This window comes from Phodopus roborovskii, unplaced genomic scaffold (assembly GCF_943737965.1).
Source record: "Phodopus roborovskii unplaced genomic scaffold, PHOROB, whole genome shotgun sequence".
Taxonomy (NCBI): Eukaryota; Metazoa; Chordata; class Mammalia; order Rodentia; family Cricetidae; genus Phodopus; species Phodopus roborovskii.
Genome location: NW_026126531.1, coordinates 7,993 through 296,350, shown reverse-complemented (window position 1 = coordinate 296,350; position 288,358 = coordinate 7,993). Strand labels below are relative to the sequence as shown.

The 288,358-nt window shown below is 39.9% G+C and overlaps 1 protein-coding gene and 2 non-coding genes across 3 annotated transcripts; 1 reads left to right on the top strand and 2 right to left on the bottom strand.

The window, feature by feature from the left end:
* Positions 1 to 135,219: 135,219 nt before the first annotated feature.
* On the bottom strand, positions 135,220 to 278,906 carry LOC127232534 (melanoma inhibitory activity protein 2-like). Its single transcript, XM_051198651.1, is given in 25 exon segments — positions 135,220 to 135,319; positions 136,665 to 136,837; positions 140,442 to 140,569; positions 143,661 to 143,883; positions 147,083 to 147,141; positions 191,023 to 191,263; positions 225,877 to 225,936; positions 234,175 to 234,210; positions 234,685 to 234,745; positions 236,152 to 236,253; positions 248,274 to 248,412; positions 252,479 to 252,569; positions 253,327 to 253,373; positions 253,514 to 253,592; positions 254,193 to 254,303; positions 262,933 to 263,055; positions 267,193 to 267,297; positions 268,615 to 268,686; positions 269,907 to 270,030; positions 271,196 to 271,278; positions 272,777 to 272,861; positions 272,957 to 272,982; positions 274,337 to 274,365; positions 274,368 to 274,467; positions 278,831 to 278,906. Coding segments are annotated over 25 exon segments (2,415 nt in total). The 5' UTR covers positions 278,849 to 278,906.
* Positions 251,106 to 251,234, top strand: LOC127232535 (small nucleolar RNA SNORA61). Its single transcript, XR_007835397.1, has one exon. It is a non-coding gene; the product is annotated as a small nucleolar RNA SNORA61 (small nucleolar RNA).
* On the bottom strand, positions 275,712 to 275,833 carry LOC127232537 (small nucleolar RNA SNORA26). Its single transcript, XR_007835399.1, has one exon. It is a non-coding gene; the product is annotated as a small nucleolar RNA SNORA26 (small nucleolar RNA).
* Positions 278,907 to 288,358: the final 9,452 nt, after the last annotated feature.

Below are 288,358 nucleotides of genomic sequence, written 5' to 3'. Positions count from 1 at the left end.
ACAGACATTGGTTTGGTTCCCATTATGCATACCAGTAGTACTATAATAGTTTATGAAACTGTTTTATGAAATTTGGGATTACAGGAGAGCTAGTCAATGAATGATATTCTGATACAAACAAGGATAATTCTGCCTGAAGTTTTATCTATATTTGCTCCATTCACGAGCTGCTTTGTTCTGAGTTTAAATGGGCATACTGTGCATGGTGGCTCTTTCCCTTGAAGTTTTTGAGTGGAGAATGCAATTTAACATTCTCTTACTCTTGTGTCTATTCACTTTACTTATAGTGCATCTGATATGCACAGGACAGCCACTACCAGAGGAAAATCATTTCTTTGGTTTTTCAAGACAGGGTTTCTCAGTGTAATCCTGGCTGTCATAGAGCTCACCCTGTAGACCAGGCTGTGCTTAGACTCAAAGATTTCCTGCCTCTGCCTCTGGAGTGCTGGGATGAAGGTGTGTGCTAACACCTCCTAGCAGGAGGGAAAACTCTTAAAGTGGACATGAGGACACAGTTGGAGAAAAGAATATCTAGGAATGGTGGTTGAGACCTGTAATCCCAGCACTGAGGAGGCTGAGGCAGGATCATAGCCTGGGCTACATACATAGTTTCAAGCCAGCCAGGACCTCAGAGGGAGACTCTGATGTGTGGGAGATGAAGGGCTTGGGTTTGGTGGTGTGTGCTTCAGTCTTTAAACTAAATAAAGGTATAAAGGTGTTTATTTTAACAATATAATTGCAAATATTCAAAACTCTTAAGACCAACAGAAATTAAATCACAGCACCACAACCAAGTTTTCAGAGAAAAATGTGGGACTCACATAAAAGTGCTTTGGATGGTTATTGCAGTCTCTCAATCCTGTAGGAAACAAAGGAAGAAGTGTGGAACTGGCAGGGGTTCCTGCCTGGCAGAAAATATTCGTGGTTCTTTCTTGTTCATGTGGGTTTAAGCTCAGGGTGAGTTTAAATTCAGAAGACACAAATAATTTGGAGGAGGGAGGTCCAGCCTTGTGACCCACCTACAGAAGCATTAGTTCTTGGTAGGTCAGACTGTGTCCTCAGCTAGCCAATGGGCTGACAGTGTACACTTTTTAGGGCTAGCTGGAGTTTGCTGTGGTAGGAACAGCCTTGGGAAGTGCCTGGTACCTGGTTTGGAAGACAGTGCTAGAGATCTGCAACTTTGGGTGAAGCCACACATAACAACTTTATGCCTCATATATTTCACTCATAATTTTTATTTTAAAAATGACCCTGAGGTACCAGGAGGATGATGGTGGTTTATGTAAGGTCAAAAAAACCAAGAAGGCAAGCAACCACTTTTCTGGTACTCAACTGTGCCAACCTTGCCGCTGATATTTGGGAGCTAACAGGCTTCTCCCGCCTTCCTTCCCACTTCCCATTTCTCTGAGCCTGTGCTTGCAGGCTGGTCCCCACCTGTTTAGTCATGCTAGCAGCAGGACCCAGCTTCTCCATCTAACCAGCCTCCAATGCATGTGTGTCCTTGTTAGCCCATCCTTCTTTCGTCGACCTGGCTGTGAGTACATAGAGGTTTGAAGTGTCAGAGGCTGCTTCTTAAACCTTGCTCATGTGTGGTGTTTTCACGCCCAATAATTCTCTGAGAGGCCATGGTGGAACATGCCTATATTATGTCTATAATGCTAGCATTTGTGAGGATGAGGCAGAGAGAACTGGCATTTCCCAACCAGCTGAGCTATCAAGGTTGAAATTACATTGTAAGGAACAAAAATAATAATCAAAGCCAATCATCCAAGCAAACAAGGAAAACTTTTAAAAAGTGTGGTAATATAGGTCATCGGTACAGAGTACTCCTTGCTTGTTCAAGGGTGAGGTTTAGTTCCCATTATTGCAAACAAAACAGAAAACCATGTTTGTGTGCTTCTGGAAAGGCTGGTTTTGTGTGTCAACTTGACACAAGATAGTCATTGGAGAGGAAGGGGACCTGGCAGAAAAAATGCCTCCTTGAAATCTGGCTCCAAGGCATTTTCTCAGGATCAATTTGGGATGGCCCAGACCTTTGTGGGTGGGGCCATCCCTGGGCTAGTGGAGTAGGATTCTGTTAAGAAAAGAGGTCAGTTAGCAGCACAGGTCTAAAGAGTCTGCATCAGCTCCTGCCTGCAGGCAATTGCCCTGTTTGATTCCTGTCCTGACTTCCTTCAGTGATGAATAGCAAAGTGGAAATATAAGCCAAATTTACCCTTTCCTTCCCTAGTAACAATTGTCCATGGTGTTTTACCACATAAAACAAACCCTAACTAAGGCAACCTACAAAGATAACCCTGGTCTAGACTAGAGATTTTCCTCACAGGCCATGGCTACCTCCTCACTGGTCTTATGGTACTCTTCCTGGTTTCTCTGGTCTACCCCTCCACTCTTTCCCATTTTTCCTGATATCTTCCCAGACCACTTATAGCCTATAGCTTCCAAATGCAACAGATCTTGGTAGTTCCTGGGTCATAGCCTATGCCAGTTTTCTTGCCTGACTTACTCTATTTTAGACATCTGACATCACTCTTACAGTAGTCACTGCCTTACTCATTGAATTGTGCTGTACCTATGAGGTGGTTCCAGCAGATTCAAGGCAACCACACCTGTTTTCCAAAGGTCTAGGGTAGAGTTGTAAGGGGTGTTTTATGAGGTGGCAGGAGATAATAAAATACTGTTTTTGTCAACATACTGCATTTTTTAGGCAAAGTCCCTTAGTAGTCTGGACCCTCTTATGTGGGATAAGATTACTAGGGTGATGCTCACATTACTTCAGATAACCGCTAAGGTTGCATTTAGTAGCCCCCTCCTCGCACCACCTTTGGTTTTTTGAGACAGGGTTTCTCTGTGGCTTTAGAAACTCTCTTGGAACTTACTCTTGTAGACCATGCTGGCCATGCACTCATCACAGTGGTCTTCCTGCCTCTGCCTCCCAAATGCTGGGATTAGAGGCCTGAGCCACTACCTCCTGGCTAGTAGCCTTAATCATGGTTCTTCTAGCTGCTAAGCTTGCAATTAGAAGCCTTACTCGTGGTTATTGGTTCTTCTACCATCTCCTCCTTCTTCTTGATAGTGAAGCTTCAGATGCATTAAAAAAGTCTATTGTTTATTAATATGCATATGTCTAAACCAGGAAGGTTAGAAAGTTAGCACGGGGGGGGGGGGGGATAGAGGTGAGGAATTGTTACTCCTGCTAAGGATGACTGGAGGGATGTCAAATGAGATAAATATGAAGTCAGTCTTAGGCTTTGCAAAGATGCATCAAAGCATGAGTTGGTGTTTGCTTGCTGGAGGAAGAAACAATGTAGTGTTTACATCTCGTCCCACTCCATTCACCATCCCAACCAAACTGCCTTATCGGAGTCAGTCCCACTGTGTCCAGTCCATAGCTCAACGTCACAACCCTCAGCTCATTTTTAATGCTTTTCTCTCTTCATCTCTTTCTTTGTTCTTGTCTTCTTCCCTTCCACACTCGTCCCCTCCTGGGATCTCTGCCCAATGGAGTACAAATACAGAAATATTTTCTGTGAGTGCATATAAAGGCTGAGGCATTTGCTCCTGAGTGCTATCTTTGTCAAAATTTTGTGGCACACAGAATGTTGAACTCTTAGGGCCCTGTCCATTCTGAATGCTAAATTAGGCATCAGGAATGAATGAGCCCTAGATGCCATCTGGAATGTGCCATCTCATCTCCACATATTAACACTGGATAAGAGTTCCCCTCCTGGAGTCTGATTCAGAATGGCTGAAGAACAGCTTGGATCCACTGCTGTGACATGTGCCTGTTCAATCCAGTTCAGGATTCCCAGGAGCCTGATCTAAGAGCCTGTCAGGATGTCCCACTTGACAGGTGATTATGAAATGATCAATATTGCGGTTAAATAAGGATCAGGATAAATAAATAGGCTGAACAAATGTTTATTCAGGGAAAAATAAATTGCAGCCTAGACAGATGAACACCAGCAATTTCCACCGGATGTTCTCCTGTCCGAGTCCCACCAGCAAGAGAGCTTTTCCAGGCTCTTCCTCTGACTTCCTTCCACAGGTCACTTCTGCCCATGGCTCCACCCCCAATGGGCATGGCCAGTGCCACAAAAGGACTATCTCACTACAGATCAAAATTCTGTATCCTGGTCTGTGCTTTAGAAAGTTAGATGTTCCTGTCATCTATTCCCCATCAATGAGGTGGGTGCAACCCAAGGAATCTTTTATGGGTTCGAGATCAATAACCTTACCATGTCTTTGTATGGCAGGGAGCACAGTAGGCAGACCTCCAAGGCCTTGCTTTGATTTCCTGGGTTCTATATGATGGTTCAGACCCTGGCTGGGATTAGATTCTCCCCATCCTACATGTTAGACTTTTTGTTCCTGCGATAAAATAACTGACATGAATATTATGAGGAAGACATTATTTAGTTCATAGCTTCTGCCATCACTGCAAGAAGTGCACAGTGTGACAGAAAACATGACAGGCAATAGGCAGAGAGAACACAATTACATGGTTGTCTGATGAGGCAGCATGGATCGATCAATACTTCTTAACACTGAAAAGCTCACAGCTGCACAGCAACTAAACTCATGCTTAACTTCCCTGTTAATAAATTAAAAGGGGAGAACCTGGTATCCCACCACAGGCATCCTAAGAAATATCCTAACACATGCACTCTTCATTATTAATTTTAAAATCATTATAAAGTTGGAAAATCTGCTGTCATGCTATTCTGTCTCTCTAATACACACAAAACATTCACCACGTTCATGTGGAGAGACTCCCCCAAATAACACATGCCATGGCCCCAACCCATTCCCAATGTGGGGCCAAGGATCAGTGTGCTTTTACTTCAAAGAAATGAAGTCAGCCAGATGATGGCTCTCTGCGAGATTAGTTAAACAAATAGATGTTAACATGAATTCTTTCAACTGGAAGTATCCTGCTTTCGAATATTTATTCCTTTCTGTTTTCCAGACATGAAGACATACATTATATTTTGGGCCTCCCTCCTATTGTTCCCTCTCTCAGAACAAGGATTTGATCAGCTCATTGATGACAGTGAATTGATAAAAGCATTATATGGAGCCCCATGTGATTGCAGGGGAGGAAAGTACCTTACTACTGGTTCCTTCACTGGATATGTTGATTGAGGAGATAAAACTGCTTATCTATCCATGCAGTCTGCCCTTAACAGGGGAGTCACTCAAGACTGGATACGTGTTAACAAACCTTAGTCCCTTCCCATCATTAATGGAGAGCCAGGCCTTTGTCCAATGGAGTGCAACTGTGTAGATAAAATAAATGCCAGGTATTATGGCACCTCTCAAGAGTGCATTCATAAAAATCGATCATACTTTACAGCATTCCCCTTTTAAAACTATAAAGGGTAATTTGGAGGAGACTAGGGAACTATCCTTAAGATCTCTACTCCAACAAATATGCTCAGGCTTCACACTTTGCTCCACCTGGAAAACCAGCCTGTTGTGATAAGATAGCACCCATCCGTGTTTCTGATGGTGGGCTGAGAGATCAGGGCAGAGAAATCATAGTCCAGAAAAAATGCAAACCATGATTGACTCTCTGATTCCTCATACGGATTATCATACATTATTACTTCCCAAACCCAGCGGTATAAACAGCAACTCACAAACGTCAGATATTCAGTCTGCTACCCATTATGCTTTAAACATTACCAACCCCAGCCTAGCAAAAGACTTCCAGCTATGGTTGAACTTGGGGACCTCCTGGTCCAAAGCATTACCTGTACTTTATGATTCCTTGTTGCCTAATTATGAATTCATGGGGAAGGATAACTTCACACATAGAGTCTCTTTTAAAATCAAGATAATTCCTCATGGTTTTACAAACATTTTAAGAATGAATGACAGCTTTGATAGAGATGTAGGACAAGCCCCTTTACCTCTTGCTTTTCAGTGATTAATGTCTCCACAGCTCTATGTGCTGGTTCTGGACAAGTTCTACTTTGTGCAGTGATTTAGCTTATTCCTTGCTGCCAGCTAATTGGACAGGATTGGGTGTCCTGACTACCCTCCTTCCAGATATAGAAATAATACCTGGATGTGCCCATCCCAATATGCAGCATAGACTATTTCACTCTGAGGCACAAGAGAGCCGTCTAATCCATTCCAATATTGGTTGGACTTGGTATTTCAGAAGACCTGGCCACAGTTCTGCAGGCATGGGTGTTAGGAACTAGCAGCCAGCTGACCCCCTCCCCAATGATGGGCGGGAGGCTCATGGCAGTGTCATCCCTATGTCAGCTTTACCTGGCTTTACCTGGCAGCCAGAGGACTCAGTTATGCATGAGCAATTCCCTTTTAAAAGCAAGTGGCCCACACCCCTCTCACTCTCTGCCTCTCTGCCTCTCTCCTTCTCTGCCTCTCTCTTCTCCTTTGCTCTCTCATTCCTCTCTCTCTGTTCCCTCTCTCTCTCTCCTGCTTTTGGTTGGCCACCAGCTACCCCCTCTTTCTCTCCCCTCTCTCTATAAACTCCACGTAGGCGTTGAGTCTCGTGTTTCTGTTTCTTAGGCATAAGTTGCATCAAAAGAACAACAATGGGAATAGCAATAAAATCATACTCCAAGCTGTCTCAACAGCTACTGATGGTGTACAGACCATCTAAGTGTCAGTCCAGGACCTCCAGGACCAAGTTGACTCTCTAGCAGTGGTGTACCTACAAAATAGAAGAGGGCTAGACTTGCTCACTGCTGACAAGTGAGTTATTTGACTTTAAAGCTAAATGCTGCTTTATGCTAACAAATCCGGAATAGTTCTAGACAGAATCAAGGAACATCAAGAAGAGCCCGAGAAACTTTGCAGATGGCTGTTTGATCAACCATCTGGAATGCCTAGAACGGATTCCTGCTTTACCTCCTTCCCCTGCTAGTTCCCATCCTTAGCCTACTTAGTCTTTTATCGCTAGGACCTTTTCTGTTAACAAACTGATGTGCCTCATTAAAAATCAAATGCTATAAAAATGCAACCCATACAGGTATATTTTCATCACCTTGAAATGGCTGATATGGGAGACAGCTATGATAAACTCTAGCCAATACACAGGTAACCTGTGTGTTGACAAAATGGAGTCATCCTGTCCTTGGTGATCAGGGCTGGTTTTCCAATGATGGGCAACAGAGGAGAGACAGAGGTTTTCCTACCCCTATAGCCCCCTAAGACAGGAAGAAGGAGAAAGAAATGAAGTAGGTCATGTCATATACATCACAGCATTAATCCAACAGAATAAAGTCTCAGTTCTGAACATGTATTCCCCAAACACATAGGCACATACATTCGTAAAATAAATGTTACTAAAATTTAAAGTTCACATAAAACCTAACACACTCATACTGGAGGACTTCAACACTCCACTCTCACCACTACACAGGGCCACCAGGAAAATACTTAAGAAATAAACAAAATAACTAAAGTTATGTCCCAATTGGGTTTAATGACATCTATAGAATATTTCATCCAAAAACAAACAAATATAACTCCTTCACAGCTCCACATACAATCTTCTGTAAAATCGACCACATACTTGGCAACATAGCAAATCTCAACGAATATATATATATATATATATATATATATATATATATATATATTTCCACCCCATGTATCTTATCTGACCATCATGATTTAAAGATGGAAAGATGGAATTCAACTACGAATTTCAGAAATCCTATAATTTCATGGAAACGGAACAATGAGCAATTGCACCATTCCTCGATCAAGGAATAAAGAAAGAAATGAAAAGCTTGCTAGAGTTTATAGAGAATGAAGAAACAGTATACCAAAACTTGTGGGACACATTGAAAGCAGTGGTATGAGGAAAGTTTATTGCACTCAGTGCCCACATGAATAAGCTGGAGAATAAACATAATAAAGAATTAACAGTGCAACTGAAAGCTCTATAACAAAAAGAATCAAACTCACCCCAGTAGTGCAGACACCTGGAAATAATCAATTTGAGGTCTGAAATCAATAATATAGAGACTAGGAAAACAATACAAAGAATTAAATGTAACAAAGAGTTAGTTCTTTGGGAAAATCAATGATATAGGGAAACCTTTATCTAAACTAACCAAACAGAAGAGAGAACATGCAAATCAATATAATCAGAAATAATAAGGGTGATATAACAACAGACACTAAGGAAATCCTAATTAAAATCTCAGCACTATTTTTCACTGACCTTTAAAAAATAATACTCAACTTTATATGGAAAAACAAAAAAACCAAGATAGACAAAACAACCCTGTACAATAAAGGAAATGTGATATGCATCACCATCCCTGGCTTCAAGTTCTACTATAGAGCTATAGTACTGAAAACAGATTGGTATTGGCACAAAAATAAACAGGTAGATAAATGGAATTGAATCAAAAATTCTGATATTAATACACACACCTACAAACAACTTATTTTTGACAAAACAGGTAAAAGTATGCAATGCAAGAAGGAAAGTATCTTTAACAAATGGTGCTGGCACTACTGGATGATGGTGTGTAGAAGACTGTAGATAGACCCATGTCTATATCCATGCACAAAGTCCAAATGGATCAAACCTCAACATGAATCCAGATACAATGAACCTCTTAGAAGAGAAAGTTGGGGTACCCTTGAACAGATTGGTACAGAGACTGCTTCCTGTACATAACACAAGTAGCATAGACACATAGATCAAAAAGTAATACATGAGATCTCCTGAGTTTGAGACGCTTCTGGAACGCAAAATACACAACTGACAAGACCAAATCTTCACGAACCCCACATTTGACAGAAGGCTGATCTCCAAAATATAAAAAGAACCCCAGAAACTATTCACCAAAACACAAAATAAACATATTAAAAATTAGGTTACATAACTGAATAGAGAAATCTCAATAGAGGAATCCAACATGGCTAAAAGATCCTTAAGAAAGTGATCAACATCCTTATCCATCAAAGAAAACCTTATCCATCAAATCAAACACCTCTGAGATACAATCTTACTCCTGCCAGAATGGCTAAAATTAGAAACACCAATGACGACTCATGCTGGAGAGGATGTGGAGAAAGGGGAACACTCCTCCACTCCTGGTGGGAGTGCAAACTCGTACAGCTATTTTTGAGATCTGTATGGTGGTTCCTCAGGAAAATGGGAGTCAATCTACCACAGGACTTGGCAATTTCACTCTTAGGCATATACCCATATGATCCACATCCATGTAACAAAGACATGTGTTTAACTATGTTCATAGCAGCATTATATGTAATAACAAGAAGCTGGGAGCAACATAGATGCCCCTCAACCTAAGAATGGATAAAGAAGATGTGGGATATTTACACCATGAAATACAATTCAGCAGAAAAAAAAATGGAATCTTGTAAAATTATATATATATATATATATATATATATATATATATATATATCCATACACATATCCATACACATACATACACACACACACACACACACACACATATATATATATATGTATATGACACAGGCTAATAATGAATATGAAGACAGAATCCATCCCTCTGCTGCACAAACACACACACACACACACACACACACACACACACACACACAACCACTGTAACATCAAGGACAGATACTACCTCAGAGTAAAGGCTTTGGAAAAGATTTTCCAATCAAATGCACCCATGGTATAAGCAAGTGTAGCTATCCCAATATCTAAAAATATTAGACTTCAAACTAAAATCAATCAAAATATATGAAGAAGGTCATTTTGTATTCATCACAGGAAAAATCCATCAGGACGAAGTCTGAATTCTGAACATCTATGCCCCAACAAAAAGCACCCACACTGGTAACAGAAACATGGCTAAAATTGAAGTTTCACATAAAATCTCATACACTTAGATTGGGAGACTTCAGCATCACATTCTCACCACTAGAAATGACCACAAGATAGAAACTTAACAAAGAAACAAAGGAACTAACAAAAATTATGACCCAATTAGGCTTAACAGACATCTATAGAACTTTCCATCCAAACACAAAAGAATATACCTTTGTCTAAGTGCCACATGGAACCTTCTATAAAATGGACCACATATTTGGCAATATAGCAAGCCTTAACACATACAAAAATAAAGAAATGAAGAAAGAAAGAAAGAAATGGAATACCCCTTCTATCTTATTGGCTCACCAAGGTTTATTTTTATTTTTTTTAACATTGATTGAAGTTCCCTCTCCCTACCTCCTTTTCTCCCTCCCTCAGTTTTAAAGTTAGAATTCAACAACAACACAAATTACAGAAAGCCTATGAACTCATGGAAATCGAGCAACAGGCTATTCCACCATTCCTAAGTCATGGAAGAAATGAAGAAATTAAAGACTTCCTAGAATTCAATGAGAATGAAAACACAGAATACCCATAATTATGGGACACTTGGAAAGCTGTGCTAAGAGGAAAATTCAAAGCACTAAGTGCTCACATGAAGAAACTGGAAAATAATTATACTAGTGACTTAACAGCACAACTGAAAGACTGAAAGCTCTAGAACAAAACAACAACAACAACAAAAAAAAACTCACCTCAGATTGTAAGGAGTTTTTCCTCCCACTGCTGGTCTGTTCCTGCCACCAAGCCAGCCGCAAGTAACACACTGAGACTCTGTATTTGATATAACTCTGTTGGCCTGTTACTAATTTCTTATCGGCTAGCTCTGTCTTAATTATTAACCCATTTCTATGTATTCCCATGTGGTCTTACTGAGAGTGGAGAAATGGCAGTTCTGTTCACTCCAGACTCTCCATCTTGGCTCCTCCTTCCTATTTCCTCCTTTTCTCCTAGTCCCTCCTATCTTCCTTTCCTATTGGCCAACAGTGCTTTATTCATTAACCAGTATGAGAAACATATACAAAATGACATCTCCCATCATCTCCTCTTTTCTGTCTAAATAAAAAGAAGGGTTTTAACCTTAACATAGCAAAATATATAACACAACAGTTATCAAGTAAGTATCACAGTTAACAATATTTAGTCCATTAACATTTAGCAAGATTAAAAGAAACTATTCTATTATCTATCTTATATTTGTGAGTCTAATGTCCTATATGTAACTTATCTTTAAGATTAACTAAGGAAAACAAACTATAACTATCTGTCCTCAACATATAAACTCTAGAAATGTCAGAGACATCTCACTGCCAGGTCACCCGAGGTTCTTTTGTAATCTTCCATCTTCAGCCCATAGGCCATAGTGTGTCTGGCAGACTCTTCAGCAAAGCAGGAAACGTTAAACTGACTTCTTGTATTGGCAGTTTGTCAGTCACTTTTCTCTGTGTCCTGCAGACTGTCTGGCAGACTCTTTCAAGAAGCAGCAACTCGGTAGCAATGTCCATCTTGAATCAGCAGTCACTTTTCTGTGGGTCCTGCATGTCCAGTTTATATATCACAAAGTCAAACAGTCCAGACAAGAGCAGTATCTTGTCCAAATGGCCAGTCTTGCTATATTGAAAGCAAACTTCATAACGCGTTTCTTCGATGTTCATCTTCATCTTCCTTTCTGACTCAGGTTGTGGTGCCAGGAGCATTTATGTCTCACTGTCAAGAAAAACCCTAAACCATTTTAAATGCCATATTCTGTAGATTTTTGAAAGGTTTGAAGAATGCCTGTTTATCTCAAATACATGTCTATATATCTAGAAACCTTAGCTAACTTAACTATAAGTTTTGACTATTATTGGTAACTATCTATAATATGCATTAAATTATACATTACATTTCTGAGCTATAGAAACACAATGCCTAAATAACAGTAGAAATATACATATCATAAAATTGACCTTAAATTGTATCAATAAATTAAAATCCATTCCAAAACAATGTATTCATATCTATACCATAATCCCCTTTTTACCTTTACAAAGAATTGGCTGTGATCATTAACCATTTATAACCAAGTCAATTTAAATGAAAACAAACATTTATAAACAATATTTGGGAATTTGGGCGTCATTCTTTCCAAACTACTTCCTGCTGATAGGGGGTGCTGTCATTAGAGATCCTGAGAAGACGCAGAAATCTTGGCTTTGTCTGCAAGGCTGCTTTGTTCAGCTGTTTTGAATGTAGGATCACCTGGTACTCTGTTTCAGGGGGTCTGGCTTGCTCAAACCACATTAGTCTGGAAGGAATCCACAGCTTTTTACTTTCTGTGGAAACAAAAATAGAAATCCTTTTCCCCAGTAACTTGTCCTTAGACTTAAATTTTGGAGTCAAAGCATTTTTAAAATATATAAATTGAATTAATGCAGCAGTATTTCCTTTATCAGTTGTTGTTATTTTATCAGTAGGCAAAAAATGCAGAGACAACACAATAGCCTACAGTAACCAGATTCTCTCTGAGCTTTTCATCTTTAAGTGGCTTTATTATTACTCTGTTTATTTTACTTTTTTTTTTTATTTTTTGAGACAGGGTTACTCTGTGTAACTCTTATCTGTCCTGGAATTCACTTTGCATACCAGGTTTACTTTGAAATCACAGAGATCTGCTTGCCTCTGTCTCCTGAGTGTTGGGATTAAAGGTGTGTGCCACCACACCCAGTTCCTCTTTGTATCTTTAAAACCATTTTATTTTTTTCCATGTCTACATATATTTTAAAGCACACTGTAAACCTTTAGAAGTTTTTCTTAATATGAATCTGTCTTTCCTGTAAATCTTTATCTTTTTCTGGCCACAAGTCTTTTATCTGGTAAACAACAACATTGCTAAAATGAAAGTCTTTGTTGTATCTTCAGCAGTTTATAAAAGATGGCGGTGGCTATTTTACCACCAGCACTGAAAGCTGTGCTCACTGCCTCAGTCTGATGTGGTCACTGCCATTGCAAGCTCTCATACACACCAATAAATTGTTAGCAGAGTTATTTAAAAGCTGTATAGTTTTTTGCCGCTTATGCTGTGTCAGGAAAATTCCCTTAAAGGAGCCGAGCAAATATCTGCTTGTCTCTTGCAAATCAGAGTCCAACCGAGAAAATGCTGTTAGTAAGAAGCCTTCCTTGTCTCTGTTCTTTGCTTTGTAACACCCCTTTTTTAAGCTTTTGTTAAATTTTAAGGGGAAGTTCTTAGTAGCCCCATGTTGGGCGCCATTTGTAACAAGTACGGTTTTTCCTCCCACTGCTGGTCTGTTCCTGCCACCAAGCCAGCCCCAATTATCACGCTGAGACTCTGTATTTGATATAACTCTGTTGGCCCATTACTAGTTTCTTATCGGCTAGCTCTGTCTTAATTATTAACCCATTTCTATGTATTTCCACGTGGTCTTACCGGGAGCGGAGATATGGCAGTTCTGTTCACTCCAGACTCTCCATCTTGGCTCCTCCTTCCTATTTCCTCCTTTTCTCCTAGTCCCTCATATCTTCCTTTTCTATTGGCCAACAGTGCTTTATTCATTATCCAGTATGAGAAACATATACAGAATGACATCTCCCATCATCAGAGAAGTAGAGGCCAGGAAATAACTAAATTGAAATCAGTAAAGTAGATAAAAGGAAAACAAGACAAAGAATAAATGAAACAAAGAGTTGCTTCTTTGAGATTATTGATAAGATATATAAACCTTTATCCAAACTAACTAAAAGGCAGAGAGAGAGAGAGAACATTCAAATCAACAAAATCAGAAGTGTTTTAGTTTTTAGAAATGTGATGTATACCTTTCCAGAGGACTTGCATCCAATGCTCTGCATTCACCGGACAGCTGATATCATCAATATTTCCACTTATCCAGGGCATCCAAAACCCTTTTCTGCCTCTGCACCATAGGCTCCTGATTCATACACTAAGCTGTGTAACAGAGGTACACATTAGTAGGAATCCATACCTAAGCACGAATGTCTCCATGATGTTAGTACCATGCGAGGTGTAAAACCCAGCCCTTGTGCACAAAATAGGAAACCCTGACATAACAAAAACAAAAGCTTAATCCACCAAAGTCCATAGCTCTGTGAATATCTCTAAATGCTCAAATATTACTCAACATATACTAATATTTTGGCTTTTGTAGTGCCACTTCTGGCTAACTGTTCCTGTTAACCGGAGTATGCCAACCCAGAATATGGTTTTTTTGTGCTTAAAAGCTCACCCTGAGGAAGAATAGTTACTTCACTAGAATCCAGAACACCCCATTTAGTTGGCAGCTGTCTAATAAAGACTTTATATTGGCTTAAATCAGTGGTCAAGCAGCAAACCATTTACTCTGTCTTTCTGTCTGACTTTCTTACTCTCTCTCCCCTCTCTCTGTTACATGTTCTTTTGCATTTGTGTATGTTTGTATGTGTTTCAATCACTTTGTTTTCCTGTAATAAGCAATGACTTTCCCTGGTAATGTGGACACTTGTGCTAATTAAGACTTGTTTGTCCTCCTGTTGTAAACCTGGATCCTTTTCTCTGTGCCAGTTCCCCCAGAGAACCACCTCCCTGAAATTAAAGCTCCACCTGTCCCATTCCAGGAATGGCAGACTCTATGAACTTTCTCTGTATTGCAGACTTGGGGGGGGTCCAGTTCCCCCAGAAAAAGCTGCTTTATTTTCCAGGATCTTGCTCATGGGAGCTCTGAGCTAGCAATGTAAAGCGTTACTATTGCAAATGATGGGTCCTCCATTGTCTATTGATGTTCATTTCAAATGAGACAATTGAGGGAATGGGTACCTGCCATGCTATGCCAAGTTCCAAGGACCCTCAAAGACAACCAGGGAGACAGACTCACTAAACAGAAAAGCAAAGATTACTGCTCTATCTGGCTTGCCAGAAACCTTGATTAGTTAACTGAGGAGGGAGCCATGAGAGAAAGTGACCCCCTCCACCACTGTGTCTACGGCTGGGTATTGAAGGCAAAAAGGCAGGGTTACACCAATGGGTGGGGAGAGGAATGAGTAAGTTTCTGATTGGTTGACATTTGGGAAAAATTAAGGGAAATTTAAAAATTTTTCTGTTTGGCATGAAATACATATTCCCGGTAATTTAATGGGCTGGCTATAGAAGGGAGTGGTTACTGTGGTTTTGTTTATCTCTTGCAGGTGGCATATTCCAAATATTAACCAGGAACTAAGCATGCTGAGTTTAGTCAGTCCTGGAGTTTCTTTGTGACATGTTCTGAATCAGAGGCCTATATGTCTTTTTTTGCTCCCTATCATGACTGCTACATCAGGAGGCTGGATGATGGTGTGGTCTCTTCAGTCATGCTGACTGTAAACCCGCATAGAGAAGAGTCACTGATGATACTAGAGAGCCACCTATAATAGATTCCTATCCTAAGTGAGGAACAAAACATTCAGAGATCCAAACCAATTGATTGATTTATGTGTATGGAGGGAGGAACACCATTGGAACCAGAATTTCAGGAGAGCTAGTCTGGGAATTACTGAGTGGATTGAATCACAGACGTTATTTTCATGTCCTCTAGCCCTAGTGAATCCCTGAAGACATCATAAAATATAAAGAGATGATAGAAGTGGAGCATTTACAGATCACATCCTAAGGACAATCAATCATCTCAAAAGCCCCCCCCCCCATCACTAACTCTTGAACATATTCTGCACCCTTTCAAAGCAAGAATGATTCCTCATTTTTAAGCCCAGCAGAGTGCACATGGAAATAAAAAGTTTAATGAGAAAAGAACTCACCAATTAATGATTAAAGATAATGAGCTAATGAGAAGTTGAATCATTGTAGTCAGCATGATGGAATGATGCACAACCTTAAGTGCAGCATTAAGAATGTGTTCAAGGAGTATTGACAGAGGAGGAGGGGCAAGACAGCCAAGGAAATTTGGTGGAGCCATATCTGGGACTGTGAGTCTGGAAGGAATAAAAGGCCAGAAAGAAGACAGCCACTTTCAGAATGTCCTGTCTGCCACTGCTTCCTGCAACCATATATGAATTCTTCCACATTGTCCTACATATTTAAAAACTGAGACTCCTGAAGGGAGAAAAACACCTCTTCCTTGACCTTGTTAATGAAAGGAATACTCCTTTGTGCTGTTGTTGTTCTGTTTCACTTCATTTTTTTTTAAAGACAGGGTTTTTCTTGTAACAATTCTGGCTGTCGTGGAACTACCTGTATAGACCGGACAGGCTCTGACTCACAGAGATTTGTCTCTGAGAAATGTTTTACATAAGTTGAAGAAGGTAGGGTAGATCCACTTCAAATACAGACTTGGGAGGCAGAAAGACAAAAACATTTAAGCTACATATCAAGGCCCAAATGTACACAACTTTAATCTAGATATTGATGCTAGGAGACACACCCTAAATTTGGACACACCTTCTGCTGGGAGCATTAAAAGAACATGGAAGAAGGAAGATTTTGCTCTCTGACTGCTTGCCCTCACCTTGCAGCAATTTCATACCTTCACTAGAGCTAGAGAATAGTTTCTGTAATTCCAGTATCTACTGAAGACCAGCCAAAATGTTCAACATCCTGGACTGAGTAAGCACAGAATATTTGGACTCGCCCTTAAACAAGCTAGACATTGTGGATTTAGCAAGACTGCAGCTCAAAGTCATTCTCATGATTACCCTTCGTTCATAAACAGAGAGATAGAGAGTCATTGTGTATGTTCTGTTACTCTAGAGAACATTTTTTATATAAAATGTAGAAAATGTTCCAAATTTTCAACACTTGTGTATGATTGTCAAAATTAGTCACCTATTGACCTAAAAATCAATCTACAAAAAAAAAAAATGACGTGATGTAACAGTCCCTAGTATCCTTGAGTATCTACACTGAGGCTACTAATGAAATCTGGATAAAGAATTTCAGAGATCCACATTTCCAGCCTCATAGAAGAGGGAACATTGGAGAGACAGAAACTAAATGTCTAAACTATTACTATTGTTTCTCACAGGGTCAAGAAAACTAATCATTGTTCTCCATTTTGGAGCCAGTTTACATTCATAGTACCTCCAGGAGAAATGTCAAAGGACAATATGGCCCAGAGCTGGGTCTGCAAACATTTCCGAGCTCAGAATTTCTTCTACAAGTGGCCCATCAGCATCTTCCATTTTCTATAGAGGAAATGAGGGACAGCATTAAAAGCCCAACTTTCTCAACAAAGGATAATGACAAGTGGCATTTGAGATTACACCATAACAGGGTAGAAGAATGAAGCAGAGATTATTTGTCAGTTAACCTAGAGTTGCTCAGCTCTCTAAAGTGTTGCATTGGGGCACAGTTCCAGTTTTGGATCATCAACACCCACGGAGAAAAACCTGAAACTGGAATAAGCCCAAAAGCTTTTACCTCCCTGCCAGTCTATGGGAAAGTTTTCAGAAGGGTCATCCTTCCAGATTTCATCTTGTCCAATGCTCATCAGATTATCCCAGAAAACATGTTCACAACCCTCAACATGGGGATCATGTCCCAAGACTTCTTCAGCATGTCTGACCTGAGCATGATTCCATGGATATAGCTTCCAAGGTCCACGATGGCAGATGATCAAGGAGAGTTGTGGGAGAATTCCCTCTTCACAGTCTGCTGCCGGTTGGTAGCTGGCCAGGAGTTCTGGGTTCACAAGGACATCTTAGCAGCTCACTTTCAGTTTTCAGTGCCATGTTTGAACATGACATGAAGGAGAGCAGTGCAAACCAAACCACGTTGAGATGTGATCTGCATCCCAAAATCTTCAAAGGAATGATAGGATTCATTTATAGTGGGACAGGACTAGAAATCTACACCATGGCAAATGCTGTGATGGCAGCTGAAAACAAGTATGGCCTTATAAGTTTGATAGTCATGAGCCAGAGAGCCCTCTGAAGTAACATCTCTGTGGATTATACCACCCAAACTCTCATCCTGGTTGACCTGTTCAGTGTAGGGCAGCTGAAACACCAGACATTGGATTTCATTACACCTCATGCTTCAGACGTCTCTGAGTTCTCAAGTTGGAAGACAATGGTGGGCTCCCATCCTTACTTGGTGGCTGAAGCATACAGCTCCCTGGGTTCCGCTCACCATTCTTACTTGATTGCACTCTGTAATGACTGAGGCAGTCTTAGAATTCTCTCAGCTGTGACCTACAGTTATAGTCTAGAAGCAGTAGCCAGTGTTGTTACCAAGGATTCCTGGTTGATCGGGACATGTGTAGCATTTACAAAGAATCTGGGGAAAGACAACATGGGGCTTAGGCCTTTTATACCATCATAAGCGAGTTGAATGGCATATTGGGGAACGGGAAAGCTGGATTTTGACATATTCTTCCCAACTTCTACCCTGTTGCTATACTGGTTTGGTTTGTTTACTGGAATTCAGTTTAGTTATTGCATGAAGCATATATCAACAGTGTTTCCTCAGATAAAGCCTTTCTGAATTTAAATAAGCAGAACATATCATCAAGGGCTCAGAACAAAAGCCAAAAAAAAAAAAAAAAAAAAAAAAAAAAAAAAAAATGTTTCCTTATAAGAGAAGTGGAAAGAGAAAGAAGACATTTTTCTTCTAAACTCAGTATGTAGGAACTGGAGCATTGACTCAGGTGGCAAACACATTTGTTGCTCTTGCATTGGACTTCGTTCAATTCTGTGGATTCCAGTGGTGTTTCTTATTGAAGAACACCCCATTAGTTCAGCCAGATTCTCTCATATGTGGATATTTGGGCAGGGTTCTCACCATCATACACAAAAGTCAATGAAATGACAGTAATGAAATTCTGTTCCACTCAGAGACTGCTGTCCAGCCCAGCAGTCTTCATTAGTTAGACTTTCTCCAGCAGCTGATGGGAACAGATAGTGAGATCCACAGTTGAACATTAGAAAGATCTAAGGAAGCCCAAAGGAGAAGGGAGGAAGGATTGTAGGGACATCAACTATATCAGGAGAAAAGAGCCCACAGAATCAACCAAAGGGAGCTAATGGTGAATCACATAACCTTAAGGGGCTATCAATGGGCCTTCATGATCTGTACTATGCTCTATGCTGTGTGTGTTTAACATACTTGTGTGTGTGTGTGTGTGTGAGAGAGAGAGAGAGAGAGAGAGAGAGAGAGAGAGAGAGAGACCGCTAATAGTGGGAGTGTGATGAGACTCTGATTTATATGTCTGATCTTGTGAACCTTATCTTCCTACTGGGTTGGCTCCTGCCTTGATAGCACATTCCCTTCTGGAGGGATTGTGCTAATTCTTATTGCATCTCATTATGCTATATTTATTTAATTTGCCCAAAGGGCCTGCTCCTTTTTGAAAGGAAAAAGAAGTAAGTACATCTAGGTAGAGTGGAAGGAGGGAAGACTATAAGAGAAAGATAAATAAAAAGAAACATGGAAAAAAATAAAGAATAACTGGGAAAACGTTTGATGAAATATTTGGACAGATATACAAAGGAACAAAAATATGAAGATCCCTGTTTTCCATGTAAATGCCCATGAAAAGGTAATTCCAGCAGAGGAGGTCAGTATCAAGTAGATAGGATTATACATTCTGTGGACAATCAGCTCTTTTCCCAATTCATGCTTATTATTGTGCGATGGGTCTAAGCTCAATGTAGCCATGGTAGCTGAGATGCGGGTTATCAATGGGAACAATAACATGAACATCTACTGGAGACTCCCCTGATTTTAGGTGTTATTGAATGCCAGATCTTACAACAGTGACCAATAAAGAAACCTGTATTTCACCATCCCCCTGGCTGATCAGCCAACAACTTGGTGATAGGAATACTATATTAAACCACTTCAACTGCATAAGGGACAATGCTTTGTTCTTACCCGATTATATATTTTCTAGTTATGGATTTGCCTTTCTTGCATGCAGTGATTTATCAAATATATTATAAAAGGACTAACAGAATGCCTTGTCAACCATCATGGTATTCCACACAGTATACCTTCTGTCCATGGCAATAAATTCACAGAGAGCTGCAACTGCCTCACATATCTTGTAGTTCACTGCTCTTACCATATTCACTAACATTCTGAAGCAGCTGTCATGACCGAATGATAGGATGGACTTTCGAGGACACGGTTAAAAAGCCAATGACATGTCATCAGCCAGGACGACTGTGGCAGTGTTCTCCAGGAGCCTGCTTTATCTATAGCACAGATGCATAGGTTCAGGCACCAAGTGGTAGAAAAGGGAATTGTGCCTCCCTCTGTCATGCCTAGTGACTTCCTGTGGGAAAAATTGGTTTCCTGTTCCCATTAACTTAACTTCTTCAAGCAAAGACATTTTGGTTCCAGGGTGACTGCTGGTGTGAGGTCAGTACTCCTGACTGAAGCCACAACAAATATTCCATTGAAGTGGAATCTGAGAGTTCTCCCAGACCACTTTGAGCTTATGTCCTTAATACAACAGTTTGAGAAGGAAATAACAGTGCAATGAGGAGAGAAAGTTCAAGGTAACCAACAGGAATTTGGATTGCTCCTCCACAATAGAGGAAAGAAAGTTTATGGCTGTTGGTCAGGAAGTACTTTAAGATTACCTTGGTGCCACATTGTCCTATGATTAAAAGCAATGAGAGAATACCCCAGCTATCAGTGTAGGGATCCATAAGCTCCCCCTTGTTCAGGTCAGCTGTCACTTTGTTTTCTGTAGTCTGTTCTTGACCCCTTTGCTTATCACTCCCACCTCCTTGCAACTGGATTTCAGGAGTTTGGCTCATTGTGTAGCTGTGGGTATCTACTTTTCCTCCCATCAGCCACTAGATGAAGGCTCTAGGATGGCATATAACTTAATTATCAAACTCATTATCAGGAAATGACATTTAAGGTAGCCTCTCCACTGTTGTTCATAATGTTAGATGTGACCTTGTAGGGTTCCCTGCCCCAAATGATCTGACAGACACTGTGGACTCCCCATGGAAGATTACCCTCCCTGGGGAGCAGAAAGGGGATGGGCTGGGGTTTGTGTGGGTGGTAGGGGAGGATGGGAGGATGGGGGAACTGGGATTGACATGTAAAACAACATTTATTCAGATGCAAATAAATAAATAAGATCCTGAGTCCTAGGATTAAAGGTGTATATCCCCACTTCCTACCTTCTGGCTGCAGGAATTAAAATTATGTGTTTAGCTTCTGTGGCTTGTGGTTGACATTGCCATCTGAATTCTCAGGCAAGTTTTATTAAATCAAAAATAATGCATTACTGTACATTTCTGGAATATTTTGAAGAGTATGGACATTAACTCCTCTTTAAATGGCAGCTAGATTGCTGTGAAAAACTCTCTGACATTTGGGTTACTTTTTGATAGGGAGACTTCAGTGATTATGCTTTTTTTTTACTAGGGTGTATAACTGCTTAAAATATTTATCTGCTCTTTATTTCTTTTTGGTAAGTGAGAACTATTGTTTCTGATTTTCTGAGTCTAGGTGCCCTGTTCCTTTGAATAGGTTTGAATAGCTTTTTCTTCTGAATAGCTTTAGGGTGAAAATATTTTTGATATATATGTGAGTATACATATTTTTATGTTTGGAATATAAATTTCAAATCCTTTATTGTGAGCTAATCCTTACTAATTTTGATCATGTGGGTTCCTGGTTGCAGCAAATAATGGAAACTCTTCACATCCACTCTTAATTTTTCACTAGGTAACCAAGACCACAGTTAATGAGGTATATCAATTAACAATGATGATTGATTCTTATGTTGTGTTGTTAATGGTTTGATATTAGTGGTATTAGTGCATGTTTCCCTAGTTTTGCCTTAATTACATTGAGATTATTTATTCCTTGTATTATTTATGGGTGTAGTGAATCTCCTTAGTTTGGAGTTTTCCATCAAACACTTTCTTTAGGCCTGGATTTGTACATGGATATTGCTTAAACTATGTTTTATTTTGGAATATGTTAATAATTGAAAGTTTTGTTGGTTATATTATTCTGTGTATACATGTGTGATCTATTAGGATTTGCTTCACATCTGTATAGTTTCTTTTGATCTTTAAAGTACCTTCAACACCTGAAATTTTCAAGGTACCCTACAATAGTTTTGCAGTTTCCACTGAGATTCAAGAAGTAAGATTCTTGGAGGAAGTCAGAAGAAAGAATGTGTTGTCAATGAAGTCTAGAAATAACACAACATGCATTCTGGATCCCAAAGAGTCCCTCTGATTGGTTTCTTCCTAATGCTATGGAGGAATATGACACCTATGCTTGTTGTTTCAGCTCTGCATGAGTAATCAGATTGAAACATTCTGTTTGGACATATAGGAGAAGTTGGCCCTGGCACTTCCATGTCCAGAATATTGTGAAATGTCACCAGATTCCATGGTGGAAGTACCACTCAGGCCAAAAATATCCAAAACTCTTATAGCACCAGCCACCAAAAATAAAACAAAATACCATGTCCATAGTGATGAGGAAAGTGTAAATGTTCTACCTTTATTGTTTGGCATCATACTTCTGCTTCTGGATAACACTTCTTATTAAGAGAATAATGTCAACCCAGCATATGGTATCTGTGATTAACTGCTCACCCAAGAAATGTTCCATGGTATACTGGGTTTCTGAACATCCAGTACAATTGTCAGCCTAGTAAGACAGAGTTTCTATTGGTTCAAATCTATGTCTCAGCATTAATCCCTGTTCGCAACCCTACATTTCTGAAGGTTCCACTTGGAAGCCAATGTGAGTACCAGGTATTGGCATCAAAATGTGAGCATTTCAGCTCTGGAGCTGTAAAAGTGTCCTGACTTATGGGGAATTCAGGCTACCAAGAAGAGCTCTGCTCAGCCATGATAGGAAAAGTGACCTAATTTTAGGGAATCCAGGCAACCCAGGTCAGCTCAGCCCTGAAAAGTAATGTGTTCTGAATTTTCAGACCACCTGAATATGGGGTGAGGTAGGGTATGATCTCCCTGAAGGATATAGCAATCCTGGACCTCTCCCTGAGAGCCGTTGAAGCTGAGTTCTGCTCTGTCCCTTCAACGGAGCATCCCAGTAGAGCCAACTGATTTTTTCCTTGGCTCACCACTTCTTCAGGTACAGTCTTCTAAAAACAACCTCCCACCCTGCTCTGTTGAAAAGTTCTTCTTTTCTCTGCTACAGCTTTGCAAGGTCCACATAAGAAAACATCCCAGCAAGTTTCTCCTGTTCTTGCTCAGTCCCCCTAAAGGGATGTCTCAGAAAGTTCTTCTTTTTTAAAATTAAACTTTTATTTAATTTAAAAACAATATTATTTTACATAGCAATTCCATTTTCCTTTTCCTCCCTTCTGTCCTCCCACTGCCCCACCTTTGCTGAGCCTACCCCTCCATCTACTTCTCAATGAGGCTGAGATCTTCCATGGAAGGTCATCAAAATTTGTCACAACATTTGGAGCAGGCTCTCCTTCTGAGAATCTAGGTTGAGAGAGTAGCCCTACATAGGGAGTAGGCTCTCAAAGTCCATTCATGCACTGGAGGGAAATACTGGTGCCACTGCAAGAGGTTACATAGAGTGCTACAGCCCTCCAAATGGCACCCATGTTCAGGGGTCCTGGTTTTATCCTATGCAGGTGCCCCATCTGTCAGACTGGGATTCATGAGCTCTGACTTGCTAAAATCAACTGTTTCTGTGTGTTTCCCCAGAATGGCCTTGATCCCTTTGCTCATCATTCCTCCCTCCCTACAACTGGATTCCAGAGTTCACTTCAGTACTTCTCTGCTTCTACTTTCATCAGCTACTGGAAGAAGGCTCTAGGATGGCATTTAAGGTAGGCATCAATATCATTACAGGAAGGGCTTTTAAGGTAGGCTCTCTACTGTTAGGTAGTTTCTTAGTTTTGTTTTTCCTTGTGGATTCCTGAACATTTGCTAAGTGCCATACTTCTATTTAAGTTCATAAAGGGTATCTCTATTAAGTACCCCTTTCCTGAGTCTCTTACACTGTTCCTCTCCACCTCATCTTCTCTGAACCCTCAATTTCTTTTTCCCCTCCCCACCTCCAGTCCTTTCTCCTACCTCTATCACCTTTTCCCAAAGCTCCCAAATGACTCAGAAGAATTTGTTCCTTTGTCCTTCATGGATGATACATTTATGTCTCTCTTAAAGACCTCCATGTATAATAGGTTCTCTGGAGTTGTAGATTGTAGGAAGTGAATTGTCTGTCACAAGGGTATAATGAATGATATAATTTCCTTTTGCTTTTTAAAAGAAAACAATTTACACAAATCTCTGATTTTGGTTTAACTGAACATTTTAGAAATAAATAATCTTGATCTCCCATAAAGCAACTTACCAATATAGCAAAAGAAACCAAGGAAAACAATTTCTTTCTGCAAAGTGGGGTAGCCAAATCCTGGCTACAACATATACATGGATATGTTATATTCAATCTTTGAAACCTCATGCAATGGGGAGCTTGGTTGGGATTAACCTGTACCTATATGACTCCAGTCTAATTAGGAAAGAGTTGTCAAGGACAAACAAAAATCAACAGAGGAGGACAAGTGATAAGAGCAAAGACACAACCATTGAATCTATCTCTAGAGAAATAATACAATTTTGACCATTGTGTGGTAGGAAGAATTATTTTCCCAATATGTAAAGACAGACCAATAGTACAGGTGGAAAAAGTAAGGATTCTCAGTTAATCTACATCATTCTCCTTTTTTATAACCAACAAAGTCTTTTGCAAAGACAAGACTATCAAAAGACTCTGCCAGATACAGCTGTCTTTTTCCCTTTTGGAATGCTCATCTCATTTTCCACGAAAGCATGACAGTTATGTCATCTGCTCTGCAAGCATAAGTGCAAAGAAAGAGGGGTGAGGGCTTTTGGGACTGTGGTAGGCCTGAGGACTGAGCTGCCCAAACAACCACAGCTGAGCAGAGATTAATGGACTACAATGTTTTTATTCAAACAGAAACACCACAGAATCACCAAATTGACTGTAAATTTTTTCTTCACTTCATATTATCTTTGGTTAACAGAGATGAATGTACGCACAAAGATAAGAAGAGGTTTTTATCCTCTGGATCTCCAGTTAGAGATAATAGATAAGTCACCCACATACACTGGGATCTGAACTCTTAAACTGGTTCTCTACAGTAATAACAATTGCTTTGGAAAAATGAGTCAGCCCTCCAATTCCAACACACTGAGTTTGGAGGAATCAAAATGTGTTCATTCTTGTGTGAGTCTCTTGTAAGCAAATTTATGTTTGTGTCCTCCTTTTCTCTAAATCCTTGATCATATGTTCTCCTTAGTTTAGTCCACATTGGTTCCCCCAAGAACCCTGTTGTGATGAGCATGGGGTCAAGAACTAAGCAAAATCCCACTATTTAAATAATTGGACAGAAAGCAAAAGAGTACACCAACTGAATATTTTATGATAAAAATATAGTACTCCCCCTATCCCTAAATGTCATTCAACTCATTTACAGTGGTATTAAAGTCCTGAGTCCCCAGGGTGTCTTTCCAGATTCTCTGTAAATGCTAAATAAGCCCCCCCACTCTATCAAGGTGTCCTTGGTAACAATTGTAGCTGATGCTTCTTGAATACACCTGTAGGTCAGAGCTGAGAGAGTCCGAAGATTGCCTCAGGCATTTGGAATAGGACTCCAGTAAAGAGCAGTGAGTAGAAGCCAGGGAGCTGTATGCTTTATCCACCAAATGGAAATCTGAGCCCACCATTGTCTTCCAACATGAAGTTTCATAGACCTCTGAAATATGAGGTGTAACAAAATCCAATGCCTGGGTTTTCAGCTGCCATGCACTGAGCATGTTAGCCAGGATGAGAGTGTTGGCAGAATTCTCCATCGAGAGGTCCCTGCACAGGCTATCCACACACATGATCTTCAAAGGCTCCAGGCCATACTTGTCAGCAGCTGCCAGCACAGTGTCTGCCATGCTGTGGAGGTTTGGTGCCTTTCTGGTGTAAATGAATCCCATCATTTCCTTGAAACCTTGCAATTCCTGATCATTGATCTCAACACAATTTGTTCTGCTCTCCTCAGAGTTGCTATAATGGTGTTGTCATCATGGAATTCCTGGCCAGCTACCATTAGGCAGATGTCAGTGAAAAGGGAATTGTCCCACATCTCTCCTAGCTCATCTGCCATCATGCATATTGGAACCTGGATCTCTGTCATCGTTCTCTATTCAGTGAGAGTGAAGGAATGTTTGATCAAGGCCACATTACAGAGGAGAGTGTGCTCGTTTTTTTTGGGAGAAGCCAAGGCTCCTGGAACAAGTGGAAATAACACAGAATGATATTTTTATTTTTATTTTTTTTTTTTTTTTTTTGTTCTCTGCTTTGATTTTGAATGAATCTAAAGAATCTTGGGCTCTTGGTGCATTAGGTTTTCATACATCCTCATCTTTCCACCCATGGCAACGTCCTTTCCTTGTGATTTTCTATATTCTGTTTGCAAGAACTACTCTTTTGTCCCTTTCCTACATCATTGCTCTGCAACTGAAAGTCTTTCAGTAAACTATAATTGTCAAAACTTATGTGAGTTAGGATTTCTAGATATACAGAGATGTATCTAAGATAAATAGGAATTCTTCAAAACTTTCAAAGACCTACAGATAATGTCATTTAAAATGGTTTATGACTTTTCTTGACAGTAAGACATAACTGCTCTTGGCAACACAACCTGTGTCAGAAAAGAAGATGGACATCAAAGTAAATCATTATGGTGTTTACTCCCAAATGGCAAAACTTGCCATTTGGGCAAAATACTGCTCCTGTCTGAACTGTTCATATTTATCCTGTATAAACAGACATGCAGGACCCACAGGAAAGTGACTGTTGATAGAAGGTGGACAGTGCCTCAGGGTTCCTGCTTCATGGAAGATTCTGCCAGAACCATTGCAGAACAAAGAGAAAAATGACAGACAAACTGCCAATACAGGTGGACTGTTTAAAGTTTTCTGCTTTGCTGAGGAGTCTGCCAGACACACTATGGCCTATAGGCTGAAGATAGAACATTACAGAAGAAATTCAGGTGACTGACCAGGAAGCAAGTTGACTCTGTCATTTCTAGAGTTTATGCATTATCGTTCTGTGATCTTTGATGGACTTGGAGAGAGATATTTATGGTTATAGTTTCTTTCATTTGAGATAAGAGTTAATTTACATATAGGACTGTAGATTAACAAGGATAGAATAGATGATACAATATATAAACCTTGCTAAATGTTAATGTACGAAATATTGTTAACTGTGATTCTTATGTGACAAATGTTGTATGATGTATTATGCTATGCTAAGTTTAAAACCCTTCTTTTTATTTTAGACAGAAAAGAGGGGATAATGGGAGATATCATTCTGCAAATATGTTTCTCTTATTTTTAAATGAATAAAGCACTGTTGAACAATAGGAAAGACTGATTGGTGGTACTAGGAGACAAGGAGGAAAGAGGAAGCAAAGGGGAGGAGATCCAAAGTAGAGGATAGAGAGAAAACACGAGCCTTCCTTTCCAGTAAAATGAGACTACATGGAAATACAAAGATTGATATAAATATGTTATTATTTAAGACAGATCTAGCTGATAACCAACTATTAACTGGCCTACAGCTTTATATCTAACACAGTGTCCCTTTGTGGTATTTAAGGGTGTTTTGGCAGTGGGACCAGCCTGGAAAGGAAAACCCTACTCAAAACAAAGTGTGGCGCTTCCTCATGTGCTTTCTGGTTCATTTTCACTGTCGAATCTTCATCCAGTACCTGATGGAATCTGATGTAGAGATAGATGCACAGCTAAGCACTGGCCAATCTCCTGCAGTCACCCAGTCTTACAGAAGGAGGAGGAGTGAGAAAGTGAGCAAGGAGGTAAAGACCTTGGTGGGGAAACCCACACAAACAGCAGATCCAAGCAAGATTCGAGTGGGAGCTCAGTGCCTAAAGGCTGACAGCTGGAGAGCTTCATGAGACTGAACTCGGCCTCAGGGACTGTGGGTGACAGTCGGGTGGCTTGGGCAGTTTTGGGGACCACAACCAGCAGAAACAGAGTCCATCTCCTGTGGAGAGATCCCTTGCTAAGCCTAGGTACAGTAGGGAAGCTCTTTATCTGGTCTCAAGTGATGTCACTTACTATGCTGATTCCCCACTTGGGAGTTTGTCATCCAGATGAGTGAATTGGGAGTGGGGTTGGCAGAATGTGGGCATTCCCGCCGGATTGAAAGAGAACTGGGATTGGGATGTAAAATGATGTCGGTGTAAAAATTTTAAAGATAAAACGAGAGCAATAAATTAGAGGAAAATGAGAAAAAGCCAAGTAATTGGCCACTAATTGAGAAACTGGGAATCTACTCTGTCAGCGTGACCGGAAGGAGAAGAATTTAGGATCCTCTTTTCTTCTCTTAGCACGATAAGCACAAGACAATCCTGGTTCCTGAACTGACTTCTTGTGTTGTAAACTAACATCTTGACATTCAGAGCACTGCAGTGGGAAATATTCTGCTCCAGTTGAACTAGGTAGCTCAACTTGCAGCAGGAACATTGGAGACAGAGGGATGGACCCACCCTAACCCTGACCTTGAGGCCAGAAGAACAACACACCTTTAGTCCTCTCCTTGATCTTTAGTGAGGCCACACCCTCTGGGAGGAGCCAATATAGGCACATACACAGAGAAAGGTCTTCCTCTTTGCCCACTGGCCTTCGCCTTGAAGCAAGTCTGTTCCTTCACTGGCATTAGCTACTAATTTTCTGAATTCCTGCTAATACTGAAGACCAGCAGACAAGGTAGGTCTATCCCACCTTACTGAGTAAGTACTGCAGTTTAGACTTGTATCCCAGAGTCCTTCTCATAAATCCCTTTCCTTCATACAGGCAGAGGTTGGAGATATCTATATCTATATCAATATCTATCTATATCTATCTATCTATCTATCTATCTATATATATATATATATATATATATATATCTGCTCTAGAGAAGCTTCGTACAACAAATTTGATTTATAAAATGCTGGAAACCATTCAACAGCTGAGTATGACCTAAGATTCAATCTAGACAAGTAAATGGAGGGATGTAACCCTCCCAAGTATCTTAAAATGTCTTCTCTAGAAAAAAATATTGACATCTGGAGAGAAAATTTCAGAGACGGCCGAGTCTCCTGCCCCATAGTGGTGGGGAGAAAGAGCAAAGCAGAAAGTAGAATTCTGAAATCTCTCTGTGGTAATATATAGTTTCAGATATATTAAAGCCTTGTAAATAGTTTAAGATATCCTAGAGCCATACAAATGGCAAATCAGCAGTACTGTTGAAAGCTAAGCAGACAACTTTTCATCTGAGCACTGGGGAGACAAACACACATGGTTCTCTCTATGTTCAAGTCCAAGCAGGGCTACACCCGAGACGGGAGGAGTCTAAAATGGTAAGCGAGATCTTGGGCTTGATCTTAGAACTAGAGATGTAGAAAAGATAGGAGCCAGGTCTTGTGTAGTCAGTAAGAGTCTCAGTCTCAGTCTCAGGATTATCTCCAGGAGCTGAGGAGAGGAAGCCTTCTGATGCTTGGGGAGAGCTCATGGGCACTGAGGTATGCAAGAGATAGCAGCTTGGTGGCTTTGTCTCTCCTGTTTTCAGCTTGAAGTACTAAACCCAATATCAGTGGCTAGCTCCTGTATTTTATTTATTTATTTATTTATTTATTTGTGTGTGTGTGTGTGTGTGTGTGTGTGTGTGTGTGTGGTTGTTGATAGCTGTAATTGTGATCCCCCAGCTTGAAGACAAATGTCCTACTTTTTCATTTTGAATGCAGGTTAACCTTCAAAGGACCACAAGCAGATAAGTCCGGGGACATGGCAGCCTAGTGCCAGTTGTGTTTTGTTATTGGTTTGAAGAGATCACTGGACCTAGAGAAATGTCCAGAGACGTACAAGACTGAAACCAACAAACAATTTAAGCTACAATGGAAATGCTGCCATAAATGTCCTTTCTTGATAATGAGATTGATGTCTAACTCATTCACCATCATGGACCCCTCATCTAGTAGTTGATGGAAACAGGAGCAAACACCCATAGTAAGCACTGAGCCAAAATAGAACACATATGCCGAGAGGAAGACAAGACCATGCTGCAGAAACACAAACACAGCTGACCTGAACAGGGAGGGAGCTAATAGTCCCCCCAGAGTGATAGCTGGGAATCCAGCATGGGACAGTTTAAGACAACTTGAACATGGGTCTCAGCTAAAAGTATTCTAACAGACCTTAGACAGTGAGAACCAGGATGTATTCCTGGTGCACAAAAGGACTTTGGGGGCACATCCCCCATGGAGGGATATTCCCTTAACCTAGAGACATGAGAGAAGTCCTAGTCCTTACTCCAAATGACTTGACAGACGTAGCTGAACCCTCTTGGAGAGCATCACCCTACATGTGGGGTTAGGGGGCATGGGAAGGGAGGGTGGTCACAGTGCTTGTGATGGTGGGAGAGAGGAAAAGACAAAGGGATGGAAGGAGTGGGTGGATGAGAGGGAGGAATGGAGGGAGGGAGATTGCAAACTATATAACAGGATATTTAAAGATATTTTATCATGATGAACTAGGCTTTTGAACCAGAAACCTATGGATAACCTAACATAAAAAATCAAAAAACAAAAAACAAAAAATGTATTGGACCATGTAAATTCCAAATGACCAAAGCATGGTCCCATGATTAAATGCAAGAAAAATGTTCTTCAAAATCCAATACCCCATCATGTACAAATTCATGGAGGGACAGGCACATGAGTGGACAGCTTAAATATACTAATAGCAGCTTTAAACAAATCCATAGCCCTCATCAGCATAAATGGAAATAAACCAAAACAATTCCATAAAATCTTGATCAATACTGGGGTTTTCACTTACCTCTTCTCTATTAACTGTAGTAATTCTAGTCTTAAGTAAATCAATAGGACACCTGACATTAAAAATGGGTACAAATTGGAAAGGAAGAATAAAAGAATCTTTATTTGTAGAAATTTGGTAAACAATTTCACGGGGAAATTGCTATAGCTAATACACACATTCACCGAATTAGCTTTAAAAAAAAAATCTAAGGAGTGTAAACTCTGGGTAAGATTTATTCCTGAGAAAAATATCCATTTTCTGTAATAAGATAATGATAAAACCTTACTCAAGAATCAGTGGTCTCGTGTGATCAAACCACATGTGGTTTGATCACACCAGACCGCCTGAAACAGAGTACAAGCTGATCCTACATTCCAAACAGCTGGACAAAACAGCCCTACAGACTACAGCTAGGATATCTGAATCTTCAAATCCCCCAAGACAGCGCCCCTTACCAGCAGGAAGTAGTTTGGAAAGAACGACGCCCAAATTCCCAAATATTGTGTATAAATGTTTGTTTTCATTTAATTGGACTTTGTTATATAAAATTAAATAAAAAATACTCTATATGCATATAAAAAAAAGAATCAGTGGTCTCCTATGTGAAAATGAGAGGTAGACTGTGAAAAAATCATTCAAAATAACTTTGAAATTGCCTCAAATAATATAAAATATCATGGGTTAACTAACAAAATGAGTGGAAGGCTTGTATGTTAAAAATGTTAAGTCTTTAATGAAGAAATGTAGGAGAAATCAGAAAAGGACAGATTTTCCATGCTCATTGATCACTAGTATTAATATCTAAAAATGGACATTCTTCTAAAAGCATCCTACAGATTAAAAGCATTGTGCTTCAAAATTTCAACATAATTCTTTTCATATCTTTTAAGTTCCATTCTCAGCTTCATCTGCAATTACAGAAAGTACAGCTCTTTTTTTAGAACACAAGATGTTTTAGACAGACAAAAAATCACACCTATATATAATTAAACATATGCAACATACCAAAGTAATACACATTAAAATAATATTCTATAGTAGTCATAGATAGTTCAAACTCTCCAGAACAGTAAAATAATCACACAGAAGGTCTCAACATTCCTGACTGAAGATGTAATTTTACATGGACCACCCCAGCCAGGTATGGGGGTCCCTGGAACAAGGGTTCTAGAACACTATGTAGATAAGGATTCAATGGTGACAAACAGAAACAGAGAGGCAATTTGAATCTTAGTATACTTTGTAGCTTTCAGGAAAGGCTTTTTATCCAGGATAAAGAATAGATTCTCAGAGATTGTGTTCATTGAATCAAATTCAGGTAGAACAAATGACAACTTATTCAAAGCTAACAATAAATCAGAAAATCATTCCAGGCTAACCACCATGAACCACCTATTTTCTATGAACAGGTTAATAAATCTTTATGCTCAGATAGTGTTTAATATTTGTTGCCTAGCTCTAACAATCTTTGAAATATTGAACTGTTTTGACTTTTTCTTATCAGAATACTTTCTTTACAAAAGGTTTAAACCTACTCTCAATTTCACATTTACAGCCATATGAAGATTTATTGTTGGAAAAGATTTCGATACTATTTGTTCTTATGTGAATGATGTGAATGATTTGAAAAAGTGCTGGTTTACCTGGAGATGAGGTCATCTTCAGTGACCACATCTCAAGGGACAGTTTCTCATTTGTATCTTTTGTTTAAAATGTCAGCATAGGCTTTCAGGAGCATTTTGATAATATGAGAAAAATAATAGAGGAACAGAGATTGCCAAAAGAACGACAGCTCAGTATTTTCCTAGAGCCATGTGTTCCACAACAATTTCCAAGAGACCTCTTTCATTTCAAGTTGGAGCCTTAGTCTGGAGAAATTGCAACACAAAATCTACTGGATTTTGTGTGGCCGTACTTAAATGATATAATAAAAGTATTGGCATGAATCAAATGGAATACTCAAATCTACATACAGGGGTCATGCCAGTCTGAGAGGCCTGTGCTGCCACAGGGTACAGGGTGACTTCAGGTTGCTGACTGCTACCAGGGCTATGTCTGGCTCTACTATACTACTGTAGCCAGACCTTTCTCTCCTCTCACCTCAGACCCCTCTTCTCTTTTCTTTCTCAAAAACAAAAAAAAGAAAAAACAACACCCGAAAAAACAACAAGAGGTAAGAATTTAAACCTAAAAAAAACAACAAAAAACCCTCAACAAAAATTTTATGTATATAATTTTATTTTTTTTATATTTTGAACCACACAGGATTTTTTTCTTGTACCATCTACGCTTAATTTATATATATTCTCTCTATATATTTTTTTGTGCACCCCCCCCCCCATTTTTTTTTGGAAGCAAAAATGTGTGTGTACCCCCCCCCCCGGAAAAAGGGGGCTCGGGTTGGATGGGTTTATTGAGACAAAATAATTCAAAGAAATCACAGTAAGCCCAATGACATACCCAACACTGCAGGTCCCAAGAATTTTCAACCACTGCCTCCCACAATGACTCGCCAAATCATGCTGGGACATATCTCTGGTCTGCTAGGTGGAGAAGGAAGAAGAAATGACCTCACTTATCAACCTAATCTATAAGGTCATTAGAAGGTGAGCTTTAAAAAATTACTTGAGGCTGTTCCCTCACTGAGGACTAGACATTTATTCATCCATATTTACTTATACCTGATGTCTAAACAGTAATCATTCCAAGTTTGTCCTTTAGCTACTAATATACATCTGCTTCCCTCCTGCCAACAATAGACTCTATTCCATGTTAACCAAGAGTTCCCAAACTATTTAAAACTTCAGTTCAAAAGTCTCTGTGAGTCTTCAGTTCCCTGCCATTAAGAGCTGTGGGATATCTTCCTATGTGAAGAGAAGCCACATCTGGTCTTACTTTGTGGTACTCTACCTAGTACTGTTGCATTAACTTATGCCTCTTCCCTCCCTTCCTCATTGCCTGCCAGGTTTAAGCACACCTCAGTCAACTGCATGCCACAAAGGGGATGAACACTGCAGATGTTAAGGCAAGCAAGCCAGATGTAAAAACCAAATATCTAAACTCTACATTTCAAGACACAATCAATACTGAAATGCTGATATCATAGAGGAAGGCACACTTAGTACATGAACTCTCATGAAATGAGGAAGAGATGGTTAAAACAAGAAGGAGATCAATCTCAGAAGAGAGAAGTTGCAAAGCTTGATGAGGCCCTTGAAAGGTTCCTGTTTCCTTCTCTAAGACTATTATTCACATGGATGTTTCATCAAGGAGTCATTAATTACACTGTAAATGTATGCATACTTACAAGTTAGCTATATTTTAAGATAGAAAACATTTGTAAAAGGAAAGGAAGTAAAAACTGGTAAAATCAACAAAACACGCCATTTACCCATTCATGTACATTTGAAGACTCTGTTAAATTAGTTCTGCATAGAGTGGCCTCATGACTTTCCTTACTATGGGATCTACAGCCTAGATGAAGACTCAACATGACAGTCCTGTGAGACTCCCCCATAGCCATAAACTCAACCCATTTTTTCAAGCTTCATTCTTTCTGGTTATTACATTTTGGTGCCAAAATTATCATCCAGAAGTCTTAACTCCTGAATGACAGGATGCCAGTATTCTGCCTGTATACTCAGATTTCTATGGATTAGTTAAACCTTGCAGTCTCTGGCACCATGGCCTGCTTAAATCTCAGAAGCCAAACTCATCAATGAACCCCAGCTCCAGCATGAGAACTGAATCCCCTTGCAGATGGAGATTGTCCCTAGGTCACATCCTGAATTCTCTCTCTTACTGTCCCTGCTCTGTGGCTTCTGGGAAACCCATGACCAGTTCTCCTGAAGCCTTTTGTTATGGAATAACCCACTGTGCTCAAGCAGTCCCCATTAGGTCTTGTTAGCTGTCAGAAAGTCACTTCTCCTGCTATCATACTCACCATTATCAGGTATTCTGAATCTCTGCAAACAAAAGCCTCCAGGGGATTATCTCCTGCCTTCACCTGGCTTCACAGAACCTACTTCCATCTGCCATGGTGTATTATTGTAAGGCAAATAAGCAAATTTGGATGCAACTTTGCATGGAGAAGCTCTTTGGGTGTACACAAACCAAGTACTTCTTCATAAAGGCAAAAAGAAATCAACAGAGGGAACTCTCTTGACTGAGTGAAATACTTCCATACAGCATTTAGGGTGATGGTGTCTACCCCATGTTTTCTTACCTCCTAGGGAGTCTACAATGCAAAACACATTAACAAAGAAGTGGAACAATGAAGAACTACACTGAGGAAGAGGTAAACTAGTAAAGCTGAAATGCACCAAGGAATGTGCCTTTTGACTAAACACTAGAACACTAGTGACTGTGGGTGCTCAGAGATGGATGAAATTCGTCTTGATTGTGCAGACACAAATCTGGGCTCACCACTTGTGAAATCAATTTGCTAACATGAATCCAACCTAACTTCAGAAGGCCCAGTTCCTCTAGCATAAAATATATTTCCTCCTCGTTCTCCGCATAACAATAATTAGGGCCTGCTGTCTGCACAGGAATAATTATGTGGGTCACATGGTATTCTTCTTTGACCTGCCACAAGAAAACAACTTATTACAGTTAATGTCAATCCAACTTTCCATAAATAAATGAAGCCCTCACCCCAGTGAATGCCCCTCATCTTTTACCCTCACCCCAGTGTTTCCCCACCTTGACTGTTCCAGTGCCTTCCTGGGAAACAGAAAAATGTAGGGGTGATGAGATGAACATGAGATGTCTCCCATAGCATATCCTAGGTTAGGGTTTTGTTTGCAGCAGGAATTAGGTCTGCTCACAGGTCTTGAGGTTTTAGTTTCTATTCTAAGCCTTAGCACAGAGTAAGTAATCACCAGGCCACAGAAATTTTTGAGTGTTCCCTTTTAGAATTAGCCAAGGTGCTGTCTCCATTCCTCATTCTCACATTTCTGTCTGTAAGCCAGGCTGGTTTTAGTTCATGGTCTCACTCTGTTTGTGTGCCTGGTTTGAACTTTTAGTTGGCCTCCATTCTCAGTTTGCCAATTACTGGGGTTACAGACACCACCCCTGATTAGAATGAAGATTTCTAACTATGGCATTGAATGAAAGTGTTCAATTCAAGACCTCTGAAAAGCAACCTAATACAAAGTAATCAAATTCAAGTTAGCTAAGGCCTTTTCACACATGGTTCATTCTGTTGAGTGATATGTATGGATACAGACCTGGATATATTTTCTGGCAGTCATGGGCAGCCAAAGGGGAATGAGAAACAGCCTCAGATCAGAAGGGGTATTCCTATATTTACCATGGTACCACATAATACACTGCATGACTCTATGCCTTTCCTGGTGTTCTTCCGTGCACAATGCAGAAACTGATCACAAAGGTCCTTTGGAAGGACTACAGGGCAGAGGCCTTTGGAGTTCTGACCTGCAATGGAAAAGAGAGAGAAGTCTGAGGTGACAGGACCTGGTGTCCCTGAGTAGAGCTCAGCCTGGTGGCCTGGAGGAAAAATCACAAAGATATTGGGTATGTCTCCAGGAGCCCTCTCCCTATAATAGAACCACAAACCAGGCGAGAAGTTTCTTCTCAAAGCTCTTTCCAGAGCTCAGTGGTAGCTGAGAGCATGTACTTCACTGTCAGCTAGAGTGGGTGGAAGAACCTATTTCTGGGTGTGACTGAGAGTTGACTGTAATATGTTTTTTTGTGGGATCACAGACTCCATGGACAAAGTCCCCTCCCAATTCAGGTGGGTAACATGAACCCCTTTGGGAGCTCAACAGGACAAACACACAGAAAAAAGAAATGATAAACTTCCAACATGACACTCCTCAGACAGCCATGTCTTCTTTTTTCCATGGTTCAGCTTTTCAGGTCTGGTGACCTCTGTACTCTCAGTTCTGGAGGTACATTTGCCTAAGTCCTCATTTGTCTTGAGACTGAGTCTCATAAGAGTGGCATTCATGGGCTATGCCTTTCTAACATAGACTTACCCTAACTACTAGCAATTTATAGTTTGAATTGAAGAAAGCTTGTAGAGGGCATGTTATGTCGTGTTGACCATTTTCTGCAAGAGGTTTGAGAACCAAGACACAGTCAAATTTTGAAAGTTTCAGATTACATGGAAACATACACAGTCTTTCTCAAGGTCAGAGCCCCAAATAGGGCATGTTGTAGGGATGGGGGAGACCCTTGAGAACCTCGAACTACATGGCCATTCATTTGCACATACAAGTGAGTAATGTTGCATTCTTTGACTCTAATGTTGAGTAAAGATGGTGCACTAAACTCAGCAAAGTGTCTGTGACAGGTTTCTCAATATAGCTGAGGCCACATGCTCTATCCTGATTGTTTCTACAGTCCAAAAGGAACAGAATAGCTTACTTCTGCTCTGATGTTATGTTATGCAGATGTGTAGATTGCTGAGTGCACAGGCTTTAGGCTCTCTAAGACTGACTCTCTAAGATCATCTGTAAATATGAGGATTGTTGAATACACAGGCCCACAGATGGGGCAGTCTGACTCTCACCAGTGTGTAATTAAGAAGGGTATTGGAATTTTGCTTGAGGTTGTCATTCAAGGAGAGATTTGACTCATGCCAGTACAGACAAGAATCAACCAATCCTTTAGAAACATGTAAAAATCCAGCCAAATAGTTGCATATTTATTTTAAGCATTTCCTAGGTGAGGGGCCAGGATTTCAAGTTGAGGCCAATTTAGGCTGTAAAGCCAGATAATACAAATAAATAATAAAACAAATAACGTATTTAGGTGGCATATTTGGGAACTTTTTTCTACAATATTCGTGATTTCTCCTTTCAAATCCTTCATATATGAACCATGTGTTTGCACATGTCTATGATATGTGTGCATTTTTCAGAATGTGCATGTTCATGTGTGGGCAAGGATGCACAGGTGCAACAGCACATTTGCAGATGTGAGCAGACTTCCTGGAGTGCAGGCCTTCCACTGCACTGTTAGTCTAAAAGAATCTCTCTGTGCTCTGTGTCTTCCCTGCTATCTGTGCTGGGAAAAAAACAGGTCTTCTCTGTCTCCCTGTCTCATGTAACCTGAAGAGAACTTAGAATAGGGAGGTGGTCACCCACAGCCAATTGACAGGAGATTTCTGGAGATTCCACCCCAGGTTTGAGGCTGTCACAGCTAGCACTTCAGTCAGTGTCACTATCTCTCTGACCTACTAGGAGAATCCTACAGAGGTCTACCTAATGCTGAAAATTCAATCACATACAACCAAAATAGTCTTTTCGGAATTACCAATGCACAGCAAAGTCCTCACCATGAGCAACAATTCAGTAGTATTTTAATGTGCTTCCTCTATTCTCTCCAGAGCTGTGAAAAGATGAAGATCTGAATATCATGAGTTTTGAAGAAACTGAACTGGCTTAAACTAAGTTAAAGGCTTCTTTTATGGGAAGTCAGATGGCAGGAAGGAAAGAGAAAATATTAGTCACTCGAGGTTCTATTACCACAGCAAAGTGGATCCAGGAAAGAAAAAGACTGGGGACATTGCAAAGGGAATGAAGCTTTCTCTGTGCTGCTTAGTGCTCCCAACTTCAGCCACCTCTTCAAAAGCACAGCATTACTAGACTGGTGAGGTGCACTCTCAAATGTGTGTGGCTGAACCAGATGCAATAGGCTCTATTTAAACAAAAGTCTTTAAAATCATGAGGTCTAGAGAACTACAAGACTGCTGCCAAATAACAATTTGAACTTCCATGGAAAGGCTACCATAAATGCCCTTCCCGGAGAGTGAGATCAACAACTAACTTATCCATGGACCCCTCAAATAATGCCTGCTGGAAACAGGAATAAACACCCATACGTAAACACTGAGTCGAAGTAGAACTCAGTTGCAGATGGAGAGGACAACACCAGGCTGCAGAAACACATAGAAACAGGTTACATGAACAAAGAGGAGCTAAAGGCCACAAGACTGATAGATGGGAAGCCAGCATGGGAATGACTCAAGCCCCCTTGAATATGGGTCTCAGCAAGAAGGACTGAGCAGACTAAGCGACCTCAGACAGTTGAAACCAGCATGTATTCCTGCTGCACAAAAGGACTTTGCAAACACATCCCCCATGGAGGGATAACTGCCTTAATCTAGAGACAGGAGAGAAGCCTAGTCCCTACTTCACATGATCTGTCAGACCTACATGATTCGAACTGGATGGCATTCCCCTACATATGGAATTGGGGTGGAGGGATGTGAGGGGAGGGTGGTTAGAGTGCATATGAGAGGGCAGAGAGGGTAAAAGGAGTGAATGAGGGAGGGAAGGAGAGAGGGGGAGGGAGGAAGGGAGGGAGGGAGGGAGGGAGGGAGGAAGGGAGGGGAGGGAACTGAGATCAACATGTAGAATAATAAATTAAATTAAAAATAAAATCATGACCCTGTGGTGACTTACCGGGCTCTCCACCATCTTCACCTATCCACCCTGTGTGTCTGATGATGGGCTCCTTGTGATATCTTTTATGGATTCTTGTGGACTGCATGCCACTGATGTTGTAATAACAGTGCATTCTTCTGAAGACACTTTAGCACTTTTAAGTGCTAATGCCATGCTGGGAACCACCTCTCCGCTCCTGTCTTCCTCAACTCCATCCACCAGCCTGTCTAGAAGAGCACTCCATTTGGCAGTCTGAGGAGTGTTTGATGGTATCTCTTACTTCATGTCAGAAGGCCTTATTTTCCGCCTCTTCTTCTCTTTTTTTTTTTTCTATAGAAAGAAAAATTGGATTGGTTTAATATTTCAAAAGAGAAAAGAAAAAGACCTGCCAACAAAGAGATGAACAAAGGAAGTTGTGTTCAGGTATGACAAATCACCACAGCATCTATGCTCCCATCCTTCCCGCTGCTACTATGAAAAACAACCAAAACCCCTTAACTCAGTTACTGTAAGGCATTCTTAAGGGAAAGTTTGGTCTCAATGTTCTCAAAACCATAATACAATTGGGGTGTATGTATCTGTGACTATGAATATGCATGAGCATATGGGTGTGTAAATAGGTGCATGGGTGCGTGCAGGTGTGTTTTGTCTTCTATAGGTATGAGTGCACATTTTTGTAAATGTGTGTAGACCCTATTCGTTGGATCACAACCTCTTCTGACAGTAAAACTCACTCCCAGGTCACAGGCTGATTAAGTGATAAAAAAACATCCTGTATTAATGCTCAAACACTGACCTTACCTGCCAGGTATTCTGAGTACTCTTCACTATATTGCTGCAGGAGTTTTATCTTCAGGGCCTCAACTATGTCAAAGACCCTATGTATTGTCTGCAACACAGAACAGAAAGGGAGAATTAGAATTGACCTAATGTCAGCAAAGGGGGAAAGAAAAAAAAATGGGAAGGGACTTATGAATCTTTTTTTAAAATTTAATATTTTTCTTATGTTATATATCTAATCCAGTTCCATCTCACTCCTATTATCCAATTCCCCACACAGAACCCACCCATCCCATCCCCCTTCCACTCCCCAGAGAGGGTGAGGCCTTCCATGAGGAATCATAAAAGACTGTTAAATCAATTGTGATAGGGCTTAGGCTCCCCACCACTCCTTGTCTCCATGCTAAACAAGTATCATTCCATGGAGAATGGGCTCTCAAAGTCCCTTCCTCTACTGGGGATACAATCTAGTTCCATAAGATGTCAGAATCTTATTTATGACTTGACCCCAATTTGCTGCCATCCCTTTCTTCTGTATTGTGATGCTGAGAGATGTCCTGTTTACCCAGGGACAGGATCTGTGACTTTTCTCTAAGTAGCTCCCTGTGACTCTGGAGATTTAGGACTGCCACATGGATAAAAAAGACCCACCTTGTTGATTTTGGATCGTGTTCCCTTGGAAAGGGAGTTACAGTATTCTGGGCCATGTCTCAGCTTCTCCACGAAGAGTCAAAAGCAATAAAGCAGCATTAATATGTGAGCAGAAAAAGTCCAAATTTGTAAATGAGACCCTGAAAAAATTTGGTCTCTCTAGGCATGGTTTCAGAAGATGCTGGAGTGAGAAGAGTTCCACCCTGATATGTTACATCCATATCCATCCCAGTGACTGGAGAAAGAAAGATCCTAATTCTTCTATCGACTAGTTCATTCCTCAAATATCAGCTATCAAAAAGTATAGCTAATCTTATATTGTGTGTGCTTGTCATGCTAGCACTCAGGGGACAGCAGGTAGAGTTAATGAACTCACAGAATATCAAGGAAACAGATCATCCTCTTCCTGAAATTCAAAAGAAAAAATAGAGTGTGTTATCATCCTTCCACTACCAAAGGAGAAGGATGTGTGCTCATAGAGAAGCACAGAGTATTGTTTCTGAGAAGGGCACAACCTCCCCCTGAGAGCATTAGGTAGTGAAAGGAAACACTGGGAGAACACAGAGCTGCAGGGAGCTGTGCAGTGGATCCAAGTGAGACAAGGCACCCACAGAGATTAATAACCTGCTTCAACACTCCTGTCACTCCAGTAACCAAGAAAGTGTCTTGAGTGCAGGGTGAGATTGAAAACTGATTGTGACAAACTGATGTTTGTTTGGAGGGGCACATAAGTACTCTAGTAACTCACTTATTTCTCTTAGGGAGAGGAAATAAAGGGATTTTTACTGTAATCTGAATAGATTACGTAATCTTCACCTTGCAGAAAACCAAAATTGGAAAACCAAACCAAATCATTTTCTTCAAGTTGCACAACCTCAGAATTATAAAATGTGGTATTTATGTTCATGTCTAAGTCTGACCTTTCTTTTCCTCTGTGGAACATGATGGAGATATGCCTATTCAGCACAAACAGTCTTCTGAAGATCAATAGATTCAGGCCCACAGAGCTCTTCACTAGAGCCTGGGCTCCTAACAGTCACCTGTATTTATGTCCTTAGGTTCTCCTTCACCAAACACAGGGCTAGGCAGAACTGGTGAGACCTTTGCCATCTTTCCCTTCCTCAAACACAGAGCATTCAAGTTACTTAGGATAAGTGTAAATATCTGGTGACAGCTCTGCCATCCTGCATTTATTCTGCCTACCCACGTATGATGAACAACACAGAAAGTATGCTAAGCCACTTTGACCCCAGGGAGTACCCAGTTCTCTGGTCCCTATGTAGCTTCAAGAAATGCTAAGTTCTTTCTTAACCAAACAATATGCTACAGGATTAAGAGAAGATCAATCTGGGCTCTGCCATACATAGGAATAAGTCTGTGATGCCTGGCCAGAGATACAGCAGTTGACACACTCACCAATGCAGACACAACCACTTAAACTGCAAACTTTCATCTAAAATCAGGACCATGTGGAAACATGCTCATGAACTATCATGATTTCCCTTATTTGTGGTTCTCGTGTCTTTGAATAGCAAGGAAAAACATTTGTGTGAGCGGCCATAAATCTGACTGAAAGATGTCTTTCTCAAGTTCTATGATGTCAGCAGAGGGGAGGAACATGAAGATGAAGACAGGATTAGTGAAGAATCAGTCACAGGAAAGGAGAAGAAAAGTGCAGGCTCTCACGTTAAAAAATTGTGGTATAACACAAATGCTTCCTCTTTAAGTTCTTTTGGAGATCTGCCCCCATCTCTAGGAGGTCATGACTCATTTTTATATACATTTCCATGGGTACTCTGTCGCTGACTTCCACATTCATTCCTATGGAAATTAAAAATCTGAACCGCTATTTTGGCAGAAGAGATATGTCTTGGTATTTTTGCATGGTGCTCTTGCTCTAAAACAGAAAAGACAAGATAGAGAAACATCAGAAGCCACCTCCTACTGTCCTACAATTCTGTCAGTCTCCTGTCTGACATTCACACATACACTGTGTGTGTGTGTGTGTGTGTGTGTGTGTTGGAGAGAGAGAGATAGAGAGATAGAGATGAAACAGAGAGAGAGAGAATAAGTGTGTGACAAAGCCCTTACTAAAGAAATTAGAGTAAATAAAACACTACATGCAGCAATACAGATCAATAAATTTAGTGAACTACCCAGTTTTGGATATCCTTACTATGCTACTAAAGGGGGAGGTAGGGGAATGGATAGAAGGGAGGGAGAGGCACCTGGCATTAGTATGTAAAATAAGATAGATTTTAAGATAAATTACAACTAATTTAAAAAATGATTCCATTTCTTTGAATTTCTATATATGATTACAGGTCAAATAACATTGTTTTCAAAAGGAATGAGACTTACCCAATTTGGGGCCATAGGACTGAAAAGTCCCAGTGAGCTCTGTTGGTGTCTGAGACAGGATTTTAAAAATTTGCCTATAAGCAAGAATAAAAGAACTTATGAAAACAAAACCTCCTCTTCTCCAGTAACTGATGTTATTTTTTGTTCATTTATGCATTGCTAATTTAATGACCACTATGGTCCTAGAGTTGAAGGCTTTTATTCCTATTATACAGCTGATGAGGTTGTAGATATGACCTAACTTCAAATGCAACTGAAAAAACAGGGATTACATCCAAAATTATTTCAAGAATTTACAGTAAACATCAATTTGAGATGGCAGTGGCTGCTGGCATCTGCACAACCACAGAGCATCTCCAGGAGGATTAGAGACCCAGGTAGGCACAGAGGGGAGATGAGAGAGCAGAAGATATTGAGAGAAGAAAAGAACTCTGGAACAATTAAAATATCAAGTCTTATGGGCAGATGCCTTTTAAAAGCATTCTCATCAGATTGAAAAGAAGTTGATGCTGGCGATGACAGAGCAGATCTCCATGAACAGGCCAAGTAGAAGTGAAACAGAGGGGCAGAAGCTCACACTAATGGAGATGGAGAGTGGTCCTTTATCTGAATTGACCCGCCTCAAAAGGCCTCCATAGACTGTGCTTTAGCTCCATGCCAGCTTGGTCTCTTTAATCTATACTGCCTCCTGAAGCCATGTGGAAGTCAGTGATCTGTGGTGTCATTGGCTGTTATGGCATAGGAAGCTTCCTCTGCATTGGTATCTATGATGACAGACTCATAATTAAGAATGAGAAATGATTACAGGAGACTTTTACCTTCCCTCACATTAAAAAGAAACAGTGTAATCCAAAAGCCACTGAAGAGAGTCCTTAAATTGTGATAAAGATGCTGAAGTGTTACTCTACACACTTAATGGCTCAAGCAGAAAGGGTGAGTGTTGGCGGTGGAGAAGAACTCAGATATCTTTAAGAGGTGGGTCAGTGAGACTTTGACCATGCTCCAGGGAATATACTGGCCCTGTGCTGAGGTTAAAACTCAGACAGTTTATATAGGGATCAGGTGACAAGAAGCAGGCTAAGAGAAGCAGAAGCATGGTTCCAAGGATTTCATTGGTCGATTCAATTAAGGCAATTTGGGGTAACCAAGGAAAGACTTGCTGTAGACTTTTTCAATTTTTCTTTGGGATGGTCAAAAAGTTTGGAGGGAAAATATGGAAGGAGATGTAAACTAATGTGGTTTGATGGTTTGCAAAAAACAATTCCAACATCATCAATAAAAATATTATCATTTTGAAAGACCCCAAGAGTTCAGAGCCCATCAGTGTAAGGCCCTTGCCCCCATTAGGCGAGACCAGACCACTGGATGCAAGCACAAGAGGCTGTTTATTGCTTACACAGGTACCTGTGGATGCTTCAGTATTTCAGGGGACTTAGTGTGCTGAGGTTAAAACTCAGGCAGTTTATATAGGGTTGGGGTGGCAAGAAGCAGGCTTACAGAAGCAGAAGCATGGTTACAGGGATTTCATTGGTCCATTCAATTAAGGCAATTTAGGTTATCCAAGGACAGAGTTGCTTATTCGGGTTGGGCACAAAAAAATACAAAGAATTCAGTTATGACTATCTCAGCACTCTGGTGGTATCCATAGAATGCTCCCAGAACCTTCTGTTCCCAGATATCATCCTGCTGACCTTGCTTTGGTGCAAGCTGCAGACCAGAGATATCTGGTTGGCGTTGGATGAGAGCAGCAACTGGTTCCCTCCAATACTTTTCCCATAACTTGACCTTGGCAAATTGGCAAGAGCAGTTCAAACAGGCAATATGCATAGTGGGGGTCTTTCAATTTGAGAAATTAAAAAGAATTTTAACATGAAGAAAGGTTCCTTTAAAACTGGACAGAGCTTTGCTAGTGGTGGCTCATGTACCTCAGCTCCCAAGAGCTCAGGGAACACACCAAAAAACAGTCCTGGAACTGACACTAATTTTCAAGGGTGTGTTTTGAGAGTCACAACAGGAAACACTATTGCTTCTGAGCTCTAGACATGAAACGCTGATCCATCTCTCCTATCAAGTAATAGGCCTAACTGTAATAGCCAAGGTCCAAGAAAGTTGCCTTCTAGTCCATGAGTAAGACATAGCTGCCTATCCAGCCTGGGTGGCCAGGCAACCCTGCTCATGGAGGTGTGTAAGAGATTGCAGATATTTCCACTGATATCCCAACACCACTCTCTTACAGTACTAACTTGGTAATTCTCATGAGACAAACTTAGTGCAGGGAAGAATCATGGCCCTTACTTGACCCGTCTACATACCCAGCTCTCTCTCTCTCTCTCTCTCTGCTTCACCTGAAACAGTCCCAGGAATAGTCTGGTTTCCTTCTTTCATACTCTTAAGACACAATACCTCAGAGAGCCCTTCCAGTCTGCTATCTCACCAAGGAAAGTAAAGACACATTTAGTGACAAGATGGAGAAATTCTCTGTCCAATACACCCCAAGGAAATGTCATATCCAAAACTACATTTACGCCATCATCCTGATGTTCACCACTTTCCCCTTAATCCCACATTGTTTGATGCTTCCCAGTTTATGGAGCTGTCCATTAAAAAATGAAACCATTAATTTTTTTTTCTGCCTGACATCTTCAAGTCAGGAACAACACAGAAAAGGAGTAGATATGGATTAAGGGATGAAAGAACAGGTTGTTGGTTTATAAAAGGTGTAGGATCTTGATAAAGGGATGAGTACTCTGGATGTTGTGTTTTCCAGTAAAAAGTGCACACCTGGGCACAATCAAAGATGCTCAGCAGTGAGGAACGTTAGTTCAGTTATTTCCAAAGTAACCTCAAAACACTATCTACTGCTGATTGGCTGAGGGAGGATGATGTCATTAAGGTGTTGAAAGCCAATGGGTATCCCAGAAGACATGTGTTAAAGAGACAGAGGGAACACTTGCAGGAAGATTACAGCATCCTTAAATGGCAATGCAATTGCATCCTTAAATGCAATCTGGGCAGCTGAAAACATACAACCTAGATTTGACAGTTTCTGTTATTGAGACACTTAATTCAGGAACAGTGTCACAAGTTTGTTACAAGTGGTCATTAATACAGTCATTAATCATTGACACAAGATTTTCTCATTTTAACTGATGTGGTGATATCTTTCTTACACAAACAAAGTCTTTCTGTGGTTCCGAGAATGGACTTTGCCACTAGTTAACAATACTGCCCAGAAAGACAGGAAATGATGTAGCTAGGCAGAAAAAGAGTATAAACAGGGGAAAACAGGAAATTGTTCTGTTCCTCCTGAGATGCTTAGGAGATAACATGAGGTGTGGCTTGCTCCTTCTCTCTGATCTCTCAGCATTTGCATCTATATCTTACTCACAAACAGACTTTATTTGTGTAAACAAGCTATCACCACAAAAGAACAACATTAAAACATTTCTATGCACAGATGATATACATGGTGAGTGTCTAAATTACTGTTTTACTGTTGTAAAAGCTACCATGACCAAAACATCTCTTCTGCCAGGAAGGATTTGATTGTGTGCTTGCTTACAGTTTTAGAGTCAGTCTAAGATTTTTTTTGTTTCTTTGATGTTTTAGACAGGGTTTCTTTGTAGTTCTTTGAAGCCTATCCTGGAACTTGATTTGTAGACCAGGTTGGACTTGAACTCACAAAGATCTGCCGGCCTTTTCCTCTGGAGTGCTGGGATTAATGGAATGTGCCACCAACACCCTGCTTAATTCAGAGAATTCTGAAATTATTTTCCATAAATGTATCAACATTTCCCACTACACTCTGGCAGGGGAGTTGAGTAGCAAAGTGAAAAGCAAGAAGGAAACATGGTCTTGGTCACTTCAAAAAGTTGCTTCATTTCATATTCATCACAGGAAAAATCCATGAGTACAAAGTCTCAATTGTGAATATGTATTTATGCCCCAAATAAAAGTACCTGCATTCGAAAAAGAAACACTATAAAACTCAATGATCACATAAAAATAAACTCACACACTCATAGTTGGAGACTTCATCACCCCATTATCACCACTAGACAAGATCAGAAGAAAGAAAATTTAATATATATATATATATATATATATATATATATATATATATATATATATTTAACACAAGTTATGCCCCAATTGGGAAGTGACATTCATCTGGGCCCAGCCAGGACAGCTTTAAAAAGCTTCAAACTCATACTGGCATGCTGGTGGCAGTGCAGGTCATTTACCCATGTTAAGAATGAGTGAGAAGAAAATGGGCATCTACTCCACCCATGCTCTGATGAACTTCAGCAGCAACAAAGATTCCAAGACAGGACCTGCCATCACATCACTGCTGGATGAGACACTTGATGGCCAAAGGCATGGTCAAACCTGTGAGCAGTGCTCACAGAGAGTGTCCATGTCCATCCATGGATGAGCTGCCCCTTTCTGAGAAGGTCAAGTAAGTATCTCTGGCTTTCCAAAACCTGGACAAACCTCAAGCCAGAGTTATTTCCCCAAAGCATCACCCCTGGGTTTCCAGCATTCGCACTGCAGCTTACCCTGTGAGGCCACATTCCCAGTCAATACAATCTATCACATTCAAACTATTCCAACCAGCTCCTGCCAGCACATCTTTAATGGCCTCTGACAAGACAGCTCTACCGACTGCCACCAGTGCCACACCACCTAAAATAACCAACTACATCAATTTTTGCAATAGGCCTTGACAAGCATCATCTCATACTTTACTCCCAAGGGAGCTTGTTTCTCCTGCCAGAAACCATGACCCATCACCTCCCAAACCTCAAATGCAATATCTTCGGCTAGACTTCAGCTGCCAACCAATTCCATAAAGGAAAGTGATATTCCATGGCCACTCCCTCACCGCCAACCACAGGTGCCAGGGGTCAGAGAGGAAGGCCATGAAGAGGTGGGCCTCCCAAGAGCGACAGAACGCTGCCAAGTGCAGATCTCTAACTGCACATTTCCCTTCACACGGAGAAGGATATGGATATGGAAATTGATCCATATTATGGCTATATCACTTCTTAATATCATAGCAATTAGCCTAAAGCTGCAGTGTTGATAGTATTATTATCCTTGTCTTTTATTTTCATTATACTAGTTATTGAACATGTTTGCTTCTCAGAGTTTATAATATATAGTGATCACATTCCTGCTTGCTTCACAATTCTTACTACTCTGAACCTGGCACCCCATCCCTTTAATCATTACTAGTCTGGGTCAGAGGAATTCCTGCAAATGCATGAAATACAGGATTTCAGGTGTACACAGGCAAGCACTCATTGTGAAGTGAACATACCCATGGGTGAGTATCTTTTTGAAATGGTTTTAAGTTGATTCCTATGTTTATCTCAAGGTGTATCCAGTTTGAAATCATCCATTTCATGTTTTAATTTATTTCATGTGTGTGTGTCATCCCCATGATTTCCTGTATGGTGTGCCCAAGGAAGACAGAAGAGGGCACCAGACCAGATTTCACTGAGTCATTGTGTTTGAAAACCTACATGAGATACTCTGTATCCATCCTGGGAACTGTGAGAGGAACAAGTGTCCTCATCTACTGAGCCACCTCATAGAGCCCCATTTGGATCTGCATACTTCAAACAACAGAACTACATTTTATATAAGGCTCAAAAGACTTCAAATTCTCAGTACATCACTGAGCTTCATCTGTGACAATGCTTTTGGACACCATGCTTGGTTCACTAATGTTCTGCACACAGTGATGCCATCAACATTGATGGGCAAGAACCTGTTTAAAAAATATATTGAGTTCTTCGGCAAGGTGTACATGAACCATGTTTTAGGATAGGTTTTGGCTCTGGAGGATCCCCATACTTATATCCAACCAGGCTGTAAACCATCCCATACCTCCCAGCAGAGTATAAGAATAGCATTTCCTTCTGAAAACTCCCTCAGCTCTCTTTCCTATTTATTTCTCATTGGCCTTGTTTGGCAGCTACTGCAGGTTCACCACGTATTTCCCTGATGCCTCCTCAACTGATCGACAGTAAATATGTGAGGACTGTCTTTTTCTTTTTCATTTAGTAAGTTTGTTGACTTCTTTCTCATGATTTACATATTTTATCTGATTGCAAATAATCCAGATATTAAATCATCTAATTGAGGTGTCAATAACAAATAATTTAACCATTTCTTTACAAAATTCTCTCAGGTAACGCCTTCATTTGCTGGTAATGAACTCTTTACTTTCTTGAGAGATCATTTGTCAACTACTGCCAGGATTTCTGGAGTGGATTATATTTTCCTCCATTCAGGTCTGTCCATAAACATTCTAGTCTATTCTACAACAGGAACCTACATTTTAAGTGTATGTTGCACATTGACCTCTGACACATTTGGCATTGATATTTTATAAGGTCAAATAGAGAATGAAGAATCCATTTATTTACTGACTTTCTTTTATTATCTTTCCTGATGTTCTGAACTAAATATGTTGCATTAGGGTAGCCTTGATCTCACATTAATAGGACAGTGTCTAACCATGCTTCTGCCACAACCTCCACACACACACACACACACACACACAGTTTTAAAATTTTTTGAAAAAAAAAATATATTCTGAGTACTCAATCTGTGAGGTGTCCAGAGACGACTGGGAATCATATTTTTTTGTTTGTTTGTTTTTAGTTTTCACCATAATAAGTATTTAGATCAGGCTGGCCTTGAGCTCGCAAAGATATGCTTTCCTCTGCCTCCTGATTGTTAGGATAAATGCATGCACCAACAACACATAGTTGGAGTCAGAAAATTTGAAAGCATTAATTTTCTTTACTCATTGGGTATGCTAAGATAGCCCCAATCTCTTTCTCTTCCTGGCCCAGCTATCTGAGTGCTGAGCTTATAGGCATGCACCCTTCACCCTTGTGAAAAAATTAATTTACCAACTATTTCAGCACAGACTTCATTGTCTCAAGACATCCATGTCAAATGTTGTTATGAATACTTTTTAATTATAAATAATAATCACAAAATTCTAATAGGGATCTCTCTTCAAACACTGTTTTCTGAACATGATAAAGTGGGGGCACCTCCTTCCTATAAAGTAAATATTTTAGTAACCACTGTCTCACTGGTGACCTAGCACCTTACTTTATTCTGAGAACCACAGGATACAGTGACAGATACACAAGGCTATGCTAGGTATTTGGAAAGCATTTATTAAGAGATTTCCAGTAACTTGGCTACAGAGATGGCTCAGCAGCTAAAAGCATGTGCTATTCATATTGATGATAAGGGTTCAATACATATTACACACATAATGTCCTAGAACCATCTCTGTAAGTACAATTTGAAACAATCTGGTGCCCTCTCATGGCTTCTGCAGAAAACAGCCACATACAAAGTGCACATGCTTACATGTCCTAAGACTATGTGAAATAGTGCTGGACACTATAGCATGCACATGTAATACTTTAAATGAAAAGAAATAAGAAGGTGAGGGCTGTTGTTCTCTAAGTATGCTTATGTTGGAACAAAATCATCATTAGACTGGATTGAAAGTTGTGACAACCTCTGCTTCTGAAAATTGTAGGGTATTTGTTTGGTGAGTTATCAGTTGCTAGTTGATTCTCTTGTTCATGTATCATTCCTCTATTTTTCTGGGTATTTCATTCCTGCCTATTTATCTATTTATTTATAATTTGGATACAGTGTCTCATTTTGTGTTCCAGTAAATACTAATATATGAAGATGATAATGGTCTACATATAAATTGCTTAGTTAAACTCAAAACAAACAATCTGGAGTATGTGCATAAATATAAGCATCCAAAAATAAACAGTGGGTGATATCAGGGGAAAATATTAAAGACCTGAAAATGTAAACAGAATCCATTTATAAAAAATAACAAGCTGAGGGGTGCACTGGAAATAAAAAAAAAATACAGGAATCTGAACAGGAAGTACAGAGAAAATACCCCTGAGGGAATACAAGAGTGGAAATGAGAATCTCTGGATTTTAAAATTCGTTAGGGTAATAAGACATAAGAGTCAAAGAAACTGGACCCTACAAAATATTAAAACACCAGGGATGGAGTAAAAGGCACATTTCATTATAAAGTAAAATGAAAACATCATCTATATACAAATCAAACATTAGAGAATCTAAGGAGGATAATTATACCCAAGAAAACACAGGAAAAAAAATAAATTAACATTGGTAAAAGTGAAGGTTCCAGACCCTCATGCATACCCCTACTTGACTCCCATGACTGGCTGCAGAAAAGTACCAGCAAGATGTAGGCCGCTAACTCAGATGCATGAAGTTACCCCCTATTTCTCAAAATCTCTGGGACGCAAACAGTAGATACCCTTCATCTAGCAATGAACCAATCAGAAGATAGCCTGCAGGCTCTGGATGTGCTTTGCTGATAATAGTGCAATGCAGGGCATAGCAACTGCCCAGTGAGGACATCGAAGAGTAGCATCCTTCTGCAGGTGAGGCTGACCAGTCAACTAAGAACAGGGATCCAAAGCCCAAATGTGCAACAGTCTGGAGACTGTTGCTATGCAACTAGGAGACCACCAGACATTCCATGTTCTCTACTTCAATATATGTACTGCCCCACTGCTGCACGGGGGTCACTCCTACTCTATCCATGTGACAGACAGACAGTTATCCCAATTTAATTCAAAAGTAGACTCTTTGCTTTTGCACTGCACCTGGTCTCATGGTAGTGTTGGGGGTTCAGAGTCTGGACTCAACAAAACCACAAGAAGGAAAAACACACATATATACACACATAAATTCTCTCTCTCTTTCTCTCTCTCTCTCTTTCTCATACACACCACAGGCAAACACACACACATACACATGCACTCATTAATTACAGTACAAGGAATAACAGCAACAATATAAAATAAGAAAATCAAAACCATTGTTTATAGATTAGCTCTCCAGACTTTTCTCTAAATTGACGAATGCAAGGGCAAGGACTAATAGAATGGAAGTGAACAGGTTCCAGTCTTCTGGTGTAAAAAAAGACACACATCTCCACATCAAGAATACACATTACCTAGGGTAAGGGGTTGAAAAAAAGATATTTCAAGCAAAGGGACAGTTGGCCAGGATGTGGTAGGGCACATCTTTAATCCCAGCACATACAAGGCAGAGACATGTGGATCGCTATAAATTTGAGGGAAACCTTGTCTACAGATTGAGTTCTATGAAAACCAATCTACACAGAGAAAGTCTGTCATGAAAAAACAAATATTGGCCATTCTTGGTGCTGAGGATAGAAACAAAAACTCTTTGTATAATGGCAAACCAAATTTAATGACATACAAAAAGTTCTTCACCATTATAAAATGACTTCATTCAAAATAAACATGGTGGATTAAAAATATGTAAAACATTACAAAATTAAACTCAAGGATAGATATTACCTGACAATATCAAAAGATTCAAAAACCTTCTTAAGAAAGTTGAAAATCCATTCATGATAAAAAAAAAAAAAAAAAAAAAAAAACACTGAAGAACCTAGAAATAATAGGAACATAGTCAATCTTATGCTAAGTAGGGAAAAAAAGTATTTCCACTAAAGTCATCAAATAGACAAGTCTGCCTAAATTGCCCATTCTTTTACTTTTTTAATTTTAAAATACTTTCATTAACTCTTTGATAATATCATACATTTTAATTTGATCATATAAATTCTCCTCTACCAACTCCTGCCACATTTAGCACTCATTCAATACCCACTCACTACTTTTTAATTATTTTTAATTATTTTATTTTACATGTCAATCGCAGTTCCCTCTCCCTTACAACCTCTGTCACTCACTTTTACCTTGTCTCCCCCCTCACATTCACCCTGACCACTCTCCCCTCCCATACTCCCCCACTCAACATGAAAGGCTATGTCATCCAGGTGGGGTCATGTAAATCTGAAAAGTCATTTGAACTAGGGACTATGAGTTTTCTCCTTTCTCTAGGTTAACAGAGTATACCTCGAAGGGGGATTTGTCTGCAAGTCATTTTGTGCACTAGGAACACAACCTGGTTCCACTGTCTGAGGTCACTTAGACTGCTCAGTCCTTCTAGCTGAGACCCATGCTCAGGGGTCTGTGTCACTCCCATGCTGGATTCCCACCAAGGAGACACAGAGAAAGCTTTACATACAAAATGAGGAAAGTATAACAGCCATGTGGCAGAATGTAGATTAATAGAAACAGGTTAATTTAAGTAATAAGAGCTATTGTACAATCCTAAAGTAAAAGTCAAGCTTTTGTAATTAATCAGAAATCTCCGTTTAGGGGCTAGCAATCCAAAGACAGTCCAACCAGAAGGCTTGCCACAGGAGGCTGTAAAGGAAAGCTGCACCTGCCACACAGCATCAAGTTGGAAAAGCTGATTGTGGCCAGCCAGCAGGAGATCCTTCAGGTTCACTGCCTGAGCCACTGTCAACCAAGTGGTGCCCTGAACACATATCCAATGTCACTGGACTACACCTACATCAACCCTCTGGAAGGCCAGGATGATGGAGACAAGTTGGTGAGAGAGCACTTCAGTGTTGCCATTTCACTTCCTGTTGATCAAGAAGCAAGACTGCATGAAAATATGTATGCAGATGCTGCAGTGAGGTCAAAGATGGAATGGCAGACCAAAAGCTGGACCCTGCATAGCACAAGTCAGTGAGTGTGAATAGCATGCCATTGTCCTTCAAGCACATGGTTGGTATCAGTGACAACATTTTGCAATGGTCAGCATGACAGCCAAAGGAAGGCTATAGGACAAAAAAAGGGCCATGAGGGTTTTTAATCTATTGAGTCATAGAAATATGAAAAAGGAAAATGCACCTGGTTTAACAGGAGTGAAGAGCCCAAAGACTGCACATGGCCAGAGCCCTGCCAGTCAAGGGAAAAAGAGTCCAAAGCAAAAGACACTGTAACTCATTATTCTGAAGTTCTCAATCCAGTTCAGGAGGTCCCACCACATTGGGTTCATGGCAGGTGTACTGAGGGCAGAAACAGAAAGCAATGCTCATCGCATAAGCCACAAAACATGGAGAGTCAGAAAGGGGCCATGGTCTTACCCTCCTCATTATATCTTAACTTGTTCCATGCTTCCACATACTAAAAGTTCCATCGCCTCCCAGTAGTGCTCTCCCCCCAAGGACCAAGCCTCTATGTCATGGGCCTAAGAGGAAAAGTCAATTTCCAGATCATTGTACCTAATCCATCAACCCTCCCATATACTTCCTGGCCACCTGGCAAAACATCCCACATGTGCTTCAGGCCATAAGTACTTCTCATGCACATGAGTTATTAAAGCCTCTCTGAGACCAACACACACACACACACACACACACACTAAGGACCATGCTAGACAGCACTCAGGATAAAACCCTGATGCCACCTTGGCTATTGAAGTGTTTCTGCTATTTCTGACTTTCTATATTTGATTCTTAACTGTCAACTTAAATTTTTCTTTCAATGATGACAAAATACAAGGCTTGGGATAGAGAAAATACACTGAGTGGAAAGAGGTGTCAGCTTTCATCTAGAGCAGAGGGAACAGAGGCTGCAGCCAGCCCTGAATTGTCATTTTCTTGTCACTGGAAACTAGGGAACATAAATGATCATTCATGTGACACTGTAGAGGAACTTTTTAACATCTGTTTTCAAGACCCAATTACCAGGAAGGATTGTCCACTTCTTTGTCTGATAACTAGGTGAGTAAAAGAAAATCTCGTGAACACCCTTTGAGTGTTTGTCTGTCCTAGATCTCACACTGTGATCCATTACACAGATTTTTCCATTGCAATTGTGCCTAGTACAGAAATCATGCACTGAAAATTAACATTATGGATAAACACCCAGGAATATGGACAGCAGGCATAATTATAATCCATCTTACTGATTTATCACCTTACTAAATAGAAGGAAGATCCTCTCTGCCCATCAGAGTAAATTTATGTTCGCCTCGAAGAAAACTTGGGGCTGGCTGGCTCTCTGCTGGGGATTCAGTATTAACAGGGACCACACTTAAAGATCAGTGAGAATTCTTATATGCTCTAAGGCTCCAGAAGAGAGTGCATCTCTTCAAAGGGGAGGGGAGACACTTTAAAAACTACAGTGAAAGGGAAGGACAGAACTCAGCTAAGGATACACAGAGCTCAGCAGGCCTACCTAAGCCAGGCAAAGCAAAGAGGCCGTTTTAGGGGAGAGATGAACAAGGCTGACCCCCTTACACTGTGTCCCCTCACATACTGTCTTCCTGCAAGCTTTTAAAAAATCCTTGGAGGGTGCAGTCTAGGGGACCATGGAAGGAAGCAAGCTACTTGTCCCTAGTGACATCCACCAGAGCAAATCAAGTTGCCAGAGGCTCTGTCCTAGTCAGTAGACTTATTATCATTAGGAGGGAAGAGAAAGCAGTGGATGAAGTTAGTCTGAACCTCAATCTACTCCACCACCAACTTTGATCTTCACCTACTACCTTGCTCCCCTTCACGTCCAGACTTCCAGCGAATCAGGCTACAGATGTACCTTGGGACATGGCAGGTTTCTTATGATCATGTCCATGGGCATTTGCTTTCCAGAATATGACCCTGAATATAGCTGTAATATCTGCCTGATGGAAGGACTCTCCGCTCTGCTGTAAACATCTTGGATTTTATAGTTTCCTGGAACAAGAGCTTGCTTGTTACTGTCCTGAGATAGATAGGATATCAGGTGAGTCATGGTATTCTCTGTCTTGTGGGAAAGAAAAAATGACCTGCCTCTCTCACATACATGCATCCATTAAAAAGTACCAGAACAGGACATGGAAGTGATCCCTTAAAATCCTGTCACTGCACAGACTGTGGAACATGTATGCATGTGTGTATACACCTTTTGTACAATGAATGAAATAAAAGAGTAATAAAACTTAGTAGATTACAACCCTCAAGACCCCTTTAGCTCTAATTGCATACTTGGACATGATTCCTTTCTAACAAGTAATTTTGGAAGTGGTGACAGGAAATTGATGATGGATTTCATTCTGTAAATATGTTCCCCTTATTGCTTAATGAATAAAACACTACTGGCCAATAGGAAAGCAACAAAGGCAGGACTAGGAGACAAGTAGGTTTCATGCAGAGGGAGGAGGAGTTTCAACATGCAGGATCAAACAGGGTAGAAATCCAGATCCTCTCCCCAGTAGGATAAGACCACATGGAAATACTTAGATTCATAGAAATGGGTTAATATTTAAAACAAATCTAGCAAATAAGAAAGGCCAGTAACAGACCAACAGCTTTATATCTAATACATAGTCTTTGGGTCTTATTTGGGGCTGGCTCAGCTGTAGGACCAGACTGGGGGAAGAAAGAGCTCATAATAGGAAACTCCAGTAGAAAAGAAAGTAATTCCCACTGTCACCAGAAGTGATTAGACAAATGATCTCATTCACTTAATGGATCCCATGAATTGAATCTTCAATCTGCAAAACAGGCTCGGCCTTTGGGAAATGGTTCCCTACCTGGTGGTACTATTTGGGAAGCTATGGTACCAGCAATAAGTCCAGCCTTCTTGGAAGACTGAATACTTTGGAGTGGCATTTAAGTTTACAGCCCACATATAGGACTTGCCAGTCGGTTTTTCCTGGTCAGCCATGAAATGATCTGCCACAGCCACAGACTTCCACTGCCATGAACTAAGGCACTCCACCATGCCCACTCTGATGTGATATGCCAGAATACTGACCCTGAGTCAAAGTAGACCTTTCCACGCTTGTTTCTGTTGATATGACATCATGGCAGCGAGATGGTTCTGTGGGTGTAATTGCTAGTTTTCAGTCACCTTGACATGAGTTAAAGTTACTTAAGAGCAGGTAAAAGTGAGGGTTCAATCAATGAAAAGCCTCCATAAGGTCAGTTGAAGGCAAATATGCAGAACATTTCCTTATTGATAACTGAGGGCCCAGCCCATTGTGGCTGATGCCACTCCTGGGCTGGTGGTACTAGCTTCAGTAAGGAAACAGAATGAACAAGAAATCAGGGGTAAATCAGTAAGCATCACTCCTCCATGGCCTCTGCATCACCTCCTGCCTCAAGAGTTCTTTCCAGTGGACTGTGACTCTGGATGTAAGAGAAATAAACCCTTGCCTGCACAAGTTGCTTTGGGTCATAGTATTTCATCACACCAATAGAAACCCTAATTAAGACAGTGGGTAAATTTGTTTGCTGCCAACAATGATCACAGGGTATGACTCCAGCGACACACACAGTGAATGAACAGAACAGATTCCTATCCCTGTCCTTAGAACTTCCCCCATGTGGAGCAGTACTCACATGCCACCACACACAGACACACATGATATTTGTAAAAGGAAGGGTGTAGAGAGATGGTCAGCAGTGAAGAGCACAGGCTGTTCTTCAAGAGGACCAGTATGGGTTCAATTTCCTGCACCCACATGGCAGCTAACAATTGCCTGTCACTCCACTTCCAGGACACCAACATCCTCATACTGATACACATGCAGGAAAAACACCAATACATGGAAATAAAAATAAATATAATCAGAATGCAAAAAGGAAGTAAGCTGAGTAGAGACGTGATTTTCAAATACCCATGTATCTAAGACTCCTAACAGTACTGGAGATGGTACCTGAACTGGCCTTCCCCTATAATGATATTCATGACTATTCACATTGTCATCACAAAGCCTTCCTCATGTACCTGATAGAAGCAGGTGCAGAGCACCACAGCCAAGCACTGGGTTGAGCTCTGGGTGTCTGGTTCCAAGAGATGGAGGAGGGATTATATGAGCAAGGGGGATCCAAGTTTGTGAGAGTTCACGGACTCTAAAGGAAAAGCTAGGGACCATCCTATACACACACACACACACACACACACACACACACACACACACACACACACACAGTGTCTAAAATTGTTTTTAAAAACAAAGATTACATGTACTCATCTGTGAGGTAATTCTCCTGAGAATTGCCTAGAAATCAGATATTTTCAAAACTTGTATTTACTTTTTGAGACGTGGTCTCACTGTGTATGCTAAAAGAGCATCAAACTATTTGTCCTCTTTGCCCAGCTGTCTGAGTGCCAGGAGTATATGTATGCACAGTATAACCCATACAATATATTTAATTTACCAAACAAATCAGTATGTACTTCCTTTACTCAGTCTATCCATGTCAAATGCCATTCTGAGTACTTTGCTATCATAAATAATAGTCACAAAAATTCTAAAATGTATCTCTCTTCATATACTGTTTTCTGAAGATAATAAAGTGGGGGGCACTTCCTTCCTACAACGCAAATATTTTAGTATGCATTGTCTCTCTGAGGAATCTGCCACCCCACTATAATCTAAGAATCACAGGATACACTGACTGTTACCCAAAGCTATGCTAGGTATTTGAAAAGAGCTCATTAAAAGATTCCTAATAACTGGGCTGGAAAGATGGCTCAGCAGCTAAGAACACATGCTATTCTTACTGAAGGTCAGGGTTCAATAACACATTAAGCACATAAACCCTTACAACAATCTATGTAAATCCAGTTCCAAAGAATCTGGTGCCCTCTTATGGCCTCTTCAGAAACCAGCTACACATACATACACAATGCACATACCTAGATGCATTTAAAACACTATAGAATAAGTTCAGGTATGGTAGCACACACTTATATTCCCAAGACTAGGCAGAAAGGCAGGATGATCTCTGTGAGGTCCAGACCTGCCCAGTCTACAAAGTGAGCTCCAGGACAGCTGAGAAACCTGGACTCAGAAAACAGAAAGAAAAACCACTTATAAAGTAAAAATAATTCTTTTAAAAAGACAGATTAGTAATAACCAGAAAGAGGCTGATGTTTGTCTGTGTCACAGAAACCACAGATGTCATGCTACTTTTGATTCTATACCCCATGAAATGACTCCCATACTTTCTGTTGTCTACCCCAACCCCACTCCCTGCAGATCTGAAATAAAACTCAAGACCTGGATGTATATGTGTTCATTCACTGAGATACACCCGTAGGCCACTATTGTCTAATTAACTTTTTAAAGGAAACCAAAGGTTTACATATAATTATCTAATGTATGACAAAGTAATTAAAGTAATATCATATACTTGAAAGAATCACTGAAATTTTAAATGTCTCACCAAAAAAAAAAAAATATTATGACTTTATTGGATTAATTAGCCTGATTTTACCATTTCATAATATGTAAATTTCAAAATGCCATAAATATGTACAATTTTTGTCAAGCAACCTTGTAAAATATTTTAATCTAAGCACTCATGAGATAGATGCAGGTGGATCTTTGTGAGATTGTAGCCAATTGATGTACATAGCAATCCCCAGGTAGACAGGCTTACATAGATAGGGAGACTCTGTCTAAAAAAAAAAAAGAGGTTGGGTGTACATATTATTGAGTTTATATTTTATGAGCTCTTTCTCAAACACACTATGAAAGATGCTAAATAAAGATGTAGGCATTTGTAATGAAAACACATTTAGTGTCCATTCTGATGTTATCAGACTGGTCTCAAACTGGAAATCCTTTGTACCTTACTGCTTAAACTCAAAATGGCCACAATGATCACCCAAAGATCTCCAAAGCCTATGTTTCTTAAACAAGGATGTGGTGCTGTTTGCCCAAGTTCCTCTGAGAATTCCTGTTTGCTTTAAAAGGTTGCATAGTTCTCACTATTTTAAAAACCAATGTTTTCACTCACCCACTGTCCAAGTTAAAAGAACATTCATTGGAAATTAAGGGCAGTGTGTTGACAAAACCCAGGCAACCTAAGCAGGCTGGGATGGGCCCTTGGGTCCCAGATCTACAGCTATGAGGATCACTTTTTATCTTTTATCCTTAAGGAGGTGATAAAAGTGCTTAATAGTTAAAATAGATGTAAACCCCTGTTATCTTTACACAATGTGACTAGTAATATTGTGAATGAATCCCAGGAGAGCCAGGGCCATATGAGACCCTTGCTTAAAAATTAATAAGGGAGGGTTGTGGTGGCAGATGCCTTTAATATGAGCACGCCGCAGGCAGAGGCAGGCAGATCTTTGACTAAGAGTGAGTTTAAGTCATAGAAACCCTGTCATAAAAAACTAAAAACAAACACACAAAAAAAAAACCTCCTTAAACCTCCCAACAGCCATTACCTCCAACATTTCAGGTGCATTTAGGCCTTCATAGTCCGCACTCTCTGCAAAGTCTTCTCCATGACAACTTGCCTCCTATATTCCTTTATCCTGACCAGCAAGGGAACTGTTGTAGCCAGGGGGAGACAGAAACTGTAATGAGCACGAGAAACAGACTGCACCCTCCACAGAGGAGGACACTTCATCGTCCCCTCTGCCATGGAGCTAAACCCAAGGCACATGCCCGCCAGAGGACAAAGCTGCTCCATGACATCACAGAAAGCTCCAAAGTGGAAGTGTGATGGCTGCACATCGATTTCCCTGGGACAAGTCTGTGTGTGCACAGTGCCTATGTTGTTTCCTGGGCCAAAGTGTTTTTCCAGCAGTAATTTAAACAACGAAGAGTCTTGGTGGCTAAAAGCTGCTGAACACAACAAAGAATGGGAAGGAGTGAGTGAGGCCTGAAGTAGACTTCATAGGAGAACACAGGAAGCCTAGATGACAGACAGAAAATTGGAAGACATGAAAGAATAGAGGGTCGGAATCTGGAAGCTGAATCAGGGATACCTGTCACAGCAGAGTCACAAGACAACTTCCAGCAATAGAGACACAGAGTGTGAATCTGCCCAACTCAATCTCTAGACTAGAATAGATGTCAGGATGAGTGTGTTTTCTCCCCAGGGAAACTAGTGATGCTCAGGAGAACTAGAAGAGGTGCATCCAAGGCCTTTAGATTCTTTTGGCCACTGTCTGCTACTGAAGGACCCCCACTATGCATATTGCCTGTTTGTGAAATGGAGCCCTTGTGGGCCAGAGTGTTTGGCTCCTGATCCTTTAAAATAGATCTGGGCCTTTAATTTAGTCAGTAGATCTTGAACCAGTAATGGATATGGACAGTCTGTTACATGCAAAAAGGAATGTGAGACTTTACCTGATGCGAGATGAACTTTTCACTCCGTGGTCCATCGGTATTGTTTTCCTCCAGTGGCTCCTTGTACCCAAGCTGTTTTGGTAGTCAGTGGCCCGTTCATTTCAGTGAGACCCGAATGTTTGGCTCCAGTGTCCACCAGGAAGGTGACTGGTTGCCCCCCGACTCTTAAGGTTAGCCTGGGCTGGGGGGGGTCTTCTGGCCCCGACCACCCTAGTCTTCATCTAGGGCTTGAAGCTGAGTTGGTCTTCGGGGTCTGTCCCCATGCCTCTGATTTTTAGGTCTCTTAGAGCAATCTTTGACCCAATGGCCTTTTTCTTTGCAGTAGGCACATTGGTCTCAATCTACCTGGGGCCTCCTTCCTTTTTCATTCCTCTCCTGACTTCCTGCATTATGATTATTCTGAGCTACAGTGGCTAGGATTTTGCTTAATTCTCTATGGTTCCTATGACCTCTCTCTCTCTCTCTCTCTCTCTCTCTCTCTCTCTCTCTCTCTCTCTCTCTCTCTGTCTCCTCTAGCTCCTTCTTTACCTTATCCTCTCTTTCCTCCTGCAACTTTCTAAGTCTTTCTTTTTTTTCTCAGGTGCCTCTCTCTTATCAAAGATCTTTTCTGTTTCCTTGACGAGATCCTGCAGGCTATAATCTTGTAAATTATCTTGTCTCTGCAACATAGTCCTAATATCTGGAGCCAACTGCCAAATGAAAGCCATAGAAACATTGCCCCTTTGTTCATTACTATCAGGATCAAAGGGTTTATACATACGGTAGGCTTCCTTTAGCCTCTCCAAAAATGCAGTTGGTGTTTCCTCTGGTCCCTGGGTTATCTGTCTTACCTGAGCCAAATTCGTGGGGCAGCATCCCACACACCATGGAGGCCTGCTATGAGTAACTGGCGATAAAGAAGTAGGTGTTAAAGTCCCAATAGGGACGATTTAGGGGGAAAACTTCCTCAGTTTCATTAGGCAACTGAGTGGGTTTCCCATCATCCTCTAAGACGTTTTTCCAGGCTTCCAGGAAGATGCATTGTTTTTCTTCCGAGGTTAGGAGGACCTGCAAAAGCTGTATTCAATTAGGTTAGAGAGAGCTATAGGGTCTTTGGAGAAGGAGGGGTTGTTAGACTTCCAATTATAAAGGTTGGATGCTGAGAAAGGCCAGTATTGAAATTGGCCTCCTAATCCACAATCTGGTGCAGGGGAAAGGCTGGGGGGGTTCCTTCCATGGATGGTTCCCTTCAACCACGGAGTCAGCCAGCTACCAGGGAGGAGTCCGATGTAGTTTTTTTTTCCCCCATATTAACGGACTGATTGTGAGCATGGCTCTGTACCTCATTCCTTTCTTTCATGAATGGCACTTTGAATTTGCTCAAACAGTAATTTAACCTGATTATTACTAGCTCCAATGTATGGAACCATGTCTATAACTTGAAGATTTCTGAAGACATAATGACTTTTAGTATATGAGTTAAATGTATCATTCATTAGAAGCTGAAAAGCTATTGCAACAGATCATAATTCAACTATCTGAGCTGAAGCTGGATCTGTTGCACTACATATTCTTTCCCATCAATAACATAAGCTGCTTTACTAATAGAAGAACCATCAGTAAATACTAACATAGCATTTTTAACAGGATTACTCCTTACAATTTTAGGGAATACAAAAAGATGCATTAATGCAAATTGCAACAGAATATGAGCTGGAAACTGGTTATCAATTTTTCCCAAAAACTGAGTAAAAGCAATTGTTCATGAATCACTGTTTTGAAATAATCAACTTACTGTTTGGTATAGAGAACATGTATTACATTTGGTTCCTTGCCAAAATATCTCCTAGAGTACATATGGCATTTTTGTACCACATAAGCTACTGCTTCGAAATAAGGATTTATCACTTTGGCTGGGGAAACAGGCAAATGCAACCATAACAATGATCCCCCTTTCCATAAGACAGAAGTCTGACTATGCTGTGTGAGAAGCATGATTTTGCATAGTCAATATACCATATCTGCTGATGTTGGATTGTATTCTCCAATTGTAAGACAACTTGTCTACTCTCTTCATTTAGCTGTCTAGGTGAATTGGGATCACTATCTCCTTTTAGGATATTGCTTAAAGGTTTCAAATCACCAGTAGGTGCTTTAAAAAATGACATAACCATTGAAATATTTCCTAATAACTTCTGAAAATCATTCAATGATCATAAGCTATCTTTTCTAATTTTTAATTTTTTTGAGACCTCATTTCTTTAGGATATAACATAAGTCCCAAATACTTTTGAAAACTTTCTACTATGACCTGTAAAGCTTTCATTAGCTGACATGGTCTCATTTGCATTTTCACTGACACCTTTCTAGGTGGAGGGCCAAACAGGGCTGCAGTTCCCTGAGGCTTCCTTACAGTAGTTTTTCTCAAATCTTATAGTAACCCCCATTCTTTCAATTTCTTTTTTAACCACCAACATTTAGGAAGAATTTTGTAATCTCTCCTCTGCTAAACTCTTTTGAACCATCCATACAGATTTCTCTGGCTCTCAGGCCATTCTGGCTTTGACCATTTCCTACTGTTTCACTCTGCAAGACAGTCATGGGAGATGCAGATCTCAAACCCTAATGTCTCTCTCTCTCTCTCTCTCTCTCTCTCTCTCTCTCTCAAGCAATTTAAGCAGTACCTATTGTTGGAATTCACACATTCACATATTCACAATCACACTTCAGACTCTCAGGCACTCACATGTGTGGCCACACCATACATACAGAACATACATACATTTTTAAGCTCTCCTTTAGACCAAGATTAGTTTGTTGAAATAGAACATCTTTAAATGAAATCTCTTGTAATGCAGGAGTTGTAACTAAATCTTGAATTAAGAAAATGCAAAATCTGAACAAATCCCAATATATGTCACTTTTTTTCCACTTCTTTTTTCTTTTTCTCTTTTTTTTATTTTTTATTTTTTTATGAGTCCTTAAAACACTTTCACTTTTAGTTATTCCATACTCATATTTTAGTTAGCCACATCAGCAGCTCCTAAAGCACTAGGCATCTAGGACTCATCCTGCCTTTGCTCTCTAGGCCTGTGCTGGCCAGCTGCAGCTCATCTGTGACTGCAGCTGTTTGAAAAGCAAGCAATCACCATTGTAGGAACTCTGAGTTCTTGCTGACCTAGTTTGTAAGCTGGGCCTCATCTTTGCTTCTCCAAGCCCTGGTGCAGCTCTGAGACAGCTATGGTGCCAGTTTTGGGGAGGGCGCCTCACCTAGGGATGTGCTCCAGGGTCCTTAGGAAAAGTCCTGCCTTTCCCTGAAGATAAGGTATTTTTCTGATCTGCACGGGCACCCAGAGGATTCTTGGATAGCCTCTTATGCTCATCTTCCTCACTTTTACTAGCTTGTTGAATGGATTTGAAAAAGCCTTAGAAAGTTTCTGTCTTCAGTGCAGTTTCCTGTTTCTCTAAAAGTTCCTTTAATTGAAATTCTAATTCAACCTTTCTGGGTGAATTCCCCAACTCTCTTTTTTCTATTTATTTACTTATTAACCCCAATATGTCCCTGCTTGCACAAGGGATCAATCACCCTGTCCTCTTACTTTGCTTTCAGAATCTTGGTGAGGACCTCCACTTGCAGCCCCTGAGCTGCTGTAGAAGCCTTTGAAACTGTGGAGGGTGTCAAGGTTAATAACACTGGACTCTCTTGAATATTAAGAAGGCTTTTTATTATATACCCACTTTACTCCGGGGGGGGGGGGCTAGCTTACACACACCATCACCAGATAGAGGAGGGGGGAAGCAAAAGGGGGCGGTTAGTCATCTCAGGTTCCAAGGACTGGTTAGGGCACTTTCAGGGCTGTGGGAGCCAAAAGAGCATTAGCATTTTGCATTTGAAATCATCTCTTCTGTTATCCAGGGTTACAGTTGTTCACCCTGAGGGCAGCAGGAGGGGGAATGAGTTCTTTGCCAAGGTCTTAATTCCTACAGCAGGATACCAAGAATTTACACTGCCCCTCCTTTCTGTGAGTCAACAGGTGGTAAATAGGGTCCTTAGGAAACAAAGAGATAGCTTGCCCAGACAAGATTCATTAGCACATCCTGAGGCCCTATGGTCTACTGAACTTAACAGCAAGACCATCTGGCTTCAAAGGGCCAAGTACTCAATGGACAGAGGGTCACACCCCCTCCCTAAGCTTGTGGGTTTTGCCTTTAAAAACACCTGTGCCCAGGGGATGGGGCTTCTCTGTAGCCTTCCTGCTGAGGGAGCCTGTTTGAGCAAACATTTCCCGTTCATTAAAGTCTCCTGCATGTTGCAGCAACTGGATTGGACATTGAGTTCTTGGGAGTACCGACCAAAACTGGGAGACTCTTCATTCTGAGGGTCTTACATTTTAGAGGTTCCACTGAGATTTGGTCGACCCCCAGACTCAATTCCATTGCCAATTGGAGGTAAGATAGAGCTCACAACCTATATGTTTGATGTATGTCTGATGCGTCTGATGTTATGTGTTTTTGACTAGAGTATTTGAATCTGTGCCTGGCCTGCACAGGACTTGTATTGGGTAGAGGACCACAGGGGGAGACAGAGGTGTCCTGAGACCCTAGGTCCTGCCCTGAACAAAAGTACAGGGTTGTTTGGAGGAGTGGAGGAGACGAAGTCTTGCTTCTCTGGGGAACCGACAGCTCTCGGACTCTGCTTCCCTCCTGCTTTGTAACTTTGGTTTGTGTGATATTTGTATACTGTGCTGATTTGTCCTGTTTGTAGGATTGTTCTGTTTGTCACGTTCTTCTGTTCCTACTGTTTGTGTCCATTTCTACTCTGCCCATGGGTCAACAACTAACTACCCCACCTAAGTTTGACTTTAGATCCATTGGAGAGCAGGGCCGGTAGACCCAGGGAGATAATGAGCGAGCTCATCCCATGCCCCCAGGAATGTGGCAGGCAGCCAGAGCCACTGGGGCTGAACTGCAGCAGATAGGCTGAACAGCCTTGGGCTGGGGCAGCCTGGGCAGAGTCATGCAGGAATGGAAGGACAGGGTTATGGGTTATGACTCTGCCACCGCACATGTTTGGCTCTCCAACGCCAGCCTCAAGGGCTGGCCCTTCTCCTCAGATCTTTGTAATTGGAAAACTAACCACCCCTTTTTCTCAGAGGATCCCCAATACCTTACAGGGTAGGTGGAGTTCCTTATGTTCTCTCACCAGGCTAATTGAGATGATTGTTAACATTTTCTGCTTGAGTTTAGAAAAATTTCCCTGCGGCCGATGGGCGGAAATGAGATTGACTTGGGATTCCTTTTGATTCTCCCCAGTTGGAACTTCAACACTGCTGAAGGTAGAGAGAGCTTAAAAATCATGTCCACGCTCTAGAGGCAGGTCTCTGAGTGCCAAGAGATGGCCCACCAATTTGGCTGAGGTAAAGAGAGCACTCCTTTTGACGCTACCTCAGAAGCCCAGAGAGCTGAGTTGGCTCTGGTCTTCACGGGGAAATTGGGCCCCAGATATTAGGAAGAAACTCCAAAGACTGGGAGGGTTAAGAGGCAGAGAAAGTGTATTGAAGGGACATAGAAGAGAAGGAGAGAAAAGACAGAGAAAAGACAATAGAGAGACAGAGAGCAGAGAAAAGAGAAAGAAAACGAGAAAAAGCATGACAGAAGACAGGAAAACAATTTGACTAAAATATCTTGGCCACAGTGGTTAAAGGAAAAATAAGAGAGAGAGAGAGAAAGAAGTTAAAAAATTTAGAATAAGCCCTTGACAGCTAGGGAGCCTGGGCAACAGGACCCCACTCAACAAGGACCAGTGTGCATAGGTCCTAGCTCTAAGAAAAGATAAAATTAAAGGGAGACAGGAGTTTGGACCCTTGTCCCAAGCCCAAGGTGATTCATGGACTACCCAGAGAACAGTGGACCTTGTCATAGGCCGGGTATCCACTAGTTTTAGGTTACATCCCACCAGCCAACTGCTTTTTGCCTTTGAATGGAAGGACCCTGACACATGCAGAACTGGGCAGCTCACCTGGACCTGACTGCCCCAAGGGTTTAAAATTCCCCAATGATGGCCAGTCAAGTAAGAGAATTTCTGGGGACATCTGGGTTTTGCAGGCTATGGATCCCAGGTTTTTGAGACCTTAGCAGCTCCCTGCTGACTATGAAAAAATTCTCCTGAACCCCAGAGCATCAGGAGGCATTTGATACCATTAAAAAGGTCCATCTGAGAACACCTGCTCTAAACCTCCCTGATGTAAACAACCTTTTACTCTTTATGTGGACAAGCATAAGGGAGTAGCCTGGGGAGTTTTGTTCAAATCCCTAGGGCCATGGAACTGACCAGTTGCTTATCTGTCAAAGAAGCCTGATCCTGTAGCCAGGCGACGGCCTGGATGTCTAAAAGCTATTGAGCTGCCAAGTTGACTTTGGGGCATAAAGCAACTATAATGGCCCACCATGCATTGGAGAGCATTGTCTGGCAGCCCCCAACTGATGATGACCAACACCTGCATGACTCACCACCAAAGCCTGCTTCTCACTGAAAGACTGAGAGGATTGTGTTGGCTCCACCAGCCAATCTCATCCCACCACTCTTCTGCCTGAGGAGACTGATGAACCAGTGACTCATGACTGCCATAAACTGTTGGTTTAAGAGACTGGGGTTTGCAAAGATCTTAATGACATCCCACTGGCTGGGGAGATGTTGACCGGTTCACTGCTGGGGGCAGTTAAGGTAAAGAAAGAAAGGTAAAGAAAGGGCTGGGGCAGCAGTACTTCTAGCCTAGCTAAAGAGAAGTCCATAAACATTAATAGGCAGCAGGTATGCTTTATCAGCTGTTCATGTGTATGGGGCTGTCTCAACTGTGGTGGTTAAAAAAATTACTGAAGAAAATTTTCCAAAGATTTAAAATACCTAAGGTAGTAAAATCAGACAATGGTCCAGTTTTTGTTGACCAGGTAAGTCAGTCACTGGCCAAGATATTGGGGATTGATTAAAATTAAATTGTACATGCAGATCCCAATGCTCAGGTAGAAAGAATAAATTAAACCATTAAGGAGATCTTCACTAAATTGACCGCAGAGACTGGCATTGATGATTGGATAGCTCTCCTACCTTTGTGATTTTCAGCGTTAAAAACACCCCTGGACTGTTTGGGCTGAACCCTTACAAATGGCTCTATGGGGGGGGGGGCTCCACTAGTGGAAAGTGCCTCTGTACATAGTGCTGATGTGCTGTTCTCCCAGCCTCTGATTGCTTGGCTTAAGGTGCTAAAATGAGTGAGATAGAGAGCATGGAAGCACCTCCTTGAGGCCTACTCAGCGGGAGACTTGGAAGTTCCACATCACTTCCAAGTTGGAGATCCAGATTACCTGAGATGTCACCACACAGGAAACCTTGAGACTCCTGGTGAAACTTGGTGAAAAGGCCCAATTTGCGGCCGGTCCAGAATATGTCCTCCTCCTTTAGACCCACCCCCATGCCACTCAAGGTCATAGGACCCAGGGATAGCCTCTTACAACTGCTCATTTTTATTTCTCTCTTGTTGCTCACTGTTGCAAAAAAAAAATGTTACTTTTCTTAAAAAATAAATGAGTGCTGTCCAGATTATGGTACTTATATAGCAGTACAGGAGCCTCTGGAGCCAAGAGCAGACTGCCTTTTAATTTCTATCATTCTAAGATTAGAACTATTGATAAAAGAAAAAGGGGGGAATGAAATACAAAAAAGTAAACCCCCCCACTTGAAATAAAGGACAGTATGATCTGGAATTTGCTAACTTCCCCTCAAAAGGCCCTGAGATGGCAGGATGCCAAGAATTCATTGTGCCCCTCCATTCCATGAGTCAACAGGTGGTAAATAGGGTCCTTAGGAAACAAAGAGAAAACTTCCCCATGCAAGATTAATTAGCACAGTGTCCTGACCCCATCGAGAGCACCTTTGGACTCTGATACACCCCCACCCATCCCTATCGCGAGCCTGCCCCCCCCTACCCTGGGCCCTACACTGCCCACTGCCCTGCCACTCGGGTTGAGCCCTGGGGCAGAGGTTGAAGCCAACAGTCCTCCCTACTTCGGGGACTTCTCGGGGAGAAACTCTGAACAAAGGAGACCTGCCCATCCACATGGGACCACCAGTAATTTCCACCTGCTTGGTCTCTGACCCCACCTCCAATCCTCTGCTGGAGTCCTGGGCACCTCCCAGAGATCCGCCTATCTCTGCAGGTCCAATCTGAGTTCCTGCCAGCAAGGTACTTGACCCCCAAAACATACTAAAGAAAGAGGCCTCAGCTAGAGAGTGCCAGTTTCAGTGAGATCAGATGATCGTGCAGAAACTTCCCAAGTATTAGCCCAGTCATTGTCCTCTTCTGCCAGCCTATCTCTGCGGGACCACTCTGAGTTTCTACAGGCATCTTCTACTGGATCCTCATCCCTGACCCCATCCCTGGGTCCCTGTCTGCGGAGAGACCTCCTATAAAGCTTGGACCACCCAGAGCTACAGATATTGAACCTCTGACCCACATAAGCCCACCAGGGAAGTACCATAGAGAGAGGGGGAGACCCCACCAACTCCTACTAGAAGAAGCTTTGGGAAGACAGCAATACAAGAAAACACCTAACAACAGAAAGACAAGCATGACACCACCAGAATCTAGGGAAACTACACCAACTAGAAAGGAACACAACAACAAAGCAGAGGAAGTAGAGGGGAACGACTTAAAAATTACCGCCATAAAAATGATAGAGGCCCTCAAAGAAGATGTGAGAAAATCCCTTAAAGAAATGGAGAAAAAAAAACAAACAAAAAAGTGGAAGAAATGAACAAATTCCTTAAGGAAAGTAAAGAAAGTACAGAAAGCCAAGAAAAAGGAAAAAAAAAAAAAAAAAAAAAAAAAAAAATTAAGCAGGTGAAGGAAACAGTTCAAGACTTGAAAACTGAAATAGAGAAAATAAAGGCAACACAAACCCAAGGTCTGCTGGAAATAGAAAAACTGGGCAAAAAATCGGGAACTACAGACGCAAGCATAACCAACAGAATTCAAGAGATGGAAGAAAGAATCTCAGGCGCAGAAGATAAACTAGAAGAAATAGGTTCATCGACCAAAGAAAATCATATATCCAACAAATCCTTATGACAAAACATCCAGGAAATGTGGGACACCGTGAAATGGCCAAACCTAAGAATAATAGGCATAGACGAAGGTGAAGAAGCACAGCGCAAAGGTGCCAAAAACATATTCAACAAAATCATCCAGGAAAGCCTTCCCAATCAGAAGACGGACATGCCCATGAAAGTACAAGAAGCATACCAAACCCCAAATGGTTTGGACCAAAGAAAAAAAGACCCCTCGACATATAATCAATACACCTAGCATACAGAATAAAGAAAGAATATTAAGAGCAGTGAAGGAAAAAGGACAGGTAACATATAAAGGCAGACCTATCAAAATTACACCTGACTTCTCCATGAAAACCCTCAAGGCCAGAAGTTCCTGGATAGATGTTCTACAAGTATTAAGAGAACATGGATGCCAGCCTAGGCTACTATATCCAGCAAAATTCTCAATCACTATAGATGGAGAAAACAAGATATTTAATGAAACAAGCAGATTTTCCCAATACGTATCTACAAATCCAGCCCTACAGAAAATATTGGAAGGAAAACTCCAACCCAAGGAAGTTAACTAAGCCCACAAAAATGGAGGCAACACATAATCTAACTACACCAGAAACCAGGGGTAAAGCAGAAAAAATATACTCACAATACCACTGCTAACAACAAACCTAAAACAAACTAGCATCAACAATCAATGGTTCTTACTCACCCTCAAAATTAATGGTCTTAACTCACATATAAAAAGACAAAGGCTAACAGAATGGATACGAAGACAGAATCCATCCTTCTGTGGCATACAATAAACACATTTAACTTCAAAGATAGACATTACCTCAGGGTAAAGTGTTGGGAACAGATTTTCAAATCAAATGGAACCAAGAAGCAAGCAGGTATGGCTGTCCTAATATCTAACAAGTTAGACTTCAAACAAAAATTAATCAAAAGAGATCAAGACGGTCATTTCATATTCATCACAGGTGAAAGCCATCAACACAAAGTCTCAGTTCTGAACATCTATGCCCCTATTACAAAGGCACCCACATTCATAAAAGAAATGCTACTAAAACTCAAAGCTCATATAAAACCTCACACACTTATAGTGGGAGACTTCAATACACCACTGTCAAAACTAGGCAGGACCACAAATCAGAAACTCAACAAAGAAACAAAAGAACTAACAGAACTTATGTCTCAACTGGGGTTAACAGACATCTATAGAACATTCCATCCAAACACAAAAGAATATACCTTCTTGTCTGCTGAACATGGAACATTCTCTAAAATCGACCACATACTAGGTAGCATAACAAACCTCAACAGATACAAGAGAATAGGAATAGTCCCCTGTAAGTTATCAGATCACCAAGCTTTAAAATTGGAATTCAACAACAACACAAATAGCAGAATACCTGCAAACTCATTGAAACTGAACAATGTGCAATTGCACCACACCTGAGTCAAAGAAGAAATAAGGAAAGAAATTAAGGACTTTCTAATATTCAACAAAAGACAAAAACAAAAGACCCAGGGTAGACAAAACAACCCTATACAATAAAATAATTTCAGGGGACATCACCATTCCTGATGAGGGTGTGAAGAAGACTGCAGAGAGATCCATGTCTGTCGCTATGCACAAAACTCAAGTCCAAATGGATCAAAGACCTCAACATCAATCCAGCCACATTGATCCTCTTAGAAGAGAAAGTAGGAGGTACCCTTGAATAAATTGGTATAGGGGACTGCTTACTGAACATAACTCCAGGGGCACAGACACTGAGAGCAACAGTTAATAAATGGGACCTCTTCAAACTTAGAGGCTTCTGTAAGGCAAAGGACACAGTCGACAAGACCAAACAGCAGCCCACAGACTGGGAAAATATTTTCACCAATCCTATATCTGACAAAGGGCTGATCTCAAAATGTACAAAGAACTCAAGAAACTAGCCAACAAAACACCAAATAACCCTATTAAAAAGTAGGGAACAGAACTGAAGAAAAAATTCTCAATAGAGGAAATCCAAAAGGCTGAAAGACACTTAAGTGCTCCACATCCTTAGCTATCAGGGAAATGCAAATCAAAACAACTTTGAGATAACATCTTACTCCTGCCAGAATGGCTAAAATTAGAAACACCAATGACCACTCTTCCTGAAGAGGATGTGGAGAAAGGGGAACACTCCTCCACTGCTGGTGGGAGTGCAAACTCGGACAGACATTTTGGAGAACAGTATGGCAGTTCCTCAGGAAAATGGGAATTTTTTTAACACAGGACCCAGCAATCCCCCCTCTTAGGCATATACCCAAATGATCCACATCCATTCAACAAAGACATCTGTTCAACTATGTTCATAGCAGCACTATTTGTAATAGCAAGAACCTGGAAGCAACCTAGATTCCCCTCAACTGAAGAATGGATAATGAAGATGTGGCACATCTACACAATGGAATACTACTCTGCAGAAAAAAATAACGGTATCTTGAAATTCGCAGGTAAGTGGATGGCACTTGAAGAAACCATCCTGAATGAGGTAACCCAGTCACAAAAAGAGGAACATAGTATGTACTCACTCATATATGTATTTTAAACCTAGATCAAAGGATCACCAGCCTATAATTCACACCACCAGAGGAACTAGGATACAAGGTGTATTCTAAGAGATTCATATAAAACCCTCCCAGAACTGGGAAGCGATGAGTCCCCCAGAGGACAGGGGAAGTGAGGGGGGGCAGCGAAAGGAGAGAGTACTAGGAGAAAACGAGGGTGAAGAAATGAACACATGTACAAATAGGAAGATTGAGCCTGGTTAGGAATAGAAGACAGGAGAGAGAGAGAGAGAGAGAGAGAGAGAGAGAGAGAGAGAGAGAGAGAGAGAGAAAAAAGAGGGAGTCATTATTGGTTTGAAGAGAAAACTGAACCTAAATAAAGGTCTAGAGAACTACAAGACTGCTGTCACCTAACAATTTGAACATCTGTGGAAAGGCTACCATAAATGACCTTCCTGGATAGTGAGATCAACAACTAATTTATCCATGGAGCCCATTATCTAATACCTGTTGGAAACAGGAGCAAACACCCATACATAAGCAGTGAGTCAAACTAGAACCCAGATGCAGATGGAGAGGACAAAACCAGGCTGCAGAAACAAATAGAGACAGATTACATGAACAAGGAGTAGCTAAGGGGCCACCAGGCTGATAGCTGGGAAGCCAGCATGGGACTGACTCAAGGCCCCCTGATTATGGGTCTCAGCCAGAAGTACTGAGCATTCTAAGGAACCTCACACAGTAGAGCCAGGATGTATTCCTGGTGCACAAAAGGACCTTGCAAACACATCCCACATGGAGGGATAACTGCCTTAACATAGAGACAGGAGAGAAGCCCTAGTACCTACTTCACATGACCTGTCAGATCTATATGACCCCAACTGGATGGCATTCCCCTACATATGGAATTGGAGTGGGGGGGGATGGGAGGGGAGGGTGTTTAGGATGCATGTGAGCGACAGAGAGGGTAAAAGGGAGGAATGGAGGGAGGGAGGGACAGAGTGGGAACTTGGATTGACATGTAAAATAATAAATTAAATATAAAAAATGCTTTGACTCCAAAATTTAAGTTGAAGGACAAGTTACTGGGGAAAAGGATTTCTATTTTTGTTTCCACAGAAAATGAAAAGCTGTAGATTCCTTACGAACTAATGTGGTTTGATTAAGGCAGACCGCCTGAAACAGAGTACCAGTTGATCCTACATTCAAAACAGCTGGTCAAGGCAGCCTTACACACTACAGCCAGGATTTCTTCATCTTCTCAGATTCCCCAATGACAGCGCCCCTTACCAGCAGGAAGTAGTTTGGAAAAAATGATGCCCAAATTCCCAAATATTGTCTATAAATGTTTTTTTCATTTAAATGGACTTGGTTATAAAAAAAATTAAAAAAAAAACACTGAATATCAAGAAAAAAATAGCGGTAATAATGACATTTGGAAAGTGTTAGCCTTTCTAAAAAAAAAATGTAAATTCTGAAAATAAATTCTGAAAAATAAATATAAATTCTTTTAAAAAAGATCAATTAGCACACACTGAGGCCCTAAGATCTGTTGACCCTAACACCAAGAGCATGTGGCCTAAAAGGGTCACCAACTCAAAGGACAGAGGGTCACACTCCCACCCTAAGCTTGTGGGTTTTGCCTTTAAAAACACCTGTGCCCGGGGAATGGGTCTTCATTCTAGCCTGCATGCTGAGCGAGCCCTTTTGTGCAAACGTTTCCTGTTCATTAAATTCTATTCCATGTTGCAGCTACTATACTGGACATTGAGTTCTTGGCGGTACTGACCAAAACTGGGAGACTCCTTTTTCTAAGGGTCTTACAAAAGTAAGGTCAGAAGCTGGTCAGAATCTCAGCACATGTTGCTGAGTCAGAGGTGTACATCTTGCTGGGTCGTTTCTGCAACTTCTCATGGCTGGGTGAGGGTCTGGTCACTTCACCAATCATTGGGCCAAGCTCCTGGAGTACAATTGAAGTCAGGGAGGAGTAAAAACATGAACAAAGTAATCAAAACTATAAGAAGAAACCCATATAAGGAGCTGACACAAGCTAGTGAGAAATCACACCCTCTCCTGTGATATGTGGAGAACCTGCTTAAGACTCCCTTAAAAAGGGTGACAATGGTGTGTCCATATATGTCCATATATGAGGTCATTAGCAGGGGCTCCACGACTTAACTATAGTGTACAAACTGACTTAGAGGAGCCATTTCTATATGGAGAGATCAGTTGCTCATCCTAGACACAGATATGTGGGTGGAAGGGGGGTAGCTTTGTTCTGCTTCTGTGAGCTGACTTAGAGATGTATTAGGGGGAGGCCTTATCTTCTTTGCAGAGTAGATAGGAGGGGGAAGGAATGAGAGTGAACAGTATTGTAAGGTAAAAAATAAATTAATAAAATGATATCATAGTTTGCATAAGCAACCCAAAAATCACCTCCAAGGAAGACCTACAACTGATAAACACTTTCGACCAACAAGCAGGATATAAGTTAAACTAAAAAAAAAAAAAAAAAATGTAGACCTACAATATGCAGACAGAAAATGGGCTGAGAAAGAAATAAGAGAATCATCACCCTTTATAATGTCCACAAACAACATACAGTATATTGAGGTAATGCTTACCAAACAAGTGAAAGACATATATAGCAAGAACATTGTGTCTTTAAAGAAAAAAATTAAAGAAGATAACAGAAAATGGAAAGATTTCCCATGTTCTTGGACAGGTAGGATTAACATATTAAAAATGGCAATCTTGCCAAAAGCAATCTACAGATTCAATGCAATCCCCATCAAAAATCTCAACAAAATTCTTCACTGACCTTGAAAGTATAATACTCAATTTTATATGGAAAAACAAAAGACCCAGGACAAAACAATACCTGTACAATATAGGAACTTCAGGAGGCATCACTATCAGAAGCTTTAAGCTGTACTACAGACTACAGAGCTACAGTCCTGAAAACTGCCTGGTATTGGCACAAAAATAGATAAGTAGACCAATAGAATAAAATCAAAAATCCTGATCTTGACCCACACACACACAAGCACTTGATTTTTAACAAAACAGGTAAAAGTATACAATGGGAGAAATGTCTGTTCAAATATTTGGCTCAGTATTAAACACCATGAAAAAAATTATAGTTAGGTAATATCTACTACCTCATCAATTGAATATTAGTATTAAATCCTGCAAGGACTTAGTGATCATTAACATAGCAATGCATAAATTAACAAAATTTATCATTAATTTTTGGAGAAGCAAAGAATTTGTTTTCTTAACTTCTCTAATTCCTGCTGACAGGCATATTTTTTTTAAATCCTGGCTCAGAGACCAAAAGAGCTCTTCAGGACTTTTCAGTGCTAGGCCCCAAGTGAGGTAAATCTCATTGTTGCTGAAAACAAATTTCTTCGGCATATAATCATATATGGCAAATTTTAAGAAATGGTACCATTTTTTAAATTAGTTCTTATTTAACTGAAAACCTATCTTATTTTACATACTAATCCCAGTTCCTTCTCCCTCCCTTCCTCCCTTCCCCCCCTCCTAAACCACATTAGTACCATAGTAAGGAGATCCTAGACTGGTTTTGTGCACTAAATTAAATTTATTGAGCCGTATTAACACATGTGGTGTTTTATTTACTCTAACAACTTAGTAAGAGATTTGTCACACACACACACACTCACACACTGTATAGGTGTGTGTTGTAGACAGTGTAATTACAATATGGCAGGAAATTAGGAGGTGGCTGCTGAAGTTCCCCATCTTCTGTTTTCTGTCTCATAACAAGAGAACCATGCAAAAATATAAAGACATAACTCTTCCACCAAAAGAGCAGTTCCAATTTTTAATTTCTTTCAGGCTGAATGTTGAAGTAAACAACATACCTTAGAAACATACATAAAAATTAGGCATGGCTTAAAAATGGTGGCAGACATCCAAAAGAAAGGACTTAAAGAGGAAGCATTTGTGGTGTACCACAAATTTTTAACATGAGAATCTGCACTTTCCATCTCCTTTCCTGTGACTGTTCCTTCACTAATCCTATCTTCCTCTTCATGCTTCTCACCTCTGCTGAGCTTATGAAACTTGACAAAGACAACTTTCAATCAGATTTCTGGCAGCTCACACACACACAAGTTGATAAATGAATGAGGACCTTTCTTTCTCCAGGCACTGGGAAGGAAAGGGATGTGGGATCCCAGGGTGGAACTCTTCTCATTCCAAGAACTTCTGAATCCATGCCTAGAATTTTTATAGAAATAATTATGGAAATTTTATAGAAATGTCATATTTAGACATTTAGAACTTTTATGCATACCTTAGTCACTCTGCTTTATTCATTTAGACAATTCGTGGAGAAACTCAGAAAAGGCCCAGAATACTGCAACATGCTTTCTAAGGGAACAGGATCCAAAATCAACAAGGTAGATCTTTGTCTTTGTGATAGACCTAAATCTCCAGAGTCAGAGGGAGCTACACAAAGAAATGTCACAGAACTTGAACCTTGTTGGGAGGGGAGGTGATGCAAGCTTAGCATCACAGTACAGAAGAAAGGATTGGCATTGAATGGAGCTCAAGTCAAACATAAGAAACTGACATCTCACAGAACCAGGATGTATCCCTGCTGCAGGAAAGTACTTTGAGAGCACATTCCCCATGGTGGGGATAATCCTTTAGCACAGATCCATGGGGGAGGGCCTAGGCCCTACCTCAAATGACTTGACAGACCTTGATGAACCCTCATGGAAGGCCTCACCCTGTCTGGGGATTGAAATGGTTGGGAGGATCAGAGCGAAAGGGAAATAGGACTTATGTGTAAAAGAAGAAAAAATATATTAAATTAAAAAAAGATTCTAATGTCTCTCCCAACTTGTTTTCTTTCCCCCTTTGCTGACATTAGCACTATTCTAATTCTCCATTTTGTTTTTGTGTTGCAGACAATAAATAGACAATAAATATAGCAAACTGCTGAAACAGTATAGCAAGGATTATGCAAAATACCTGCCAGATAAGGTCGTCAACAAGTGAGCATGAAGACAGAATGTTTTTGTATCACTTAGTCAACCTGTGACCTGGGACTGTGTTTTCCTGTTCCAGTGGAAGTTTTGATCGAAGAGATACACTCTAGCTCTACACATACTTGCAAACACATGGGCTTGTACCTACACAAGTCAACACACAGACACACACACACACACACACACACACACACACACACACACACAAGCACATGGATGTGCACAATCATACAAACACCCAAGGTTCATTAGGGTACTCAGAACATTGAGACAGAATTGTCACTTAAAACAGCTATGCAGTAACTGAGTAAGGGAGTCATGGTTGTTTTTCATAGTACCAGGGTTATGAAGGGGAATAGACTCCATGATGAGATGTCAGACCTGGACACAACTGCAGGTTGTTCATCTCTTTGCTGGCAAGTCTATTCTTCTCAGTTTTGAATTATTACACTCATCCCATTTCTCTTTCTATAGGGAGAGAGAGAGAGAGAGAGAGAGAGAGGAGAAAGAGGCAGAAAACAAGGCCTTCTATGAAGATGTAAGGAATACCAACAAAACTCCTCAGACTTTGTCAAATGGAGTGCTCTTCTGGATAGGACGGTGGATGGAGTTGATAAAGACACAAGTGGGGAGGTGGTCCCCAATCTCTCATTGGCATTTAAAAGTGCTGAAGTATCTTCAGAAGAAAGCTTTGTTATTAAAACAGCAGTGGTGTGTGGTCCACAAGAAGCCTTCAAAGAGATCAAAACGAACACATCATCAGACAAACATGAAGGAAAGTTTAAGGTGGTGGAAAGCCCAGGTAAGTCAACACAGGTTTAAAGACTTATTTTTAAATAGACCCTATTGCATCTGGGTCAGCTACACACATTTGTGACTACAAGTCACAAGTCAAGTAAGGTGGTCTGTTGAACAGGTATCTGAAGTCTAGAGCACTGAGAAGCACAGAGAAAACTTCATCCCCTTTTCCATGTCCCCTTTCTTTGTCTTGCCTGGATCCACTTTGCTGTAGTAACAGAACCTTGTGTGACTGGTGTTCTCTTTCCTTCCTGCCACCTTGACTTCCTGTAAAAGAGGCCTTTAACTTAGTTTAAGCCACATCAGTTTCTTCAAAACTCGTTACATACGGATCCTCATCTTTTCAGAGCCCTGTAGAGATTAGAGGAAGCACATTGGGAAAATAATTAATCATATCCCATAGTAAGGAATGTGCTGTGCAGTGTTACTTTCTAAAAGTCAAACGCTCAGTTAATACAATGACATAAGGGAGAGATGTGAAGGAGAGAGACATTTGGTTGTATGAGATTATGTTTTCAGCATTAGTTATATCTTTGTAGGAAATTCTCAAGTAGATCAGGGAGATAATGACACTGACTGAAGTACTAGCAGTGACAGTGTCAGAACCTGGGACGGGATCTCCAGAAAGCACCCAACACCTGGGTGTGGTTGGCCATGGCTACATTCAAAGTTCTCTTCAGGTGACATGGGACAGGGAGACAGGAGAAGACACGGAGCACAGGGAAATTCTATTGGACTAAAAGGGCCAGGGAAGGCCAGAACTCCAGGCAGTCTGCTCACATCTGCAGATGTGCTGAAGCACCTGTTCATCTTTGCCCACACATGAATATGCACATTCTGAAAAATGCACACAGATCATAGGCATGTGTAGACACACGGGTCATATATGAAGGGTTTCAAAAGGGAACTCCAATAATATTGCATGGAAAAGTTCTCATATATGTCATCTCATTAGTTTATTTGATTTTATTGATTATTTGTATCATCATATGGCTTACAGCCTGAATAGGCCTCACTTGAGAGCCTGGCACCTCACCAAAGAAATGGTGAAAATCCAAATGTGCATACACTAGGCTGGATTTTCACAAGTTTCTAAAGTATTGGTTGGATCTTGTCTTATCTGGCATGAGTCAAAATCTCTTCTTGAGTGAGAACCTCAAGCCAAATTGCAATTACCTTCTTAATTAGGCAGAAGTGAAAGTCAGCCTTTCCTAGCTGTGCATTCAGCAATCCACACATTTCCATATGGAGTTGAGTCAGTCTTAGCCACCCTTGGGCCTGTGCACTCAGCAATCTACACATCTGCATAACATAAAGTCGGTGCATGAGTAAGCTTTTCTGTCCCTATTGGACTGTAGAAACAACCAGGAAAGAGTGAGTGGCCCCAGCTACATTGAGAAAACTCTACCAGGGACTTTGTGGAGCTTAGTGCACCATCTTCACTCAAAATTGGAGTGTAGTATGCAACATTTTTAGTTTGTGTGTTCACATGAATGGCCATGTGAATTCCAGAACTCTAGAATCTCAAGGGTCTCCACCATCCTTACAAAATATCTTATTTGGGACTGTCTGTGGTACTATGACCTTGAGAAAGACTGTGTATGTTTCTATGTAATTGCAACCTCTCAAAATATGACAGGGTTTCTGTAGCCTCATAGATCTTGCAGGAAGCAAATGTTCATTACAACTGAACTTGCCCTCCAAAAGCTTTTTTCAAGGTAGAGGCTCTGGAATTCTAGTAGTTAGGCTCCCTATATATATCTGTTAAACCAAATTGGGACATAGCTTCTAATAGTTCTTTTTCCTCTGGCCTCTGCAGGAAATGCACTCATATATGTAATCCCACATACAGACACACACACACACACACACCTACTTGTAATTTTTAAAAATACTGTAAAAATGGTCTATATATACAACTTCCCACATTTATGGCATGAAAGAAAAAGGAGTCTATTTAGGGGAACAAGAGGGAACTAGATGGAAAGAAACACAGGAGAGTCACTGTAGGTGAATACGGTAGAAAAGTAAATCACACACACACACACACACACACACACACACACACAAAGACACAAACACAATTTTATACAAAAACTCATTTTGTATGATAAGTTTAACAATTTTTAAAAGGTGTTCCATATAAATAAAAGGCAGGTTGGGTAGTCAATGGAGACAGAGGAAAACCAAGTCAAACTGCACATGTAAAATGTCTTAACTAAATTTAAGAACCAACAGATAGGGGCTGGTGAGATGCCTTAGGTTGTGAATACACTTGACAAGGAGTCTGATGATCTGAGTTTGGTCCCCAAAACTCAAATGACAGAAGCAGGAGTAACTATCAAAAGTTGTCTTCTCAGCTCCACTTGTGCACCATGGTATGCAAATGTGTGTACACACACAAATAATAACATAAAAAAACTCAAAAGAAGTTAATAGGTGGATTTGTTATTGATTAGAAGTATCTGAACGGAAGCCAGGAGGTATGCCCTTTTAGTCCCAGAAATAGGTAGGCAGAGGCAGATAGATCTCTGTGAATTTCACGCTAATCTGGTCTACAAAGAGAGTCTAGGCAAGATCCAAAACCACAAAATAAAAGTAGCTGAACAGGGAATAAGGACAGTTGAAAACAAAATTGAACCTAAAGCATAAACAACAAAAAGGATATAAAGATATACATGAGACATGGTATGATGTCATAACACATGGGGATTAAGATATGGCACAGTGGTTACAAGCACGCAGAAGACCTGGGTTCAGTTCAGGAATCATCCATACCACTGTCCAGTACCAGAATATCTAAACACCCTCTGCCTGCTCCAAGGGAAATATACACACATAGTACACAGAAATGCATGCAAGTACTCTCAAATTCATCTAAGGCAGAATCTAATTGTTCTTGTTCTCATATACTTTAAACTTAAATCAAAGATATATATCTGTAGTTCTAGAAAAAGTCAGAGTAGAAAGAACAGCACAGAGACATTTTTTAAAACAACAAACAAAAAACCGAGGCATGAAAATCTTTCATAGCACCAGACCTACCATTGTCATGAATTGCATCCATGACACCTTATACCAGGATAAATAATCATGTGACTCTTAAGACCATGCTGTTAATGAAAGATGGCTTTACCATTTTCACTTGTGCTTGTTAAAGTACAAAACAGACCCAGCCATGACAAAAAAGGAGAAATCTTGTTTCACACCAGAAAACAGTTGATTCAAATACATACATGAAAGGTATGTAGGTGTAGGAGTTGGGGAAGGGGCACAGTACCCATGCATGTTGAGACCAGAGACCAATGCTAGGTGTCTCCTTTAGGTGTCCTGCACTTATAAAAAAAAAAAAAAAAAAAGAAAGGAAGGAAGGAAGGAAGGAAGAAGAAAGAAAGGAAAAAAAAAGAAAGATGCATATGGGTGCTTTTGTCTGCATATGTGTGTGTATCACATAAGTTCAGTGCCCTTAGGAGACAGAAGAGGGCACTAGATTCCCTGACACTTGGGTTATGTGCTGCTTGTGAACCACCAAGTAGGTTCTGGAAACTGACAAAGGTCTTCTGATTGAGTAGCAGGTGTCCTTAAAAACATTGAGCTATCCCTCCAGACCCTCCTCCATGTCATTTTTTGAGACTGGTTTCTCTTCAGCTACCTTACACCTTGCCATGCTGAAGGGCCAACTTGCTCTGATGCCTGGATTTTATGTGGTTTCTGAAGTCAGATTTTCAGGTTTACACAGACAGTGCCAACTTCCTGCACCCCCATGTGTTTTCTGATGCTGCCTGCCCAAATCCAGAGTTACAACTTCACTCTAGAGTTAAGTCTTCAGTTTTCATACAAGGGTAAAATGACTGATGTCCTATGTAGAAGTTTAACAATCTAGGTAGGTTAGGGCATGAAACCTTCATGCATTTGACTTCACAGATCAGAGCTAACATATCTATCCCAGTCTGCCTCCTTCCTCAAGTAGAATAATGTTCCCCACACCTGCCTGTCCTATGGAAGTTGGGAATGAACAAGAGGTATCAAAACTATGACATGAACCTCATAGTAAAGAAGCTTGACCCTACTCACCAGCAATCTCTCCTGCTGCCCTCTCACTGAGATCATTCCTATTGATATTCTGGAAGATTCTGATGGTCACATCCCAGGCTTTCTTCTCTATGAATCTTCACTAGTAAGTTGGGAAGATCTTCCGATGAGCCGTCTTCACTTTGTTCCAAGAACTATGTTTCAGTTTATACTTCATGATTTCAAGCTCAAAGGCCTCTTGAACTCCATGAACTTTGAGAACATTCAACAAGTATAAAAAAAAAAAAATAGTCAGGCAGTAGTGTTATATAACATTAATTCCACTCACCGGCAGTCTAAACTCTATGAGTTTTAGCCCAGCAAGGTCTATAAAGTGATTCTAGGACACAGTGGACTACACAGGGAATCTTGTTGCAAGAAATGAAAGTAAATAAATACACTAAATAAATAATAAATTAATGATTTACCATGGTCCTATACACCTTTAAACCCTGCACTCAGTAGGCAGAGGCAGGATTATCTCCCAGCTTGAGACAGTCCATGGAATACAAAATGAGACACTGTCTCCAAATAATAAATAAATAGATAGATAAATAAACAAATAGGCAGGAATGAAATAACAAAAAAAAAGTATAAATGAACAAAAAGAATCAGCTAGCAACTGGAAAACACATCTGATGTCCAGCAGGTGTCAGAAGAAGAGGTTGTCACAACTTTCAATCCAGTCTAATGATGGTTTTGTTCCAAAATAAGGGCTCTTAGAGAACAACAGCCCTTGTCTTCTTACTTCTTTTCATTTAAAGGATTTTGTTTTCTGCTTTAGAGATCAGTCCCTGGGCCTTGGGCATGCCACACAACCATTCTCACCACTAAGCTAAATCTTCAACCCCTGACAGAAAAGCTAAAGGCTAATTTTAACAGGTGAAAAATTCCTCCCTAAGACTTTGGATTCCAACATATTCATCAATCAACTGGGTCAAAAAGAACTCAGCTTGATTCTTCCAGAACTTATTTTACACCCACACCCATGCTCACAAATCCATATGTCCTTACACATAACACAACACACACACACACACACACACACACACACACACACACACACACACACACACGGTATTTAAGACAGGGTTTCAATGCATACCCATGGTTGTCCTGGCACTAACTCTGTAGACCTGGATGGCCTGGAACTGACGTTAGCCTGCCGCTGCCTCCCAAGTGCTGGGATTAAAGGTAAGACCCACCAATGCCCTGTGAACACACCCACCACCTTTTCATTCATTATTTTATGTGGTATAGGGAGCTGGGTTCAAAGGCACAGGACACAAGATCAAGTATTTCCTTTATATACATAATAATATTGACTTTGAGGCATGCCTAAGCACTTGATCTCTGATAATATGACACAGTGGGGTGTGCATCACCAGATCAGAGCTTAATTTTAAAGTGTTTTCTGTCTGCTCTAAAACCACTGCAGTGCTCACCTTGCTTCTCTTTTGTGCTCACATACCAACGCCTTAGGTTTGTGATACTGCATGCACCTACGGAGGTTTTTATGAGAGGAAGGGTGAAAAGCCAGGCAGTGGAAGGGAGCAGGGTCCTTGGCAGCACTTATTCAGGTAGGCAGGGGCCAGCACAAGCTAAAGGACTTGCACTCAACTCTTCTAGTTCTCCTGAGCGACACTAGTTCCCCCTGGGGATAATACACACTCATCCTGACATCTATTCTAGTCTAGAGATTGAGTCGGGTGGCTTCACACTCTGGGTCTCGATTGCTTTTATGCACTCTGAGCCAATTCCCTAGAAAGTGGTCTTGGGTCTCTGTTGTGACAGGTATCCTGATTCAGCTTCCAATTCCTGGCCATCTATACTCGTACCCTTCTCAAATTCTTGTCTGTCCTCCAGCTCACCCTTCATTGTCGGCCAGCTTCCGGAGCTCTCCCAAGAAGTCTACTTGATTCAAGCCTCACTCACTCCTTCCCTTTCTTTGCTGTGTTCTGCAGCTTTAAGCCACCAGGGATCTTTCTTGTTGAAATTTCCTCTGGAAAATCCTCTGTGCCCAAGAAACAAAGTAAGCACAGCCCACACACACTTGCTCCAGGGTCATCAATAGACCTGGACCAGACTGGATTTATTTCCTTGCATGATGTCATAGGGCCGCTTCGGCCTCTGGCTAGACATGTGCCTTGGGTTTACCTCCATGGCAAAGTGGCCCCTTCAGTGGTGGGTGGGGTCTGTTTGTTGTGATCTCTTCAGTTGTTGTCTCACCCTGGCTGCAACAGTGGTGCTCCTGGTCAGGATAAATGAATATAGGAGGCCTTGAGAGCTTGCTTGGAGGTTCTAGCAGGGGAGCGCAGCTACTCGTATACCCTTGACCGAAGACCGATCCTCCTCTATTCGGGGAAGGTCGTCCTCTTCGACCAAGCGCGCAGCATCGGGAGGGACGCACTTGGAGCCTCAGTACAGAGTACTGACATGCAGAGCTGCAGGTTGCGGAACGAGGATAACATGGAAAACCAGCATCTGCTAGGTCGGTTGGTTATTTATTGTGTTTAGTTCTATGCTTGTGTTATCACCATGTCACGTATTGGAGGTCAGAAGAGAATGTACAATAGTTCCTTCTTTTAATTAGATAACTAATCAGTAACAATAGTGTACCACCTCAACCATGGCTCTGCCTCTACCCAATTCGCTTTCAGTCAGTCCCTCCAAATGAAAAGACCTCACTACCACCCTCCTCTCCACTCTCCCCACCACCACCTTACTCTCTCTCTCACCACATTCACCCTGCCACCCTGGGCTCCAGCCTCCAGGCAGAGCTGATTTCTCACCCTCTGCAGCTTGGTGGAGATCCAGTCTTTGCAGAGGCCAGGAGCTCTGCGCATGCTTAGTTAGGTGTGGGCGGGTACCTGTGGAAAAGACAGTTGGGAGGGTTGGAATTCTGGCCTCTGAGGCCTTGAAAACTGTGTTTCAGTGTGCTGTCAGCTGCCTTCTCTGATCCAGCAGGAGGAGAAAACTGCCACTTATTCCCAATTCAGAGGCAGTGGATCGAGACCTGCGATAGCCATAATACTCTCCCGACATCTGGTTAAAATTAGATTTAGAATCACTAGGGCCCAGCCGGACATTCATGACAAGAGCATGTCTCCCCACACCAAGGCTTTGCGGTTATTCTGACAGTCTGAATTTGCCAAATCAGCTTTTACCCTCAAACACAGCACATGCCTTCTTTCTTTTAGATGGGACAGACGGCAGGTATCCATAGGTTCTGACTTCCAGGCTGTGTAAGCGGTGGAATTTCCTTGTCTGGTTTTCATTCTTTTCTCTCTTTCTGTCAGTTTCTATTTCTTTCCTCTCTTCGTGGATTATCCTCAAACATATTACAGTTAAATGAACAAATGCATCCTTTTACTTTAGTAAACAAACAGAAAATATTATTTGAATTAGCTCTGGTTCAAAATAGTACAAATGCTTTTCATATTTCTATATATCTGTATCTATAGATATGTGAGAAGTTGCCCCCACATTATTGACTTGGGGATTTTACTTTTTCTATTTTGAAGAATTTTCACATTTAGTTTCAGGTTTTGATAAATTTCATGGAACTACAAAGTACAATTAACACGAATTGATTCCAGGTGTAAGTTTACTGTTCTCCAGGGCCTTAATGTTTGCTCAAGCTCCACCAATCTCTTGTTTCTTCCTAACTGCTCATGTCTCACTTCCCTGTTCTTAGAGAATTTACATTAGGAGTCTGTAAATGTTAAATTATCCTCTGCTGCTTTAAGATGTTCTTTCCCTAGGCTCTCAGTACTTCTATAGCACAGAACTTTATCAAGAACCAGAGTGTCCTGTCTGAAATACAACACTCAAAAATGGTTAGCACCTGTAGTTCCCCATCTGTGTTTAGTTTCTGACTTCTCTAACTGCTGCCAAGTCAGCAGATGCAAACACAGGTGTTCCAAAGGAATGGTACATCCTATATCCTGAAATCCTCCAACTCCTTTTCCATGGGTCACTAGGAAGGCTAATCTTGGTTGTCAACTTCACACCCAATTAAGAATTTGCCTCTTTCATGTTGGCCTGTGGGCATGTCTGTGGGACATTTTCTTGGTTCACAATTGATGTAGGAGTGCCTGCCCACTGTGGGTGGTACTGTTATTCCTAGGCAGGAAGGCCTGTGTTGTGCAAAAAAAGTAGCTGAGCTTCAGGCAGGGAGGAAGCCAGAGAGCAGTGTGCTCCCTTGGTTTCTGTTTCAAGCTCCTCCATTGAGCTGCTGAAGTGGCTTCCTTTGGTTCTAAATCACAAGCTTTTATATGAAGTAAACCCTTTCTTCCCCATGCTGGTTCTACTTATATTTTATCACAGCAATAGAAAGCAATTTCAGGGTATGTAATTATGCCATCCTTTTTTCTCTTTTCATTTAATGTCTGTTTCCTTCCTAATGTATTTTTTATTCAATTACATTTTTTCATTCTATTGGTTTTTCAATCGATTTATTGTAATTGAAATGTTTATTGCATAAAGTGTGGGAAAATGATTTGTAATGCAAAGCAATACTGTTTTCAACCCTTTCCGTCCTCAGTTGTCCACAGGGGTGTTCTATGACAATTTTGTGATAGCGAACATGGAGAAGCTTTCTGTGAAGAGGATATGCTTGTTCTCTGGGAAAATAATGACGCATGAGGGTGGAAACTGGGGAAGGTCAGCTAGTAGCCAATTGGGTAACAAGGGGCCTTGCCTAGCTGAGACACAAGCCCATTGTGTGCCTAGTGTCTTGGTTGACACAATTGTTTCTTCTTGGCTCCTTGTATGTGCTTTCTCCAAAGACACCCTGGTGGTATGAGTGCTCACTACTCTTAGGTAATGAACTAACAAATCAGTTACTGTGCTTCTGGTATATGAGTAGTTGTTCATGGGCATTAAAGCATACCCAGTTCCCTGAAACAGTCTCTGGAGTGCTTCATCTGCCTGCCCTCAACTGGCCCACCAGTATTACAGTCTGGGGAGGGCAAACAATGACTCTAATGATACTTTTCAGGGAAAGAAGGCTATAGTTTGGATTATATCACACTGATTGGAAAGACACTCTTGTTTTATTTCTCAATGTCTATATGTCATATGTCAACCAGAGGCAGAGATAATGTTCCATATTTCAACTTTCTTTATGTGAACCTGAGAAATGAGAACATAGGCAATGTTAATGATTTTTTTTATAGTATAATTTCATAGGTTTCAAAACAGGTAACTTGGTAACTTTTTCAGACAGATAATTATGTTGATAGCACTGTAGGTGTGTGATGTGTACTGAATATTAAAGATAAATTTTCCCAAGACTATCTGCCAACAGATGCTAGCTGCTCAAAGTATCTACATGCATGCTCTATTACCAGCTCTCTGTGTAGCAGGACATGACCTTAATTCAGAAAAAACTAGAGCCTCCTCCATGAGCCCATTCCTTGGGTGTTAGTGTAGAGAAAAGAAACTCTATGACGTCATTACTTGTTTGAGGAAGGCATTTTCATTTTAGTATGACTTTAGTCTTACACTGGCAGTACAAAGACATTGCAGAGACCTTTTCAGATGCAACACTGGAGTGACTTCCCACTGTTAACTCACTGTCTTAGACTGGATGTGTCACACAGAATGAGTCAATCTTACACATGATTAGGAAATGAAATCCAAATTTCACTCACATTAGACTTTACCCCCAGCTCCCTTTCTTTTTACATGTGAAAGTGTGAACTCAGGCTTCACTTCTACAAACTGTGTGCTTGAGTTTACCTCATGTATGGAATTCCTGGGAATGAGTAGATTAGAGAGCAGAGGACAAACCTCTCCATAAGAAAGCTCCCACATTTTTAAAAGAAAATATTTTTCCTATATTTATTATTTTCTCTTATTTTACACTTCAACCCCAAGTCTCTCTCCTTCCTTCCATCACACCCTTTTTATCCCCCCCTCCAGTCCCATTCCACGTCCCCACCCATAGAGAAGGTGATGCCTTCCAGGAGGGATCAAAAAAAAATCTGTCAAGTCATTTGGAGTAGGGACTAGGCCCTCCCTTCTGCCTCTAGGGTAAGGGAGTATCCCTCCAGGGCCAATGTGCTCCCAAAGTCTTTTCCTGAACCAGGGATACATCCTGGTTCCACTGTCAGAGGTCGCTTAGACAGTCCACACCTTCTAACTGAGACCCATGTTCAGGGGGTCTGAGTTGGTGCAATGCTAGTTTCCCAGGTATAATCTGCACATCCATTAGCTCCTCCTTGTTCAGGTCAGCTGTCTCTATGGGTTTCTGTAGCCTGGTCTTGCCCCCATTTTCTTATCACTCCTCTCTCTCTGCATTTGGATTCCAGTTTTATTCAGTGTTTAGCTGTGGGTGTCTGCTTCTGCTACTAGATGAGGGCTCTATGATGGCAAATGAGTTCCTCATCAATCTCATTATCATGGAAGAGCATTTATAGTTGCCTTTCCTCTGTTGCTCAGATCATTAGTTGAGGTCATCCTTGTAGGTCTCTGAACACTTATAGTCAGTTTTCTCTTTTATGTTATCCTTTATTTTTGCTCTCTTATCCTCCTGAGTCAATCTTCCTAGTCCCACATGCTCTCCTCTCCGCCCCTTCTCTTTGTACTTGCTTGCACTCCACTTACTGCCCACCCTCACTCCCTATAGTCTCAGGAGATATTGTTCCTTTCCCCTACTATGAGGGACCTTGCATGAATCTCTTTGGTTCCTCATGTATCCTAGTTTCTCTAGCAGTGTGGATTATAGACTGGTGGTCCTTGGCATTATGTATAAAATCCATATATGAGTGAGTACATTCCATATTCCTGATTTGTGAGTGGGTTACCTCACTCAGAATGGTTACTTCAAGTTCCATCCATTTGCCTGCAAATTTCAAGATTCCATTTTCCCCCCACTGAGTAGTATTCCATTGTGTAAATGTACCACATCATCCTTACCAATTCTTTAGTTGAGGGACATCTATGTTGCTCCCAGGTTATTGCTATTATGAATAATGCTGCTATGAACATAGTTGTACAGATGTCCTTATTGCATGAATGTGGATCAATTTGGTATATGCCTAAGAGGGAGATTGCCAGTTCCTGTGGTAGACTCATTCCCATTTTCCTGAGGAACCGCCATACAGATGTCCAAATTGGCTGTACAAGTTGGCACCCCCACAGGCAGTGAAAGAATGTTTGACTTTCTCCACATCCTCTTCAGCATAAATTGTCATTGGTGTTCCTAATTTTAGACATTCTGGCAGGATTAAGAAGGTATCTCAGAGTTGTTTTGATTTGCAGTTCCCTGATGGCTAAAGATGTTGAGCACTTTAAGTGTCTTTCAGCCATTTTAGATTCCTCCATTGAGAATTCTCTATTCAGTTCTGTACCCCATTTTTAATAGGGTTATTTGGTGTTTTGGTGAGTAGCTTCTTGAGTTCTTTGTATACTCTGGAGACCAGCACTCTCTCTGATATGTGGTTGGTGAAGATCTTTTGCCAGTCTGTGGTCTTGTCAACTGTGTCCTTTGCCTTACAGAATCTTCTCAATTTGATGATGTCCCATTTATTAATTGTCGATCTTAGTATCCTTGCTACTTTTGTTCAGTTCAGGAAGCTGTCACTGTACCAATTCATTCAAGGGTATCATCTACATTCTCTTCTAAGAGGTTCCGTGTGGCATGATTTATTTTGAGGTCTTCTACAGGTCACCATCCTATTATGCCAGCACCATTTGTTGAAGATGCTTTCTTTTTTTCATTGTACCATTTTAGATATTTTGATAAAAATCAGTTATTTGTCGGTGTATGCATTACTATCAGGAATTACAATCCTATGAATTATAGGTTCATCTTCATGACTTGGTCTGTGCATTTGGAGAAAGTTAAAGGAGTCAATATTATGCATGGGAATGTTCTATCTTCCTGATTTTGCAGTGGCCTTTTCAGTACTATGTTATCATCAATCTCTGTAAGTAGTTTGTGCAGTGGGCATAAAATAAAGTTTATGTGATTCCCAACTCAAAAGATTAGAAGTTCAAAATATATCATTATGCCTTGTTTTTATGGATTTTATTGTTGATTATTTTTTTCAAAAACCCATACATTTTAGTTAAACTCACATGAAATGTTTCTTATGAGAATGGATTGACAACTGGTATAGAGTTATTCTTGTATTCTGTGGGATGGAGTATTCCTCGTTATGTCATAATCTACATTTATACGCTATGGAAAATAATTAGTCAGTGATTTATTTTAGGATGGAAGCTTCATTAAATGAGTATCATGAGGATACTCACATGATTTTTCTAGTGTTCCTTAAAGATTTAGTTATTTATTTATTCGTTCAATGGCAATGTTGGAATGCTGAATGGTGTTTATTGGGTGGATGGAGTGGGCTTATATACTGACTCACAGCACAGTGGAAAATAACAGACTTATTAGGTTTAGCTCCTCCCCACCAGGTGTGTGTTAGCATAACAGGAAGAGTACCAATGACAACTCTGGGTTGTGGATGGGGGCAGGAAGAGTACCAATAGTAACTCTGGATCAAGAAGTTGTGGCCAACAGCTTCAGGCTTGCTCAAGATAACAGGCAGAGCCCTACTAATCTCAAATTCCACCTTCTCAGAAAAGTCTTCATTAACTACCTTTTATAAATCAAGTATTCTTCCTGCCCAAATAGTTATAGTCACATATTTTGATTTAAGGAGTGGTGTAAGGGGTAGGTTTTTCCGCCAGCCTGGCCGGTCTTATCCAGTTGCCACACCGACCCCAAATAACACACAGAGACTCTGTATTAGATATACTGCTGTTGTCCAGGTAGTAGTTTCTTATTGGCTAGCTCTGTCTTAAGCATTAACTCATTTCTGTTAATCAACATTTTTCCTCCAGGCCTTAGACTAAAAGGGGAATTATAGTGGGATATTCACTTTGTGTCCTTCTGTGGCACTGACCACGCCCATTGAGGGTGGACAGGGGCAGAAGTGACCCATTGAAGGAAGTCTGAGTAGGAGGAAGGTGTTTTATCTCCTTGATCTGTAGTTACAGGTCCTTGTTAAGTGTCTACCTTGGTTGCTGGGAACTTAGATCTGGTTTTCTGGAAGTCAAAGGAACATTCTTAATCACCAGTTATCTCTCCATCAGCTCTAGCATTACACACCGACAGAAACTAACTCTGCCAGTCTCAAAGATGCTTTCTGGGATTGAAGCAGTGAGAGAGGCCTGTAAATTCTAACATGCCAGAAGCTGAGACAGGAATATTACACTTCTGAGCTCAGCCTAGGCTACATAGTAAGTGTCTGGGCAAAACAGGGTAATTTTGACTTCAGAGGGGAAAACTAATTAAAACAAAACAAAACAAACAAACAAACAAGAGTTCTGAGACCAAAGCCAACTAAAGCTACTCTCTGCTTTTACTCATACAGAAGATGGAAGAAATCCTTACATGAAGTGATAAAAGTACTTCGTAGTTGAAACAGAAGTATAATCCTGTTACCTTTACACAATGTGACTACTAATAATGTGTAGAGAGCTTTTAAGCTGTGGGCGGGCTTTCCCTGGGGTCAGAAGATTTTTCATGGTTCCTGAATAAACTGCTTAAAGAACAGTCGGAGCATTGTGTCTTCCTTGCTGATCGAGGTGGTCACAACAATATTGTGAATGAATTCTACAACTGCCAGGGCCATATGAGTCCCTTGCTTAAAAATAAATAAATAAAAATAATAACAGAGGGTTATGGAAGATGCCTTTAATACCAGCACGCAGGAGGCTGAGGCAGGCAGGTCTTAGAGTTAAAGGCCACCTAGACTACAGAGTGAGTTTCAGGTTGAGCAGGGCTGTCAAACACAGAAACACCTTCAGCAAACTAGCAGGATACAAGATAAACTCAAAAAAATCAGTAGCCCTATTTTTTTCAGACAACAAAGTGGCAGAGAAAGAAATCAGAGAAACATCACCCTTTACAATAGCCACAAGCAACATAAAGTATCTTGGTGTAACGCTTACCAAACAAGTAAAAGACCTTTATAACAAGAACTTTGTGACTCTAAAGAAAGAAATTAAAGAAGATACCAGAAAATGGAAAGACCTCCCATGCTCTTGGTTAGGTAGGATAAACATAGTAAAAATGGCAATCTTACCAAAAGCAATCTACAGATTCAATGCAATCCCCATTAAAATCCCACCACAATTCTTCACCGACCTTGAAAGGATAATAATCAACTTTATATGGAAAAACAAAAGACCCAGGATAGCCAAAACATCCCTATTCAATAAAAGAACTTCAGGAGGCATAACCATTCCTGACTTTAAGCTCTACTACAGAGCTATAGTTCTGAAAACAGTCTGTTATTGGCATAAGATTAGACAGGTAGACCAATGGAATTGAATTGAAAATCCTGATATTAATCCATGCACCTATGAACACCTGATTTTCGACAAAACAGCTAAAATTATACAATGGGGCAAAGACAGCATCTTCAACAAATGGTGCTGGCACAATTGGATGAGGGTGTGTAGAGGACTGCAGATAGACCCATGTCTGTCGCCATGCACAAAACTCAAGTCCAAATGGATCAAAGACCTCAACATCAATCCAGCCACATTGATCCTCTTAGAAGAGAAAGTAGGAGGTACCCTTGAACAAATTGGTATAAGAGACCGCTTCTTGAACATAACTCTAGGGGCACAGACACTGAAAGAAACAATTAATAAATGGGACCTCTTCAAACTTACAAGCTTCTGTAAGGCAAAGGACACAGTTGACAAGACCAAACGGCAGCCCACTGACTGGGAAAAGATTTTCACTAATCCTATATCCGACAAAGGGCTAATCTCCAAAATATACAAAGAACTCAAGAAACTAGTCACCAAAACACCAAATAACCCTATTAAAAATGGGGTACAGAACTGAAGAAAGAATTCTCAGTGGAGGAAATCAAAAAGGCTGAAAGACACTTAAGAAAATGCTCCACATCCTTAGCTATCAGGGAAGTGCAAATCAAAACAACTTTGAGATACCATCTTACCCCTGCCAGAATGGCTAAAATTAGAAACACCAGTGACACCTACAGACTAAGCTAGGATATCTGAATCTTCTTCGAATCCCCCAAGACAGCGCCCCTTACCAGCAGGAAGTAGTTTGGAAAGAACGACGCCCAAATTCCCAAATATTGTGTATAAATGTTTGTTTTCATTTAATTGGACTTTGTTATATAAAATTAAATAGAAATAAAAAAAATTAAGACAAAATAAATAAATAAATAAATAAATAAATAAAAATAACAGAGGGTTATGGAAGATGCCTTTAATACCAGCACACAGGAGGCTGAGGCAGGCAGGTCTTAGTGTTAAAGGCCACCTGTACTACAGAGTGAGTTTCAGGTTGAGCAGGGTTGTCAAACACAGAAACCCTGTCATGAAAAACTACAAACAAACAAAGACCTCCTTAAGTCTCCCTACAGCCATTACCTCAGCTATTTCAGGTGCATTTCAGACTCCCTAGTCCCTCTTATACCAGAGCCCTCTCCAGGACAGCTTGCCTCCAATATCCATTGATCCTGAAGGGCAAACAGACTAAGGCAGCCACGGGGAGACAACTGAGAGATCAGGAGAAACATACTCCAGTAGCCATAGAAGCAGCCACTTTGGCCGCCCCTCCCTTGGCTGTGGAGCTAACCCCAAGGCACATGTCCCCTGGAGGCCCACATGGCTCGATGATGTCACCCAAGGCTTCAAAGTGGAAGTGTGATCTTGGCCCATGGATGTCCCTGGAGCAAGTCTGTGTGTGCAAAGTGCCTATTTTGTTTCTTGAGCATAAGGGCTTTTTCCAGCAGAAATTTAAATAACAAAGAATCCTGGTGGCTGAAAGGTGCTGAACACAAGGAAGAAAGGGAAGGAGTAAGTGAGGCCTGAAGTAGACTGCATAGGAGCCCTTGGGAGGCCTAGATGAGAGACACAAAATTGGAACAGATGACATTATAGATGGTCGAAACTGGAAGCTGAATCAGGGATACCTGTCACAACGGAGTCCCAGGACAACATACAGGGAATTGACTCACAGTACACAAAAGCAATCAAGGCCCTGAGTGTGAATCTTCCCTACTCACTCTCTAGACTTGAAGAGAGGTCAGGATGAGTGTGTGTGTTATCCTCAGGGAACAAGTGCCGCTCAGGAAAAATAGAAGAGGTGCATCCTAGGCCTTTAAATTCTCTTGGCCATTGCCTGCATGGATAACTACTGCTCCCCTCCACTGCCTGGCTGTTCACCCTTTGTCATATGAGAAGCTTCCTAGGCCCAGTGTCACATAACAAAGGACTTGGTACTTGAGCAGAAAAGAGATGTGTCAGGAAGGGGAAGCAAGCACTGGAGCAGTACTAGAGGAGAGAGAGAACACTGTGAAGATTAAGCTTGTGATGTGATGACTTATACCCCTGCTGTGTCCCTTTGGCATGATTCAAAGTCAATATTATTATGTTCATGAAAAAAATAACTATATTCCTAATGGCTTAGAAAGGTTAATGAGACTAAAATAAATTGTACAAATACCTATGAGCATATGAATCTATGTTTCATTGTAAATCAACTACTTGAGAAGCACTAAGTATACCAGAACTTAGAAGGCAGAGGCAGGTGGCTGTCTCAGTACTAGGACAGCCAGGGCTACACAGACATACAACCTGTATTAAACAAACAAAACAGAGAGTGAGAGAGAAAGCAAGAGAGAGAGACTGAGAGAGAGAGAGACAGAGAGAGAGAGAGCCATCCCTGTCTTGAAGTACCTCAAATATTGTGTATTCTGTCTTTTTACCCCCTCCTTTAGAAAAGTGTAGGTATCAGTTACTGTTGATATGTTAACATAAAGCAGGTGGTTAGCCTCAGACTTGTTTTTACTGTATGGTTAGTGGAAAAGAACCCAGCAAAGAGGGAGGTATAATGTGATGTTTTAGTCTTACTTTTCTATGGGACACACCCCCCAATGCAAGAATCACACCCAGGGGCTTATTTTTAATACTGAATTTCTGGCCTGAGCTTGGTCTGTTGATAGCTTTCCTTAACTATAAATTAGCCCAATTACCTTTTGCCACTGGGCTTTTTCCTTTTTTTACCTCTGCATATCTTATTTCACTCTTACTCCTGGGCTCGGTGAGTGGCTGGTCCATGACATCCTCCTCCCCTTGTTCTCTTCTTGCTTCCTCTCTTCCTCCTTTCTCCTTCAATGTGTACTGTCTGCCAGCCAGCCCCACCTGTCCTTGCTCCAGCCACGCTATTGGCCTTCAGCTCCTTATTAGACCATCTTCTGTTTTAGAAAATCACAATAACACAACTTCACAGAGTTAAACAGATGCAGCATAAACAAAAGACAAAACTTAAAATAATATTCCCCAACCAGTAGGTTCAGGAAAGAGCACTACCCAGGGTTGCAGCAGAAGAAGGCCAAGTGAGGCACCTGCTGCCCAGGGAAGAATAGACTGTTGCTGCCCCAACTGGGGAGGAGGTGATGCTTGAGTGTTTCAGGACTGAATGCAACTGTGAAGTAGTTTCACTTAGTGTTTCCTAGGACCCGAGTAACTTAATATTACATGTGCTGTTGTTGAGAGTGAGTAATGCCCAAGATGCTCTCATATTTGTGACTGAAAGTGGGAGTGGAGGACACCTCCCAAAGAGCAGCCACATGGGGTCCACAGATTGACGAACAAGGACAGAGGGCTGTGGTGCTCAATGTCCCCGTTCCCCCTCCTTGACCTCCCTGGAAGCCCAGGCAGTTTCCCCTGGTGCTAGAATGGCTCATTTCCCTAAAAAGCCCAGCTCCCTTTCACTTCAGTCTAATCTTGTGGTCCTGATTCATTTAATGACCTGGCTAATCCATATCTCAAGCTTTCTTCCCCACAGGGTTAGAGAAGTCTTGCATTACAAAGGATTTTCAATGCTCGAAAGAGTTACCTCAAAGATGCAGGACAGGAAGTCAGTGTTTGACCAGGCAGCAGTATGGTAGCTGCACAGTTAGCGTGAGCGTTACTGTTACACCTTGGCAGCTGTGTGGAGCAAACACTTAGACAGACAGAAAGCTAGGCAAAGATGGTGGCTCTCAAGAATGGGGTATGAGGGTCCTGGTGTCTGAGACCAGAACAGTGAACCATATCACCATGTCTCTGAGCAGGAGCTGGGACTCCAGCAAGCTGAGGCCTTTATAAGTTCCTTCCTGAAGTAGAGCATACCACACTTGAGTCAGCAAAATTGTGAGAGCCATCTGCAGAGCAAGGCTGAGGTCTTGGAATATTTCACTTGCCAAAAGCCAAAGCAGCAGCAGAAAAAAATCCAAAGGCTTCTCTGCCAAACAGAGGAGAGTCATGAGGTTGTTTGACATTAACCCGGAGCAACAGAGGTACATACATCTTTTCTAAAGGCCTTGCCACTCACCATTGCCTAGTCTTCTAGGTCAGGCTGTGAATTCCTCAAGTGTCCAGGGTTCACTGGGCAGCCCTGCCCCCTCAGTCACAAGGGATCCACTGGTTTCTGCAACAAGAAGGGAGCCTCACCCTACCATTCTCTCTCTCTCTCTCTCTCTCTCTCTCTCTCTCCTCTCTCTCTCTGTGTGTGTGTGTGTGTGTGTGTGTGTGTGTGTGTGTGTGTGTGTGTCTCTTGGCTTGTCCTCTAAAAGGCAGGCTTTGGCTAGCCTGAGGAGGATGTTCATCCTCTGGCTGTTCTCCTAATCTCCACACTAATATCTCAGTCTGTTGCCCATGGCTTTCTAGAGAAGACGAACATCATGATATTCATTAATATGTATTTTCCTATAGCTTTTAATATCACAAGACATAATTTGCCACTCAAAGATTACTGACAAGGAGAGGTCTTGCATATGCATTTCAGAAGTTTCTGAAATGAAGGCATTACTGTCTTGTGGGAAGTTTTCTCCCTCCAAGTAGTTATGAGTTTGTGTTTATAGCCACAATTTATAGGCTTTGTATAACACTCTATAGTCACAAAGCCTCCCATGTCCCAGAAGGTGTGAGAGTTCCACTGTGCTGTGGGGCTGCCTCCCTGGGGTCCTTGCAGAAAGGGCTTGTTTCAGATTTGAGCCTAGTGTTCTTGACTCAAATCTGGGCTTTGTGTGAAGGGCACCAAGACAAGGGATAATAATCCCAGCAAAAAGTTTTGGTCCTCTACTGTTAACTTTTAGTTAAACATGCTACCTTACACAAGGACCTGCCTGGCAAACTGCACCTTCTGTAATAGGAGTTAAACAAGACTAATGTTCATTTGTTCATTTCACTTGGGAGAACAGATAGGGTGAAAAGCACATGGGTTGTTAATGGCTGTTACTACAATGCCACCTTCTGATGCTCTTCCTTCTCTGAGCCAGGGGCTCCAACATCACACCAACAACTGGCCAGCAGGAAAGGCATCAAGGCAGAGCTCCAACTCTGCCTATTGAGAACCTTGGAAAGGTTCTTCCAGGTAAGAAATTGAAGTCCAAGGAGGGGAGTGTACTTGGCCTTGGTCAATTGTCATCAGGGAACATGGACTTACACACAGTCTCAAATGCTCCCTCATGCTCATTCTCAGCCACGAGCCTAGCTCTGTTTGGCTGAACACTGTAATTCCCAAGCTCATGGTGCTAACTTTCTCCATGTTTCAGACTTTATGACAGATGCACTCTCTCCCTTCCTCTGCAGGAACTCTGAAAGCAGTATCTGTGAGCTGTGCCACAGAATCAAGACAGACACTTGAGTTTTATTTCTGAATCCTGCCATGTTAGTACATCCCATGTTTTGTGAGCACTAGAGAAGAACCTGAGAAACTGGTTGGCTGTGGGTGTTTGTGATCTGTTTGCTTTGTTACAAACATTTCTTTATTGGCTCTCTTCACCTCCTAGGCAGCCACAGATGATTCAGGCCAAGCTCCTAAAGGCAGATCTCCATGGTGCTATAGTTTCAGGAAAATTCTACAGAGCATATGGTCATCTGGAGGCTGTTACTTAGTGGTGTGACTCAGTCTGTTGTCTGTCACTGGCATCCCTAAGTTACAAGCACTAAGTATCTCTAAGTTACAAGCACTAAGAATCTACAATGCTTATGACCTGACCCATCCTGGGCTCTAAGTAAACACATACTAATTGGTTTCTGCATGCGGCAGGCTCACACTGTTAGTGTCTAGCATCTAGGTAAGAGTTTTGGGGATAGATTCCCACTCATACTAGTTTCCAGCATGCCATCACCAGCGCAGACCTTTCCCATAATAGACAGACTCATTTACTCCAAGACACCCAACAGCAACTTGGACATTCAAGATGTATCTCAAACTACCTAACAAAGATCCCTTGGTCTGTCCTGAGGTCAGCTCTCTCCGACCTGGATTCCTCATCTGTGATAATGGCAGATGATAACTAGATCCATTTTGTTCAAGCTAGAATCCTAGTAATTACCCCGATCTGCTGGTTAGTTGACAGGGACCCTGCCGGAGGGAGGCGAATGAGGGAACAAGAGACACAAGAGATGGAAACAAGACAGTATTCTGATCATGTCTCATTTAATGAATATAACCACAGAGTTTAAGTGGTGGAGAAATGAGGGAACGGGACAAAGGGAGAATGTGGAGTATTTGAGGGAGGCAGAAGGTCCTTCCAAGCAGAATGCAGGTGTTCTGCTATAAGATAACTTGCTATATGATAAGCATGCAGCTGGGATTCTTTCAGGGTCAGATTGCATCAAATGTTTAACAAGGGAATAATATAGGAGAATGGAAAATTACCAGTATATTCGTATCTAAGAGAATAATAGGAAAGATGTCTGTTAAGATGCTAACTTTCCTCTGGTGTTCTGCACAGGTCCCCCTTTTAAATATAGTTAAAAAAATGCCATGAAGTGGGATGTTCTTGAGAGGACTGTGCCTGTATTAGGTTAGAGACATTCTTGGATCAGGAATGTGGCATAGCCTTACCTGTCATTGGAGATGAATACTTGTGACGAACATTCCTGTCTTAGGGGACTATTGGGGTAGGGAAACCTCTGTCTCTCCTCTGTTGCCCGTCATTGTAAATGATCACCAAGGACAGGATGACTCCATTTTGTCAACACACAGGTTACCTGTGTATTGGCTAGAGTTTTTCACAGCTGTCTCCCATATCAGCCATTTCAAGGTGATGATAATGTACCTGTATGGGTTGCATTTTTATAGCATTTGATTTTTAATGAGGCACATCAGTTTGTTAACAGAAAAGGTCCTAGCGATAATAGACTAAGTAGGCTAAGGATGGGACCTAGCAGGGGAAGGAGGTAAAGCAGGAGTCCATTCTAGGCATTCCAGATGGTTGATCAAACAGCCATCTGCAAAGTTTCTCGGGCTCTTCTTGATGTTTCTTGAATCTGTCTAGAACAATTCCGGACTTGTTAGCATAAAGCAGCATTTAGCTGTAAAGTCAAATAACTCACTTGTCAGCAGTGAGTAAGTCTAGCCCTCTTCTATTTTGTAGGTTCACCACTGCTAGAGAGTCAACTTGGTCCTGGACGTCTTGGACTGACACTTAGATGGTCTGTTGAGACAGCCTAGAGTATGATTTTATTGCTATTCCCATTGTTGTTCTTTTGATGCAACTTATGCCTAAGAAACACAAACACGAGACTCAGCGCCTACGTGGATTTATTGAGAGAGGGGAGAGAAAGAGGGGGTAGCTGGTGGCCAACCGAAAGCAGGAGAGAGAGAGGGAACAGAGAGAGAGCAAAGAGAGAGCAAAGGAGCAGAGAGAGAAGCAGAGAGGCAGTGAGGCAGAGAGTGAGAGGGGTGTGGGCCACTTGCTTTTAAAGGGGACTTGCTCATGCATAACTGAGTCCTCTGGCTGCCAGGTAAAGCCAGGTAAAGCTGACATGGGGATGACACTGCCATGAGCCTCCTGCCCATCGTTGGGGCGGGGGTCAGCTGGCTGCTAGTTCCTAAGACTCATGCCTGCAGAACTGTGGCTAGGTCTCCTGAAATACCAAGTCCAACCAATATTGGAATGAATTAGACTGCTCTCTTGTGCCTCAGAGTGAAATAGTCTATGCTGCATATTGGGATGGGCACATCCAGGTATTATTTCTATATCTGGAAGGAGGGTAGTCAGGACACCCAATCCTGTCCAATTAGCTGGCAGCAAGGCATAAGCTAAGTCATTGCACAAAGTAGGACTTGTCCAGAACCAGCACATAGAGCTGTGGAGACATTAATCACTGAAAAGCAAGAGGTAAAGGAGGCTTGTCCTACATCTCTATCAAAGCTGTCATTCATTCTTAAAATGTTTGTAAAACCATGAGGAATTATTAAATCCTGTGGGCTGGATTTTAAAAGAGACTCTAATTGTGAAGTTATCCTTCCCCATGAATTCATAATTAGGCAACAAGGAATCATTAAGCACAGGTAATGCTATGGACCAGGAGGTTCCCAAGGTCAAGCATAGCTGGCAGTCTTTTGCTAGGCTGGGGTTGGTAATGTTTAAGGCATAATGGGTAGCAGACTGAATATCTGACATTTGTGAGTTGCTGTTTGTACCGCTGGGTTTGGGAAGTAATAATGTATGATAATCCATATGAGGAATCAGAGAGTCAATCATGGTTTGCATTTTTTCTGGACTATGATTTCTCTGCCCTGATCTCTCAGCCCAACATCAGAAACATGGATGGGTGCTATCTTATCACAACAGGCTGGTATTCCAGGTGGAGCAAAGTGTGAAGCCTGAGCATATTTGTTGGAGTAGAGATCCTGAGGGATAGTTCCCTAGTCTCCTCCAAATTACCTTCGTAGTTTTAAAAGGGGAATGCTGTAAAGTATGATCAATTATTATGAATGCACTCTTGAGAGGTGCCATAATACCTGGAATTTATTTTATCTACAAAGTTGCACTCCATTGGACAAAGGCCTGGCTCTCCATTAATGATGGGAAGGGACTTAGGTTTGTTAACACATATCCAGTCTTGAGTGACTCCCCTGTTAAGGGCAGTCTGCATGGATAGATAAGTAGTTTTATCTCCTCAATCAACATATCCAGTGAAGGAACCAGTAGTAAGGTACTTTCCTCCCCTGCAATCACATGGGGCTCCATATAATGCTTTTATCAATTCATTGTCAGCAATGAGCTGATCAAATCCTTGTTCTGAGAGAGGGAACAATAGGAGGGAGGCCCAAAATATAATGTATGTCTTCATCTCTGGAAAACAGAAAAGAATAAATATTCGAAAGCAGGATACTTCCAGTTGAAAGAATTCATGTTAACATCTATTTGTTTAACTAATCTCGCAGAGAGCCATCATCTGGCTGACTTCATTTCTTTGAAGGAAAAGCATACTGATCCTTGGCCCCACATTGGGAATGGGTTGGGGCCATGGCATGTGTTATTTGGGGGGGGGGTCGCTCCATATGAATGTGGTGAATGTTTTGTGTGTATTAGAGAGATAGAATAGCATGACAGCAGATTTTCCAACATTATAATGATTTTAAAATTAATAATGAAGAGTGTAAGTGTTAGGATATTTCTTAGGATGCCTTTGGTGGGATACCAGGTTCTCCCCTTTGAATTTATTAACAGGGAAGTAAAGTATGAGGTTAGTTGCTGTGCAGCTGTGAGCTTTTCAGTGGTAAGAGGTATTGATCGAGCCATACTGCCTCATCGGACAACCATGTAATTGTGTTCTCTCTACTTATTGTCTGTCAGGTTTCCTGTCACACTGTGCACTTCTTGCAGTGATGGCAGAAGCTATGAACTAAATAATGTCTTCCTCATAATATTCATGTCAGTTATTTTATCACAGGAATGAAAAGTCTAACATGTAGGATGGGGAGAATCTAATCCCAGCCAGGGTCTGAACCATCATATAGAACCCAGGAAATCAAAGCAAGGCCTTGGAGGTCTGCCTACTGTGCTCCCTGCCATACAAAGACATGGTAAGGGTATTGGTCTTGAACCCATAAAAGATGCCTTGGGTTGCACCCACCTCATTGTTGGGGAAAAGATGACAGGAACATCTAACTTACTAAAGCACAGACCAGGATACAGAATTTTGATCTGTAGTGAGATAGTCCTTTTGTGGCACTGACCACGCCCATTGGGGGATGGAGCCACGGGCAGAAGTGATCTGTGGAAGGAGGTTGAAGGAAGAGCCTGGAAAAGCTCTCTTGCTGGTGGGACTCGGACAGGAGGACATTCGGTGGAAATTGCTGGTGTTCATCTGTCTAGGCTGTAAGTTATTTCTTCCCTGAATAAACATCTGTTCAGCCTATTTGTTTATCCTGATCCTTATTTAACCGCAATATTGATCAGTTCATAATCACCTGTCAAGTGGGACATCCTGACTTCATGACAGGCTCTGAGATCAGGCTTCTGGGATTCCTGCACTGGATTAAAAAGGTACATGTCACAGCAGTGGATCCAAGCTGTTCTTCAGCCATTCTGAGTCAGACTCCAGGAGTGGAAGTCTTAGCCAGTGTTAATGTGACAAGCTGCTCACCAGTCACCAATATATGGGGATGGGATGGCACATTCCAGATGGCATCTAGGGCTCATTCATTCCTGATGCCTAATTTAGCATTCAGAATGGACAGGGCCTTAAGGGTTCAACATTCTGTGTGCCACAAAATTTTAAAAAGATAGCAATCAGGAGCAAATGCCTCAGCCTTTATATGTACTCACAGAAAATACTTCTGTATTTGTACTCCATTGGGCAGAGATGCCAGGAGGGGACGAGTGTGGAAGGGAAGAAGACAAGAACAAAGAAAGAGATGAAGAGAGAAAATCAGTAAAAATGAGCTGAGGGTTGTGACATTGAACTACGGACTGGACACAGTGGGACTGACTTTGATAAGGTGGTTTGGTTGGGATGGTGAATGGAATGGGATGAGATGTAAACACTACATTGGTTCTGCCTCCACCAAGCAAACACCGACTCATACTTTGATGCATCTTTGCAAAGCCTAAGACTGACTTCATATTTATCTCATTTGACCTCCCTCCAGTCATCCTTAGCATGAGTAACAATTCCTCACCTCTATAACCCCCCCCATGCTAACTTTCTAACCTTCCTGGTTAAGACATATGCATATTAATAAACAACAGACTATTTTAAATGCATCTGAAGCTTCACTATCAAGAAGAAGGAGGAGATGGAAGAAGTACAACAATAACCACGAGTAAGGCTTCTAATTGCAAGCTTAGCAGCTAGAAGAACCATGATTAAGGCTACTAGCCAGGAGGTAGTGGCCCAGGCCTCTAATCCCAGCATTTGAGAGGCAGAGGCAGGAAGACCTGTGTGGTGAGTGCATGGCCAGCATGGTCTACAAAAGTAAGTTCCAAGAGAGTTTCTAAAGCCACAGAGAAACCCTGTCTCAAAAAATCAAAGGGGGTGCGAGGAGGGGGCTACTAAATGCAAGCTTAGCAGTTATCTGAAGTAATGTGAGCATCATCCTAGTAATCTTATCCCACATAAGAGGGTCCAGGCTACTAAGGGACTTTGCTTAAAAATGCAGTATGTTAACAAAAACATTATTTTATTATCTCCTGCCACCTCATAAAACACCCATTACAACTCTACCCTAGACCTTTGGAAAACAGGTGAGGTTGCCTTGAATCTGCTGGAACCACCTCATAGGTACAGCACAATTCAATGAGTAAGGCAGTGACTACTGTAAGAGTGATGTCAGATGTCTAAAATAAAGTAAGTCAGGCAAGAAATCTGGCATAGGCTATGACCCAGGAGCTACCAAGATCAGTTGCATTTGGAAGCTATAGGCTATAAGTGGTCTGGGAAGATGTCAGGAAAAATGGGAAAGAGTGGAGGGGTAGACCAGAGAGACCAGGAAAAGTACCATAAGACCAGTGAGGAGGTAGCCATGGCCTGTGAGGAAAATCTCTAGTCTAGACCAGGGTTATCTTTGCAGGTTGCCTTAGTTAGGGTATGTTTTTTGTGATAAAACACCATGAACAAATGTCACTAGGGAAGGAAAGGGTAAATTTGGCTTATATTTCCACTTTGCTATTCATCACTGAAGGAAGTCAGGACAGGAATCAAACAGGGCAATTGCCTGCAGGCAGGAGCTGATGCAGACTCTTTAGACCTGTGCTGCTAACTGACCTCTTTTCTTAACAGAATCCTACTCCACTAGCCCAGGGATGGCCCCACCCACATAGGTCTGGGCCATCCCAAATTGATCCTAACTGAGAAAATGCCTTGGAGCCAGATTTCAAGGAGGCATTTTTTCAGCCAAGGCCCCTTCCTCTCCAATGACTATCTTGTGTCAAGTTGACACACAAAACCAGCCTTTCCAGAAGCACACAAACATGGTTTTCTGTCTTGTTTGCAATACTGGGAACTAAACCCCACCCTTGAACCAGCAAGGAGAACTCTGTACCAATGACCTATATTACCACACTTTTTAAAATTGTCCTTGTTTGCTTGGATGATTGGCTTTGATTATTTTTTTTTTCCTTACAATGTAATTTCAACCTTGATAGCTCAGCTGGTTGGGAAATGCCAGTTCTCTTTCTGCCTCAGCCTCACAAATGCTAGCATTATAGACATAATATAGACATGTTCCACCATGGCCTCTCAGAGAATTATTGGGCGTGAAAATACCACACATGAGCAAGGTTTAAGAAGCAGCCTCTGACACTTCAAACCTCTATGTACTCACAGCCAGGTCGACGAAAGAAGGATGGGCTAACAAGGACACACATGCATTGGAGGCTGGTTAGATGGAGAAGCTGGGTCCTGCTGCTAGCAGGACTAAACAGGTGGGGACCAGCCTGCAAGCACAGGCTCAGAGAAAAGGGAAGTGGGAAGGGAGGCGGGAGAAGCCTGTTAGCTCCCAAATATCAGCGGCAAGGTTGGCACAGTTGAGTACCAGAAAAGTGGTTGCTTGCCTTCTTGGTTTTTTTGACCTTACATAAACCACCATCATCCTCCTGGTACCTCAGGGTCATTTTTAAAATAAAAATTATGAGTGAAATATATGAGGCATAAAGTTGTTATGTGTGCCTTCACCCAGACTTGCGGATCTCTAGCACTGTCTTCCAAACCAGGAACCAGGCACTTCCCAAGGCTGTTCCTACCACAGCAAACTCCAGCTAGCCCTAAAAAGTGTACACTGTCAGCCCATTGGCTAGCTGAGGACACAGTCTGACCTACCAAGAACTAATGCTTCTGTAGGTGGGTCACAAGGCTGGACCTCCCTCCTCCAAATTATTTGTGTCTTCTGAATTTAAACTCACCCTGAGCTTAAACCCACATGAACAAGTAAGAACCACAAATATTTTCTGCCAGGCAGGAACCCCTGCCAGTTCCACACTTCTTCCTTTGTTTCCTACAGGATTGAGAGACTGCAATAACCATCCAAAGCACTTTTATGTGAGTCCCACATTTTTCTCTGAAAACTTGGTTGTGGTGCTGTGATTTAATTTCTGTTGGTCTTAAGAGTTTTGAATATTTGCAATTATATTGTTAAAATAAACACCTTTATACCTTTATTTAGTTTAAAGACTGAAGCACACACTATCAACCCCAAGCCCTTCATCTCCCACACATCAGAGTCTCCCTCTGAGGTCCTGGCTGGTCTTGAAACTATGTATGTAGCCCAGGCTATGATCCTGCCTCAGCCTCCTCAGTGCTGGGATTACAGGTCTCAACCACCATTCCTAGATATTCTTTTCTCCAACTGTGTCCTCATGTCCACTTTAAGAGTTTTCCCTCCTGGTAGGAGGTGTTAGCACACACCTTCATCCCAGCACTCCAGAGGCAGAGGCAGGAAATCTTTGAGTCTAAGGGCAGCCTGGTCTACAGGGTGAGCTCTATGACAGCCAGGATTACACTGAGAAACCCTGTCTTGAAAAACCAAAGAAATGATTTTCCTCTGGTAGTGGCTGTCCTGTGCATATCAGATGCCCTATAGGTAAAGTGAATAGACACAAGAGTAAGAGAATGTTAAGTTTCATTCTCCACTCAAAAACTTCAAGGGAAAGAGCCACCATGCACAGTATGCCCATTTAAACTCAGAACCAAAGCACCTCCTGAATGGAGCAAATATAGATAAAACTTCAGGCAGAATTATCCTTGTTTGTATCAGAATATCATTCATTGACTAGCTCTCCTGTAATCCCAAATGGAAACTTAATTCAAATTTCATAAAACAGTTTCATAAACTATTATAATACTACGGGCATGCATAATGGGAACCAAACCAATGTCTGTCTGTTCTTCCATTGCAGTCACAACAGTAGCTGAGCCAGAAAGAAAACTGTCATGCTGAGCAGTGGAGCGGTCACGGGGTCCGCCCTGGATGCTGTGGGAACATAAAGAACAGAAATGTTTCTAACTGGCCTGTCAGACAAGACACAACTTTGTAAGTGTAGAGCAGGCTGCCTTTCCAGCCTTCTCGGCTGACAACTTGTCAACCGTGTATAAAATCCCTGAGAGGCAGCTTCAAAGCTGAGAAATGGGTGAGATTCTGAAAAAAAGATCATACATACACCCCCGTTTGGTCAGGGGGGAGCTATGCCATTGAGAACTTCTTTACCATGCACTAGGTAATATTCAGGGAAAATAGAAATGCAGTGAGATTTGGTATCTGGCCCTTAACCAAGTAGAACTGTCTGGAATGGAAGTGGCAGAATAGGGAATTCAGGAGAGTTATAATACCTTCCCAGGACTCTTCCTCGGTGCAGGCACTCAGAAAAACGTACCTGTTTCTTCCTTTTTCCATCTTGTTTTCTTTCTGGTGCTGCCCACTGCCTTGGCATGGGTGGTAGTCTGAAGCCCATTTAGAGTGGCACTCTTAGGACATGTGACTTTGTTGGAGTGGGTATGACTTGTTAGAGGAATTATCTCACTATGGGTTGCGCTCTGCTGCTTCCTATGCTCAAGATACTGCCCAGTACATTTCAGTCAATTTCTTTTTTTCCTGCAAGCCAAGATGTACCCAAGTACCATGTCTCCTTTCATGCCACTATGCTTCCCACAATGCTCCTTATCATTGTAATATTGGACTGAGCCTCTGAAAGTGTAAGTTACCACCTTGTTAAGAATTGATGTGGTCATGGTTTCTCTTCACAGTAATAGAAACCCTAACTAAGACAGTATGCTTTCCTGGATACATTGGGCTTTCTCACTCTGTTTCTTAGAATCCCCCTCCCTTCCCTCCACTCCCCATGCAGCTGTTTATTTCCCAAGTCACTGCTTACAAACAATATGGCTCTCTTTCTTCCTCCTCTATTTCCCTTCACCAGGCAGTTGCCAAGATTTACAGCTTGCCTGCCCTGTTGTTTTCATTTCAAACTACATTAAAATTGTCCACAAGATCGCTTCTGAGTCTATTTCTGAATTATTTTACTAACAAGACTAAAGACTGCAATGTGTAAGTCACAGTGTCTTAGTTATGATTTCTATTGCTGTGACCAAACTCAATCTGGGAAAGAAAGGGTCAATTTCTGTGGTCACACTACTGAGGAAAGTCAGGGCATAGAGTCTAGCAACAACATGGAGACAGAACCTGAAGAAGCTGTGGAGGGGTACAGCTTACTGGTTCACTCATCATGGCTTTCTTAGCCTGCTTTTTTATAAAGCCCAGGACCACCATCCTAGGGATGACCACAATCATTGTGGGCTGGGCCTGCCCCCATAAATACTTAACCAAGAAAATGCCCAACAGACATTCCTACACACCAGATGGAGGTATTTTCTCAAGTCAAGTTCCTCTTCCCAAATAACTACATTGTGTTGACAATCTAACCAACTAGGATACTCAACTTCCCCAGTAACAAAAATCAATACCTTCACCCATTTTTCTACTTTTTGGTAATTAAAATGTATATGTGAGTTTACTCGTTAGGTTTTCTTTTTGTTCTGCCAGTATACACACACACACACACACACACACACACACACACACACACACACACACACACCATATGCATGCTTAGTGAATGATTAGGCCAAAAGCAGGCATTAGAGCCCCTGGAACTGGTGGTTGTTAACGACCATGTGGGTGGTGGGAATCTAACCTAGGTGCTCTGGAACAGTGACCAAAGCTCTTTACCACTCGCCATCTCTCTTGCCCCATGCAATCTTACTTCCATGGATGCTTTCTTTTGAAAGAAGTTTTGGTTACTTTGATTCATTACTTTGGTTTTCTTGATACAAGTCAAGTAGTGTAGCCTCAAGCTCATGTCCTCTTGTCTGTGTCCTTATTATTCTGATCCCAAGTATGAGCCCTGCTATGGAAGATTTGGCAAGCTATTTTGCCCTTGATATCATGTGAAAATATCTCTACCAACTCTGTGTTTCCTTTTGTTGGTCTTCCTTGATTACTTTTGGTGTGGAAGATTGGGAATGGAACATTGTTTGGAAGGTATGTATTCTTTGAGGAGGTTTTTTTTTATGTTTGCCTTTGACTTTGCTGATTTGTTTATCTTACTTATTCATAGTTCTGATTGTTATGGTTTGTGGGAAGGAGACTCCAGTTATAGAAATTCTGCCTAGTAGCTTTGGAAAAGAAGGACATGCTTACCAACACTCAGTGGATAGAAGCAGGTAGATCTCAGTGAGTTCAAGGCCAGCCTGGTCTACAGAGCAAGTTCCAGAACAGAGAAACTCTGTCTCAAAAAAAGAAAAGAGAAGGAAGTAAGTGCTGACCCCTGTTGACTCAAGGTTGTTAAGGAATATCCCTAGGATAGAACAAGAGGAACTTTAGGTTTACCACATGTGAGGAGAGACTTTCAAACAAGGAAAAACTGTGTTCATTTATTGTGGTATTGCCCCTCTCTTATCCATCACACTTCAGGACTCCTGAACTATAGACTTGATTGTGAATGGAACTCTGTTTCTCTGCACAGTGTGACACACAGAACAATCTCCTTTCTCTACTCTTCACAATTACTTGTCTCTCTAAACAGCCCACTGAGGAAAGATGGCTAAGCTTAGCTTGTAAGGATTGTGATGAATTGAGATCTGCAGACTGGATGACTTAGGAGGACTCTGTGACTACAACGGGATGCATCCCAGTAGGCCAAAAACCAAATGATCTTGCTCTGACCATGACCAAAAGCAAGAAGAAGAAGGAAACTTATTTTTGCTTACAGTTCCAGAGAGAGCGAACCATAATGGCAGAGGCTGAATGGCAGCCAGTGGCTGGAGCATGAGGCTGAGAGACCACACTATACCCTCACATAGCAAGCAGACACTAAACTGGAATGGGTCAAGTTTGTAAATTATCAAACCCACCCCATGATATAATTTCTCTCTATAGCCTTGTCCCTATTAGTTTCATGACCTCTCCAAAACTGCTGCCAACTGGGAACAAGTATTCTAAGGAATGAGTCTATGGAAGAGGTCAAAGTCATTTAAGCATTATGTAAGTCAAAGCACTTGCCACCAAATCTGAAGACCTGAGAATGATCCTTGGAACCTGTGCTGGAGGGGAAAATTGACTCCTGCAAGTTATCGGCTAACCTCCACATGCTCATACACATGCACATGTACAAACATACATATAATAAATATGTAAAAAAGAAAATGGTAGACAAAGCAATTTTGTAAAGCAGAGAGAAGAGATTTATTCAACATGGCTACACTAGGAAGAACAGATGAAGGGGTCCAGTAATGTAGCATCCATCTTTAGCATATGAATGTGAGCCTTAGATTAAACACAGAAAGAACTGAGGGGGAGGATGAGAGATGCACATGATTAATTGGTCCAGGGAGGATGCAGTCTGGTGGATCCTTGCCTCAGCTCTGTATTTATTTAAGGTTGAAATGCGGAGGGATCACATTGAACAGAATCCTCCATCTTTAATCATACATAAACTATGTGCCAAAGATGATGAGAATCTCAATTAGTAACAATGTCCTTAAGGGATTTCAGCTCCCTTTCTCTGAATCCTACATGTCACAGGAAAATGATGCTTGCAACTTAAATTCCTGAGTATGTGGTCACATATAATGCACATTAGTGAACACATATATCATGTGTAGTGCACAGACACTCTGCAGATATGAATGCCCCCCCCCTGAGAATAACAAGATAGCAGGAAAGAAAATTCTTTCAAAAATTAGGAAAAAATAATATCAAAAATAAGTAATGAATGGATAAGACAAAGCCAGAGTGCCAAGACAATCCCTTTGTGTTCATCAGGGCAGCCCTGTCCTGCACTCAATAAAATCTACATGTCCTGCACTCAATAAAATCTACATGTGCATCCTGTCTTCTGGGGTGGCTTGCCAACTGTCTTTCCACTCTCTTGAGCAGCCACAAATTCCTGAATATTATAACAAGTATGGGTTTTTGCTGCCCATCACCTGGTCTTGTCCCGCCGCCATGCCTGCCCCAATTAACGCACACTGAGACTCTCTATTTGATATAATCTGTTGGCCCATTACAAGTTTCTTATCGACTAGCTCTATCTTAAGTATTAACCCATTTCTGCTGATCTATGTATTTCTCTTATCGGGGAGCCGGCCAGAATACTGCTTTCTCCAGACTCTCCATCTTGGCTCTTCTCTCTACTTCCTATTTCCTTCTTGTCTCCTAGCCCCTCCTATCTTCCTTTCCTATTGGCCAACAGTGCTTTATTCATTGACCAGTATGAGAAACATATATACAGGATGACATCTCCCATTATATATCATCTATAATCATATCTATTCTCCTTTCCCTCTCTTTTTTCCCTATGTCTCATTCAAGCCATCTGGTTCTGTTGAGGCATTAAATCAAAATCTCCTTCTCACAAGAACCAGCTGTGATGCTCAGAAATAGTGGGTCATCCTGATATGAACAGGCAGGGAAGTTATCCCTGACTCAGGAAGAAGGCACCAACCACTCTGTCATTTTTGATTCTACATTGTCCTCTAGTGGTCTACTGAAGTATCATCCTTAAGACCCTTGAAGCTTTGATGGTTAGTATTACTCAGAGGTGGCAACTTCCATGTGCAACATCTTCAGGGAAAGATCTCAGAGCTGCCAGAAGATAATTATTGCTAGACCTGGTGAAGCAGACCTGTTATGCCACCTACATGATAGACAGAGGCAGGGAGATTTCAACTTCAAGGCTAGACTGGACACTCTACCCTGGCCTCCAAATAAAAGGCAAAAAGGGGAGAAGGAAGTGAGCTTGTGACAGAACACATTCCTAGTACATTGAAGTTTGCTAGAGTTAATCTCACAGACCACTGATTATCTGGCAACTAAGCAGGATGTTTGCTGTGATACTGGGGTAGTTTTATGCACAGCAATTATCATGTGCTTCCTTTATATGTGTGGCTCCCAGTGAAAAGAAAGACCATGGTTTTAGCCCATTTTGAGGATCGTGTGTTCACCCACTGAGCCATTTTTTCCTCTAAGTAGTTTGAGGTGTCTGTCATAGAAACTTATGGGACTTTATTCCAGGTCAGAAAGCTAGGTCATCCACAGTTCTGTCCTCTCCTGTTCTAACCTGAAAATTCCTACATTTTATGATTCTGTCTCTCCTGGTCTAGACTTCAGTTTCCTGCATCTGATGATTCTGTTCTCCCTTTGTCCAATCTGCGGTTTCCTGTGTCTCATAGATTGTCCCATCCTGGTCTAATCTGCAGTATCCTGCCTCTCATGGTACTGTCTTCTCCTAGTCTAGCATGAAGTTTCCTGCATCTGTACATTTTCATCTATATTGCTTTTGGATATGTTCTATAAGCCTTGTTATATAGTAGGTTGCATGTTCCACATTAAAGGACAGGGAGTGTAGGAGAATCTAAAATTATCCCTGCCTCTCAGAAAGCATGTGCCTTATAAACTGTTGCAAGCAGCTGTGCTGAGGCCTCTTTTCCAAATAGAGGTAGACTAAAGAAGCTCCTGGTCTTCTGAACCTGAAGGGGAGGGCTATCTGTCTTCATTCCAGCTAGGTGTCAGGACACAAGCAACATAGGAAAAGTTTAGTTTGTGCTTCTACTCCTTTCTCTCTCATTTGCCAATATCATGAACCACCAAGAAAGGATGCACAGGGAAATGTGAGGCCTGCAGCCAGCATCTACTTCTCTGAAACTGAGCTTCTCAGAAATGGGGATGCAAGCATGAAATGAGTGCATGCCCTTGCAGCCTATATGAGACCCCTTGGAAACTACTCTGGTGTCTCAGGAATGACTACCAAAGCCAAAAAGATTCAAATTTATGTGAGCCTATCATAGAAAACAAAACCAATTTCACTCAATAGGGTCAACCCAAAGAAAGACACCAGGTAATTTAAAATATTGACTTAAAAAAAAACCTGGTATTGTGGTAGAGGCAGGTGGATCGCTTTGAGTTCAAACTATTCCAGTCTACACATAGTGAGTTCCAGGACAATCTGAACTATATAATGAGACACAGTCTAGGAAAAAACAATCTCCTGAGAGACTGCAATAACCATCCAATGCACTATTTTCCAACAGCATAGTGAATGTAGCAGATACCTATCATCCTCTCACTGAAGCTGCCTCTTTCCAGGAGTTTTTTTTTAACTGGCAGCCCCTCCTTGGCTATGTTGAGTGAGACATAAGCATAAATAATGGAAGCAGAGAGGCTCAGGGCTCCTGGAGTAGGACAGATGAATCTGAGTCTGGAATCTTGGGGCAGCTCAGTACTATGCTAGAACTTTCCTTTCTGATGCAGTCTCAGCTGCTGCTTAAAATACATGTGGCCATGTTCAGAGGCATCCGTGTGGGGCACACAAAGGAAGTGCTTATCCCTCAAATCCCACTATTTCCTCACATCTGCCTCTGTGCCTTCTCTGCCCTACTCATCCAGGGTTCCATTTGTGCTTTGACTCATATGAAGCTGATGAACTGTTCAGTGTTACCAGAGTCCTGAATCAACCGGAGTGACTAGTCTCTGTTCTTCAGCTTGTTTCCAGACATGAGCCTGGAATGTCTTCCTGCCATGGTCTACATCATCACCTGTCCATGCTGCTGTCACAAAATCAACACACATCAGGAATCTGCAGTCACAAAACAACCTCACATCAGGTAACTTATAAAAACCTTGAGAGGATTGGGTTCTGACATGCCAAAGTCAGAGTTTCAAAAGCTTTAATAATAAGTAGGGCATGATTCTACAAGATAGCTGTCTGGCTGAGACATGGCCAAGAGTCAATTCATCTCTGGTGGTTCTTTCAAATGAGTCTATATTCTTTTATTACCACAGCCTTCACAAATCATTCAGCTCTAAAAGGCTGTGGTGAATGTAGGGCATCCTTATAATCTCAAAGCTTGATAGACTGAGACAGGAAGAACATGCATTCAAGGCCAGCCTAGGCTAAATAGTGAGATGCTTTCTCTGAAAACCAAAGGTTGGAAATGTGCCAAGACTCTGGGTTCCACCCCCAGCACAGAGGAAGATAAAGAGAGGAAGACTACTAGGGACAGGATGGAAAGAGGGTCAAGCCCAAGTAGATACTCATTATATTTTCTCTGTCTTGTTTCATGTTTTTTAATGGATGGCTCCTTACTCCAAGACTTGAATTTTGAGAAGAGTCATGCTTTGCCATTTTATGTATGTCCCCTAGCTCCCCAAGATAATTGCAGCTACACACTGTGGAGGGGGCTAATCCAGCCAAGAGGTCGCTTTAAACAAATCCCAGATAGCAGGGATTTAGATGTTTCATGACCTGCCATGAAATGTCCGCGACTTTGAACACTGAGAATTCTAACAGAGTCTTAGAGCTTAGAAACAAAGGATAGTTCTGCTGGTGTTTAGTGGAAGTTCACAATGCTGGTATGATCACACACTTTTAGGTCACCTCACAGGCCACCATTTGGTCAATCTGTCCTTCAAAGAAGTTTCACTGATCATCCCACCAGGATCTGTCTGTCTAAGCAGTTCTTGATGTGAGAGTGTCATGGGCTAATGCCTCCAAACTAGGTATCCTGACTTCACCATGTCTTGTCATTAAGATAACAGCGATGAGAGTTGGAGTGATGACTCCATGGTTAAGAGCCCTTGCTGTTCTTTCAGAAGACTCAAGTCCAGTTTTCAGCATTCAGCTACTGAGTGTGTTACAACTACATGTGATTCCGTTTCCAGAGCATTGAACACCATTTTCTGACTTTTATGTATTTTTTCATGTATATACAAAACAATTTCTTGAAGGTATACATGGAAAGCTTCAGAAATTTAAAAAAAAAAAACATTTTAAGTAAAAGATACCAGGGGCAACATCCTTTTTTTTTTTTAAAGAAATGAGATAGACTATGTAATAAAATACCAAATTCCTGCCAGGCAGTGGTGGTACCCACCTTTAATCCCAGCAGAGAGGTGGCAGATGTAAGAAATACTGTATCTTCAGGGAAAGACCAGGCTTTTGTAAGGACACTAGAGTGTGGCCCAAGGAGAGGCATCCTCCCAAAAGTTGCCATCATAGCTGTCTTATAGCTGCACCGGGTCTTGTGGAAGCAAAGATGTGGCCCCACTTACACACAAGGTCAACAGGAACTGTGGGTGCCAAGAACTCAGAGTTGCTACAATGGTGATTGCTTGCTTTTCAAACAGCTGCAGTCACAGATGAGCGGCAATGGGCCATCCCAGGCGTAGAGAGCCAAGGCAGGACTAACCTAAATGGCTCCTGCCTTAGGAGCTTCTGCAGAAAGACCCGTAGAGCGTGGACCTTCATGCTCCCACTCAGGAAAGGCGCCCCCCCAATCACTCATGAGAAGCGGTCTTGATGTAAAAGCATGAGGTCTTTATATTCCAAGTTCACTGGGGTCCATTGTCATGTGTCACACAGGGGCAGAGGACTATGGACCACTAGCAAGGAAGTAAGATAGCTTTTATAGAATTACACCAAAGCCCGAGCGTCTTAGACCAATCATCTCATAGCATCTAGACACTGCTCAGAGCAGAACAATCAACTAAAACCATACAAGCCCATGTTTTATAGACCAATGAGTTTCCTAACGCCCCAGAGGTTTGCATTCACACAGGTTCCTGGGTGGGATGACAAAGCTCATGTACTCACAGTTCCTGTGAGTACAGCAAACAATGTGACCTTTCGCCTATTTACTAGCTGAGGGCAAGGTCTGCAATTTAAGGTTTAAACTTCTAGCTTCCTGGGGTCATTGGGGAGTTAGGCTGTATTTTTCCATTCTTATGCCATGGCTTACATCCAGCCAAATGTATGAAAAAAAAATGTAGCCTGTTAGAAAGTGTTTTAAGGACTCATTAAAAAAAAAAAAAAAAAAAACAGTGAAAAAAGGTGACATATATTGGGGTGTGTTCAGATTTTGGATGTTCATATTTCAAAGTTTAGCTTCAACAGCTGTATTACAAGAGATTTTAATTAAATATGTTCTATTTCAACAAACTAGTATTGGTCTAAAAAAAAGAGAGCTGAAAAATGTATGTATGTTCTGTATGTATAATGTGGACACACATGAGTATCTGAAATGTGATTGTGAATGTGTGAATTCCAACAATAGGTACTACTTAAATTGCTTGGGACATAGAAAGAAAAAAAAAGAGAGAGAGAGAGAGAGAGAGAGAGAGAGAGAGAGAGAGAGAGAGAGAGAGGAGAGATCAGGTCACTGTCTTAATTGAAAGGGTTGGAGCTCTGAGTCTCCCATGACCGTCTTGCAGAGTGAAACAGAAGGAAATGTTTAAAGCCAGAATGGCCTGAAAGCCAGAGAATTCTGTATGTATGGTTCAAAAGAGTTTAGCAGAGGGGAGAATAACGAAATCTAAATTTTGGTGGTTAAAAAATGAATTGAAAGTATGGCGGTTAATGTAAGATTTGAGAGAAGCTATTGAAAGGAGGCCTCAGGTAATTGCATCCCTGTTAGGCCCCACCTAAAAAGGTGTCAGTGAGGATGCAAATGAGACCATGTCAGCTATTGAGAAAAAGTTTCAGGGAACTACAGCCCTTTTAAGCCCCCACCTAAAAAGGTGTCAGTGAAAATTCAAATGATCTTATGATCATTGAATGATATTCAGAGGTTATTAGGAAATGTTCCAATGATTATGTCCTGTTTTAAAAAGAACCTACTGGTGATTTGGAACCTTTAAGCAACATCCTGAAATGAGATAGTGATCCCAATTCACCTAGACAACTAACTGAAGAGAGTAGACAAGTTATCTTACAGTTGGAGAATGCAATCCAGCATCAGTAGATTTGCTGTATTGACTATGCAAAACCATGGGAGGGTTATGTGCTTCTCACACAGCATAGTAGGACTTCGGTCTTATGGCAAGGAAGATCATTGTTATGGTTGCATTTACCTATTTCCCCAGCCAAAGTGCTAAATCCTTGTTTTGAAGCATTAGCTTATGTGGTACAAAATGCCATATGGAGTCTAGGAGATATTTTGGCAGGGAACCAAATGTAATACATGTTCTCTATAACAAACAAAAAGTTGATTGATTATTTCAAAACAGTGATTCATGTACAATTGCTTTTACTCAGTTTTTGGGAAAAATTGATAATTAGTTTCCAGCTTATAGGCAACTTGTGATCATGCCTCCTTCTGTATATCCTAAAAATTGTAAGGAGTAATCCTGTTAAAAATGCTATATAAGTTTTTCTAATGGAAAAGAAGCTTATGTTACTGATGGAAAAAATATGTAGTACAGTCAGATCCAGCTTCAGCTCAGAGAGCTGAATAGCGAGCTGTTGTGGTGGTTTTTCGGCTTCTGGTGAATGATTCCTTTAACTCATATTCTGATAGTCATTATGTTTTCAGAGCTCTTCATGTTATAGAGACAGTTACATACATTGGAACTAATAATAATTATGTTAAATTACTGTTTGAGCAAATTCAAAGAGTCATTCATCAAAGGAAGGTACTGTGCTTTGACCCCAGGTAGTACACAGTCCTCTGGTCCCTGTGTAGCTAACTTCTTTCTTAACCAAACAATATGCTACAGGATTAAGAGAAGAGCAATCAGGGCTCTGCCATACATAGGAATAAGTCTGTGACTGGATGCCTGGCCAGAGATAGAGCAGTTGACACACATCAATGCAGACACATCCTCTTCACATGCCAACTCTTTCAACTAAAATGAGGGCCATGTGGAAACATGTTCATGAACTATCATGATTTCCCTTATTTGTGGTTCTCCTGTCTTTGAATAGCAAGGAAAATATTTGTGTGTGCTGCCATAAATCTGACTGAAAGATGTCTTTTCAAGCTCTGTAAAGTCAGCAGAGGTGAGAAGCATGAAGAGGAAGACAGGCTTATACCCTCTCAGCATGTGTTTGATGAGTCTGTGAAGGGCTCTCACCCACTGAAGAAGAGGTGAGCAGAAAACTGGCATCCCCTGAACCTTCAGCTGTTTATGACACTCCGTGCTTTAATAGTTCAGAGATTGTTACACTTTAGCCTCTGACATAATTGCCATTGATATTTTATAGGCTGATACATAGGGGATGGAATATAATTATTTATAAAATTTATTTATGAACTTACTTTTAGTTTCTTGAGGTGGGTCTCTCTCCATAGCTCTGAATGTTCTAGAACTATCTAAGTACACCAGGATAGCCTTGAACTCACAAAGATCTTCCCATCTGCCTATTCCTCAGCCTCTGCCTATGTCATTGCCTCAAGAGTCTGTGACCAAAGGGATGCTCCAACAACCAGGTGGAATCAAGTTTCTTTCTGTACAAATAAGATCCAATATTCTGAAAATCTGCTTTGTTACAGTTTAAGGAAGTCAAGCTCTGACATCATAGGAGGTGTGCTTAAGGTATCCAGGGAAGTTTCCTCTTAGGTGGTAATGTTACCATTGCATTTCTACTTAAAGGAAATACAGCATCAGAATTTTACTGAGCGTTTGCATTCAAATTGCCATTAGATGTTTTATGTTATATCTCTTTAAACAATATGAAATCCCCCAACTACAGCCCATTATCACAAGGACTATTTGCAGTCCAGTGTCACACATCTAGAAAATGTTAATAAGCCCACCATGAAAAGATCCCACCACCTGCATCCAATGAGCCTCACAGGGACAAGTTTGAGTACAAGAGAAAGATGGAAAGCAATAGCTTGAAGAGGTCTCTGGTTTATCTCACTGTGTGTGCTGCTTTTGCTACAGATTTGGGCACTGCCCTGAGACAACTGTGTTTTACTTAACCCCTTGGGAGTGATATAAAGGTGTTTTGATGAATATTTTCTAACTTGGATATTATTATTTTAATCTTTATGTTTTCAAACTAAGTAACTTGTAGAATTATTGCTTATTAAACAATGCTCAGGAAATACATTTCTTATTAAAACAATTAACAATATGTTATATTTGTATTTTATTCCCCTAGGACCATGTGGGTCTCTGAATTTTATTTATTTATTTATTTATTTATTTATTTATTTATTTATTTTTTTATATAACTAAGTCCATTTAAATGAAAACATACATTTATAGACAATATTTGGGAATTTGGGAGTCGTTCTTTCCAAACTACTTCCTGCTGGTAAGGGGCGATGTCATGGGAGATTGGAAGAAGATTCAGAAATCCTGGCTGTAGTCTGTAAGGCTGCTTATTCCAGCTGTTTTGAATGTAGGATCACCTGGTACTCTGTTTCAGGTGGTCTGGCTTGGTCAAACCACATTAGTCTAGTAGGAATCCACATCTTTTCATTTTCTGTGGTAACAAAAATAGAAATCCTTTTCCCCAGTAACTTGTCCTTGAACTTAAATTTTGGAGTCAAAGCATTTTTTTTAATTTAATTTATTATTTTACATGTGGATCCCAGTTTCCTCTCCCTCCCTCCCTACCTCCCTCCCTCCCTCCCTTTCTCCCTCCCTCCTTCCCTCACTTTTACCCTCTCTGTCCTCTCACATGCACTCTAACCCCCCTCCCCTCCCATCTCCCAACACCAATTCCATATGTAGGGGAATGCCATCCAGTTGGGGACATAACTGCCTTAATCTAGAGACAGGAGGGTCTCTGAATCTTATGCCACTCGTTAGGACATGCTTCTTTCAAATGTATGATCATCTTCAACTTTGTTGTAATAACTATACATTATTTTGTCATTTTTGGTTGTTACCTCTTGAAAGTATGTTCATTGAAAAAGATCAACAGAAAGGCATTAAGTGAGAAATTATATGGAGTAGAGGGTAAGAAAAATAAAATCAGTATAGGTAGATAGAGAAAATAAGTTCTTTTCAATATAGGAAAACAATAAGCAAATATTTAATTTTTTTAAAACACACAAAAATGATGGGAACTGTAAACAGCAAATTGGGAGTATGCAGTGAGGGGAGAGGGAGTTAGGAGAAACAGAAGGGCAGAAGTGGATGGGAGAGGTGGGCTTGAGGGAACAAGAAGATTGAGTCATGTATGGAATGGAGGAGAGCAAGAAAAGAAATATAATAGACTGAGCCAGTATACGTTTAAAGAGAAATCTGGCACTAGGAAAATGTTCAGAGATCTACAAGGATCACCCCAAATAACAATCTAAGAAATAGTTGAGAGGCTACCTTCAATGCCCTTCCCCAATAATGAGATTGATGACTACCTTATATGCCATCTTAGAGCCTTCATCCAGTAACAGATAGAAGCAGAAGCAGATGCCCACAGCTAAACACTGAGATGAACTACTGGAATCCAGCTCGAGAGAAGAAGTAGTGGTGAGCAAAGGGGTCAAGACCAGGCTGAATTTCGAAACCTGCAGAAACTGTTGACCTGAACAAGGGTGTGTTTATGGGCCTCAGTCTGATAGCTGGGAAACCAGCATAGGACCAGCCTGGAACCCGTGAATGTGGGTTATCAGGAGGAATGGGAAGGCTGTGGGGTTTCTGGTAGTGGATCAATATTTATCCCTACAATATGAAGGACTTTTTAAATACAGGGAAACTCTCTCAGCCTAGACATGTATGGGAGGGACTAGACCCTGCTCCAAATGATATGACAGACTTTGAAGATCCCCTATGGAAGGCCTCATCATACATGGGGAGCAGAATGGGAATGGGATGGAGGTTGGGTGAGCAGAGGAGGATGGGAGCATGATAGAACTGTGATTGACATGTAAAACCTCAAACTAAACACAAATTATAAAAATTCAGAACACAGTTCTATTGATTGATCCATGCATCCACCCACCTACCCATCCATTCATCCTTCCATCCAATCATTTATGCAACTGTCCATCTATCCATCCATTCACCTATTCATCCATATACCCATGCATCCATCCATTCATTCATCCACCCACCCAACTTATGTGTATGCCTACTTACCCTCTGGTTTAAGTATTGTGATTATATAGCTCATTTAGAAACATAATGTATAATTTAGTACAGATTATAGAGAGCTATTTATAATAGGTAAAACGTATAGTGTCAGTTAGGTTTTCTAGATATATACATATATATTTGAATAAGATAGGTATTAATGAAACCTTTCAAAGACCTACAGAACATGGCATTTTAAATGGTTTAGAGTTTTTCTTAACTGTGAGGCAAAACTGCTCCTGGCAACACCACTAGTTAGAAAGGAAGATGGACATCAAAGAAACTCATTATGGAGATTGATTTCAATATGGAAAGACTAGCCATTTGGGCAAGATACTACTCTTCTCTAGACTGTTTGACTTTATGCTGTATAAAGCAGGACCCACATAGAAGTGTCTGCTGATATAAGATTGACATTGCTACAGGGTTCCTATCTCATGGAAGAGTCTCCCAGATATGCTGCAGGACACAGAAAAAATGTGATAGAAAAACTACCAACACAGGTGGGACATTTTGAAATTTCTTGCTTTGCTGAGAAGTCTGCCAGGCACACTATAGCCTATGGGCTGAATAGGGAACATTACAGAAGAACTTCAGGTGCCTGACCAAGTAGTGAGATGTTTCTGTCATTTCTAGAGTTTATACGTTATCCTTCTGTGGTCTTTGATGGATAGTTGAGGTTATGGTTTTCCTTAGTAAGCATTAAAGATAAGTTACATATAGAACTTTAGATTTCAAAGATAGGATAGATGATGGAATATTTCCTTTAAATCTTGCTAAATGTTATTGGACTAATTATTGTTCACTGTGGTTCTTACTTGATAACTGTTTTCTTATATATTTTACTATGTTAAAGTTAAAACCCTTCTTTTTATTTAGACAGAAAAGAGGAGATGATGGGAGTTGTCATACTGCAAATATATTTCTCTTATCTGTTAATGAATACAGCACTGTTGGTCAATAGGAAAGCAAGATAGGTGGGACTAGGACACAAGGAGGAGAGAGGAAGTAGTAGGGAGGAGATTCAAGATGTAGGACAAAGAGAAAAGAATGATGGGCACTTTCTCCTGTAATATAACACCTTCTAAATTGTCTACAACCAGTAGACTGAATGACCCATCCTAATTTCAGGCATTGCCACCAGGGATGTTTCACAGTATCTGAAACTTGGTGAGGTATGAGGGAATCTGGCAAGGTGAAAGATGGGATTTCTGCTCTGCTATGGAAAAGGATATTTTAATGGCAGAGTTTTGTGCAGCAGTACAAAACATTGAATTATCAGCATGGAGGAAGATTGCTGCTGAGCCCCAGTTGGATCTGCATACTACAAACAACAGAACTACTTTTTATATAAGGATGAAATCTTCACATTCTTGTTACATCAATGAGATTCATCCATGACAAGGCATTTGGACACCATACTTGGTTCAATAATGTTCTGCACACTGTGATGCCATCAACATTGATGGGCAAGTACCTGTTTAATAAATATACTGAGATCTTTGGCAAGGTATACATGAACCATATTTTAGAATAGGTTTTTCGCGCCTGAGGACCCCCCCATACTGATATCCAACCAAGCTTCAAACCGTCCCATACTTCCCAGCAGAGTATAAGTATAGCATTTGCTTCCGAAAACTCCCTCATCTCTCTTTCATATTTATTTCTCATTGGCCTTGGTTGGCAGCTACTGCAGGTTCACCACATATTTACCTGATGCCTCCTCAACTGATTGTCCATTGACAGTAATACTGTGAGGACTGCCATTTTCTTCTTCCTTTAGTAAGTTTGTTTACTTCTTTCTCATGATTTACATATTTTATGTAATTGTAAATTATCCAGATATTAAATCATCTAATTGAGGTGTCAATTGGAAAGATTTCAACCATTTCTTTACAAAATACTCTCAGGTAACTCTTTAGTTTGCTGGCAATGAACTCTTTTCATTCATGAGAGACCATTTGTCAACTACTTCCAAGATTTCTGGAGTGGATGGTATTTTCCTCCATTTAGGCCTGTCCCTAGACATTCAAGTCTATACTACAACAGGAACCTACATTTTTAAGTGTTTGTTTCACACTGACCTCTGACACATTTGGCATTGATATATTATAGGGTTCAATAGAAAATGAAGACTTCATTTATTTATTGACTTTCTTTTATTATCTTTCATGATGTTCTGAACTAAATATTTTGCATCAGGGTAGCCTTGATCTCACATTAATATGCTGGTCTCTGACCCTGCTTCAACCACCACGACACACACACACACAGTTTTAAATTTTGTTTTTTAAAAAATATATATTATGAGTACTCCTCTGTGACTTAATTCTCCCAAAAGATGCCTGGGAATCAGAATTTTTTTTAAGTTTTCTCCAGAATACTATGTAGACCAGGCTGTCCTTGAACTTGCAAAGATATGCTTTCCTCTGCCTCCTCATTGTTAGCTTTAAATGCAAGAACCATCAAGACAGAGCTGGAGTCAGAAGTTTTGAAACCATTAATTTTCTTTACACATTGTGTATGCTAAAATAGCCCCAATCTCTTTATATTCCTGGCCCAGCTCTTTGAGTGCTGAGTTTATAGGCATGCACCCTTCACCCATGTGATAAATTTAATTTACCAAAAATGTCAGCACAGACTTCATTGTCTCAATCCATCCATGTCAAATGTTGTTATGAATACTTTGTAATTATAAATAATAATCACAAAATTCTAATAGTGATATCTCTCCATACTCTGTTTTCTGAAAATGGTTAAGTGGGGGCACCTACTTTCTACAAAGTAAATAGTTTAGTAAGGACTGTCTCACTGGGATACCTGGCACCCTAATTTATTCTGAGAACCACGGGATATACTAACAGATACACAAAACTATGATACTTATTTGAAAAGTGTTTATTAAGAAATTTCCAATAACTGGGCTACAGAGATGGCTCAGCAGCTAAAAGCACCCGCTATTCTTATTGACGATAAGGGTTCAATACACATTGAACACCTAATGGCTTACAACCATCTGAGTAAGTCTCATTTCAAAGAATCTGGTGCCCTCTCCTGGCCTCTGCAGAAACCAGCCACAAACAAAGTGCACATACATACATGCCCTCAGAACCTATGAAATAGTGCTGGGCATTGTAGCACACACATGTAATACTTTAAATGAAAAGAAACCAGAAGGTGAGGGCTGTTGTTCTCTAAGAACCCTTACGTTAGAACAAAACAATCATTACATTGGATTGAAAATTTTGACAACCTCTGCTTCTCAAAACTGCAGGGCATGTGGTGAGTTTTCCTGTTGCTAATTGATTCTTCTTGTTCATTTATCATTAATTTTCTTTCTTTCTTTTTTTGGTTATTAAATCTCTGTCTATTTTTCTATTTGTTCATTATTTGGAGACAGTGTCTCATTCTGTGTTCCATGGCATGCCTCAAGCTGAGAGATCCTCCTGCCTTTGAGACCTGAGTGCAGGGATTAAAGGTTTCAGGCCCATGTTAATTTTATTAATTAATTATTTTATTTATTTAATTTTTTTTGCATCAAGTTTCTCTGTGTAGTCCCATGTGTCCTTGATTCACTCTGTAGACCTTGCTGGGAGGTAAGTCATAGAGATCCACCTGCATTTGCCTCCCAACTACCGAAAATAAAGTCATGGACCACTACTGTCTGAATATTTTTTAAATTATACCTGTTGAAGTTTCTCAAAGTTCCTGAAGTTCATGAAGGTCTTGAAGAAGGAGATCATACAGTATGTACTGAAACAGATTCCTTGGACCAAAGTAAAGAAGACTTATAGGAACATCTTGCCAACCTACTGGTGAAGCATCATACAGAAGAACCTTGAGATGTGACCTTCAGAATCTTCCAGAATATCAATAGGAAGGATGCCAGTGATAGGTCAGCAGGAGATTTGCTGATGAGTTGGGTCAACTTCTTTACCATGAGATTCATGTCATAATTAAGATAATTCTTCTTTAGGCCCAACTCCCATAGGAAAGGCAGGTATGGGGCCCATTTTTCTATTTGAGGAAGTAGGCACACTGGGGTAGATATGTTAGCTCTGATCTTTGAAGTCAAATGAATGAAGGTTTCATGCCCTAAACTACCTAGATTGTAAAACTTCTACCTAGGACATCAGTAATTTTGCCCTTGCATCAAAACTGAATACTTAACTCTAGAGTGACGTGGTCGCTCTGGATTTGGACTGTCAGCAATAGGAAACACATGGGGATGAGGAAATTGGCTCTGTCTTTGTAAACATGAAAACCTGACTTCAGAAACCACATAAAAGCCAGGCACCATAGCAAGTTGTCCCTTCGGCATGGCAAGTTGTAAGCCAGCTGAAAAGAAATCTGTCTCAAAACCTGACATGCGGGAGGGGCTGGAGGGATAGCTTAATATTTAAGAACACCTGCTCCTCTATCACAGGACCTGGGTCAGTTTCCAGAAGCCAGATGATGGTTCACAACTATTATGTAACCCAATGGTCAGGGAATCTAGTGCCCTCTTCTGTCTCCTGAAGGCACAGCACTCATATGATACACATATATGTATGCAGACAAAAGAACCATATACATCAAATTAAAGCAAGCCCGTTTTTATTTTAATGCAGGGCACCTGAAGAAGACACCCAGTGTTAGTCTCTGGTCTCAACATGTATTGATTCTGTATCCTTCCCCCCATCCACCCACCTATATACTTATAATGCATGTATTTGAAACAAATCTAATCAGTTGTGAAATAAGTTTTCTCATTTTTTGTCAAGGCTGGTATGTTTATATCTTTAACAAGCACAGGTATAAAATGGAAAAGCCATTTTTCATTAAATAGCATGGTTTTAAGAGTCACATATTTATTTACTCTTGTATAAAATATCAGGATGCAATTTTCTGATAAACTTAGGTCTGTGGCTACAAAAGGTTCTTCACACCTTAGTGTTTTGTTTGCTGTTTTAAAAATGTCTCTGTGCTGTTCTTTTACTCTGACTTCTTCTGGGACTCCAGATGTGAGCTCAGCATTTGGCTTTGGTTCCAGTGTTGTCCACAGTCATTAAATTTGAATACAAGCTTTGTACTTAGTCCATGCCCTTTACCATGTTTGCTATTTCTCTGTACTTGCCATCACTCTGAATATGCACAACAGTCTGAATGTGATTTGCCTATGAATTTGATGGTAGAAGCTACTCTAGAATATCTTTTAGACATATTTTAATATGTGCTTATATTAAACATTTAGAAAATCATTTTGACCATTTTCTCCTATAGGAAACTCCAGAGGTTTAATCTGTTTGGAGATAGAAGCAAAGAAGTCTATCCAGCACATACCTCAAGAGGGAAGAACTTGACTTCAAGAAGATTAATCAGTTAAGTCACACAGTAAGCTTTACAAGGGCATGTGTTAATAACAAGTCTAGCTCTTGACTGAAAAGTAGTAAGACACAATCAAGAACAGTGATCTTTAAAAATTATGGAGGTAACGTACAGGCAAGAAGATCTGAATCCACATTTCCTGATCTTGTGTAAATGCTGTAGAAGCATGATGGACTACCTACAATTATAACTTTGGCAGGCCCAAGGTCAGGTATCCCAGAGCAAGCAGGCCCACAGAGGCTAGCCCTGTCAGCAGACTCTGGTTTGATTGAGAGAGCCTGCCTCTCTCTCTCTCTCTCTCTCTCTCACCCACACACACACAGTGTTGGGCTAGAATATATGTCCTAGAAATATCTTAACTGCATTTTAGTTGTGATTATGTGACAATTGATGGCATAAATCTTTTGGGATAAATCATATAGCTTGCTGGGTAAGTATTGCTATGTGAATTGTTAATATTTTATTTTATGCATTTTAAGTGTTTGCCTGCATGGGTATATATGTACCGCATATATGTCTCTTTGCTACAAGTCAGAAGAGGGTTTTGGTTCTCTTGTAAATGTAGTGAGTGAAGGTAGTGTGCTGGTGGGTGGGTGCTGAAAAATGAACCTGGATTCTTCTGCAGAGAAAGCTCTCTTACACAAATCCCATTCCTGCTATTTAAAGGTGTTATTTTTTTCACTTGCTTTTATTATCTTTTCTGCATGTTTAATGTATCTTACTGATTACATTGTAATGTGAGACTAATTGCATTTGTAGATTGGATAGAAATAAAGTAATGGGAAACAATATATCTCAACATTGAATGCTTTGTGTTGCCCATTCCTAAAAGATTAGTGTCAAGTGCTAATGATAACATTGTGTTCTGTTTCCTTGTATAATTTAGCAGCTGTTTGAAAAATACTGAGTAGGAGTAGGAGACTAAAATAGCTGTCTTGTGTGTTTCTGCTGGAAATAGTGACCCCCCCAACATCCCTGTTGTCTCTAACTCAATTGCCAACACTATGGAGCACCTGATTTTACTGGGCAATGGTATTTCTGGCAACAGCACACTTATTACTGCAGTTGAACTAGAGTGGTGTGTAAATCTGAGTTCACTTGCCCTGGATTTCTGTGATTTTACAGCTGAGATGGCAAGAGTCTTAACTGATAGCAACCATGTGCCTTCACAGCGATCTCCTGGTCCGCAATGTTTCAGTGATGCACAAATGATTACACAACATGCCAAATGATGAGAACTATAAAGCCCTAGCAGGAAAGATCTCCAGCCTTCAGGTCTATCTAATGGCTTTTGATGTGCAAGGAGAAGACATGCTAAAGATTCTGAAACCCAGTATACCACTTGAGAGTGTTCACTTTGACAGCTATGTCACTTGTGTCTCAGGGGCTATTGTTGATCTTATATCCAGGCAGTACAGCAAATTTCTCACCCAGTTTTTATTGGTAATTGATGTAAGTGACACGTCTGGTTTTCCGGATCTTAGTGACAGGTGCAATAAAGATCAATTTATTTTATCAGCATGGAGGTGCACAAAGCTCATGGTGTGTGGTTTTATTCACTATAACTTGATACTGGCATCATACCTTAAAGTGTTTCATTCTGGTAAATATATCGCAAGTTTGAAAGTCCTGTCTCAACCCTGAGTGCTCTATCCCTGGGTCCCTGTAATGATTTTACCTGTCATGAGGAAATAATACTAACGTAGCTAAGGAAATAGATATGTAACTACCTACATTGGGTATATTCACTCCAATCAGAAGATCCTGAAATGATTAGGAGGAGGGACACAGAAAGAAGGAAAGTGTGACTTTTATACTTACAACCTCATCTTTTAGATTCTAGTGTTGATGTATTTACTATATTGTTTAAATTATCTATTACTTATACATATGCTTACTTCTTAGCCATTCATCTTAGTATGTGTACTATTCTCTTTTGAATAGAGTTGCTATTCAAATATACTAAGAGAAAATTTTACTTTAATACAAATACATTTTATTTTAATATAAATAATATATGAAAATGTCTTACCTAGGCATGGCATCACAAGTAAATAATCTCAGCTCTTGAGAGGCTGAGGTAGGAAGATTGCCAAGAGTTTGAAAGGGCAGTCTGGTCTACATAAGTGTTCTAGTCCAGCCTGAGATACAGTGTGAGACCATGTTCATAAATTAGTAATAATCAGAGTATAGTGGCACACATCTTAAATCCCAGGACTTCAAAGGAAGAGGAATACAGATCTCTGTGAGTTCAAGGCCATCATGGTCTACAAAGCTAATTCTAGGACCACCAGCGATGCTACACAGAAAAATCCTAACTCAAAAAACAAAAAGAACCAACAAATAGGTAACACAACAAGCAAGGACTGTTTTACCTCTATAGTAACTCTTTCATTGTTTTTGAAACTATTTTTCTTAGCCTGCAATTGTGTCCCTTTAGGTTTTACTTTATAATTGGCCATAGAATTATAGGTAATAGACAGAAAAAGATCCATATTAAAATTAGCAAGTGGTTGTTGGGGAAGATGGCTCACGGAATGAAGTGCTTAATGTGCAGGTACAGGACTAGTGTTCATATATCTGGAACCCATCTAACAGCCAGGCAGCTTGGTGGCCACCTCAAGTCCTCTACTCAGGAACAGAGAATAGAATCTCTCCCTGGGTCATGCTGGCTAGCTATTCAAGTTCTGGTTCAATGTCAAGATCCTCTCTCAACTAACAAATCAGAGAGCAAACAGGAAAGGCATCCAGTGTCACCTTTAGACCTCTACAAGTTGGCATACACTTGCATGCATGCACATTGTGTAAAATAAAAACAGGGATTGCCAAACAATCCTTTTTAAAGCTTTTTCTTCTTTCAGAGTCTTAGATAGAAATAAAGCTTCATCATCTTCCTCACTTATCCTTTCCCAGAGGTGACCTCTGTTCTGAGGCTGACACATAGTCTTATGTTTCCTATGACTTCTGATAATAAACCATTGCTCTCAAAGTTCCAGATGTCATGACTGTAGACTATGAGAAGCCATAGGAAATATTTTTGCAATGAAGAAAAATTCCTGTTTTGTATATCGGGTTTTTGTTTGTTTGTTTTGGTCCTCAAGACAGGGTTTCTGTGTGTACCCTGGCTATTCTGGAACTCACTCTGTAGATCAGGATGAACTCAAACTCAGATATCTGCCTGCCTCTGACTCCTAAGCACTGGTTCTAAAGGCATGTGCTATCACAGCCCAGATACATACATACATACATACATACATACATACATACATACATATATATATGGGACTTAGGTGGGAAATAAAATGTGTTCCTTATGATAAATCAAATGTCTTTTTTTTTTTTTTTTTTTTTTTTTTTTTTGCTGAGTGAAATACCACTTGACAGCTCACAACTCTGTGACATTCTTAAGAGAGTATGAAACACCTAGGTAGTCATGACTTTTTATTCTCAATTTGTTTTAAAGGGAAAGGACTGACATGGTGAAATACAAATGTGTAGCTTCTTATGAAGCACTTACCGAGGAACAGAGTAAACTTACCAAAGACAGAATAAAACAGAAGAGAAAGACAGATGCCTTCTTCTTATATTTAAGATGATACCATGTGGGCACTCATCCTCATTGCTATTGCTGGTCTTTGTGGCTCTCATCTCAAATGCTTGCAGTCACTGAAGAAAGCATTAATATTTACCAAGGTGAACTAACCGAGGATGATGTGGATTCCCGTGCATAACCTTATTGAGCAGAGCAAGTATCGCTGGGCCTTGGTCAACCTTGGCAAGCAGTCCTGGACCCTGAATCACTCAGTGTCTTCACTAAACCAAATTGTCATTTTTACAGAGAGATACTAAACTTCAATGAAGACATTATGTTTTGTAAAATGTATAATTTCTGTGTCCAGATATGCAAGTAGGGTCTTAGTATTTTTTTTTAAGTATTGTAAACTAAACAATTTGTGCTGTGTTAAATCAGCTTTATAGGATTATATATGTATATTCTATTTCTTGATCAAAGAAAATAGTTAGGTATTGGTTTTACAAGTAGAATGTTACATTGTACAGGGCTTTCTTGGTTGATTAGATTGTTACCAAACCTTAAGGGCAAATAGACAATAATTATCTGAGGTTGCTGCCTAACTTTTTCATTGAGGTACTCTGCTTTTTGGACATTTTTATTCTTTCTTTTTCAAAATGCCGAGCTCAGAAGCCAAATACACACACACACACACACACACACACACACACACACACACACACACACACACTCATAGCATAGCCAGGTGGATTGAATGCAATGCACTGCATCTATGTATTCTGGTAGCATCTCATTGATTTTGGTTTAAAATAGAAGGGAAGGTAGTGTCCCAAATGAGATATCTTTAACAGAAACCTGAGTTTAACTTTTATTAACTATATAATAATTGATACTGCCAATTACCATTCTGAATTTCATATAGTATAAGTTAGATATTGTTTCATCCTTTTTAAATGCATTTATATAAACTGAACCCTCAAATTGCTGGATATTTTAGGCTATATCCGACTTAAGTTTTTTCACCTCTTACATTCAAGTTAGCTTCTTCAGCCCAGATATCAAAACAGTGGAGGAAGAAATGAACTGTATTCCAGGGAATACTTCAAGGCTAAGTGAAAGCACAGAACTGTAGGCAAACAGGCTTGCAAAACAATATTAGTCATAACATCCTTAACAAGTCACAGGATTCTCTCTGTCAGCATGCATGTCAGCTGGCAAAGAATAGATCTGCATGAAAAAGTGCCCACATGCTGGCTGGATCTGGCCGCTTTGGCCAGCTGGATGCTGCTAGATTGTACTATTTAATGTCGAATTTTGACTTGTGGTAGACAGCTGTGCTGTGTGTCAGCATCCTCAGATGAGGGATGGGAAAAAAAAAAGACAAGGAAAAAACGCATTTGAGTGAAGAGAGAATGGAAGGGAAAGAAAGGAAACACAAAAGCTTGTTCCATGACAGGTGTGAGTTGCTATGGTACATACAATAATGTTAAGGACAGCCTCCAATAATCAAGTAAGTAGCCGACATGGGTGGCTAGCAGTGCTGAGACCTGGCTGCTCCATTGGAAGTTTGGAAACACAATTTATTTATGGAACAACTTTATATATCTTAAAATGGTTTTACCATCTTATATTAAATGAACTGTTGACAGGCGTGCACTTTGTCCAGTGAGCACATACTATGTGGATTTTATATGCACATCTGTAGTGTGAATCCACTGGCACAGTGTGTGTAAATTCCAGATGTGGTGAGAGTTTCCCTTGTACAGGTCATCAGATAAAGCAACTCCTGACAGAAACTGTAAGGAAACCAGCAAAATGTTTGACCCAAAGATGGATGTTGTATGGTTTATGTTAAATATATATTCTTTTAATCACTGAAGAAAGCATTAAAAAGTGACCATTGTAATGTATTTTATTGTATATGAAACACAAACTGTCGATGTTTAAATAAAACTCTTTGGCTGCAGAGTTTAGAAAGCTTAAGTTTTTTTTTTTTTTCACTTTGAGAAAATCCAAGCTTACAAACAGACTAAGTCAAGCATGTTCACACACTCCTATAATCCTAGTTCTTAGAGACAACAGGAAGATTGTAAATTGAAGGTCACTGTCTCAGTTACTTCTCTGTTGCAGTGAAAAGCACCATGACTAAGGCATCTTATAAAAGAATGTGGTTAATTGGGCTCACAGTTTCAGATGGTGGAAGAAAAGCAGGACACCAGCAGGAAAATCTGAGAACTCTTTTCTTCATCCACAAGTAGGAGGGAGGAAGAACTGAATATGGCACAGGGCTTTTGAAACCTCACAGTCCTATATCTTAGTAACTGTTCTATTGCTGTGTGAAATGACACCATGACCAAGGTAGCTCCTGTAAGTGGAAACATTTAACTGGGGGCTTGCTTACAGTCTTGGTGGCTTAGACAATTGTCAACATGTGAAAAGAATGGCAGCATGCCAGCAGGGATGGTTCTGAAGAAGTAGCAGAGTTGCTTTTTTTTTTTTTTTTTTTTTTATTTATTTTATATAACCAAGTTCATTTAAATGAAAACAAACATTTATACACAATATTTGGGAATTTGGGCGTCATTCTTTCCAAACTCCTTCCTACTGGTAAGGGGCGCTGTCATGGGTGATTCGAAGAAGATGCAGAAATCCTGGCTGTAGTCTGTAAGTTTTGAATGTAGGATCACCTCATACTCTGTTTCAGGTGGTCTGGCTTGATCAAACCACATTAGTCTGGAAGGAATCCACATCTTTTTATTTTCTGTGGAAACAAAAATAGAAATCCTTTTCCCCAGTAACTTGTCCTTGAACTTAAATTTTGGAGTCAAAGCATTTTTTAATTTAATTTATTATTTTACATATCAATCCCAGTTCCCTCTCCCTCCCTCCCTCCTTCTCTCCCTTCCTCCCTTCCTCCCTTTTTCCCTCCCTCTTCCCTCCCTTTTCTCTCTCTGCCCTCTCACATGCCCTCTAACCATCCTCTGCTCCCATACCCCCACCCCAATTCCATATGTAGGGGAATGCCATCCAGTTGGGGCCATGTAGGTCTGACAGGTCATGTGAAGTAGGGACTAGGGCTTCTCTCCTGCCTCTAGATTAAGGCAGTTATCCCAGTCCAAAAACTGTTGTTTCTATGTGAAATAAAAAATTTTATTTTAAAAATATATTCATGAATCTATATAAGTATTTCATATGATATCAATGCATGAATCTATATTTAAAAAGACAGTGGAAGGACAAAAGCCACATGGCAACATACTCTGAAGTGTTGTAAACATCACTTCCTAACAGATGTTTTCCATTGATTCAACCATTGTCTACTTTACTAAGTATTGTATACTGATTTTATGTTTTGTTTATGAAAGAAGATGAAGCAGAGATGGTTACTCTTATATCCTATAATTACACACTCACATTGCTCAAAAGTAATGCCCAATTCAATTTCATGAGCTTTCACCTGTCCCATTATCACTTCAATTAGTCTAAGTATAAGGGAAACTAAATGTCTTATCATGTCAGGCTCTTGTTTCAGGCTATGAACAAACTATGACAGCAAGAATCTGGGTCCCTAGGATTCACAGAGCAGGAGAACGACATTTAGTATGTGATTACTACAGGCCAGAATTAGCACTTAAATAATGAATTCGATTTCTTGAGTTGCAAATTTTAGGTCAGATATGGAACAATTTTGCATGTTTTTATGCCCAATGAAATTAATAGTATTTTGGGAATCAAAATTGCTAATACAAAGTAAAATACTGCTCCAGGGAGAGAAAGAAGAAAGTGGGTTTAAACAGAGATTTAAGGATGTCAAGTTTACAAAAGTTTCAATATAAAACTTGATTGTAGATAAATACTAGTCATTAGTTCTTTTCAATTTGCTGAATCAAGAAATAAAATGGGAATGAAGAAGTAGATGTACATGTTGTAAAATTCTAATTAACAGAATAGAGGGAAGCAGTGCATTCAGTACAAAGCTTTGCTTTCTGTCTGGAGCAGAAACACCTCCTGGTCACTGAATGTCCCCATTGCCACTAGGGAACCATTCCAGTCATGATCACACTGCTGTGCTAGAGAATGAGTTCTTATGCTGTTCCTTTACACTGAAGCAAAATATAACTGAACAGGTGAAAACCACTGGTTGAATACACCGACAGGAAATTCATTAGTTAGGTCTCACTCTCTATTCCTATCAGTATGCAAGACCAAGAACATGAACACCAGTCTGAAGATACTTGAACTCCCTACCTCAGAAAGAGGTATCTCAAAGTAGTTACATTATGGCAGCTCTCTCAATGCAGCCCATGGAAAACAGTCAATATCTTATATGTTAAGAATAAAATGACAGGCATGGTGGTACACACCCTTAATTCCAGCACTCTAAGGGCAAAATCAGGAATATCTCCAAAGTCAAGGCCAGCCTGGTCATCACAGCAAGTACAAGGGACTACACACACAGACCCTATCTCTAAGAAGCAAGCAAACAAAATTAATCAATGTATAAATAGTTAAACTGAGAAAAGAGGAAATATATAAAAAGCCAGTCAGACTGACAGGAAGGGAATAGGGCTCTTTGCCTACTGTGTGAGCTGAGAACCTCAGCTGTCACCAGAATGTACTGTAGAAAAATAATATTCCAGCTGTCAATTAATCACCATACATTGAGCATCAGAATAGGAATGCCTGTACCTACTTTTGCTCTCTCTCTCTCTGTCTCTCTCTCTCTGTCTCTCCCATCTCTTTCACCTATCACACACAGCATACACAAGCACACTTGTTTTTGAAGTGTTAAAACTCGTCAGTGAACTAAGTTAAAAAAAAAAAAAACCTGAAGTTCATCATTAGGCAATATTCTGGCTTCTTTAAACCATATGTAAGTTTTTAAAGTCTCTTATTCTTCATTTTTGGTCATTCATATCTAACTGCAAAAAGTAGGGTACATATTTCGTAAGATAACCAAATCACAAAAACTACAAATGCTTTACATCTTTTTATATAATTTATGTCTGCAGATAGATGCATTGTTGTTCACTACTCCCATGTCTGATGAACACATGCATGTCTGGTGTACTTGGAGGCAGAAGTGGCCACTGGATTCCTTAGATCTGGAGTGCTTTAAACCCCAATATGAATACTGAACTCTGGTTTGACGTAGCAGCCAGTCTTAACTACTGAGCCACCATCTCTCCAGCCATAGACATTTCCCCCTTGAACCACTGAATTGTTGGTACAGTAAAAAAGACTACATTATGGAATCATGTTTATGGAAACCTGGCTGGGTTTTTGGTTATTTATTTTGTTTTGTTGTTTTGTATAATCGATGCCAAACAAGATTATTTATTCAATAGAAATTTATTTGATTAAATATACAATATCTCTACATTTGTCTAAAACCATAGCGAACACATTCCAGGTAAAGATACAAAGCATTCCCAGTTTAAGATAGACCAATAATAAAATTACATTTATAAAACTACCATAATTATGAATAGGTAGTCCACCTGAAAAATACTATACAGAATTAAATAAAATGGAAAAAATTACCAATAAGATTCAGAGTTAAATCATCCTTATTTACAAAATGCTATTCTGTTACCATTTGATTTGAGGAGCAATATCATCACATAGGAACAGCAGTTACCTAAACTTCATCTAAAAAGAAAATGGATGCCGAGGAATCGGTCAGGTGTCCTCTGTCTCCAGATGTTCCAGTGCAGGCTGGAGGTTCTGGTGCAGGTTGACTGGAAGTAGGATTCAAGTCAGGAGAGAACTCATTTCTACTTTGAGATGTAAGAGTGGTGGAAGAACTCGAAACTTGGGGGAAGATAAGATGGAAATCCCCTTCATTTGCACACATTTCTCCCTGTTCCAAGAGACAGGAAAAAGACAGTGGGAGTTGAAACCCTGTACTGCACCCTTGTTAAACCACTAGTTCCAGCCCTTATTCTGGTATCCAAACATTCATACCACAATATTTGATCTGCCAAATAAATCTTGACATTACATAATGGACATTTTAGCTACAAAGGACTAATAATAACATCACAAAAAATTTCAAGGGTGTTTGTCACTGGCAGCAATGCAAGATCTCAATACAGTGCAGACTTACTGGAAATAAGCTTTTCAATACATTAAAACTTTGAAACTTAACATTCAGGTCATTGATCTCGACCTGATATCCTATTTGAAGCATTTCCTGTCATGCCAAGGACAACCTTAAATCCCTCCACCACCAAAAAAAAAAAAAGCCTCATGGCATGCTCATAGAAACTTAAGACTAAAGGTGAGGGCACAGAGCAGACAACTAGGACAACTAAGCTAGTTCTTGTCTAGTATTGGAAATATGATTTTCTGTATGGAAACATGTGATTCCAAAGGGGGAAATTATACTGTAAAATCAATAAATTACTTTTATTTTAAAATGTAAGGGTTGGAAAGAATTTCAAAAAATTCAATAAATGACTAAATATGATCTTAGATTTTGATTAGGATCATGTGGGAACCACTACTTAGGAGACATACTTAATACTTTAAAACAATTTAGCCAGTAATCATAAGACAAACATCTAAGTAATTATTTTAAATATTTTTTTTATTTTAAATATTTTAAATATACTCTTATATTACATGAAGTACACATATACTTAACATTAAAAATGCTTGTAACTGAACATTGGTGGCACAGGCCTTTAATCCCAGTATTTGGGAAGCACAAACTAGCTTTCCAGTTAAGGCTCCAAAGCTATAGGGAAACCCAGCCTTGGGGAGAAAAACAAAGCAAAACAAAAACCTGCTTATACATTCAATGATCTTTTAACCTATCATATTACAGTTAAAATTCAAATTCAAATTTGCCTAATATTGATCAAGGTGAAGCTTTTACTTCCTTTGATGCTGGACAGTAACCTGTGAGCCATATAAACCCTGTCCCTCTCAAGTTGGTTCTGGCTAGTGTTTCTCCCTGTAAAAGGAACCTAACTTGATGGAAAGCACAGATAAGCACTGACACAAACACAGACCTTTAAAGAAAGCCTACATGGCATTGGAGGAAACTGCAGGCCTTCAATATCCCTTATTGGGACATACTGTTGAGGATCTGCACAGGTGTTTCCTGGTGGAGGAGTTGGTGGGATCTGTCCTCTAGGATCACCTGGTAAGGCAGGGCCTCCAGGGCCTCTAACCTTGGGAACAAGTGGAGGAATCAAGCCATGGCCAGCTGGTTGGCATTCAGCAGGGACATAGTTGGGCACACTTGCCTTCTGTAACAGAGAAACAATCAGCAGTAAGTAAAGACATTTAATTAACAGCTCCTTTCCTGGGTGTGTGAGGCATAGAAGAAAGCAGTCCATTACATTCTAGTAAGGCTGGGGATAGGCTCAGTATCCCACAAAGGTGCAGGAGCTGCTTATTTGTTATTCTAAGTAGTTTTACTGACTTCACTCTCTCCACACCTCTTCCATATTGTAGTTGAAGTTCTAGCTAAGGCATTAAGACAACAAAAGAAGATCCACGGAATACAAATTAAAAGTAACAAATCAAACTTTCACTATTTGCAGATGATATGACAGGTTACATCAGGGAATACCTACCACTGATAGACACCTTTACCAAAGTGGCAGGATACAAAATTAACTAAACATATAAAAAAATTAATCACTAACCCTACTATATACATATGATAAAGGGGCTGAGAAAGGAATCACAGAAACATCTCTTTTTTTTTTTTTTTTTTTTTGCATTATCCAAGAAAACATAAAATAGCTTGGGGTAATGTTAACCAAACAAGTGAATAACTTATTTAATAAGAATTTTGAGTCTTTAAAGAAAAAAAATTAAAGAAGATACCAGAAAATGGGAAGATCTCTCATGCTTTTGGATAGGTAGGATTAACATAGTAAAAATAGTAGTCTTTCCAAAAGTAATCAACAGATTCAATGCAATCCCTATCATAAACCCCAGCACAATTCTTCACAACCTTGAAAGAACAATAGTTCTTCCTATGGAAAAACAGTAGACCCAGGGTAGGCTAGACAACGTTGTATAATAAAGGAACTTCTTTCTGGAGGCATCACTTTCCCTTTCTTCAAGCTCTACTGTAGAGCTATAGTCCTGAAAACAGTTTGGAACTGTCACAAAAATGGATAGGAAGACCAATGGAATCAAATTTAAAACACTGATATTAACTCATACATCTACCAATACCTGATTTTTGACAAAGCAGCTAAAGTTATACAATGGAATATAAAAAGCATTTTCAACAAATTGTGCTGGCATAACTGGAGGCTGACCTGTAGAAGACTCCAGATCACCATGCATAATACTTAAGTCTAAATATATCAAAGAAAGACCTCACCATAAATCCAGCCACATTGAACCTCCCAGAAGAGAAAGGGGGAGGTATCCATGAAAAAATTGGTACAGGAGCCTGCTTCCTGAACATAACTCCAGTACCACAGACTCTGAGATCAACAATTAATAAATGAAATCTCTTGAAATTGAAAAGCTTATTTAAGACAAAGAACACAGTCAACAAGACAAAATGGCAGCCCACACAATGGGAAAAGATCTTCAACAACCCCACATCTGACATAGGGCTGATTTCCACAATGACAAAGAACTCAAGAAGCTAGGTACCAAAACACCAAATATTCTAATTAAAAAGTATGGTACAGAACTAAATAGAGACACCTAAGAATGTGTTCAAAATCCTCAGACACCAGGGAAATGCAAATCAAAAAACTCTGAGATATCATCTTACTCCTGTCAGAATAGCTAAAAACAAAAACACAAATGACAGTTTATGCTGGAGAGGATATGGAGACTGTAGTAAATTCTTCCACTGCTGGTGGGAGTGCAAACTCGTACAGACATTTTGGAAATCAGTATGGTGGTTCCTCAGAAAAATGGGAATCAGTGTACCTCAAGTTTCAGTAATTCCACTCTTAGGCATATACCCAAAATATGCACACTCATATAACAAGGACATCTGTTCAACTATGTTCATTGAAGCATTATTTGCTCAACTGAAGAATGGATGGAGAAAATGTGGTACATTTAAAGAATGAAATACTATTCAGAGGGAATAAACAATGTAATCTGGAAATTTGCTGGCAAATGGAAGGAACTAGATGGAACCATCCTGAATGAGGTAACCCGGTCACAAAATGACAAACATGGTATGTACTCACTCATATATGGCTTTTGGACAGAGCAAAGGATGGCCAGCCGACAATCCACAATGCCAGAGAAGCTAGGAGACAAGGCAGACCCTCAGAGAGACATACATGTTGCCGTGGAGAAGGAGAAATGGGCAAGATCTCCCTAGAAAATTGGGAGAATTGTGGATGGTGGGAGTTAGGGAGAAAATGATGAGAGAGGTAGGCATGATGGAACAGGAAGATTGAGTTAGGGAAAGAATAGGGGAGAGCAAGAAAGGAGACATTATAATAGAGGGAACCATAACAGGTTTTAAGAGAAATCTGGCACTAGGGAAATGCCAAGAGATCTATAAGAATGACCCCAACTCACAATGTGAGCAACAGTGGAAAGGCTACCATAAATGCCTTACCTTGATAATGAGATTGATAACTAACTTATATGCCATCATAGAACCCTCATCTAGTAGCTGATGGAAACAGAAGCAGTACCCACAGATAAACACTGAGCCAAACTCCTAGAATGCAGTTGCAGAGAGGGAGGGATGTTGAGACAAGGAGTGAAGGTCAGGGTACAGAAACTCACTGAGGCAGCCTACCTGAACAAGGGGAAACACATGTACCCAAAACTGATAACTGGGTAATCAGCATTGGACCGACTTAGACCTCTAGAATGTGGGACTCAGGTAGAAGGCCCCGTAAGTCTAAGGGGCTTCTGTCAGTGGAACCAGGATGTATCCCTGGTGCACAAAAGGTCTTTGGGTCCACATTCTCCATGGAAAAATATTCACTTAGCCTAGAGCCAGGAGGGAGGGCCTAGTCCCTACTTCAAATAATTTGACAGATTTAGATGATCCCACCTGGAAGGCATCACCCTCCCAGTGGAGGGTTACGGGAATAGGATGGGAAGGTTCCCAAGGGGGCATGAGAGAGAGAAGGATCAGGGATCAGTATCTAAAACAAGAAAAAATAATAAATATAACTAAAAAAAGATTCAAATAAGATTTCAAGGGAGAAAATCTGAAATCGTGTACAGCATCTAAACAAGCTTTGAATTTCATGTAAATGTTGTACTTCTTTTAGGGCGATATATTGGGCTTCTTTCTGTTTTTTATCTTAATATTTTTTTTTCATTAACAGGAATGGGTGTTTTCCTACATGTATATCTTCATACTATATACATTCAGTTTTCTGGAAGGATACAATAAGCCTTCAGATCCCTTGAAACAGGAGGTAAGAAGGTGCTGGGAATTAAACCCAAGTTCTTTAGGAGAGCAGCCAGGGCTCTTAACCTGTAAGCCATTTAGCAAGCCTATGTGGATTTTTGAGACAAGATCTGCTTATAAGGCCCACACTGGCTTTTAATTTACCATCTTTCTGATGTAGCCTGCCAAAATGCATGGATTACATGGACCATCAAAATTTGTCTTGTGATCTGTACTATTTCGCAGAAGGTTACAAGCCAACAATGAGAATGTTAACTCTAAGTACAGGTATATTATATTAATATCATAATATCACAAAGTAGAAGAGCTCTCACCTTGTTCTAATAAAACAGAGAAACTAGTTGTGGATTCTTGGGTAGAATTCAGTTTCCAATACTTACCCCAGGGTCTGTTTTGGTGGCATTCTTCTTGTATTCCAACGTGGAGGATGCTGGCCTATCTAGACAGGAAAATCAAATCAGGAGAACTTCATGAGTTCTCACTTTATCCCACGACTGTTTCCAGATCCAAGTGACCCTGACATGTTCCACTCCCCCTGGCCAGTACAGAGAACAACTGGACACAAATACAATAGTATTCCTCATTAGGGTCCCCAAAGCACCATGAGAACCTTGGAAATTTCAATAGGACAAAAGAACATTCGTTTGCAGTGTGCTGGTGACCTTTCCAACAGGCTCTTAGGTAATCGTACTGAGGTAGCCTAAGCGAAGAACTCAGGATGAAGCATCTGCTTCCTCTGTCTATGTGTGACAGCCCTTAAAATATATTTTTGTTAAAAAGTACCCTTATAGATAACAAATACACAATGAAAATTTAAATGGTTTCATTTTATACTTAATGTGATTTTCTGTCATACCTACAGTAGATACACATCTTTCCCACCTTCAGAGGGTAGTGAGTGATAATTGAAGAGGTCCTGGGAGATTCACTCAACTAAATGAAAAATGATTAAATAAGCTAACTAATAAAGAACATGAAACCAAAAAATTTTACTGGTTGTCTTACACAAATCAACTGACATTTTCCTGGCTAAAATCTTTCACTACTACACTGGATATAAATAAATGGTTTAAAAAGTTGAGAAGTAAAAAAAAATAAAAAATAAAAAGTTGAGAAGTTTGCTATTGAAAAGAGTAAAGTTTGTATTACAACCCTTGAAGGAAACCCTTCAAATGGCAACAAAACTAACCTTAACACATTCATTAGATGACATACATGAAACATGACACAACAAGAAAGGGCTAGAGAAATGTGTTTACAGGGTAATGTTATGGGCTGCTCTTCCTTAGGACTTATGCTTAATAGCAAGCCACTACACAGCAGCACACAACTATCTGTAACTCCACTTCCTGGGGCACTGATGCCCTGTTATGGCATTCTGTGGAATCAAACACACATGTAATACACAGAAATCAGATGGTAGAGATGACAGATTAATGGGATACCTACCAAAGAAAGGTGCTAACGGGGAATACAACCAGGCCAAAGGAGAGAAGTGACTTATAGTGAACTGCAATGTGGATGTTGTCAAGGAAAAGAATATAAACCTATGACAACTGAAATGGTACTTGTCTATTACTTGAGTAACCAAAGGGGACATTACGATGTAAAACCAAAAATTATTTTTATTTAACAATGTAAGTATATAAAAAAATTTCAAGGACTTCAAAAATAATTATGTTGGAGAGGATGTGGAGGAAGGGGAACACTCATCCACTGCTGGTGGGAGTGCACACTTGTACAGCCATTTTGGAGATGACTATGTTGGTTCCGCAGGAAAATGGGAATCAGTTTACCACAGATCCGGCAATGCCACTCTTAGGCATATACCCAAATGATTTACATCCATGAAACAAAGACATGTGCTCAACTATGTTCATAGCAGCATTATTTGCAATAGCAAGAACCTGGAAGCAATCTAGATGCCCCTCAACTGAAGAATGGATAGAGAAGATGTGGCACATTTACACAATGGAATACTACTTTACAGGAAAAAAAACCAATGGAATCTTGAAATTCACAGGCAAGTGAATGGAACTTGAAGAAACCATCCTGAATGAGGTAACCCAGTCACAAAAAGAGGAACATGATATGAACTCACTCATATATGGAATTTAGACATACAGTAAAGGATCACCAGCCTATAATACACACCTCCAGAGAAACTAGGATACAAGGAGGATTCTAAGAGATTCACTTAAGGTCCGTCAGAGAAGGGGAAAGGGACAATGTCTCTGAGCATTTTGGAAGTGGGGGGACAACAGTGAGTGTAGAGGGAGCTAGGAGAAAGAGAAGGGGAGGACAGGAAAGCACGTGGGACTTGGAAGATTGAGTCAGAGGAGCAATAGACAAGAGAGGAGAGAGAGAGAGAGAAGAGAGAGAGAAAAGAGAGAGAGAGAGAGAGAGAGAGAGAACCATAAAAGAGGGAGCCATTAAAGGTTTGAAGAGAAAACTGACTCTAGAGAAATATCCAGTGACCTACAAGACTGACCTCAACTAACAATTTGAGCAACAATGGAAAGGCTACCATAAATGCCATTTCATGATAAGGAGATCAACGACTAACTTATCATCCATCATGGAGCCCTCATCTAGTAGCTGATGGAAACAGAAGCAGACACCCACATTTAAACACTAAGTTGAACTGGAATCTAATGCAGAGAGGGAGGACAAGACCAGACATCAGAAACACACAGAGACAGCTGACCTGAACAAGGAGGAGCTAATGGGCCCCAGACTGATAGCTAGGAATCCATCATGGGACTGAATCAGACAGCCTGAACATGGGTCTCAGTTGGAAGGCCTGGGCAATCTAAAGGACCTTGGTCAGAGGAACCAGGATGTATACCTGGTGCAAAAATGGACTTTGGGAGCATATTCCTTTAATCTGGAGGCAGAAGGGGAAGCCTATTCCCTACTCTAAATGACTTGACAGATTTAGGTGACCCTTCCTGGAATGCATCACCCTACATGTGGAGTGGGGTGGTGGGAGTGGAGGGTGGTCTGAGGAGATGGGAGAATGGGAGAGAGGGAAAGAGCAAGTGAGGGAGAGGGAACTGGGGTTGATATGTAAAATAAATAAAGAAAGAAACAAACAAATAAAAATTGTATATCTCCCTCTTTAAAAAAATTAAAATATAATCATGTGGGAACTGCTATTCAGGAGTAATACTTGAAACCACTTTTAAATAACTTTTAGAAAACATATAACTAATTATTCAAATAATGGCCCCAATGCATTTCTATGAAATGAAACACACATAATTAAAATCTAAAAACTACTTGCATCTGGGCATTGTTGATACAGGCATTTAATCCCAACACTTGGGAAGCAGAGAGATGTGGATTTCTGTGAATTCATGGCTAGTCTGTTCTACTGAGTGAGTTCCAGGGCAGGCTTCCAACATATACAAAAACTTTGCCTTGGGGAGAATAAAACAATCAAACAAAAATACCCCACAAACAGTCTGTACATTTACTGATCTTCTGGCCTATCACAGCACAGTTCAAATTCAATGTTCCCTATGGTGGATCAAGGTGAAACCTTGACTTACTTTGTTGATGGAATGTATCTTTGAACCATGAAAACTGTTTCCCCCTCAAGTTGGTTCTGGCCAGTATTTCTCCCAGTAACAGAAACCAAACTTGAATAAAAGAACAGATAAACATTGACACATGCAGGGACCTTTAAAAATGCCTACCTGGCACTAGAGAGAAAGGTGGGCCTGCAAAGTCCCTGGGTGTGATATACTGTCCGGAATCTCCACAGATGTTTCCAGGAGGAGGTGGAGGCAGGATTGGGCCTCTTGGATTCCCTGGAAAGGCAGGGCCTCTAGGACTTCTGACCAAAGGATCCAGTGGAGGAATCACGTCATGACCAACCGCATTGCATTCAGGAGGACTAGAGTTAGGCAAAGGTGCCTTCTGTAACAGAGTCACAATCAACAGTAAGTGAAGCTTCTTGATTCATAGCTCCTTTCCTGTGAGTGTAGGAATTATAGAAAGCCTGGGAACAGGCTGAATTTTCCTCATGTGTGTGAGAGCCACTTATTCACAGTCAGAAGTAGTTTTACTATCTCAACAGAAAGCTTTATGGATGGAACTAATCATCTACCTAGCTCCACCACAAACACAAATACAGTAAAAGCAGATCAAAACAGACACTTTTAAAAACAGATATACACCAGGATATGTTGGCACAGGCCATAAATCTCAGAATTTGTCTATTAGAGAAAGGTGGATATCTGTCAGAATGAGGGTGTCTGGTCAACAGAGTGAGTTCCAGGACTGACTCAAGATCTACTGGGATATCCTATCTCTAGGAAAAAACAACAAACAACAACAACAAAACCCCCCAAAACATAGAACTTTTATCAAACATAGATGCAAAAGGAAAATGTTTAACATGTTGGTGATTTCAAAATGATCCAAATTAATTTTATATTTGAAAAATGAAATACATGTTTAGATTCAAATAAGATTCAAGGAAGAAAATCTGAAATAGTAGACAGCACATATACAAGCTTTGAAGTTCTTCTAAAACTTGCACTTCTTTAAGTAGGAGATATCAAGTTTTTTTTCTCTTGCTTTTTTTTTTTTTTGTATATTTTTAATGCCAAAGAAATGGGTGTCTTGCTTGCATGTATATCTGCATTCATTGTTAAATTTTTGATTGTGAGCCTTGCCTTTAATGGCTGAGCCATCTCTCCAGCCCTATAAACTCATTGTGAAAGAATGATAGGATAGGGATTCAGATCCCTTGAATTGGAGGTAAGGATTGTCTGCCTGAAATCATGTGCTGGGATTCAAACCCAGCTCCTATGGGAGAGCAGCCAGTGCTATTAACCTGTTAGCCATTTCTCCAGCTCAGTAGTTTTTTGATTCACAATCTATGCATATTGGCTACACTGGCTTTGAATGTACCATACTCCTGCCTCATGATGTGGGAGTTGGAAAAAACTCGAATCTTGTGGTGAGGTAAGATGGAAATGCCCTGGGTTCAGTCACATTTCTCATGTTCCAAGAGATGGGTAAAGGACAGCTTAAGTTCAAAGCCCAAATACAAAACCAAAATCTTCAGCACTTGTACTGATATCCCATCACTCAGACATTACTTGATCTAAGAAATAAATCTTGACATTGAAAAAAAAACCTTCTTAGCTACATAGGACTAATAAGAAAGAATGTCTCCAGCAATTTTAGGTACATTTTCCCTATTTTGGCAGCTATGCAAGATCTCAATACATTGGAGACTTACTGTAAAATAGATTTTCAATGGAGTAAATCTCAAAGACTTAACATTCCCATTATGATCCTGACCTGATATCCTACAAGATATATTTCCTGTGTTGCCAATGAAATAAATTCCCTCCAAAATTCTCATATCATTCTCCTAGAAGGTTAAGAGTAGTTGCCATGGCAAAGTACAGACACTTAGGACAACTGAGATGGTTCTAGTCTAGTACTTGAACACTTGATTTACCGTATAGGAACATGTGAAGCAAAAGAGAAAATTATGCTGTATAAACAACAAATAACTGTTATTTTCAATTGTAAAGGCTGGAAAGAAGTTGAGGAATTCAACAAATTCAGTGAGGTCCATGACTGGCACCATATCTAATGGGAACACTATCTCTAGTTAAAAAAAAGAAAAAGAAAAAGAAAAGAAAAGAAAAGAAAACAGACACGTTTTAATCGAACACACACACACACACACACACACACACACACACACACACACAGGAAAATGATTGATATGTGGACATTTATAAAATGACAAAGTCATTTGAAAAGTAAAATACATACATATTAATATTCAAATAAGATTCCAAGGAAGAATTTATGAAATAGTGTAAAGCAAGTAAACAAGCTTGGAAGTTCATGTAAAAGTTGAACTTCTTGAATGGGAGATATCTGGTTTCTTTTTCTTGTTGGATTATTTTAGTGTTTTTTTTTTTTCATTTCACAGATATGGTATATTTGCCTGTATGTATGTCTGCATACTATAGTCATTCAGTGTTCTGTAAGGATAGAATATGCAAATCCCTTGGAGGTAAGATGGATTGTGAGCCACCACTCCAAGCTTGGAAATTAAACCTAGGTCCTGTATAAAAGGAGACATTGCATTTAACTGGAATGCCATTTCTCAAGTCTGTGTGGTTTAATGAGGCATATTCTGCATATATAGCCCACACTGGATTATATATTCCCATCCTACTGCCTCACTCTGGAAACTGCTGGGATCACATGTACCATCAAACAAAGGCTAGTGAGCTAAACAATTTCACATAAGGTTACAGACCAACAAAGAAAGTTAATGCTAAGTGCAAGTATATTTAACTCAAGCCTTGCTCTAAAATAAACAAGAAACTAGGTGTGCATCCACGGGTAGAATTCAATGTTCAGTACTTACGTTAGGATGATGTTTGTTGGCATTCTTCCCAGAATACAATGTGCAGGATAAATACATATATAATAGGTAAAATACATACATAATAGGATCCCAAAAAGATTTCAAGAAAGAAAATCTGAAAGAGGGTACTGAAAGTAAACAAGCTTGGAATTCATCTAAAAGTGTACTACTTGAAGTGTTCGATATCAGGTTTATTTCTCTTGTTTGCTTATTTTAGGATATTTTTTATTTCAGAGACATGGGAATTTGCCTGCATGTATTTCAACATATTGTATCCATTCAATATTCTGGAAATATATGATAGGGCATCATATCCCATGAACAGGAATTAAGAAGGATGGTCATCAACTACACAGGAGTGGGGAGTTAAACCCATGTCCTGTAGGAGAGCCAGCCAGTGGTCTTAAAAGTGTAAGCCATTTCTCTACTCTAGGTTAATTTTTTGAGGCAAATTGTCTTAAATAACCCAGACTGGCTTGAAATTCCCCTCCTCCTGGGTCAGCCAGCAAATTGCAAGGAACGCATGGACCATCAAATTCTGGCTTGTATTCTGTAAAATTTCACAGAAAGTTACAAGCCAACAATGAAAGTGTTACAGATAATTGAAAGTATATTTAATTAATATCACATATGAAACAACTCTAACCTTGTTCTAATAAAATAAGAAACCAGTTGTTGATCTATAGGTAGAATACAATTTCTAATACTTACCACAGGGTCATGTTTGGTGGCACTGCTACCAGATTCCAATGTGGAAGTGACTGGTGCATCTAGACCAAAAAATGAAACCAGTGAAACTCATGAATTCTTACATTATTCCCAGATCATTTCCAGATCAAAATGACAGTGACTTGTTCCACTCCCCTTGCTGGGACACAGAACAGGTCGACACGAAGCAGCCCCAGACTTAGACAAAATTCAAAATTACAGACATACTTTTGTAGTATGTGGCTGATGCATCCAAATGACACTTGGCAAACTTGACCAGTCACCTTAAATGACCAAATTCGTATACAGCATGGACTTCCCGTTTTCCAGGTGTGCCAACCTTTCCCTCAGTACATATGATATATTTCAGTTTATAGGTACCCTTATAGATAATGCAACAATTACACAATGAATATTGAAATTTCTGAATTTTATTATATCTTAATATTAGTTACTATAATATCTATAGTAGATAAACATCATTCCCTACATTAGTGAATAGTTAGTGATAGCTGAAGACATCTTGAAGGAATCAATCGACTGTATATAAAAATATTAAATTAGATAATTAATTAAGAACAAGAACACAAATTGTTTTACTGGTAGTCTTTTACATATCCATTGATATTTGCCTGCCTAATGTCCTTGTGTGGTAAACAGGATCTATCTAAATGCCTTAAAAAGAATGATGGAAGCTATGGAAGAGTAAGTTTGTATTATGACCAGATACAGGAAACCCTTCCTCTTGCATCAAAGCCAAACTTCAACACATACATTGGATTACAAGCCAAAAATATTAGACAAAATAAAGTTCTGGAAAAATGGCTTAAGTGGTGATGGGTATAGTAAATCATTACTATGGCATCAAAACTAACCTTACACATACACACACACATTAGCTGACACACAGCATGAATAGTGTGGTCAAATGGTCAAGGGAACAGTCTACTCTTCCTTAGGACCCGTGCTTGGTTCACAGAAACTACACAGCAGCTGACAGCCATCGGTATCTGCAATTCCAGGGTCTCTGAAGGCTTCTTTGGTCCTTCACATGCCTCACACATGAATGTGATACGCAGAAAGAAGATAGAAGCATTGCCAAATTCATGGGATAACTGCCAAGGAGGGCTGCTAACAGGGCACACTACCAGCCAAAAACAGAAAAATGCCTTGCACTGAATCTCTATGAAGATGCTGAGAACAAAGCCCAAGTCCTCAGTTCTGCTAGATGAGCCAGTATTAACCAGTCACCTACTACTTCTCCAGCCACAGATTCTTCCCTCTGGAAGCACAGAGTAAAATGACGTCATTATGGAATCATGTTGATGGGACACTGGCTGGGTTTAATATCAACACTGCCAAATATGACTATACCTCAATTACAATTTGACTATAGCTGTAGATACCAATACGTTTGTCTATAACCATATGTTTCTACACATTCCTGGTCTAAAAACTTTGAGAGTAGTGGTGAAGATATCCCCAATAGGGAGACTGAATGCATACCTACCAGGATATTATTATTAAACATAATAATCCAATTAAAAGATACTATCCATATTGAAATCAAAGGGAAATAACTTACTCATATGATTAGTATTCATATCACACGTACTTTTTAAAAAATAATCTGAAATTCTAATTGCATTATTCTTCCAGCTGAGCACCAGGAGCAGTACAGAAGGAACATCAGTCGCCTAAACAGCCAATTAGAAGAACTGAGTGCCATGGAAAGTGCCATGTCTACTTGTGTTTCAGGAGGTCCCTGCAAGTGCAGTTTGTAGGTTCCGGTGCTGGCTGTTGGGAAGGGCGAATGAAGTCTGGAGGGGGCTCATATATACTATCATGTTGTGTAAGTGGGGCCATTGTGCTTCTTTGGGCAAGGTAAGATGGAATGCGACTCAGCACCTCCACGTTTCTAAGGATCCAATATTTAGGAGTAGGACAGTGAAGTTGAACCCATTTACGTTTCACTTATGCAACCAAAAGCTCCAGACACTATTTTTGATCTGCCCAATTCAAAAGCACAATATATAATCAAACAAATATATCTTAAGTGGGTTACGTACTTGTTCAGTACATAGCATTAATAAGTTCTAATATCACTAACACTTCCAGGGGTATTTGTACTATCTAAAGAGATATATGAGATCTCAGTGCACTGAAGTCTTACTGCAAAAGAGCTCTTCAATGGAGTAAACTTTCAGAATTCACATTCCTATCGTGACACGAACCTGACTTCCTAAACGTGAAATTCCCTGTAATGTCAGAGAAAGGACTTGCACCCTAAAAAAGGCATATCTTTCACCTAGGAGCATACAACTAGAGGCCATGGCAGAGAGGACACCTAGGAGCACTGATTGGTTCTTCTTCTTTATGTTATAGACACATGGATACATGATTCACAGGAACAAAATATTAAATGTATTTTAGATTTTAAACATGATTGGGTGGGAACAATGATATTGGAGAAAACTTTGAAGTAATTGACTCCTGAATTTTTAGCCAAAACATCGAGACATTACATGCTATATTGGCCTCGGTACATTCTCATCAATGAAGACACAGAAATTTAATCTGAAAACGGTTTGCAGATGGGCATGTGTGGCCCAGGAATTTACTCTCCACACCTGGGAATCAAATATATGTGGATATCTATGTTTTTAGAGAGGCCTGATAAATAGAAAATTCCAGGACAGTCTCACCAAGTGAGGTGTAGAGAAAAAAGAAAAACAGACAATAAAAACACCTAGGAATCAAATATATGTGGATATCTATGATGTTAGGGAGGCCTGATGAACAGAAAATTGGGGGACATGCTCACCATATAGGGTGGGGAGAAAAAAAAAGAGAAAAACAGACAATAAAAACAGACACAACTTGGAAATTTACTGTTCTTCTGGTCTGTCAGAAAACAATTCATTTTCAAAATTCCATAATGTGTATCAAGGTGAAGCCTTGACATCATAGACATTTGGACTGTAAACTGAGGGCCCTCATGACCCTTTCCTTATCCAGTTGGTTTTGGGAACTGTTTCTAACAGAATGAAGAAAAAACTTTAAGTTAAGCACAGATCAACATTCAAAAATACTCAGACTTTTAAAACAAAACCTACCTGGCATTGGAGGAAACGGTGGTCCCACAAAGTCCCCTGGTGGGAAATACCATCCAGGACCTCCACAGGCGTTTCCTGGAGGAGGAGGTGGTGGGATCTGGCCTCTTGGATCAACTGTAAAGGCAGGGCCCTCAGGTCCTCTAAGCTCAGAACCAAGTGGAGGAGTCAATTCATGTCCAGCTGCATCATGTGCATCATGGCCAGAGGTGGGCAAACGTGTCTCCTGGAACAGAGTGACAATATGCTGTCAGTGAGGTAGTTTGCTTCACTATTGCTTTACTGGGAGTGTCAGGCACAGAAGAAAGCATTCCATGACATTCCAGCAAGCCATGTAACAGCCCCAGTTTGCCACATGTGTACAGGTGCTGTCTACTCGCTATCCTAACTAGGGTTACTAGTTCAGCACAAATTGTTAAACATGGCAGTGACACTCTCCCTAGCTCACCCTCAAACAAACACACAGTTCATGCTGATCTAGATAGACAGACACTTTATGAAACAGATATGCACCAGGAGGTAGTTAGAGACAATGGCCTTGAATATATGAACTCCCATTCAGATATTGGTATAGTTCTGTCAGTATGTGGCCAAATGGTCAATACAGTGGGATCGAAGACTGGAAGCATCTCTAATGGAAAAACCTATCTGGAATCGAAAAATAACGACGGTTTTTATCAGACACACACAAATAGGAAAACTCTTGAGTTGAGCATATTTCCACAATGAACAAAATCAAGGCTGTGTGTTAAAAGTAAAATAGATACATATTAAGATTCCAGTAAGATTTGCAGGACAGAAGTCTGAAAAAGAGCATTACAATTGAACAAATGTTGAATGTCATCTAAAAGTGTTAAAAGTTGAAGTGGGAGATATCAGTGTTTTTTTTTTATCATTGTTTTTCTCTTGTTTTTGTTAGCATTTTTTTTTTTCATTTCACAGAAAGGGCATTTTTGACTCCATGTATGTCTGCATACTATTTTCACTCACTGTTCTTGAAGGGCAGAATAGGACATCAGATCCCTTGAAATGGAGTTAAGATGGGTGGTGAGCCACCACAGAGTTTCTGGGAATCAAAACCAGGTCCTTCAAAAGAGCAGCGAATGCTTTTAATAGTGTATGCCTTTTCAGTCCTACCAGATTTTCAAGGCACATTCTGTCCATATAGCCCACGCAGGCTTTGAAAATGCCATGCTCCTGCCTGAATCTGCAAAATGCTAGGAACACGTGGGCCATCAATCCCTGGCCCGTGATCTGTATGATTTCACAGAAGGTTACAGGTCAACAATGAGTGGTGATGCTAGGTCTAAGTATACTTAATAAATATCACAACGCACAAGAGCTCAAGTCTTGTTCTAATGAAACCTAGAAACTCCTTGTGGATCCACGGGTAGATGTCAATTTCCACAACTTACCACGGGGTCGTGTTTGGTGGCACTCTTCCCGGACTCCAATGTTGAGTACACTGGCTCACCTAGAAGTTAAACCAGGAAAATTCATGAGTTCTCCCTTTATTTTCAGGAGGTTTCCCAATCCAAATACCACTGACATGTCCCATTCCCCTTGTCGGGATAGAATACAGGGCGACAGGAATACGATAGCAATGCTCATCACGGTGACAAAAGCAGCCTCAGACTTGGGAGAATTTCGATAGAACACATATGGTTTTGAAGTGTGCTGGTGACATGTACAGCTGGCTCTTAGGCAATCTTGCTTATTAGCCTTAAAGAACAACTAGAGATTCAGCATTCACATCCTGTCTGCATGGTATGCCAACCTTTCCTTCAGGACTGGACGGGCACTGTTATGGTCGAGAACCCTTACAAGTGACTCAACAAACATATAATGAAAAGTTCAATTTCTTAATATTATTTTTTGTTTATGTCCATTGCATTTATAACTACAACAGAAACACACCTTTCCTGATTCAGTGTATAATGAGTGACAGTAGCAGGCAACCTGACAGGTTAAATCTACTAAATATAAATGATGGAATAAGATAATTTATTAAGAACAAGAAAACAAATTATTTTACAGGTAGTCGTTTAAATATCCACTGGCATCGGCCGGCTTCATATCGTTGTAGGAAACAGGATGGATATAAATGGACTGTAATCTATGAGATGATACCCATGGAACTCAGGAGAGTTTGTATTATGGCCAGATAATGGAATGCATTACTATGGCATCAAAACTAACCTTACACATACACACACACATTAGCTGACACACCTATATCGTTCACAGCATGAATGGTGTGGTCAAATGGCTCCAGTGGTCAAGGGAACAGTCCACTCTTCCTTAGGACCCGTGCTTGGTTCACAGAAACTACACAGCAGCTGACAGCCATCTGTATCTGCAATTCCAGGTTCTCTGAAGGCTTCCTATGTCCTTCACATGTGTCACACATGAGCGTGATACACAGAAATAAGATGGAAGCATTGCCACAATCATGGGATAGCTGCCAAGGAGGGCTGCTAACAGGGCGTACTTACAGCCCAAAAGAGAAAAGTGCCTTGCACCGAAGCTCTATGTAGATGCTGGGAACAAAGCCCAAGTCCTCAGTTCTGCTGGAGGAGCCAGTATTAACCAGTCACCTACCATTATTTTTCCAGCCACAGACCCTGCCCTCTGGAAGCACAGAATAAAACGTACTCATTATGGAACCATGTTGATGGGACACTGCCAAATAAGACTTTACTTCAATTAAATTTTGAGGGGCTATACCTGCAGGTACCTATACGTTTGTCTGGAACCACATGTTTCTACACATTCCTGGACTAATGAAATAGATAATAGTTGTTAAGATATCCCCAATACTGAGAATGCAGGCATAACAACAACGATTATGTTAGACATAATAATCCAATTAAAAGATACTATCCATATGGAGATCAAAGGGAAATACCTTACTCATAAAGTTAGTAATCATATCACACGTCCTTTCCAAAAACTAATCTGAAATTCTAATTGCATTAGGCTTCCAACTGAGCAACAGCAGCAGTACAGAAGGAACAGCAGTCGCCTAAACAGCCAATGAGAAGAACCGACTGCCATGGAAAGTGACAAGTCTCCTTGTGTATCAGGAGGTGCCTGCAGGTGCATTTTGCACGTTCGGGAGCTGGTTGTTGGGAAGGGAGAAACGAGTCTGGTGGGAGCTCATATATACTTTCATGATTTGTGAATGGGGCCACTGTGCATCTTTGGGGAAGTGAAGATGGAATGTGACACGGCACCCCCACGTTTCTCAGGATCCAAGAAGCTGAACCCGTTTACGTTTCACTTATGCAACCAAAGCTCCAGACCATATTTTTGATGTTCCCAACTCAACACCACAATACATGATCAAAGGAATAAATCTTGAGTGGAAATATGTACTTGTAAAGTACATAGCATTAATAAGAGATAACATAACTAACACTTTAAGGTGTATTTGTCCTATCTAAAGAGCTATATGAGATCTCAGTTCATTGACGTCTTACTGTAATAGAGCTTTCAATGGAGTAAACTTTCAGAATTCACATTCCTATCATGAGGCCAACCTGTCATCCTCAACGTGAAATTCCCTGTAATGTCAGAGAAAGGACTTGCACCCCAATAAAGGCATATCATTTCCCTAGGAGTATAATAATAGAGGCCATGACAGAGAGGAGACACCTAGGAGCACTGATTGTTTCTTCTTCTTCATGTTATAGACACATGGACACATGATTCACAGCAACAAAATATTAAATGTATTTTAGATTTTAAATATGATTGGGTGGGAACAATGACTTTGGGGGAAAACTTTGATGTAATTGACTCCGGAATTTTTAGCCTAAACATTGAGTCATTACATGCTATATTGGCCTCGGTACATTCTTATCAATGAAGACACAGAAATTTAATCTGAAAACGGTTTGCAGCTGGGCATGTGTGGCCCAGGAATCTACTCTCCGCACCTAGGAATCAAATATATGTGGATATCTATGATGTTAGGGAGGCCTGATGAACAGAAAATTGGGGGACATGCTCACCATATAGGGTTGGGGAGAAAAAAAAAAGAAAAACAGACAATAAAAACAGACACAACTTGGAAATTTACTGTTCTTCTGGTCTGTCAGAACACAATTCATTTTCAAAATTCCATAATGTGTATCAAGGTGAAGCCTTGACATCATAGACATTTGGACTGTAAACTGAGGGCCCTCATGACCCTTTCCTTATCCAGTTGGTTTTGGGAACTGTTTCTAACAGAATGAAGAAAATACTTTAAGTTAAGCACAGATCAACATTCAAAAATACTCAGACTTTTAAAACAAAACCTACCTGGCATTGGAGGAAACGGTGGTCCCACAAAGTCCCCTGGTGGGAAATACCATCCAGGACCTCCACAGGCGTTTCCTGGAGGAGGAGGTGGTGGGATCTGGCCTCTTGGATCAACTGTAAAGGCAGGGCCCTCAGGTCCTCTAAGCTCAGAACCAAGTGGAGGAGTCAATTCATGTCCAGCTGCATCATGTGCATCATGGCCAGAGGTGGGCAAACGTGTCTCCTGGAACAGAGTGACAATATGCTGTCAGTGAGGTAGTTTGCTTCACTATTGCTTTACTGGGAGTGTCAGGCACAGAAGAAAGCATTCCATGACATTCCAGCAAGCCATGTAACAGCCCCAGTTTGCCACATGTGTACAGGTGCTGTCTACTCGCTATCCTAACTAGGGTTACTAGTTCAGCACAAATTGTTAAACATGGCAGTGACACTCTCCCTAGCTCACCCTCAAACAAACACACAGTTCATGCTGATCTAGATAGACAGACACTTTATGAAACAGATATGCACCAGGAGGTAGTTAGAGACAATGGCCTTGAATACATGAACTCCCATTCAGATATTGGTATAGTTCTGTCAGTATGTGGCCACATGGTCAATACAGTGGGATCGAAGACTGGAAGCATCTCTAATGGAAAAACCTATCTGGAATCGAAAAATAACGATGGTTTTTATCAGACACACACAAATAGGAAAACTCTTGAGTTGAGCATATTTCCACAATGAACAAAATCAAGGCTGTGTGTTAAAAGTAAAATAGATACATATTAAGATTCCAGTAAGATTTGCAGGACAGAAGTCTGAAAAAGAGCATTACAATTGAACAAATGTTGAATGTCATCTAAAAGTGTTAAAAGTTGAAGTGGGAGATATCAGTGTTTTTTTTTTATCATTGTTTTTCTCTTGTTTTTGTTAGCATTTTTTTTTTTCATTTCACAGAAAGGGCATTTTTGACTCCATGTATGTCTGCATACTATTTTCACTCACTGTTCTTGAAGGGCAGAATAGGACATCAGATCCCTTGAAATGGAGTTAAGATGGGTGGTGAGCCACCACAGAGTTTCTGGGAATCAAAACCAGGTCCTTCAAAAGAGCAGCGAATGCTTTTAATAGTGTATGCCTTTTCAGTCCTACCAGGTTTTCAAGGCACATTCTGTCCATATAGCCCACGCAGGCTTTGAAAATGCCATGCTCCTGCCTGAATCTGCAAAATGCTAGGAACACGTGGGCCATCAATCCCTGGCCCGTGATCTGTATGATTTCACAGAAGGTTACAGGTCAACAATGAGTGGTGATGCTAGGTCTAAGTATACTTAATAAATATCACAACGCACAAGAGCTCAAGTCTTGTTCTAATGAAACCTAGAAACTCCTTGTGGATCCACGGGTAGATGTCAATTTCCACAACTTACCACGGGGTCGTGTTTGGTGGCACTCTTCCCGGACTCCAATGTTGAGTACACTGGCTCACCTAGAAGTTAAACCAGGAAAATTCATGAGTTCTCCCTTTATTTTCAGGAGGTTTCCCAATCCAAATACCACTGACATGTCCCATTCCCCTTGTCGGGATAGAATACAGGGCGACAGGAATACGATAGCAATGCTCATCACGGTGACAAAAGCAGCCTCAGACTTGGGAGAATTTCGATAGAACACATATGGTTTTGAAGTGTGCTGGTGACATGTACAGCTGGCTCTTAGGCAATCTTGCTTATTAGCCTTAAAGAACAACTAGAGATTCAGCATTCACATCCTGTCTGCATGGTATGCCAACCTTTCCTTCAGGACTGGACGGGCACTGTTATGGTCGAGAACCCTTACAAGTGACTCAACAAACATATAATGAAAAGTTCAATTTCTTAATATTATTTTTTGTTTATGTCCATTGCATTTATAACTACAACAGAAACACACCTTTCCTGATTCAGTGTATAATGAGTGACAGTAGCAGGCAACCTGACAGGTTAAATCTACTAAATATAAATGATGGAATAAGATAATTTATTAAGAACAAGAAAACAAATTATTTTACAGGTAGTCGTTTAAATATCCACTGGCATCGGCCGGCTTCATATCGTTGTAGGAAACAGGATGGATATAAATGGACTGTAATCTATGAGATGATACCCATGGAACTCAGGAGAGTTTGTATTATGGCCAGATAATGGAATGCATTACTATGGCATCAAAACTAACCTTACACATACACACACACATTAGCTGACACACCTATATCGTTCACAGCATGAATGGTGTGGTCAAATGGCTCCAGTGGTCAAGGGAACAGTCCACTCTTCCTTAGGACCCGTGCTTGGTTCACAGAAACTACACAGCAGCTGACAGCCATCTGTATCTGCAATTCCAGGTTCTCTGAAGGCTTCTTATGTCCTTCACATGTGTCACACATGAGCGTGAGACACAGAAATAAGATGGAAGCATTGCCACAATCATGGGATAGCTGCCAAGGAGGGCTGCTAACAGGGCGTACTTACAGCCCAAAAGAGAAAAGTGCCTTGCACCGAAGCTCTATGTAGATGCTGGGAACAAAGCCCAAGTCCTCAGTTCTGCTGGAGGAGCCAGTATTAACCAGTCACCTACCATTTTTTTCCAGCCACAGACCCTGCCCTCTGGAAGCACAGAATAAAACGTACTCATTATGGAACCATGTTGATGGGACACTGCCAAATAAGACTTTACTTCAATTAAATTTTGAGGGGCTATACCTGCAGGTACCTATACGTTTGTCTGGAACCACATGTTTCTACACATTCCTGGACTAATGAAATAGATAATAGTTGTTAAGATATCCCCAATACTGAGAATGCAGGCATAACAACAACGATTATGTTAGACATAATAATCCAATTAAAAGATACTATCCATATGGAGATCAAAGGGAAATACCTTACTCATAAAGTTAGTAATCATATCACACGTCCTTTCCAAAAACTAATCTGAAATTCTAATTGCATTAGGCTTCCAACTGAGCAACAGCAGCAGTACAGAAGGAACAGCAGTCGCCTAAACAGCCAATGAGAAGAACCGACTGCCATGGAAAGTGACAAGTCTCCTTGTGTATCAGGAGGTGCCTGCAGGTGCATTTTGCACGTTCGGGAGCTGGTTGTTGGGAAGGGAGAAACGAGTCTGGTGGGAGCTCATATATACTTTCATGATTTGTGAATGGGGCCACTGTGCATCTTTGGGGAAGTGAAGATGGAATGTGACACGGCACCCCCACGTTTCTCAGGATCCAAGAAGCTGAACCCGTTTACGTTTCACGTATGCAACCAAAGCTCCAGACCATATTTTTGATGTTCCCAACTCAACACCACAATACATGATCAAAGGAATAAATCTTGAGTGGAAATATGTACTTGTAAAGTACATAGCATTAATAAGAGATAACATAACTAACACTTTAAGGTGTATTTGTCCTATCTAAAGAGCTATATGAGATCTCAGTTCATTGACGTCTTACTGTAATAGAGCTTTCAATGGAGTAAACTTTCAGAATTCACATTCCTATCATGAGGCCAACCTGTCATCCTCAACGTGAAATTCCCTGTAATGTCAGAGAAAGGACTTGCACCCCAATAAAGGCATATCATTTACCTAGGAGTATAATAATAGAGGCCATGACAGAGAGGAGACACCTAGGAGCACTGATTGTTTCTTCTTCTTCATGTTATAGACACATGGACACATGATTCACAGCAACAAAATATTAAATGTATTTTAGATTTTAAATATGATTGGGTGGGAACAATGACTTTGGGGGAAATCTTTGAAGTAATTGACTCCGGAATTTTTAGCCTAAACATTGAGTCATTACATGCTATATTGGCCTCGGTACATTCTTATCAATGAAGACACAGAAATTTAATCTGAAAACGGTTTGCAGCTGGGCATGTGTGGCCCAGGAATCTACTCTCCGCACCTAGGAATCAAATATATGTGGATATCTATGATGTTAGGGAGGCCTGATGAACAGAAAATTGGGGGACATGCTCACCATATAGGGTTGGGGAGAAAAAAAAAGAAAAACAGACAATAAAAACAGACACAACTTGGAAATTTACTGTTCTTCTGGTCTGTCAGAACACAATTCATTTTCAAAATTCCATAATGTGTATCAAGGTGAAGCCTTGACATCATAGACATTTGGACTGTAAACTGAGGGCCCTCATGACCCTTTCCTTATCCAGTTGGTTTTGGGAACTGTTTCTAACAGAATGAAGAAAAAACTTTAAGTTAAGCACAGATCAACATTCAAAAATACTCAGACTTTTAAAACAAAACCTACCTGGCATTGGAGGAAACGGTGGTCCCACAAAGTCCCCTGGTGGGAAATACCATCCAGGACCTCCACAGGCATTTCCTGGAGGAGGAGGTGGTGGGATCTGGCCTCTTGGATCAACTGTAAAGGCAGGGCCCTCAGGTCCTCTAAGCTCAGAACCAAGTGGAGGAGTCAATTCATGTCCAGCTGCATCATGTGCATCATGGCCAGAGGTGGGCAAACGTGTCTCCTGGAACAGAGTGACAATATGCTGTCAGTGAGGTAGTTTGCTTCACTATTGCTTTACTGGGAGTGTCAGGCACAGAAGAAAGCATTCCATGACATTCCAGCAAGCCATGTAACAGCCCCAGTTTGCCACATGTGTACAGGTGCTGTCTACTCGCTATCCTAACTAGGGTTACTAGTTCAGCACAAATTGTTAAACATGGCAGTGACACTCTCCCTAGCTCACCCTCAAACAAACACATAGTTCATGCTGATCTAGATAGACAGACACTTTATGAAACAGATATGCACCAGGAGGTAGTTAGAGACAATGGCCTTGAATACATGAACTCCCATTCAGATATTGGTATAGTTCTGTCAGTATGTGGCCACATGGTCAATACAGTGGGATCGAAGACTGGAAGCATCTCTAATGGAAAAACCTATCTGGAATCGAAAAATAACGACGGTTTTTATCAGACACACACAAATAGGAAAACTCTTGAGTTGAGCATATTTCCACAATGAACAAAATCAAGGCTGTGTGTTAAAAGTAAAATAGATACATATTAAGATTCCAGTAAGATTTGCAGGACAGAAGTCTGAAAAAGAGCATTACAATTGAACAAATGTTGAATGTCATCTAAAAGTGTTAAAAGTTGAAGTGGGAGATATCAGTGTTTTTTTTTATCATTGTTTTTCTCTTGTTTTTGTTAGCATTTTTTTTTTTCATTTCACAGAAAGGGCATTTTTGACTCCATGTATGTCTGCATACTATTTTCACTCACTGTTCTTGAAGGGCAGAATAGGACATCAGATCCCTTGAAATGGAGTTAAGATGGGTGGTGAGCCACCACAGAGTTTCTGGGAATCAAAACCAGGTCCTTCAAAAGAGCAGCGAATGCTTTTAACAGTGTATGCCTTTTCAGTCCTACCAGGTTTTCAAGGCACATTCTGTCCATATAGCCCACGCAGGCTTTGAAAATGCCATGCTCCTGCCTGAATCTGCAAAATGCTAGGGAACACGTGGGCCATCAATCCCTGGCCCGTGATCTGTATGATTTCACAGAAGGTTACAGGTCAACAATGAGTGGTGATGCTAGGTCTAAGTATACTTAATAAATATCACAACGCACAAGAGCTCAAGTCTTGTTCTAATGAAACCTAGAAACTCCTTGTGGATCCACGGGTAGATGTCAATTTCCACAACTTACCACGGGGTCGTGTTTGGTGGCACTCTTCCCGGACTCCAATGTTGAGTACACTGGCTCACCTAGAAGTTAAACCAGGAAAATTCATGAGTTCTCCCTTTATTTTCAGGAGGTTTCCCAATCCAAATACCACTGACATGTCCCATTCCCCTTGTCGGGATAGAATACAGGGCGACAGGAATACGATAGCAATGCTCATCACGGTGACAAAAGCAGCCTCAGACTTGGGAGAATTTCGATAGAACACATATGGTTTTGAAGTGTGCTGGTGACATGTACAGCTGGCTCTTAGGCAATCTTGCTTATTAGCCTTAAAGAACAACTAGAGATTCAGCATTCACATCCTGTCTGCATGGTATGCCAACCTTTCCTTCAGGACTGGACGGGCACTGTTATGGTCGAGAACCCTTACAAGTGACTCAACAAACATATAATGAAAAGTTCAATTTCTTAATATTATTTTTTGTTTATGTCCATTGCATTTATAACTACAACAGAAACACACCTTTCCTGATTCAGTGTATAATGAGTGACAGTAGCAGGCAACCTGACAGGTTAAATCTACTAAATATAAATGATGGAATAAGATAATTTATTAAGAACAAGAAAACAAATTATTTTACAGGTAGTCGTTTAAATATCCACTGGCATCGGCCGGCTTCATATCGTTGTAGGAAACAGGATGGATATAAATGGACTGTAATCTATGAGATGATACCCATGGAACTCAGGAGAGTTTGTATTATGGCCAGATAATGGAATGCATTACTATGGCATCAAAACTAACCTTACACATACACACACACATTAGCTGACACACCTATATCGTTCACAGCATGAATGGTGTGGTCAAATGGCTCCAGTGGTCAAGGGAACAGTCCACTCTTCCTTAGGACCCGTGCTTGGTTCACAGAAACTACACAGCAGCTGACAGCCATCTGTATCTGCAATTCCAGGTTCTCTGAAGGCTTCCTATGTCCTTCACATGTGTCACACATGAGCGTGATACACAGAAATAAGATGGAAGCATTGCCACAATCATGGGATAGCTGCCAAGGAGGGCTGCTAACAGGGCGTACTTACAGCCCAAAAGAGAAAAGTGCCTTGCACCGAAGCTCTATGTAGATGCTGGGAACAAAGCCCAAGTCCTCAGTTCTGCTGGAGGAGCCAGTATTAACCAGTCACCTACCATTTTTTTCCAGCCACAGACCCTGCCCTCTGGAAGCACAGAATAAAACGTACTCATTATGGAACCATGTTGATGGGACACTGCCAAATAAGACTTTACTTCAATTAAATTTTGAGGGGCTATACCTGCAGGTACCTATACGTTTGTCTGGAACCACATGTTTCTACACATTCCTGGACTAATGAAATAGATAATAGTTGTTAAGATATCCCCAATACTGAGAATGCAGGCATAACAACAACGATTATGTTAGACATAATAATCCAATTAAAAGATACTATCCATATGGAGATCAAAGGGAAATACCTTACTCATAAAGTTAGTAATCATATCACACGTCCTTTCCAAAAACTAATCTGAAATTCTAATTGCATTAGGCTTCCAACTGAGCAACAGCAGCAGTACAGAAGGAACAGCAGTCGCCTAAACAGCCAATGAGAAGAACCGACTGCCATGGAAAGTGACAAGTCTCCTTGTGTATCAGGAGGTGCCTGCAGGTGCATTTTGCACGTTCGGGAGCTGGTTGTTGGGAAGGGAGAAACGAGTCTGGTGGGAGCTCATATATACTTTCATGATTTGTGAATGGGGCCACTGTGCATCTTTGGGGAAGTGAAGATGGAATGTGACACGGCACCCCCACGTTTCTCAGGATCCAAGAAGCTGAACCCGTTTACGTTTCACGTATGCAACCAAAGCTCCAGACCATGTTTTTGATGTTCCCAACTCAACACCACAATACATGATCAAAGGAATAAATCTTGAGTGGAAATATGTACTTGTAAAGTACATAGCATTAATAAGAGATAACATAACTAACACTTTAAGGTGTATTTGTCCTATCTAAAGAGCTATATGAGATCTCAGTTCATTGACGTCTTACTGTAATACAGCTTTCAATGGAGTAAACTTTCAGAATTCACATTCCTATCATGAGGCCAACCTGTCATCCTCAACGTGAAATTCCCTGTAATGTCAGAGAAAGGACTTGCACCCCAATAAAGGCATATCATTTCCCTAGGAGTGTAATAATAGAGGCCATGACAGAGAGGAGACACCTAGGAGCACTGATTGTTTCTTCTTCTTCATGTTATAGACACATGGACACATGATTCACAGCAACAAAATATTAAATGTATTTTAGATTTTAAATATGATTGGGTGGGAACAATGACTTTGGGGGAAATCTTTGAAGTAATTGACTCCGGAATTTTTAGCCTAAACATTGAGTCATTACATGCTATATTGGCCTCGGTACATTCTTATCAATGAAGACACAGAAATTTAATCTGAAAACGGTTTGCAGCTGGGCATGTGTGGCCCAGGAATCTACTCTCCGCACCTAGGAATCAAATATATGTGGATATCTATGATGTTAGGGAGGCCTGATGAACAGAAAATTGGGGGACATGCTCACCATATAGGGTGGGGAGAAAAAAAAAAGAAAAACAGACAATAAAAACAGACACAACTTGGAAATTTACTGTTCTTCTGGTCTGTCAGAACACAATTCATTTTCAAAATTCCATAATGTGTATCAAGGTGAAGCCTTGACATCATAGACATTTGGACTGTAAACTGAGGGCCCTCATGACCCTTTCCTTATCCAGTTGGTTTTGGGAACTGTTTCTAACAGAATGAAGAAAAAACTTTAAGTTAAGCACAGATCAACATTCAAAAATACTCAGACTTTTAAAACAAAACCTACCTGGCATTGGAGGAAACGGTGGTCCCACAAAGTCCCCTGGTGGGAAATACCATCCAGGACCTCCACAGGCATTTCCTGGAGGAGGAGGTGGTGGGATCTGGCCTCTTGGATCAACTGTAAAGGCAGGGCCCTCAGGTCCTCTAAGCTCAGAACCAAGTGGAGGAGTCAATTCATGTCCAGCTGCATCATGTGCATCATGGCCAGAGGTGGGCAAACGTGTCTCCTGGAACAGAGTGACAATATGCTGTCAGTGAGGTAGTTTGCTTCACTATTGCTTTACTGGGAGTGTCAGGCACAGAAGAAAGCATTCCATGACATTCCAGCAAGCCATGTAACAGCCCCAGTTTGCCACATGTGTACAGGTGCTGTCTACTCGCTATCCTAACTAGGGTTACTAGTTCAGCACAAATTGTTAAACATGGCAGTGACACTCTCCCTAGCTCACCCTCAAACAAACACACAGTTCATGCTGATCTAGATAGACAGACACTTTATGAAACAGATATGCACCAGGAGGTAGTTAGAGACAATGGCCTTGAATACATGAACTCCCATTCAGATATTGGTATAGTTCTGTCAGTATGTGGCCACATGGTCAATACAGTGGGATCGAAGACTGGAAGCATCTCTAATGGAAAAACCTATCTGGAATCGAAAAATAACGATGGTTTTTATCAGACACACACAAATAGGAAAACTCTTGAGTTGAGCATATTTCCACAATGAACAAAATCAAGGCTGTGTGTTAAAAGTAAAATAGATACATATTAAGATTCCAGTAAGATTTGCAGGACAGAAGTCTGAAAAAGAGCATTACAATTGAACAAATGTTGAATGTCATCTAAAAGTGTTAAAAGTTGAAGTGGGAGATATCAGTGTTTTTTTTTTATCATTGTTTTTCTCTTGTTTTTGTTAGCATTTTTTTTTTTCATTTCACAGAAAGGGCATTTTTGACTCCATGTATGTCTGCATACTATTTTCACTCACTGTTCTTGAAGGGCAGAATAGGACATCAGATCCCTTGAAATGGAGTTAAGATGGGTGGTGAGCCACCACAGAGTTTCTGGGAATCAAAACCAGGTCCTTCAAAAGAGCAGCGAATGCTTTTAATAGTGTATGCCTTTTCAGTCCTACCAGGTTTTCAAGGCACATTCTGTCCATATAGCCCACGCAGGCTTTGAAAATGCCATGCTCCTGCCTGAATCTGCAAAATGCTAGGAACACGTGGGCCATCAATCCCTGGCCCGTGATCTGTATGATTTCACAGAAGGTTACAGGTCAACAATGAGTGGTGATGCTAGGTCTAAGTATACTTAATAAATATCACAACGCACAAGAGCTCAAGTCTTGTTCTAATGAAACCTAGAAACTCCTTGTGGATCCACGGGTAGATGTCAATTTCCACAACTTACCACGGGGTCGTGTTTGGTGGCACTCTTCCCGGACTCCAATGTTGAGTACACTGGCTCACCTAGAAGTTAAACCAGGAAAATTCATGAGTTCTCCCTTTATTTTCAGGAGGTTTCCCAATCCAAATACCACTGACATGTCCCATTCCCCTTGTCGGGATAGAATACAGGGCGACAGGAATACGATAGCAATGCTCATCACGGTGACAAAAGCAGCCTCAGACTTGGGAGAATTTCGATAGAACACATATGGTTTTGAAGTGTGCTGGTGACATGTACAGCTGGCTCTTAGGCAATCTTGCTTATTAGCCTTAAAGAACAACTAGAGATTCAGCATTCACATCCTGTCTGCATGGTATGCCAACCTTTCCTTCAGGACTGGACGGGCACTGTTATGGTCGAGAACCCTTACAAGTGACTCAACAAACATATAATGAAAAGTTCAATTTCTTAATATTATTTTTTGTTTATGTCCATTGCATTTATAACTACAACAGAAACACACCTTTCCTGATTCAGTGTATAATGAGTGACAGTAGCAGGCAACCTGACAGGTTAAATCTACTAAATATAAATGATGGAATAAGATAATTTATTAAGAACAAGAAAACAAATTATTTTACAGGTAGTCGTTTAAATATCCACTGGCATCGGCCGGCTTCATATCGTTGTAGGAAACAGGATGGATATAAATGGACTGTAATCTATGAGATGATACCCATGGAACTCAGGAGAGTTTGTATTATGGCCAGATAATGGAATGCATTACTATGGCATCAAAACTAACCTTACACATACACACACACATTAGCTGACACACCTATATCGTTCACAGCATGAATGGTGTGGTCAAATGGCTCCAGTGGTCAAGGGAACAGTCCACTCTTCCTTAGGACCCGTGCTTGGTTCACAGAAACTACACAGCAGCTGACAGCCATCTGTATCTGCAATTCCAGGTTCTCTGAAGGCTTCCTATGTCCTTCACATGTGTCACACATGAGCGTGATACACAGAAATAAGATGGAAGCATTGCCACAATCATGGGATAGCTGCCAAGGAGGGCTGCTAACAGGGCGTACTTACAGCCCAAAAGAGAAAAGTGCCTTGCACCGAAGCTCTATGTAGATGCTGGGAACAAAGCCCAAGTCCTCAGTTCTGCTGGAGGAGCCAGTATTAACCAGTCACCTACCATTATTTTCCAGCCACAGACCCTGCCCTCTGGAAGCACAGAATAAAACGTACTCATTATGGAACCATGTTGATGGGACACTGCCAAATAAGACTTTACTTCAATTAAATTTTGAGGGGCTATACCTGCAGGTACCTATACGTTTGTCTGGAACCACATGTTTCTACACATTCCTGGACTAATGAAATAGATAATAGTTGTTAAGATATCCCCAATACTGAGAATGCAGGCATAACAACAACGATTATGTTAGACATAATAATCCAATTAAAAGATACTATCCATATGGAGATCAAAGGGAAATACCTTACTCATAAAGTTAGTAATCATATCACACGTCCTTTCCAAAAACTAATCTGAAATTCTAATTGCATTAGGCTTCCAACTGAGCAACAGCAGCAGTACAGAAGGAACAGCAGTCGCCTAAACAGCCAATGAGAAGAACCGACTGCCATGGAAAGTGACAAGTCTCCTTGTGTATCAGGAGGTGCCTGCAGGTGCATTTTGCACGTTCGGGAGCTGGTTGTTGGGAAGGGAGAAACGAGTCTGGTGGGAGCTCATATATACTTTCATGATTTGTGAATGGGGCCACTGTGCATCTTTGGGGAAGTGAAGATGGAATGTGACACGGCACCCCCACGTTTCTCAGGATCCAAGAAGCTGAACCCGTTTACGTTTCACGTATGCAACCAAAGCTCCAGACCATATTTTTGATGTTCCCAACTCAACACCACAATACATGATCAAAGGAATAAATCTTGAGTGGAAATATGTACTTGTAAAGTACATAGCATTAATAAGAGATAACATAACTAACACTTTAAGGTGTATTTGTCCTATCTAAAGAGCTATATGAGATCTCAGTTCATTGACGTCTTACTGTAATACAGCTTTCAATGGAGTAAACTTTCAGAATTCACATTCCTATCATGAGGCCAACCTGTCATCCTCAACGTGAAATTCCCTGTAATGTCAGAGAAAGGACTTGCACCCCAATAAAGGCATATCATTTACCTAGGAGTGTAATAATAGAGGCCATGACAGAGAGGAGACACCTAGGAGCACTGATTGTTTCTTCTTCTTAATGTTATAGACACATGGACACATGATTCACAGCAACAAAATATTAAATGTATTTTAGATTTTAAATATGATTGGGTGGGAACAATGACTTTGGGGGAAATCTTTGATGTAATTGACTCCGGAATTTTTAGCCTAAACATTGAGTCATTACATGCTATATTGGCCTCGGTACATTCTTATCAATGAAGACACAGAAATTTAATCTGAAAACGGTTTGCAGCTGGGCATGTGTGGCCCAGGAATCTACTCTCCGCACCTAGGAATCAAATATATGTGGATATCTATGATGTTAGGGAGGCCTGATGAACAGAAAATTGGGGGACATGCTCACCATATAGGGTGGGGAGAAAAAAAAAGAAAAACAGACAATAAAAACAGACACAACTTGGAAATTTACTGTTCTTCTGGTCTGTCAGAACACAATTCATTTTCAAAATTCCATAATGTGTATCAAGGTGAAGCCTTGACATCATAGACATTTGGACTGTAAACTGAGGGCCCTCATGACCCTTTCCTTATCCAGTTGGTTTTGGGAACTGTTTCTAACAGAATGAAGAAAAAACTTTAAGTTAAGCACAGATCAACATTCAAAAATACTCAGACTTTTAAAACAAAACCTACCTGGCATTGGAGGAAACGGTGGTCCCACAAAGTCCCCTGGTGGGAAATACCATCCAGGACCTCCACAGGCGTTTCCTGGAGGAGGAGGTGGTGGGATCTGGCCTCTTGGATCAACTGTAAAGGCAGGGCCCTCAGGTCCTCTAAGCTCAGAACCAAGTGGAGGAGTCAATTCATGTCCAGCTGCATCATGTGCATCATGGCCAGAGGTGGGCAAACGTGTCTCCTGGAACAGAGTGACAATATGCTGTCAGTGAGGTAGTTTGCTTCACTATTGCTTTACTGGGAGTGTCAGGCACAGAAGAAAGCATTCCATGACATTCCAGCAAGCCATGTAACAGCCCCAGTTTGCCACATGTGTACAGGTGCTGTCTACTCGCTATCCTAACTAGGGTTACTAGTTCAGCACAAATTGTTAAACATGGCAGTGACACTCTCCCTAGCTCACCCTCAAACAAACACACAGTTCATGCTGATCTAGATAGACAGACACTTTATGAAACAGATATGCACCAGGAGGTAGTTAGAGACAATGGCCTTGAATACATGAACTCCCATTCAGATATTGGTATAGTTCTGTCAGTATGTGGCCACATGGTCAATACAGTGGGATCGAAGACTGGAAGCATCTCTAATGGAAAAACCTATCTGGAATCGAAAAATAACGACGGTTTTTATCAGACACACACAAATAGGAAAACTCTTGAGTTGAGCATATTTCCACAATGAACAAAATCAAGGCTGTGTGTTAAAAGTAAAATAGATACATATTAAGATTCCAGTAAGATTTGCAGGACAGAAGTCTGAAAAAGAGCATTACAATTGAACAAATGTTGAATGTCATCTAAAAGTGTTAAAAGTTGAAGTGGGAGATATCAGTGTTTTTTTTTATCATTGTTTTTCTCTTGTTTTTGTTAGCATTTTTTTTTTTCATTTCACAGAAAGGGCATTTTTGACTCCATGTATGTCTGCATACTATTTTCACTCACTGTTCTTGAAGGGCAGAATAGGACATCAGATCCCTTGAAATGGAGTTAAGATGGGTGGTGAGCCACCACAGAGTTTCTGGGAATCAAAACCAGGTCCTTCAAAAGAGCAGCGAATGCTTTTAATAGTGTATGCCTTTTCAGTCCTACCAGGTTTTCAAGGCACATTCTGTCCATATAGCCCACGCAGGCTTTGAAAATGCCATGCTCCTGCCTGAATCTGCAAAATGCTAGGAACACGTGGGCCATCAATCCCTGGCCCGTGATCTGTATGATTTCACAGAAGGTTACAGGTCAACAATGAGTGGTGATGCTAGGTCTAAGTATACTTAATAAATATCACAACGCACAAGAGCTCAAGTCTTGTTCTAATGAAACCTAGAAACTCCTTGTGGATCCACGGGTAGATGTCAATTTCCACAACTTACCACGGGGTCGTGTTTGGTGGCACTCTTCCCGGACTCCAATGTTGAGCACACTGGCTCACCTAGAAGTTAAACCAGGAAAATTCATGAGTTCTCCCTTTATTTTCAGGAGGTTTCCCAATCCAAATACCACTGACATGTCCCATTCCCCTTGTCGGGATAGAATACAGGGCGACAGGAATACGATAGCAATGCTCATCACGGTGACAAAAGCAGCCTCAGACTTGGGAGAATTTCGATAGAACACATATGGTTTTGAAGTGTGCTGGTGACATGTACAGCTGGCTCTTAGGCAATCTTGCTTATTAGCCTTAAAGAACAACTAGAGATTCAGCATTCACATCCTGTCTGCATGGTATGCCAACCTTTCCTTCAGGACTGGACGGGCACTGTTATGGTCGAGAACCCTTACAAGTGACTCAACAAACATATAATGAAAAGTTCAATTTCTTAATATTATTTTTTGTTTATGTCCATTGCATTTATAACTACAACAGAAACACACCTTTCCTGATTCAGTGTATAATGAGTGACAGTAGCAGGCAACCTGACAGGTTAAATCTACTAAATATAAATGATGGAATAAGATAATTTATTAAGAACAAGAAAACAAATTATTTTACAGGTAGTCGTTTAAATATCCACTGGCATCGGCCGGCTTCATATCGTTGTAGGAAACAGGATGGATATAAATGGACTGTAATCTATGAGATGATACCCATGGAACTCAGGAGAGTTTGTATTATGGCCAGATAATGGAATGCATTACTATGGCATCAAAACTAACCTTACACATACACACACACATTAGCTGACACACCTATATCGTTCACAGCATGAATGGTGTGGTCAAATGGCTCCAGTGGTCAAGGGAACAGTCCACTCTTCCTTAGGACCCGTGCTTGGTTCACAGAAACTACACAGCAGCTGACAGCCATCTGTATCTGCAAATCCAGGTTCTCTGAAGGCTTCCTATGTCCTTCACATGTGTCACACATGAGCGTGATACACAGAAATAAGATGGAAGCATTGCCACAATCATGGGATAGCTGCCAAGGAGGGCTGCTAACAGGGCGTACTTACAGCCCAAAAGAGAAAAGTGCCTTGCACCGAAGCTCTATGTAGATGCTGGGAACAAAGCCCAAGTCCTCAGTTCTGCTGGAGGAGCCAGTATTAACCAGTCACCTACCATTATTTTCCAGCCACAGACCCTGCCCTCTGGAAGCACAGAATAAAACGTACTCATTATGGAACCATGTTGATGGGACACTGCCAAATAAGACTTTACTTCAATTAAATTTTGAGGGGCTATACCTGCAGGTACCTATACGTTTGTCTGGAACCACATGTTTCTACACATTCCTGGACTAATGAAATAGATAATAGTTGTTAAGATATCCCCAATACTGAGAATGCAGGCATAACAACAACGATTATGTTAGACATAATAATCCAATTAAAAGATACTATCCATATGGAGATCAAAGGGAAATACCTTACTCATAAAGTTAGTAATCATATCACACGTCCTTTCCAAAAACTAATCTGAAATTCTAATTGCATTAGGCTTCCAACTGAGCAACAGCAGCAGTACAGAAGGAACAGCAGTCGCCTAAACAGCCAATGAGAAGAACCGACTGCCATGGAAAGTGACAAGTCTCCTTGTGTATCAGGAGGTGCCTGCAGGTGCATTTTGCACGTTCGGGAGCTGGTTGTTGGGAAGGGAGAAACGAGTCTGGTGGGAGCTCATATATACTTTCATGATTTGTGAATGGGGCCACTGTGCATCTTTGGGGAAGTGAAGATGGAATGTGACACGGCACCCCCACGTTTCTCAGGATCCAAGAAGCTGAACCCGTTTACGTTTCACTTATGCAACCAAAGCTCCAGACCATATTTTTGATGTTCCCAACTCAACACCACAATACATGATCAAAGGAATAAATCTTGAGTGGAAATATGTACTTGTAAAGTACATAGCATTAATAAGAGATAACATAACTAACACTTTAAGGTGTATTTGTCCTATCTAAAGAGCTATATGAGATCTCAGTTCATTGACGTCTTACTGTAATACAGCTTTCAATGGAGTAAACTTTCAGAATTCACATTCCTATCATGAGGCCAACCTGTCATCCTCAACGTGAAATTCCCTGTAATGTCAGAGAAAGGACTTGCACCCCAATAAAGGCATATCATTTACCTAGGAGTGTAATAATAGAGGCCATGACAGAGAGGAGACACCTAGGAGCACTGATTGTTTCTTCTTCTTCATGTTATAGACACATGGACACATGATTCACAGCAACAAAATATTAAATGTATTTTAGATTTTAAATATGATTGGGTGGGAACAATGACTTTGGGGGAAATCTTTGATGTAATTGACTCCGGAATTTTTAGCCTAAACATTGAGTCATTACATGCTATATTGGCCTCGGTACATTCTTATCAATGAAGACACAGAAATTTAATCTGAAAACGGTTTGCAGCTGGGCATGTGTGGCCCAGGAATCTACTCTCCGCACCTAGGAATCAAATATATGTGGATATCTATGATGTTAGGGAGGCCTGATGAACAGAAAATTGGGGGACATGCTCACCATATAGGGTGGGGAGAAAAAAAAAGAAAAAAACAGACAATAAAAACAGACACAACTTGGAAATTTACTGTTCTTCTGGTCTGTCAGAACACAATTCATTTTCAAAATTCCATAATGTGTATCAAGGTGAAGCCTTGACATCATAGACATTTGGACTGTAAACTGAGGGCCCTCATGACCCTTTCCTTATCCAGTTGGTTTTGGGAACTGTTTCTAACAGAATGAAGAAAAAACTTTAAGTTAAGCACAGATCAACATTCAAAAATACTCAGACTTTTAAAACAAAACCTACCTGGCATTGGAGGAAACGGTGGTCCCACAAAGTCCCCTGGTGGGAAATACCATCCAGGACCTCCACAGGCGTTTCCTGGAGGAGGAGGTGGTGGGATCTGGCCTCTTGGATCAACTGTAAAGGCAGGGCCCTCAGGTCCTCTAAGCTCAGAACCAAGTGGAGGAGTCAATTCATGTCCAGCTGCATCATGTGCATCATGGCCAGAGGTGGGCAAACGTGTCTCCTGGAACAGAGTGACAATATGCTGTCAGTGAGGTAGTTTGCTTCACTATTGCTTTACTGGGAGTGTCAGGCACAGAAGAAAGCATTCCATGACATTCCAGCAAGCCATGTAACAGCCCCAGTTTGCCACATGTGTACAGGTGCTGTCTACTCGCTATCCTAACTAGGGTTACTAGTTCAGCACAAATTGTTAAACATGGCAGTGACACTCTCCCTAGCTCACCCTCAAACAAACACACAGTTCATGCTGATCTAGATAGACAGACACTTTATGAAACAGACATGCACCAGGAGGTAGTTAGAGACAATGGCCTTGAATACATGAACTCCCATTCAGATATTGGTATAGTTCTGTCAGTATGTGGCCACATGGTCAATACAGTGGGATCGAAGACTGGAAGCATCTCTAATGGAAAAACCTATCTGGAATCGAAAAATAACGATGGTTTTTATCAGACACACACAAATAGGAAAACTCTTGAGTTGAGCATATTTCCACAATGAACAAAATCAAGGCTGTGTGTTAAAAGTAAAATAGATACATATTAAGATTCCAGTAAGATTTGCAGGACAGAAGTCTGAAAAAGAGCATTACAATTGAACAAATGTTGAATGTCATCTAAAAGTGTTAAAAGTTGAAGTGGGAGATATCAGTGTTTTTTTTTTATCATTGTTTTTCTCTTGTTTTTGTTAGCATTTTTTTTTTTTCATTTCACAGAAAGGGCATTTTTGACTCCATGTATGTCTGCATACTATTTTCACTCACTGTTCTTGAAGGGCAGAATAGGACATCAGATCCCTTGAAATGGAGTTAAGATGGGTGGTGAGCCACCACAGAGTTTCTGGGAATCAAAACCAGGTCCTTCAAAAGAGCAGCGAATGCTTTTAATAGTGTATGCCTTTTCAGTCCTACCAGGTTTTCAAGGCACATTCTGTCCATATAGCCCACGCAGGCTTTGAAAATGCCATGCTCCTGCCTGAATCTGCAAAATGCTAGGAACACGTGGGCCATCAATCCCTGGCCCGTGATCTGTATGATTTCACAGAAGGTTACAGGTCAACAATGAGTGGTGATGCTAGGTCTAAGTATACTTAATAAATATCACAACGCACAAGAGCTCAAGTCTTGTTCTAATGAAACCTAGAAACTCCTTGTGGATCCACGGGTAGATGTCAATTTCCACAACTTACCACGGGGTCGTGTTTGGTGGCACTCTTCCCGGACTCCAATGTTGAGTACACTGGCTCACCTAGAAGTTAAACCAGGAAAATTCATGAGTTCTCCCTTTATTTTCAGGAGGTTTCCCAATCCAAATACCACTGACATGTCCCATTCCCCTTGTCGGGATAGAATACAGGGCGACAGGAATACGATAGCAATGCTCATCACGGTGACAAAAGCAGCCTCAGACTTGGGAGAATTTCGATAGAACACATATGGTTTTGAAGTGTGCTGGTGACATGTACAGCTGGCTCTTAGGCAATCTTGCTTATTAGCCTTAAAGAACAACTAGAGATTCAGCATTCACATCCTGTCTGCATGGTATGCCAACCTTTCCTTCAGGACTGGACGGGCACTGTTATGGTCGAGAACCCTTACAAGTGACTCAACAAACATATAATGAAAAGTTCAATTTCTTAATATTATTTTTTGTTTATGTCCATTGCATTTATAACTACAACAGAAACACACCTTTCCTGATTCAGTGTATAATGAGTGACAGTAGCAGGCAACCTGACAGGTTAAATCTACTAAATATAAATGATGGAATAAGATAATTTATTAAGAACAAGAAAACAAATTATTTTACAGGTAGTCGTTTAAATATCCACTGGCATCGGCCGGCTTCATATCGTTGTAGGAAACAGGATGGATATAAATGGACTGTAATCTATGAGATGATACCCATGGAACTCAGGAGAGTTTGTATTATGGCCAGATAATGGAATGCATTACTATGGCATCAAAACTAACCTTACACATACACACACACATTAGCTGACACACCTATATCGTTCACAGCATGAATGGTGTGGTCAAATGGCTCCAGTGGTCAAGGGAACAGTCCACTCTTCCTTAGGACCCGTGCTTGGTTCACAGAAACTACACAGCAGCTGACAGCCATCTGTATCTGCAAATCCAGGTTCTCTGAAGGCTTCCTATGTCCTTCACATGTGTCACACATGAGCGTGATACACAGAAATAAGATGGAAGCATTGCCACAATCATGGGATAGCTGCCAAGGAGGGCTGCTAACAGGGCGTACTTACAGCCCAAAAGAGAAAAGTGCCTTGCACCGAAGCTCTATGTAGATGCTGGGAACAAAGCCCAAGTCCTCAGTTCTGCTGGAGGAGCCAGTATTAACCAGTCACCTACCATTTTTTTCCAGCCACAGACCCTGCCCTCTGGAAGCACAGAATAAAACGTACTCATTATGGAACCATGTTGATGGGACACTGGGACCCAAATAAGACTTTACTTCAATTAAATTTTGAGGGGCTATACCTGCAGGTACCTATACGTTTGTCTGGAACCACATGTTTCTACACATTCCTGGACTAATGAAATAGATAATAGTTGTTAAGATATCCCCAATACTGAGAATGCAGGCATAACAACAACGATTATGTTAGACATAATAATCCAATTAAAAGATACTATCCATATGGAGATCAAAGGGAAATACCTTACTCATAAAGTTAGTAATCATATCACACGTCCTTTCCAAAAACTAATCTGAAATTCTAATTGCATTAGGCTTCCAACTGAGCAACAGCAGCAGTACAGAAGGAACAGCAGTCGCCTAAACAGCCAATGAGAAGAACCGACTGCCATGGAAAGTGACAAGTCTCCTTGTGTATCAGGAGGTGCCTGCAGGTGCATTTTGCACGTTCGGGAGCTGGTTGTTGGGAAGGGAGAAACGAGTCTGGTGGGAGCTCATATATACTTTCATGATTTGTGAATGGGGCCACTGTGCATCTTTGGGGAAGTGAAGATGGAATGTGACACGGCACCCCCACGTTTCTCAGGATCCAAGAAGCTGAACCCGTTTACGTTTCACTTATGCAACCAAAGCTCCAGACCATATTTTTGATGTTCCCAACTCAACACCACAATACATGATCAAAGGAATAAATCTTGAGTGGAAATATGTACTTGTAAAGTACATAGCATTAATAAGAGATAACATAACTAACACTTTAAGGTGTATTTGTCCTATCTAAAGAGCTATATGAGATCTCAGTTCATTGACGTCTTACTGTAATACAGCTTTCAATGGAGTAAACTTTCAGAATTCACATTCCTATCATGAGGCCAACCTGTCATCCTCAACGTGAAATTCCCTGTAATGTCAGAGAAAGGACTTGCACCCCAATAAAGGCATATCATTTACCTAGGAGTGTAATAATAGAGGCCATGACAGAGAGGAGACACCTAGGAGCACTGATTGTTTCTTCTTCTTCATGTTATAGACACATGGACACATGATTCACAGCAACAAAATATTAAATGTATTTTAGATTTTAAATATGATTGGGTGGGAACAATGACTTTGGGGGAAATCTTTGATGTAATTGACTCCGGAATTTTTAGCCTAAACATTGAGTCATTACATGCTATATTGGCCTCGGTACATTCTTATCAATGAAGACACAGAAATTTAATCTGAAAACGGTTTGCAGCTGGGCATGTGTGGCCCAGGAATCTACTCTCCGCACCCAGGAATCAAATATATGTGGATATCTATGATGTTAGGGAGGCCTGATGAACAGAAAATTGGGGGACATGCTCACCATATAGGGTGGGGAAAAAAAAAGAGAAAAACAGACAATAAAAACAGACACAACTTGGAAATTTACTGTTCTTCTGGTCTGTCAGAACACAATTCATTTTCAAAATTCCATAATGTGTATCAAGGTGAAGCCTTGACATCATAGACATTTGGACTGTAAACTGAGGGCCCTCATGACCCTTTCCTTATCCAGTTGGTTTTGGGAACTGTTTCTAACAGAATGAAGAAAAAACTTTAAGTTAAGCACAGATCAACATTCAAAAATACTCAGACTTTTAAAACAAAACCTACCTGGCATTGGAGGAAACGGTGGTCCCACAAAGTCCCCTGTTGGGACATACCATCCAGGACCTCCACAGGCGTTTCCTGGAGGAGGAGGTGGTGGGATCTGGCCTCTTGGATCAACTGTAAAGGCAGGGCCCTCAGGTCCTCTAAGCTCAGAACCAAGTGGAGGAGTCAATTCATGTCCAGCTGCATCATGTGCATCATGGCCAGAGGTGGGCAAACGTGTCTCCTGGAACAGAGTGACAATATGCTGTCAGTGAGGTAGTTTGCTTCACTATTGCTTTACTGGGAGTGTCAGGCACAGAAGAAAGCATTCCATGACATTCCAGCAAGCCATGTAACAGCCCCAGTTTGCCACATGTGTACAGGTGCTGTCTACTCGCTATCCTAACTAGGGTTACTAGTTCAGCACAAATTGTTAAACATGGCAGTGACACTCTCCCTAGCTCACCCTCAAACAAACACACAGTTCATGCTGATCTAGATAGACAGACACTTTATGAAACAGATATGCACCAGGAGGTAGTTAGAGACAATGGCCTTGAATACATGAACTCCCATTCAGATATTGGTATAGTTCTGTCAGTATGTGGCCACATGGTCAATACAGTGGGATCGAAGACTGGAAGCATCTCTAATGGAAAAACCTATCTGGAATCGAAAAATAACGACGGTTTTTATCAGACACACACAAATAGGAAAACTCTTGAGTTGAGCATATTTCCACAATGAACAAAATCAAGGCTGTGTGTTAAAAGTAAAATAGATACATATTAAGATTCCAGTAAGATTTGCAGGACAGAAGTCTGAAAAAGAGCATTACAATTGAACAAATGTTGAATGTCATCTAAAAGTGTTAAAAGTTGAAGTGGGAGATATCAGTGTTTTTTTTTAATCATTGTTTTTCTCTTTGTTTTTGTTAGCATTTTTTTTTTTCATTTCACAGAAAGGGCATTTTTGACTCCATGTATGTCTGCATACTATTTTCACTCACTGTTCTTGAAGGGCAGAATAGGACATCAGATCCCTTGAAATGGAGTTAAGATGGGTGGTGAGCCACCACAGAGTTTCTGGGAATCAAAACCAGGTCCTTCAAAAGAGCAGCGAATGCTTTTAATAGTGTATGCCTTTTCAGTCCTACCAGGTTTTCAAGGCACATTCTGTCCATATAGCCCACGCAGGCTTTGAAAATGCCATGCTCCTGCCTGAATCTGCAAAATGCTAGGAACACGTGGGCCATCAATCCCTGGCCCGTGATCTGTATGATTTCACAGAAGGTTACAGGTCAACAATGAGTGGTGATGCTAGGTCTAAGTATACTTAATAAATATCACAACGCACAAGAGCTCAAGTCTTGTTCTAATGAAACCTAGAAACTCCTTGTGGATCCACGGGTAGATGTCAATTTCCACAACTTACCACGGGGTCGTGTTTGGTGGCACTCTTCCCGGACTCCAATGTTGAGTACACTGGCTCACCTAGAAGTTAAACCAGGAAAATTCATGAGTTCTCCCTTTATTTTCAGGAGGTTTCCCAATCCAAATACCACTGACATGTCCCATTCCCCTTGTCGGGATAGAATACAGGGCGACAGGAATACGATAGCAATGCTCATCACGGTGACAAAAGCAGCCTCAGACTTGGGAGAATTTCGATAGAACACATATGGTTTTGAAGTGTGCTGGTGACATGTACAGCTGGCTCTTAGGCAATCTTGCTTATTAGCCTTAAAGAACAACTAGAGATTCAGCATTCACATCCTGTCTGCATGGTATGCCAACCTTTCCTTCAGGACTGGACGGGCACTGTTATGGTCGAGAACCCTTACAAGTGACTCAACAAACATATAATGAAAAGTTCAATTTCTTAATATTATTTTTTGTTTATGTCCATTGCATTTATAACTACAACAGAAACACACCTTTCCTGATTCAGTGTATAATGAGTGACAGTAGCAGGCAACCTGACAGGTTAAATCTACTAAATATAAATGATGGAATAAGATAATTTATTAAGAACAAGAAAACAAATTATTTTACAGGTAGTCGTTTAAATATCCACTGGCATCGGCCGGCTTCATATCGTTGTAGGAAACAGGATGGATATAAATGGACTGTAATCTATGAGATGATACCCATGGAACTCAGGAGAGTTTGTATTATGGCCAGATAATGGAATGCATTACTATGGCATCAAAACTAACCTTACACATACACACACACATTAGCTGACACACCTATATCGTTCACAGCATGAATGGTGTGGTCAAATGGCTCCAGTGGTCAAGGGAACAGTCCACTCTTCCTTAGGACCCGTGCTTGGTTCACAGAAACTACACAGCAGCTGACAGCCATCTGTATCTGCAAATCCAGGTTCTCTGAAGGCTTCCTATGTCTTTCAACATGTGTCACACATGAGCGTGATACACAGAAATAAGATGGAAGCATTGCCACAATCATGGGATAGCTGCCAAGGAGGGCTGCTAACAGGGCGTACTTACAGCCCAAAAGAGAAAAGTGCCTTGCACCGAAGCTCTATGTAGATGCTGGGAACAAAGCCCAAGTCCTCAGTTCTGCTGGAGGAGCCAGTATTAACCAGTCACCTACCATTATTTTCCAGCCACAGACCCTGCCCTCTGGAAGCACAGAATAAAACGTACTCATTATGGAACCATGTTGATGGGACACTGCCAAATAAGACTTTACTTCAATTAAATTTTGAGGGGCTATACCTGCAGGTACCTATACGTTTGTCTGGAACCACATGTTTCTACACATTCCTGGACTAATGAAATAGATAATAGTTGTTAAGATATCCCCAATACTGAGAATGCAGGCATAACAACAACGATTATGTTAGACATAATAATCCAATTAAAAGATACTATCCATATGGAGATCAAAGGGAAATACCTTACTCATAAAGTTAGTAATCATATCACACGTCCTTTCCAAAAACTAATCTGAAATTCTAATTGCATTAGGCTTCCAACTGAGCAACAGCAGCAGTACAGAAGGAACAGCAGTCGCCTAAACAGCCAATGAGAAGAACCGACTGCCATGGAAAGTGACAAGTCTCCTTGTGTATCAGGAGGTGCCTGCAGGTGCATTTTGCACGTTCGGGAGCTGGTTGTTGGGAAGGGAGAAACGAGTCTGGTGGGAGCTCATATATACTTTCATGATTTGTGAATGGGGCCACTGTGCATCTTTGGGGAAGTGAAGATGGAATGTGACACGGCACCCCCACGTTTCTCAGGATCCAAGAAGCTGAACCCGTTTACGTTTCACTTATGCAACCAAAGCTCCAGACCATATTTTTGATGTTCCCAACTCAACACCACAATACATGATCAAAGGAATAAATCTTGAGTGGAAATATGTACTTGTAAAGTACATAGCATTAATAAGAGATAACATAACTAACACTTTAAGGTGTATTTGTCCTATCTAAAGAGCTATATGAGATCTCAGTTCATTGACGTCTTACTGTAATACAGCTTTCAATGGAGTAAACTTTCAGAATTCACATTCCTATCATGAGACCAACCTGTCATCCTCAACGTGAAATTCCCTGTAATGTCAGAGAAAGGACTTGCACCCCAATAAAGGCATATCATTTACCTAGGAGTATAATAATAGAGGCCATGACAGAGAGGAGACACCTAGGAGCACTGATTGTTTCTTCTTCTTCATGTTATAGACACATGGACACATGATTCACAGCAACAAAATATTAAATGTATTTTAGATTTTAAATATGATTGGGTGGGAACAATGACTTTGGGGGAAAACTTTGAAGTAATTGACTCCGGAATTTTTAGCCAAAACATTGAGTCATTACATGCTATATTGGCCTCGGTACATTCTTATCAATGAAGACACAGAAATTTAATCTGAAAACGGTTTGCAGCTGGGCATGTGTGGCCCAGGAATCTACTCTCCGCACCCAGGAATCAAATATATGTGGATATCTATGATGTTAGGGAGGCCTGATGAACAGAAAATTGGGGGACATGCTCACCATATAGGGTGGGGAGAAAAAAAAAAAAAGAAAAACAGACAATAAAAACAGACACAACTTGGAAATTTACTGTTCTTCTGGTCTGTCAGGACACAATTCATTTTCAAAATTCCATAATGTGTATCAAGGTGAAGCCTTGACATCATAGACATTTGGACTGTAAACTGAGGGCCCTCATGACCCTTTCCTTATCCAGTTGGTTTTGGGAACTGTTTCTAACAGAATCAAGAAAAAAACTTTAAGTTAAGCACAGATCAACATTCAAAAATACTCAGACTTTTAAAACAAAACCTACCTGGCATTGGAGGAAACGGTGGTCCCACAAAGTCCCCTGGTGGGAAATACCATCCAGGACCTCCACAGGCGTTTCCTGGAGGAGGAGGTGGTGGGATCTGGCCTCTTGGATCAACTGTAAAGGCAGGGCCCTCAGGTCCTCTAAGCTCAGAACCAAGTGGAGGAGTCAATTCATGTCCAGCTGCATCATGTGCATCATGGCCAGAGGTGGGCAAACGTGTCTCCTGGAACAGAGTGACAATATGCTGTCAGTGAGGTAGTTTGCTTCACTATTGCTTTACTGGGAGTGTCAGGCACAGAAGAAAGCATTCCATGACATTCCAGCAAGCCATGTAACAGCCCCAGTTTGCCACATGTGTACAGGTGCTGCCTACTCGCTATCCTAACTAGGGTTACTAGTTCAGCACAAATTGTTAAACATGGCAGTGACACTCTCCCTAGCTCACCCTCAAACAAACACACAGTTCATGCTGATCTAGATAGACAGACACTTTATGAAACAGACATGCACCAGGAGGTAGTTAGAGACAATGGCCTTGAATACATGAACTCCCATTCAGATATTGGTATAGTTCTGTCAGTATGTGGCCACATGGTCAATACAGTGGGATCGAAGACTGGAAGCATCTCTAATGGAAAAACCTATCTGGAATCGAAAAATAACGACGGTTTTTATCAGACACACACAAATAGGAAAACTCTTGAGTTGAGCATATTTCCACAATGAACAAAATCAAGGCTGTGTGTTAAAAGTAAAATAGATACATATTAAGATTCCAGTAAGATTTGCAGGACAGAAGTCTGAAAAAGAGCATTACAATTGAACAAATGTTGAATGTCATCTAAAAGTGTTAAAAGTTGAAGTGGGAGATATCAGTGTTTTTTTTTTTATCATTGTTTTTCTCTTGTTTTTGTTAGCATTTTTTTTTTTCATTTCACAGAAAGGGCATTTTTGACTCCATGTATGTCTGCATACTATTTTCACTCACTGTTCTTGAAGGGCAGAATAGGACATCAGATCCCTTGAAATGGAGTTAAGATGGGTGGTGAGCCACCACAGAGTTTCTGGGAATCAAAACCAGGTCCTTCAAAAGAGCAGCGAATGCTTTTAATAGTGTATGCCTTTTCAGTCCTACCAGGTTTTCAAGGCACATTCTGTCCATATAGCCCACGCAGGCTTTGAAAATGCCATGCTCCTGCCTGAATCTGCAAAATGCTAGGAACACGTGGGCCATCAATCCCTGGCCCGTGATCTGTATGATTTCACAGAAGGTTACAGGTCAACAATGAGTGGTGATGCTAGGTCTAAGTATACTTAATAAATATCACAACGCACAAGAGCTCAAGTCTTGTTCTAATGAAACCTAGAAACTCCTTGTGGATCCACGGGTAGATGTCAATTTCCACAACTTACCACGGGGTCGTGTTTGGTGGCACTCTTCCCGGACTCCAATGTTGAGTACACTGGCTCACCTAGAAGTTAAACCAGGAAAATTCATGAGTTCTCCCTTTATTTTCAGGAGGTTTCCCAATCCAAATACCACTGACATGTCCCATTCCCCTTGTCGGGATAGAATACAGGGCGACAGGAATACGATAGCAATGCTCATCACGGTGACAAAAGCAGCCTCAGACTTGGGAGAATTTCGATAGAACACATATGGTTTTGAAGTGTGCTGGTGACATGTACAGCTGGCTCTTAGGCAATCTTGCTTATTAGCCTTAAAGAACAACTAGAGATTCAGCATTCACATCCTGTCTGCATGGTATGCCAACCTTTCCTTCAGGACTGGACGGGCACTGTTATGGTCGAGAACCCTTACAAGTGACTCAACAAACATATAATGAAAAGTTCAATTTCTTAATATTATTTTTTGTTTATGTCCATTGCATTTATAACTACAACAGAAACACTCCTTTCCTGATTCAGTGTATAATGAGTGACAGTAGCAGGCAACCTGACAGGTTAAATCTACTAAATATAAATGATGGAATAAGATAATTTATTAAGAACAAGAAAACAAATTATTTTACAGGTAGTCGTTTAAATATCCACTGGCATCGGCCGGCTTCATATCGTTGTAGGAAACAGGATGGATATAAATGGACTGTAATCTATGAGATGATACCCATGGAACTCAGGAGAGTTTGTATTATGGCCAGATAATGGAATGCATTACTATGGCATCAAAACTAACCTTACACATACACACACACATTAGCTGACACACCTATATCGTTCACAGCATGAATGGTGTGGTCAAATGGCTCCAGTGGTCAAGGGAACAGTCCACTCTTCCTTAGGACCCGTGCTTGGTTCACAGAAACTACACAGCAGCTGACAGCCATCTGTATCTGCAAATCCAGGTTCTCTGAAGGCTTCCTATGTCCTTCACATGTGTCACACATGAGCGTGATACACAGAAATAAGATGGAAGCATTGCCACAATCATGGGATAGCTGCCAAGGAGGGCTGCTAACAGGGCGTACTTACAGCCCAAAAGAGAAAAGTGCCTTGCACCGAAGCTCTATGTAGATGCTGGGAACAAAGCCCAAGTCCTCAGTTCTGCTGGAGGAGCCAGTATTAACCAGTCACCTACCATTTTTTTCCAGCCACAGACCCTGCCCTCTGGAAGCACAGAATAAAACGTACTCATTATGGAACCATGTTGATGGGACACTGGCTGGGTCACTGCCAAATAAGACTTTACTTCAATTAAATTTTGAGGGGCTATACCTGCAGGTACCTATACGTTTGTCTGGAACCACATGTTTCTACACATTCCTGGACTAATGAAATAGATAGTAGTGGTTAAGATATCCCCAATACTGAGAATGCAGGCATAACAACAACGATTATATTAGACATAATAATCCAATTAAAAGATACTATCCATATGGAGATCAAAGGGAAATACCTTACTCATGAGGTTAGTAATCATATCACACTTCCTTTCCAAAAACTAATCTGAAATTCTAATTGCATTAGGCTTTCAACTGAGCAACAGCAGCAGTACAGAAGGAACAGCAGTCGCCTAAACAGCCAATGAGAAGAACCGACTGCCATGGCAAGTGCCAGGTCTCCTTGTGTTACAGGAGGTTCCTGCAGGTGCAGTTTGCACGTTCGGGAGCTGGTTGTTGGGAAGGGGGAATCGAGTCTGGTGGGGGCTCATATATGCTTTCATGATGTGTGAGTGGGGCCACTGTGCCTCTTTGGGGAAGTTAAGATGGAATGCGACTCGGCACCCCCACGTTTCTCAGGATCCAAGAAGCTGAACCCGTTTACGTTTCACTTATGCAACCAAAGGCTCCAGACCATATTTTTGATGTTCCCAACTCAACACCACAATACATGATCAAAGGAATAAATCTTGAGTGGAAATATGTACTTGTAAAGTACATAGCATTAATAAGAGATAACATAACTAACACTTAAGGTGTATTTGTCCTATCTAAAGAGCTATATGAGATCTCAGTTCATTGACGTCTTACTGTAATAGAGCTTTTCCATGGAGTAAACTTTCAGAATTCACATTCCTATCATGAGACCAACCTGTCATCCTCAACGTGAAATTTCCTGTAAAGTCAGAGAAAGGACTTGCACCCTAAAAAAGGCATATCATTCACCTAGGAGTATAATAATAGAGGCCATGGCAGAGAGGAGACACCTGGGAGCACTGATTGTTTCTTCTTCTTCATGTTATAGACACATGGACACATGATTCACAGCAACAAAATATTAAATGTATTTTAGATTTTAAATATGATTGGGTGGGAACAATGACTTTGGGGGAAAACTTTGAAGTAATTGACTCCGGAATTTTCAGCCAAAACATTGAGTCATTACAGGCTATATTGGCCTCGGTACATTCTTATCAATGAAGACACAGAAATTTAATCTGAAAACGGTTTGCAGCTGGGCATGTGTGGCCCAGGAATCTACTCTCCGCACCCAGGAATCAAATATATGTGGATATCTATGATGTTAGGGAGGCCTGATGAACAGAAAATTGGGGGAAAGGCTCACCATATAGGGTGGGGAGAAAAAAAAAAGGAAAACAGACAATAAAAACAGACACAACTTGGAAATTTACAATTCTTCTGGCCTGTCAGGACACAATTCATTTTCAAAATTCCATAATGTGTATCAAGGTGAAGCCTTGACATCATAGACATTTGGACTGTAAACTGAGGGCCCTCATGACCCTTTCCTTATCCAGTTGGTGTCTGGGAACTGTTTCTAACAGAATCAAGAAACAAACTTTAAGTTAAGCACAGATCAACATTCAAAAATACTCAGACTTTTAAAACAAAACCTACCTGGCATTGGAGGAAACGGTGGTCCCACAAAGTCCCCTGGTGGGACATACCATCCAGAACCTCCACAGGCGTTTCCTTGAGGAGGAGGTGGTGGGATCTGGCCTCTTGGATCAACTATAAAGGCAGGGCCCTCAGGTCCTCTAAGCTCAGAACCAAGTGGAGGAGTCAATTCATGTCCAGCTGCATCATGTGCATCATGGCCAGAGGTGGGCAAACGTGTCTCCTGGAACAGAGTGACAATATGCTGTCAGTGAGGTAGTTTGCTTCACTATTCCTTTACCGGGATTGTCAGGCACAGAAGAAAGCATTCCATGACATTCCAGCAAGCCATGTAACAGCCCCAGTTTGCCACATGTGTACAGGTGCCGCCTACTCGCTATCCTAACTAGGGTTACTAGTTCAGCACAAATCGTTAAACATGGCAGTGACACTCTCCCTAGCTCACCCTCAAACAAACACACAGTTCATGCTGATCTAGATAGACAGACACTTTATGAAACAGACATGCACCAGGAGGTAGTTAGAGACAATGGCCTTGAATACATGAACTCCCATTCAGATATTGGTATAGTTCTGTCAGTATGTGGCCACATGGTCAATACAGTGGGATCGAAGACTGGAAGCATCTCTAATGGAAAAACCTATCTGGAATCGAAAAATAACGACGGTTTTTATCAGACACACACAAATAGGAAAACTCTTGAGTTGAGCATATTTCCACAATGAACAAAATCAAGGCTGTGTGTTAAAAGTAAAATAGATACATATTAAGATTCCAGTAAGATTTGCAGGACAGAAGTCTGAAAAAGAGCATTACAATTGAACAAATGTTGAATGTCATCTAAAAGTGTTAAAAGTTGAAGTGGGAGATATCAGTGTTTTTTTTTATTATTATTTTTCTCTTGTTTTTGTTAGCATTTTTTTTTTTCATTTCACAGAAAGGGCATTTTTGACTCCATGTATGTCTGCATACTATTTTCACTCACTGTTCTTGAAGGGCAGAATAGGACATCAGATCCCTTGAAATGGAGTTAAGATGGGTGGTGAGCCACCACAGAGTTTCTGGGAATCAAAACCAGGTCCTTCAAAAGAGCAGCGAATGCTTTTAATAGTGTATGCCTTTTCAGTCCTACCAGGTTTTCAAGGCACATTCTGTCCATATAGCCCACGCAGGCTTTGAAAATGCCATGCTCCTGCCTGAATCTGCAAAATGCTAGGAACACGTGGGCCATCAATCCCTGGCCCGTGATCTGTATGATTTCACAGAAGGTTACAGGTCAACAATGAGTGGTGATGCTAGGTCTAAGTATACTTAATAAATATCACAACGCACAAGAGCTCAAGTCTTGTTCTAATGAAACCTAGAAACTCCTTGTGGATCCACGGGTAGATGTCAATTTCCACAACTTACCACGGGGTCGTGTTTGGTGGCACTCTTCCCGGACTCCAATGTTGAGTACACTGGCTCACCTAGAAGTTAAACCAGGAAAATTCATGAGTTCTCCCTTTATTTTCAGGAGGTTTCCCAATCCAAATACCACTGACATGTCCCATTCCCCTTGTCGGGATAGAATACAGGGCGACAGGAATACGATAGCAATGCTCATCACGGTGACAAAAGCAGCCTCAGACTTGGGAGAATTTCGATAGAACACATATGGTTTTGAAGTGTGCTGGTGACATGTACAGCTGGCTCTTAGGCAATCTTGCTTATTAGCCTTAAAGAACAACTAGAGATTCAGCATTCACATCCTGTCTGCATGGTATGCCAACCTTTCCTTCAGGACTGGACAGGCACTGTTATGGTCGAGAACCCTTACAAGTGACTCAACAAACATATAATGAAAAGTTCAATTTCTTAATATTATTTTTTGTTTATGTCCATTGCATTTATAACTACAACAGAAACACACCTTTCCTGATTCAGTGTATAATGAGTGACAGTAGCAGGCAACCTGACAGGTTAAATCTACTAAATATAAATGATGGAATAAGATAATTTATTAAGAACAAGAAAACAAATTATTTTACAGGTAGTCGTTTAAATATCCACTGGCATCGGCCGGCTTCATATCGTTGTAGGAAACAGGATGGATATAAATGGACTGTAATCTATGAGATGATACCCATGGAACTCAGGAGAGTTTGTATTATGGCCAGATAATGGAATGCATTACTATGGCATCAAAACTAACCTTACACATACACACACACATTAGCTGACACACCTATATCGTTCACAGCATGAATGGTGTGGTCAAATGGCTCCAGTGGTCAAGGGAACAGTCCACTCTTCCTTAGGACCCGTGCTTGGTTCACAGAAACTACACAGCAGCTGACAGCCATCTGTATCTGCAAATCCAGGTTCTCTGAAGGCTTCTTATGTCCTTCACATGTGTCACACATGAGCGTGATACACAGAAATAAGATGGAAGCATTGCCACAATCATGGGATAGCTGCCAAGGAGGGCTGCTAACAGGGCGTACTTACAGCCCAAAAGAGAAAAGTGCCTTGCACCGAAGCTCTATGTAGATGCTGGGAACAAAGCCCAAGTCCTCAGTTCTGCTGGAGGAGCCAGTATTAACCAGTCACCTACCATTTTTTTCCAGCCACAGACCCTGCCCTCTGGAAGCACAGAATAAAACGTACTCATTATGGAACCATGTTGATGGGACACTGCCAAATAAGACTTTACTTCAATTAAATTTTGAGGGGCTATACCTGCAGGTACCTATACGTTTGTCTGGAACCACATGTTTCTACACATTCCTGGACTAATGAAATAGATAATAGTTGTTAAGATATCCCCAATACTGAGAATGCAGGCATAACAACAACAGGTATCTCAATGTTGTTTTGATTTGCATTTCCCTGATAGCTAAGGATGTGGAGCACTTTCTTAAGTGTCTTTCAGCCTTTTTGATTTCCCCTATTGAGAATTCTTTCTTCAGTTATGTACCCCATTTTTTAATAGGCTCATTTTGTGTTTTGTTGACTAGTTTCTTGAGTTGTTTGCATATTTTGGAGATCAGCCCTTTGTGGGATATAGGATTTGTGAACATCTTTCCCATTCTGTGGGCTGCCATTTGGTCTTGTCCACTGTGTCCTTTGCTTTACAGAAAGTTTGGAGAGTTCCCATTTATTAATTTTTCGTCTCAGTTTCTGTGCCCCATTCAGGAAGTGGTATCCTATACCAATTTGTTCAAGGATACCTCCTACTTTCTATTCTAAGAGGTTCAATGTGGTTGGATTGATGTTGAGGTCTTTGATCCATTTGGACTTGCATTTTGTGCATGGCAACAGACATGGTTCTATCCGTAGTCTTCTACACATCCTCATCCAATTGTGCCAGCACCATTTATTGGAGATGCTATCCTTTTCCCATTGTATAATTTTTGCTGTTTTGTCAAAAATCAGGTGTTCATAGGTATGTGGGATAATATGAGGATTTTCAATTAGATTCCATTGGTCTACCTGTCTATTTTTATGCCAATACCAGGCTGTTTTCAGAACTATAATTCTGTAGTAGAGCTTAAAGTCAGGAATGGTGATGCTTCCTGAAGTTCTTTTATTGTATAGGGTTTTTTTTTTTTTTTTTTTTTTTTTTTTTTTTTGGCTATCCTGGGATTTTGTTTTTCCACATAAAGTTGATTATTATCCTTTCAAGGTCAGTGAAGAATTGTGGTGGGATTTTAATGGGAATCGCATTGAATCTGTAGGTGCCATATTTACTATGTTTATCCTACCTAAGAGCATGGGAGATCTTTTCATTTTCTGGTATCTTTAATTTCTTTGTTTTGAGCGACCAAGTTATTATATAGGTCTTTCACTTGATTGGTAAATGTTACCCCAAGATACCTGATGTTGCTTGTGGCTATTGTAAAGGGTGATGTTTCTCTGATTTCTTTCTCTGTCTCTTTGTCGTCTGAAAATTGTAGGGCTACTGACTTTTTTGAGTTTATCTTGTATCCTGCTAGTTTGCTGAAGGTGTTTATCAGCTGTAGGAGTTCCGTGGTAGAGTTTATTGTGTCACTTATGTAAACTATCATATCATCTGCAAATAGAGACCAATGAGATGATACCTAGGGAGCAAAGGACAGTTTGTACTATGGCCAAATATAGGAAACCATTACTATGTCACCACAATTACCCTTCCACACACACATTAGGTGGCACTCCTAAAATATTATCAACATGAATGGTGTGGATAAATGGGTTCAGTGTTTAAGGATACAGGCTGCTCTTCCTTAGGACCTGTGTTTAATTCCCAGCAACAATACAACAGCTCACAACCATCTGTAACAGCACTTCCAGGGGCTTTGATGCCCAGTTCTGGCCTTCTCATACATCACACATGAATGTGATACACAGAAAGAAGATACTAGGGATGCCCCAGTCATGGTATATCTGCCAAGATATGCTGCTAACAGGGAGTACTACCATCCCAACAGAGAGTATTGCCTTGCACTATAGCTATATGTGGATGCTGGGAACAAAGGCCAAGTCCTCAGTTCTTGTGGAGGAGCCAGTATTAACCAGTGATCCACCATTTATCCAGCTCAGACCCTTCCCTCTGGAACTACATAGTAAAAAGTACTCATTTATGGAACCATGTTTATGGGACACAAGCTGGTTTTAATATTAACACTGCCAAATAAGAATTTACTTCAATTAAAATTTGATTGATTGTAGCTACAGTTACTTTTACAATTGTCTACAACCAGATGTTCTACACATTCCTGGTGTAAAGAGACAGAGGTTAGAGTTTAAGGTATCCTCATCACTAAGACTGTATGCCTAACTCCCTTCATCATATAAGAGGTAATAATCAATGTAAATGTTACTATCCATAGTGAAATAAATGGAAATAACTTACTCAAAGATAGTATTTAAATCATCCTTCTTTTCCAAAATACTATTCTGAAATTTAATTGTATTAAGCTTCCTTCTGAACCACAACAGAGTCACAGAACGAACAGCAGTTGTCAGAGTGCAAATGACAATAAATTATTGTCATGGAAATTGCCAGGTCTCCTTGTGTTTCAGGAGGTCCTGGTGTAGGATGGAGTTTCATGTGCATGTTGGGAAAGTGGAATTGATTCTGGAGGGAGATCATTTCTACACTCAGGATGTGGGGGTTTGGGAAAATGCAGCACTTTTGTTGAGGAAATTTTGAAAGCCCATAGGTTCATGCACTTTTCTCAATTTCAGGAGATGGGTCTAGGTCATCGGAAAGTAAAACCCTATACCTTACACTTATTAAACCAATAGCTCCAGCCCTTGTGGTAATATGTCAACACTCATATAATACTTGATTTACAAACAAATCTTTACATTGAAAAATGGACTTCTTTGCTACATATGATTAATAAGTAAGAACATCGCCAATGATTTCAGTTGTATTTGTCCAATCTTGTAGCTATGCCAGATCTCAATATGCTGGAGGCCTATTTTAAAATAGATTTCAATACAGTAAAACTTTCATACTTAACAGTCCTATGATAATATCGACCTGACATTCGACAAGAGAAATTTCCTATAATGCCAGTGGAATAAATTCACTCAAAAAACAAATATCGTTCTCCAAGGAGCTTAAGACTAGAGGCCATGGCAGAGATAAGTCACCAAGCACAACTGAGCTTGTTCTTTTCTAGTACTTGAAAACATGACTTACTGTGTACACACACATGATGTCAAAGGGGTAATTATGCTGTAAAAGCAACTAATTACATTTATTTTAAAATGTAAGTGTATAAAGGAATTTCATGAATTCACCAAATAATAAACTGATTTTGGATTTTAAACACGATCATGTGAAAACTATTGCTTAGAAGTCATACTGTGAAACACTTTAGTCTATAATCGTAAGTCCATATTTAATAATTATTTGAAATAATGGCCTCAATTCATTACTATCAAATGAAACACACATAGTTTTAATCCTAATACTATTTGCTTCTGGGTATATTTTAAACTTGAATTTAATCCCAGTACATGGGAAGCAGAGACAGGTGGATCTCCATTACTCACGGGAAGCCTCATCTACAGAGAATGTTCCAAGACAGGCTCCAAAGCTAGAGAAACCCTGCAATGTGGAGGTAAAAACAACAACAAAAACAAGCAAATAAACAAAAAACAGCTTGTAATTTTACTGATCTTCTGGCTTATCATAACACAGTTCAAATTCAACATTCCATAAGATGGATCAAGTTGAAGCCTTGAAATCCTTTGCTGCTGAAATGTAACCCGTGATCCCATGCAATGTTTTCCTCCTTAAGTTGGTTCTGGTCTGTGTTTCTCACAGTAACAGGAATCAAACTTGAAGGAGAGAATAGATAAAAATGGACACATACAGAGACTTTTAGATAAGCCTACCTGACATTGGAGGAAACTGTGGGCCTGCAAATTTCTTTTGTGGGACATACTGTCCAGGACCTCTACAGATGTTTCCTGGAGGAGGAGGTGGTGGGATCCGGCCTCTTCGATCATATTGAGAGGCAGGGCCTCTAGGACCTCTAGAGCCTCTAGGGCCTCTAAGCCTGGGAACAGGTGGAGGAGTCAAGCCATGACCAGCTGCATTGTTTTCAGGAGGTCTAGTGGTGGGCAACGTTTCCTTCTGTAACAGAATGATAATCCACATCAGCAGTCAGTGAAGTGGCTTGACACAGCTCCTTTACTGGGAGTGTCAGGCAAAGAAAAAGAAGTCCATGACATTCCAGCAAGTCTGTGAACAGTTTGAGTTTCCCACATGTGTGTAGGATCAGCTTATTTGATATCCTAATTAATTTTACTAATTAAACAGAAATCTTTAAGCATATTAGTAACAATCTACCTAGCTCACCCTAAAACAAAAACACAGTTCAGCTACATCAAAAAACGACACTTTTTAAGATATCTGAAATAGTGTATAGTACATAAAAAAGCTTGGAAGTTCATCTAAATGTTGTACTTCATAAAGTGGGAGATATCAGGTTTCTTTCTTTTGTTTGTTTATTTTAATACTTTTTCATCTTACTGGAATGTGTTTTTTTCTGCATGCATATCTGCATACTCTATACATTCAATATTCTGGAAGGATAGAATACAATTTCAGATGTCTTAAAATGGAGTTAAGAAGGGTGGTGAGCCCACACTCAGGTGCTAGGAATCAAATCCAGGTAATGTAGGAGAGCCACCAGTGTTCTTAAAGTGTATGCATTTCTAAAGCTTATATTTTTTTGAGGCAAATGCTAGTTCATATAGTCATATAGTCCACATTGGCTTTCAAATTACCATGCCTGGCCTCAGCCTGCCAAAATGATAGGATTACATGGGCCATCAAAACCTGCCTTGTGCTCCATACTATTTCACAGAAGGTTACAAATCAATAAAGAATGTGTTAATCTAAGTGCAAGTGCATTTTATTAATATAACAAAGTAGAAGAGCTCAAGCCTTGTTCTAATAAAACCAAGAAACTAGTTGTAGATCCACAGGTAGAATTCAATTTCCAATACTTACCCCAGTATCATGTTTGGTGGCATGCTTTCCGGATTCCAAAGTGGAAGGTACTGGCCCATCTAGACAAAAATTACACCCCCCCCAAAAAAAGCTACATGAGTACTAATTTTATTCCCAGACCATTAACAGATGCAAATGGCCCTGATATATCCCACTCCCCTTGCAGGTACAGAGAACAATGCGACTTAAATACAATAATATACTTCATTAGGGTGCCAAAAGCAGCCTCAGACTAGGAGAAATTTAAACAGCACAGATATCCTTTTGCAGGGTGATGTTGACCTATTCAGCCCTGTCAGCCTAAGGAAACAACTCAGGATGCACCACCCAGTTCCATCCTTCTACCTGTGCCAACCTTGCCCTCAGCATATAGAATATACTATTACGTAAAAATTTCCCTAATAAATAACTCAACAAATACACAATGAAAATTTAAATTTCTGAATTTTATTCTTTCTGAATGTTAGCTAGTTTAGTACCTACTATAGACTGTAACATGTGAGCTATATAAACACTATTCTCCCGAAGATTGTTCTGGCCTATGTTTCTCACAGTAATAGTAACCAAACTTGAACAAAAGCTGATAAATATTGAGTCATACGTGGACTTTCATGTAGCCTACCTGGAAATGGATGAAAAGTTGGGTTAGCAAAATCCCATGGTGGAATGCAATGTCTTGGATCTCCATAGAGATTTTCTGGAGGATATGGTGGTGGGGGGGAAGAACCCAGCTCTTATAGGAAGGTAAGGTATAAATCCCCATGGTTCGTATGCATTTCTCCCTGTTGGAAGAGATGGGTAAAGGACAATGCAAGTTGAAACCACATACTACACACTTGTTCAACCACTAAGTCAGGCCCATATCCTGATATCCACACACTAACACCAACATATTTCACCTCCCAAATAAATACTTCTCACCTAGTTAGGAAAAATAATAACTTCACCATCAGTTTCAGGTGTGTTTGTACTAATTTGGAAGGTAAGCAGACCAACACAGGCTCCAAAGTGATAGCAAATCCTTGAATTGAGGAAAACAAAACAAACAAACAAACAAAAAAACCAACCCTCTGGTAAAATTGCTGATTTTTCTGACCTATCAAAAAACAATCAAAATTCAAAATTCCCTAAGTCAAGGGAAGCCTTGACTTCCCTTGTGGCTGGGATATAACCTGTGAACCATATAAACCCTTACAACCTCAAGTTGGTTAAGGATAGTTTTAACACAGTAACTGGAAGCAAACTTGAAGAAAACACAGATAAACATTGACATACACAAGAACCATTAAAAAAGCTTACCTGCCATTGGGGGAAATGGTGGACCAGGGAAGATTCTTGTAGGAAAATAGCCACATTGATCACCATAGATGTTTTCTGGAGGATATGGGAGTGGGGGAAAGAACCCAACTCTTGGGTGAAGATAAGGTGGAAAGCACCTTGGTTCATACACATTTCTCCCTGCTCAAAGAGATGGGTAAAAGACAATGGTAGAAGAAATCCTGTACTGTACACTTATTGAAACACTAACTCCAGCCCCTACTCTGTTATCCAAACACTCACATCACAATATTCGTTCTCACATATAAAACTTGACCTTCAAAATTGGACTTCTTATCTACTTAGGAATAATAAGAACATCAACAACACTTTCGGGTTTGTTTGTCCTAACTTGGCAGATAAAAAGATCTCAATGCAATCCACACTTTCTGTAAAACAGCTTTTCCATGGAGTAAAACTTTCAAACTTAACATGCATATCAGTGATCCTGAACTGATATCCTAATAGAAACATTTCCTCTAATGCCAAGGACTAACTTAATACTTCCCAAACAAAACTCATGCCATTCCAATAGAAGTTTAAGAGCAGAGGTGAGGACAGAAAGGGAAAGGGAGAGAGAGAGAGAGAGAGAGAGAGAGAGAGAGAGAGAGAGAGAGAGAGAGAGAGAGAGAGATACCTAGGACAACTAAGCTGGTTCTTATCTATTACTTAAAAACATAATTAACTGTGTAGAAACTCATGATTCCAAAGGAGAAAGTATGATGTAAAAGCAGTACATTACATTTCTTTTAAAATGTAATGGTAGGAAAATATTTCAATGAATTCAACTAATAGCTATGGTCTCAGATTTTAAATATGATCCTGTAGGAACTACTACACAGGAGAAATGATTTAAAATATTTTAGTCAGATATCTTAAGAAAAACAACTATAATTAATTACTATAATGGCCTCAAAACATTTCTGTCAAATAAAATACAAATATTTTAAGGTGAAACTGCTTGTAGCAGGACATTTGTGCCTCAAGACTGTAAACCCAGCATTTGGGAAGCAGAGACAGGTGGATATTTGTGATTTCAAGGCTAGTCTAGTCTGCACAATGATTTTCAGGAAAGTCTCCAAAGCTATAGAGAAACCCTGCCTGGAGGAATAAAACAAGGAAAATGTGCTTGTGAATTTATTGATTATCTGATCTAACACTGGACATATTAAATTCTAATTACCTAGGGTGGATTGACTTCCTTTCTTGCTGAATAGTGACCTGTGAGCCATATAAACCCTTTCCTCCTCAGGTTAGTTCCAGCCAGTGTTTCTTACACTAACAGGAAGCGAACTTGAAAGGAAGCACTGATAAACACTGATGCACATACATGGTCCTTTAAAAAAGCCTACCTGGCATAGGAGGGAATGGTGGGCCTGGGAAGTCCCTTGGTGGATCATACTGTGGAGCATCTCCATAGATGTTTCCTGGAGGCAGAACATGGCAACCTGGATCCCCTGGGAAGGCAGGGCCTCTGGGGGGGTCTGACCTCAGGAACCAGTGGAACATTCAAGTCTTGTCCAGAAGCTTTGCATCCAGCATAGCCAGAATTGGGCAAAGTTGATTTCTGTAACAGAGTGGCAATCAACAGTCAGTGAATGTTTGATTCACAGATCCTTTACTGGATGTGAAAGGCGTAAAAGAAAGCAGTACATGGAACTCCAGAAAGCATGAGAACAGGCAGTTTTCCACAGAAGGGTAGGAGCCCCTTATTTGTTATCCTAAGTATTTTAAATAACTCAGGAGAAATCTTTAAGCATGATAGGTAGTAACACTCATCCTAAAATGCAAGTACAGTTCAAGCATATCAAAACAGACTCTCTAAAAATAGAAATGTATCATGGGGTGGTAGCACAGGTTTTAAATAACAGAACTCAGAAAGCAAAGGTAGGTGGATCTCTGCCAGTTCGAGGCCAATCTGGTGAAAAGTGTGAGTTCTGAGTTCGAGGACATGCTCCATAGATTCTGGAAAACCCTATCTCCAGGGGGGGGGGGAACATACAAATAAAAGAAACTTTTACAAAAAACACCAATAAAAGGAAAATGGTAAAGATGTTGATTTTTAAAAATGGCCAAAATTAATGCTATATTTGAAAACGAAAATAAACTTTAAGATTCAAATAAGGTATCAAGGAAGAAATATCTGAAATAGTGTACAGCATGCAAATAAATTTTGAAATTCATCTAAACGTTGAACTTTTTAAAGTATTAGGTACCTTATTTTAGTGTTCTTTTAAATTACACATGAATTGGTATATTGCCATCATGTATGTCTGCATACTACACACATCTAGTGTTCTGGAAGGATAGACTTGGGCTTCAGATCTCTTGAAACAGGAGTTAAGTATTGGGAGCCATCACTCAGGTGCTTGGAAACAAACCCAGGTCCTCTACGAGAGTTGGCAAGGCTCTTAACCTCTAAGCCATTTCTCCAGCCTGTGTAGTTTTTTGAGACAAGATCTGCTTATACAAAACAAACTGGCTTTCAAATTGCCATCCTTCTGCCTAAATGCTAGGATTACATGGACCATCAATACCTGGCCTGTGATCTGTACAATTTCCCAGGTTATAAGCCAACAATGAAAGGGTTAATGCTAAGTTCAGGTATATTTCATATATATGGAGATATCATACAGTAGAAGAGCTCTGTCTTGTTCTAATCAAATCAAGAAACTCCTTGTGGATCCACGGGTAGATTTCAATGTCCAATACTTACCCCAGGGTTATGTTTGCTGGCACTCTTCCCGGATTCCAAAGTAGAGGATACTGGCCTATCTAGACAGGAAAATTAAACCAGGAAAACTTGATGAGTTTTATTTTATTCCTAGACCATTTTCAGATCCAAATGGCACTGACATGTTCCACTCCCCATGCCAGGGAAGAGAATAAATTGACACAAATACAATAGTGTTCCTCATTAGGATTCTCAAAGCAGAGGGAGACAGAACAGATATTCTTTTGTCATGTGCTGCTGACCTTTCCAGCTGGACCCTAAGCAATTTGAGGATTGTGTGTGGAAATGTCAGGGATGAACAAGAAATCTAGTGCAATAGAAACTCCCAGGAAACTACAAGGCTGACCACAGTTAAGGGATCCAGATCCTGTACCGGCCATTTGCTATAATCAGGTGAGGCTTCAAATTGAGGGACTGAGAGACCAACTCAGCAACAAAAGCTTAACCTTACAAGTAGTCCTGCCTACAAAAAGAGACAGAGGAAATGTGTCTCACAATCTGTGTGAGATGCCAACTGTGGTGGTTTGGGAAAAAATGGCTCCCAAAGGGAGTGGCACTATTAGGAGGTATGGCCTTATTGGTGGTGGGGGGGGGGGGTTTTTTTTTTTTTCCCCCGTGGCCCCGCCCCCGCTGGACAGTGCGTCATTGTGCAGAAGGAGAGTGAGAAGAATATGTTGTTTCTATGTGAAATGAAAAAAAAAATTTCCTTTTTTTTAAAAAAAAAAAAATTAAACATTTTTATGACTATAAAAAAATATGTTCATGGATATATATAAATATATAATATGCTGTCAATATAAGAATCTATATTTAAAAAGGCAGTTGAAGGACAAAAGCCACATGGCAGCATCCTCTGAAGAGTTGTTAACATTGCTTCTGAACAGATGCTTTCCATTGTATCTACCATTGTCTAACTTTCTAAGGATTATATATTGCTTTTATGTTTTGTTTTTAAAGGCAGATAAAGCAGAGAATGTTACTCATGTAACCTATGATTACATTTGTATTGGTCAAAAAAATGCACAATTCAATTCCTTGAGCTTTCACCCTTCCCATTATTACTTCAATTACCCAAAGTGTAAGGGAAACTAAATGTGTTTTCAGGCTCTTGTCTTGATGCTAAGAGCAAATGATGACATAGCATAAAACTTGGTCTCTAGGATTCACAGAGAAAGGGACTGAAATTTAGTATGTGATTACTTCAGGCCAGAATTAGCCTTTAAATCATGAGTTCGATTTCTTGAATTGTAAATTTTAGGTCAGATATAGAACAAGTATGCATGCTTCTATGCATGGTAAAATTAATAGCATTTTGGGAATAGAAATAGCTAACAGACAGTAAAATAGTGGTCCAGGAAGAGAAAGAAGCAAAACGGGTTGAAACAGAGATTTAATGATGTCAAGATTACAAAAGTTTCAATATAAAACTTTATTGTAAATAATTACCAGTCATAAGTTCTTTTAAATCTGCTCAATCAAGAATAAAATGGGAATGATGAGGTAGAAATACATGTTGTAAAAATGTAGAAACAGAACAGGGGGAAACCGTGTGTTCAACACAAAGCTTAGCTTCCTGTCTGGAGCAGAAACACCTCCTGACCACTGACTTTTCCCAATGACACTAGGGAACCATTCTAGTCACTATCACAGCTCTGTGCAAGAGAATGAGTTCTTATGCTGTCCCTTGACACCTATGCAAAATCCAACTGAATAGAGAAAAATCACTGATTCAACCCCCTGATGGGAAATTCATTAGTTAGGTCTCAACCTCCATTCCTATCAGTACGCAAGACCAAGAACATGAACACCAGTCTGGAGAAACTTCAACTCCCTACCTCAGAAAGAGGTGCCTTAGGACAGTTACATGGTGTCAGCTCTCTCAACCCAACCCACAGAAAACAATCAACATTTCACACATTAAGAATAAAACAAAAGATGTAGAGATTCATGCCCTTAATTCCAGCACTCCATGGGCAGAAACAGGAATGGCTCCAAATTCAAGGCAAGCATGGTCAACACAGCAAGTGCCTGGACAATCAAAGCTACACACACAAAAACCCTGTCTCTAAGAAACAAACAAATCAATAACTAGAAAGTCAAAATAAGAGAACCAGAAATTATATAAGAAACCAGTCAGTAGAACTTCCAGGATATAGGGGAATTACTCACTGTGTCAGCCTGAGACCCTGAGCTCTCTAAATAACCTACTGTAGAAAAATTATCTTACAGCTGTTAACTTATCATCATACATTTAGCACAAAATTGGGTGTGCCTGTGTCTGCTTGTGCATGCTCTCTCTCTGTATATCTGTCTCTCTCTCTCTCTCTCTCTCTCTCTCTCTCTCTCTCTCTCTCTCTCTCACACACACACACACACACACACACCCCATTGGTTTTGAACCTTAAAACTAGTCAGTGGACAAATGAAAATCCTGAAATTCATCATTAGACAATATCCTGTCTTTCTTTCAAGTATAAAACATATTTAAGGTTTTAAAATGTATTGCTTTATTTTGGGTCATTTATATCTAACTAAAAGTAGTAGGGTGCATACTTTGTAAGATACTCAAATCAGAAAATCCACAAATGTTGGCTAGGCAGTGGTGGTGCATGCTTGTAATCCCTGCACTTGGGAGGCAGAGGCAGGCAGATTAAATGAGCTTGAGACCAACGTCATGAACAAGAGCTAGTTCCAGGACAGCCTCCAAAGCCAAAGAAAAACCCTGTCCCATTTCTCAAAATAAATAATTAAATAAATAAATAGAAAGAAATTAAAAGAAAAAAGAAAAATGTGCTCTCCGGGCTTGGGCTTAGGTTCCAGCTACATGGCTAAACGCACCAAGATGGTCGGGATCATCGGGAAATACGGGACCCACTATGGTGCCTCCCTCCGGAAAATGGTGAAGAAAATTGAAATCAGCCAGCACGCCAAGTACACTTGCTCCTTCTGTGGCAAGACCACGATGAAGAGATGAGCAGTTGGCATCTGGCACTGTGGTTCCTGCATGAATATAGTGGCAGGTGGGGCCTAGACTCACAACACTATTTCTGCAGTCACAGTGAAGTCTGCCATCAGAGGACTGAAGGAACTGAAAGACCAGTAGAAATGCTATTGCTTGGAAACCCCTGCCTCTAATAAATGAGTTAATTTACGTTAAAACAAAAAAGAAAAAAAAATATTTTATGTTAATTTATGTTGTTTTGTTATTTTTAGTTTTTTTTTTCTGTAATTTATATATGCAAGTATTTTGTGTACTTGCATGCCTCTGGACTATATACTCACAACCATGAACTACATACCTGTATAGAGCATTACATACATGCTGGTACATATCATGCATGATGTATAACATGGGCAAGCATATTGTACATAGCATTGCATGCATGCCTGTGCTCTACTTGCATGCTTAGTGCACTACGTGTATGCCTTTTGCAACAATGAATACCTGGTACATTACAGGCATGCCTAGTGTACTTCATGAATATCTGTACACTATATGTATGGGTAAGCACCACATACATACATTGTGAAATTGTAGGTAAAAGAGGCCATTGGTTTTCCTGGGATTGGAATTGCCATGTGGATGTTAGGAACCAAGACCATGTCCTCTTATCTGCACTAGATTCCAGTCTTAACTAATGATTCACCATCAGTCCAGCCCCCCACAAACTTCTCTTTTGAAGGACTAATTTTTTGCACAGCTGAAAAGACTAATTTAGTGGAAAACGTTTATGGGAAACTGGCTGGGTTCAGTAATACCAAAGACAAACAATGCTTTAAATAAATTAAAATTCATTTGATTAAACACACAGTTACCTTTACTTTTGCCTAAAATCATGGTGAACACATTTCTGGTATAAAGAAACAGCTTTTTGAGTTTAAGATACATCAATTATGAGATTGCCTGTATAAAACTTCCACAATTATGGATGACATAATCAAAGTAAAATACATTATGCAGAATAAAATGAAGTGGAAATAATTCACTCATAAGATTCATATTTAAATCATCTTTTCTACAAACTACTATCCTGACAATATGTTTCCATTAAGCTGCAATTTGAGCAACAATATAATCACATAGGTAACAAAAGTGATCTTGAACTGAAAATGAGAAGAAATGACCGCCATAGAAATGGTCAGGTCTCCTGTGTTTGTGGAGGTTCTGGGGAAGATTGTTTGGAAGGCAGAATCAAGTCTGGAGAGAGTTCATTTCTACTTCTCAAAAGAGAGAGTGGGGAGAAGAACCCAGAAGTTGGGAGAAGGGAAAATGGAAAGCCCCTCAGTTTGTACACATTCTACCCTGTTGCAAGAGATGAGTAAACGACAGTGGAGGTTGAAATCCTGTATGGCACACATGGTAAACCACAAACTACAGCCCATACTGGTACAAAACTCACTCCACAATATTTGATCTTACAAATAATCTTGATATTTAAAGTGGACTTCTTACCTACATGGGATTCATAAGAACACCACCACCAATTTCAGATGTCTTTGTGCTGTCTTAGCAGCTACTCTTGATCTCAATACACTCAAGACATATTGTAGAACAGATTTCAATGTAGTAAAACTTTCAAGAGTAACATTGAAATCAGTGATCCTGGCATGATATCCTAAATAAATTTTTCTGTAATGACAAGAACAACTACAAAACTTCCGAAAGAAAATACATGTCATACTCTTGGAAGGTTAAGAATAGATATGAGGGAAGAGAACAGGCAGGGATAACTAAGCTGGTTCTTCTCTATTACTTTAAAACATGATTTATTGTGTAGAAACTTCTGATTCCAAAGGGGAAAGTATGCTATAAAAGAAAAAAAAACTTTTATTTTAAAATGTAAGTGTAAGAAGAAATTTCAATGATTTCAGCAAATAATTAATGTGATCTTAGATTTTAAATATGATAATGTGGGAAGAACTACCCAGAAGAAATACTTTTAAGCACTTTAGCCAGTAATCTAAAGGCAAAATATAAATAATTAATGTAAATATCAGCCTCAGTACACATTTCTATAAAATGGTATACGCATAATTTGGGCCTGAAACCTGCTTGTAGCTAGGTATTGGTGGCACAGGCATTTAATCCCAAAATTGGAAAGCAGAGTCAGGTGGATCTCTGTGAGTTCAAGCTTAGCCTGGTCTACAGAGTGAATTCCAGGACAGGCTCAAAAGTTATAGAAAAACCCTGCCTTGAGGAGAAAAAAAGTGCTTGTAAATTTGCTGATCTTCTGAACTATCACAGTACATTTAAAATTCAAAATTCCCTAAGGTAGTTCAAGGTGAAACATTGACTTCTTTGCTGCTGGACTGTTACCTGTGAGCCATGACAACCCTTTCTCCCTCAAGTTGCTTCTGGCCAGTGTTTCTCATCGTAACAGGAACCAAACATGAAGGAACACACAGATACATATTTATTCATATAAGGGCCTTTTAAAAAGCCTACCTGACTTTGGAGGAAACCTTGGGCCAGCACATCCCTTTGATGGGACATACTGTCGAGCATCTGCAGGAAGTGGTGGTGGTTTCTGGCCTCTTGGATTCTATGGAATGGCAGGGTGTCCATGATCTCTAGGGCCTGAAACCTTGGCCACCAGTGGAGGAGTCAAGCCATGGACAGCCACTTTGCATTTAGCAGGGCCAGAGTTGGGAAAAGTTGCTTTCTGTAACAGAGTCACAATCATTAGTCTGTGTAGTGGCTTGATTCACAGCTCCTTTCCTGGGAGTGGCAGGCAAAGAAGAAAGAATTCCATAATGTTGAAGCAAGAATGGTAACAGGCTCAGTTTTCCACATGGGTTGAGGAGGTCCTTGTTTTCTCTCCTAAGTAATTTTACGAACTCAACAGAAATCTTTAAGCATGGTAGTAACACTCTACCTAGCTCACTCTCAAACACAATTATAGATCATGAAGATCGAAACGGATACTTTTTAAACTAGATATACACCAGGAAGATGAGGTAGTGAGATTGAATCCCAGAACAAGGGTTGTAGAGGAAGGTGGATCTCTGTCTATTCAAGGCTAGCCTTGTCAATAGAGTGACTTCCATGACTGGAACCATTGCTACTTTGAAACCCTATCATTAAGAAAAAGAAAAAAAAATAACCATACACATTTATCAAACACACAGGAAATGAAAATGGTTAAGATGCTGTTAGGTCTCCCGGAGCACAGGGGAAGTGGCAGGAATGGGGGCAGTGAAAGGAGAGAGAAGTAGGAGAAAACGAGGGGCAGGAAAGGAAAACACGTGCAACCAGGAAGATATAGCCTGGTTAAGAATAGAAGACAGGAGAGAGAGAGAGAGAGAGAGAGAGAGAGAGAGAGAGAGAGAGAGAGAGAACATAAAAGAGGGAGCCAATATTGGTTTGAAAAGAAAACTGAACACAAAGAAAGGTCTAGAGAACTACAAGACTGCCACCAACTAACAATATGAGCATCCATGGAAAGGCTACCATAAATGCCCTTCCCGGAGAGTGAGATCAACAATTATCCATGGAGCCCTCATGGAATACCTTTTGGAAACAGGAGCAAACACACATACATAAACACTGAGTCGAGCTAGAACCCAGAAGCAGATGGAGAGGACAAGACCAGGCAGCAGAAACACATAGAGACAGCTTACGTGAACAAGGAAGAGATAATGGGCCACCAGACTGATAGCTGGGAAGCCAGCATGGGACTGACTCAGGCCCCACTGAATATGGGTCTCAGCCAGAAAGACTGAACAGTCTAAGGGACCTCAGACTGTGGAGCCAAGATGTATCCCTGGTGCACCAAAGGACCTTGTGAACATATCCCCCATGGAGGGATAACTGCCTTAACCTAGAGACAGGAGAGAAGCCCCAGTCCCTACTTCACATGACCTGTCAGATTTACATGACCCCAACTGGATGGCATTCCCCTTCATATGGAATTGGGGTGGGGGTGGGAGGGAAGGGTGGTTAGGGTGCAAGTGAGAGGGCAGAGAGGGTAAAAGGAAGGGAGGTTGGAAAGTGAGGGGGGGAGAAAGGGAATAAAGGAGGGAGAGAGGGAGGGAGAGGGAACTGCGATCGACATGTAAAATAATAAATTAAATTAAAAAATGCTTTGACTCCAAAATTTAAGTTCAAGGACAAGTTGCTGGGGAGTAGGATTTCTATTTTTGTTTCCACAGAAAATGCAAAGCTGTGGATTCCTTCCAGACTAATGTGGTTTGATAAAGCCAGACTGCCTGAAAAAGAGTACCAGGTGATCATACATTCAAAACAGCTGGACAGAGCAGCCTTACAGACTACAGCCAGGATTTCTACATCTTCTTAGAATCCCCCATGTCTGTGCCCCTTTCCAGCAGGAAGTAGTTTGGAAAGAACGACGCCCAAATTCGCAAATATTGTCTATAAATATTTGTTTTCATTTAAATGGACTTGGTTATATAAAATAAAGAAAGAAAGAAAGAAAATTGTTAAGGTGTTTATAATTTCTAATTGACCCAAATTAATGCTATATTTAAAAATCTAGAGTTTCCAGTGAGATCCAACTATCCTGCAAAACCTTCTCAAGTTCTAGCTCAGCCCTTGTCCTCTTCTGCTGGCTATTGGCCAGAGGTGAGTCTGGGCCCAATCAGGGCTGTCTTTCCCCTACAATCTCTTTTCCCCCCTCCCCCACCCGAATTCCCTGGGTTGGCCCCTGATCCTGCTGCTCCTGTCTCAGGTCCCCATCTAGAGCACCCTTGGAGCTCTGATACACCCCCACCCATCCCCAAGGCCAGACTACCCCCCCTACCCTGTGCCCTACCCCACACATGGTCCTGCCAAACTGGTTGAGCACTGGGACAGAGGGTGGAGCCAACAGTCAACCCTACTTCGGAGACTTCTCTGAGCAACTCTGAACAAAGGAGACCTGACTATCCACGTGGGACCACCCATAATTTCCACCACCTTGGATTCTGACCCTGCCTCCAGTCCTCTGCTGGAGTCCCGGGCCCCCTCCCAGAGATCCGCCTATCTCTGAGGGTTTACTCTGAGTTCCTGCAGGCAACATCCTTGATCACCAAATCCTGGCCTCTGCCAAAGAAAGAGGTCTCAGCTGGAGAGCGCCAGTTTCCAGGGAGATCCAACTATCCTGCAAAACCTTCTCAAGTTCCAGCTCAGCCCTTGTCCTCTTCCACCAGCTACTGGGCAGAGCTATTGGCCAGAGCTATTGGACAGAGCTATTGGCCAGAGGACCACTGTGAGTACCTGCTGGCATCTTCTTCTGGATCCTCATCCTTGACACCATCCTTGGATTCCTGTCTGCGGAGAAACCTCGAAGAGAGTTTGGACCACACAGAGCTACAGATATTGAATCACAGACCCACATAAGCCCATTGGGGAAGTATCATAGAGAGAGGGGGAAACCCAACCAACACCTACTGGAAGAAGCTATGGGAAGAAGGCAATACAAGAGAACACCTAACAACAGAAAGACAAGCATGACACCACCAGAATCTAGGGAAACTACACCAACTAGAATGGAACACAACAACAAAGCAGAGGAAGCAGAAGGGTATGACTTAAAAATCACCATCATAAAAATGATAGAGACCCTCAAAGAAGATGTGAGAAAATCCCTTAAAGAAATGGATGAAAAAAACAAACAAAAAAAATGGAAGAAATGAACAAATTTCTTAAGGAAAGTACAGAAAGCCAAGAAAAAACAATTAAGCAGGTAAAGGAAATAGTTCAAGACTTGAAAACTGAAATAGAGAAAATAAAGGCAACACAAACGGAAGGAATGCTGGAAATTGAAAAGCTGGGCAAAAAATCGGCAACTACGGACACAACCATAACCAATAGAATTCAAGAGATGGAACAGAGAATCTCAGGCGCAGAAGATAAACTAGAAGAAATAGATTCATCGACCAAAGAAAATCATGCATCCAACAAATCCTTAACAAAAAACATACAGGAAATGTGGGACACCATGAAAAGGCCAAACCTAAGAATAATAGGCATAGAGTAAGGTGAGGAAGCCCAGCTCAAAGGTGCCGAAAACATATTCAACAAAATCATCGAGGACAACTTTCCAAATTTGAAGAAGGACATGCCCATGAAAGGAAAAGAAGCATACCGAACCCCAAATAGGCTGGACCAAAGGAAAAAGACCCCTTGACATATAATAATCAAAACACCTAGCATACAGAATAAAGAAAAAATATTAAGAGCAGCGAAGGAAAAAGGACAGGTAACATATAAAGGCAGACCTATCAAAAATACACCTGACTTCTCCATGGAAACCCACAAGGCCAGAAGGTCCTGGAGAGATGTTCTACAAGTATTAAGAGAACACGGATGCCAGCCTAGGCTACTATATCCAGCAAAACTCCCAATCACTGTAGATGGAGAGAACAAGATATTTAAAGTCAAAAGCAGATTTTCCCAATACGTATCTACAAATCCAGCCCTACAGAAAGTATTGGAAGGAAAATTCCAACCCAAGGAAGGTAACTATGCCCGCAAAAATGTAGACAACAGATAATCCAACTACACTAGAAACCAAGGGTGAAGCAGAACTAATATATTCACAATATCACTGCCAACAACAAACCTAGATCAAACAAGCATCAACAATCAATGGTCCTTACTCACCCTCAACATTAATAGTCTTAACTCACCTATAAAAAGACACAGGCTAACAGAATGGATACGAAGACAGAATCCATCCTTCTGCTGCATACAAGAAACACATCTAAGATTCAAAGGTAGACATTACCTCAGGGTAAAGGGTTGGGAAAAGATTTTCCAATCAAAAGGAAATAAGAAGCAAGCAGGCTTAGCTATCCTAATATCTAACAAGTTAGACTTCAAACCAAAATTAGTCAAAAGAGATGAAGACAGTCATTTCATATTCATCGCAGGAGAAATCCATCAACACAAAGTCTCAGTTCTGTACATCTATGCCCCTAATACAAAGTCACCCACATTCGTAAAAGAAACACTACTAAAACTCAAAGCTCATATAAAACCTCACATACTTATAGTGGGGGACTTCAATGCACCACTCTCAACACTAGACAGAACCACAAATCAGAAACTCAACAAAGAAACAAAAGAATTAACAGAAGTTATGTCTCAACTGGGATTAACAGACATCTATAGAACATTCCATCCAAAGACAAAAGAATATATCTTCTTCTCTGCTCCACATGGAACCTTCTCTAAAATCAACCACATACTAGGTGACATAACAAACTTCAACAGATACAAGAGAATAGGAATAGTCCCCTGTATCTTATCAGACCACCATGCTTTAAAATTGGAATTCAACAACACCACAAATAGCAGAAAACCTGCAAACTCATGGAAACTGAACAATGTGCAATTGAACCACTCCTGGGTCAAAGAAGAAATAAAGAAAGAAATTAAAGACTTTCTAATATTCAACGAGAATGAGGATACAACATACCCAAACTTATGGGACACCTTGAAAGCAGTGCTGAGAGATGAAGTTCATTGCATTAAGTGCGCATATGAAGAAAACAGAAGATAGTCACATAAGAGAATTAACAGCCCAATTGAAAACCTTAGAAAACAGAGAAGCGAATTCACCCCGAAGGAGTAGATGCCAGGAAATAATCAACTTGAAGGATGAAATCAACAAAATAGAAACCAGGAAAACAATACAAAAAAAAAAAAAAAAAATGCAACAAAGAGTTGGTTTTCTGAGAAAACCAACAAGATAGACAAACCTTTATCCAAATTAATGAAAAAGCAGAGACAGAACATGCAAATTAATAAAATCAGAAATGAAATGGGGAACATAACAACAGACACAGAGGAAATCCAGACAATTTTCAGGTCATACTTTGAAAATCTGTATTCCTCAAAAATTGAAAATTCAAAGGAAATGGACAAGTTTCTGGATAACTTTTACTTACCAAAATTAAATCAAGAACAAACAACTTAAATAGACCTATAACCCGCAATGAAATAGAATCAGTCATCGAAAGCCTTCCAACCAAAAAAAGTCTAGGGCCAGATGGATTCAGGGCAGAATTCTACCAGACATTCAAGAAAGAACTAATACCACTACTCCTCAAACTGATCCACAAGATATAGAAACAGAAGGTTCAATGCCAAACTACTTTTATAAGGCCAAAATAACTTTGGTACCCAAACCTCACAAAGACACAACTAAGAAAGAAAACTGCAGACCAATATCGCTGATGAACATCGATGCAAAAATACTCAATAAAATACTGGCAAACTGAATTCAAGAATACATCAGAGAAATCATACTCCGTGACCAAGTAGGCTTCATCCCTGGAATGCAGGATGGTTTATCATACGAAAATCTATCAAGGTGATCCACCATATAAACAAACAGAAAAAGAAAAACCATGTGATTATCTCCCTAGATGCTGAAAAATCTTTCTACAAAATTCAACACCCTTTCATGATAAAGGTCTTGGAGAGGTCAGGGATAACAGGAACATACCTAAACATAATAAGAGCAATATACAGCAAACCAATTGCCAACATCAAACTGAATGGAGAGAAACTTAAGCCAATTCCTCTAAAATCAGGAACAAGACAAGGCTGTCCTCTCTCTCCATATCTCTTCAATATCGTACTAGAAGTACTGGCTTGTGCTATAAGACAACAAAAGGAGATCAAGGGGATCCAAATTGGAAAGGAAGAAGTCAAACTGTCTCTATTTGCAGCTGATATGATAGTTTACATAAGCGACACAATAAACTCTACCAGGGAACTCCTACAGCTGATAAACACCTTCAGCAAACTAGCAGGATACAAGATAAACTCAAAAAAATCAGTAGCCCTACTTTTTTCACACGACAAAGAGACAAAGAAAGAAATCAGAGAAACATCACCCTTTACAATAGCCACAAGCAACATAAAGTATCTTTGGGTAACGCTTACCAAACACTTAAAAGATCTATATAATAAGAACTTTGTGACTCTAAAGAAAGAAATTAAAGAAGATACCAGAAAATGGAAATACCTCCCATGCTCTTGGATAGGTAGGATAAACATAGTAAAAATGGTAATCTTACCAAAAGCAATCTACCGATTCAATGCAATCCCCATTGAATCCCACCACAATTCTTCACCGACCTTGAAAGGATAATAATCAACTTTATATGGCAAAACAAAAGACCCAGGATAGCCAAAACAACCCTATTCAATAAAAGAACTGCAGGAGGCATCACCATTCCTGACTTTAAGCACTACTACAGAGCTATAGTTCTGAAAACAGCCTGGTATTGGCATAAAAATAGACAGGTAGACCAATGGAATCTAATTGAAAATCCTGATATTAATCCACGAACCTATGAACACCTGATTTTCGACAAAACAGCTAAACTTATACAATGGGGCGAGGACAGCATCTTCAACAAATGGTGCTGGCACAATTGAATGAGGGTGTCTAGAAGACTGCACAGACCATGTCTGTCGCCATGCACAAAACTCAAGTCCAAATAGAGCAAAGACCTCAACATCAATCCAGCCATATTGATCCTCTTAGAAGAGAAAGTAGGAGGTACCCTTTAACAAATTGGTATAGGAGAACGCTTCCTGAATATAACTCCAGGGGCACAGACACTGAGAGCAACAGTTAATAAATGGGACCTCTTCAAACTTAGAAGCTTCTGTAAGGCAAAGGACACAGTGGACAAGACCAAACGGCAGCCGACAGACTGGGAAAAGATTTTCACCAATCCTATATCTGACAAAGGGCTGATCTCCAAAATATACAAAGAACTCAAGGAACTAGTCAACAAAACACCAAATAACCCTATTTAAAAATGAGGTACATAACTGAAGAAAGAATTCTCAATAGAGGAAATCAAAAATGCTGAAAGACACTTAAGAAAATGCTCCACATCCTTAGCTATCAGGGAAATGCAAATCAAAACAACTTTGAGATACCATCTTACCCCTGCCAGAATGGCTAAAATTAGAAACACCAGTGATGACTTATGTTGGAGAAGATGTGGATGGCACTTGAAGAAACCATACTGAATGAGGTAAACCAGTCACAAAAAGAGCAACACAGTATGTACTCACTCATATATGGACTTTAGACCTAGGGCAAAGGATCACATATAATTCACACCAGCCTATAATTCACATCACCAGAGGAACTAGGATAGAAGGTGTATTCTAAGAGATTCACATAAAGTTCCTCACAGAACTGGGAAGGGACAAGTCCCCCAGAGCTCAGTTGAAGTGGCGGGGGGGCAGCAAATGGAAAGAGAAGTAGCAGAAAATGAGGGGGAGGAAAGGAAAACATGTGCGACCAGGAAGATTGAGCCTGGTTAGGAATAGAAGACAGGAAAGTGAGAGACAGAGACAGAGAGAGAGAGAGAGATCATAAAAGAGGGAGCCAATATTGGTTTGAAGATAAAATTGAACACAAAGAAAGGTCTAGAAAACTACAAGTCTGCTCCCAACTAACCATTTGAGCTTCCATGGAAAGGCTATCATAAATGCCCTTCCTGAAGAGTGAGATCAACAACAAACTTATCCATGGAGTCCTAAACTTGTGCTTGATGGAAACAGGAGCAAACACCCATACATAAACACTGAGTCGAAGTACAACCCGGATGCAGATGGAGAGGACAAGACCAGGCTGCAGAAACACATAGAGACAGCTTACCTGAACAAGAAGGAGCTAATGGGCCAGCAGACTGATAGCTGGGAAGCCAGCATGGGACTGACTCAGGCCCTCCTGAATATGCCTCTCAGCCAGAAGGACTGAGCAGTCTAAGGGACCTCAGACAGTGGAGCCAGGATGTATCCCTGGTGCACAAAAGGACCTTGTGAACACATCCCCCATGGAGGGATAACTGCCTTAACCTAGAGACAGGAGAGAAGCCCTAGTCCCTACTTCACATGACCTGTCAGATCTACATGACCCCAACTGGATGGCATTCCCCTACATATTGAATTGGGGTGGGGGGATGCGAGGGGAGGGTGGTTAGAGTGCATTGAGAGGGCAGAGAGGGTAAAAGGGAGGGAAGGAGGGAGGGAGGGATAGAGGGAGGGAGGGAAGGAGGGGAGAGAGGGAACTGGGATCGACATGTAAAATAATAAATTAAATTAAAAAATAATGCTTTGACTCCAATATTTAAGTTGAAGCACAAGTTACTGGGGGAAAGGATTTCTATTTTTGTTTCCACAGAAAATAAAAAGATGTGGATTTCTTCCAGACTAATGTGGTTTGATCACGCCAGACCACCTGAAACAGAGTACAAGGTGATCCTACATTCAAAACAGTTGGACAAAGCAGCCCTACAGACTACAGCCAGGATTTCTGAATCTTCTTCGAATCCCCATGACAGCGCCCCTTACCAGCAGAATGTAGTTTGGAAAGAACGATGCCCACGTTCCCAAATATTGTGTATAAATGTTTGTTTTCATTTAATTGGACTTTGTTATATAAAATAAAATAATAAAGTAAAAAAAATCTAAAATACTTTTTAAGGTTTAAATAAGAATAGAAGTTAGAAAATATGAAATAGTGCACAGAATGTACTGAAACTTTGATGTCCATTTAAAAGTTGTACTTATTTAAATAAGACATATATGGTCTGGTTCTTTAAGTCCCCCCCCCAAGAATGGGTGTTTTGCATGCACATATGTCTGCATGCATACTACAATCACTCAGTGTTCTGGAAGGATTGAATTGGGATACAGATCACTTGAAACTGGAGTGAAGAAGGGTTGTGATCCATCACTAAGTACTAGGAATGAAAGGGAGGTTCTCTAGGAGAGCAGCCAGTACTCTTAACTTATAAGCCATTTCCTCAACCTATGTAGTTTATTGAGACAAGTTCTTCTTTGATAGAGCACAGTGGCCTTGAAATCACCTTCCTCAATGCAAATCAAAACAACTTTGAGATACCATCTTACCCCTGCCAGAATGGCTAAAATTAGAAACACCAGTCATGACTTATGTTGGAGAGGATGTGGAGAAAGTGGAACACTCCTCCACTGCTGGTGGGAGTGCAAACTCATACAGCCATTTTGGAGATCAGTATGGCGGTTCCTCAGGAAAATGGGAATTAGTTTACCACAAGACCTGGCAATCCCCCTCTTAGGCATATACCCAAAGGATTCACATCAATGCAACAAAGACATCTGTTCAACTATGTTCATAGCAGCACTATTTGTAATAGCAAGAACCTGGAAGAAACCTAGATGCCCTTCAATTGAAGAATGGTTAATGAAGATGTGGCACATCTACACAATGGAATACTACTCTGCAGAAAAAAATAATGGTATCTTGAAATTCGCAGGCAAGTGGATGGCACTTGAAGAAACCATCCTGAATGAGGTAACCCAGTCACAAAAAGAGAAACACAGTATGTACTCACTCATATATGGATTTTAGAACTAGATCAAATGATCACCAGCCTATAATTCACATCACCACAGGAACTAGGATACAAGTTGTATTCTAAGAGATTCATATAAAGTCCCTCACAGAACTGGGAAGGGACAAGTCCACCAGACCTCAGGTAAAGTGGGGGAGGACAGCTAATGGAGAGAGAAGTAGGAGAAAATGAGAGGGAGGAGAGCTAGGCATGTGCGACCAGGAGGATTGAGCCTGGTTAGGAATGGAAAATAGGAAAGAGAGAGAGAGAGAGAGAGAGAGAGAGAGAGAGAACAGAGACAGAGACAGAGACAGAGAGGAGAACATAAAAGAGGGAGCCAATATTGGTTTGAAGATAAAGTTGAACACAAAGAAAGGTCTAGGGAACTACAAGACTGCTCCCAACTAACAATCTCAGCTTCCGTGGAAAGGCTATCATAAATGCCCTTCCCGGAGAGTGAGATCAACAACTAACTTCTCCATGGAGTCCTCAACTAATGCCTGTTGAAAACAGGAGCAAACACCCATACATAAACACTGAGTCGAACTAGAACCCAGAAGCAGATGGAGAGGACAAGACCATGCGGTTGAAGTACATAGAGACAGCTTACCTGAACAAGGAGGAGCTAAGGGCCACTAGACTGATAGCTGGGAAGCCAACAGGGGACTGACTCCCCTGAATATGGGTCTCAGCCAGAAGGTCTGAGCAGTCTAAGAGACCTCAGACAATGGAGCCAGGATGTATCCCTGGTGCACAAAAGGACTTTGCAAACTTATCCCCCATGGAGGGATAACTGCCTTATTCTAGAGATAGGAGAGAAGCCCTAGTCCCTACTTCACAGGACCTGTCAGATCTATATGACCCCAACTGGATGGCATTCCCCTACATATGGTATTGTGGTGGGGGGTTGGGAGGGGAGGGTGTTTAGAGTGCATGGGAGAGGGCAGAGAGGGCAAAAGGGAGGGAAGGAGGGGGGAAGGGCTGGAGGGGAGGGAGGGAGGGAGGGAGGGGAACTGGGATCGACATGTTAAATAATAAATTAAAAAAAAAAAAAAAAACGCTTTGACTCCAAAATTTAAGTTGAAGAACAAGTTACTGGGGAAAAGGATTTCTATTTTTGTTTCCACAGAAAATGAAAAGATGTGGATTCCTTCCAGACTGATGTGGTTTGATCACACCAGACCGCCTGAAACAGAGTACAAGCTGATCCTACATTCCAAACAGCTGGACAAAACAGCCCTACAGACTACAGCTAGGATATCTGAATCTTCTTCGAATCCCCCAAGACAGCGCCCCTTACCAGCAGGAAGTAGTTTGGAAAGAACGACACCCAAATTCCCAAATAATGTGTATAAATGTTTGTTTTCATTTAATTGGACTTTGTTATATAAAATTAAATAAAAAAAAAAAAAAAAAAAAAAAAAAATCACCTTCCTCATGCCTCACCATACCCAAATGCTGGTATTGCAGTTAAAAAAAAAAATCAAAACTTGGCTAGTGATTTATACTATTTCCAGAACATTACAACACAAGGATGAAAATGTTAACACAATTTAAAAGTATATTGTATTAATATTTTGATATTACCAAGTTGCTCTGGCATTATTCTAATAAAACCAAGAAACTAGTTACAGATCCATGGGTAGAATTCAATTTCCCATTCTCACCACAGAGTCTTGTTTGGTGGCACTCTTCCTGGATTCCAACTTGGAGGATACTGGCCCATCTAGACAGAAAAATTAAAAAAGGAAAACTTCATTAGTTCTCACTAATTTCCAGTTTTCACTAATTTCCAAAGCATTTCCAGGTCCAAATGTCATTCACATTTTCCACTCTTCTGGCAGGGACAGGGAAGAACTCGACAGGAATACAATAGTACTCCACCTTAGGATCCCCCAAATAGCCTGACACCTATGGAAATTCCACCAGAACTGATATCTTTTTGCAGTGTGCTGCTAACCTTTCCAGCTTGCTCTCAGGCAAACTTGCCCTTTCAGGCAACTCAGGATGCAGCATCCACTACCTGTTTTCTACATGTATCATACTTTCCCTAAGTTCACATCATATACTTTTTGAGAAAAATACACTTATAGATAACTCAAGAAATACACATGAATATTTAAATTTCTGAATTATATTCTTTCTTAATGTTATTTCATTTAATACCTACATGAGATACACATCTTTCCCAGCTTCTGTGTGTAGTGAGTGATAATTGAAGAGGTCCTGACAAATACAATCTACTAAATAAGCAATGATTAAATAACATAACTAATTAAGAAGTACCCAAATTATTTTACTGGTAGGCTTTAACAAATCCATTGACATTTGCCTGCATAATAGCCATTACAGCGAAACAGGTTATATGTAAATGGATTTAGAACAATGAGATAATAGCTATGGGAGAGAGTAAAGTTTTTATTATGGCTAGATATAGGAAACCCTTACTAAGGCACCAAAGCTAACCTTCAATACATACATTAGTTGGCATGCTTAAAATTTTTCCCAAGAAAGGGCTAGAGAGATGGGTTCAATGTTAAGGGTCCAGTTGGCTCTTCCTTAGGACCTGTGCTTAATTCCCAGCAGCTACACAGCAGCTCACAGCCATCTGTAATTGCACTTCTAGGGGATCTGATGTCTTGTTCTGACCTTTTCCGGCATCAGTCATGCATGTGATACACAGAAACGTGATGGTAGAGATGACAGAGTCATGGAATATCTGCCAAGGAGAGTTGCTAACAGGGAGTGCATCCAGCCCAATAGAAAGAAGTGGCTTGCAGTCAACAAAGCTGAATAGAGTTGGAGATCTAAGAGGATTTTGACATCACATGGAGATGGAAAGATTGGAGTTTGCCCATTCGTTTCTCAGTCTTCCTTGGCCCAGTATTTCCTCACTCTTCTCTTTATTTGGAATGTTGATGTATATCCTGTGCCATTATATGTTAGAAGTATATGATCTGCTTTTTTATTTTGATTTTAATGGGTGATTACAATTAAGAGATTGCAGGATTCTCAGAAGCAACATTGAACTTTCTAACATTGTTGAGATACTGTGATAGACTTTGGGGGCTTCTAGAGTTGAAAAAAATGTATTTTGCAATGATATTATTATAAACTTCTAGTGCTAGTGAGTGACAGTTTAAAAGTAGCTGGCCCACATACTTTCACAGGGAGTGCCACTGATAGGAGGGTTGTCTTTCTTGGATTTGGGGTGGGTATGTTCATTTGGAGGGAGGGTGACACTGTGTGGGCAGGCTTAGAGGTTTCCTATGCTCATAATACCTTCCAGAATTTCAATAGACTTCCTATTGCCTACAGAATGTAGGATTCTCAGCTCGTTCTCCAGACGCGCAACTACCTGTACACCAGCATTTTATATGCCATGATGAAAATGGACTGAATCTCTGAAAATATAAGTGAGCCACTTCAAATAAATGTTTCATTTATGCTCTTATCTCTTTCTCTCTCTCTCTATCTCTCTCTCTCATGCTCTCTCACACTCTATCTTTCTTTTGTCTTTCCCTCCCCAGGCTAAATCTTCCTAGTCCCACCTGATTTTCTCTCTCCTCCCCTACTCTTTATTCTGGCATCCTCTCCACTCACACCCCCCACACTCCCAATATGCTAAGAAGATCTAGTTCTTTTCCCCTTCTATGAGGGAACTTGTATGAATCTCTTAGAATCATCCTTGTATTCTAGTTTCTGGCATTATGAAATATAGGCTGGTGATCCTTTGCTCTATGTCGAAAATATATATATGAGCGAATACATACCATGTTCTTATTTTGCTGACTGGGTTACCTCATTCAGGAGGTTTCCTTCAAGTTCCATCCATTTGCCTGTGATTTTCAAGATTCCATTGTTATTTTTTCCACAAAGCAGTATTCCATTGTGTAAATGTCCCACATCTTCTTCATCCATTCTTCATTGGAGGGACATCTAGGATGCTTCCAGGTTCTTGCTATTACAAATAATGCTGCTATGAACATAGTTAAACACATTTTTTGTTGCATGGATGTGGATCATTTGGGTATATGCATAAGAGTAAGATTGCCAGGTCCTGTGGTAGACCAATTCGCATTTTACTAAGGAACTGTGATGAAGATCTCCAAAATGGCTGTACAAGTTTCCAATCCCAACAGCAATGTAGGAGTACTCCCTTTTCTCCACATCCTCTCCAGCATAAGTTCTCATTAGTGTTCCTGATTGTAGCCATTCTTGCAGGAGAAAGATGGTATCTCAGAGTTGTTTTGATTTGCATTTCACTAATAGCTAAGGATGTTGAGCACTTGCTTAAGTGTCTTGCAGGCTTTTTGATTTCCTCTATTGAGAATTCTCTCTTCAGTTCTATACTCCTTTTTTAATAGAGTTATTTGGTGTTTGGGTGACTAGTTTCTTGAGTTATTTGTATATTTTGGAGATGAGCCCTATGTCAGATGTAAGGTTGGTGAAGATATTTCCCCACAGTGTGTGCTGCCTTTTGGTCTTGTCAACTGTGTCCTTTGGCTTACAGAAGCTTCTCAGCTTGAGAAAGTTCCATGTATTAATTGTTGATCTCAGAGTCTGTGCTACTAGATTTATGTTTAGGAATGAATCTACTGTACCAGTTTCTTCAAGGGTACCTACCACTTTCTCTTCAAAGATATTCAGTGTGGCTGGATTTATGTTGATGTCCTTGATCCATTTGGATTTGAGTTTTGTGCAAGGCTATAGATATGGGTCTATCTGCAGTCTTCTACACACTATCATTTGTTGAAGATGCTTTCCTGCTCCCATTGTATACTTTTAGCTGTTTTGTCAAAAATCATGTGTTCATAGGTGTGTGGGTTAATATCAAGATTTTTGATTTGATTACTTTGATCTACTTGTATATTTTTCTGCCAATACTAGGCTGTTTTCATGAATATAGCTCTAGTCAGGGATTAAAGTCAGGGATGGTGATGCCTCCTAAAGTTCCTTTGTTGTACAGGGTTGTTTGGCTATCCTGGGTCTTTTGTTTTTCTATATAAATTTGATTATTATCCTTTCATGGTCGGTGAAGAATTGTGCGGATATTGATGGGGATTGCATTCAATCTGTAGATTGCTTTTAGTAAGATTTCCATTTTTACTATGCTTATCCTATCTATCCAAGAGCATGGGAGATCTTTCCATTTTGTGGTATCTTCTGAAATTTATTGGTTTAAATAAACAGTTCTTGATATATAGGTCTTTCACTTGTTTGTTAAGCATTACCCCAAGATACTTTATGTTGTTTACGGTTATGGTAAAGGTTGATGTTTCTCTGTTTTCTATGTCAGTCCCATTGTCCTCTGTATACAGTAGGGCAACAGATTTTTTTTTTAGTTGATCTTGTATAATGGTAGTTTGCTGAAGGTGTTTATTAGCTGTAGGAGTTCCCTGATAGAAATTTTTGGGTCACTTATGTATACTGTAATATATCTGCAAATAGTTAAATTTTGGCTTATTCCTTTCCAATTTGTATCCCCTTGATCTCATTTTTTGTCTTATTCCTTTAGCTAGAACATCAAGTACAATATTGAAGCAATATGGAGAGAAAGTGTAGCCTTGTGTTGTTCCTGGTTTTAGAGGAATTGCATTAAGGTTCTATCCATTCAGTTTGATGTTGGCTGTTGATTTAATATATATGCTTTTATCATGTTTAGGTATGTTCCTGTTATCCTTGATCTCTCCAAGCCCTTTATCATGTAAGGGTATTGGAATGTGAAAAAGGCTTTTTCAGTAAACCCTGTTTTTTTTTTTTTTCACCTTTGTTTATATGGTGTATTACATCAATCGACTTTTATATGTTCACCCATCCCTGCAACACAGGGATGAAGCCTGTTGGTCATGTTGGATAATTTCTCTGATGTGTTCTTGGATTTGATTTGCCAGTATTTTATTGAGTATTTTTGCATCTATGTTCATGAGGGATATTGGTCTATCCTTCTCTTTCTTAGTTGTGTCTTTGTGTGTCTATGGTACCAAGGTAACTGTGGCCTTGAAAAAAATGTTTGGGAATGAACATTTTGTCTCTATTGTGTGAAACAATTTGAGGAGTATTGGTATTAGTTCCTTTTTGATTTGCTGGTAGAATTCTGCACAAATGCCAACAGGCCCTCGGCCTTATTTTGTTGGGAGGCTTTCATTGACTGCCTAAATTTCATTGACGGTATTGGTCAGTTTAAGTTGCTTATCTGTTCTTGATTTCCTTTTGGTAAGTGATAGTTATCCAGAAATTTCTCCATTTCCAATGAATTTTCAAATTTTGTGGAGTATAGGTTTTTAAAGTACAACCTGAAAATTGTCTTCACTTCCTCAGTGTCTGTTATTATGTCCACCTTTTTGTTTCTGATTTTGTTAATTTGTGTGTTCTCTCTCTGCTTTTCAGTTTAGTTTGGATAAAGGTTTGTCTATCTGGTTGAGTTTCTTAAAAAAAAAAAAAAAAAAAAAAAAAAACCCTTTGTTGCATTGATGTTTTGTATCATTTTCCTTGTCTCTATTGATTTGTGCCCTCGAATTGATTATTCCCTGGCATCTACTCTGGGGTGACTTTGCTTCTTTTTGTTCTAAGTCTGTTAGCTGTGCTATTAATTCTCTAATGTGACTATCCTCAGTTTTCTTTATATGGGCTCTTATGAAATGAACTTCCATCCTTCGTAGAAATCTTTTCTTTTATTTATTTATTTATTTTTTTAATTTTATATAACAAAGTCCAATTAAATGAAAACAAACATTTATACACAATATTTGGGAATTTGGGCGTCGTTCTTTCCAAACTACTTCCTGCTGATAAGGGGCGCTGTCTTGGGGGATTCGAAGAAGATTCAGATATCCTAGCTGTAGTCTGTAGGGCTGTTTTGTCCAGCTGTTTTGAATGTAGGATCAGCTTGTACTCTGTTTCAGGCGGTCTGGCGTGATCAAACCACATTAGTCTGGAAGGAATCCACATCTTTTCATTTTCTGTGGAAACAAAAATAGAAATCCTTTTCCCCAGTAACTTGTTCTTCAACTTAAATTTTGGAGTCAAAGCGTTTTTTTTTTTTTTTTTTTTTTTTTTATTATTTTACATGTCGAGGAGATTGACTCGTAGAAATCTTTTCAATGTTTAACATGAGTTTGTGTATGTTGTGTCCTCATTGTCATTGAATTCTAAGAAGTCATCCATTTCTTTCTTTATATCTTCTTGACCAGGAATGGTCCAATTGGACATTGTTCAGTTTCCATGAGTTTGTAGGGTTTCTTCGAGATTTGTGTTGTGGTTGAATTCTAGCTTTAAAGCATGGTGGTCTGATAAGATACATAGGAATATTCCAATTTCTTTTTTTAATTTGGTGAGGGTTTTTTATGTGGCCTAGTATGTGGTTGATTGTAGAGATGGTTCAATATGGATTTGAGAGGAAGGTATATTATTTGTGTTTGGTTGTAATGTTCTGTAGATGTATCTTAAACCCAATGTAGACATAGCTTCTGTTAGTTCTTGATTCTTTATCAAGTTTTTGTATGGTGGTCCTGTCTAGTGGTATGAGTGGAGTGCTGAAGTGTCCCACTAGGAGTGGATGAGGTTTTACATGAGCTTCAAGATTTAGTAGAGTTTCTTTTACGAATGTGGGTGCCTTTGTATTTGGGGCATAGATGTTCAGAATTGAGAATTTGCCCTGATGGATTTCTCCTATGATGAAAATGAAATGACTGTTTTCATCTCATTTGATTGATTTTGGTGTGATGTCTAACATGTTAGGTATTAGGATAGCTATACCTGCTGGCTTCTTGGGTCCACTTCATTGGAAGATCTTCTCCCAACCCTTTACCCTGAGGGAATGTCTGTCTTTGAAACTTAGATGTGTTTTTTTGTATGCAGCAAAACCATCAATTCTGTCTTTGTATCCATTCTTTTATCCTGTGAATTTCCATAGGTGAGTTAAGACCATTAATGTTAAGGGATAATAAGGACCACTGATTGTTAATGCTTATTTGTTTTAGATTTTTTGTAGGTGCTGGTATTGTGAATATATTATCCATGCTTTAACTTTGGTTTTGGTGAATTGGGATTATCTATTACTTATGTCTTTGTGAGCATAGTTTACTTCCTTGGGTTGGAGTTTTCGTTCCAGAAATTTCTATAGGGCTGGATTTGGAGATATTCATTGTGAAAATCCAGCTCTGTCATTAAATATGTTGTTACCTCTATCTATAATGATTGAGAGTTTTGCTGGGTATAGTAGCCTTGTCAGGCATCTGTGGACTCTCATACTTGTAGAACATCTACCCAGGACATTCTGATCTTGAGAATTTCCATGGAGAATTTAAGTGTAATTTTGATCATTCTACCTTTATATGTTATCTGAAATTTTTCTCCTGCTGCTCTTAATATTCTTTCTTTTTTCTGTATGTTAGGTGCATTGATTACTATGTGTTGTGAGGTCTTTATTCTTTGGTCCAGTCTATTTGGTGTTGGGTTTTCTTCTTGTGCTTTTATGGGCAAGTCCTTATTCAGATTGGGAAATTTTTCTTCAACGATTTTGTTGAACATGTTTTCCACACCTTTGAACTGGGCTTCTTCACCTTCTTCTACACCCATTAGTCTTATCTTTTGCTTTAACCAGTGTCCCACATTTCCTGGATGTTTTGTGTTAAGGATTTATTGGACTTATGATTTTCTTTGGTCGATGTATCTATTTTCTCTAGTTTATCTTCAGCCCCTGAGATTCTCTCTTCACTCTCTTGTATTCTGTTGGTTTTTCTTGAGTCTGTAGTTCCTGATCATTTGCCCACTTTTTCTATTTCCAGCATTCCTTCAGTTTGTGTTTTCTTTATTGTCTCTATTTCTGTTTTCATGTCTTGAACTGTTCCTTCAACTCTTTGATATTTTTTCTTGGATTACCTTGCTTTCTTTAAGCACTCACAAAAATGCCCCACACAAATTATATTTCTACATTCTGATCTTGCTTCTTCAAGCAATAATGCTGGTTACACTGCTCTATCTTATATATTCTTTAAAGGTTTTATGTAGTATAACTCCTCGTTATCCAGTGTAGGTTGAGTATTCCTTATTGGAAGTGCCTGGCACTGTGTTTGCAATTTTATATGATCTGGGAATTCCTTCTGTATATATTTTGTCTTATTGGTTGATGAATAAAATAATGATTGATTGATTGGCCAGCCAGAAAATATAGGCAGGACTACAAGATGAGAATGCTGCAAAACACAGGTGGAGGGATAGTGATTTAGTGCACCAAAGAAGTAACAGGATGAAGAATTCTCCCATAAGCCAAATCCAGGTGGAAATACATGATTATAGAAATGGGTTAATAATTAAGACAGAGATAGCCAATAAGAAGCCCAACCACCAGCCAACTGTTGTATACCCAATATACCATCTGTGTATTCATTTAGGACTAAAGGGTGCCAGAGTCAAACAGGATGAAGAATATATATATATATATATATATATATATATATATATATATATATATATATATATAGAGAGAGAGAGAGAGAGAGAGACAGAGACAGAGAGAGAGAGAGAGATGTGTGTTTATAGACCTTAAGTGTTGAACATCAAAAATTTAAAATCTGCTCTATGAAATGCTTCAAAATTCACAAAGTTTTGAGTGCTACATACACCCACAGTGTCATTGAGAGCACTCTGGATTCCTGAATTTCCATAGTTCGGGTGGACACTTGCCTTAAACTGTGTGGAAGAAGAATACAGATCAGAACAAGGAGCTACAAAGGATTTTGCTGTTTGGTTGTTTTTGAGGTAGAGTCTTACTAAGCAATTCTCAGAATGGCCTGGAACTCACTCTGTAGATGAGGCTGCCCTCACGCTCACAGAAATCCTCCTGCTTCTGCACCTCAACTGCTAGAATTAAAGGGATGTGCTACCATATCTGGTCTAACATTATTTACCCGGTTTAAAAAAATAAGTAAGTCTATAATTACAAGCAGTTGTGTTATTTACCCAAAAAAATTTTCTCTAGAAATATAAGTAAAAGCAGTGCCTATACTTCACAAATGTCTACTCACAGATTATTTTAAAGGTAAAGTGAGATGAAAAGATAACATAAGGGAGATTTTAGAGTAATGAAAATGTTTAAATACTATGCTTCCTCCTCCTCCCTCTTGAAGGAAAGGTGAGGTTCTGAATAGACCCTCCAACACAGTTGGAGGAGAGAGAATAGCTCCTTTCAGTGAAGGTCAGCACAGTATATAGGGACCATATGGGAAGTGCTCTGGAATAATTAAAACAGCAGTTGTATATACAAGGTTCTTTTGTGCACCAGGAATACATCCTGGTTCCACTGCCTGAGGTCCCTTAGACTGGGTAGTCCTTCTAGCTGAGACCCATGTTCCCATGGAGGGCACTCCCTTAACCTAGAGACAGGAAAGAAGTCCTAGTCCCTACTTCAAATGACTTGACAGATTTATATGTCCCCACCTGGATGTCATTGCCCCACATGTGGAATTGGGTGGGGGGATGGGAGGGGAGGGTGGTCAGGGTACATGTGAAGGGGGAGAGAGGGTAAGAGGTAGGGAGGGAGGGAGAGGGAGAGAACTGGGATCGACATCTAAAAGAAAATAATAATAATAATAATAATAATAATAATAATAATAATGACAATGATAATAACAGCAGTCTTAAATGCAGATCCAATTAGCTGAACCATAAGTCAGAATCACATTCAACAGCTCTCATCGTGTTATCCTACTGTCTGTCAGCTTATGTCTAATATGTGCCCTGAACACTGCACAGATTTGAACAGAGCATGGTGTTTTTGAAGCTTTTCAACAAATTAGAAGTTTATTAAAATAACAGCATAAGGTGCATATATAAATACTCACACCTTGAATTCCCTCAGCTTTACACCTATGTAAAGAATTCTGATATTTTCAAGGTTTTCTTTTTAAATTGGCGTGTGTGTGTGTGTGTGTGTGTGTGTGTGTGTGTGTGTGTCTTTCTTTCTTTCTTCCTCTTATTCTTTCTTTCTACCTTTCTATCAACATGGGGGTCATGTCCATGAAAGGTACAGTGGCCAATGAGGCCAGAGGCATTGGATCCTCTAAAGATGAAGTTTACATGGACCTTGAGCTATTCAATATGTGTGCTAGGAACTGAACTCAGGTCCTCTGCAACAGCAATATGTGCTTTTAAAAGCTGAGTCACCTGTTCATCTCAAAAACAATTCTGATTTTTAAAATAGGAAGGTCATAAGTTTGAGTGGAATGGTGCTTATTTTTATATTTATATGTTCAATGTGGAAGGCAGGATACAAGCTCTAGAGAAATTTTACCTGGGTAAATAACACAACTCTCAAGATGTATTTTACATAAAACCGAAACAAAAAACAACAGAACCACACACAATGCCAAACTATTATCTACTGTATATAGCCACACAAGTTAAACAAAGGTTGCTGTTGGTATTTAGGAGTCACTATAGGATTGAGGGAGGATGATGTGCATATGCTTTTTGTGTTTCTTTGTTAGCTTGTCATTTTTTGTGTTGCATTTTATTTTGTTTTCTGAAATGGTTTCATTATGTACCCCTAGCTGGCCTGGAATTGGGTATGCATACCCAATTACCTGAAAATGAAAATGATTTCCCTTTTTGACTCAGAGTACGATTCAAACGTGTCTGACAACATACACAGATATTTTTGGAAATTTGTGACCATATACTTCCCAATAATCCAACTTAACCAGTATGATAAACGTATTTACAGAGTGACATCTCCCATCACCTTATCATACTGGTTAATGAATAAAGTATTGTTGGTCAATAGGAAAGCAAGACAGGTAGTACTAGGAGACAAGAAGGATTCCAGGAAGTAGTAAGGAGGAGTCAGCATGGAGAGACTGGGGAGACCAGATGCCGGCCCCATTCCCCGTAAGATGAAACCACTTGGAAATTCTTAGATTAACAGAAATGGGTTAATACTTAAGACAGAACTAGCCAATAAGAAACTAGTACCTGGCCAACAGCATTATATCAAATATAGAGTCTCTGTGTGTTATTTGGGGCTAGGGTGGTGGTGGGCCCAGGCGCCGGGGGGAAAAAAACCCTACTACATACATGAAGGTTTGCAATGTGAAAGTGCTTGATTTAAGTCAGAGCCACATAGGTCATGGCCAACCATGAAATGTTCTAGTCACACAGTTTGGGAGACACAGTTTGGGAGGTTTTATTTTGTTTTGATTTTTAGTTTTTTGAAAGAGCATCTCTCTGTGTGTAGCTCTGGCTATCCTGGAAATCACTCTGTAGACCAGGCTAGACACAAAATCAGAGATCTACATGTCTTTGCCTCCCAAGTGCTAGGACTAAAGCCATACACCAACACTGCCCAAGTAAAAGTCAGATTATAAAAGTAAACAAATTCATAAAATACTGTGGAGAATCAGAAATTACTTTTGAATTCTTCAAGTTAAAGACTCAAATATCACCATGTATTCAATATATAATCCAGATGACTGAGACCCCTATCATTTTACAAATTCATCATTCCCAATTGTGATTATGCTTCCAAAGGTAAAAAAAAAAAATCAACAAAATCAGCAACAAAAGGAAATTAAACACCAGGGAATTCCTGTTTCAAGTACAGTAAATCTTACAGAGTGTGTACCATCCCAACAAATGGTCTACAGAGACGATCAAAGCATGGTTGACCCATCATAGTGGCATCGTCTATATATTTGTCCCACTCCAAGCATTGTTACTACTTGAAGTCTTCAATATTTGCAGTGTAATATATATTTACATTTTAGTGAAATATGACTCTCAAAATGATTGCTGACGTCCATAGGTAGTTGAAGGTATATTCTACCCATGAAGATTTCTCTTTAATTCCACTTCAACTGGAAAGCACAATGCAAATGATTAGCTCTTTGGAAGTCATTAAAATGCTAACTTAGTAAATCACCAGCAGAGGTACTAAATACATCTTTGAAGGGCTAAGCTCCCTGGGATTATTACAGTCATCAAACTCTAGACCTTGTCTTAACTTTTAAATCAATACTCTGAAATTTGCTTGATAATTAAAATAACCATTCAAAAATTCTTAAAGTATTGTTAATATGTAGTCACAATGCTATTCCACTTAAATACTTCTCATTCATTCTCCCCAAAAATAACTAATGGTACCTTATTAATAGCACTGTGCCTTTAAAGGACCTGTCAGGACATTTCCCTGAGAAAATGAGGTATCAGTCATTTTCATTAATGCTAATAAGCCAAAACCCAGAGTTAATGAAACAATTTCAAATAAAATCACCACTACAAAATCCTAAATACTGTTGGGTGAAAATGTTAATTTAAACTAAACTAAACTATTATATACAATATATATGGATACATGATATGTATTTAAAATATGGGTTATAAAAAACACTACCTCTGCCAAATGCTGTCTTTATAAAATCAGGTGAATATCCTGCTTTAGTTAGTCTGCAAACAAAAAACAAATATATCTATGTTACTCATCAGAAAGAAACACCACATTTTAGGCAAAGGCCAATTCCAAAGCAGTTCCAAGCTCAAAATCTGCTGAAAAAAAAAAAAAAAAAAAGAAAAAGAACAACCACTGATCTGCCCAGATCCATTTCTACAGTTCCACACTTCTTATGGAGGTCTGGCTTCTTCTTAGAGGTGCTCATGTTTACAACTGGATGTTTCTATAAATTGTACTTGGTTGAGTGCTATCTTACAGAGTATACATACATTCATGAAGTAGAACATACTAGATAAACTAGTAGAAATGTGTCATTTTATGACTAAGGAAACTGAGGCAGGGGCTTTAACTGACTCTGAAAGGAAAAGGTCAGGGCAACAGTGCAGAACTGCTCTGAGTTACCCACACTTCCCCTTGTAAAATTTAAAATTCCACTAAATGAGGAGACTATTGCATTTCTAAAGTTTGTATCTTTAAGTGTTACATTTCTAAAAAAGTGCTACTTAATTCCTGTTTCTTAGACTTGAAATAGAACAGCTTTATTTACTAGGAATGAAGTACTCTGAGAAAGCATCACAGTGTCAGAAAGGCATCCTTTCTTTTGCCCACTCTTGTTTTTTCTACACTCATCATTCTGTAATGTTTTTACCTGACACTTTTAATAGTGTGATTTGTAAAAGCATCTTGAAGTGTCCCTGAACTAACCAAACAAAAGTATTTCACACAAATTAAACTTCATAGTACTAAAACTGACCAGATATTTTATAACATTATGAAATTTACTACATTTATTTTAAAAAAATATATTTATACAAGCATTACACAATGAAGAAACTATTTCAAATAAAGTATTCTTATGAATACTTACTTTTGTCTCATCAGAGCATTTTTTCTCTTTAATTCATTGACGTTTCTTTCCAAAGCACGAGCTTCCAGCTTGAAGAAAATAATAGATTTTGAAACTATATCTATAAAATCTCAAATGTCTAGAGCATGATGGCATATAACTTCACGACTAAAAACAGGTTAAGAATCTGCACTTATCTTTTTTCACCCCCATCACCATGCTTCTTTCAGTGACCCCCATCTCCTGACTTCTGCTGGAGTGCCAGACCTCTCCCAGAATGCCTATCCATGCAGGACCACCCTGAGTCCCCGCCTACCTGATCTTTGGCCCTCATGACCGGGACCCTGCTGGAGGTGAATCTGGGACCAGTTCAGGTCCAATCCCTGCCATACCCTTCCCTGGAAACTTCCGGGTTAGCCCTGAATGTAGCTCCCACCTACATCCAGTAGCCATCGAGAACACTCCTAGAACTTTGATCCACAAACCACCCACCCAGAATCTGCCCTCACCCCAACCTGTGCCCTAACTAGGCCACTGTCCCACTGCTTTCATTGAGCACTGGACCACAGAGCAGGTCCAATAATCCCGCCAACTTCAGGGAACTTCCTGGATCTATTCTGAGCACACTAAACCACATCAAGTCCCCTCCTGCATAATCTTTGAATCCCATCGCCTGGCCTCTGCCTGATACCTAAATAGCCAGGCCTCTGCCAGAGACCAGACTATCCATGCTGGACAACTGAGTCCCTGCCTACCTGATCATTGACCCCAATTGCCAGGCCCCTGCCTGAGAGGTAAGCTCCTAGAGAGTTTGGACCACACAGAGATACAGACATCGAACTCCTGACACACTTAAGCCCACTGGGGGAGTAGCATAAACAGGAGAGAAACCCCACATGTACCCATTGGAAGAAGTGAAGGTAAGGTGACAATACAAGAAAACACCTAACAATAGAAAGACAAGAAGGAAGTCATCAGAATCTAGGGAATCTACACCAACTACTAGACCTGAAGACTTGAAAGCAGATGAAGCAGAAGAGGAGGACTTAGAAAATATCGTCATAAAAATGACAGAGGCACTCAGAGACTATACGAGAAAATCCCTTAGAGAAATGAAAGGAAAAATATGCAAAAAAAATGGAAAAAAATGAACAAATTTCTTAAAGAAAGTAAGAAAAGTCAAGAAAAAAACAGATGAAGGAAATAATTCCAACAGTTCAAAACCTGAAAACTGAAATAGAGACAATCAAGAAAACACAAACTGAGGGAATGCTGGAAATAGAAAAATTGCACAAATAATAAGAACTATAGATGTAAGCATAACCAACAAAAACCAAGAGATGTAAGAGAGAATCTCGGGCACTGAAGATAAACAGGAGGAAATGATTCATTGACCAAAGAAAATCTTAACTCCAACAACTCCTTAACAGAAAACACCCAAGAAATGTTGGACACTGTGAAAAGGCCAACTCTATCAATAATATGTATAGAAGAACTTGAAAAAGCCCAGCTCAAAGGGGCAGAAATCATGTTCAACAAAATCAATGAAGAAAACTTATCCAAGTTGGAAAGGATACGTCCATGAAAATACAAGAAGCATATCGAACAACAAATAAACTGGACCAAGGAAAAAGAACCCCTCGACACATATAATCAAACATATGAATGAAGAAAGAATTTTAAGAGCAGCAAAGAAAAAAGACCAGGTAACATATAAAGGCAGACCAGTCAAAATTACACCGGACTTTTCCATGGAAACTCTCAAGGACCATAGGTCCTGGATATGTGGTTCTAAAAGTGCTAAAAGTCCATGGATGCCACCCCAGGATACTATGCCAGCAAAACTCCCAATCACTATAGACAGAAAAAAAGAATCAGCCAGATTTTCACAATACATATCTACATATCCAGGCCTACAGAAACTTCTGTAATGAAAACTCCAACACAAGGAAGTTATCTAGGCTCATGAAGACATAGGCAATAGATGACCCCAATTCATCAGAACCCAACTTAAAAACAGGGCAAATATATTCAGAATACCATGGCCAACAAAATATCTAAAGCAAATAAGCATTAACAATCAATGGTACTTACTTTCCCTCAACATTAATGGTATTAAATCACATATAAAATGACACAGGCTAAATGGATAGCAGGACAGAATCCATCTTTCTGCTGAATACAAGAAACACAGATAAGCTTCAAAAGCAAACATTAACCCATAGCAAAGGGTAGTGAAAAGAACTTCCAATCAAATGGACCCAAGAAACAAGCAGGTGTGGCTCTCCTAATATGTAATAAGTTAGATTTTTAACCAAAATCAATCAAAACAGATGAATAAAGTCATTTCGTATTCATCGTAGAGAAACCCATCAGCACAAAATCTCAATTCTGGACATATATGTCCCAAATACAAAGGCACCCACATTTGTAAGAGAAGCACTACTAAAACTCAAAGTTTACATAAAACCTCACATACTCACAGTGTGATAATTCAACACCCCAATCTCACCACTAGACATTTCCACCAGATACAAACTTAACAAATAATCAAAAGAACTAACAGAAGTTATGTCTCAATTGGGTTTAGCAGTCATCTATAGAACATTCCAACCAAACGCAAAAGAATGTACCTTCCTCTCTGCTCCACATGGAACCTTCCCTAAAATCGACCACATAACAAACCTCAACAGATACAAAAAATTGGAATAGTCCCCTGTATTTTATCAGACCGCCATGCTTTCAAGCTGGAATTCAACAACAACACACCTCGCAGAAATCCTACAAACTCACAGAAACTGAACAGTGCACAATTGCACCTGGATCACAGAAGAAATAATGAAAGAAATGGAGGACTTCCTAGAATTCAACAAGAATGAGGACACAACATATGCGAACTTATCGGACACCTTGAAAGAGTGCTATGAGGGAAGTTCATTGCGCTAAGTGCCCATATGAAGAAAACTGAGAATAGTCACATTAGAGAATTAACAGCAAAACTGAAAGCCCTAGAACAAAAAGAAGCAAACTCACCCCAGAGGTATAGAAGCAAGGAAATAATTTGAGGGCTGAAATCAATAAAGTAGAATCTTGGAAAACAATACAAAACTCAATGCAATAAAGAGTTCACTTTTTGAGGAAATGAACAAGATAGACAAATCTTTATCCAAACTAACACAAAAGCAGAGAGAGAATACACAAAATAACAAAATCAGAAACAAGAAAGGAGACATAACAACCGACACTGGGGAAATCCAGACAAGTTTCAGGTCATACTTTGAAACCCTATGCTCCAGAAAATTTAAAAACTCAAAGTAAATGGACAAATTTCTCAATAACTATCACTAACTAAAATTAAATCAAGAACAGATGAGCACCTTAAAAATACCTATAATCCCCACTGAAATAGAGGCAGTCATTGGAAGCCTCCCAACCAAAAAAAGTCCAGGGCCAGATGGCTTCAGTGCTGAATTCTACCATAAATTCCAGCTAAAGCTAATAACGTAACTCCACAAATTGTTTCACAGAATAGAAGTAGAATGTTAATTACCAGACTCCTTTTGCAAGGCCACAATTACCTTGGTAACTAAGCCAAAAGAAGACACAACAAAAAAAGAGAACTAAAGACCAATATTCCTCATGAATATTGATGCAAAAATACTCAATAAAGTACTGGAAAATCGAATCCAAGAACACATCTGAGAAATCATCCAACATGACTAAATAGGCTTCATCCCTGGGTGACAGGGACAGGTCAACATATGAAAATCTATCAATGTGATCTACAATATAAACAAACTGAAAAAGGAAAACAACGTAATCATGTCACTGGATGCTGAAAAACCTTTGAGATAGAGGTCTTGGAGAGATCAGGGATAACAGGAACATATCTAAATGAATAAAAGCAATATACAGTAAACCAACAGCCAACATCAAACAGAGTGGAGAGATTAAGGCAATTCCTCTAAAATCAGGAACAAGACAATGCTGCTCTCTTACTCTCAATATCTCTTCAATAATGTACTTGAAGTCCTAGTTAAAGCAATAAGACAACAAAAGGAGATCAAGAGGATACAAATTGGAAAGGAAGAAGTCAATCTGTCACTATTTGCAGGTAACATGATAGTTTACATAAGTGACCCAAAATAACTCTACCAAGAAACTCCTACCACTGACAAACACCTTCAGCAAAGTAGCAGGATACAAGATAAACTTAAAAAAAATCAGTAACCCTAATTTATTCAGACGACAAAGAGGTAGAGAAAGAAATCAGAGAAACATCACCCTTTACAATAGCCACAAGCAACATAAAGTATCTTGTTGTAAAGCTTACCAAACAAGTAAAAAAAGAAAGACCTATATAATAAGAACTTTGTGACTCTAAAGAAAGAAATTAAAGACGATACCAGAAAATGGAAAGATCTCCCATGCTCTTGGATAGGTAGGATAAACATAGTAAAAATGGAAATCTTACCACAAACATTCTCAGTTTCAATGAAATCCCTGTCAAAATCCCCACACAATTTATCACTGATCTTAAAACAATAATAATCAAGTTCATATGGAGAAAAAAATGACTGAGTATAAAAAAACAACCCTGTACAATAAATGAACTTCAGGAGGCATGACCATCTCTGATTTCAAGCTTTACTATAGAGATGTACTCTTGAAAACAGCCTGGTATTGGCAGAAAAATATACAAGTAGATCTATATAATCAAATAAAAAATCCTGACATTAACCCACACACCTACAAACAACTGATTTTTGATAAAACACCTAAAAGCATACAATGAGCAGAGGAAATCATCTTCAAAAAATGGTGCTGGCACAACTGGATGATAGTTTGTAGATGACTGCAAATTGACCCATGTCTATAGCCATACATAAAACACAAGTCAAAATGGATCAAGGACCTCAACATAAATCCATCCACACTGAACCTCTTAGATGAGAAAGTAGGAGGTGCCCTTGAAAAATTGGTACAGGAGACTGCTTTCTTAACATACCTCCGTTAGCACAGACAATTAATAAATGGTAGCACCTGAAACTGAGAAGTTTCTGTAAGGCAAAGGACACTTGACAAGACCCAACAACAGCCCACAGACTGGGAAAAGATCTTCACCAATCATACATCGGAGAGAGGGCCGATCTCCAAAATATACAAAGAACTCAAGAAACTAGTCACCAAACACCAAATAACCTATTAAAAATGGAGCACAGATCTGAAGAGAGAAATCTCAATTGTGGAAATCAAAAAGGCTTCAAGACTCTTAAGAAAGTACTCAACATCCTTAGCTACCAAGGAAATGCAAATCAAAACAATTTTGAGATAACATCTTACCAGAAATACTAAAATTAGGAACACCATGAGAACTTATGCTGGAGAGGATATGAAGAAACAGGATAACCCCTACACTGCTGTCAGGAGTGCAAACATGTACAGCCATTTTGTAGATCATTATGGTGATTCTAAGGAAAAATGGGAATCAGTCTATCACAGGACCCAGCAATCCCACACTTAGGCATATACCCAAATGATCCACATCCATGCAAAAAAGGTATCTGTTTACTATATTCATAGCAGCATTATTTGTAATTGCAAGAATCTAGAAGCAACCTAGATGCCCCTCAACAGAAGAATAGATAATGAATATGTGGCACATTTACACAATGGATTACTACTCTGCCAGAAAGAAAGAATGTAATATTGAACTTTGCAGTCAAGTGGATGGAACTTGAAGAAACCATCCTGAATGAGGTAACCCAGTAACAAAAAGAGGGACATGGTACTTATTCACTTATATGGATTTTAGACATAGAGCAAAGGATCACTGGCTTATAATTTACAGTGCCAGTGATGAGACTAGGATACAAGACATTTCTAAGAGATTCATACATGATCTCTCATGGGGGGAGGAAAAGATCTCCTGAGAATATTCAGAGTGGTGGGGCAGTAAGTGCATAGGGGACTAGGAGAAAGAGAAGGGCAGGAGAGGAAAACACATGACATGAGACTAGAAAGATTGAGTCAGGGAAGGAATAGATGAGAAAAAGAGAGAGAGAGAAATACCATAAAATAGGGAGCCATTATAGGATTCTATAAAAAATGATTATAGAGAAATGTACAGAGACCTACAAGTCTCATCCCAATTTACAATTTGAGCAACATTTGCTAGGCTACTATAAATGCCCTTCCCTGATAAAGAGATTGATTACTTACTTATGTACAATAATTGAGCCCTCATCTAGAAGCTGATAGAAATAGAAGCAGATACACACAGCTAAACACTGAGCCAAACTGGAATCCAGATGCAGAGAGGGAGGACAAAACCAGGCTATAGAAACACATAGAGACAACTGACCTAAACAAGGAGGAGCTAATGGGTCCCAGAGTGATAGCTAGGAATCCAGCATTGGAACAACTCAGACCCCCTAAACATGGGTCTCAGAAGGCCTGGCCAGTCTAAAGGACCTCTGACAGTGTAACCAGGATGTATCCCTGATCCATAATAGGATTTTGGAGCATGTACCCCATGGAGTGATACTCCTTTCTCCTAGAGGCAAGAGGGAGGGCCTAGTTCCTACTCCAAATGATTTGACAGATTTAGATGACCCACCCAAGAACTCATCACCCTACATGTGGAGTGGGGAGATGTTATTTGAGGGTGGTGGTTGGGCATGGGAGGGTAGAAGAAAGGGAGCAGGAAGGGATGGAGCAGAAACTGGGATTCATATATAAAATAAGAAAAATAAATAAATATTATAAATAAATAAAAGAGAATTGGCACTTATTGTAGTCAATATAAAACATTTTTAATTTTGGGAATTATTCAAAAAGGGAATGAGTTTTAAGCCATCCAAATGCATAAATGTAAAGCTGGAGTTTTATTGGTACTTGACAATTAATGTTGCTGTTTAAATGCAGTATCAGAGCCTAAAATCATTTGATGATGAAAATATCCAATCATAAGTGGCTAGCAGACTAACATAGAGCAAAGTCAATGGAAATGGATGGTCCTTAGGTCCATAATACTGGAAACTACAAATGTCTAAAACAGTTTCACAGAATGACAATACAGGTCAATTTTAATAACTAAATACAATCTGTACATATCACACTACTATTAAGTATAAGACCATTCACAAACACAATTGCAGCAGTTATTATTTGTATGTGTGTATTTGTTGGTAGTGTGCAGCACCATGCCCAACTTAGTTATAATAAATACCAAGAACCTGCAATACTCTCAAATAATCATTAATAAAAGCCAAACATATGGTATTCTACATGCTTCCCATTCTGTTGACTCTACAGATCAGATATAGAATATAGAGTACATTAGATAGATCAATGCAAAATGTAAGCTTACCATTTATAAGTAGCAAATACTAACACTCTTCAAATAAAAGGGACACTACTGTCAATAACTTTGCAATATACATGAGAATTGACTTTAGCCAACTAATGCACTTAACATCCACCGTAAATATAGCTTAAATATATTTTACTACTATAATTTTTTTAGCTAGGCAATGGTGGTGCACAACTTTAATCCCAGTACAAAGGAGGTAGAGGCAGGTGCATCACTAAGGCCACCTTGGTCTACAGACCTAATTCCAGGATTGCCATCAATACACAAAGAAACCTTGCCTCAAACCCCTGCTCCAAAAAGGATGTTTCTCTGTGTGTAATTATTTTCCAATTGTAATCATAAAAATCAATTTTAAACAAAAAGGAATTCAGTACAATACCCTGAGCTAGTAAAATGTTACAATTCACTTAACTGTTTTAAAATTTTATTTAGTTTTATGTGCATAAGTGTTTCTCCTGACTCTGATATACCTGGACTTATAAGGTGCTCACTGTATGACACATAAATATGAAGATGTACACATGTTATGTGTGTGTGCATGCACACACGAGTGTGATTGGAGGTGTCTTAAGAGGACAGAAGAGGGTCTAAATTCACCTGGAAGTAGAAGACAGGCAAATGTGAATCATCTGACTTGCTCAGAACCAAACACAGCTCTGGTCCTCTGGAAGAGCAGCAAGTGCTGAGCTGAAATACTGAGCTCTCTCTCCAACCCCCAAAACTCCTTCTCAAGACTTTGTGATTTTAAAACTAATTATATTCAGAGGGAAATGTACAAGTAAAGCACAGAAATAAAAGATTAATTCTCAGTGCTTCCTATGGTCTGGCCTAAATATGATTTAAATACTGGTAAAATTAATAAAATTCATAGAAAGTGATTATTTTTAAATACCGTCTATACCTTTAACTAATATAACATGAATAGTATATGTTAGGGGACTTAAAAACTTACCCAATAGTCATGTTCCCTTTGTTCATGAGCCATAACCTAAAAAACAGTTATTAAAATTATTCATAAATAAAAAACTTTCATTGCCACCACTAAAATTCATGGCCCAAACCATAATTCCCACTGCCGAGGCATCTCTGAAGCATTATAACCATTTTGAAAGCATAATTTCACATATACAGATGATTTTCTCTCCTGAAATTTTAAACAAACCTGAACATAAGGTTTTTAATGCCAACAAACTGCAGAAGATGATCAACTACTAGAGTTTCCAAGGAACAGATAACAAGCACAACATGGGACTGTGATGGTGCCAGACAGTGCTGTGCTGTATAATACTCATTCCAAAAGAAAGGAAAGCTGCAGAAGTTTTTTATTTCAGCATCTTTGGCTCCCTGTGTATATTTCAGTTTCACAAAACACCTCAGGAGTGATGAAAGCTACAGTCCTGCATCAATTCTATCCAGTCAGAGTGCTCTAACTGCATATACAGCTGTCACTTGACACACATACCTGCACTTGATAGGAGCAAATTGTTCTCTCCAATTCTTCTTCGATATCCTTGGCACGCCGTCTACATGGAACAAATAGTTACTCCACTGTGCTGACATATAATAAAGAATAACAGCATGTGGCTACAAGAATATTACTGAGTGTTCTTCCTTATTTAATTATAACCACAAGACTCCTCTTTTGAGAGATGCTGACAGGTATTAAAGACCATCTTCTCCTCCCCTAAGTCTAATGTCAATTAAACTATGTGAGCACTATTACTTGGATGTGCCTAACACGATGTCACAAAAATTTACACAGTACAGAAGGTCTCAAGCAGCCTGTTCAGGGGCTCAGTTACAATCTTACCATGCCTCCATCCTAAGTGCAAAAGTCTCAGGCACATGCAAGCATGCCTGATCATCTGGTTTTCATTTTCAGGACTCAAAATCATGAAAGATAAACTCAGATCCTATAAAATTAACAGAGTCCCAGAAAAGGAAATCGTTTTTGTTTGTTTTGTTTTGTTTGTTTGTTTGTTTGTTTACTTCAAGACAGGGTTTCTCTGTAGCCCCAACAGTCCTAGAACTGGCTCTGTAGACCAGGCTGGACTTGAACTCACAGAGATCCACCTGCCTCTGACACCAATGCTCAGCTCAGGAGAGGAACTCTTAAGAGGTAAAAGTATAACTAACTTACTGTCTTTATGAAACAAAAAAGTAATTTGTCCTTTTAGACAAAGCCCAAACTTACCCTTCCTAAGGTTGATAGAAGTGTCTTATGACTCAAGTTGCTGTGGTGATCCTCTAACAGACATTCTAGTGTTTCCTCAGGTCCACTGAGGACTGAACCAAAGACTAGCTAAGCATTTACTAAAATTCTAAGAGTGGCTTGTTCATTTCATGGCAAACTTGCTGAATGCTAATACTGTGTATATTCTTTCCCAGCTGAAAAAATATTCATGAATGAGCTTGAATTAACTGCTCATCATGTCCTTCTTGAAGACAGGGTCTCATGCAGGTCAAGCTAGTTTCAAGCTCACGATTTAGCCAATATTGGTCTTGATCTTGTGACCATTCTTTTCCACCTCCCAGTGCCAACACACACAACATCCATACCTATTTATAAACTTCTTCATGTTAACATAAAATATGCTTATACTTATATGTCAAAATCCCCAAAAAGAAAATTTTCCTTTTTATATTCTCTGAATATCAACAAAATTCCACGAAATTCAAATACAAAGTAATGAAACAAAAATATGCCAATTCACTGAGTAGTTGTGTTAGGACACACAAGCCTTTAGTCCTAGCACTTGGTAGGCATAGGCAGGCAGATCTTTGAGTTCAAGGCAAGTCTGCCTCCAGAAAGAGTTCCGGATGGGTCAGGGATACAGAGACCTTGTCTGAGATCAAACAAAACAACAAAGCCATTTTATTTTACTGCTTCCTGATGCCAAGCATCAAAATAAGAAAGAGGATGTCTTACCTATAGGTGTCTAGTTCTTTGTTCACATGGTTGGTTCTCTTGTTGACTTTGAAAAGTTCTTCCTCTTTCTCCAATCGACAATTTTCCTCCACTGTTATTTTCCTTAAAAAAAAAGAGTTTTTCATTCCTTTTAATGTATGTAATCAATATAATCAACTACAATCACAAATAGTGTATCACACAAAGCAATTGCCATACACCACAGCAAAGGCCATGTGCAAAAAAACAAGAAAAAAAAAATTGTGTGTCTCTGATATGAAATTTGGCACTGGGAAAAAGTGTGGTTCCAACAAACCCTCCACTTCTGTGGAACTTCCTGGCTCTGCTCTGAACCCACTGGACCCACCTATCCACTCAGGTACACCTTGATGCTACACTTTGAACCCCACCAACTGGCCTCTGCCAGGGGGAGCAATCTCCAAGAGAACTTGGATTATCCATGGTTGCAGACATCGAACTCCTGACCCAACTACATTCACCAGGACAGCAGCGTAAAGAGAGACAGAAACTCCACCTTCACACACTGGAATAAGTGATGGGAAGACAGAAATAGAAGAAAATGCCCAACAATAGAAAGAAGAGTATGATAAACCAGAATCTAGGGACTCGACACCAAAAAGAACTAAACATATCAAAACAGATGAAGAAGAGTATGACTTAAAAAAAAAAAGTTCTTAAAAATAACACAGGCCCTCAAAGATGCTATGAAAAAAAAAATCCCTTAAAGAAATGGAAGAAATCCAGACTAATGTGGTTTGATCAAGCCAGACTGCCTGAAACAGAGTACAAGGTGATCCTACATTCAAAACAGCTGGACAAAGCAGCCTTACAGACTTCTGCCAGGATTTCTGAATCTTCTTCGAATCCCCCGTGACTGCGCCCCTTACCAGCAGGAAGTAGTTTGGAAAGAACGCCCAAATTCCCAAATATTGTGTATATATGTTTGTTTTCATTTAAATGGACTTTGTTATATAAAATAAATTAAGAAAAGAAATGCAAAAAAAAAACAAACAATAAATTGGAAGAAATAGAGAAAAAGGACACAGAATATATGAATGAAATAAAAAAAATCTCTTAAAGAAAGTATAGAAAGCAAAGAAAAACAATAAAACAGATGAAGGAAGCAATTCAAACTGTTCAAGACCTGAAAACTGATATAGAGACAATAAAGAAATCCCTAATTGAGGGAACGCTTAAAACAGAAAACCTGGGTAAATGATCAGGAACTACAGACACAAGCGTAACCAACAGAATATAAGAGATTGAAGAGAGAATCTCAGGAGTTGAAGATAAACTACAGGAAATAGATTCATTGACCAAAGAAAATCTTAAATCCAACAAAACATAGTAGAAATGTGGGATAACATGAAAAGGCCAAACCAAAGAATAATAGGCAGAGAAGAAGGTGAAGAACCCCAGCTCAAAGATGCAGAAAATATATTCAAAAAAAATCATTGAAGAAAACTTTCCCAATCTGAAGAGAACTTTTCCAATTTGAAGAAATTATGCTAATGAAAATACAAGAAGCATACCCAAAACCAAATACACAGGACATAAAACAAAACAAAACAAAACAAAAAAAACTCCCCTTGACTCATCATAATCAAAACATCTAACATACAGAATAAATAAAAAATATAAAGGACAAGAAGAACAAAGGCCAGGTAATTTATAATGGCAGACCTATCAATCAAAATATCAAAATTACACCTGACTTCTACATGGTAACTCTCAAGGCCAGAATGTCCTGGATAGATGTTCTACAAGTACTAAGAGTTCACAGATTCCAGCCAAGGCTACCATACCCAACAAAACTCTCAATCACTGTAGATGGAGAAAACAAGTTATTTAATGACAAAGCCAGATTTTCACAATACATATCCACAAATCCAGCCATGGAGAATGTTCTGGAAGGAAAACTCCAACACAAGGACGTTAACTACAATAACAAACAACTAGCCAATCGATAACACCCCTTCACCAGAACCCAAATGTAAAAGCATAGGAAATATACACAACAATACCACTGCCAACAACAACAAAATGAAATCTAAAACAAATAAGAATTAACAATTAATGAATGAATGGTCCTTACTTTCCACCAACATTAATGGTCTTAACTTGCATATAAAAAGACACAGTCTAATAGAATTGACCTGAAGACAGAATCTACCCTTTCGGTGTAAAAAAGAAACACATCTAAGCTTCAAAGACAGATACTAACCTAGAGAAAAAGGGTTGGGGAAAGAACTTCCAATCATTTGGGCCCAGGCAGCAAGAAGGTGCAGTTATCCCAATATCTACCAAGTTAGACTTCAAACCAAAATCAACCAAGAAAGATAAAGAAGGCCATTTCATACCCATCATAGGAGAAGTCCATCAGTACAAAGTCTCAATTCTGAACATCTATGCTCCATATACAAAGGCACCCACATATATAAAATAAACACTAATAAAACTGAAAGCTCACATAAACCTCACACATTACCAAACTTTTTATGGGGCTTGTTACACAAGTCACACAAATGCACAAATAAGAAAGAGAACTACAGACCAACATCACTCATGAACATTGATCCAAATATACTATATTAAATACAGGTATATTGAATCCAAATTCACATCAGAGGACTCATCCAACATGATCAAATAGGCTTCATCCCAGGGATGCAGGGATGGCTCAACTTACAAAAATCTATCAATGAGACCCACAATAAAAACAAATGGAGAAGGAATAACAACATTATAATCCCACTAAGATGCTGAAAAGGCCTTTGAAAAAATTGAACATCCTTGGAAAGATCAGGGAAAACAGAAACATACCTAAATATAATAAAAGCAATATATAGTAAACCAACAGCCAACATCATACTGAAAGGAGAGAAGCTTAAGGCAATTCCTCTAAAATGAAGAACATGACAAGACTGCCCTCTCTCTACATATCTCTTCAATAATGTACTTGAAGTTCTAGTTAAAGCAATAAGAAAACAAAGGGAGAACAAAGGGATACAAATTTGAAAGGAAGAAGTCAAAATGTCACTATTTGCAGATGATATGATAGTTTCCATAAGTGGTCCGATAAACTCTACCAGGGAACTCCTATGGCTGGAAAACACATTCAGCAAATTACCAGGATACAAGATTAAGTTAAAAAAAAAAAAAAACCTTATGTCTACTATATACAGACGATGATGTGGCAAAGGAAGAATTCACAGAAACATCTAATGGATCAAAGACCTCAACATAAAACCAGCCACACTTAGAAGAGAAAGTGGGAGGCACTCTTGAACAAATTGGTACAGGAGACAGCTTCCTGAACATAACACCAGTAGCCCAGTCACTGAGATTGGTAATCCATAAATGGGACCTCCTCAAATTGAGAAGCTTCTGTAAGGCAAAGTACACAGTCAGCAAGACCAAATGGCAGTGCACAGACTGGGAAAATTCTTCACCAACCCAACATCTGACAGAGGGATGATCTCTACAATAGACAAATAACTCAAGAAACTAGTTACCAAAACAACAAATGAAGAGAGAATTCTCAATAGAGGAATCAAAAATGGCTGAAAGAGACTTAAGAAAGTGCTTAACAGTCTTTTAGCCAACAGGGAAATGCAAATCAAAACAACTTTGAGTTACCATATTATTCTTGCCAGAATGACTGAACTTAGAAACACCAATGGCAGCTTATGGTGGAAAGAATGTGGGGAAAGGGTAACACTCCTTCACTGCTGGCAGGAGTGCAAATTTGTACAGCCATTTTGGAGATCAGTATTGTGGTTCCTCAGGAAAATCGAAATCAGTTTACCACAAGCCCTGGCAATTCCACCCTTGGGCATATACACATCCATGTTAACAGAGACATCTGATCATCTGTGTTCATAGCAGCATTATTTGAAATAGCAAGAATCTGGAAGCAACCTAGAAGCCCCTCATCTGAAAATTGATAAAGATGTTGTCCATTTACACAATGGAATACTACTACTCTGCTGAAAAAAAAAAAAAAAAACAATGGAATCTTGAAATTTGTAGGTACATGGATGGAACTTGAAGAAATCATCCTGATTGAGGTAACCCACTCATAAAAAGAGGAACATGGTATTTACTCACTTATATATGGATTTGAGACATAGAGCAAAGGATTGCCAGCATATAATTCTCACCGCGAGAGAAACTAGTATACAAGGAGGAACCAAAGACAATAATACAAGGTCCCTCACAGAAGGGGAAAGGACAGGATCCCCTGAGCATATTGGGAGTGGGTGGGGTCAGTGAGTGGAGTGTCAGGAGAAAGAGAAGGGGAGGAGCGGAGCACATGTGGGACCAGGAAGATTAAATTGGGAGACTAATACATGAGAGAGAAAAAGAAAGAGAATATAATAGAGGGAGCCATTATAAGTTTGAAGAGAAAATTGACTCAGAGACCTACAAGGATAACCCCAATTATCAATCTGAGCAATCGTAGAAAGTCTACCTTAAATTCCCTTCCCTGATAATGAGATAGATAACTAATTTATATGCCATCATTAAGCCCCCACCTAGTAGCTGATGGCAATACAAGCAGAAACTCACAGCTAAACACTGAGCTGAACTCTTGGAATCCAGTTGTAAAGAGGGATGAGTGATAAGAAAAGTGGTCAAGACCAGGCTACTGAAACCAACAGATACAGCTAACCTGAACAAGGGTCAGCTCATGGCCCCCAGACTGATAGCTGGGAAACCAGCATTGTACTGAATCAGATCCCTGAACGTGGACCTCAGTTAGAAGGCCTGGGCAGTCTAAGGGACCTCTGACAGTTATACCAGGATGTGTCTGTGGTGCATAAAAGGACTTTGGGAGCACATTCCCCGTGGAGGAATACTCCTTTAGCCTAGAAGCAGGAGGGAAGTTCTAGATACTACTCCAAATGATTAGACAGATTTTGATGTCCCCTCTTGGATGGCATCACCCTCCCTGTAGAGTTGGGGGGGGATGGGATGTGAGGGTGTGAGCGGGCCATTATGGAAGGAGGGAGTGGGAACTAGGATCAAGTTTTATTATAGTAAGTCACTATGTTTGTTAGTAAGAGGGCCAATAACTACAACTATGGCTTGTGTTGTTTTGTTTGGTTTTTATGACAGTGTCTCATAATGTAGACCTGAAAATCACATTTTAAACCAGATTGGCCTCTAATTCACATAGATCCACCTGTGTTTGCTTCTTGAGTGCTTGAAGTAAAGGTTGTAGACCCAATATTTTTAATTGGTAGTCAAAAATAATAAGAGAGTGAGCCCAATCCCCACAGAGGGATAGTCTCTTAGCCTAGACACAAAGGGGAGGACCTAGGCTTTGCCCCAAATGATGTGACAGACTTTGATGATCCACCATTGAAGGCCTCACCCTTTCTATGCAGCAAAAGAAGGATGTGATGGGGTCTTGGGAAGATGGGACGGAGAGAGAACTGGGATTGATATCTAAAATAATATTGTTTCTAATTTAAACTTTTAAAAAGGAAAAAAAGAACAAGAGAATAAATAATCCCAGCACTAGCACTAACCCTGCACTACTTTTTTTCTTTTACTAACGAGTAACAGGTAAATTATTGAACAGTTACTGTGTGCCAGAACTGTTACGAGACATTTCTGTGGGCAATTAAACTAGTCAACAGCCATACAAAACTATTATTTCCATTGCATAAAAATGAAAACAAGGTACAGAGAAAGCAGTCAGATACCATGTAACAATAAGTCTCTGAGAAATGAAGCAACAAGGCATTTCATCACTGTGTGGACATCAGAGTATACTTAAAGAAACAAAGATGGCAAAGAATCAATGGGTGGCATTGTCCTATTTGTGGTCCATTTTGTACCACCATGTTATTATATGACACATGATTGTCACCGGGAGCAGGCTTTGGGAGCATATGGCCTCTTCCTACTTCTAGTTTTATCCGTCTTCTTCAACTTTAAGGGGGTTATGATCTCTCCTCTTCCTGCTCTAAGAACATGCTCCCATGCTCCCCTCACTATCATGGGCTCTCCCTTTGGAACTGTACACCAAAACAAGTTCTCCCATCTACTAGTTGCCTTGACCTGAATAGTTTGGTATTTAGGTGCTTTTGTTTGTTTGTTTGTTTTCTTTTCTGCCATTGTATTTTATCACAGCAACAGAAAAGTAACTAATACAACCTAAATGTTGAAATTTAAACTCTACTGATAGAACTTCGAAGAGAAATCACATATATAAAGCAGTATACTAAACTTCTAGATTCAAATATTTCACTTCTTCCCAATATTAAACTTAAAGAGCTGAACATAATGTATCAGTCATGAAAACAAAAAAAAAAAGAAAATAACGTGAATGAAAAAAAGCAATATAGAAAATAAGTTAACCAAAAGTATAGCCTATAGAGGCAAGAACTTATTCTGATATTTATACAGTTTTACAAAGTTTCTATGTCCTACCCTGAAGAACAGCTTGTGGCATAATTCAGCTTGATCTGTGAGTTGATTCAGAGCAGAATATATAATACTATTCAAAATAGACATACTCATTGGGCTTTTTGTCAACTTCTCACAAACTACAGAAACTTGGCAAAAGAGAATCTCTACTGAGAAAAATAACTCCCCAGGACGTGCTTGAGGCAAGCCTGTGGGCATGTTCTCCATGACTAATTGATGTAAGAGAGACCCCAGCCAATGCAAGTGGTGCCACCCCTGGGTTATATAAGGAAGCTGATCAATCCATGGAAAGCAACGCAATAAACAGTCCTCCTCCATGGCCTCAATTTCAGTTGTGCCTAGACTTTTCATTATGACCAGTGTGATCAGGACAGCAACAGAAAATAAAGTAATACATTAAATCACAGTGTGAACACATACAAACAGAACACAATGCATATTTTCACCACTACTTTGAAAATGGACAAAAAAAATGTGTTGCACCTTTGAATTTTTAAGCATTATTCATTAACTTCATTAACTCATTAACCATTAACTGGTAAATTAGCAAATACTGGGGCCACTGGTTCCTGGGGTAATACAGGATTACTTCTCTGTTGATCACTTTTCATGAAACATATGATGTAAAGAATACACAACTTTGAATCCTGTGTATTTTATTTAAAACTCGCCATGGGACTGGAGAGATGGCTCACACCTAAGAGTGCACAAACTGCTCTGGCAGAGGACACAAGTTCAGTAATCAGTAACCACATGGCAGCTCACAAGCATTTGTAACTCAGTTTCAAGAGATCCAATGCCTTCTTCGGGCCTTAGAGAGCACCAGGCACAGGCATTGTGCATAGACATACATACAGGAACTCTCACATACACATAAAATGAAAATAAATATCCATGGGCAGGAGCAATAGTTCAGCCATTAAGAAGAGTACATCCTGCTCTTGCAGAGGACCTGAGCTCAGTTCCCAAGACCCATATCCAGTGACTCATAACAGCATGTTATCTACAATTCCAGGGAGGGCCAACATTTCTGACTTCTACATGCACCAGCACTTATTTTTACAGGTTCACACACATCATACATAATTTAAAAGAGCAAATCACAGTTTTGTTTCTTTATTTTGCTTTGGTTGATAAGATGGGGTTTCTCTATGTAGCTTTGTAGACCAGACTCACAAAGATTCAGCAGCCTCTGCCTCCTGAGTGCTGGGATTAAACGTGTACACCATCCATGCCCAGCATAATAAATCATTTTTTAAAACTAGATAAAATCTACAATGGTGGAAAACATCTGTTCCAAGCACTTGGGAAGTGACAGCAGAAAGATCAGGAGTTAAAAGTCACAGCTGACTGTAATCAGGGTCAAGCCAGCATGGACTACATGAAACAGTCTCGAACAAAATAAAACACATCTTGGTTAACATAAGTTGTGTATTTCCTAAAGTAAATTCCCAACCAACAGCACTGTAAGTTAAGACAAAACAAAGTTAATCTTATACATGGCATTTTTTCAAAAGTATATTATGGCCTTCTCACCATCAAGAACACGTGACAGCACTCAAGCACATGCTTGGGTTCTATGTGAACAGGTACCTCACCAAATAAACAATTCTAAAAAGAAGAGGTAGTCAGAGAAGACAATTGTTTACAGAATGAGAACTGAAAGAAATTGCTGTGTTAGCCCTCAACCAGGAGTTCTCACACTGGGCCTCTCAGAATCTTCATCATTCTCAGTTTACAAATGAAAGGCCAGCAAATCTCTGGGGAAAAAAAAACAGGCTTTAAGGTTACAAACAAATTTAACAATGGACTTTACATCGCACACACACATACATAAATACATGCACACTTAATGTATGAAGGAATAGGACAGACAAGGGACTTCCAAAGGGCAATAAAAGTCAAAGTGTGCTTGGTTTTATAATGAAAACTCTAAACTATAATTCTTATTAGGAAATCTGCAATTGCAAGATTGGTATCACAAGGGTCTTTTCTCTGCCTTATCTGGACATGTCAGGGCAATGTCTCATATTGCCATCAATATTTAAATACACTGAGTACAATTTTATTTACTTATTTTCATTTTACATATTAATCCCAGTTCCCCCTTCCTCCCTCCCTGTTTCCCTCTGTTCATACCCCCATGCCCCCCGACCACACTCCTCTCCCACCCCCCACTCCACATGTAGGGTGATGTCTTCCAGGAGGGGTCATCTAAATCTGACACATCATTTGGAGTAGGGACTAGGCCTTCTCTCCTGTCTCTAGGTTAAGGGAGTATCCCTCCATGGGGGATGTGCACCCAAAGTCCTTTTGTGCACCAGGTACATATCCTGTTTCCACTGTCAAGGTCCCTTAGACTTCCCAGGCCTTCCGGCAGAGACCCATGTTTAGGGAGTCTGAGTCAGTCCAATGCTGGAATCCCAGCTATCAGTCTGGGGGCCTAGTAGCTCCTCCTTTTTTCAGGTTGGCTGTCTCAATGTATATTTGTAGCCTGGTCTTGTCCTCTCTCTCTGCTTCTGAATTCCTGTTTTGCTCAGTGGTTACTTGTGGGTGTCTGCTTCTGTTTCCATCTGCTGCTAGATGATAGCTCTATGATGGTGGATAAGACAGTCCTCAATCTCATTATCAGGGAAGGGCATTTATGGTAGCCCTTCCACTGTTGCTCAAATTGTTACTTGCAGTGAGACTTGAAGGTCTCTGGATATTTCTCTAGGTTCATTTTTCTCTTCAAACATATAATTGCTCCCTCTATTATGTTCCCTCTCTCTTCTCATCTATTCCTCCCCTGACTCAATCTTCCTAGGCCCACATGCTTTCCTCTCCTCCCCTTCTCTTCCTCCTAGCTCCCTCTCCACTCACTGCCCCACCACTCCCCATATGCTCAGGAGATCTTGTCCCTTTCCCCTTCTGTGAGGGAACTTATATGAATCTCTTAGAATCCTCTTTGCATCTTAATTTCTTTGGCAGTGTTAATTATAGGCTGGTGATCCTTTGCTCAGTCTAAAATACATATATGATTGAGTACATACAATTTTATTCTTTTTGTGACTGGGTTACCTCATTCAGGATAGTTTCTTGAAGGTCCATTCACTTTACTGCAAATTTCAAGATTTTATTCTTTTCTTTTCCGGCAGAGTAGTATTCCATTGTGTAAATGTGCTATATCTTCTTTATCCATTCTTCAGTTGAAGGGCATGTTGGTTGCTTCCAGATTCTTGTGATTACAAACCATGCTTCCATGAACATAGTAGAACAGAAATCTGTGTTGCATGGATGTGGATCAGTTGGGTATATGCCTAAGATGGCGATTGCCGGGGCCTGTGGTAGACTGATTCCCATTTTCCTGAGGAACCGCCTTAATGATCTCCAAAATAACTGTACAACTTTGCACTCTCACCAACAGTGGAGGAGTGTTCCCCTTTCTCCACATCCTGTCCAGCATAAGTTGTTCTTGGTGTTTCTAATTTTAGCCAATCTGGCAGCAGTAAGATGGTATCTCGAAGTTCCTTTATTTGCATTTCCCTGATAGCTAAGGACTGTGAGTACATTCTTTAGTGCCCTTCAGCCTTTTAAATTTCCTCTATTGAGAGTTCTCTATTAAGGTCTGGACCCCATTTTTAATAGGGTTATTTGGTATTTTGTTGACTAGTTTCTTGAGTTCTTTGTATATTTTGGAGATCAGCCCTCTGTCAGATGTAGGATCGGTGAAGATATTTTCCCAGTCTGTGGGCTGCCGTTTGGTCTTGTCCACTGTGTCCTTTGCCTTATAGAAGCTTCTCAGTTGGGGAGGTCCCATTTATTAATTGTACATCTCAGTGTCTGTGCTACTAGAGTTATGTTCAGGAAGCAGTCTTCTGTACCAGTTTGTTCAAGGGTACTTCCCACTTTCTCTTCTATGAGGTTCTACGAGTTTCAGTGTGGAAGGACATATGATGAGGTCTTTGATCCACTTGGACTTGAGTTTTGTGGATGGCGATAGACATGGGTCTATCTGCAGTCTTTTACCCACCATCATCCAGTTGTGCCAGCACCATTTGTTGAAGATGTTTTCCTCCTCACGGTATATACTTTCAGCTGTTTTGTCCTAAATCAGGTGTCCGTAGCTGTGTGGGTTAATGGCAGAATATTTGATTTAATTTCATTGGTGACCTTGTCTATTTTTGTGCCAATACCAGGCTGTTTTCAGGACTATAGGTCTGTTGTAGAGCTTAAAGTTGAGGATGGTGATGCCTCCTGGAGTTTCTTTATTGTACAGGATTGTTTTAGCTATCCTGATTTTATTTCTTTTTCTGTATAAAGTTGATTATTATCCTTTCAAGGATATTGAAGAATTGATTGAGCACAAATATTGATTGGAAACCCACTATTTTCCTTTCAGTTTAGGCACTGGGAATATAAATAAAAGTACCATACTTCTTACAGAGTTTAAATTAATGTGAAGCGGAGGACATGATGATTAGAGAACAAAACAAGATGTGACGAGAAATAACGGAACAAAATAAGAGATATTGGTTTAGTTAGGGTACCGAGAAAGCCTTCTTTAAGATGACAGTGGGACCCCACATCTGAATGAAACAAAGATTCAAAAATGCAAGCACATAGAACACCACATAGTGAAAAAAATAAAAAGAAGGAAAGAAAAAGCTTGAAAGATGAAAGACCTTACCATACAGATGTGCTGGGCACACCAAAAATGAAGAAAGCCAATGGCAATAGATAGCAACAAAGAAAAGAGACATAGAATAGTCTATAGCTTCTCACAAGGTGGGTATGGTAAACTTGGTTCTGAGAATCTTGTTTTAAGTCTGTTTAAAACATTTGAGGGGGGGTGCAGGAAAGACTGTGACAGTATGCACAATTTATGTTTTAGGAGTTATTCTGAGTTTACAGAGAAAAGACAGTGTAGGAAGATATAAAGACATTCATAGGGCTACTGTAATGAACCAACTACTGCTAATGATGGCTTTAACCAGAGTATTGGTAGATGATAAAAAGCCATCAGATTAAAGGTTAAGAAATTTGACAGAATTTGATGATAAGACAAACAAATATGGGACACAAAAGGGGCACTGAAGGATGACTAGCAGCTGCCCTGTTCACAAATACAATGATACTGCCATTTAGTAACTACAACAAAGAATATTAAGCAAGCCTAACTTGCGCAGAAGAAAGGAGTCAGTTTTATATACAATAGGAAGTTCCATCCAAAGACACCGCTCAGATTCCTGGACCCGTATGTCAGCATGAGTTTAAGGCAATAATCTGATAAATGTTACCAGATACTGAGAAAGGTAGCTTGGGAATTCCAACATATTTACATTTTGTTCATGAAGAAAATCGTCCAAGACAAAATAACATTCTTAAAAATGAATGATGTAGCCAGGTGATGTAGGGCACTCCTTTAAAACTAGCAGTCAGGAAGCAAAGGCAGGTGGATCTCTCTTAGTTCAAGGCCAGCCTGGTCTACAGAGTGAGTTCCAGGATAGGCTGCAAAGCTACACAGACAAATCCTGTCTTGAAAACACAAACAAACACCAAATTAAAAAAAAAAAGAAACAACATGAATGATTCTATGTAATTGATAACATCCAATAATCAATGTGTAAAGCCTCTAATACATAACATGCATTTAAAGACATTTCACTTGCCATTCACTGGAGTTACCAAACACCTCTCACCTGTGAAGCATCCTTTCATTGTCTTGGTACAGCTCCCTCATCACTGTGATTTTCCTTTGAAGCTTCTGTTTCTCGATTTCAAGTTGTGTATTACCTGACTGCAAAGACACTTGTTCAGACTTGAGACTTCGCATATGCTCTAGACAAAGGTACAAAATCATAAAGAAACTAAAGGAATTAAAGAATTCTTCAGTTCTTAATAAAGAAATTAAAGGAATTTCATACAATTAAAAACATATTAAAAATATTAACGATACACAAAGTTGGTCAGATCACTGTGACTTCAAAACCCACCTACTTTATAAAGATACACAGAGAAGCCTGTCTTGAAAACAAAAATCCTTAATCACATGCCTAGGGTTTTTTTAAATGTATATGGAATCACTCAGACAATATACAATTAAAAATATGTCTTAAAATTTAGTGGCTAGAGATGGTAAGGGGAGTGTTTGTTTTTCCAAAGGTCCTGAGTTCAGATCTCAGAAACTACATGGTGGCTCACACAATCTGTAATGGGGTCTGGTGCCCTCATCTGGCTTGCAGGTGTGCATCCAGTCAGAAAATTGTATACATAATAAATAAATAAATCTTAAAGAAAAAAAGATAATTGACAAGATTGGACATGCCCAGGGACATACAGCTATAGACAATTACTATACACAACAGTTCAGTTACTAGTACCATAATAAATCAGTCTTTTTTTCAGTCTAAATTGTTCATGTGCTGTCATTCAAACTAGCTGATAATAAGTGTTCATTTCCAGTTTCCTGAGAGACCAAGACTCAAACAAAATGAAGACTGGAAAGAATAATGACTTTTACATTATTTCAACTGCTATACTACTGAATCACCCACAAAATTGGGGAGATAGCTCAGTCAGTAAGGTACTGGCTAAACAAACATGAGGACCAAAGTTTGGGTCATGAGCACCCATATAAGACCTGTCTGAGTGCTGAAAAGGGAAAAAACAAGTTCCCTAGGGCTTACTGAGCAGCACAATCCAGGTTTAATGACAGCTTTCTCAATGAATAAGGGGGAAAGCAATTGAAGGAAAGCCTGAATATCTACCTTTGTCCTCTATATACATATGAATACAGACACACACAAAATGGATTAACAATTATAAGTGATTGTGAATTCTGTATGAACTAGCACACCATTATTTTTACATATCTCACTTTTCTTTCATTATGATTAATACAACTCTACACAGCTCTAATATTAAAATGAGAACCTCAACTCTGACCTGCTCTAAGGTATCATTCCCAAAACATATGTGAACCAATCGAATACAAGAAAAAAATGCACTATACTTCAAAAGGGCAGTTTCAAAATCATAACAAGGAAAAGTTTAGTAACTATGTGCAATGGGATGTTATTATTCTAAAATGCAAGCTAAATAAACATATGGACCAAAAGAAAAGTTTGTGTCGATACAGTAATAGCAAAGGGAAAATATACAGGAAATCATGAATAGTTGACTTCTGCAAAAATTGTAAAGCTATATCAGAAAAAAAAATGCCCATCCATGCTGTCTGCCAGATCTAACAAGTCACTTATCAAGAAATCAATGGTCAATACAAGCTGTAATATAATTGAATCATACTAATGCAAAGAAGCCTTAAAAAACAACACAAATTATTTTACCATTATACACTCAAGCTCTTTTTTCTAGTGTCTTACTTTATCTCATTTTAAAACTTTTAAAACTAAGTGTTTGGGAGACGTGGAGGGCAGGGGCTCAGAGGGAAGGGGACTGGGAAAAAGTATAGCTCAATTCAAAAAACGTTTGTGTGTGTGTGTGTGTGTGTGTGTGTGTGTGTGTGTGTGTGTGTGTGTGTTCACCTCAGCCTGCATGCCCAGGTGGGCAAAGGTCAGAGGACAACTAGCAGGGGTCTGTTCTCTCCTTCCACTGGAGACTGAATTCAGACCATCAGGCTCAGAAGAAGGGGCTTTTATGCACTGAACCCAGACACTATAATAGGGCACTGTACAGGCCAGGTGCAGTAATTTTAAGCCTATATAAAGCAGACATGTGAGAAGCTGAGGTAGAAATGTGAGGACTTCAAGAAGCCTGGGGTTACATAGAAACATGCATTTAAAGGAAGAACACTATAAATTACCAAAAAGGCCAGAATCTATGGGAGATGAGAGATGGTTAGAGAAAAATGCTCCCATATGTTAAAAATTAATTATTGAAAAATTTTATGACGCATTAAGGAAAGAATGTTGGGGCTGGAGACATGGCTCAGCAGTTAAGAGCAATGAATGCTCTTCCAGAGAACCTTGGCTCAATTCCGATCACCCACAGGGCAGCTCAAAACTGTCTGTAACTCCAGTTCCAGAGGATCTGACACTCTCACACAGACATATATGTGAGCAAACTCCCAATAAAGTAAATAAATAAAAAACATTAAATAATTTTTTAAAACACCATGGAAAAAGAAAAGGTGGATTTGGAGGAACGCTCTACACACACAAGAGTTTCCCATATTATTTGGTGGGGGGGGGATTAAGACTGGCCAAGAGAAGGAGTAAACAATGGAATAACTGGTGAACTAATTGCTTGCTACACTGGTACTTCCTACTAAGATACATGTACGTTAATGTATGCCTCGATAAAGCTGCCTTGAAAACAGAGTGCCTATTCCTCTCTGTATCTTCCACACTGTTAATACTATTCTCAGATAGCAGCATTTTTTTTAATTAGACTAGTGTTTTTTCAGGTCTAATAACAATACAATTAGTATAATCAGTGAGTAGGGCAATTTAATCCAATGGTTCAATCTTTTTTAAGCATTTTGCTCATTAAAAGTCTTAAAGGCCTTTGAGACCCTTTTGGTCTTTTTCTCATCAGATCTCAACCCTGGTCTTGAAGGTTATAAAGAAGATAAAGTACACTGAAGCTGGCCTCACAACGATGAAGTCTGGTATAGAGCATAGGTCCAGATTCAAATGGTTCTGGCTATCGTTTGGAAGACAGAATAAGTTAAGAATGAAAAGGAAGAAATGTGAAGTTCTGGGCAGCCGTGGCAATGGTTGACTACATATTGACGTTTCTTGTATTCATTGAGAGGATTATTTTGTTGATGTTGATTTCTGGTATGTTTATATTCAGCTGTGTAATCAGTGAAGGGGCTTTGCCTGTGATCATAGGTGTAGAGTTAGAAACAGGCAGGAAAAGCATCAGGCAGGTAAAAATGAAGCTCTACAAGCAGAAGTTTTTGTCTTATGTTGCATCATTTAAGCAAGTGTAACAGGATCAATAAAGCCTGTTTTGAAAAGAAAATATAGATGAGGAGAAATAAAAAAAAAAAAAAGATGCCTGTGGTTCCATTCTGAGTTAACCAGCACAGACATTTGAATATGTCCATCCATTCTTTTCAGATATAAAAATATGAATTTATTTCATTAACACAGTGAGATGTGATATACCTTTTACAGCACAAACACAACTGGCAAAAACTATTTTTCAATGTGAACAAAATCAGCAAACTTTTTTAATGCTTTCCATAAAAAAATATATTTTTACAGGTGTAAAGCCACTCTTGTGTATGCTAATAAATTATATGAATATATTAAAATAGTAGACATTACAAGCTCAAGTCCTGAAGATCACTTTCTCAATTTTAAAAAATGTAAGGAAAAAATTAAATTTAAAACTTTTTAACATCTAAAACTATATCCAACATTGTACTCCTTGTGGTGGCTTGAGTGAAAATGTCACCCTAGGCTCAGAGGATGTGACACTATTAGGAAGTATTGCTTTGTTGGAGGAAGTTGTCACTGAGGGTGAGCTTTGAGGTTTCAGATGCTCAAGACTGACCCAGTGGCACTCTTCCTGCTGCCTGCAGATCTAGATATAGAACTCCTGGATCTTTCCCCAGCACCATGTCTGCCTGTGTGATCTTCTGCAGTGCAATTACTATGGAATACTACTTTATGGTATACTTATAATTTGCAGGCCCTAGAACTCTGAACTATAAGCCAGATCCAATGAATGTCTTCCTTATAAGAGTTGCCATGGTCAAGGTGTCTCTACATAGCAATAGAAACCCTAACAAAGATGCACCATACTCCACATTCTTACATACTTTTAATAATTTACATAAATATAAGAGATAATGGAATACATTTACCACTGACAGTAAAACTCAGAAGTAATTCATTCTCTTTAAGGAGACGTGCTCGTCAAGAACCCTTACCTGTAAGATCATCATTTGTTGCATCTATTTCAGATAACTGAGTATAAATTTGGTTTCTGTCTCCTTCTAGGGTTTTTAACGAAGCACTTAACTTCAAAGAAGGAAAAGAAGAAGAAAAGCAATTATCAATTACACAAAAGAAACACACATCCCCAATATACCCCATACTACTGTTCTGCAGTTATTTTCCCCGTGATGATGTTATCATGGACAACATAAAGACATCAGTGCAGCTGCCAAAGCAGCCTTCACCCTATACAATCAGGACTTTTTACACAGATTAACTAAGAACTGACAGAGGGAATAAACCAGAAGAAAACACAGCTATTATTTATTTCTCAAAAGAGTATATAGAACCATTGGAACCAGAAGAAAAGAATGCACATGGGGAATGATTAAATAAAACAATAATATTCTGAAGATATCTTTAATGGAAGAAATGAGTGTACAATTTGAACATTTCTAAATACTATAATTATAAAAATTTCTAAAGTTGATATAAAAAAAAGAAATTGATAAGGAAATCCTAGGGGCTGGAGAGATAGTACACTGGCTGCTCTTCCAGTGGACCTGAATTTAAGTCTCTACACGCACATGGCAGCTCATGACTGTCTGTAGCTCCAGTTCCAGGGAATCTCAAACCCTCATAAAAACAAGCATACTGCCAAACCACCAATGCACAGAAAATTAATACATCAAAAGAAAAAGAAAATTCTCATCATTTATCATATAACCTTATACAAAAAAAATTAAAGCAATCTTTAAATTAGTTACTAAGGACACACAGATTTCATGTCTGCTGTAGGTCCTGCTCCTTCTCATCTAGATTTTTACATACTAATACAAACCTCAGTAGCATATATTAGCTTCCTCAAAGCTCCCTTAGGCTGATTACCTACAGTGAAAAATAAAACCATACTTAGTGAACACATCCAAATGAATACATTAGTTCTTTATCTAGTCTTGCAACCCCTCTTCTGGCCAAAATTAAATAATTTGAGGCTGAGCTTACTTGCTCTTGACTCTAATTCCAACATTTCACAGCTAAGACAAGGGGATTCCCATGAGTATAAGGCCAGCCTGGACTCCAAGGTGAATTCCAGGCCAGCTTGACCTACAGCAAGATGTTGTCTCAGTAAAAAGAGTAATTAAAATAAAATAATAATTTATATAAGGTAGAGTGATCTACACTCAGGAAGATAGACAGTGTACTACAGAGACCCAACAAGAACTGAATATTTACCTAAACAGTGTCCATGGACTTAACTATGCTTAGATTCTTATGGCATTACAGCATCCAGGTTAATTAGTCAACCGTGGCTTCAACACTAAAATTATTAATGAACCATGGCTCCAAGTTAAGTACTATTAAACATAAATAGAATTTATGTTTCTTCTATTATAAAATAAAAATGAAAAATACAAATATTTTATATTACTATACCTTACTATAGTTCCCCTTTTGTTATGGAACTTAAGAGCTGTGTTGTTATAATGAAGAAATATAGGCTATAGAGAAGAACAAAAGAGAAGAAGTCTACAACTCTGAAGAGGTAAAGAAATATTTACACAAAAGACTAGCTAAATAAGGTGGAAAGGGAGCGTGGTATTTCATGAAGATAGACAAAATGTGCCAAGTCTAAGTATATGAGGAGCTCTATACACATGTGGAATGAAGAGGAAACAAGGAGCCAGTCGCCACAAGTCAGTGCACGTTATTCTCTAAGTCATTGTTCACTTCTACATCCAGATTACCATCATCAGTTACATCTTCCCCAAGCACAGAATTCCAGTCTTTCATCCTTAGCAGGCTCTCCATCAGAGACTGGATATTGAGTAAAAAGAGAAAACAAAAAGAGAAGGTAATGACTCATGATAATAGCTTTACAATTTAGAACTTAACTCATCTGAAATTCAATCCTGAGCCAATGAGATGGCTCGGCAGGTAAAAGCATCTGCCACTTAGACTGATAATCTGAGTTTAATCCCCAGAACCCACATGGTAGGAAAATTGCCTCCCAAAATTTGTCTTCTGAACTCCATACCCACATCATGGAATGCACATACCTGACACATACATACACAAGTAAATTTTTAAATATTATAATTTTTTAAATCAATCCCCATGAATAAATCCTTTTGTACCCTAAGTATCTCTCTGCAATTGAGATATGTAAACAGTTGGTTTTATCTTCTAACTCCACATTTAGGGACTATTAATCCTGAAAAACTAACTTGCTGAACATGGTACATCTTTTACCCCACCACTCAGAAGGAATAGGCAGGCAGATCTATGTGAGATGGGAGCCAGCCTGATATAATAAAGTGAGTTCTGGTAAGAAAAAACTACCTCTTGAAACACTGTATGCAAAAATAAATATTATGGATATTATGGAAAGGAGGGATGGAGGAAGGGGAGGTAGTGAGGGAAGGAAGGAATGAAGGATGAAGAGAAAAAGGAAAAGAAAGAAGAGAAAACAAAATCAAATACAGTGTTTTATAATGGTTCATTCTTGTTAACTACAAAGCAATAAAATATTTTCTTTTGTGTGTATCATACACACATGAGTATGCAGGTGCACATACAGCTGCAAGAGCATGAGGCAAGAAGATGCAAGTGTCTTCTTCCATCATACTCTACCTTACTGCCTGGAGACAGGACCTCTCATGTAATAAGAACTCCACTATCTCAAAAGCATGGCTGCTCAACAGGGTCTAATCTCCACTGTCTCTGTCCCCTGTGCGGGGCTCTCAGGCATGTGCAGCCATGATCTTCTTATGTGGGTGCTTAGAATTCAAACTCAAGACCTTATGTTTGCAGACCAAGTGCACTAACCCACTAAACCATCTCCCCACTCCCTAAAATACTTTCTTTTGACATTCTTTACATTTTTTACTAATTTACAGTTGGACTTGAGAGATAGCTGAGCAGTTTGGGACTTGTTACTCTACTAAAGCATCTAAGCTCTTTTCCCAGCACCCACATCAGATGGGTAACTTGTAACTCCAGCTCCAGGATATTCAGTGGTCTCTTCTGGCCTCTGTGGGAAGCATGCAGTGGCCAATAACATATGGAGTGGGATATGTTGTGTGGTGTTTCATCTATCTCCGAGACATACAAAAGCTATAAAAAAGATTCATACAAATCTATGAAAACATCATAGACATCTTGGGCACTGCACTCAAATGCACATTCCTATACATGGGCACATACAAATACACACCAACTAAAAAATTAACATCTCTGGCTGGAGAGATGGCTCAGCTGTTAAGAGCAGATATTATCTTGACAAAGGCCCAAATTCAATCTCACTACCCATATCTAGCATTTCTCAACTCCCTGTAACCTCAGCTGCAGGGACTACAACCTTTCTGGTTTCTGAGGGCCAAAAAACTCACATGATTATACCCACAAAAAACTAAAATACAGATTCTTGATTTATACAAGGAAGTAACTAGCTGGAGAGTCCAAATGAGACAAACAAAGACACGTTGTAAAATATTTTGAAGGAGTACTGGAAGACCATCAACTGATTTTTCTGCTGCTGTTGATATTTCTTTTTTTTTTTTTTTTTTTTTTTTTTTTTTTTTGTGAAATCCGCCTATATCTGAGAGTCCACCCTGAGTTCCTGCCGCCAGCAAGATCCTTGACCCCTAAAGCAGGGCCTCTGCTAAAGAAAGAGGCCTCAGCTGGAGAGTCCCAGTTTCCAGTGAGATCAGACTATCATGCAGAAACTTGCCAAGTTTCAGCTCAGCCTCTGTCCTCCTCCCCCAGCCATTGACTAGAGCCATTGGCTAGTGGCATCTTCTACATTATCCTCAGCCCTGACCCCATCCCTGGGTCCCTGTCTGTGGAGAGACCTCCTATAGAGCTTGGACTACCCAGAGATATAGATATTGACTCACTGACCACAAAATCCCACTGGGGAAGTATCATAGAGAGAGGGGGAGACCCCATCAACACCTACTGGAAGAAGCTATGAGAAGACGGCAATACAAGAAAACACCTAACAACAGAAAGACAAGCATGACACCACCAGAATCTAAGGAATCTACACCAACTAGAATGGAACACAACAACAAAGCAGAGGAAGCAGAAGGGAACGACTTAAAAATTTCTGTCATAAAAATGATAGAGGCCCTCAAAGAAGATGTGAGAAAAATCCCTTAAGGAAATGGAGGAAAAAAACAAACAAAAAGTGGAAGAAATGAACAAATTCCTTAAGGAAAGCAAAGAAAGTACTGAAAGCCACCAAAAAAAAAATAAAAAAAATAAAAATTAAGCAGGTAAATGAAATGGTTCAAGACCAAAAACTAAACTAGAGAAAATAAAGGCAACACAAACTGAAGGAATGCTGGAAATAGAAAAACTGGGCAAAAAATCGGGAACTACAGGCACAAGCATAACCAATAGAATTCAAGAGATCGAAGAGAGAATCTCAGGTACAGAAGATAAACTAGAAGAAATAGATTCATCGACCAAAGAAAATCATAAATCCAACAAATCCTTAACAAAAAACATACAGGAAATGTTGGACACCGTGAAAAGGCCAAACCTAAGAATAATAGGCATAGAGTAAGGTGAGGAAGCCCAGCTCAAGTTGGTGAAAGCATATTCAACAAAATCATCGAGGAAAACTTTGCAAATCTGAAGAAGGACATGCCCATGAAAGTACAAGAAGCATACCGAACCCCAAATAGGCTGGACCAAAAAAAAAAAAAAAGACCCCTCCACATATAATAATCAAAACACCTAGCATAAAGAATAAAGAAAATTAAGCGCAGTAAAGGAAAAAGGACAGGTAACATATAAAGGCAGACCTATCAAAATTACACCTGACTTCTCCATGGAAACCCTCAAGGCCAGAAGATCCTGGAAAGATGTTCTTAAATATAAAGAGAACATGAATGCCAGTCTTGGCTACTATATCCAGCAAAACTCTCAATCACTATAGATGGAGAAAACAAGATATTTAATGACAAAACCAGATTTTCCCAAAACTTATCTACAAATCCAGCCGTACAGAAATTATTGGAAGGTAAACTCCAACCCAAAGAAGGTAACTACGCCCACAAAAATGTAGACAACAGATAATCCAACTACACCAGAAACCAAGGGTAAAAAAGAACTAATATATTCAAAATACCACTGCCAACAACAAACCTAAATCAAGCAAGCATCAACAATCAATGGTCCTTACTCACGCTCAACATTAATGTCCTTAACGCACCAATAAAAAGACACAGGCTAACAGAATTGATACGAAGACAGAATCCATCCTTCTGCTGCATACAAGAAACACATCTTAGCTCCAAAGATAGACATTACCTCAGGGTAAAGGGTTGGGAAAAGATATTCCAATCAAATGGAACCAAGAAGCAAGCAAGCATAGCTATCCTAATATCTAACAAGTTAGACTTCAAACCAAAATTAATCAAACAAGATGAAGATGGTCATTTCGTTTTCATCGTAGGGGAAATCCATCAACACAAAGTCTCAGTTCTGAACATCTATGCCCATAATACAAAGGCACCAACATTTGAAAAAGAAACGCTACTAAAACTCAAAGTTCATATAACACCTCACACACTTTTAGTGGGAGACTTCAATATACCACTCTCAACACTAGACAGGACCACCAATCAGAAACTCAACACAGAAACAAAAGAACTAACAGAAGTTATGTCTCAACTGGGATTAACAGACATCTATAGAACATTCCATCCAAAGAAAAAAGAATATACTTTCTTCTCTGCTCCACATAGAACCTTCTCTAAAATCGACCACATACTAGGTGACATAACAAACCTCAACAGATACAAGAGAATAGGAATAGTCCCCTGTATCTTATCAGACCACCATGCTTTAAAATTGGAATTCAACAACAACACAAATAGCAGAAAACCTGCAAACTCAAGGAAACTGAACAATGTGCAATTGTACCACTCCTAGGTCAAAGAGGAAATAAACAAAAAAATTAAGGACTTTCTGATATTCAACGAGAATGAGGACACAATATGCCCGAACTTATGGGACACCTTGAAAGCATTGCTACGAGGGATGTTCATTGCACTAAGTGCCCATATGAAGAAAACAGAGGATAGTCACATAAGAGAATTAACAGCGCAACTGTAAGCCTTAGAACAGAGAGAAGTGAACTCACCCGTAGAAGTAGATGCCAGGAAATAATCAACTTGATGGCTGAAATCAACAAAATAGAAACCAGGAAAACAATACAAAAAAAAATCAATGCAACGAAGAATTGGTTTTCTGAGAAAATCAACAAGATAGACAAACCTTTATCCAAATTAACGAAAAAGCAGAGAGAGAATATGCAAATTAACAAAATCAGAAACGAAAAGGGGAATATAACAACAGAGGAAATGCAGACAATTTTCAGGTCATACTTTGAAAATCTGCATTCCACAAAAATTGAAATTCAAAGGAAATGGACAAATTTCTGGATAATTATAACTTACCAAATTAAATTAAGAACAGAAAAACAACTTAAATAGACCTAAAACCTGCAAAGAAATAGAAGCAGTCATCGAAAGCCTTCCAACCAAAAAAAGTCCAGAGCCAGATGGATTCAGTGCAGAATTCTACCAAACACTAAAGGAAGAACTAATACCACTACTCCTCAAACTATTCCACAAAATAGAAACAGAAGGTTCATTGCCAAACTCTGTTTATGAGGCCACAATAACCTTGGTACCCAAGCCTCACAAAGACACAACTAAGAAAGAAAACTATAGACCAATATCCCTGATGAATATCGATGCAAAAATACTCAATAAAATACTGGCAAACTGAATTCAAGAATACATCAGAGAAATCATACTCCATGACCAAGTAGGCTTCATCCCTGGAATGCAGGATGGTTTATCACACAAAAATCTATCAAGGTGATCCACCATATAAACAAACAGAAAAAGAAAAACCATATGATTATCTCCCTAGATGCTGAAAACTCTTTCTACAAAATTCAACACCCTTTCATGATAAAGGTCTTGGAGAGGTCAGGGATAATAGGATCATACCTAAACATAATAAGAACCATATACAGCAAACCAACTGCCAACATCAAACTGAATGGAGAGAAACTTAAGCCAATTCCTATAAAATCAAGAACAAGACAAAGCTGCCCTCTCTCTCCATATCTCAATATCGTACTAGATGATCTAGCTAATGCTATAAGACAACAAAAGCAGATCAACGTGATCCAATTTGAAAAGGAAGAACTCAAACTGTCTCGATTTGCAGATGATATGATAGTTTATATAAGCAACCCAATACACTCTACCAGGGAACTCCTACAGCTGATAAACACCTTCAGAAAATTAGCAGGATACAAGATAAACTCAAAAAAATAACAATAGCCCTACTTTTTTCAGACGACAAAGAGACAGAGAAAGAAATTGAGAAGCATCACCCTTTACAATAGCCTCAAGCAACATAAAGAATCTTGGTGTAATGCTTACCAAACAAATAAAAGACCTATATAACAAGAACATTGTGGCTCTAAAGAAAGAAATTAAGAAAGACACCAGAAAATTGAAAGATCTCCCATGCTCTTGAACAGGTAGGATAAACATAGTAAAAATGGCAATCTTACCAAAAGCAATCTACAGATTCAATGCAATCCCCATTAATATCCCCCCACAATTCTTCACTGACCTTGAAATGATAATAATCAACTTTATATAGAAAAACAAAAGACCCAGGATAGCCAAAACAACCATATACAATATAAGAACTTCAGGAGGCATCACCATTCCTGATTTTTAAATCTACTACAGAGCTATAGTTCTTACAACAGCCTGGTATTGGCATAAAAATAGACAGGCAGATCAATGGAATGGAATTGAAAATCCTGATATTAACCCACACACCTAATGAACACCTGATTTTCAACAAAACAGCTAAAATTATACAATGGGGTGCAGACAGCATTTTCAACAAATGGTGCTGGCACAATTGGATGAGGGTGTGTAGAAGACTGCAGATAGACCCATGTCTGTCACAAAACTCAAGCCCAAATCGATCAAACACCTCAATCCAGCCACACTGAACCTCTTAGAAGAGAAAGTAGGAGGTACCCTTGAAAATAACTCCATTGGCACAGACCCTGAGAAAAACAATTAATAAGGGACCTCTTCAAACTTAAAAGCTTATGTAAGGCAAAGGACACAGTGGACAAGACCAAATGGCAGCCCACAGACTGGGAAAAGATTTTTCACCAATCCTGTATCCGACAAAGGGCAAATTTTAGAACTCATGAAACTAGTCAACATAACACCAAATAACCCTATTAAAAAATGGGTTACAGAATGAAGAAAGAATTCTCAACAGAGGAAATCAAAAAGGCTGAAAGACACTTAAGAAAATGCTCCACATCCTTAGCTATCAGGGAAATGCAAATCAAAACATCTTTGACATACCATCTTACTCCTGCCACAATGGATAAATTAGAAACACCAATGATGACTCATGTTGGAGAGGATGTGGAGAAATGGGAACACTCCTCCACTGCTGGTGGGAACGCAAACTCATACAGCCATTTTGGAGATCAGTATGGCGGTTCCTCAGGAAAATTGGAATTAGTTTACCACAGGACCCGGCAATCCCCCTCTCTTGGGCATATACCCATATGATCCACATCCACGCAAAAAAGACATCTGTTCAACTATGTTCACGGCAGCACTATTTGTAATAGCAAGAACCTGGAAGCAGCCTAGATGCCCCTCAATTGAAGAATGGTTAATGAAGATGTGGCACACCTACACAATGGAATACTACTCTGCAGAAAAAAATAATGGTATCTTGAAATTCGCAGGCAAGTGGATGGCACTTGAAGAAACCATCCTGAATGAGGTAACCCAGTCACAAAAAGAGGAACACAGTATGTACTCACCCATATGTGGATTTTAGACCTAGATCAAAGGATCACCAGCCTATAATTCACACCACCAGAGGAACTAGGATAGAAGGTGTATTCTAAGAGATTCATATAAAGTCCCTCACAGAACTGGGAAGGGACAAGTCCCCCAGAGCTCAGTTGAAGTGGGGGGGGCAGCAAATGGAGAGAGAAGTAGGAGAAAATGAGAGGGAGTAAAGGAAAATATGTGCGACCAGGAAGATTGAGCCCGGTTAGGAATAGAAGATGAGAGAGAGAGAGAGAGAGAGAGAGAGAGAGAGAGACATAAAAGATGGAGCCAATAATGGTTTGAAGTTAAATTGAACACAAAGAAAGGTCTAGAGAGCTACAAGACTGCTGCCCACTAACAATCTGAGCTTCTGTGGAAAGGCTATCATAAATGCCCTTCCCGAAGAGTGAGATCAACAACAAACTTATCCATGGAGTCCTAAACTTGTGCCTGATGGAAACAGGAGCAAACACCCATACATAAACACTGAGTCGAAGTAGAACCCAGATGCAGATGGAGAGGACAAGACCAGGCTGAAGAAACACATAGAGACAGCTTACCTGAACAAGAAGGAGCTAATGGGCCAGCAGACTGATAGCTGGGAAGCCAGCATGGGAATGACTCAGGCCCTCCTGAATATGCCTCTCAGCCAGAAGAACTGAGCAGTCTAAGAGACCTCAGACAGTGGAGCCAGGATGTATCCCTGGTGCACAAAAGGACCTTGCGAACACATCCCCCATGGAGGGATAACTGCCTTAACCTAGAGACAGGAGAGAAGCCCTAGTCCCTACTTCACATGACCTGTCAGATCTACATGACCCCAACTGGATGGCATTCCCCTACATATGGAATTGGGGTGGGGGGATAGGAGGGGAGGGTGGATAGATTGCATGTGAGAGGGCAGAGAGGGAAAGGGGAGAGAGGGAGAGGGGAACTGTGATGGACATATAAAATAATAAATTAAATTAAAAAAAATGCTTTGACTCCAAAATTTAAGCTCAAGGACAAGTTACTGGGGAAAAGGATTTCTATTTTTGTTTCCACAGAAAATGAAAAGATGTGGATTCCTTCCAGACTAATGTGTTTTGATAAAGCCAGACTGCCTGAAACAGAGTACCAGGTGATCCTACATTCAAAACAGCTGGACAAAGCAGCCTTACAGACTACAGCCAGGATTTCTGCATCTTCTTGGAATTACCTTGTCAGAGACCCTTACCAGCAGGAAGTAGTATGGAAAGAATGATGCCCAAATTCCCAAATATTGTCTAATGTTTGTTTTCATTTAAATGGAATTGGTTATATAAAATAACAAAAAGGTAAAAATCATTATTTTATTTCTTTATTCATGAACACCAGGCTAAAATACTGGAGAACAAAGACATGGATTGTTAACATATATATTACAAATCTATGTATGTTCTAGAAGCATTTGAAATGTAACAAAAAGACACAATAGCAAATAAAAGCTGTTAAAATTATTTGAATTAAATAATTAACCATAAAATTGTGACCCAACAATCCATTACCTTGATCTGATTTTCCTTAACTTTTAGGCGTTGCTCTGCCTGTACATTGGATACTTCGATTGCTGTTTTCTGTTTATTGAGTTGATTCATTTGTTCTTTCATGACTTTAGCTTCTTCTAAATACTGACAGGAAAACAATAACAACGATGTGAAAGATAGCACAATGTTTAGAAGAATTTTTTCAATATCATTAAAAGATACTAAATGTGTTATTAAATGATATTAAAAAAAGATAGGGTTGCTACTTAAATAGGGACTCAGATGGGGTTCCTTTTTATAAAGAACTTTCAAAGCAGAAGAGTACAAAATAAGAAATATTCTTCAATTGATTTACAAGGAAAATTTTAATCAAGTACACGATTTTGACACATACTTGTATGAAAAATCTAGTCAATTCTTTCTATCTTTGTACCCTATATACTCTGCTACATCTCATTACTTTTGTTTAATTGTTTGTTTTGTTTTCCCAATAGAGTTTCTCTGTATTGCTTTGGAGCCTGTCCTAGAACCTACTCTGTAGACCAGGCTGGCCTGGAACTCACAGCAGAGATACACCTGCCTCTGCCTCCCAGGTGTTGGAAAAAGCCGCTTTTTTTTTTTTTTTTTTTTCCCCCCCCCCGTATACATGGTAGGACTTTGAAGTGAGGATGACTCAGTTTTTATTATAGTAAGAACAATCAACACAGGAGTCCTCACCACAATGTTTTCTAAAACCTGAGATGATAGAACAAAGATGTGAAAGGAGAAGGCATCAACCCCAAAAGAAAATGGACAACCAGAAGGAACACATGTGAGACCAAACAATCCACAGACAATAGAAGAAACATGAGCCAGTTAGAAAATCCTAAAATAAGATGACTTGACACAATCCAGATAGGCTCATGATTGAAAGCAGTAGTAGTAGAGGGAGGAATGGAAACCAAAAGGGAATAATTAGGGAACTGGAGAGACAGTAGAGTAGTTAAAAGCACATACTGCTCTTGCAGAGGACCCACACTCAATTCCCTGCACCTGCACTGAGTAGCTCACAGGTGCCTGTAATTCTATATGATCTAATGTCCTCCTCTAGTCCCTATGAATGCCTGAACATATACACACATACCAACACACAGAAGTATACACATGCTCCTGATATCTCTCCTATTACCTCCCTGTACCTGTCTTCTCTCAAACATGCATATACACATCACATTTTCTGTCACTCATCTCATTTTTTCTTTTATGCATACATATAGCTGAATGTTTCATCCCTACTGGCAAGCTTCAATAGTGCTGTAAGGTGTTATGCATACAGCAGTCCAAACATATTCATCAATGTCACCTACCTGTGAAGCACACAAGCTGAAATAACAACCCAGCAGCAAGATGTGGCTTATGGTACCACAGTAGCATAAGTGTTATTAAAGTAAGCAACCACTTTCTAATTGGATTTAAGGCCAACCAGCTCAATGAGATGACATGTTGTCCAGCACAGCAATGCACACCTTTCACCTCAGTGCTCAGGAGGCAGATACAGGTGGAATTCTGTGAGATCAAAGTCATCCTGATCTACATAGGGAGCTCCAGGATAGACAGAATTACTTAGAGAGATTCTTTCTAAAAAATAAACTGGACCGTCCCTGACACTATTAAGGCCTCTAGTCACTACACACAGTTACACATATGTATCCACGTGAACAAATGAATACACACACACACACACACACACACACACACACACACACTCAACTAATCAGGTAGTCGTCAATATCATTATCATGGAAGGGCTTTAAAGTTAGTCTCTCCAATTTTCTTGGATTGCTATTTGGTCACAGAAGGCCTTACCCTCCCTGAGAAGCAGAAAGGGGATAGGGTGGGTTTTGGTGGGGGTTATAGGGGTGAATGGGAACATGAGGGAACTGGGATTGACATGTAAAACAACATTTTTTCAAATTTAAATAAAAAGGAAAAAAAACAAAATTTAAATTATCACAATAAATAGTTCTAGTAACCCACAGTTTCAAGAGTTTCCAGAATGTAAGAATCCAACATATTAATGAAACCCTATGTGACACATCATCACACAATCTCAGAGAGCCAGAGACAACAGAAAGATAATGTTCGAGAAGAAAAAAAGGGCAGAAAGCAAAGAAGGTCCCATAATCAACACATCATTCAAGTTTCAAAACCAAACATGGAAAGGGAAGACAATGCAGCAATATCAAAATTTTATTTAAAAAAAAAATGCAGCACAGCAGAAAGATCTCCTGGTTTGAGGCCTGCATGAGATTATAGTGAGTTCCAGAACAGCCAAGACTATTACACAGAGAAACCCTGTCACACTAACAACAACAAAAGCAGAATCAAAACACCAAGAAGTGCAAATAAGTATCGAAATATCAGAAACATGAAAGAGAACAAGGAGTTAGAGCAATTTCTCAGTGGTTAATACCATGCACTGTTCTCCAAGAGGTCCTGAGTTCAGTTCCCAGCACCTATATCGGGCTCATCACAGCCACTTATAACTCCAAGTACAGGAGATTCAACATCCTTCCCTGGCCTTTCAGAGCACCTTAATCATGAACACAAATGCACACAAATATAACATGCACAAAATTAAAAAAAATAATAATTAATTTTGAAATAAAATCTTTTTTAAAAATGGAAAATAAGACCTTTACAGCTATGCAATTGCCTTTTAAAATTACCTACTGTACCTTATTATCTGAAAGATAAACAAGTTAATTAATCACAAATGTTCTCTTTTGAAACAGGAAACAGAACATTTAAGATAAGGAAACAAGAATCCTTGGCTGCTGAGTGAACTGTAGTATCAGGACAAAAATGCCCAGTAGATCTATAGAACACATTTTTCTTTTTCTTTCTTTGCTCTTTCTCTTTCCTTCCTTCCTTCCTTCCTTCCTTCCTTCCTTCCTCCCCTTCTTTCCTTCTTGGAGACATGGTTTCTCTGGCTATCCAGGATCTCATTCTGTAGACCCGGCTGGGCTCAAAGTCACAGAAATCCACCTGCTTCTGTTCACAGTGCTGGGATAAATAGGTATGTGACACCACTGCCACTCATTACACATTCTTATTGGACTAGGAGAATCTAAGATTCCAAGAAAAATGGCCCCCAGAAGAAAATGAAGGAGTCCAAGAGTATCTATGGTTATTTCACGAGACCTGAATTTGGTTCCCCTTACAGACCATGTTGGGGATCTGATGCTTGTGGCCTCCAAAGGTACCTGCACTTGTGTGCACATATCTACAATCAAGTTACACACATGCACATAATTAAAATAAAAAATAGAACAGGAAAAATCTGGCAGTAGGCACACACATAACTTTGAACCCAGCAATTAGGAGACTGAGTACCTCAGTAAGTTCCAGGTCACCCTGAATTTCAATACAAGACACTCTCAAAAAAAATAACAATAATGACAATAATAGAATTGTAAATGAACAAATTAGCCAAGGTAGTTGAGTGATTGGCATTTCCATTGAGATAGATTACAAATATCCATTACAGGAAGCCAAGTAGTAAAATAAAACGTCGGGCAACTCAGGATATATAGTCAAGTCAGACAGACTACTATTCAGAGATCCATAATACTGTAAGAAGAAAATGTCACACTAGTAATTTGGGAAGATAGTAAAGGCGTTTCCACAAGAGGAAAAGGACAGTATGTCTGTAACAAAGTAAAGGTAAGGACAAACACCATGTCACACCTGTGCACAGTCAAACTCTCACACCACACCCCCACAAACACCCCCCATCTCAATATGCACACTATAGAAAGGAAGGAAAAGAGAGACAGCAAGGGAGGGAAAGGAAGGAAGAAAAGAGACAGAGGGGAAGGGGCCTGGGACCTGGGAAGACAAACAGATTTATGACAACAGCAGCGAGAGCACTTGTGGGTTAGTGTCTAGGAGAGAAGAGGGTGAGGATAAAAGGTAAGATTTCACTTTACATTACCCAAGAACTCCTCCCTCCTCTAGCACCCCAATTGGTAATCTGTTAACTCTTACTGCAGTCTTTATTGTGAGGAATCCTGTTAGCCGATGTCTCCTGTGAGAGTAAAAATTCTGACTGCCTTCTATCAGGGGAGAAGACAGATGGAAGAACACACTTTTAAATCCTTTATGGGAGTCTGCAGGGGAGACTTCCTGTTCTCATAAGCTTACTCATTCACTACACAACTCCACACATGGTTCATTTGTGAGTACCCACAACATCAAAGGCTATATTCATATCTAAAAAAATATCTGTAGTCTACAAACCTGACGCACACTTTCCTGACGTTGAGAATTTTCATTCAAGGTATCTGTTATTACTCCTTTAAGTCGTTCTTTATTTATTTCAAATATTCTTAGTGTGGTTTTGGCCTAAGTAAAGAGAAATACACCGTTTATAACAATTTCGCAGAAAGCCGCCTGATTATGTCTTTTCTGAAGAACATAAAAAATGTAAGCAAAAGCCAAAACATTCCACTATTTACAGCAGAGGCAGTATCAACACTACTTTGATAGACAAAGTCATTTGCCACATGACTTTGAACAAATTATTGAACCTTCCATGTACAATGCAGACCATTTTGTTAACTACTGAAATAGAAAAGAACAATTATTAGTTACAGAATTATTGGTATATTTAGCGGCTTACTTAAAACACTGCTTTACTGCCTATTTGCCAAACATGGCTTCACTTGCTACCAGGAAGGGAATAACCTGGAGAAATAGCTGAAAGAATGGGTTGTCACCCTTAGCAACCTGCTACTGCCATGTACACTTCAGAAAAATTTGCTTGCTTGCCTGCCCACTTTGTGATTTTAGAAAAGAAACTCTAACTAGAATTGAAGGCTTTCTGGAGGTCTCAGGAGGACAGTCCACTGGTGACCTCTCTCTTCCATGCTCACTAGTGTAGGAGTAGATATTAGAGAAAGACCCCACACTCCTTACACTTTGTCTCCTGACCTAAACTTTATACAGCAGGAAGCAAATCTATTTATTATTGATACATGTTACACAACTTCAAGAGTGCTCAGATACATTCCTAGGTTAAATATATCTAGAGGAAAATGAATTTCAATCAAAGTAACACATTAAAACAAATGCATATTTAAGATTGGCTACATTTCAAATACTAACAATATTTTATTACCTAATGTGATGGCTGTTTGGTTATCAATGATAACTGGAATTAACTAAAACCCAAGGAAGCTGTGAGTACTGTTTCTAAATTAAATAATTTCAAGTGGCAAGACCCACATTTAATCTGGATCTTTTGAGGTGGGAAGATCCACCTATATTCCAGGCTATACCTTCTGGCAGCAGCCTATCTAAAGGACATGGAAGAGGAAGCTTGCTGGTCCTCACCCTCACTGGCATTACAGCCTACTTCTTTGGTATTCCAGTGTATACTGAGTATCAGGTGAGATATCCAGCCTCATGGACTGAGAAAGTGCTGGATTCTTGGACTCTCTGTTGGTAGACTGACATTGCTGGTCTGAGTGGAACACAGCCTGGAAATCGCTTTAATAAATACCTGATATATAGATAGATATCTATTTAGATAGATAGATAGATAGATGACATCTCATAAGTTCTGTTCCTCTAAAAAACTCTGACAAATATACCTAATAATAATATGAAACATAAATGGTCTTCAGAAGTGACAGACTAATTTATTTCAACTTAACTTACTTCAGCTAGCTGTGATTTGACAGACTGTGATTCATCTGCTAGAGACTGGATCATTTTTGAAAGGTCACTCATCTGAAAAGACAGTATCAGTCAGTAAGTATTTAATAAGTCCATTTTGCTCCAAGACAACATGCATTAGTGAGGTACATTGTTAATTTACTGTTAATAAAAGGGAGAGGCCAGATAAGGAGGCCTTGTCAGCTTGCATTCCAAGTGCTCACAAGGATTTTAAAAATTATGTAATCACATGATGTCCTTAAAAAAGCAATACATCATAGAACTTTTCAGGTTTAAGGTGAACCCACTAATTCGTATGTTAAATAATCTCACACACATCAAGATTTTGCTTAATCCAGAATTTAAAGTAAAATAAATGATATATATGTATATATATATTATATATGTTATATATTTTTCACTATGAATATTCAAGTTATATTCTTTATGGTTACTTCCAACGTAAATATTGAAATTTTCCATTTAAAATAACAAGCGAGCCAAGTGTGGGGGTGCACACTTGTAACCCCAGCTCTTAAGAGGCACAGGCAGGAAGGTCATGAGTTTTAGGCCAGCCTCACTTATACATACAGGACTATATTCTAATACTATGTCAATGAATATAAACAATAAGAAAACAGGAATATGCACAAGCCACTCATCATAACATCTAAAAAGTAAAAGTTTGATGGGAGGTGTTGGCCCATGCCTTTAATCCCAGAAAACAGGAGGCAGAGGGAGGTGGATCTTTGTGAGTTCCAGGCCAGCCTGGTCTGCATAGTGAGTTTCACAACAGCCAGAGCTATTACATGGAGAAATCCTGTCTTGAAAAAACAGAACATAACAACAAATAAATAAAAGAGGTGAAAAGATCAGATCAGATGTGAAAAATTTTGTTCTCATATTATTCTACATCATTTTTTTTTCTTTTGATTTTTCAAGACAGGGTTTTTCTGTGTCACTTTGGAACCTTCCTGGAACTCATTCAGTAGAGCAGGCTGGCCTCAAACTCACAGAGATCTGCCTGCCTCTGCCTCCAGAGTGCTAAGATTAAAGGCATTTGTCAAGAATGCCCAGCCTGCATTCCATTTTTTATATACATGAGTTTATTTACATTTTTGAAGATAGTATATCCTCTCCCTGTTCAGGGCAGGATAGCTTGGAACTGTTGTTTCTTCCTCCCAAGTGCTGGTATTATAAGTTTGTGCCACTATGGTTGGCTCACATATAATATTTTAATCAATATTTAATTTATAGGTAAGATTCATAATTCTCTTGGAATATATAAGACTCACCAATTTCTCTTCTTCATAATGCTTAGCTCTCTCTTCTTCTAGTTTCTTCTCTATAAGTAATATTTCTTCTTCAAGTTTAGATTTATCTCTTTCTAGATTTTTATAAGTTGCCTAAAATAGAAAGCTAACTTTAACAAGCCAAACATAAGAATTTTTAGTTAGGTTAAAAATCAGATGATTGTAGGGTAAAAATCAGATGAGTATACTCAAATATATAAACACTTTATACATTTTTTCATTTCTCAAATATTAAAATAACAGCAGGTTTAACAGTTGCCAGCAACTTCTATAAAAAAAAAAAAGTGTAAGTATTTTAGGTGCCCACCAGTTAACCACGGCAAACAATGAATATCCCCTGAAGGAATTAAAACAGTTGCATTCCAAAAAAACTTTTATGTAAAAATAAAGAAAAATTAATGAGTTTATTTGGAGTCTAAACTCCCTGCAGATTCTACAAGGGCATTCTAAATCATAAGACACAGACTTGCTACTCAGGACAGAGGATGACAGAACTGACATACTGGACTGAACACATAATCTAAGTGACAAAGTTTTTTTTCTGTTTTATCATTGGTAGGAGCAGGCTACTTCTATTTACTCTACAGGCTCACAACTCAGTTTTAATAACCGTTCCACTTGCAAAGAGTATTGAGGCACTTCATCACATCATACTCTGTCTGTTAAGACAAGTCATTGTGTCCTCTGAATCAGGAGAGTTAACTGTCCATCTCTCCTAAACTCTCCATTCTGTGAAATCATGGTTATGGACTGAAAACTGGCTGTGATGGAGTGTGTAGACAAGGGTTGATGCACAGAAAGGGATTAAATATTTATCACCATGCCACTCTTTACAATGTAAACCTCAATTCTAATTTTAGTAAATATCTACTACCATGGTAAGAAAAAACAATATGGTCACAACTTACTTGTCTGCTACTATGCTTAAATTTGTGAGAGTTCTATGTCTCTTTCCTGGAGCAAACTATGTCAAAAGTAGGAATTGTCTTTCCAATCCATTCACCAGAGTACAGAATGCAGAATTTCTTTCTTTCTATAAATCTATAGCTTCTGATAAACTGATTTTGTATCCCTCAAAACAAGTTAATGACAAGAGATAAAACTGTTATGTTTTAAAATATTTTATGCCACCTACAACTATTCTGTTTCCACTAACTTTTTCTGTACATTGTAAGATCCAGATACACAATTTCATATTTCTCTGACATAATTGTTTTTGAGGAGACAAGATATTTCTAATAAGAATCTTTTCCCTAGCTTTTACATCATACTTTTTTTTTACCTTCAAACTCTGTACTTCTGTTGATGCCTTGTCAAAGTTGGCCTCCTTTAAGGATGACTCTAAGCCTTCATACTGAATAAAACAAGGGAACACATGAGGGAAAAAATACAAATTTTAACTCAACTTGTATCTAAATAGACACCAAAGAAGGAAACAGAATTTATATCCACCATGTGAAGTACCCTTGGATTTTATGAGCTTAGTTTGCAATCTAAACACTGTGCTGAGGAAAGCCAGGTCTACAAACAAGCCACAACCACCAGCCTAGGCAACATATGGCAGAACGTTTCCCTTTGTGACTACCATAGTTGCCCCACATCTGCTGGGGCTGAAAACCCTAACAGCAAGTGTGACTAAAGTGGATCTAAAGAAGTGAGTCATCTACTATCCCCTGAACAGATTAATGGCTTCTCCAGTCTGTCAGTAGAACAATATGTGGTAACTGGCTATCAGACATTTATATCATGTGATAAATAAGGCAAGTAAGGAAGATAAAATCTGTGAGTTTCAGACCACCCTTGTCTACAGAGTGAGTTTCAGGACAGCCAGTGATGCACAGAGAAACCCTGTCTCAGCACCTCAGAATTTGTGTTATTTAGAGACAAAGCCTTTAAATACAGCTAGGTAAAATGAGGGATTTAAGATGACTGCAACGTAATATGACTGGTATCCTATGTGGAGAGCACTAGGACAGAGAGTGACATAACAAGCAGACAGCAATATCTAAAGTCAAGGGACAGGTCACAGAGGAAGCAAAGCCTGGCTCTATCTTCATGGACTCATTTCAAGAACTGTAAGGAAATTCACTTCTGCTGCTAAAGGTATTTTGTCACAGTAGCCCTAGCATTCCCGAATGAAAACAGTAAATAAAGTCTCTACATGATAACAAGTAAAAGTACCTTTACATCCTTGATAAGCAAAAAAAAATCTCATGAAACATTACACTACATTAAATTGTAATTCAAATCCTCTACCTTCTAAGACACTGAACAAAACAGAAATGTAAGCCACAGAGTAGAAGAGATTTACAATCCATATATCTGACAAAACTCTTTCTTATATATGACATAAAATAGTAAAAGCAAAGGCCCTAATCTATATGGCATAAACTGAGAAAGATTATGAGTGCATTTAAAAGGATGGAAATGGGCAAGTGTGATGGCTCAGTAAGTAGTTAAGGAGCTTGCTGCCAAGACTGATAACCTGAGTTCAATCCTAGGGACCCACGTAATAAAAAGAGGAAAGTGACTCCTCTATGTCCTATTCTTGGTACACGCCTACACAAATAGACACACACAATAAAAATAAAGTCATCTTTTAACGTGGAAAAGACTTAAAGGCAATTTTACAATATCTAAATGAGCAATAAGCAAATCAAGGTGCTCTGACTAATTAGTCAGGAAGGTAAACACTACACATCACCAGGGTGGCTGCAAAGAGAATGGCTAAGTGATGAAGTTGAGCAGCAACAGAGCTCTGGTCTGAAACAAAGCTCTGATGGCAAGCAATAACCCATGGAGAACAATTAAGCTCCACACTGTGATGGATGGTATTTTCAAACACATCTTACCTCCTCTTGAGCAAGGCACACTTTGTCAATTAGATCACATTTCTTTTTGATTTCCATTGCAAGTTCCACAGCCAGTCTATTCTCTCTTACTGAGCAAGCAAAGAAAAAATTATTATGACTAAAGTGTGAAAACGCTTTAAATTATATACAATCACAAGATCTAAAATCAAAAAAGACTACTTACTCAAATAAAGTCGGCTTTGAATCTGAAACAAAAATTTAACAAAATTACATTAAAACAAATATATCTTCAAGCAAATCTATCTGACTTCTACTTCCAGCTTTAAGATGCCAACTTTCTTATGGCCTTATGGTAAATAAATTACCCAAAAGCCTTCTATTTCAAATGAAAACAATGCTATATAGTAAGGTCTCCCATTGTGTGGTATCATGTGTGTTACCATATTAAAGGCTCTGAAACAGTCTTATTCTAAAGAAAACTGTATAATTCCACTTAACTCCATGTTTCCCATGCATATATTGGCTCTAAAGCAAAGTATTTTAAGGAGCCACCATTATTAAATCTCCTACGGTTAATAATCAAAATAAAAATATATGAAATATCATTGGACTCTAGACCTTGACTGACTAAAAAAACTCATTAGTCTTTTTCTTCTTCATACTTCAGCTTTCGATAAGGAAGGGATACATCCACCCTTGAGAACAGTGGGGATAGGGTAAAGTGATCAAGGGATGCAAACAAGAACACTCATGCCACCTAGAAAACAGAGACAGAAAATTGGAAGAAAAAAAAATGACAAAAAAAAAAAAAACAGTGGGATATATGTAAGCAGAAGGTAAGGAAGAAAAAACCATGAAGATATTAGAAATGAAGTCAGTCAGAAGCACAAAGGCCAACATCTAAAAAGAAGTCTCAGAAAGAAAAGGCTATGTTATGACTCCCTCCTTAAAAACAGTTAGCATAGGAAAAAGCAATATAGGATCCATAGGAAAAAGCAATATAGGATCCAGGAGAGCCATGAAAGTAGCGATTTTTACTCTTAGTTGGGAAGTAGATACACCTGCAAACTTTTTAATATTGTTAGAAACAAACACAGACACCCCAAATTTAAAGAAGAAAAGGGAAAGAAAGAAAGTTGGGGCTTTAGTACTAGTGTGTAGTATCCCTACAATAAAATCCTTTAAAATACACTTACATAAAAATATTTCTGTTAATCTCTGTTCAGTTTTTAAAAACCACCTGTTAGCATAATGCAGAACACTAAGACCTAACTCATTTCCCTGAAATAACAAGTTTCTCCAATTAGATGTTCAATCTAAACACAAAATGAAGGTTAGAGAGAAATGGCTCAGAACATTTGTTAGTCTTGTAGAGGACCAAGATTCAAATGCCATCATCAACATTATAGCTCACAGTCATCAGTAATTCCAGCTCCAGGGCATCCAACAATGGCCCACTAATCACTTCTGTAGACCAGGAACACGTACCACACACACATGCATACAAGCAAAACAGCATACACATAAAAGGAAATAAACTTAAAAAACAAAAACAAAAAACTTAGAATGACCATTCACTTACTATAAGTGGTTACTTACTGATCGGTATCCTCTCCAAAGAAATAAAAAATGGTAACCAGTCCAATGGCAACCACACATATCAGCGATTCTAATGATGGCTCACTAGGATCAAAGCTTGTTGTCATATCTTCAGGCACTGCTGCCACAACCTTCAAGACAAAGAAAATAAACTTATAAGCATGCTTCTTCAACAGTACTGGTACATAGACAGGCACAGGTGGCTGTGGCCAACTCTATTCATATTGAATGGGCTACCATAAAATACAAAGCAGAATGCCTCCAAAGATGTTTTCTAGTAAATTACAATTGTTCTTATTGAGGGGCTAAGTGTGGTGAAACAGTAGTTTTCAAACAGAAGTTATGGGGAGATTCCACAGAGCATAACTCCAGGAGAGTTAAAGGATAAGGATATAGTATCAAGAAAAGAACATTGTGGAATATTTTATATGTGTTTCATTCTTTTATGTTGCATTTGTTTAACTCTGTAAAGCTGCATTACTTTGCCAGTCTAAAACACCTGATTGGCCTAATGAATAGCTGAACAGACCAATAGCTAGGCAGGAAAAAATAGTCAGGGCTGGCTGGCATGCAGAGAGTATAAATAGGAGGGAGAGACCTAGAGAAGATCCAGGGACAAGAGGAGGAGGACACCAAGGGCACCAGTCATAGAGTAAGAAGGAAAGAAAGGCATATAGAATAAATAAAGGGAAAAGAGCTCAGAGGCAACACATAAAGAGAAATGGGATAATTTAATTTAGAAAAGCTGGCTAGAAACAGCTGAGCTAAGGCCAGCCATTCGTAAGTAAGAATAAATCTCAATGTATTTATTTAGGAGATGGGTGAGGGACACCGTCCCTACCAAAGATTTTTAAAATCCAGTAAAAAAAAAAAAAAAAAATAAAAATCAATGATCTGGGTTGGGTTCTTTTCCCTGAGTTCAAGTTCATGATTTATCCATATGCACTGGGTTTGAAAAAACATTTCCTGCAGAGGAAAAACACTGAACTGCAGCTTGTCCTCTGAGGAAGGGAGAGTGATAAGAAACTAATGACAGAGCTTCAGAGTTGGGATTTAACCCCTTCCTTCCTGTCTCTTGAGTTAAATTAATGCAGTTTGAGCCCAAAAAGAAAATGGCTCTTTCAAAAACAACCCTAGAAATGATGGGCTTGACTCTTTCCAGGCATCAACATACACCATCTAGAAACTCCTCAGCTGTCTTCTCCTTGGGGTCTGACAAAATGAACAACAAATCCTTAGATAATTACTATCTATAAAACCTGTTTTATGCTAGTACATGACAAGGACCTTTTACCTCACCACTTCTACCAAAAAAAAAATACATGCAATAGTATCCTCTTTTTTTTATTCCCTGTATCTTTATTTTCCTTTTTACATCTGTGACTCCAGAAAGGATCCAAAGTGTAGGTGCACAGCCTCTGCTCTGGGTTTCATGGAGAGTTCCTTTAACCTTGTGTTTTAGATCCTTAAGGTACAGGACTGACCTTACAAGGGCTCAGAAAAGGGTTGAAAATATTTTATCCTGGTCCTCTCTCTCTTTCTCACCTGAGCCACATACAAACAAGTGTGATATCATGTTGCAAGGCAATGATAACGATTTGCTTCTAGGATCACAAGAATAGATATTCAGGCACGGCAAATATTTCCATTATCTCACTCCAGAGACTATGAATGTATATCCAAGCCCTCCACATACCCTCTAAAATATTCTTCCACACCTCGCAGAGTAAGGCCTGCAGTTAATTGCATATTTTACCTCTTCCTGAATCCATCTTCCCTCAGTGGGTTATTCTAGTCTTTATCACCAGGCCCCAATACTAACTGATCATAAACAAGTAGACTCCTCTGATAGCAGATAAAAAAGACTAAGACTAAAACTGTTACTAGAAACAAAGATGTGATGGAAAAGGCTAGCTCAGTCTTTAAGATGTAGGATTTTATGCAAGAGAACAATAAAATGAAGTAAATCTGTTGAAGTAAGGATAAAACAAACCGTTCATCAACAGTAGTTAGTTATTTTTAGATCTCATTTTCAGTGAGTCAGCATGAAAAGAGAACATGGTAAAAACACAACAAATAAGTTAGACTATCATACTAGCAAAATACTATGCAATAATAGCAGAAAATACATTCACTCTCAAATGTACATGGAAGATTCTTCAGAAAAAATCCAGGCATTAAGCTAAAACACACCTCAATGTTTTCTTTGTTTTTTGTTTTGTTTCTTTAAATAATCAAACCACATGGCCAAGCCCAGAGAAATGGCTCAGCAGCTGAAAACATTTGCTGCTCTTGCAGCAATCCATGTCAAGAAGTCCCTAAGTGCCTGCCCATGACTCCAGCTCTGTGAGATCTGATGCCCTCTTGCCGCTTCCTTGGGCAGCTGAAGCTACAAGCTCATACACACACATACACATAGTTTAAAATAGTAAAAATTCAATTAAAAAATTCCCATGTCAAGAAGCATCTTCTCTGATTACAACGGGTTAAAATTAGTTATCAAAAAAACAGGAAGGGCTGGAGAGAGAGCTCAGCAGTTAAGAGCATTTGTCATTCTTATAGATAAATGACCCATGTTTGTTTCCCAGGGTCCACTTGGTGGCTCACCACTATCTATGACTCCATTTCCAGGGAAATATGTCACCCGTTAAGGCATCTTTAAGCACAGCAAACATGTGACGCATGGACATACATGCAAGAGCATGTACATAAAAGGTTTTTTTAAAAAAAAATAATAATAAATAAAATGCAACATAAAACTTACACAAAACAACTAATTCAGTGTGTAACAGGAAAATTTATAGTCATAAAAGACTTTGTAAAAAAAAAAAATATGTGGGGGCAGGGGCTGGAAAGATCTCACAATGGTTAAAAACATTAGCTAGTTGTCAAGAGGTTCTGAGTTCAGGTCCTAGCATCCACATGGTAGCTCACAACCATCTGCAATGAGGTGCCCTCTTCTGCCCTGCAGGGATATAAGGAGACAGAACACACTATATATAATAAATAAATCTAAATAAAAATTTTAAATATTATTGGGCCAGGAAGATAGCTCAGCAGGTAAAAACTTTGCCACCAATCCTCAGGACCTGTGTTTGACCCCCATCACCAATGTGGTAGAAGGAAAAAACCGACTCTTGGGGCTTTGGATTTACACACACACACACACACACACACACACACACACACACCATATATACACAGAAAGGAATGTAATGCTCAGTTAAAAAAATCAATGTCATAATCCACAGTAAAAGAAATGAAGAAAAAGAAGATCTCAACAGATAGTAATAAAACATGTAAGAAAATCGACCGTCTAATCATCAGGAGACTGCAAACTAGGACTACTTTTCTCAATCTGACAAACAGCACCAATAGAAGACTCATAGCTAACACCATCCTGAAGGGGAGAGAATTGTTCCCTTACAAAATGCAACACACATCCACACAGCCCACTGAACCACAGAAAATCCAGCCAAGTCTGCAAAATCCCTCCGTGTTCCTCACCCCCAACCTTATCAAAAACAAGTGTTGGTAACTGCTAGGTGCCTGTGTATTTTATGTGAAAAGCCAGAGGCTGCTGTTGTAATGTCTTCCTTCTCTACCTCAATTTTTCTAAGGCAGAGTCTCTCACTGAATCTAGAGCTCACACATTCTCTGATAAACTGATGACCAGTGAACCTGGGATTCCTCTATTCATACCTCCACCCAGCGTTTACATTGCCTTAAGGGCTCCTACTCCAGATCATGGCAAGCACTTTCCTTTCCGCACTGAGTCATCTCCCTAGGCCCTGATTGTGGATTCTGAGGGAGATGTGTGTGATCTGAAATCATCTCTCATCTACAATATGCTTCTCTTCCCATAAGGCCCATCTCAGTAACTTAGCTGACAGAGCCAGGAACTTGGGACTATTCCAGATTCTTCACACATCCCACCCCTCTCTGCAGCTAATCAAGAAAGTCACACTCATTTTAGCTCTTATTTCTTCTTGCCCCATTTAGGACCAACTTCTCTATCCTTATCCCTATCAATTCTCCTTCCTGTGTTTTTTTCCCCTGACATTTGATTCTCATACTATCAGGAATATCTATACATTTTTCTATGGGTCTCACCACTGATGAGCCTGTGCTGGATCTCACACCCCACAGCAATCCTTGAGACCCACTGGTCTACAGTAAGCATCATGTCACATCAGGCCCTTGGCTCACTTATGCTGTGAGCTCCTGTGTATGCTGTTTTCACACCTCATCTACTGAAACTTATTTGCTCAGTCTAAAGACTTTGCCAGCAACCCAAGGAAAAACAATCACTCCCTTCCCTTATTTTGCATGTGTACTTCTATAGGCAATAGACTTCAACTGTGGATTAATTTTGTGTATTTTCTCCCCAAACAGCCAACATGATGAAAATGACCAAAATCCTTATTTCATTTAGAACCTCCATAGAGCATTTTTATTCATGGGCAAATGAACCATGAGCATGGCACTACTTACTTTAAATTCACAGAACATGAAGATAATTAGAACTGGCAGCAGCTCAAAAATCCTCCATGGGCACACCACGGTGGCAGTACGAGGCACCGCCATCCCTGTGCCCACCATGGGGGGCCTTGCAGCTGGACAGATGGACAGCAGCAGAGCAGAGCACAGTCAGTGGGACACTGGGAAAGGGAAGGCTTCTGGGGCCGGCTGGCACCACTGCCCTCTCCACCTCCTTATCTCAGTTGACGCGTCAACGCTGGCACTCTGACCTCCAGCACCAGAGTCCTGGAGAGCTGGAGCAAGAAAACCTAAAGCACCCAGTGTGGGGCTGCAGGCCCTACACTCCGAGGCCTGCGGCACAGCCCCGGAGTGAAAGCTCAGCCCCCTATCCCCAGCTACTATCGCACTCTGTCCTATCAAGTCAAAAAAACAAAAAAAAAAAAAAAAAAAAAAAAAACAAAACAAACAAAAAAAAAACACTCCCCTATGGAACACTAAAAGCTGAAGCACCAACTTTGGGGCTACAGCCCTACACTCCGAGGGCTGGCACAGCCCCAGAGTGAAAGCTCAGCCCCCCAAGTTACAGCTACTATCACGCTCTGTCCTATCCTCTCCAGTCCAAAAGCCACACTGTAGTAGCTAGGGGGGGAAACGCTCCTACGCAGAGATGTCGTCCTCCGTCATAATCAGTGTCAGAAAACGGCCTCTGACGTAAGAGACGATGACGCATTCACACTTCGAACTCACTGTGATCAGCCCAGTTATACCACTTGACTCCTAAGAAATATCCTTTCTTGACTCGGAATTAATAGCAGGTGGGTGGGTGGGTGGGTGGGTGGGTGGGTGTGGTGTGTGTGTGTGTGTGTGTGTGTGTGTGTGTGTGTGTGTGTGTGTGTGTACTAATTCCTGGAGATGGAGACATTCTGCTCAGCACTGCCCTATTTAGCATCCTATTTGTAGGCCTCATGAAATAAGCTGATGCTTTTGTGTATCTCAAATGTAGGACCTGAGAGTCACTGCTCTGAAATGTCTTTTTATTTTTCAGTGTCAGATCTCATTTCATTGCTCCATGTGCTTCCAAGTAATGACTGCTTTGAATTTCCTCCAAGAAAACTATGTAGGAACTTGGCAAAGTATGTTGGAAAAGAAAACAAAAACAAACAAACAAATAAAACAGACCATCTAAAGTTTTTAAGCATCAGAAATTTGGTTTGTTTTTCCCTAAATTGGAAGTTAGAGCTGATGTGTCAGTTCATTTCCCCAGTTGTTACCTTCAGGGTGATTGAACAGAAGATCAACTGATAAGTATTAATTGCCCTCAAGGAAGTTCTGGGAGCTACCTGTGTTTGCTGTGCTCACTGAACCACACCAAGTTGCAAAACTAGGTACCACCTGTACTTGCCCAAATTTAGTTTATCACTTTGGGCCATGTGGTTTTAGGACAGAGCTGACTGGAGTTGGGTTTTGGCCCCAACTAAGCTTTCTTACATGGAGAAGAAGCCTGAAACTCCAGTGCATGTGTGCTGTAGGCCAGTAGTGACACTGTTCAAATACACTAAGCAGAAAATGTCAACATGGCATATTGGCAAGGTAGTGAAGAACAGACTGAGATCCTTTATAATTTGGATCTGGTTTCATTCTTGATGACTCATTTTCATAGTTTTCTTAGTAGAATTTTTTTTTTTTTTTTTTTTTTTTTTTTTTTGTTTCTTGGAACAGGTTTTTCAGAGGCTGCCTGGGAACCGGCTCTTATACACCAGGCAGGTCTTGGACTCATAGAGATCCGCATACCCCAGCCTCAAAGGCTGGGATTAAAAGCCTGCCACACTCCTGATTGGTTCTTAATAGATTTTCAATAGCTGTTATAATCCTTTACTTTGGAGATGGAGCCATGATGATATATACCACAAAAAGTTATTCTTTATTAGTACTTTTTGGTATTACCCCGAGGGAGTATTCATTTACGTTAAAATACAAGCTCTGTTGACCTCCATATTTTCTGCTTTGAATTACCATCTCCAATCTGTTACTCCATCCCAAGAATTGCACTACTAACTTCTTTATTGTTTTCACTTCTCAGTGTTCACTTGAACATCTTATTTGAATCAGTTTCCACAAACATCAAGAGCTACACATTGAAGCACATATGACTTTTCAAATCCAGCTCCAATAATTCTTCAAAACTCTTCATAATTCTGTTATTTCCTTGGTGTGTGCTTCAGGATTATTGTGTAGAGGGGGCGTAATATTTGCAAATTGCTTCACAATAGTGTCTCTTATTTAACAAACACTTCTCAAATGTGACGTCAATGTTCACATAAACACAAGAAGATCCTCTTCTTTTTAGATGGTCTCCTGAGTCCTAGGAACACTCCACCTTTGGAATTCTTTCACTGATATACAAAACTTGCGAGCACAGCAAATGTTTAGATATTGTCTTGAAGAATTAAGTGAACTCTTTCTACAATTTTAATTATTTATTTGTCAGTGTCTGTGTGGGCAGATGAACCCTTGCCATTGTAAACATATGGTCAGAGGCCAAATTAGGATTTGAATTGTTCCCTACTAATTTTGAATTGTGTAAGTCTAGAAGACTTAACTTAGGCCTTTAGCTTTGACAGCAAGCATCTTTACCCACAAGGCTATCTCAAGGCCTAATGAATCAGATCATAAGAATTTGATTTATTATTTTTATTTTATCAGTCAAATGAACAAATTTAAGTGAAATGAAGGAACAATAGAATTATTTTTCCTATTTTACTTGTCTGTTTGGCCGTGTGTGTGTGTGTGTGTGTGTGTGTGTGTGTGTGTGTGTGTGTGTGTGCGCTACAGAAAGGATCAAGAACCATGTGTGTTTTAACATGAGCTACACTCACAGCTATGTTTTATTACTTTACTATCTAGGGATGATATTCTTTTCCTTTTTGCACTCTCTGGGATGGTAAATTCCCTACATAGACACTTAGCTATACTCAATATCTGGATTTCTTACCAACCATAATATAAATAGTAAGGGCCTGTAATGGAGGGTGGATGTCAATATAACCATATTCTAACTAGTTTGGAAAAAAAGCCTCAATGTCGGGATCAAAATATTTGAAGTTTTTTTGGTTAATGTTAGTTGCATGTCTTGCATGAATAGAATGAAGTTATACTCTTTTCGTGAGTGACCACTGAGGAGGGTCATTTTGTCAGTGAGATGAAGAAATTCAGACTGCCACATGAGAGAGATTTGCTTTCCATGTGTTGTGAAAGAAAACAAATTTAAAACAACCAGAAATTAACCAAGTGGCAACTAGGGTTTTTCCCTTAACCACTCATGTGTCTGGTGTTCACATACATGGCTGCCCTTTAATTTGTGGTCCTTCCAAGTGAGTTGAGGGACAACTAAAAAGGAGAAGTTGGATGAGAATAATATTCAGCAGATGACCCCAGGACAGAGAAGTTGCTTTCTTGTGATTAAATCCATAATGACAAACACATCTGTGTAGTTCTGTGCTGTGACTTTGCTGTGTTTACTTCCCCCACCTCCCTGTCAGGGCTAAGTCAGTGTGCTGTAATCTAACAGAGATCAGTTCTCAGCTTTTTTTTTGAAATGATCTGTCCAGTCATAAGGAGTTAGTTTTCCTACTAATTCAATAACTACATTCTTCAATAGGATTTTAATTTCAAACCATTGGAATAACTTATTTTTTCTACCTCCATGTGAATGTGGGTTATTAATGAGTTCATTAGACCAAAGATAAATGATAAACAGTTTTTTAGTGAACAACTTATACAGCTAATAGTAAAGAACCCCTGAAACGGTCCTGCTTCAGAAGATGCAGTCTCTGCCCTTCTGATGCTCTCCAAGAACCTGAGAAAATACCCACCCCTACCCCCACTTCTCTCCCTTCAGGTAAAGGTAATTATCTTTATTCATAGTAAGAGGTAAGTATAATTTTAAAAGTGAGTTATATATCAGAAGTAGACATAATCACAGGCATACGGATACACAATCTGTTTGTTCTGTTGGCACTGTAATTTAGAAAATTAAACATGGGTACAAGATAAAGTTCACATTGCTGAAGGCAATTTAACTAGAGCACTTTCTCTGTTGGCTACACTCTTGTCCATAGATCACATGCCATGTCAGGCCTCTCCACTCTTGTGATTAAAGAAAACTCTGATGTAGACTGACCAAAGACTATGTGCCTGAATTAGAACTAGAACTATATCTTAGAAGTACCATACCACTCCAGGTGAGCCATCATCTCCTGAAATACTCTTAGGTGTCAAGAAACTGTCATTCCTCCCTTAGAGCAGAATCCCAAAGACCCAACTGAGTGTTGGTTGAAAGCATGCTGAATCTAGTTCAACAGTCCATTACCCATTGGTAGGTAAGGTACACAGTAAGCAGTGGATTTCTTTCTTTGGGTATTTGTGTGACACGGGCTCTTGTAGCCTAGACTGGCCACAAACTTATTGTATAACTCAAGACTTCCTGGAACTTTGGGCCTTCCTGCCTCTACTTCGCCAATTCTGGTATTGCAGGAATGAGCCACTATTTATATCTCGTAGGCTGGTGGTGGGTGTGCATTATTCCTAGAGCTTCCTGCATGTTAGGTAAGTACTCTACTAACTGAGCTGAGTACATGTCCTTTTAGACAGCATTGTTTGTGTTGCTGTATTGTTTAACTTTTAAACTCTTCCCAGACTGTTCTCTCTGTTTACAGCTCAGTTTTAAGTATACATATATAAGTATATATTGAAACTATATCAATTACTGAAATTTCAAACATTATTAATTTCACACGATGTGGGGTCTAATGTCATTTTTCCCTCAGTGCACTGAAAAATCTAATAGTTGTTAAGGCAGTAATATTTCAGGAAACTAAATTGCTACAACAGCCCGGTTCACAAATAAGAACGCTTGATGGTGAGACGAGTTTCATTTCAGAGTGTGACATTCTGAAGAGTGTGCAAGTAGTCAGGGAATGCTCCAGTGGACAGTCTCCTTAAGTTCCATGCATCTAAACAGAATCTGCTTCTGAGATGTGATATGATGAAAGGAAGGTACTGCAAAGATGGGATGGGGTTCTTCTCCTGTAGGTAGATCTGGCTGGGATCATGTTCCTCTGCCTCACTGAGCTTCTGTCCTTCCACAGTAACTTGTATTCACAGAGGTGATTTGTAAGTAGGTTTCTGTGGCTTTTTCAGTGGAATAAGGCAAGTATGTTAGTTAGGTTATGATCACACACTAAACAAGTTTCCCCTTGATGCGTTACTACCTATACAGACCAGCTTTCAGTTTCTGCAAACTTTCTTTCAGAGATGCTGATGTTGGGAGATGGGAGTCCTAGAATTCAGCACTGCAGCTAATAGTTGGTTAAGTACATCACTACAACTTTGGCTATGTATATGGGAACAGAATTTCTAAGTTTCCAATATCACAAGAGATGTGGAAGCAACTCCCATGTTTGGCTCTCTCAAAATAGTCAGGTCTTTACTTATATCGAGAAAGATCTTCTATCCTTGTACTCTCAGGAAACTGTCAGCTGTCAGTGGTCACTGTTGCTCAGAGATGTCTATGAATGTTTCTTGGAAATGAGCTAATTGGGAGCTACATGAGAAAACTAGCCAAGGAGACATGGAGAAGTGTTGATGTTGGGATGTCGTTTGTTTTTAATGTTACTTCAGTTATAATCTGTGGAGTTTAGAATGACCTGCAAATGCTGACAGAAAACTCCAGACTCTTGAACCCTCCTCCAGACCTAATGAATCTAGAATGAGCACCAGAACTTGAATTTTTGGTATATTACCCCCGGATAATAAACCCTTATGATCCTTCTATTGCTTTGAAGTTGCCTTCTCCTACTCCAACCTCCATATATCATGCATTCCTAAAACACATCTGAGATTGGATCAATCTCGTATTAAAAACTCTTTTATTTTTCCACTCTAAGGGATTTCCCCATTCTCTTTAGTAGGCTATACATACTTTGCAACCTTCTGCTCTTTCGATATGAACCTCCTTCAATTCCAACCTTTGAACCTACCTTTGAACCTATAGCTGACTTCACAAGAATAGGCACATCTAAACAGGGAATGAAAACTGACTTCACAAGTTCACCTTTAGCATTCATATGCACATGGTGGTACACATGAGTGCATAGAGTAATCATAAATATTAGAAAGATTTCAGGCTATATTTATTTCACAAAAACACATACAGTCAGGTGTGCATAGTGTGTGCACATGCTTGGCAGTCTGTTTATATATATGGACACCTCTTCTATCTTTTTCCCTTTAGGTATTTGAGAAATTCTGCTTCCTACTTGTTTTGCAGACCAAATTGAAAGTTAATCTCCTCTGGACATTTCCATCTGATTGTGTCCATATTCTCCCCCCTCCCTTTTAATTGTCATTCTATCAGATGGATGCTGTGCACCCACTTATCATTTATACCAGCAGAGTTCATTGTATTCTGTAATTACAGATGTGGGAGGTTATTACCAAATGGCTACCATTAAACCGTCTAGAATGTACTGTCCATACCCTTTCCACACAGCACCCGTGTGGTTGTAGAGAAAAGAGTGAAGAAATGGCACCGTGCTCTTCTGAGGCCTGCTCTGCTACATGTAAACATAATGACTTCCACATCTCTCGTGGACTCTGGAAAGGGCAGCTGCCATTTTGATACTTGTACAGCCTCTGGAGTCACCCAGTTTTTGAGAAACAGAGTCTTTCTATTAGCATGCAGATTTTTAAGCCCAATCCCAGACTCTGGTGACTAGAGATTCCAGTAGTACATAATTTTACAAAGAGTCCATCTGGCAGATGTATTCCAAAATTCTGTTATACAAACACCAGGTGAAATGATAAATAGCTATTCCTGTATGTGGAGGGTGTGTCTCATACAGTGACACTATGCAATGATGGTGTCGATACCTCAGATCAATGATATTGGCCTCTGGCTTCTCCTTAGCCCCAGGAACTCATAAGCTGTCCCTAAAATGCGGTATATTTACGTGTGTGTACAGGAGTATGTACATGTGTCAGCGGAGGGCTGAAATTCACTTTAAAGATCTTCCTCAGCCACTTTATATGTTATTTTTAAGAACATTTCACATTGATCTTGGATGTGACTGATTTCAGTTAGAACAAGGAGATATTGAGCCTCAGGAAATGTTCAGTCTGTGCCTCATGATGTATAGTGTCTCATCAGATTTTTATCAAATTCTTAAAAATTAAACTCGGGTTCTCATATGTATTATATGTATAGCTCTTAGACTAAGCCATTTCCCAAACCTCCTAATGTTCCTTTTTAATAGCAAGGAGAAATAAATATGGGTCTTGCCACTTCTGTTGCTCTCACTGTAGGTAGAAGGAGCATACCTACTCATGCTACCATGAAGCACCAGGATGTTCACACACTGGAGAGGGTGTACTATAAGTATGTCATCATCTAACTGATATACCCAAAATTCTAGCCACTCTGCCAAAGAGACCACCTAGTTAGCCATGGCTAGACTCAAGGCCAGCTGCTCTTCAGAATGTATTGATTGATATTTAAAAGCTCATCTTTGTCCCATATCTTGTGGCACACATTCTGCTGGCCACTTTTGTTCTCCTTCCTCATTGAATGCTTCTCTCAATTGTGTGTCATGTCTATCACTTAGTTCCCCCTGTTTTGTGAGTCAGGAGATTGAGTCAAAGAAGGTAAATTTTCCAGAGTGGTTGTGAGGAACACAGGTTTTGGAATTCATCTCAGAGGGACTCCCTAGCTGGTTCTCACAAGCCTCTTCAGGTGCCCCCACCCGATGACTGCATGATGGAGTTCCTGCTCAGGTGGTTTTACACAGAACCAGAACACTGCCAGAACAACCACCCAGAACTTAAATGACTTTTCTATGTGTCAAAACATTTTTCTTTTTCTTTATTCTTCTGTCATACATTATATCCCAACCACAGACTCTACCTCTCCCCTTCCCCCAGTTCCCTTTTGCTTATCTCTCCCATAGATCTACTGCCTCTGTTTCCCTCAGAAAAGAGCAGATCTCCCAGTAATATCAACTGAACACATCATAACAAGATGCAATTATACTACCCATAAACACTCACATCAAGAAATAACAAGGTAACCCTGTAGCAACAAGTCGGTTTCACGAGCAGGTAAAAAAGTAATAGACACCTTACTCCAAATTTTAGTAGTTCAACAAAATCCCCAGGGTAAACAAATACAGCATATATTGCTAGGGCCTAGCACAGACCCTTGTAGGCTCTGTGGTTACTTTAGTCTCTGTTCTGAGCCCCCGTGATTCCTAATAGTTCATTCTGTATGCTGTGTTCTCTTGGTGTCCTTCATCCCTCTGGCTCCTACAATCCTTTCTCCACTCTTCTCCTTGAGGGGACGGGGGTCCTGAGCTCTGCCTCATATTTACTGTAGGTGTCATTTCTGCTCCCATCAGGTGGAGGAAGCCTGTCTGATGGTGATTAGGCTAGGCCTCAATCTATGTGTATAGCAGAATATCACTAGGAGTAATTTCACTCTTATTCCTCCTGCCCTCCCTCCCTCCCACCCTCCCACCAACCACCTCCTTTAGTCCATATTTCCTTCTTCACCTTCCAGCATCTGGATCTGGCCATTCAGGCAGGATTGGGGAAGAGCTCCCTCTAGTGGCTCGGGTCTGAAGTGAGAACAGTCATCCATACTCCTACAAGCTCTGGACCACCCACCACTACCCCAGTGCATGTTACAGGCAAGACAGGTTATGGGTATTCAGGGTTTTTCTTTTTTGTTGTTCTTGTTGTTGTTAGTGTTTTGTTTTGTTTTGACTAGGTTGGTGTCTCAGACCTGCTACTGGGAGCCTAGTCTGACTACAGAACATAGCCAGTACAGGCTCCATATAATCCATTACAAGGAGTGTGCACAAGGCTCATGCTCATGAAAGTTTCAACATTGTCTCCTAATCCCCAAACACTCACCTATTCCAGTTCTGCCCCTTGTACTGTTTCCATCAGTCTCTCTCTCAACCTGCTCCCAATCCACCCACAAAATCTATTCTAGTTCACCTTCCCAGGGATATCCTTGTGCCATCCCTGCCCTTTATCTAACTGCACTTGGTCTGTGGATTGTACATGGTTATCCTTTATTTAAAAAATAATATCCAGTATGAGTGGGTACATAACATGTTAGTCTTCTGGGTCTGGGCTGCCTTATTTAGGATTTATTTTCTTTTTTTTTTTTTTTTTTTTTTTTTTTTTTTATGTTTCATCCCATTGCAAGAAAATTTCCTGGTGTCATTTTTTTTTTTTTTAATAGTCGAGTAATACTCTATTGTAAAACTGACCACATATTTTTATCCACACTTGCAGTGTCAGTGTGATTTTTCATTTAGAGAAATAGGTTCAAATTGGTAAGGAAACTATTTTTCACGAGTAAATATTTCCTTAGTAGTGAGAGAAAGCTTACAGACTATAAATACAGTTACTTTGTTGTTATAATGGAGTGATTTTATTTTACAGGTGAGAAAATTAAGGCCCAGGGTTATTTAAACA